Below are 243,793 nucleotides of genomic sequence, written 5' to 3'. Positions count from 1 at the left end.
TTAAGTTCAACACAATCCTGGTACCTGATCGTGGTATTGTACAACAAAGGAATTCCTTCCAACCGCACAATGTGGCAAACCTAGCTTCAACATCCATGCCCCCGCCATCACCAACACTTACAAACCAGCACGGTGAAGTATGGTCAAATAAACAACCCACTACCCGCATGGTATTGGGCGAGACACTCATCCACATTGTCGCTTGATAAGAAATTGCTGTAAGTGTACGTCTGCAATGATGACACTTCAGTACAATTGGTTTAGTGGGTGCTGATGACGGAGTGACGCGGACAGGACGGCTGGAGCTCGCCTTGGTGGGATTGAACGGTGGCGAGGTCACACGAACCGTGGACACAATTGCATCGCGCTCACGCCTCTGCTTGTGCGTTGTCGGCACCAGGGCGTGCGTCATGGCGCAGGTGCTGGAGCCAGCGGCTCAGTCGTCGCAAGGGGGCCCGCTCCCCCGCGAGAGCGGAGGACTCCACGAAGAGTCGCCCAACATGCTGGTCTACAGGAAGGTGAGCCCTGCGTATCCCTTGCCAATCTACACACCTTGACGCCAGCGGTGGGGTAACCCCTTTCCTTACTGACGGCCGAAAAGCACGAACAAATGGCTTTGGTGGGCCACACACTATACGCGTTAACACGTATCTCATTTGGGATTACACAGGGCAACCATCGCCCCCTACTGGCATACTAATGCCCACCTACAGGCTGGTGCTCAGTCATTTTGTGCCGCACAGGGATAGCTGCCACGGGGGGGGGGTGCCCTTGAAATTATTAGAAATAAAATGTGGCGTACGGCGCTTTGAGATGCTGAGGCATTCAAGCACGTTCCATGTACTGTAAACGAAATGACTGTTTGTTATGTTGTCCAATGACGCAATCACTGCGAAAAAAAAGTTTGCCAGTATACAGAGGGCATCACAGTGACAGAGTTGGCTACGCTAAAATACTAAAACACGGTATTTCCAGGTCGAAAATAAATCCTAGCATCCAATCAGTGCGGCTAACACGCCTGCAGTGACAGATGAAGATTGTTTGCTGGCCGTTTCTCTCGAGCGTATGGCAAGTCTGTGCAAATCACACGTCCCAGTTTAAGTCTGCGAGCCGTGCGATAGCTTCGCGAGTTAGCGCGACTAATCCTGCACAGTCCGCCAGAGAGCGGGCGTAGGATGCGGGTTCCTTTGTCTGGTTCGGGTGGCCGCAGTCACACTGTGGGTTGTCTTTAGGTCTCCACTTGTGCAGGACGAGGTGTGTGGTTTTAGCAGCGACCAGTTGCTGTTCTGGTTGCACCAGATTCAAGAGCCGAATGGCTCACAGGGCTATACCAAATAAATGGAACTGAAAATAAAACTGAAGCGGCTGATGGAGCACCGTTAGTTTGGCAGATCAAAGCCGCGCGGAGCAATGGTGGGGTCGTCGACAAGGATTTTATTTGGAATCTCCGCAGAACTCGATAGTGTTCGCGAGCGGTCTTCCGTTGACCCCGCGTCATCCAAAATAGTTTCGAAATAGCGGGGCCTCACGTGAGCACGAAACGCAGATTCCCCAGACTCGGTTTTCTGCGGTGCTCTGTACCAACAGCCACTCTCTCGCTCGCTTAAAAAGACCCCGTGGCCGGCTTCACAAGGACCGGTGCCTGTGATTACACACGTGGGTTCCCTGTCGGCAATCACATTGCTGATTGTACAATTAGGGCCTCTTTGGCATGCTCGCTGCGTACAGCGGAAAGGTGTGTGTGTGTGTGTGGCTGGTGGCATTCAGTGAGCCAGCGCTGTTAAGTATGTCGTCCGTCCTTTACAGGTGAAAGGTATTTACACCATTGGAACCTCATTTGCCAGTAAAAAATATGATCATTGTTTTTTTACCCTTCTATCTGGCAACAAAACTGACACCTTTTGGCGTCATCTGGTCCAACCCATGTGAGACTCGGCTCTAAGGAAAGCTGTCTCGGGTGTGGACCAATCAACTTCAAGGACAGTGCATACAGAGTTATGTTTTTTGTTTGCATTATGACTACAGGTATTGTGGTCTATGCAAACATGACTCCTTGTAAAAAAGGTGTCAGTTTTGTTGCCAGATAGAAGGGTAAAAAAACAATTATCAGGTGAAAGATAGTTGCTTGCTCACGCCAAAGGGCCTCTGCTAGAGGAAGCTTCAGATATCCCTTCTCGAGATGGTATTTTGCCTTCGTTTACATGCTGGCAATTCGTCTTGGATGAGGTGGCAACACCCACACTTGACCCCACCACACACGGCCTACTAGCTGCGGTGTAAGCGAGTCTCTTAAAGCCCGGCGATGTTGTTTCAATTGCCGCGCCAAGAGAGTGAATCTAGTGGGTGACCTCTTGGTGGCAAGCGCCCAGTGTGCTGATTATCGCACCGCGAAAACGTTCCTATCCGTTTGTGTCATCGGAATCCGTCAGCGTGTCCCTGACTTGAATCGGGCTGTGCTTTACCTCTGCCGGTGTCCCAGCAAACAAGACATGGGCCAACAAGTTTCCTGCCTTCGCTGCTGGCGTAGATCTTGTTTTGCAAGTGTTGCAGCAGGTCTCTGGAGGCCGAAATATTTATTTCACACTGGCTTTTGAGCTTCCAAATTTGAGGTGATTTGCTGCCGTGCCTACATGACCTCGCCTGGTCCGCGGAGACGGCAATTTTTCTGACACGCGTCACGTCCGAGTAATGGCACACTGTTTTGTTTGCACCCTGGAAAATTCACGCCTTCTTTGTTCAGCTTGTGTTGGTGTGTGTGTTCACACATGGGTGCACTTGACAAGCAGGTCGACACTGGGGAGACAAAGGCAGCCGGGTGTGGTATGGGCCATCACGCCTCATGTACCGTGCCGACCTTCAACAGCACTTGCCCCAACAGTCTGGTCAAGGCTATACGGGGGATCTTTGTCTTTGTGTGCTTAACCACGTGTACAAACCACGTGTACAAATCGCGTGTGTGTGTCTGGTCTTCGAAACAAACTCGCTTTCTTGTTTTCTGTCAAACTGCACGTGCATTGATTAGTTCGTGAGGAGCGCTCCCTTGTCTTCCCATTCGGACGCATCTTGGGGTTTAAATTAATAATAGGTTTGGCCGCTCACTCTGCGCGCATGTCATTACATTGTGCAAAGGCGGTGCAGCAATCAACATTTTTAACCTGGCCGTATTTCTCAATGCACGCTCGTTCTCTGTGGGCTTTGCCCCGTGGCCACGTGTGCACTTGTACGAGCCAGTGCATTCATATTAATATCATATATGAGCAACCAAACATGCACTAATTGGAGGCACCTGGGAGTTTCAGTAATTGCGGTGGGACCGACATAGCACTGAGCCCCTTGAAGTACGCTTTAAAAGCAGGGATGGATTTTAGTGACACGTGAAATGGATTCCAATCGGATGCGCTCTGTATCAGTGGTTTTGACCTCCGTTCCATGCGAACCACCCAGCAATCCAGATTTTCATAGAGCAACGCTACGAGAGCAGCATTAATAGTGTGTCGTGACTCTTAATCGGTATGTAATATACAACTTGTGTCTGCGAAATAATTCACACTTTTGATTCATATATGGTGCGTGTAATCGGATTATATGACCCATTCGGCCACTAGAGGCCACTATAACGCTTTATGTTATTGTTAACTACGTTATTTTCAAGGCCCTTTGTCAATCCACTGCTGGATGAAGGGCCTCTCACACCTTGCCAGATATGAGGCCTGTTTGACCATACTTCACCACGCTGGTTTGAGCCGGTTATCGCCCAGGACCGGTTGAGATAGCACTCCCCACTGATGTTGGCCATGGCTGGGAAACGATCTGACGTCACGAGGTCATAGGTCAGTGTTTTGTCTACTTTTAAATGTTATTATTTTTGGGAAAAATTATAACGTGAAAATGAAAAATTGGCAATCTTCATATTATAAAAGTCAGGCGTTCTGTTTGACCGTTTGCCCATCAGCTTAAATTATGAGAGCCTTTCAGAAGGTCTGAATCAAAAAGTTATAGGAAGTGGACCCCCCCCCCCCCCCAGATATGGGGGTAGAAAGTTGATCCAACTTTCCATAACTTTTTGATTCAGGCCTTCTGAAAGGCTCGTATCATGTAGTTCACAGACAAACGGAACGCTGGGCTTTTATAAGAAAAAATACAAAATTATAATAAAAATGAATGTCCTTTATTCATGTAGCAAAGCCTCGCTGAGTTTTGAGACTTTTTTTCAGGATGATCTTGAGTTGAGATTTTTGATTATTTTCACTTATCAAGTGTTAGACTTTCATGTGGAAGGAAACCGGAGAGCCTGGAGAGAACCCATCACGTGTACTCAGGGATACAGCTCCAAGCACTGTGCAGATCGATTCAAAATCAATTTATGTATTGCCATCTCCTGCACACCTAGTCTATAACATCTCAGACACGAGATTGCCTGGGAATACAGTGTAATTCCCAGGCAATCTCGTATCAAGGTACTAATCAGGCATGATCCCTACTTAGCTTTATAGATTTGATGAGATCGGACACATTCAAGATAATTTGGTCATAGTAAAGTACTGGAATATAATTCCGGTGTTAAGGGTTTTAAGGGATGCCAGCACTAACACGTAACAATAACTACTCAATAATTACGAACTCCTTGGGTTTGATCTTCCACGGAGCTCGTTAGTCAACCCTAAATCGCATCTGCAAAAACCATGGCAGATACGGATACCTGATGCACAAATGGAAAAATAAAAAATAAAACTCTCCTGTAGCAGTGTGCGACTGGGGTCACCCAGAACAGACCGTACAACGTGTAACGACGCAATTCCCCGATCCACAAATACGACGGAGACATCACAGCGATAACACTCCACTGCTCCTGAACGTGGCTGTCTGGCCTGACCACCTGAATGTGAAATTGCAGTTGTTGCTCTGCATCGACATCGAGAGAAGATGACGGGCAATTTTATGTGGTGACAGTTGTCCAAATGAGACGAGCAGTGGAACGGTGGTTAGCGCACTGCACGTTGAATCCGCCAACCTAAGATCAATTCCCAACCACGGATGACATCAGTGCAGGGCGAAATACAAAAACCGGGTTGTGCCCCTCACCTTACCAGCCCATAACTGCTAACACAGTTTGGTGAAGTATGGTCAAACAACCCCTGCGGTCAAATGATGTGGAGAGGCCTTCATCCTGCAGTGGACTGACAAAAGTGTTGTCAATTTTTATTAATTATAAAATAGACTACCGGCGACCCTGGCTTGCGGGCAATGCTATGGAGTCTTCGCGGGATGGGCTGACGCCGTTAATTCAATGCAGTAGTAAAATATCACACCGTGCACTGTTCAATATTTCTCAGCTTTCATTTGGTCAATGGTACTTATTTTCGGGAACAAAAAACCCCAAGCCCCCCCTTTTTTTTGCTATTTAATATTTAATGGAAATGGACAAAACGCGCTTTTATTGATTGTGCCGCTCGTAAATGCCAACTGTATTGAATTCACTCGCAGTGTCGTTGTCTCAGTGGCGTTGCTGTGTGCCTCGTGTTTGACAGTCGCCCCCTCACCACACTGCCTGCTTGTCATTTCTCCCAACGTGGTCACGTGGACAACAAAAAACGATGATAAGCCACTGTATTCACTGCCCCCCCCCCCCCCTCATACGCATGCCCCCCTTATTTTGCCCAGCATCTTGAGACCCGGTTTACATTGGGATGCTCTATAAAAATCATATTGCAATTGTAACAATGCGGTATTGTTGCATCCGTCGTGTTAAACCGGCACAGCAATGTGTATCCAATATTTTTTATGACCAGATGGATGCACATTTACCGACCAGGCAGCAAATAGATTGTTGGTCGTGAGCTGTGATGAATCACTCATTATGTCCATCGCTCGATTAAATGTGTTACAAATGCAATTCAATGGCAATTTTCTTTTTTTAAATATATACCTCAGAGAAGCTGTAAAATGTACAAAAACCCAATATATTTGTCAATAGCATTGCCCTAAAGAGGAAAAGAATATATTTTGGAAAATGCCGCTTCTCCGTGAGTGGTGACGCGGCCCAGCGGTAGCGTGTTCGCCGCTTGTTCCAGAGGCCCGCGGTTCGAATCCAACGACTGCCTTGATTAATACTGCCGGTGAGGTAACCATGATAATACTACGCGTCGCCCGCTTCCCATGGGACGTTAAAGGTCTCCTGACGTCATTCGCAAGACTAGGCCATTGTGTGCCAACGTCAAGGTTAAAATTTGCCACGTTTTTAAAGTACCCACAAATGACTTGATTCAGATTACAGACACACACAGCAATCATCGCCCCCGACTGGCAGACCAATGGCCCAGGTCAATTTTGCAATGAAATTACTGTATTCTGGTAACTTGAGTTCTCACATGGTTAAAGAAAATAAACTTGAAACCTGAAACTATAGAGCAGAGAGAGGCTATGAAGAAGGGCCATTACACCAAAAGGTCACTTTTTATATATTATTTTGTCTCGTTAGGGCAGTGCTGTTGATATATGTGTGTTGAGTTTTGGTCACTTGTGTATGTATACCACTGCCAACGCAATCTCAGAAATTTATGGATTTTTTTTACAGTAATGTAAAGGAAAAGTTTCGCACTCGAACAAAAGTACAGAAGTGCACGCGTTTATTGGTAGCCCTCAGTAGTAACGGCCATTACTGTTAATAGGATGACCACCGTCATAATTACACAAAGTGGTGCTCATTGTTATGTACTGAGTGATGATAGCCTGAAGATGGCCGTGAACCATTCATCCAACTAAGTGTTAAAATTAGAGATGCAGTGTTTTTGCCACCTCGAAAACATTCCCCTCCAGTACCCGATTAGTATGGCTAAGATGCTTGCAGTGATGCATCAATGTCGTTTGGTGCCATTTGGAAGTGGTAGGCCCCACGTATGATGTCCCATCCCACAGGCCATCGGGTCCGCAACCCTGTTTTACCGTGACCCTATAGAATAAAACATGACTCAAACGAAATGACAACTTAAACATGTTGAGTACAATTGTAATTTGGCAATATTAATACGTAAGTTATGATGGGCGACTGACACGTGCCCCACACCTTCCCAGAATTTACAGCACTCGGCAGAAACATCTCCAGATAGTCAGTGTGTCGCTGTCGTTCTTGCGATAAAAAAAGCTATAATCCTATGCTACGGTGTGTGTCACGTTTTACTTGATTCTGATAATTGTAATACCCATAACACGTAAACATAACAAACACTCACACCTAAACCCAACACAAAGTCAGGAAAGCGACAATCGTGGACACTGTCACGCAGTGTAATAATAATAAATGTGTGTGTGCTATAAACGGAACTGTTTGTTTTCCTGTGTAATATCCTCACATGATGTTACACAGATTCAAATAGATTTTATTTATTTCAACAGGAAGTGCCGAATGAGCTGCTAGGCTCGATTTCACGGGCCTCCTGTGATCGCACACGTTATACAGTACAGACCTTAGTGACACAAGCGCGGTTACATAGGTCGTGATGACAAACATCAAGTAGGGATACATTTTCACAGGCCTATGGCAACCCTGTGTATGATAAATTGTCCCCAACAAACTACTGTACGCAGGTCGTTGAATGTGGTTTCTGTGCCTTAGAAATAAGATGCTGGGATGTGGAATTCAGAGGCCACCTTTGTGAGGATGCTTTTCTGACAAAGACGTTACTTATCCCCAAATACGGGTACCCGAGTGTGGGTGACATTGGCTCTGGTTGGAAGGAATGAAATACCATACTTTGAAAATCCTCAGTCCAATTTCCCTCCAACCTTGGAAGGCCGGCACCTGGTCCCCTCTGGCTCATGGGCCCAGGTGCAGTTGCACCGCCTGCACACTCGATAGTTAGGCCTCTGAGCCTAAAGGTTGGACTTTCTGCCCGCTGAAATGTGTTCAATCGTCGTGCTCAACGACAACCAAACAAAGGCAAGGATGCCCTGTATAGCCTTAATAGACTTTTTGGGCCAAGTGCTGATAAGCAAGCACCTATGAAGGCCGGCACGGTACACGAAGGGGTGGGTGGCCAGTCTCACGCCCGACCGCCTTTGCCTCCCTCAGTGGTGATGTTTACAAACCGCACCAAGTACTCACCACCACCACCAACAACAACACGCACACACCAGTAGCATGAGATAATGATCTCATTTATTATAATACATAGCAGGATGTGTGGGTCTTTTGTTTTAGGGTTATTTCTGCTTTAAAAAAAGACATTCCATATCTAATTTTCAATTATGCTCACATAACGGTGCTATCCGAGTGATATGCTTTGATAACACCTTCAGAGCCAGAGGGGTTCTTTGGTGGATATGTGTGGTTACACGTTTGTTGTGATGGGAAGGAATTTTGCAAGCCTCTGTGGGGCAGTTCTAGATTTCAAATGCTCCGATGGATTATCTCTTTCAAGTTACGGTGTTATTATTGTTTTGGAGATCAAATGCCAACGAAAGGGCTTTGCCGAGCACAATAAAATGCGTGGCATTTCAAGTTTCGGTCTTGTATAGGGTGCTGCAGATGTGTCGTCGTCATAATCAATGGATCATAACGGGACCGAAAAATTCACGTCGCAATATAAAGGGATTTTAAAATTCTTAAAGCATCCCATAAAACATACTGCAGAAATCTTCAATGTAATGTGGTGCAGTGCATATGATTAATAGTCGGTACGAGATTCTTTTGTCAGGGCAAAGGTCTAGGAAAAGGGAATGTGCCAGTAACAAGTAAGCCTGGAGCAAACATTGATAATGTATGATCATAAAACACAAGCAAAGTGCGCTGGACACAAAGTGAGCACGATGGACACATCTCTACTGCCCACAGGCGATGCCATTACAGGAGACATCCGTGAAGATTTTTTATTCCACTCGGTGCTTCATAAGAGCGTCGTTTGTGCGTGTTTAAGCGCGCGAGTCTCTTTGCATCACGTGACCTTATAGTGCACTTAGCCTGGCACAGGCGCCGTGGCGATGTCACCACCACCCAGTGGTGAATGGCGGTTGTTTTTGTCTCTTTGCGAATGTGGGAAGCAGTGACACGGTTGTTTGGTGCACTATGCTACAAACCTGGTGACCTTAATTTCATTCCCAGCCACCGCTGACATCAGTTGTGGTCCATATTTGTATGTGTGTGGGCGGGGAGCGGTGGCAAAGTGGCTACAAAACCGACCACCCGCGTTAGATTCCTCCTCACAGCCAACATCGGTGATGATTCTGCCTTAAATGGGTGCAGTGTGTAAAACATGGCCACTGTGGTGCTGGCCTCCCACCCCCTCGTGTGCCGTGCGAGCCTTCATTGGTGCCCGCTAACAGCACTTGCCCCGACAGTCTGTTATAGTGGTTACGTTATTGCCCTATGATCCTGGCGATCCAAGTTCAATTCGTGGCCACACCTGAGCACCAGCAGTGATTGCCTAACTGAACCTGGCCTGGGCTTCCACGAAGCTGAGTGATCCTAAAGCGATTTACCAAACGTGGAGTCAACACCACTGCCTGAGAGACAAAGGAATCTGGGCACGCTGTTGGCCTTACCACACCTATTGTGTGACCTGCCATGTCTCCCAATAGATGCCTACTGACCGCACTTGCTCTGACAAGATGTATGATTTAAAAGTAGGACCTTAGTAGAGCACGACGTCGCATATCCGACCGCCACACCACCCATCCTCACTCATTATATAATCGCCCACACCCTGTGGAGGATCTCTGTGTGACATTTTCTCTAAATGTTCACAAATCTGACCTTGGTCTCGCTTACATTCGTTCACTTTTAAAGCACGGCCGAGCATTGTCCCCACCTTTAGCTTGCGCTTTATGTCCACGTGACCTACATGCGCACGGTGGTGCCACATAGGAATTCCGTATGGGTGTTCATCCATTAGTCATTTTCACATATCTGCCTCTGCCCCAGTATTCCCCAGCGTGTCGAGGATACGTGATGCTGTATTGTACCCGCAACATCACATGGACAGAGACGATTGGCGACCTCCCATTAAGCCACACGGACTGCCGGGGCGAGTGCTAAGAGCCAGAAACGTATTGCTCTAACGTCAGAGCGATATACACCGAGTCGGATACCAGGCGTTGTATCCAAGCGACGTGCCCGCATTGCCTATTACATTGGCGTTCTCGTCTGGTGTTTGGCGGTGTGGGGTTGCGACGGAGCAGTAAAGGATGCTCAGCTTCCCAAAGCGTTTCTCTGCGCTTTCCAGGCTGCCGGGGTGATGAATGGCCTTTGTGATGTGAGAACGGATCGCTTGTTTGTGTGTGTTTGTGTGTTTTTTTTTAGATCGGGAAGCGGTGGTGTAGCGGTTAGTGCGCTGTGCTATGAACCCGGCGATCCGGGTTAGATTCCCGTTCACGGCCAACACCAGTGGCGATTTTTTTTAACCAGGCCTGGGCCTCCCCTAGGTCGGCTCAGCCTCAAATGAGTACCTGGTGCGGTGTATAAACACGCCACTGAGGAGACAAAGGCGGTCGGGCGTGGTTCTGGCCACCCACCCCCTCGTTTACCGTTGAGGCCTTCATAGGTGCCTGCTAACAGCACTTGCCCCTACAGTTTGTTAAGGCTATACGGGGGAGTTTTGTCTTTGTCTTGTTGTTTGTGAGAGAGAGAGAGCTACAGGGTGCTCTTTTTAACCATTCGGAGTCCCAGCAGTTGTCTTATCTTCTATAGAGGTGCTTTTGAATTTCACCTGTCCAACTGTACACACACAATACGAACAGTAACAGCCTTTTATTTTTTTCACGAAATTATTTGTGTTTGACCAGGTAAGACCCACTGAGCTATACAGCTCTTTTTTCAGAAACGACCTACTCACAAATGACAGCTCAACGAAGTAGCTTATCAAGTGGAAATATATAGCGGCCAAATACTCTAAACGCATGTTGCTAAATGTGAAAGCAAAACCGGAGGACCCGGAGGAAAAATCCACGCGGCCATGGGGAGAACACGCAATTACTAAACTGTTATTATTTCTGCTACAGTACAGGGTGCCACGGTAAAGATATGTTAACTACCTCGCTTGGTATACAAGAGGTCGTGGGTTCGATCCCGACCCTGACGTCTGCTGTATATTTGTAGTTAGCATGTTTCGATTTAAAGCTTTCGTGACTGCAGGGAAGTAATAAAATAATAAAAATAAAACATAATAAAATAATTCTCACAACGTTTCGGCCACAACACAAGCAGCTGTCCTCAGGTGAAGACCAGGTCTGTCGAGGCGACAGCGTCTAAATGAAACACCACCACGCTTGGAGCGTCTATTTAAGCTGGTTTGAGAATTATTTCATTATGTTTTATTTTTATTATTTTATTACTTCCCTTCTACGTGACTTTACCAAAAGAACCAAGAAGAAGTTAGCATGTTCTCTCTCTCTCTCTTTCCCCGTGTTCGCTTGGTATACAAGAGGTCGTGGGTTCGATCCCGACCCTGACGTCTGCTGTATATTTGGAGTTAGCATGTTCTTTCTCTCTCTTTCCCCGTGGTCGCTTGGTATACAAGAGGTTGTGGGTTCGATCCCGACCCTGACGTCTGCTGTATATTTGTAGTTAGCATGTTCTCTCTCTCTTGCCCCGTGGTCGTGTGGATTTATCTCTGAGTCCTCCGGGTTTTCCCTCCACAGAAACGCGTGTTTAGAGTTTTTGGCTGATAATCATTTTCACGCTGATAAGCCACTTCGTTGAGATATCACGTGTGACCAGGTCGCTTCTGAAAAAGTTCTATATGACGGCTCATTGGGCCTTACCTGGAAAAAAATAGTTTATAGTTTAATCGTTTTTAAAACATTCGAAAATGTCACGCTGCGCACCCTCAGGGACACGTGCAACATGAGTTGTATATACAAACCCTTTATTTCCATACATGTTACCCAAAACATGTCTTCATTTTATAAAACCGTTCTTCCTCGCTCTTTAGTTTGGTTTTATGTGAACGGGAAGGTGAGAGTAGAACATGTCTAAAATCCCCATGTGAGTGGCATGGTGAACATTTTATTGGTCACGGTTTTCTTTTTTACTTGGGTCAAAGGTTGATGATTATCAATGCCACCAGTTGCTGGATGCTTCTGGTCAGAACGAGCCCTTGCTTGACCTGTGCATGCAAGTGCTGTGATTGATTGACAGACTGACTCACAGACAAATAACTTTTACTTTATCATGTATATATGTTTGTCAATGTACACTGTATATCAAAGACAAAGTACTGTCTTTGCACACGAATTTGGCATTTCCTGCATTCATTGGCACTCATACCTATGACAAGGACATGTCACGCCATAGGAAAAACACTCTTGGCTTCTCACAAAGTGCTACTAGTTTTATTGACCATGGAAGGGTGTGATGCGCTGAGTGGACCCCCAACCTGGATTTGAATTCACAACATCGCAATTGTGAGAGGGATTGCCAATATGTGTGGGTGAAGTTTTACAACTTAAACAGACATGAGGTAGGACAATGTCATGGAAATCAAATGCTCTCTGTATGTACATGTAGATACATATTGAATTTTGTATCGTTTAAGCCACATCGTGTTGCACGTTGAGTGAAAATTACGCACTTTGACCTATTTACAAAAAATGTGGCTATTAATAAGGGGGTTATGGGAAGCATTATACTGGTAGGAACGAAGTGGACCAGACCACCAATAGATTATATCGTCCGTCCGTCCGTCCGTTCGTCCGTCCGTCCGTCCGTGTAACAACATCGATCCCTACTGCAAACACTTGGCAGGACCCTACAAAAACCTTTTGACTCAGTGGGGCTTTCCTGGCTTAACAAGTGTAATAATACATTATGCTTATATTCTTTGGATATTCGTTCCTACCAGCCCACCCCGCAGGGTCCTGTTTATAATACCACCTAGCCTTTTGCCTGTCCTAGGACGGAAGCTGTAATATTTACGAAAAATTTGAGCAGAGTATAATTGTATCTTTTATAAATTTAATGGCAGTGAATCTTTCACGAAAGTATGTCATCAAACACTTCACTGCATTTCACTGTAGCACTGTATTAATGGCAGTGAATCTGGCACAAAGCGAAGTCATAAAACACTTCACTGTAGTTCACTGTAGCACTGTATTAATGACAGTGATTATTGCACGAAACTATGTCATAAAACACCTCACTTAATGTCACTGAAGCACTGTATATAACTGACCTTCAATATGTTTAAATTCACGGCTCGGATACTTTATTCTCTTTTGCTTTCGGTCGCCGGGGTTGAAATTAATAGGAAATCCATACAATATCTGGAAAATCACCGAGAAATGTATATTTTACCATAATGTAGAAGCATAAATTAGACTTACCTTTTGTCTCAAGTGCTGAAGAAATAAATAAAGACACCAAATCTACTTTGTTGTTGGGTAGAAGTATTTATTAGATCCACTTTCAATAAAGAAACGTGAAACTTAAAGCGAATTTGTGAAGAAACAAATATTTCCACTCCACCTTCTTCTGCGTGAGTGTAAAAATCCACCCGCTTATGAATATTAATGACGTCAAGCGCGGGACACACAAACAGACATTCTTGGCTCATTATAGTAGTAATTATGGTTTTTTTTTTGTCTAATGCTCCACAGTAAAGTAATATAGTTGTCACATTTTTCAAGTACATTGTGTTGTGATGAAAGCCAACAGCAATGATGCCAACGAGTGAGAGAATAGTTATATTGAAAGAAAAAGTACTCTTCAACATGTGCAAAATGTATTAATAATTCATCATCACCATCAGCCATGATCACTTCACCGCTGCATGAATGCCTCACCAAAATGTGGCCAACTTTCGGGATCCTGAGATGGAATAATTCACACTCAGCATCTGCACACGAGCTGATTTCATCACCCCATTTCCATGGCAGGCGTCATTTCGGGTGCGTTCAAGAGCAATTTCCTGAGTTGCTTTCCCGGTTATTTCATTGGGATATCTGACCAATTATATTAATTAGTGTTTGACATTCGAAAAACATATATATTGGAGTGCCCAGAGAAAACCTGCGCATATGAGGGGATAATACTCAAAGTGCCACTCGGAAGGATTCATGAATCCAATTGTCATATCACAATGTCGCACCCAACGCATTTGGGAGTTTCACAAATCTCCGTCTGATCCACCAACCCTTGCCTCTTACAGAGCTGTGTTTTTCAGAAATGCATCGCCGCCGCAACCTGTAGAAGGTGCTGCACAAGATGGTGCTCTGCTCTCTGCTCTTGACATGTGCTCCCCGACTGTTTATTTTTTACAAGTGCACAAAATCGCAAAAAAAATACAAAATCAACGTTTTTGACATGTGCGTGATACATACAGTTTTGACCTTGAGCACGTGAATGTTCTTGTTAATGGAAAATCACGTTGGCCTCAGAAGAATTCCACATACGTCACAGGTGACGCGTCGGGATTCATGCATTATATATATAATGCATCGCTGTATTGCATTAGACAAACTGAATGTGATACTATTGTGGCAACAGTTACCGATCAGTGATACAAGTTAATTCATTTATTACTTTAACAAATTACATTTCGTTGGAATTGAGTTTAACGATGCCGGCGAATTCAATGAGAAGTCTCCGCTTTGTGTTTCGTCCGTCACACCCACAATGCAATTTTCAAGTCAGCAGTCACATGGGCAGACGTGAATCGGTGTAGACAACGTCATAGCAAAGAGTAAATAATAATGATAATACTAATTTACAGCCTCTTTGTCAATCTACCGATAGTGGATGAAGGCCATACTTCACCATGCTAGTCAGTGCGAGTTGGTGAAGGGGAGGCCCAGGACCAGTTCAGACAAGGCTGTAATTATAATATTCAAATATGCTCAAAATGTCTCCCCCAATATATTGCTATAAAATAGATTTCAGTTTATATGATTGTGGTTATACTTTATTAATTCCTAATCTCTGCCATTACATACAATGAAACAAGAAAAGGTAAAAAATTAAAAAAAAACAGAGCAATGTAATACAATACACTATTAGACATTATTGTTAAAAATAAATAAAAAGTCCATCTCATGTGTTAGTGATTTTTAAAAAAATATTTTAGGCAGGAAATTAGTTTTCAAATTTAGATTTTTTTTTTTCGGGGGGGGGGGGGGGAGAATAACGGTGCAGGTAAGATGAGTTTTGTGGACTTGTGGTTTCAGTTTCAGTTTAATTTATTAGGTACAGTATAACCCTGTGAGCCATGCGGCTCTTGACTCGGGTGCAACCGCAACAAAACAAAAACGTGAACAAGAAACATCTTAATGTGACAACACGCAACAGAAAAATCCTGGAAAAAAACAGCAAAGTCTTCCAGAAAAAACACCGCATTTCAACGCTGTGTGCAAAAATCCCAGTGGATAATATGAGTCATGAGTATTACACTTGCGGATAAGAGGAGTTATTTAATACAAAATTAAGTTGACGTCCAACTGTGAATTCAACCTCTTGCGACTGCGAGTCGAACACTCACCTAATCGCCAGTCAGGCATCGCAATAACTCTGGATTCATCAGTGGTGGGATTGATACATTCCGCAAGCTCAGTCAGGTTGTTTATAATTAGCCCAGTACTGCAACGGTGTGGCCAGAATCGGGCACACGGTAATATTGGCCAAGTCGTCAACAATTTTTAACTGATAGTATAGGTTTTTGGGTCAGATCGCGTTATTTATAAATGTGTCGTAACCCTCCACCACCCGACACGGCCAAACAGTAAAAAATGTGTCACGTTTTTCAAAGGACAAAATAATTCTCTCTTCAGCACACCGGTGGGCTAAAGAAGTGAATAATTTTGTCCTTTGAAAAACGTGACACATTTTTTACTGTTTGGCCGTGTCGGGTGGTGGAGGGTTACGACACATTTATAAATAACGCGATCCGACCCAAAAACCTATATTATGAATAATATTGCTCGCGAAAGCCTACGTGTTAAATTTTAACCGACTTATCTGTGACTAATTCGCCATCTTCTCCCGATAAAACTTTCGCCGATTTTGGCTTGCTTTGCTAACGAGCCTGCAACATCGCGGTGTGGGTTATTGAGCATTAATGCGTTGTAGTTGTTCCCGTGGAGGACAGGCACGAGGTTACTGCCCCGTGCACTGCGCATTCGATCCCAGAGAGGCTTACGTGATCCCACCGTACTAATTATTACTCAGAATTCACTGACATTTTCTCATTAAAGGAAGATGTAACCGAGACATGAGTAGCTCTCGTTTCATAGATACGTGGCCGGGATGTGTGCTCCAGCCCTGTCCCACGTGTACGATTTAAGCTTCCTCTATGCCTCAAATCAGATTAAAAAATTCATATTCCTACCCCCTACGCCCCCCCTGCCTCCTCCACGCCCCCACCCCTGGCCCCCGACCCATTCCCTCGCTCTCTTCCATTGCTACTCCACCGTTTGTTTCGCTGAGTTGCGATATCTTCTTGCAATTGGTGTTTTGTTAACGGACGAGGCAGCTCAGTGTGTATGTTGTTCAGTGTATGCCTAGTTTCATTGTTTTAGTGAACAGTGTCTTTTAAAAATTACTTTAAACTTCACCGCAGGGTAGGGTTGCACTCGAGGGGAATCACCGCAGTAGACGTTGTACTGAAAGGTACATAAATCGCACTGCTGCGACATCACCGGAGTTGTGTACCTAGTGACAGCATTGACTTGAAAGCACGGCAACTTCATTTTCTTTTTACTAGTCATCGAACAAAGACGGTCACTGCATCGCGCACTTTCAGATGCATGTAGGCGGCCATCTGGAACGCTCTTCGTTCTGTTATTAGGAAGTCACCGCAGCTTTGCACTGTTAAAACAAGATTGAAAACTCCGTTCTTTAGAACTGCTTTTTTGACTTAAAGCTTTCGTGACTGCAGGGATTCATATTCTTGGGTCTTTCGGTCAAGTCACGTAGATAGTTTTAATTTATTTTATTTTCTTTGAACCTATCTACGGGACTTTACCGAAAGACCCAAGAATATGCTTTTTTGAGTTAAGTTTGTTGCCTTTCCCCCGCACCTCAGATTCGCACGCTTGGCTACGTACGGTGTGAAAGAATGTATGTGGGGGCAGGCAAGGCTCTCGCGAACACGGTCGCTCCGATCTGTATTGTATGCGATTCGCCAACCGCCACCTCGGAGTGTCATCGGATGACCACGTGCACCACAAAACTCTTGGCAATTTCGTGCCCTTGTCAAATTCCGCCGCTCGTAATGGGGACGGCATCGCCTGCCGGGCCCGTGAATCAAGAGCGTTCGATTTCCCCCCCCCCCCCCACACATGCGATCATAATGAACGTAAGAGTTAATTGAATTGGCGACGCGGCACAGCGCTATGACGACGGCGCTTCTGCACCAGGCCCGGTCGGGCCGGGGCGCTTTATCGGTGACCTCGGCAGCCCCTTGTAGCCGTGTGGCCACCGTGCCATAACAGCACCGTGCGGCTCTGATTGAGCGTGTTGATGTCAAATGAGCCAATTAGAGGGGCATTATTGTAGTGCACCGTTAATCTGTTCTGTTACTGCGTGAGTGTAAAAAAAAAATAACAACAAGATTTGTGGAAAATAAAATTCCAACATTATTTTCATCGAGCAAAAAACCCACATTTATTTTCTGTCCGTGCCACTAGCCCTCATGCCATGCTCGAGAAACCATGCATGTTGCAGCTGGTAAATGTATATTTGATATTTATATAGTACAGGTACGTGTGTGTTTGTGTGCATGTGGCGAGTAGTGGCGCAGAGGTTAGCGCATTGTGGTACACACCCAGAAACCTCAGTCCGATTCCCGGCCTAGGTTAACATCAACCGTGAGTGATATCTGAACCAGTCCTGGGCTTCCCCTAGGTTGACTCAACCTTAAATGGCTAGCTGGTGTGCCATGAAAACATCAGCGCTAGGGAGACAAAGGTGGCCCGGTGTGGCGTTGGCTATACTCCATTCCTTTATGTGCTGTGCTGACCTTAACAAACAGCACTGTTTAAGGTACACATACGGGGACATCTTTGTCTATTGTGTGTGTGTGTCAGTTGTCATTGCGTATGCAATGGAGCAATGAAATCGAGTTACATATCTAAGGTTGATTAGACTTGCACAGGGGAGAAGCCGATCATGCCACCTTAAAGAGATCTTTACCAAGCAGTGCGCACAGAGCAGAGCGATCCGTTTGAACGTCGCAACCCCGCTGAACAGTGCCGTGGCTGCAGCCATCGCGAAGGCGCGAGTTCAAATCCCACTCAGGGGTCGAGTCAGCTCATCATTCCTCCGGGGCTGTTAAAATGAGAACACTATGTAACACGATTTTTGTTCCTGGGTAGTAAATGTTATTTTCTAATTGCTTATGGCTCTTAAAATTTTACAGAAAATGTCTATTGAATGTCAACTAACGAGCGAGTGTTTGTACATGAGGGCGGGAACCAAAGCAACCGGCGACAACCCACGCGTGCAAGAGAACGACACTCTATCTCAGACAAAGGGGATATTTGCGACACACTGCCTTCTCCTGCAAGCCAGGGCACGGCGTCTTGACGCCCATGGGAATGGAGTTTCGCAAAATTTGCGCGATCCACCAACGCTCTCCTCCACTTGCGCTGGATTAGAGGTGTGCGCCACCAAACAAACGCATGGAAATAGAATGCGTATGAAATGAGCGATTCGCACGGCGATATTTGAGCAATTGTGCGTATTGGCCAATTGCATTTTTCCTGCAGAGTCTGTAGGCTCAGTTTTTATAAAGTTGTTTTTCTTTCTCTCTCAGGTTTCAAGTAACATTGTATTTACCATGTCTCTACCGTGCACACAGTCAGCTCCTGTTTGGTTGGAAGCCCGGGGGGGGGGGGGGGGGGAGTTTGGGATCAATTTCAAGAACCTAGGGAGCTAGTACGGCTCAAATGGACAGTCAGGTAGCGGGGGGGGGGGGTCGTTCTTGCGGGTGCTGGAGAGAGATAAGGAATGCCTTGATGTCGTGTGCATGCTATGGAAATGACACGCTTAAGGAAACATACGCGGTGTAATGAGGTTAAGAAAAAAATACGATAGAAGACATCAGAAAGAACTTGAAAGATGGACTGAACAATGGTATACATAATTGAGGAAGGGAGACTACCATGTTGTGGTCGTGTCAGAAAAGGAATTCCAGCTAAAGCGGTAAAGCTAAAGCGGTAGCAGCGTTAGTCGACGGGAACGGTGGCGGAGGATGACTGAGAAAAAGACGAACTCGTAGAGTGGAGGAGGCACTAGCATGGAGAGTAATGGCAGGGAAGCATCAGCAGCAAATGGGATGTGATGATGATCGCCAACAGCAGAGGACTAGCTGGTGCTGCTGGTTGCTGCTATTGCTGGTGCTGCTGGTTTCTGGATGTTGCTGCTGCCTGCCGCTACTGCTGCTGGCTGTTGTTGCCTGCTGCTCCTGTTGCTGGTGCTGCTGCTCCTGTTGCTGGTGCTGCTGCTCCTGTTGCTGGTGCTGCTGGCTGCTGGTGCTGCTACCGTAGTTTGTGAGCCCAGCGGCCTTCGTAAAGGGGTTGAACAGGAGAGTATAATAGTGAGCATGCGGCCCTCTGACTATCCACAACACTGTAGTGTGTATGAACAGTTACACATCAGGAACTCTCTCGGGTGCATAAAATGAGTACCACCCGATGAGGCTGCAACCCACCTGGTGCATGGTGGCCATCATGTGGTGAGACTGGCACCCGTCACGGGAATGTGGAATTGCCACCGCTAAATGAGGACAACCAGTGGAGATGAGCGTCGCACGATGTCGTTTTAGCGAGGAGACACCTTGACTTTTTCATGCGAAAAAGCACATTATAAATACTTACATAAAACACTCGTACACACACGTGTGTTTTAAATACGTATACAGGTGCATAAACGCACACTTTCCCACACAAGTGCACACCGATCATACCCGTGCACTCTCGCTAACAAATTCATGCGAGCAAAAAAATGTAGCTGTCATTAGACGAGTGTAGGTATCTCAAGTCATGCATATATATGGACCCACTTTGCTTCTGCCTTCACTTTAATATAGATACACGAGGAAAGCTCACAGGCTGAACATAATTGGAGACTGTCGTCCGTACCAGGTGCCATGAAAATTACTGGTGATTCCAGCGTCTCCCATATTCACCGCTTGCCAATTACAGGGATTGTAGCTCGGCTAATGCCCAAAAATTGTTCACATTTCCGTTTGCGCTAATACAAGGACGTTGGGTGGGATTGAGGTCCTGGAGTCGGCCAATTTCGCTGTAATTGTACGCGCCAGTGCAGGCGGATGGATCGGCGTTTCGAGTTCGGTAACCTAGGCGAACGACATCGAGCTCGGCTCCGTGCCTCCGACTGACAGTCATTTACGTCCGTGCGATATTGTGCTTTATAAGTCGCACCATTATTATTGTTATTAATAAGGGTTCAGAGTTTGAGAAGCAGGACCTCGATACGTGTGAAATAGCCAATCGGATTTCATGGCCAAATCAAGAGCGCCGAAAGCAAATTTTGGCGCTCCGACAAATCGCACGTATTCTTGTTTACAAACGCACATTGTTGCGTGCTTTGAAGATTTTTGCCAGTTGGTCTGAATGGCAGTGGCCACCGTTGCCATTGGACTCTGCCACCAGTGCCGCATCACGTGCACAGATTGCATTGCGAGCTGAGAGATTAGGGCATACGGATGACGGGCTTACTTGGATTCCATTTGTTATTACACTTCCTTATCTCTCGTAGCTTTGAAGCACATCCATTTCTAGCAAAAATAAAAAAAAACATGTAATGTGGGCTATTTAAAAAAATCCTTAACGAACAAAAAGAAAACTCTTCAAAATCTGTTCAAAAATTGTGGCAAATTCCACACACAAAAATAACATAAATCACGTTACGTCCTTATAAGATGTTTGCGAAACCCCCAAAGGATTTTTTTCTTCTTCTGCCTCTCTCTACCTTCGTGCTTGCAGCCGTAGTTATTTATTTATTTACAAGGTGTTCGAGATGTAATATCGCACATCATCATTCATCATCATCGGTCTTGCGCCCGTGTACCCGTGTAGCTGTAGGCGGCTGCAAAGCACCCCCCCACTACCCCCGTACCCCCCACTAACCCCCCCCCCCCCACAACAGCCAAGTCTGCACACAGAAGCGCACCTTCCCACAGCCCTGGGGCTGCACGGTTTCGAGAGGTGATTAGGCTGATGTGCTGGAAATAGAGTGGCGCTTGAGGTTTTCTGTGTCATTGTTGTTGTGGGTGGCTGGTGGCTGGTGGCTGGTGCATTATGCGATACGTACAGTTTCTGCGGGTGGTGGTCCTGCCGTCTGGTAGCTGGCCGCTCACCACCGAACCAATTTGTGCTCCTTCAGTGGCCCACATCCTATCTCGGTGTGGTGGCGCTGCATAGCCTCGTGAGTGTGTAGCGCTTCAGTGCCGTTCACATTCGTTTACACCGCAGTCGTAGAGCACCCGACTCGCATTGTGGAATCTTGAGAGTTACAATACCCACATAGGGCATCGACTCGACACACTATCATCCCACCGGGGTCAATACAATTAGCGCCACTTTGTCAGAAGTCAACCGCCGCATCTTTTGGCTGTGAGAATTGTTTGTAAACTCATCGGTGAGCTGACAGAATAATAACTCGCGCGTTATTGCGCGCTTGTATGCGTGGCAATTTAATTTGGCCGTGTTGGGTGGTGGAGGCTCTTAACGGCACAGATGTCGTGGCATAACCCAAAAATCAATAAAGAATCAGAGTGATCAACCTGTAGGGAGACTAGTCCCAGCCAGAGTAATGGGCTCAGGACTGCCAATAAAAAAAAGTATCACGCATGTGGGGACACATATTGATGTTGTTTCATAACCATGAATGTCTGTTTTGCCCATGGAAAAGAAAAAACACCGCTCGGTGCCTCACGGCATGGATATTAAACCCATCCTGATACCTGTGAAATACCCACGGCCTCAGGAAAAGCGGTTGCCGCGGTCACTTTCACAAATTTCAGTCAATAAATCAACAAGTCCACCACTTTATTACAATTTGCTGTTTGCCGGCAGTTCAGTTCACCGATGTATCGTTTAAGTGCAATACGTGGGCAATAATCAACACCTTCACGGTCCTAATTGTGCAATTTTGGTAAAATAGCCTTGTGACAAACTGCAGCCCTTGGACGATATAACATTTGTAATACATGTCGTGCAGACAGTGATTTGGGTGGAGCGATAGTGTAGTGGTTAGCGCGCTCATGGTGAACACCAGCGACGATTATCCGAACTAGTCCTGGGCCTCCCCTAGGTCGACTGAGCCTCAAATTAGTACCTGGTGCGGTGTGTAAACATCACCACTCAGGAGACAGAGACAGTCGAGCGTGGTGTTGGCAGCCCACACACCCCATCGTGTGCCTTTAATTTGTGCTCGCTAACACCCCTTGCCCCAAAAGTCTGTTAAGGCTATACGGGGGATATATGCTTGTTTGGATGTGTATTGGGAGAATAGTGGCTTTGATCCTGGCAACCCATTTTATGACCATGATGCACATTGAGATCTCAACCTGGCTTGGCCCTCCCCGAGGTCGATTCAGCCTAAAACAAATACCTGGTGCCAGTGCCAGATTGAGCTCGTGCGGGGCCTGTAGCATGATGTTATAAAGGGGCCGTAAATAAAAAAACACGTAAATATTAAACACACAATTTTTTACTTGTATAGTAAAGTAATTGTATTTTTTCATTTGCTATACAGCCAGATAATACGATAAATCGCTAACATTAAACAATCAGTCGTTCATAAAAGTTGAAGGCAGTATTGTACTATATTAATAGAGCAAGTGCAAAATCACTGAATCGGAATTGATAGCTTGAAAGCTTTTAGCGCGAGGCCTTTGAAAGTGCGGGGCCCCTAGCATATGTAGCTACTTTTGCTTCCAGGATAGTCTGACATTGACTGGTGCAGTGCAGTCGATATCAATACAAGGGGGAACAGATATACGTGGCACGGGGGAAGATATGCTTGGCACGAGCCACACCACCTTTGATGTGGCACACCTGCCTTAATTGGCGCTCACTGACAGCACTTGCCCCAACAGCCATTAAGGATCAACATAGGATTTTTGTCTTTGTGGAGTTTGGTTAAATAACCCCCCCGATGAACTGCACTGCATGCGGAGGCCTTCATCCCTGCAATGCATTGACAAAATATCTGGACATATACACGTACACACGTATTTTTTCGCACCCTAAGTAGCCATCCGTGTTGATCGGAGGTGCGGGGAAGCACAACAAACTTAACACAAAAAAGCACTTCTTTAAGGAATTCGTTTTTTTATCGAGATTTAAAAGTGCGTAGCTCCAGTGGCAATGTATTCCTATTTCTATGGTGCGTAATGTTTCAGTGCAGCACTTAACTAAATACATTTCTTCAGCCAACCCATTCCCCCCCTCCCCCCCATCGTATGTCAATTCAAATAACCCATCTCCTTATCCTCTGCCTCTCTGCCATTGCGCTCACTTTATCTCCCATGCCGCTCCTTTCCTCTCGCTAATGCTGGGCGCCGCTTGACTTATTCTTTCAATCTCTCTCTCTTTTTCTTCCCAGCTTTATACCCCCACCACCCCCGCCGCCGCTAGCACCCCCCCCCTCCACCATCAACCCTCGTCCGTGCGTCATTTGTGTGGAGGTCGCACTGGACCCAATTTACGCCGCTCGGACGTCACGCCGACGGAGCGCGACTTAGTGTACACTCTCGGCTCAGCCGCTCCCAGACAAATACCCAGGCCTCGTCACCTCCTGTGACAGTGGGTGAGACGACCCTCCCCCGTCCCCCCCAAAAAACAAAAAAACGCAGCTTCTGTAAGATACCGATAATAGGTTTTTCCCTTTTCTGGCAATAAAACAGCTGTGTTAAGATGTTAAAACACCAAACTGAAACCTTGACAAGGAATCATGTCTGTATTAACCAACATGCAAACAAAAAAAACATGCTCTGACAGTATGTGCATTGTCTTTGAAACTGATTGGTCCACACCAGAGACAGCTTTCTTTAGAGCCTAGTCTAGTCTCAAACAGTGTAAGATACTCACGGATAAACGGCGTGTTCAAGTCGTCAGTTAATGTTGCGTCTTAAGGGCCGCGCTGTGCATGTAACGTGTAGAGAGCCCGTTTGCATGTCCTCTGATGGATGATGGCCTCCCCGTGCAGTGCAGCTCATGGGCGTTATATTTGACCATACTTCACCATGCTGGTGAATCGTAGAAAGGGCGCATTCCAGGTGGTTGGGCCTTTCACACAACATGCATAGAATCGTACGTGTGTAACGATCAACGTTTTGTTATTTATGCGAATTCTATTCCAATGAAATGCTAATGTTGAATGCAGGCTCGTGGGGGTTAACAAACCTGTACCAAAATAGATAGAAAAAAAACTGAGAAACATTGCAAAGGAGAGGGTAAAACGTTACGAATAAATAAATACATAACTGTGTTCAATCTTGACTTAAAGCTTCCGTGACTACAGGAATTCATATTCTTTGGGTCTTTCGGTAAAGTCACGTAGAACAACATTTTTGTTTTACAAATAACTACGATGTTTCGATCGCAACAGGATGACGATTGCTTGTGTTGCGATCGAAACGTCGTAGTTTTTTTGTAAAAATGTTGTGTTCTACGTGACTTTACCTAAAAACCCAAAGAATATAAATCAATGTATTCTTCGATCGAATCGCAGTCCTGAACAAGCAAAAAGTGTATCAACTCATTGGTGGGTGACTCATTATGTCGTTCGAGGCACAGACCCAGGCTGTGTTCTCCGGGCTGTTGGGCTTGAGCATGATGCTACAAGACAAAAAAAGCTTTTAAATTCACGACTTGATGTGTTCCCGTTAAGTCACAGTAGCAAGTGATGTTCTATTAAAATCCATGCCAAGTGACGGCACTTACTTGCCATTGCAGCAGAGAAAATGTAAAGGTGCAGTCCTGCAATGTCCATGCTCACGGACCTGCTGGTGGATGGAGCCTCCGCTCGAGGGGAGCTCCAGAGAACTCTGTAAGAGTGTATTTTGGCCTACTCTTCCACGCTGGCGAGACATCTTAGAAAGAGTGGAGGTTACCCACCCTTTACCCCACCGCACGTGACCCGCTGGTCGATTGACGATTGAAGCAGTAGGTTGCTGATTTATAAACTCGTTTACCTCCAACCAGTAACACTTTCTACTGCGATAATAATGGAAAATTCCAAAAAACTACGACGTTTCGATCGCAACACAAGCGGTCGTCATCAGGAAAAACGTCCAGCCTACCTCTTGTGGCTTCCTAAGGGTTGGTGAGTTGGTGCTGCAATGCCAGTGGAGTGCTCGTAAAATGTGCAATAAATGCTTTCTTTCCATACTATTCATTACAATATTCATCGATTCCAGTGCACACTCCTCAGCCTCATAGGAGGCCTAGGAATTGTTTTTTTAAATGGAAGATTATAAATAATTCGCAGTGGTGCACAAGCACAAATAACACAATTAAACACATTCGCCAATAACACTGTGGCTTAAATAGGAAACATATATAATCACTGACGTTTCAGGCAATGGCCCATCTTCATGTGCTATGATTGATGTGCTAAGAACAAGAGCCATTCACCGGAATACCACCTTTTACATATATGCTTTCCTTTTAAGGCAGTGCTATTGATTTTTTTGTTATATGTTCAGAATATAGATCTCTCTATGAGTCGATGGGTCTGTGTGGAGGTCTCTATGGGTCTCCATGTAAGTTTTTACTTCTGCGCAGCATCTTGAAATATGGTTGCATGTAGATGTATTTACATATTTTTGCTTCTTCGGTTTTCTTATCCACAATTACATCCACAATGTTTGCTCAGACGAAGAATCAATTTGGATTCCATATTCTGGAACGGCCCGGGGAGATTTGCACAGAATTGCTCCTGAAGTCATGTGATCTCTAAATCCACACGGGGGGCCGCTGCACCTTCCCACCCACCCACCCCCACTGCAAGTGAAATGTCCGTGACACGGCAGTCAAACTGATATATTAATTCTCAAATCTGAAATTATGCTACTTTAATTTAAAAGACAAATTAAATTTTATGGGGTATTTTTTGTGTGCGGTCATTTGTGCTTCGGCTGATGCCACCGTTAACTCACTCTCCAGTCGAGACGGCACTTTAATAACGGGTGGCCGAGACCTAGATTAGAGCCCAGGATCTGAGCAGTGCAACCAGGCGTTGCTTTATAAATCAATATTGTACTTTAATCATTCAAATGGAAACTCATGTTGCACAGCCCCAGTCGAGGTTTGTATCTGTGATTTTATTTTGCGAGCAGCTCGTTCCTATAAAGCTCGGGCCGGATTTGGCGCCGGCAGCGGTGAGCTTGCTGCGCTATGAACCCAGCGACCCGACTCGAGCAAGTTGCGACGTACCCTGCCATGGGCTCATATTAGTGGCAAGCGATAAGTGAACGAGTTCTGCCCACCCCCACCCCCCGCCCACTTTCAACAACCCTCACTGATCAACAAAACCACCGCAAGTGCTTTCCACCTGAGCAATCATGCAGCAGGTGCCACCCTTGAGGTGTTATTCTGTGTTCTTGGGTTTTTTCGGTAAAGTCATGTAGGTAAAACATTTTAATTAATAAAAGTAAAATAAAAAGAAAATAAAAATCACGACGTTTCGGAGGCAACACAAGCCTCCGTCTTCAGGTGGAACCGTCACAGCACGCTCGCTGTATTAAGTAGATGAGAAATTCCAAGAGATCCGACCCGTATATATACTGGTTGAGGGGGGAGGAGCCAGGGCAGGCCCCTGGATACGAGTTTTTTTTATTATTATTATGGTAAGGTTGGTGCGGCTGAAGCTACGGCTAGTCTGTGGTTACCCCGGTGCGCTGTGACCCCACTCCAAGATATCTAGGGGTTATCGTGAACAGAAGCCTGATCTTCAAGCCCCACATTAAACATATCTGCGAAAATAACTTGCTGTGAACTGTTGCCAAATCACTGATCTACTCCGTGGCCTGGTCTGGGAGCTCGTACACAAAGCTGCTAAATGCTAAATTAAATCACGCAACGCACATCACGACTGGAATACTGAAACTGTCGCAAATCCCCTGGCTCCCTGTTCTGGCGAACATTCTGCCACCAAAAACATCCGCAGAAATGCGCAAACTTCAGAGACATGCAAGCGTTTTATTGTCAACGGCAACCACCTACCTCAGCATCAACCGAGACCTCAGCAATGTACCTCGGTGCCAACTCAAGACCCCGACACCTTTTGGGATGGCGCTGTTGTCACCATCCTGGACTCTCACCCAGTTCCGGAAGAACGCTGGCAAACAGAGTGGAACAACGTGGACGCCCAGAGCAACCACTTCTCAACCAGTCTACATAACAATGGCTCAGTCCTTTGTGATGTAGACTAGCCGTAGCTTCAGCTGCACCAACCTTATCATAATAATAAAAAAACTCCTATCCAGGGGCCTACCCTGGATCCTCCTTCCTCAACCAGTAAATATACAAGGTCGGATCTCTTGGAATTTCTCATTTACTTGATACAGCAATCGTGCTGTGACGGTTCCACCTGAAGACGGAAGCTTGTGTTGCCTCTGAAACGTCGTGATTTTTATTTTATTTTTATTTTTCTTTTATTAATTTTTATTTCAATTTTAATTACCTACGTGACTTTACCGAAAAAACCTAAGAATACCTCATTCGAGACCCAAACATCGCACCTCCTGGCCTTGACATTCCTCGAAGGCACTGGTGTAACCACCATCTGCATAAGAATGTAGCAAAAGCAACAGGCCGCTGCACACATTTTCTTCATAAATTGACTCTGTAGTAAACCACTGTCGTCTGTGCTCCGTCAATGGAGGAATAGCAACATTAAACAAACTCTCCTTCTCTTGAGGCCCTCTCGTGACTGGCAAACCTCGAAATTAGCATTTAGCTCCTGAATATATTTCTGCCCTATGCAAGAATAGAATAGCACAGTCAAATATGGTCAAACAACTCCCGTGACCAACATCAGAAGGCCTTCATCCAACAGTGGATTGACGAAGGGCTGAAACAATAAAATCCTTTAAAGTGCTCCTCCGACACTAAATGTACTTTGGGTTTTAAGTTCACCTTCACATCTATATGGAAATTGTGCACTCGGCGCAGAAATGCTGAAGGGCCCTTCCTAGCGAGCAAGCCCAACACATCCCTCTTAGCGATAACCTAATGAATAAATCATCGTTGCCATCAACCACTGTCTGTTGGCAGCCGCTTTGGAGCCCTCTCACGATGGCGACATTGCCATTGGTTATAAGTCGCGGTGATCCATCTCACGAATGTGCACTTTTTTTCCTTTGGGTATTTGTCCATCCTTGGGTTGGCTGTCATGAGTGCGCTCCCTTCCCTAGCTGCCAATAAAAAAAAACCCGTTACCATCGTAGCCAATGGCATACATTGATTTACAACCGAGACACAAAAAAACACAATCTAACAGGCTGACGTTTAGGGCAATGGCCGTTCACCTCTGCTCTAAAATCAAAGTGACTTCCACGCGTCGACCTCTGTTTGACGGCCTTCGTTCAGAGGTGAAAATTTCACGTTCCAATGAAAGGGGCCAGTTTCTCTGTGTGACAGAGGTGGGGAACCTCTTTCTCAGTGACTGATGAAAAGGACCTCAGGGCCGGCCCGAGGCATAAGCGAACTAAGCGGCTGCTTGGGGCCCCCTGGCCACCAGGGGGCCCCCGAAAGGACTGATCTGGTAAGAAGAGGGCCAGTGCCAATAAGTGACACCTTTACCTTCCCCAAGAAATCAGATGGACGAAGCTTTCACTACCACTACACATACAGACAGTTAGTTAATGGGGAAAAAATCAAGCGAAGCTGGCTAATTTATTCAAAGCAAAAAGATGCGGTTTACTGCTTCTGTTGCAAATTATTCACAAGAAAGTCCACAAAACTGTCAACAGAGGGACAGCGTGATTGGGTAAATGTAGGTGCTTTGCTGAAACAGCATGAGAATAGTCAAGATCATTGCAGTAATATGGTGAAGTGGAAAGACTTTGCCCTCCGTCTTTCTAAGCAGAAGACTATTGATGCAACAGAAATGGCCCTTTTGGAGGCAGAAAGAAATCGTTGGAGAGATGTTCTCATTCGTTTGATTAGTATCATTCAGTCTTTGGCGGAGAGGAATCTTGCACTCAGGGGGTCTGTCGATACTTTGCATCAGGCCAACAATGGGAACTTCCTTAAAGAGGTGGAACTGATGGCAAAATTTGACCCGGTGTTAAAAGACCACATCAGACGAATTGATAGTGGAATGCAGCACAACACGTACCTGGGTAAGACTATCCAGAATGAGCTGATAGAGTGTGTCAGTGACAAAATAATTGAGGTAATGGTGGCAGAAATCAAGGACTGCAAATATTATTCAATTATTTTAGACTGTACACCTGATGTTAGTCACCATGAACAAATGTCTGTTGTGGTGCGCACAGTCACTCTGGGCAAAACACCAGAAATAAAAGAGCACTTTTTAGGATTTCTGATAGCTCCAGAATCCACTGGCCTGGGTTTGTCCAATCTAATCCTTAACAGGCTTGAGGAATTGAACATCCCTTTTCAGGATTGTCGGGGGCAGTCCTATGACAATGGGGCTAATATGAAGGGAAAAAACAAAGGTGTGCAGGCTAGGCTATTAGTTAAGAATCCAAGAGCTTTTTATGTGCCTTGCAGTTCTCATACACTAAATCTGACCGTTTCAGATGCGGCTAAAGCATCAACGGATGCTTCTTGTTTTTTTGGAAATGTGGAGAAGCTGTACAATTTGTTCGCTGGGTCCACTCAAAGGTGGGCCATCTTACGGAAGTTTGTTGACATCACCCTCAAGTCCTGGAGTGAGACACGCTGGGAAAGCCGGATAAAAAGTATTGAAGCTTTGCGCTACCAGTCAGAGAAGGTGAGGGAAGCCCTGCTAGAACTGAGAAGTAAAGCGACTGACCCTGTAGTGGCTGTTGAAGCCAACTCCCTTGCGGAAGAGATAGGTTCATTTAGGTTTCAGATTTGTTGTGTTGTCTGGTGTGACATTTTGTCTAAAATTAACATCACGAGCAAGCTTCTACAGTCAACCAACATGCAGCTTGATGTAGCGGTTAACCTTGTAAAAAAGAACAAAGGCGAACTTATCAGTTACCGAAAAACAGGCTTCTGTGATGCACAGACATCTGCTAAAGAAATTTGTGAGCGGATGAACACAGAAGCAGTGCTGAAAGAGAAGCGATTGCGTTCTACAAAAAGGCACTTTGCCTATGAGGCTGCAGATGAGCCGATAGTGGACGCTATGAAGAGGCTGGAAGTGTCATTTTTTAATGCTGTAGTGGACCGTAGTATTCTGTCATTGGAGGATAGATTTAAGTCTCTAAGTGAGGTTAAAGAGAACTTTGGAGTGCTGCTCAATTTTAGGGAGCTAGATCAAAAGGTCCGGAGGGAACAATGTGAGCTTCTTGGGGAAAAACTCTCTTGTGGAGAGGAGGCTGATATTGATGGTAGCGCACTGGCAGTAGAGATAGAGAGTCTTCCTGAACTTCCCCAAACTATGATGACTGCCTTTGAGCTTCTCACATACCTCTCACAAAATGAGATGTGTGAGCTTTACCCAAATCTTTGGGTAGCTCTCAGGATAGCCTGCACTCTGCCTGTGTCAGTTGCCTCAGCAGAGAGGAGCTTTTCCAAGCTCAAATTGATAAAAACATATTTGAGATCATCAATGGCCCAGGAAAGACTAAGTGGACTTGCAGTCATTAGTATTAATAACAAAGTTGGCCAAGCAATACCATACAATGATGTCATTAGTGACTTTGCCTCCAGAAAAGCTAGGAAGGAACGATTTTGAGGTCATTGTTGTACAGTTGACATTGTTGAACCCTTGCTGTTCTTATGTTTGCTTTCATTATTTAAGTATCTTTTTTTTTGTAACATTCTATTTTTGATTAGATTAATGTTTGTCTATTTTGGTTTTATTTAAAAGATTGCACATTTAATGCACATTTGCAAATAATTTATTTAATATGTTTTTTGTGACCGTTTGTATTCAGAAGTTTTAATAAAAGAGTGAAGTATTTTAAGTGTTGTTTTTATTTTTTATTAATACATAACCTCACTGTATTCGTTTATAATATTCGCTATAACATTATAGTGTGACATTTGTGTCAATAATCTTCTAGCACAGATGAGTCTGCGTGGTGGGAGGGGGGCCCCCAAATCAAATTCTGCTTAGGGCCCCCAAGAGGCTCGGGCCGGCACTGAAGGACCTTCAAGTAACTTTTGGCGGGCAAGCGCACGTTAGTCGCTTAGGACTCTCCTGGAAATGCGTTGACGGCATGTACAGGACGACTTGAAAGAGAACAGGTGACCGATCGTGCTAAAATTAGAAACAACTTGTCTCGTCCATTCGAAAATACGCCCCTTTTTTACCCAATTCGTGCCAGCCAAAGTGCTTTCAGTGATGGATACAACTGGATTTTTCACTGTTTCATAGTGGTAGACCTCAGGTGGCCATGGGCCATATGCAATGAATTTGTGGGTCTTCTCCGGCTAAGGGGCCATATATTTCCTACACCTGATGTAGAACAATAAATAAACTAAAAGTAGGCCTCTGTCAATTCCTTCGCATTGAACATGAAACATCCGTCCGTCCATCAGCATGTAAAGTCTTTTGGACCAATTTTATCCAGCAAAACTTATTCAAATAAGCAAACTCTGGACTGCTTTTGACATTCTGGGTCTCATCAGGTATGTCAGATTTATATGATACTAGCTTTACAACCCAGCTTCACCCGAGACTTGGATTCTTGTCTTGGATTAATACGCGGCCTCCGCGGAGGGTGGGGGGGGTGCGTGACGTCAGCAGGCACACTGCGTGACGCTGCCGCATGCGGGTGACATCACAGATGTGACGTCATCCGCTCACTTTCCGTGCAAAATATATCCATTATTGCGCCCCCTCCCCCCCCAAATACAAAAGTCTATTTTTATAATTTTTGCTTTGTGTACAGTCTGGAAGCTACCCACATGCCAAATTTCAAGTTTGTTGCATGTCGGGAAGTATGCTAAACATTTCGAACAGACACAAATTCACACATTTCCCTTTTATATAGATAGAAAATACTACTGGGTTGCCAGATGTTATGTACACGTGCACTCCATCGTCACTGTTACAGAATAATACAATACTGCATTGTTTATAAGCTCACCAGCAAGAAAGTCCTGGACCGGTCTTTTACCTTCGTGGTCACGCATGCTGGCTTGCTCGCGAAAATGATGATGGATAACAGTGTGCAAGGCCCATGGCGGATGGGTAAAAATATTTCATTTTTTATGCGGACAGAGAATGATGGAAGTCTGCCATTCATCCATCCATTACTTTTCATTTCCCAAATTTCTCCACAGCAGAACTGAATGGCAGTGCAATGGTTAGCAAACTCCGCTGTGAACCTGGCGACATGATTTTGATTTCTGGCCACAGCTAACATAAGTGACAAGTGATATTTCAATCAGTCCTGGGCCGCTCTCCTTCGCTAACCCGCACTGACCAGCGTGGTCCGGTCAAACAACCCTTATGACTGACACAGCATCAGGAAGCTCACATCCAGTAGTGGATTGAAAGCGTATAAAAACAATTGCATACGTAAATATGTTGATGCATTGTGAGTCTAAGTAGGACACTCATTGTCGACTTCACAACATTCATGAGATCGCTCACAAATCACAGGGAAAGTATCACCGTGCCGGGTGGTGCTCGTTTTCATTGACAGCCTGAAGCCAGGGGCTGATCTATCCTCAGAGAATTACCGCTCGTAGCTTCCCATAAAGTGGTACTCACTTTATTCATTATCATCATCACCACCACCAATTTACACGTGCTTTCTACAGCAGTGCATATCCAGAACGAAGGGGTATTTGAGATGATAACAAGAGAGTCACTCAGTAAGGAAGCGATTGCAGACCATATGCCGAATCTACTAAGAGATGATGATGATTGCTGATTCAGCGGCCCTTAACTGGGATCTGAACACGAGCCTCGCCATGTGCGCGCCGATCGCCCCGGCAAAGCGCCGGCTGGACGAACCATACCGCCCTGAGTAAACGCGGCGCGGTTCCGCCGAGATCGATGGAGCTGCTTTCAAGAAGACCGCGGGTCCCCGGCTCCCGGAGTCGCGAGCACTTAGCGCGAGCTGACGAAGCTTCCAGTAAACGGCTGCCGCATAAATAACGCGGCGCAGTCACGAAACAGAGCCGCAGCGGCGGCGGCGGCAGCAGCGGCATTAAAGAGTAATAGGGCACCATTAACGGGTGTTCAGTCCCATCTCGTCTCGTCGAATTGATAAGCTAAACTTTTTTATTTAATTTTACCAGGTGAGGCCCACTGAGCTATACAGCTATTTTTTTTTCTTTCAGACGCGACCCGGCTACAAATGATAGCTCAACAAAGTGGATCATCGTCACGTGGCAATGTACAGCAGGCAAAAAACTAAAAATCCACGTTTCTGATGGGTCCGGCCATATTAATGCTCAGCTTCTACTACTTCACGGATGCCATTGACCATCTACTGGTGGCGGTGGGGGACGGGCGGGGGGGGGGTGCTTTGGCGTGCGTTGACATTTGTGCCAGGTTAAGGAATGCAGAAATGAGGATCACCGATGCGACTGCTGGTCGCGCTGTTCGAGTCATCATCATTATCAGAATCCATGGGCAGATAGCCCCGTAGGTGTCCACTGCACCCCCCTCTCCCCCAAATATAGAAGTCAAACTCCGCCTATGGATTTACTATGTGCAGTGAAGTTCAAAGAAAAAGGCGGTTGCTTTCCGGCAGAGATTTCACTCTTGATACTGGCTTCCTGAGTTTCACTCTGTGAGTCTCAAGCAATAACACTGAACCTTATGAATCCCAAGATGCCTGAGTTTGCTCTCTGCATTGTTGTATTAATGTGTGTGTGTATTTATGGATTCGATTGCCGCTCACGGCCACCCCCAGTGACAATTATCTAAACCGATCTTGGGCCTCCCCTAGGTCGAGTCAGCCTCAAATGAGTATCTGCTGCGGTGTGTAAAAATATCGCCACTGGAGAGACAAAGGCGGCCGGGCATGGTGCTGGCCACTCACCCCCTCGTGTGCCGTGCCGGCCTTCATATGTGCTCGCTAACAGCCCTTGCCCCAACAGTCTGCTAAGGCTACACGGGGGATATTTGTCTTTGTTGTGTTTTTTTCTCGCTTACTTATTTATGTAAATGAACTAAAATAATTGTCGGATATTTGACATCGCAACGTCCTGCATGCCGCTGACAGACACAAATGATTAATATTGATAAGCGGCGAGGAGGTATTGAGGCAGAGCACGCCACTCACAATTCCAAGGGGGTTGCAATTTAAGCTCCCATTGGAGGATCCACTAAGCATGGATTCCCTTTGCCGATGTAAACAAAAATAATACCTACTCTGCGGGTAGTTAACTGTGGGTGTCCAGTGGAGAGACTGCTCCCTGCCATAGGAATTTGGAATGTCCACCACTGGCTCGGAGCCATCAGCCAAGAGAAACACCTCCCCCATTCTCGCTTGAGCATAGGGGGACACTTTGACCTTGTTTATTTTCCGACCATGCCCACATCGGGGAGAAGTGGCGGTGCTTCGCCTTCTGCGCTCGCCATCAACCCGATGCAAGTTTGCCTGCTTGAACAAATGCTGATAGATAACATTGGCCCGAATGGCCAAACACTGCCATTCATCAATTTCCTTATTAATCATATTGCCCACCATGGGTAGAGCAGTGTCACGTGCGATTTCCACATGAGACTATGAATCCAACGACCTCATTTTGATTTCTGGCCGTAGCTAACATCAGTCACGAGTGAGATATCAATCGGTCGAGGACGACCTCTCCTTTACCAACCTGCGCTGACCCATGGGGTCAAGTACCGTCAAACAACCTCTAGAACTGATGATGTGTGTGTGGGGAGGCCTTTGTACAGCAGTAGGGGAGCGGTGGTGTAGCGGTTAGTGCGCTGCGCTACAAACCTGGCGACCCGAGTTCGATTCCCGCTCACAGCCAACATCAATGACGATTATCTGAACGGGTCCTGGGCCTCCCCTAGGTCGACTCAGCCTAAAATGAGTACCTGGTGCAGTGTGTAGAAAAATATCGCCACTGGGGAAACAAAGGCGTCTGGGCGTGGTGCTGGCCACCCACCCCCTCGTGTGCCGTTCTGGCCTTCATTGGTGCTCGCTAACAGCACTTGCCCCAACAGTCTGTTTTGTACAGCAGTGGATTTCTAACCGTTGCTCCCATTTCCTCCCACATGTAAACACTCATAAATTGGCCAAGAACACCTTACTAAACTATTTATTTTACCAGGTAAGTGACCTGGCCACATACGATAGCTCAACGAAGTGGCTTATCACGTGGACATTTATTGCAGCCAAATACTCTAAACGCACGTGGATTCTAATAATCCACATGACCACGGGGAGAGAGACACCGCAAACTCCAAATATACAGGTGTCAGAGTCGGGATCGAACCCACGCCCTGTATACCTGTCGAGGTAATTAACATCTAGCCACCGTGGTGCCCTATATAGAGGACCGCAGAGCTTATCACGTGGACATTTATAGCAGCCAAATACTCTAAACGCACGTGGATTCTAAATGTGGAGGGAGAAACCAGAGGAACCCAGAGAATAATCCACATGACCACGGAGAGAGAGACACCGCAAACTCCAAATATACAGATGTCAGAGTCGGGATCGAACCCACGTCCTGTCTGCCTGGCGAGGTAGTTAACATCTAGCCACGTGGTGCCCTATATAGAGGACCGCAGAGCTTGGGAAGGGGGGGGGGGATTTGGCGCTGGCTCACACGTGGCTGCCTCTCCCGTTTCTCTGTGGTCACCCCCTCGCGCTTCTGAGGTGTCCACTGTTTTCAAGGGCGAGCGAATGCTGTGCGGCGCGTAACAAGTTGAAACTGTTATTATTTTTTGGCAAAAAACTACTGGCATTTATTATTATTATTATTTTTGCCATTAAGAAATACTTTAAAAGTTATTTTAAAAAATAGTACTTCCACAGGCAGAGAAACCCCAAGGTTGAGGCTTTTGCTGTCTGCCAGGGTGCGTGCCCGGCCTCTGTAAGCATCTGAGGACGACCGCTTGTGTTGCGATCGAAAGGTCGTGATTTATTTTAGTTTATACCCACGTGACTTTACCGAAAGAACCAAAGAGTCTGTAAGCGTTCTCTGCCTTTCAAGGCCACGAAGAGCGGTGGCATCAATCAGCCGCACATTGAAGGATCGAGGCTTGGAGGCCTCGCCGGGCCGCGGGGAAGTCCGAACTTGGCCCTGCTCGGGAGATTTAGCGACATCGTTCGGCATTATTTCTCACATGCCGTGTCGGCAACTTGTGTAATAGTTGGTGTGCAGACCAAGGGGTTGTGGGTGGTGAGGTGGGTTGGGTGGGGGGCTTATTTTATTGTTTTAATGAAAGTCTCCTAGGAAACGGAAAAGAGTGAGATGTCAACGTGTTGATCGATGGGGCCTCATTGACAAGGCAATCCCTTAGGTGTGCTGCCAATGAGGTCCGCTCCCAACAAGGGGTTGTGCCAAGTGATGTACACGGAGCTGCTGTCTGCTTGAACACATATTTGTGATGTTGCTGCGTTGGCAGTGGTGCACAAGCACAAATAACAACAACAAAAGCTCAACGCATTCGTCAACAACGTTGCTCCGAACAAGAAATAAACAAATGATAGGCAACGTTTTGGGTAAGTACCTTTCTTCAGAGCGGAGAGATCTATCCGTTCTCTATCTTTCTGCGATGAAGATGAGGCATTGCTCAAAATGTCACCTAGAATATATATGTCTCCTCTTCATGGCAGTGTTAATGTCGACTGTGTTGAGTGACTGTCCGTTTGAAGGAACTTCACGGTCACAGAGCATCCAATACGGCTTCATATAACGTTATCCAATAAAAAATTAATCCGTAAAAACAAAGTTTTTCACTTTAAATCCTTTATATGCGTGGCGGCTAGAGTCCTCTCGTCCTCTGGCTTGAGATGGCTGCCACCTATGGGTCAGATGATTGCCTGCCACCATTAAGCAATTGGTAATTAAATATAATTTTTTTTCCCTAAAAAGTGTAAAGTTATGGAAAAAAAATTTCACGAAAATAAATTGTCACGCACAACGAGTCTGTGTGCAAAATGTCAGCTCGATTGGATCACGGGAAGTGGGTTAAAAAACGACCGAAAGATTTGCACGGTCGTAAGCGCGCAAGCAAGTGAACTTAATTTAAAGGATTTAAAAAGCTGCGATCAAAGTGACTCGTTTTAATCGTTTCCAACAAAGGTTGAAAGAATGTATGGATTCGCATTGTTCGACCATCAGAATCAAAATCTTTACGTAGACTGGAGGAATCCGATGAGCTATGAAGATCACAGATGTTCAGTTAGACGTGTCAGCAAGTTACAAGAACAGACAATACGAAACAGAGCCGATTGGAGTGCAACATAGAGAAAAGGTGAGCAAGTCATGAAAAATAAACACGTACATACATAATAAGTAAATAATGCATATACATTGCATATGTACATACGACTAGGTCATAAGTAAGGCTGTCTTTGGTGTAGGCCAATCAGTTTATAAGACAATGCATCATCTATTATCACTAGCTTTACTACCCAGCTTCGCCCGGGACTTGGATTCACCACGCCCGGCCGCCTTTGTCTCCCCAGTGGCGATGTTCACACACCACACCAGTTACTCGTTTGAGGCTGAGTCGACCTAGGGGAGGCCCAAGACCGGTTAAAATAATCGTCACCGGTGGTGGCCGTGAGCGGGAATCGAACTCGGATCGCCGGGTTCGTAGCGCAGCGCGCTACCCGCTACACTACAATGCGTGACGCTTCTACATGTGCGGGTCACGTGACAGATTTGACGTCACAGCTCACTTGCCGTGCAAAAACTATATGCATTATTGAGCTCCCCCCCCAAAAAAGTGTATTTTTATAATTTTTGCATGGTGTACAGTCTGGAATGTACCCACATGGCAAATTTCAAGTGTGTTGCATGTCGGGAAGTACGCTAAACTTTTTTAACAGACACACATAATCACAACTTTGCCTTTTATATATATGGAGATAGTTTGTTTGCATGTCCACCACAAGCACGTGTGGTTAATGCAAAACTGATTCCTTGCAAAAAGTATCGATTTGGTGTTTGAACATCTTAAAACCTGTTTTACTGCCAGCAAGGATAAAACCTATTGTTATGTTTCATACTTTGATACTGGCAAACAAAAGGTCCCATGATAAGCACATCATTTACCTTCCGATTTTTCAACACCAAACGCAAGCCAGGGCGAGGCAGCAAAACAACAGCAAAAAACAGTCCCAGACCACACCAAGACAACAACACGGCACCTCAATAAAATGGCACATTAAAATTTAACTATCGATACACGGGTAAACCCATCTTTAATGGGGGGGAGGGGGGGGTAAAGGGCGCCATAGCTCTCGTACACATGCTCCAACACGCATGACACTGCAGCATAACGTTGTGTTGTCATGAGTGACGTAGCGTTTTGATAACCGGCACAAATTGATCCAAGGGGTTGCTTGAAAAAGTCGGAAGAAGAAAAAACGGACTATCTGCAAATAAGAAGAACGTATTTTTGTCCTGACAACTACCCCGCACTGCTTAATTAGATACCTCCCAAGGGAAACGCGTAATACTCCGTACGCACGCGTGGTTTTGTTTCCCCCCAATTGGTTTCAAAAGCGTCAACAGACTGCAGACAGCGCGACAATATCGTGACAGCGCATCAAGTCACGGGCAGAGGTGGTTGGCAGGGGGGGGGTCGGTGCCGAGATCATTGCATTGTTACTGAGGCTCGACTCAGTTTACCATCTCTGCACGGTTGATAAAATGAGTAACCCCCACTCCCTACCCCCCTCGTAGACAGTGTATCGACAAGTCTTTTGGAGGTGGATTGCCTTCCCTCTGCAGAACCGTCACACTTATACCACTGGATCAGGGCAGTAACCCGATTTGAACACGTGATTTCACTACGTAACACACACATATATATAAATGCCATCCAGATTCAAGCGTGAATTGAAATGCACGATCGTGGAATATTTCTGAGCTCTCTGACAACATAAATTCTGGCCTCGGATGGCGCGTCCACGTGACAACACGATTGAAAAGCCCAACTTGGGCTCCGTGATGGCGAGATGTTATCCTCCTCGCCTGGTATATAGGAGGTCGTGAGTGGGTTCGATCCCGACCCTGACGCCTGTTGTATATTGGGAGTTTGCATGTTCTCCCTGTGGTCGCGTGGAATTTTATCCGGGTCCTCTGGTTTTCCCCTCCACATCTAGAAACGTGCGTTTACATGATCTGGCTGTTATAAATGTCCACATGATAAACTACTTCGTTGAGCTATCCTTTGTGGCCAGGTCGCGTTTAATAAACAGCTCTGTGGGCCTTACCTGGTAAAATAAAATAGTTTATAGTTTATGTATGTATGCATGCATGTTGAACTTCTTTCGCAACATACAGCCAAACCGTGGTAATCTTCACACCGTCGTCACTAGTGAAGATAGTTTTTAAATAATCTCGGTTGCCCTGTCACTGAAGGGCAACCTTGCCTCGCGACGAGCCGCACATCGAGAATCGATTCGAGGCAGTTGTCGCATGGGCTGCAATTTTTTTAAGCGGGTGGCATCACCGAGGCACTTCTCATTGATGAGAAAATACGTTACAGTTCATGCAAAGAAATAAAGAATGCGTTCATAAAATATGAGGTATGATAATAATTCCACTTTTCATTAAAACGTATAATCACGATTTTTGTGCGCAATAAACGTCATTCGATGTATGCACATCTATTCTAAATATAACACGTGCGCACAGCCGCGGCTTTGATAGCTTTGAAAAGTGCACTGAGAAAAAAATATATAATCTGTAAGCATGGTACGTTCTATTCTGTGCCGCAATTTGACGGCGGTGAAGCTCAACTTAAAATAAACACAGAGGAATTAAAACATCTGCCCCAGCACTAATGTGATGAAAGGGTATTCTCTGCGATGAATTTCGGTTTCTCATAAATTGCCTATTGTGCTCATCGTATGTCAGCAGTGGGAGGGAGCGTTTTTAGCAAAATGCGTATGTTTAGTGTCTACAGAGTACACCAAAAAAAACATTCACACGTGTTCATGCTCAGACAAGCGCTGGGGCAGCTCTCATCTCTCTCGATGTCTCGTGACTCAGTGGTGGCAATTCCACATTCCTAATTCCACGGTGGGGCTAATAGGGCAACGACTTGTCTTCCTAGAGTGGTACTCACTTCATAGGTCCCCTCCTTGAACAAGGGGTTGCTCAACGATTATACAATTTTTCCATAATGGATTTCGGAGTCGATCATCGTTTCCAAAAGTCATGGAATCGATGATCGAATTCAGGTCAATATCAGTCCTGGTCGAATTGATTGGCACGCGGGAAGCATTTAAACCGCACGACGCATGCGAATGTGATTGGTCAGCGGTTGCCATAATGAGGCACCAAGGGCAAGGGCTCACTTTTCACCGCGTGGCAAAGTTCTGAAAAAGACAAATATCTTTTTAGGCAGTGGATTGATAAAGGGCTGTACATTACACAATTAACATACACGTTTCATAAATCCCCAACTCCTGTACACCCAGCAGTATAAATGGGTACACCACAGTTAGTGTGTCAGGCGGTTAAGTTGTGGGGTAAAGTGTGGGTACTACCACAGGCAACTGGCCTGTTTAAATTGTGAATTTATTTTATTTGTTCTTTATGCCTGCATCTCTGACACGTTGTGTCCCGTTGTTGGCTGTTCCTCCCGACGAATCACTTTGATGTTGTTGTTCTGATGGCAACATGGATCTCCCTTAGCAAACTAGCTGGGTAACTGGCCAAATTGGACTTTCTACGTCACAAATAAACATTGATATTGACCTCTTCTGAGACATCTGACCAGCGTGGAAGAGTAGGACCAAACAAGCCTTTAGAGGGGGTCTCTTAGAGCTCCCCCTGGCGGAGGCTCTTTGCCCCGGCAGTGGCGTAAACAATAATAATTGTCTGGTTGCACTTTGACCTTTGTCTTCTGCCTGTGAACGCCGTTGCCTTTTGCCAAAACAGGCGAGCGCAACCTGCCCCCGGATTACAACGCGGAAAAATCCAGCCGCAGGAGTCGTTGGCCTAGAGATAAAGCAACGGGCGCTGAACGTGAGCAGAAGGTGCATGAAGCGGGCCCCTGTGGGGTTCAAGCACCCAGAATTAATGCCGCACGGGGGTTGCCCTAATGCCGAGAAGCAGGTGCTGCAATCAGGCCGAGCATCAGCTTGCCCGCGACGTAAGAGTGGCCTTGGTGTGTTGTTGGGTGGAAATGTATTGCTTCACCAAGAGCGACTGTTAAGATCTTTATGGCGTCTTACTGGTGCGTGAACTTAGCCCAGTTCTTGTGCAAGTGAAAAAATAATAATGGGTTTTGTAAAAAAACATTGGTGAGTAACTTGGTTTTTGATCATTGCAAATCAATGCTGGGAATTTCAAGGCATTGTCACAATTTCATAAAAATAAATAATAAATCACAATTTTTAGTGCCACATCCAGTGACAGCATGGATACCATGAAACCATTTGAAGCCGCATAACTAAATTCAGAAGCATAAATTATTAAAAATGCAATTCCACGCACGTATCATAAGCTCAAGACGCGATATTAATCGATGAGTCCCGTACATCGTTACACCCTTGGTATCGAGAGAGAGAGAGAGGGATAGGTACGCTTGCTGTCAGGTAGCTTAGCGGTCGTACTTTATTGCCATTAAGCGAATAAGCAGAATTCTTATAGCTCATACTTTTTTAAAACTGCAGGTCATACGTATTAAAGCGTGATGTAAGGTGGATGTCCATAACATCTTGTGACGCCACAAGCGACATCGCACTTTGCCATTGCGTGCTGGTGTCATGGCATAGAATGTAAATTTCAAAAACTACGTACAGATGCATATAATAAATTATGAAAATCTTGGAGTGTATTACAACGATTGCCGAGTGTAATTTCCTCTCAAAATAATCGATTTACACCTGATTTATAAAAAGATATTCATCATCATCATAGACAGCAGCAACAACAGCAGCAGCAGCAGCAGCAGCTATGATCCATTCACTGCTGAATGAAGGCCTTCCCCAGGCCACAGAGGTCGCAACCGGGTACCCGATACCCGTACCTTACCCGATACCCGGCTACCCGTACCCGGCCGGGTACGGGTACCCGTTTGCGACCCTGGTGCGGCCGGGTACGGGTAGGCCGTGAGTCACTGGTGAGTAACCGTTTGTCACTCATTTTCCAACGTCTTGTCTCTTCTCACAATTCAAGTTCCTAGAATCAACCCACCCGTGCCTGCAACATGGCTTCATCCCAGAGGTCGCAATCAGGTACCCGATACCCGTACCCTACCCGTACCCGGCCGGGCGCGGGTAGGGTACGGGTACGGTCGGGTACGGGTACGGGTACCCGTTTGCGACCCTGGTGCGGCCGGGTACGGGTACGGGTAAGGAATCAAAACCCGTTTGCGACCTCTGCCAGGCCATCAGCATCCCTCACGGTTCTGTGATGTAACGGTTCGCCAGGCACGTGCGCGGGAGCTGAGCTAATCGTGACATCTCTGCGGCGGACTTGCTCGGGGCGTATCACCACTGCGTCATTAGTCTCACCCGCAGGGCATCGTACTCTTGTCGCGAGCGACGTGTTCTGCCCAAGCCCACTTACTTTTCTTAAGAGTCAATACGATGTCTTTGGCTTGTGTGCATTCTCTCGTCAATGTGTCCCCCTCTCTCTCTCTCTCTCAGTGTAATTCCAAGTGTGCACCTCACACATTTGCAGCTTTTGTTCCATTTGAGCTTTCGCATCGTACGTAGCCAACCGCGCTAATTAATCGGAGGTGCGGGGGAAGGACAAGAAACTAAACGGGAAAAGTAGTTCTAAAGATAATAGTAGGTTTTTACCCTTTTAACTGGTACAAAACTGTCAGTTTTGTACCAGTTAAAAGGGTAAAAACCTACTATTATATTTTGCCACTGGTAAAAGAGATCTCATAGTGTAGTTCTAAAGAAATGAGTTTGTCAATTTAGATTTAAAAGTGCAGAGCTACAGTGGCTTCCTAATATCGGAAGGAAGAGCATTCCAGACGGCCGCGAAGGGCATATGAAAGCACGCGATGGGGTGACCGTTTTTGTTCGATGGCCAAGCAACAGCCACTGTGTGGATGACCGGAGTTTGTGTGATACATTTTTGACGAGATCAGCGAGGTATTGTGGTTCATTTTGGGCAAGCTAATGAACAAGTGAATCACAATTCCAGTGACCATGTCACTGATCCATGTGTTGTGGAGTAGTTGTGACGTCATGTCACCCTGGGGGTTGTAGGGATGATTGACGTATTGTTACCCGGGGATATATAAGCCCGGACGGGTGACGTGAAGGGGGTCGTCGTAAGGGGCCGGGAACAGAGAAGGTTGAGAGTGGGACCCAGGGTAGGGGAAATAGCACGAGGCTAGGGTGGCTGCTTCACTCGGCCGGACGAGTTGGTTGACCCCCCGACCGAGTTAGTTGACCCCTCGGTTGGTACGGGGGGGAGAGCCCGAATAGCCTGGGTGGGTGCTAGGGACCTCCCAGTACCATTTCCCTGGGGAGTTATATGGTAGTTTGATAACCCTAACCCATACTTAGTTCTAGACGTAAGCCCATAATTCTAGATTTGAAGCTTTCGTGACTGCAATGATTCATATTCTTAGGTTTTTTCGGTAAAGTCACGTAGGTAAAAACATTAAAAAGTAAAATAAAAAAAAAATAAAAATAAAAATCACGACGTTTCGGAGGCAACACAAGCTTCCGTCTTCAGGTGGTACCGTCACAGCCACAACAGCTGTATCAAGTAAATGAGAGATTGCAGGAGTTACCACTGCGTTTATATAATGGTTGGAGAAGGTGGTGGGGCAAGGGCCGCATACTTATTATTAATATGGTAAGGTGAGGCTTGAGACTAAGAATAGACTGCATAACAAAGGCTGAGCCTTTGTTATGGAGAGGTGCGGTTTGTGACTCAACCTGTAACAAGAAGACCACCACTAAACATGGTAAAACAGTAATGGTTGTCTGTCAAATAAGATTGGCAAATAAGTGTAGTTATCCTGGAGTCTACAAATTGAGTTGCATTTGTGGTGATTGCTACATTGGAGAAACGAAACGTCATGTTTCTGATCGTGTCCGCGAGCACAAGTCAGATCTGAAACACGGCAGAACTGATTCTTCGGCCGTTGCCGATCATTGCTACAACTCGGTGTGCTCTCATGAAATTGTATTTTCCGAGACCAAGGTTCTCTGCAAACCTCCTGGCTACCATCAAAGGTTTGTACACGAAGCCATACAAATATACAAACAGAGACATAATTTCAACCGTGATGACGGTTACAAACTGAGTAATCATTGGAAAGATGTGATTAACCATGCAAAAAAGATTTAACTACACTTATTTGCCAATCTTATTTGACAGACAACCATTACTGTTTTACCATGTTTAGTGGTGGTCTTCTTGTTACAGGTTGAGTCACAAACCGTACCTCTCCATAACAAAGGCTCAGCTTTTGTTATGCATTCTATTCTTAGTCTCAAGCCTCACCTTACCATATTAATAATAAGTATGCGGCCCTTGCCCCACCACCTTCTCCAACCATTATATAAACGCAGTGGTAACTCCTGCAATCTCTCATTTACTTGATAAAGCTGTCGTGGCTGTGACGGTACCACCTGAAGACGGAAGCTTGTGTTGCCTCCGAAACGTCGTGATTTTTATTTTTATTTTATTTTACTTTTTAATGTTTTTACCTACGTGACTTTACCGAAAAAACCTAAGAATATGTAAGCCCATAAATTTCGATTTAAAGCTTTCGTGACTGCAGGGATTCATCTTCTTGGTTCTTTCGGTAAAGTCACGTAGAATGGAAATAATAAAATAATAAAAATAAAACATCATAAAATAATTCTCACGGCGTTTCGGCCACAACGCAAGCAGCCGTCCTCAGGTGGAGAACAGGTCTGTCGAGGAGACTCTGTCTCAGACTCTGTCTCCTCGACAGACCTGTTCTCCACCTGAGGACGGCTGCTTGCGTTGTGGCCGAAACGTCGTGAGAATTATTTTATTATGTTTTATTTTTATTATTTTATTATTTCCATTCTACGTGACTTTACCGAAAAAACCTAAGAATATGAATCCTTGCAGTCACGAAAGCTTCAAATCTAGAACCAAGAAGACGTAAGCCCATAATAAAGTTGGCGTGAGCCCTTACCCGAAGAGATGTCTCCATGTCGATTCTTCCGACTTAACACATGTGTCATAGCAGGTAATTTGCACTAATTAAAAAATTCTCCTTGAGGCGCATTGCCATGTTGCTTTTTATTTTAAAGTTCAGCTTTCCGCTAAATAAAACCAACACAGGCAATAAAACACTGATGGCACGATGTTGGCAAAACGTGAAATGAACGTTCTCTTGCTGACACATGCATTTTGTGATGTTCAAATAATTCCACGTTTCAATGGCAGGGTGTCACTGTGGATAGGACAAGCATTAATATTAGTCTTCCACAGAATTATGCTAATTTTGGGAGTCTAACGAGAAAGTGAGCACCAGCCGTGTTTACAGTTATTATTTGGGATGCCGCAATAGAATACGATACAATAAGATATTAAACGTCACAAAATGTTGTTTATCTCGATATCAGTTTATTTTAACTTCGTAAATGTAGCTAACATATTTATTTTCTTGTGGTTTTTGTGCTTTGATGTACTTCAAATATGAATACATATTGCTCAATAGTTATTCATCTGCAGTTCACTTCAACGCTAGCCTGACGTGAGTATTCTACTCACTGTGACTTTACAATCTAGAATGCTTTCAAAACGCACGTGCTGTCAGAGAAGGATGACGGAATATTATCGACCTGCTGCCAATTTACTGCAGAAAACGTTTTTACAAAAAGCAGTCATGTGATGAGAAATTGCTTCTTTCTGTTTACTTAAACTATTATTGAGACCTTTAACGATTGTTATTGTGTAACATTTTGATCAGGAAATTGCATATTTAAGATTCAAATTAAACGCGGAACAATAATCGCGACACGACGATGTTTAGCAAATGGGACCATACTCTCATCAAGAATCGTACGATGCGTATCCTAGAATCGTAGTATCCCAGCAACTCTGCTACTTACATCACGGTGTTTGGTAATAATGGGCCGAGACGTCCTGAGAATCAAAACACGGGAATATCCTGTTACTGATATAATCTCACCCTCAAAACTTCCCCAGGTGCCAGGGACGGTCTCCCTGATGCCTGCCACAGGTGACACAATTAAAGGCAGGAGCTTAATTCCATTATGGGACGTGCTCTTGCTTGGTGGTGCGTCGCCCCAGAGACGTTTACGGTTTATCTGAGCGGTCATCTGCCGCAGCTTTCAACTCGGGGGAATTAAGGACGTTGACGACTCAACAACAAGGTGGATTCAAGGGCACTCTTCTCATGAAACGACTGCAGAATCCTACAGTGAGAAATGTGGTTAGGGCGCGTGTTACGAGAGTGGGTTTGGGGCACCGGTGACACACTGAGAAATGTAAATTTTATGAGCTTTCAAAGCATAAAAAAAAAAATTTGCTTGTGATAGTTAAAACAAATTTTTTTATTACGTGTTTTTTTTTGTCTTACGCTTGGGGGATGAAATCATAAGAGCTGGGGAAACGATAAAAAAATATTTTGCGCATGTGGTTAGCTTGAAACGCGTTTGCTGCTTTGTCTTCCGATGGTACCACGTGTACATGCAAGGCGTTGTTTGAGTGGTGTGGACCATTTTTAAAACGACTGCATTATTGTAACACCGTCCATTCCAATTACTCATGGTACTAAGCACGTAAAAAATTAAAGCGCCGCACTTAACGACGCGATATTAGAATTGTAAAACTTTAAAGTTATAACTTCAATACCGAACGCTATTGACTCGTGTTTAAATTGGGAATAGGGCAGTTGCTCCCAATGGATTGGCACTTGGCTCATCTGCTGAACAATTAAAAGATTTACAAAGGTCCCCGGCAGTGTTTCATTACTCTGCTGATGCCAATGAGAATTTTCCATCGCAAAGCGGTTGGTGGGTGCCGCAGATTTCATGTCGTCGTGCTCCAATAGTGGAGCTCGTTTCATCCATCTCTCTTTTACCCACAGTCCCCGTGCTAGTAAATCGTAGTTCAATTACTATCACTGTACAGCGTGCCTGTTGCCCTTATTAATTCGGCCTTTCGCGGCCCAGGGTTATAGCGACAGACTTGGGCTAACACCGCTATCCTGAACAATCATCCCATCCGCCAATCCCACTCGCGAACCCCCCCCGGGGATGTAATCCCTGCGTCAAAAAAACAACAACGGCCATCCTACATCGACTCGACTCCGCACGTCTCACTGCAGGTCCGCCCACCACCACCACCTTTTTCACAGAAACAGCAACCTGACCACTAACCACATCGTAGTGCACCACCAGGAACGCTACGCGAATCTGTGGGTCTCTAATATGAGTCTATGAAATCTCTATGCGAGTTCATGGGTTTTGTTGCCAGACATGAGACCACATGGTGACCCTTTAATCTGGATTGAAAACTAATTTCCTAAAAACTGATTCTAGATTTGAAGCAGACGGAAGCTTGTGTTGCCTCCGAAACGTCGTGATTTTTATTTTATTTTTTATTTTACTTGTATTTTTTTTTTTACCTACGTGACTTTACCGAAAAAAACCTAAGAATATTAATTCCTTAAAACTGCTTTTTGTGTTTCGTTTGTTGTCCTTCCCCCGAACCTCCGGTTAGCGCAGTTGGCTATGTATGGTGCGAACGAATTTCAACATACATACACATAAGAGTGAACTGCTGTGAACTAAAACATTCTACGGAGAAATTGAAGGAATCCACCGTGGATCAACCAAAGCCATTTCCTGGCAAACTCATCTGGACATAGACTTATATGTTGCTGTAGCCATATTCGGCAACTAGGCTGGACTTGCAGCTCTCGTTTAATTCGGGCTTAGCCCCTTAGAGAAAAATGTGACAGATTTGGATGGACACCGATATCCCAAACAATTAGCGCCTGAGAGAGAGAGAGAGTGCGGTGTAATAACACTAACGGTGTGTCCCTGTCTGCTCTTCCACGTTGCATCATGTCGACAATGTCATATCCGACGCCGAGTGGGACCGTGGCAAGCTTTAGCTGCTGTTGTCCCCACTAATATGGGGTGCCACGGTGGCGAGATGCTAACTACCTTGCCTGGCATACAGGAGGTCGTGGTGTTCGATCCCGACCCTTGACGCCTGTTGTATATTTGAAATGTGCATGTCGCTGTCCTCGTGGTCGTGTGGATTTCTCTCCAGGTTCTCCGTTTTTTCCCCCTTCACATTTAGAATCAAAATGCGCCTAGGGGTTTTTGGCTGCGAGTTGCTAACTACCTGGCCAGATCCCTTTCAGAAAAGAGCTATAGAGCTCAGTGGGCATTACCTGGTAAAATAACAAATAGTTTAGTTTTAATAGATATACTCGGGGAAATACAATGCAAGATTCAGATTACCTCCCCCACCCCCTCTGCCTATGTCTACCCAGCAGCATAATTGGAATGTCACAGTTAAATCGACATATGACCAGCGTGGAAAAATAAGTCAAACACCCTTTACAGGAGCTCTCGAGAGCTTCCTCTAGTAGTGGAGGCTCTCCCTTCAGCAGTGGCGTGAGCGAGCGATTGCAGGGCTGCGCCTTTCCCCGAAGGCGTTGCGCCAATGTATCAGGACATGCGCATTATGGGTTTAAGGATTCATCAACTCCCCCATTCACTCTCTCTGCGATTGAATCAATTGTCCCGATTTGTGATCGCATGGTTGTGCTCTCGTGTCGTCGTGAACTTCGCGTCAATACCGATTGATCAATTGACGCATCATTACACCCCAAACACACACACAGTTTATGGGAACCACCGTAAAGCATGCTCTACATTGTATATGTGTGTGTGGATATTCATGTTAAGGCCAGTGCCCGATCTGGTTGTAATTTGGGACTCACACAATTTTTTACCGGTAAATTGATAATTTGACCAAAAAGTGGGAGACTCAAATCAGCATATAAAGGACCAATTTCCAACTACTGTATTCAAATACGTTTCGCTTTGACAGCTACAGCCCGTCAGCTTCTGCACTGCTAGTCCCATAACATAACACGTGCTGGAGCTTCCAAAGGCAAGCACATGAGTTAGAGCGCGTTACGCAATCCACGTGTGTGCATGATGTGTCTTTCTTGTGTTTTTTAGTGGAATACAGAGGCAGAGGAGAGGAGGAAGGAATTGATCTTGAACAGGGGGCTATGGCGGGAGGTATATCTTTGGGGGATACATCTCTAGACATTAATGAGTAGCAGCCGATAAGTCGCGGCCTTCCGTTGAGCACAGTTGTTTTTGCACTGATTTCTATTCGCTTCGTTTGCTGCAACCGGTTGCTTTTGCGGGAGAGACACTGCTCTCAATCTGCCAAACGATTTGTTGCGGGGACGTTCTTCCACCGCGTGACGCGGTTGGCTTGGGTCGTTACGATCGCGCACTCCCCAAACGCGCAACTGCCCGCTCGGATTGTGGACAAAGCAGTCGGTGAGCGATTTAAGCTGCGCGCTTCTGAGAGCGACGTGATAGCCCAACTGACCGCTCGGGTTGCAGAATCCGGCTTGAGAGAGCAGTGAGCGCGCCACGGTGGCTAGGAGATGTGAACTGCCTCACCTGGTATACAGGAGGTCGTGGGTTCGATCCTGACCCTGAACGATGGCTGTATATTTGAAGTTTGCGGCGTCTCTCTCGCCGTGGTCGCGTGGATTTTTCTCCAGGGTCCTTCGGTTTTCCCCTCCACATTTAAAATCCACGTTTGGAGTGTTTGGCAGCTGTAAATTTATACGCGACGATAAGCGACTTCATTGAGCTATCATTTGTGATAGCCAGATCGGTGTCTGAGAAAAAAAAGAGCTATATAGCTCGGTGGGCCTTACCTGGTAAAATATAAGTAGTTTAAATCTTGAATTATAGCTTTCGTGACTGCAGGGATTCATATTCTTGGTTCTTTCGGCAAAGTCACGTAGAAGGGAAATAATAAAATAATAGTAATATAAAACAATATATTTTTTATTATTTCCCTTCTACGTGACTTTACCGAAAGAACCAAGAATATAAATAGTTTAGTTTCAGAGTGCCTCTCGTTCGGAAATCCACGCGGCGTCTCTCCCCGAGTCACACGGGGCGATCCGTCATTTCTCGATGCTCAGCAGTGACTGGCACCTTCACTCACTCTCTCCCGACCGCCAATTTTACCTCCTAACGAAGAATGGATTTTCCCGCTCCCATTACACCTCGGCCGACGATGACTCCTGCTGTGATGAGGCTTGAGGGCGGACAGCAATTCCTCTCTGAAGACGTGTGTGTGTCTGCGCGCGCATGTTTACACGCGCGTGTGTGTGTGTGAGTGTGGGGAGCGGTAGTGTAGGGGTCAGCGCGCTGCGTTACAAACCCGGCGACCCGAGTTCGATTTACACTCACGGCCAAAACCAGTGACGATTATTTAAACCGGTCCTGGGCCACCCCTGGGTCGACTCAGCCTCAAATGAGTACCTGGTGCGATGTGTAAACATCGGCACTGGGGAGACAAACACGGCCGGGCGTGGTGTTGGCCACCCACCCCTCGTGCGCCGTGCTGGCCTTCATAAGTGCTACTCGCTAACAACACTTTCCCCAACAGTCTGTTGCAGGCTATACGGGGGATCTTTGTCTTGTGGGGGTTTGTGAATTTGGCGCGAAGTGACATAGTGGCCAGTGCCACTATACTCTGAATCTGGTGACCTGAGTCATATTCCCGGCCATGACTAACATCAGTGACAATTGGGTATGTGAACCTGTCCTGGGCTTCCTCAAGGTCAACTCAGCCTTAAATGAGTACCTGGTGCTATGTATAAACATCAGCACATGGGAGACAAAATCAGCCAGGCGTGGTGATGGCCACCACACCACCCTCAGTCCGTGGAAGTCTATACATATGGACAACGGTGGCATCGCGGTTAGCGCACTGCACCACTCGCCTAGACATATGAGTTTGATTCCCAGCTCAGACTAACATCAGTGACAAGTGACATCTGTTTTGACCCTCTTATAAATCACCCCCGCCTTAAGTGGGTACAGTACCTCGTGCAGTCTATTGATATCAACACTGGGCAGGCAAAGGTCACGTAACCCACCTGTGTATCATTCCAGCCGTAATAGGTGCTCACTAACAGCACTTGCCCTAATGGTCTATGGCTATACTGGGGATCTTCAGTCTTCGTTAATGTGTGTGTATGCACTAGTGTATCTGTCTTTGGCCAGAGCTGTCTGTGTGTGTGTGTGTACGTACCCGTGCCTGTTTCCCCATGACTCCCAATCAATGGGTAACTCGACCGCAGCCACCGTTGGGCCGCTCCCACCGGCAAGTCGATGCCCCACCTCTGGGGAGGAGCAGCAGCGGGGAGGAGAATGAATTAAGTGATCGTCGCGCAGTTGCCTGCAGGAGTTAATGTTCCACGTTCATAAGCTGACAGGCGATTTCATTTGGTTAGTAGACAACCTCGGCACAATAATTCACAATTAAATCCTCATTTCGCTGCCGAACCCCCCCCCCCACCCCCCACCACGGCTTCTCTTATGCGGTCCTGTCGTTCTTCATTCTCACCGATAGGTTTAGGGAAAATGTAATTCGTTGATGAATTATTTTGTGCTGTTGATTTTTTTTCTCTCCCGAATTTGTCAAGTCCTGTATTGGAGGAAAAACAAACGAATAGTCAAAGTGATTTCCCAATTTTAAAACAACTCAAGTGATGCCCGTTTTCTGTTCATAGCCCATAGTCATGCGGCAGGGCCGAGTGCTCCATAGGGCAGCCGCTGTTGATTTCTCACGAAATGGTGCTCATCACGTTGGCTCCAGAGGGATGATGGGCTGAGTCGACACCTCATTTGGGATTTCAACTCACACCCCTGATAATATCATCGTGAGCCACACTTGACCCAGGTTGTGAGGAACCTACAACCCACCAACGGAGATATGTTTCGCGACTTCGTTTCACACGGCCCATGGCCACGCGAGCCCTGCCACTTTGAAACGACCCACAAACAATATCGATCGCTGCATCTCAGCCACGCTAATCGGGTGCTACAGAGAAATAATTTCCACCTGCCAACAATGTGCTTCTTATTTTAGCACGTTCAGTCACCTCTGTCACTGCGAGAGCTTATGGCAGTGACAACGTGACCGGGACTGTGTTCGTGTGTGGCCCACTGCCAAAGGTCATATTCGGCCCCTCAGTAAGGAAAAGGTTGTCCGCTCCTGCTTTAATCACTCTGCCCACATGGCCATTACTAATTGCATGGGAGACTCTATACAACCCTATTCACCAATGCACCTTGCTTTATCTTTTTACCAATATGTTATTCCTGCTATCGGCATTGTGTAATGAGAAAAATCGTGTATTTCGAATGCTCACAGGGCATTGCATTGCTCTGTGTCAGGGACATCACATAACTACTTCCGATATCCCTTTAAGTGACCTCTTTCATTCACACATTTTCCCAACACGCCCTGCATAGAAAAATATTAATTGCATCACAATCGCACCGAATAATTAGTGAAAGAATGTGCAGAACCATATTTTACGCAGTGGGTTTGTTTGGTATGTGTGTGGAGCCATTGGTGACTGGGCTGAGACCATTCTCACTCATTTCTTTACGCGTACACTGGAGAAGTCGGTTCAATGACAGGCGGCGGGAACCAGGGATTTGTACCCAGGATTTCATGGGAGACAGCTCAACGTCCTGAGACCACGGCAGCATGGCCGTCTCCACACTGTGCTTTGAACGGCCTGAATTAGAGGCAGACTGTGCAGCCGTACTGTACATGTAACACGTTTCTTCTCTGAGTGCGCATCAGCGTGACGATTCTGCATCTCTTTTAAAGAGTAATTCATTATGCACTTACATAGTCCTCCATATAGCACGCAGCTTGACACAAGTTAAAATTTAAAGAGTCCCGGTGATGTAACGAGCATTTCGTGCAGTGTTCATTCCTGTTTGCAGAAGCCTACTTAAGGTGGAAATTCCACATGTCTATGGCAGGGACAACAACTGTCGATTTATTTTCTGTTAAGCGGCTGCAGTCTATATTTTGCGCAGCAGTCCTAATTTTACCAACCCCGGAGATGATGATGATGAGCTGTAGGTATGTAACAAAAAACATCAATTAATCGAGTAAGGCCAATCCTTATACTCGCGATAACATGCATCGAATCGTCGGTGTAAAATTTGATCATTTATTATTCCTATATATTGTACTGAAATCGATTAATGTGACTCTGACATCCGCCGGAGCATAGGGTGGGAAACGTTTTCTTTACTGATGGCCCAACAGGACCTGTTCAAGGGAAACACATGAACACACATTTTGCTCACCTCCGATTTGCACGGTTGGCTACGTACGGTGCGAAAGAAGTTCCACACACATACTTCTGCCGCTATAAATGGCCCTATTTTGCAGTGTTACAGGTGTGACTGAGTGCAGTGAAATTACGAATACACTTTTGTTGCCAGATTGAAAAATATCTCCCCCCCCCTGCGCACCTCTAGTACCTAATTAGTGTGGCAAAAATGCCAGCAGTGACAGAAAATTATTGTTTCAGGGTCACCTCACATGGGTCGGCTTCACCTGAACACGGGCCGTATTACGTGAAGTTGGAGACTGTGGAGTCCCCACAACTGCATTACAAGTTGCTACATTCACCACGATGCATTGTGTTTTAAATTACATATTCTTAAACCTCTCTCGCGAAATGTGACCCTGAATTGGGACAATGTTTCGACTCGCCAAGGTGGGGGCATGGGGATGAATCATTACATCCATGCTAAGTCGACCACGGCCGGGAATTGAACTCGGGGTCTCATGATTAGGACGACTCAAACAAGTAGTAGCAAGTTGTAACAAGTAGTAAGCTACATGACAGCCACGCTGATGAGAAGTGATCATCGCCTATACGGGGATGGCCATTTGCAATTCTAGGTCATTGCGATGCACGAATCACAGCAGTTAAAATTCCCGAAATGAAACAATTAATTGGTTTACTTATTTATATAAATATGGCATGGATGTAATGATATATATATAAATATATATGCATATTTATATATAGTGTTCAAACGGTGGTGCCTCGAGTTGCTGTGGGATTGACATGAATCCATTACCTAAAACATATTAAACGATCAGCTCTAAAACAATTTGACGCATGTTCCCGCGAGCTCACGTTTTAATATTAATCCGCGAACATATCGTTACACTCCTACGAACAATTGGCACGGTTGGCTTCGTACGGTGCGAAAGAGGTTCAGCACACACACACACATCGATAGCTGACCCTGTGTAGCTATGGTTACCCAGAGTTTACCTTGAAGAAGGGTTAGTGCATCCAAGTTAATTGGCTTTCCCTTGGCTACATAGAGCAGGGCTTCTCACGTCGGGGGTACGCGGGTGGCTAGTGCCCCACACGCATCGATAAGGACTCCATAAAAGACTCCAAGGGTTGTCCCAAGGCAAAGGGGCTCAATGAGCTCACCCTCACCCCAGCGGTCTTCATTGGTAATGCCCGCGGGGCAACTGGCGGCCCCTGGTGGCCTTTAGTGCGGCCCCCGACAATACACAAATAGTGAAAAACCATCCCATCATCATCATCATCGTCGTGCTGCTGTCAACCCCCCAATGGTTCCTCGCGCTGATGATGTCTTATCGGCGAAAGTGCCCCTCCCCTTCACCCTGAAAATTACTCAAAACTACTGCCTCACTCGCACCCTAACACTGTTTTATCAGTGGTCTGTTGCAACCACTGGGAATTATGAACACGCACTTTTGTTATTTTTCAGTCCTGTAGCAATCCAGTGCCTCGGTGAAGCCCCCCCCCCCGTCTCACGCTTTGTCAGTCACGTTTGACCATACTTCACCACGTTTTAGCTTGCATGCACTGACCCTAATCGGGGCAGGACGATGAAGGAGGTAGCTCAGACCAGTTCCGATATCACTCCCCACTGGTGTTCGCCGTGCCCGGGAAACAAACTAAGGTCGCCAGGTTTTTTAATCTGCGAGCCACTGAACCACCGCGCCACCCCGATACCATTCATAGCTCTTATGAACACATCCATTGTGCATTCATCTCGCGTGAAAACATCTCTTGTGAATACATTGCCCCCTCCACCTCAATCAGTGTTATAGGCATGATAATGCGTTAGTGATATCAACACATTATAATATTAATAATAATGCCCTGCATTTACCCAGAAAAGCCTCACCGAGTCTCAAGACTTTTTCAGGAGCGCCCTGCCTCGAGATGTTTGGCCGATTCCATGAATGAGCGTTTGAATGACCGGGGGTACCCGTACATCACCCACGCACAGCTTCGCACAGATAGATTCAAGAATCAGTTTCTGTGCTGCCTGCCATACCCTGGCCACCTCGCAAGGGACTACGCAACAACGTACGTTGTACTTCTGACCGTACAACTCTCTGTTGTCCTCCTCCCGCACCTCGGATTGGCGTGGTTGGCTACGTACGGTGCGAAAGAAGTTCAACGTACGTACGTACAGCCTCGGGGGTCGTGCGAGACGTTGACAGCTGTTGCTGTTGGGCCTCCACACGCGAGCCTCAGTCCAAAAAAGAGGGCAAGAGCCTCCTGAGCCAAAGGACAATGATTGGATTGATATATTCATTATTTATGCTGCTTCTCACCTCCCGTGAGTCACACAGGCTGCTCTTTGAAACGCGGCAGTGGTGGGTGGTGGTGGTGGGTGGGTGGGTGGGGGGTGGGTGGTGGTGGTGGTGGGTGGGTGATGGGTGGGTGGGGGGTGGGTGGTGGTGGTGGTGGTGGGTGGGTGGGGGGTGGGTGGTGGTGGGTGGGTGGTGGTGATGGTGGGTGTATGGGTGGTTGGTGCGGTGGTGGGTGGTTGGCGGGTGGTGGATGTGGGTGGGTTGTGGTGGTGGTGGATGGGTGGGGGGGCCGGAATGGCAACGTACGCGTGAACGACGCAAGCTCGGTCACCGACGGCGTCAAATTATTTAAAAGTGCATAGCTCCAGCCAGTGGTGTCCTCATATCGGAGGGAAGAGCGTTCCAGACGCTCTAATATCGGAGGATGCCCGTGCCTTGCCCACAGACACGGAAAGCCGGAATCGTTTTGAGGGGTGCCCCCCCCACCCCGCGCGTGACGAGGGGGCTTCAGGGGAGAGAGAGACGTGGTGAGATAAGATAAATGCAGACAAAAATGGGGATGTGGTGAGAAAAGAGATGCAGACGAGAGGTAGAGTTGAGGGAGATATTTGAGTTGGCACGTTTGTGTAAGTTAGCTTACGTTTTATTCGTTTATGAATTTGAGCTGATTATTGGATGCAACCCTCGATTTTGCCCTGAGTCCGTGGGACTCGTTTGAGTCGCTTTGGGCCCCGAGGTTTTGCTTGTGCCTAGAGCCGCCACTAGAATCGCGCGTCTGTACGTACGTATTGTTGCGCGCCAATTGAAATGTGAAATGATCACGGATCGTAATTTTTTTTTTATGGTTAGCACAAACAATTTGTGGTCGTTTTGTCATGTCGTGCGTGCGTGTGTATGTCGGTGAAAGTCTGTCACCGTTCGAATGTGAAAACGCAGCGGCACTTGTACACTTGGGTGACCCCGTGTCAGTGGTAGGAATTCCACATTCCCCTGAAGGGGAGATGCCATTTCATATTGACCACTGCAGAACTACTCAAATTGTGGAATTTATGTTATTGACTGCAGATGGTTATTCAAGGTTGAGTTGACCTTCGAGCAGGATGTTTGCGGGTGGGCGCAATGTTAACGGCATTTGCCAAAAATCCCCATTGCACGACCCCTCCTGAAACGGAGTCTTGAGACTCGGTAAGGCTTTCCTGGATAAAATGAGTGATGTTATTTTGATGGTTATGGTGTTACTGCATTCAATGACAAACTTCCCAAGCAGTAAATTGAGGGTGATTACAAAGTATAAAATCAACAACATCGCAATAGACGAGGGTTCTTGTTCATTCAAATAAAATGAAAGAATCCCAAATCAATCTGTCCTACAAACAGTTATTGAAACAAGACAAACACAAAATGGATTTTTACTGCAGCCAGGCTCATCAGCAGGGTGTGTGGCTTTTTAATCCAGCTCTATTGGGTGGCCATATGGTTTTGCATCGGAGTAAACTCAGTTGTACCCAAAACTACGTCCTGTATTATTATACCACGATGTCATAATAATATTGTAGTAACGCTTATGACTCGTTCACACCGGAGTTGGAGGCACACTTGTTTATTTAACACCACACGTTGTGACATACACACTGAGGGGGTATCGGCCCCCTCACCCGTCTATCTGAGGACACACCTCTAGGCTAACCCTAGCCTGCCTCTGAGTCCTCCTCTAATGGGCTAGGGGAGGCTATCTTGGCCCGACACTGGTCAGTCGGGCCCGGTACCCAGAGTCCAGACCAGCACTGGCTCTGGCTCTGGTACCACGCCACTGGCTCGAGCCTGCGCGGTCCTGATAAGGACGGCGTGCCAGGGGGAGACCAGGGCTCTATCTAGGACGTCTTCCGTCTTCTCTTCTTAGCTAACACAACACTCCCGAGCCCTTCGATACATTCCCCTTTTATACCCAACCCCTCCCTGAGGGGTGGGGCCCCGGGGGATCATAATGACCGAATCGACCCCCCAGGGTGTCTGGCGCGGACGTCGCAGAGGGCACCTGCTCGTGCACACATGTAGCCCCGCCTACTGTGTTTGTTTACCATAGGCTGCCATGCATAACGGGCTCTCTCTCTAACACCCCTACAATATTATGGATTATCGCGTTGTTTCTATGGAAGAGTGTTAAAAAATGTGTTGGAACTCTGGGCTTTTATTTTTAAGGCTTTTCATATGGGCGATGAGAAGTCCAATCATAGACTTACGTATCCGGTTACGTATCTTGCAAGCGTAAGTCATTGCTGTGGGGGAATAGGGTTTAAGACTGTTCTTCAGCAGATGCCTCACACACGCCACTCCTCAATATAATTATAAATAATTATAAATAAGAAATTCATAAATATACTTTTAGCCCTTTGTTAATTCACGACCGAACGAAGGCCTCCACGTGTCATGTCAGTCATGGGGGGGGGGGGGGGCTTTTAACCTCGCTTCACCGCGCGTGGGTCGACCAACGGAGGGGCCAAAAAATCGTTCAGATATTGCTTGCGACGATAATATTAGCTACAGCTTGGAATCGAACTTAGGTCGGTGGGTTCATGATGCAGTGTGCTAACCGTAGCACCAACGCTTTCCCACAACGCGGCATGTGTGGTTTCATTGCTTCAATTACAAAAAAAAGATATATTATTAGACAGACAGGTCCGATTGAGTGACTCTGTTCGTCTCCTACTTGTTGTGAACGCGCAGAGAGCAGGTGCTGGAGGCAGGCAAGCGTGCGGTTCATTGGCAACACATTTGGCCGGCGCGACATTGTAAGCACTACCCTTCACCGCGGTGATGTTCGGCGCTTGTCTGTGTAATTAAATGTGTTCGGCTTGTTCAGCCCTGAATCTCGTTGTTCCGTGCTTTAATTATGGAGGAGCTCATTTGTTTAATTACCCCTGAAATTAGCCGCATCGCCCCCGCCATGAGTATTCCGCAAAGTCCATCAGTCGGATGCGTGAAGACGGAGTAAATTGCCATGAATGCATGGGGGTGCTCGTCAGATCTCGTAAGCTAAGCAGGATTTTGAGCATGGCGAGTACTTTGTATGGACTGCATGCCTGAAGCAACCCCACAGAGTGGCCAGCGTGAAGTCCGGTCAAGAGTCACGACAAGGAACATCAATGCAGTGCAGCAAACGATTATTTATTCTACCTGTGCGGATCTTTGAGTGCTACTACCTCGTATTCATGGGTTGTCTTTCCTACCAGCCAACTCTGATTTCCTTTCACATGTCAACCGCCCGTGGATGGAATTGTAAGCTAATAAAACATCCCAGTGTGGGACTCTCTTTGAGAGAGAGAGAGAGAGCCTTGAAGACTTACTGGGCAACATTTAGGGCATTCATTGCTAACATCATTATTAAACGTGTTTACAAAAAAAATATCAAAAACAGACGCATTGCACCTAAACACAACCACACATCCATCATCATTAGTATTGAAGAGGAGACTCCGAACATCCTCTACATCATGATTAAAGTCTCGTAAATAAGCGAAGCGACGTTGTATAGTTGTATGTTTTACATTTCACCGACGCTAAGAGTAGGCGAGGCGAATTGGCCACGGTGAGGGCGCCGAGGCAAAACTGGGGGGGGGCGGGGGGGGGGCTGCTGGGTGGGAGGCGGTGGGGGCCTGGGATGGCGGGGGGGTCAGCAGTAGCGGGGGGGGGGGGTGAGATGTTTTGAGGGGGGGGGGGGGGGTACGTGCGGAGGGGTTGGTGGAACCTGCTGTGCGTTGCTTGAGTGTTGTGTTTCATGTCACGGACATGAAGGTGGTGCTGCTTGGCGTGTGTAATCATAAAGGTGTGTGTGTGTGTGCGCGCGCCTTTGTTTGTGAGCTACAATCAGTGGTTAGCTCGGCTGCACTATAATCCCCGTGACACCACTTCAATTCTTGGCCTTGCATAATATTGTTGACAAGTGGTGAAAAAAAAGCGTTTGAACCTGTCCTGCGCCCTTCCCTCTAGGTTGACCCAGCCACAAATGTGTGCCTGGGGTTCTGCCTGTGTAAATGTGAACATGAGCATAGGGATGGCGGAGGTAGCAAGGGTCAGCGTGTGTAGCATGGCTGGCATGGGCCCTGGGTGCAAGGAAAGAAATTGGACCTCCCGCCACCCTGTCCAATTTACCTCCCTATGACCTATTGACCCCCGTGCAGTTGCACCGCCTGCACACTCGTTAGCTACGCCACTGGCGAGGTGGTTGACTGCAGTGCTGGGCACATGACCCCCCCCCCATCATGCAGCGGTGTGCCAGACTTTAAAGGTGATTGCTAACAAGCCCTGCCCCACAGTCTAAAAGGACAAACCCGGGGTTCTCTGCATGTCCCTATGTGTGTTTATCTAGTGTGTTGTATGTATGCTTGACATTTGGAGTAAGCATTGTACTGACAGTATTTGTCCTCTGTACCTTATGATAAAAAAAAATTCACCTTACCTGGAAGAAGATACGTACTTAAGCAGAATTCCATGCAATGCTTCCACGTGTCAATACACATATGTTTTACTCTATCAGCCTAATGGCTTTTCCAAACCAATATTATAATTTGTTTAAGCAAGCAAACCCGGGACCAGTTTCACCTGCTGGGTCTCATCAGCCATGTCAGGCATCTGCATAGAAGATTGAGTGCTCTTGCTAATAACATCAGGTAAACCAGCAGCATTTGATTAACAAGCCCCGAGGATTAAAAGATGAAGTCAATCCAGGGCTTTCTGATTTGATCAAATGACGCATCATCATCAGCTGTGTTCAATCCACTGCTGGATGAAGGCCTCACCAAGCTACCACCATCTCTCGCTATTAAACAAATGCTGATTGATAATATTGGTCTGGAAAACCAATCGGTCGAGGGACTAAAATAAATTTTCTGTACTTTATGCTTATATATGTTTTGAGACATAACAGAGTTCTACTTATATTTGACTTTACCCATAATGCTCCTTGGCAACGCATGAGTTTGCTTTCAGGAAGAGGAATGTTGTTGTTCTTGTTGTGTTTGCCTGGCTGATATGCATTATTCCGCAATTGAGTTTAATTATATATATTTGAATGACATACTTGCTCTACCATAAATCACATCTTTCTGTACAGAGTGCTGTACAATTCCGCGCACACAACTCATTCACGGCGTGAGCCGCCTTGCTCCGTTCAACGTCTCTCGCTCTACTCCAGCACTAGCGCATCGCGACAACTTATTCAATTGCGGACCATTCTCATCCAAACGTGGCAATTGAAGGCCGGTCTGTCGGGACCAGGGATTTGTTTTGACCGCCTGCCACTCGCCCGCACGCGTTTAGGAAGAAGCGAAGATTGCTTATGGCGAAACGCTCCGGCGATGTATGAGTTGTGACGTGACGAAGTTACACAGTGTGAACTTAACCGCGCGTTTAACAGCACGGCGCACGTCGGGAAATTCTCATTTAGGCTGCGTTTGTTGAACCACGCGTGACGTTATTCTTGGGGACGTGCAATGGAGGGTAGCTATCCGAGCGTGCACGCGGTGCAATTGCATGGGGTCCAATGGGCCCCAGATTCCAGGCTACAAGGAGGGGGGCGAGGAGGGGTGGGCGGTGGGGGAATTGGAGAGGGCATCGCCACTTCAATGCTCGCACCGGGGCCCGTGCCAACCACTCCACGGCACAGAAAGCGAGGATTTATTTGTGTTCGCCGGCGTGCGTGTGTATGTGGGTGCGTTTGCGTGTTCTCGCATTATTTTTGTGAGCGGCTGTCCGCATTTGTATCGTAGCAGTCGCACTGCAGCAGGTTTGCACCCGTCCACCGTTCCCTTTGTGATGCTGGTCTCGTCAAGTAGCACGAACCATCATGCAAACTCCGGTCGTCCTCGTGGTTAACCATCGAACATAGACGGTCACTGCATCGCGCGCTTTCAGGTGCGCTTCTGTGGCCGTCTGGAACGCTCTTCGAGTATAAGGAAGTCACTGTAGATATGCACTTTTAAATCCAGATTGAAAATTAATTTCTTAAGAGCTGCTTTTTGTGTTTAGTTTGTTGTCCTTCCCCGGCACCTCCGATTAGCACGGTTAGCTACGTACGGCGCGAAAGAAACTCACCATACATACGGAACAGAGGTTAAATACGCTTACGCGACTGAGGTGAAAAAAACACAATCAATGGCTGCAGTGACATCAAAACTGCCGACGTAACAATTCTAAAGGGAAAGGACTCCAGCAGCGGTACCCTCCGGTAAGACTCCGTATGTCAAGCGTCGCTTGCCCATCACACTCCCCTCGTTTCACCTAAAAAAAGAATACTCAAGCAATCAATTCAGAAAATAAAATATTCTGCACCGCCGAATAACATTTCTGTCCTCGGTTGAAGTGGAGAAAATGGTCGAAGAGGCACATTCACGTTTGAAAGGACTTGCTCGCAATCGGGAGTTTATTATTTATTATTATTATTATCACGGGCAGAACTATGAAAGTAATTTCTACCCTTGAGAAAAATACAAATATCGATAAAACACGGCCACTTGGCACAGCGAGTGCTTCTGCGCGATATGCTTGTTTACGCGTGGTATGGAGCGGTGGCGCAACGGTTAGCACACTGCGCTTTGTATGGATGTTGAACTTTTTTACCACCGTACGAAGCCAACCGTTCTGATGGGAGGCGCGGTTACGCCAATCGGAGGTGCCGAACATAGCTACTACAGTACTATACTTTCCTTTTGATTCCCAGCCATGGCTAACATCAGTAGCGAGAGATATCTGAAATTGTTTCTGAGAATGACTGGTCCTGGGCATCCCCTAGGTCAACTCAACCTTAAATGAGGGTCTGGTTCGGTGTGTAAACACCAGCAATGGAGGGGGACCACAGCCGACCTTGCAGGACCGGTTTAGATATCACCAATCATTGACGAAAATCTAACGCAGGTTGCCATCGTGCAGCAGGCTAAACCACTATGCCACCGCTCTACCCCGCGATCGTAAACACAGCAGTCTACTTAAGGTAAAATAAAAACCCGAACACGTGCTCTATTGCAAAGAAAGGATAATTTCACAATAGTTTTTGTTGGGTTAGATCACGTACATATTTGGATATTGGTCGCAAAAGCCTACGTGTTAAACCAAAGGGATAATTTGTTTGAAAACGGTTTTAAAAATACAACAACAACGACCCCATGGTGTTAAATCAAAGGGGTTTGGCGACAGGGTTTTGATTGACTTGTCTTTCGAGTTGCCCTTCAAGCCTCTGCTGGGGTGAAAGGGGCTCTGGGTGGAACCGTAAATCTTTTTTTATACAAACAAACATCGGAAGCGTTCAAGCGTGTGCACGCTTCCTTGCGGGATTGCGTTTTGTTTGGATGCAGTTTGTTTATTAAGGGATGTGTCCGTACGTGTGTTCGTGCACCGCACTGGTGTGTGTGTATGAGTGTGTGTGTGTGTATGAGTGTGTGTGTGTGTATGAGTGTGTGTGTGGCACAGTAGTGGGGAGCGGGTTTTGTCGCGGTTAGCGCGCTGCGCTACGAACCTGGCGACCGGGTTCGATTCCCGCTCACGGCCAACACCAGTGACGATTATCTGAACCGGTCCTGGGCCTCCCCTAGGTCGACTCAGCCTCAAATGAGTATCTGATGCAGTGTAAAAACATCGCCACTGGCGAGACAAAGATGGGCGAGCGTGCTGCTGGCTACCCACCCCCACGTGTACCGTTCCGGCCTTCATAGGTGCTCGCTAACAGCACTTGCCCCTACAATCTGTCAAGGTTATATGGAGAATCTTTGTCTTTATGGGGAGCGGTAGTGTAGCGGTTAGTGCACATCGCGCCACGCACCGAGCTACCCGAGTTCGATTCCTCCTCACGGTCAAGACCAGTGACGATTATCTGAACCGGTCCTGGGCCGCCTCAGCCTCAAATGAGTACCTGGTGCGAAGTGTAAAGATTGCCACTAGGGAGACAAAGGCGGTCGGGCGTGTTGCTGGCCACCCACTCACCTCCTCGTGTTCATAGGCACTTGCTAACAGCACTTGCCCCAACAGTCTGTTGATGCTATACGGGGGATCTTTTTTATTCTTGTATGTGTAGTGTAATAGCGCCGGCTGGTGGCCAGCAGCGGCAACTGTGGTGGACAGACAGTGCACACGTGCGCGGGTGTGTCGGCAGGGCGGAGGAACTGGGGCAAGGGTCAAGGAGGGCCCCATCTGGAAGCCCCTGGAACCTGCTAGGGAGTTCGAGAAGGGAGGCGCGGCCGGGGCGGAGCCAGGCCGCGATGGTAGCGGTTCTGGGATTCGATTCTGTGAACCCAGAAACCTGAGTTGAAGTATGGCGAACGTAAACAAAAAAAAGTAATATCTAAAAACCGGGACCTGAGCACCCCCTAGGTCGAATCAGTCTTACAATGAGTACTTGGTGCAGTGTGTAAACATCAGCACTGGGAAGACAAATGCGGCCGGGCAAGGTGCTTGTCCACACTATCTCCTCATATACCATGCCGGCCTTAAATAGGTGCTCGCTAATAGCACTTGCCCAGACAGTCGCAATGGCCGTATGGAGGATAAGGTGGTGGTGTGGTGGTTTATGCACTGCAATATGATCCCAGCAACCTGAATTTTAAATCCTGTCCATGATGCACATATCAACAGTGGCAATTGGTACCTAAAGTCTGATTTTAACTTGATTCTCACTTCGTTCAATTTATCTTCGAGTGATTGTTTTTGCACGCTGTGTGAACTCTCCTGAAAATCGCCTTTTCATGATAAATGTGCGCGTTTTACATTATTGTTGCATTATTATTATTAGGCCTGGCGTTGAGCTCTTTTGTCTTGTACACTTGCGTAAATGTGTTCAGGGTGTACTTTGATGTGTGGGAGGTCACTCCTTCTCTGCTGCCCCTGTGGCCTCCTGCTGCCGTATGGAAGTAGCAACATTTGCGAGGGTAGAACGGGTGTTGACATCCAGTCACAAACATCGCGGAATGAACTTTTGTCATCTGGCTGGAAAATGAATTTCAGGGGCTGACCGTTCAATCGTCTTCGTCTTCAACTCCCACCCCGGCTATTTGTGTTGGTGACTCCTCATTCATGTCCAGACTCAAGACCTTCCTCTTATCCTCTGCCTATGTTGGACTTTATTTTATATTCGAAGAAAACTCCGAAAATGCGTGTTCTGTATTACATACATGGCTTTATTTCGGTCATTTCTGTTGAGGTCAGCTGACCAGAAAATATACGCTCGGCACACCACATCCAGTTTTACAAATATTCTACGGCTGTGGATACTCATCATGTGTCAGTAATCTGTCTACCAGCGACGTGAAATATATGAAATTGAGAAATGAAGCCCTCAGTATATGTTTGTGTCTATCTGTATTCCTTCTTGGTAGTGTAGCAGTTAGCACGCTGCGCTATGAACCTGGCGTCCCGGGTTCGATTCCCGCTCACGGCCAAAGCCAGTGACGAGTATCTGAACCGGTCCTGGGCCTCCCCAAGATCGACTCAGCCTCAAATGAGTATCTGATGCAGTGTAAAAACATCGCCACTGGCGAGACAAATGTAGGCGAACGTGGTGCTGGCTACCCACCCCCTCGTGTGCCGTGGCGGCCTTCATAGATGCTGGCTATTTACGGTTACACGGTTGTTCCAATGTTTTTCATGATTAAAGCGTTTTACTGTTATGAGACCATCCTGAGTGGACTATATTGTACAATTTACTACGGTGCTGAATAAGGAAACTACAGGACACCCATAATATGTCCCAGTTTTTGTACCTAAGAGGTGGCAATCTTTACATGCACTCGGTCCGTTCGTTTGCTCCCCACGATCACATTTTCCTTCGCCCCAAGGTCTCCGTTTTGCAAAAGAGACTCATCCCGATGGGGCTCCCCCCACACGCTCAATAGCGTAGAGCCGACACTTCATTTCACGCCGGGGTCTCTCTGGATCGGTGACCCGCAAAACTACACCGACGCCCCGCACACCACATCAAGCACACGTATTCCTCCTCCCGTTGTCGCTGTGGCCATTAGCCACGCGGCGCCGGCTCCAGGTCTCCCGCGAGCGACCCTGAAAATATTCGGTGATAAATTAAACTCCCCGCGTATATTGCTGAACCGAGAAGCGCTGCTAATGACGCATTCAGAGACGCGTGCCCACGGCAGTGGGTGGATGGGCTTTAAATTAGATTTGGCTTTGGGATTTCTTTGTATTTTAAAAATATTTCTACTTTTTTTTAACTGGTCACGGTGCTCGCGCGGGTTTACGGAGACAGATCGCAGCCGGTGGGTGACGTGGGGAGTTATAACGCGAGACAGCTGTGACCCGCATGTCCCAGGTCTGGCCGCAGTGATGGATTAAATGTGGACGAGTTAAACACGAGAGGAAGGTGGGCCGCTTGTCGAGGCCGGAGAATCTCCCTGGGATCTCTGTCCTTTCGCGCACACCCGCGATGAATGAATCTACGTGTAACGGTTGTGAGCAACGGAAATTGATTTTTTTTCTCCCTTTGTGCGTGTGTAGTGTGTTGTTGTTGTGTGCGCGTCTCTCGTGCGAGTGAATGTGTGAGTGTGTGCATGTGTGTGTGCATGAGTGTGTGCATGAGTGTGTGCATGAGTGTGTGCATGTGTGTGTGTATGTGGGGAGTGGTAGTGTAGCGGTTAGCGCGCTGCGCTACGAACCTGGCGACCCGGGTTCGATTCCCGCTCATGCCGAACACCAGTGGCGATTATCTGAACCGGTCCTGGACCTCCCCTAGGTCGACTCAGCCTCAAATTAGTACCTGGTGCGATGTGTAAACATCGCCGCTAGGTAGACAAAGGCGGCCGGGCGTGGTGTTGGCCACCCACCCCATCGTCTGCCGTGCCAGCCTTTATAGGTGCTCGCTAAAAGCACTTGCCCCTACAGTCTGTTAAGGCTATAGGGGGATCTTTGTCTTTTATGGGTGTGTTATGCATGTGTCGTGTGTGAAGTGTAAATGTATGGTGTGTTGTGAGTGCATGTATGCGTGTGTCTATGTGTGTCTGTTTGTGTGTGTGTGTCAGTGCGCATGTTTATGATTGTGCAATTTGTCTACGTGTGTGTGTGTGTGTGGGAGCGGTAGTGTAGCAGTTAGCGTGCTGCGCTACGAACCCATCAACCCAAGTTCTATTCCCGCTCACGGTCAACACAGTGGTGCAATATTTAAATGGAACCTGGGCCAGCCCTAGGTTGACTAAGCATTAAATGAGCACCTCGTCCCGTGTGTAAACATCAGCTCTGGGGAGACAAAGGCGGCTGGACGTGGTGCTGCTCATCCACCCCTCGTGTACCAATGCCGGTCTTAATAGGTGTTCGCTAACAGCACGTGCCCCAACAGTCTGTTAAAGGCTATGCACAGGCAACGATCTTCATCTTTTTTTGGGCCGGCGGCGATATATGGTAGATGTGGCAATATAAGTTGTGATGAGATGGAAATGGAAATGGATGAGAGATTTGAGAATATGGATAAAATCATTGGTGGGAGGTGAGATAGATCCAGTGGGGGGGGGGGGGAGATTTGGGGGATGGATTGAGGGAGAAAGGGAACGGGCCGAGATTTAGAGAGACGGAGGGAATCTCTGGACGCGAGCAGATAAAGGGGAGGGCAACGGATGGGTCGTTAGGAACGGGATGAGAGGCAGCGTGCTGGGAAGTTATGGATGACGGAGAGAATCGATTATAAGACGGCGGGGCTAAGAGGCATATAGAACAGGCGGAGAGAAATGGCGAGATGGATAGTAGGTGGAAAGCATGAATAATCCCTTGAGGTACAGATTTACGACACAAACACAAACATCTATCTTAAACACGCATTGTTACGCTGATAAACACGAATTATTCCAGCTGTCGCGATACAACAAGCTGGCTCTGTGCGCTCCACATAGGACAACTTTGCAATGTTATGATTTGCTCCACACATCAAAGGAAACGATTGTATATTTTAAGGAGGCAGCCGAGTCTGATGAATTACACTCGTGACAACACGGACAGTTGCGCACGAAACACAGAATTCCACGCCAATGGCTTCTATGCAGCATCCGTCATGATCCACGTCCATCATTGCATGCAGCCAGAAATCAGTGAAAGCACCACGTCTGTCGTCACCACCATCGCCATCACGTCACCGTCACTCTCCTTCTTTTCGTCATCATGATCGGCATCGTCATGATGATGATCATCGTCATCGTCGTTATCATCAGCAGCGCCATCGCATATACCACCCCCATCTCATTGCTCACACTCAGATGAGGTGTACATTGGGCCCACGTTAAGACGTTACAGCCCCATTGTCAACGTACCGCTCGCTGGGTTGAAGGTCTCGAGCCATAAACTCACCTTTGCCCGTACTTTACTTCATTGGGCTATCGAAGGGGGAGAAACTGGGGACTGTTTCAGTGACCACCCGCCAACTGATGCGAGCCATGCCCAGGATTCAAACTCGTCAGGGGCGCCACGATGTTAACTACCTCGCCAGGTATACAGGAGTTCGAGGGTTCGATCCCGACCCCCGACTCCTGTTGTATATTTGGAGTTAGCATGTCTCTCTCCCCGTGGTCGCGTGGATTTTGCTCCGGGTCCTCCGGTTTCCTCCTCCACATTTAGAAACGTCCGTTTAGAGTATTTAGCTGCTATGAATGTCCACACGATAAGCCAATTCATTGGGCTATCATTTGTGTTCGCTTCTAAAAAATAGCTTTCCAGCTCAGTGTGCCTAACCTGGTAAAATAAAAAAAACAGCGTCAGTGCGCTAACCGCTGCGCCACCACTCCACCACAGGAGACTGTCATCCCTTGAAATCGGCACAAAAGTCTTCCTTCTAGCCCTTGATACTGTTGGGGAAGGTGCAGGTCCGGGAGCACGTGTTGAGGCCGACACAGCAAACGGTGGGTTGTGGGTGGCGAGAACCATTCTCCCTTGCTGCTGTGTACACACCACACCACGCGCTCATTTAAGGCTCAGCCCACCTACGGGAGGTCCAGGACGAGTTCAAGATACACGTCACTGATGTTGGCCATGAGCGGGAATTCACCTCTGGATGGCGTGTTCTTAGCACAGCCGTTGCACGAATGCTCCACTCCCGACCCCACACAAGCACACGTAAGACACAGATCCCCCGTGTAGCCTTAACAGAGCGTAGGGGCAAGTGCTGTTAGCGAGCACCTATTAAGGCCAGCACGGCACGCGAGGGGTTGGGTGGCCAACACCACGCCCGGCCACCTTTGTCTCCCCGGCGGTGATGTTTACACACCGCGCCAGTTACTCATTTGAGGCTGAGTCGACCTAGGGGAGGCCCAGGACCGGTTCAGATAATCGTCACCGGTGTCGGCTGTGAGCAGGAATCGAACTCGAGTTGTAGCGCAGAGCACTAACAGCTCCCCTCCACAAAGACAAAGATCCTCCGTATAGCCTGAACATACTGCAGGGGCAAGTGCTATTAGCGAGCACCTACAAACCAGCACGGCGCATCAGGGCGTGTGTGGCCAGCACCACGCCCGGCCGCCTTTGTCTTCATAGTGGCGATGTTTACACACCCTCCACACGCACGCACGCGCGCACACACACACACGCGCGCTGGGCTATGCTTGCCAAGAGCCCATTTAGCATTTTGTAAACAGATGGAGAATCCAGATTAACATCCGCAGTGAAGGGCGGCGCATTCCTTTTAATGTCGTGCCGACTTCTCATCCCTGAGCGCTCTAAGCCGGAGGCGCCCCGCGAGGGACGCCTGCTCCGAGCGACCCCGTGTGCCCGACTTCCAGGAGGTCCCCCGTGCGTCCCGGGGTGGAATGGATTGCCGCTGGTGCACGCGCGGCTCAGCGCACCGCGCTCGAGAAAAAACCAAATTCCCCGTCCCTGAGTTCGATTCCCAGCCGCGACTCGCACAATGAAGTGATGGGTTTTTTTTCACCGATGCTGGGACCGCCCGCCACCCCCCCCACCCAGACCACCTTCACAAACCAGCATGGGGAAGTATACTTTTAGTTTTTTCGGTAAAGTCACGTAGGTAAAAAAATGAAATTAAAATTAATACAAATAAAATAATAAAAATCACGACGTTTCGGAGGCAACACAAGTCTCCGTCATCAGGTGGGACCGTCACAGCTAAATGTACTGTTTACTTGGTACAGCAAATCTGGCTGTGACGGTACCACCTGATGACGGAGACTTGTGTTGCCTCCGAAACGTCGTGATTTTTATTATTTTATTTTTTATTAATTTTAATTTCATTTTTTTACCTACGTGACTTTACCGAAAAAACCAAGAGTATGAATCCTTGCAGTCACGAAAGCTTCAAATCTAGAATGGGGAAGTATGGTCAAATTAATCAAGTGGCATGGGGATGGGGGGTACCTTCATGCAGCAGAGGATTGGTAAAGAGCTGTGCATGATATCCAGGTGTTGTATATCACGTGTCGCGCGTCACCTGCAGACATTGGAGGCGCTACTAATTGGCGCGATGTAAAATGCGAGAAAAAAAAAACATCCTCGGATCGCATCGTCACGCTGATTTTGCGATAAATTAATCAAAATCGCCAGCGAGGTGTATCGTTTTAACCCCTGGTGTATACTGCAAATAGATACATACGCGAATGCGTTGAGCCCCTTGCACGGACATTTAGAGAGTGGTGGCATAGTGGTTAGCGCATCCACAATGAGGACCCAGTTTCAATTCGGGGCGACGATGCAAATCGCCAATGGAAATCGCTACCTGACCCAGGCTTTCATTCACCCTCGCTGAACGCAGCCCCAGCGTCAGTAACCGTTCCAGTGTAAATCTTCACTGTCTGCACTCTATTAAAGCTTGTACCATATGTAAGGCCATACAAAGCATTAATACGCACTTGTTAACAGTAATTGCTATTAAAAAATAAATACTAAGTTCGGATATTGCTATTTATGCAGAGTGATTTTAATTGCGGGACTGATTTATAATTCAGCGACCAAATGAAAATAATTGTAATAATCTGCCAAGGGGAATTCAAATCAGGTGATAATTTGATTAGCTCGCAGGCATATATTTCACGAAATCACGCAAAGGGGTCAAGCATTACTTTCCAGTGCCGTGGACAGATTAATGGCTTTCCGTTGGGTGATTTATCGCTCTGCCCAATTAACAGGTGGACACCCCTATTTGCTGCTTTGGTCGAGTTCCAAAACGTGTTCACATTAAAACCCAACACACAAAGACAAAAGATCCCCCGTATAGCCTGAACAAACTGTTGGGGTAAGTACTGCTAGCGAGCACCTATGAAGGCCGGCACGGCTTACGAGGGGGTGGGGTGGCTAACACCACGCCCGGCCGCCTTTGTCTCCCCAGTGGTGATGTTTTAAGCAACACACCAGGTAGTTATTTGAGGCTGAGTCGACCTAGAGGAGGCTCAGGACCGATTCAGATAATCGTCACCGGTGTTGGCCGTGAGCGGGAATCGAACTCGGGTAGGTGGGTTCGTAGTGGAGCGCGCTAACTGCTACACTACCGCTCCCCAAAACACAGACGGCTCCCAAGTCCACTGATCGATAAATGTACGCAGCACAAATAGCCTAACATCACGTATCAGTCGGTGTCGACGTTTGTGTATGAATGGAGAGGATAGTCTGATGTGAAGAGGTGCCTATGCTCTCTCTGGAGGCCACAGAAACTGGGAATTTGTGGTACGTTAGTTATAATCATTGAGGAGCGGTGGTGTACTGGTTAGCGCACTGCGCCATGACCCCAGTGACCCGAGTTCGATTCCAGCTCACGACCAATAACAACTGTCGGATATTTTAACCAGTCCTGGGCCTCACCTAGGTTCATTAAGCCTTAAATGAGAACCTGACCAGGTGTGGCGCTGGCCACCCACCCCCTTGTGTGCCGTGCTGGCCTTATAGGTACTCGCTAACAGCACTTGCCCTGATAACATATTAAAGGCTATGACGGGGGGTGTTTGTGTCTGACGGATTGCTACATCGCAGGAGCATGCGGAATGGCAGCAGTTTGGGGAGGCCCTCATCCAGCAGTGGATTGACAGAGGCCTGGGTCAGACACGCTCATGTTGGCAATTGCATGGAAGCACAAATGGAAAAAAAATTCAAACAAAAATCAATGCCTACGAAAACAACATTTACGAGGCAGTGGCACGCTTCTCATTGTGGCACTTTGGCATCACTGGGATGGACGTCTGTGCTGCTGCTGCTGCCGTGCTGGTGGACAGATGGAGGACACGGTGAAGCGCATGCAGGAGGAGGACATGGGCGTGCCCGTTCGCACCGTCAAGGGCTTCATGACCAAGATTCCGAGCGTCTTTACCGGTGCGTAAGAAAAGCCAAATGTAAATACTCTCCCTACCAAACAGCCTTAACAGACTGTTGGGGCACAAGAAGAGCATGGTGTGGCCAGCCACATGCCCCGCCGCCTCTGTCCACCCAGCAGTACGATTGGATTTCACCACAGTTAGTCGATCGGTAGGTCACGTGTGGTGGGGTAAAGCGTGGGTACTCCACTTGCAACATGTCTGGTCAGCGTGGCAGAGTAGACCAAACACCCTCTAGAGCTCCCTCTAGTGGCAGCCCTTCTACCAGCAGCAGCTTAAGCAAGCAATTTCAGGGCTGCACCTGTATCTCTGATATGGGTGGAAGCTAGTCTGCAGTGAAACGCCTGATAACCCTATTCTTCAGGGCAATACAGTGCATTTACGAAGCAATGCTGCAAAGCATGTTGTTAAGCCTCGAGAAGCCAGATTGTTATATCGCAAGGCATTGAGAGATGGTGAGATGGCTTGGAGAGGCCTTCATCCAGCAGTGGAACTGATCGTGCCTTCTGATGATGACAATGATGGTCAATATTTTTCTACTCTAAGACAATGTTAACGATTAATTCGTGAATTATTTTAATACTTGATTATGAGAAAAAATTAAAAAAACCAGGATGTATGGACATTAAAGATCTTGTGGCAAAGGTAAGCTGTCATGTGCGTCAATCAAAGCAGGATTTCCCAAACGTAACAATTATCCACCGTGAAATTACAAAAAAAGCCATGTTCATTCCATATTAAGGTCCAGATCTCCCTTGTGACAGATATATTACATTTCCAACAGCTCTCACCTGGATAAACAAAGCAATTTGAATGGAAATTGAGTGATGTATGCACAAGCACTGCCTTCTGGGTACACTTTAATATCGGAGTCTAGTTTGTAATATGGAAAAGGCTAAGGTGCAGCCCCTGAAATAGGCTTCATCACACCAATGCTGAGAGAAGGGCCTCCTCTATAGGGAGCTCTATAGCACCCCCCACTCCCCTCTGGAGGATAGTTTGGCCTACTCTGCCACACTGGTCAGACGTTTTGGAAGAGGGTTACCCACACTTAACCCCAACCTGATCGACTAGCTCTTGTGAACCCCTTTAAATCGCTGGGTGGACAGAGGAGGTGGTGGAGGGGGTGGGTGGAGGGGGGTGGGTGGAGCGGGGTGGATTTAAGAAACTTGCCCCACTGTATCTACTGCCACGCCAGGGGGATTGAACTGGCGACCTCTGGATCGCACAAATCCATTGCCGCTGACCATTAACACCACGGATGCATCCTGATGTGGATATGATCGTATGAGAAACACAGTGCAGCGATCCACGCGTGGAGTTTGTACGGATTTTTTTTGTGACTGTGGCTCTTGTATGTTGAACCTTACAGGGGCAGATATCATCCAATGGCTCATGAAAAACCTCAGCATCGAAGACCAAGGTATGTCGTGCATTGAACCTCCACTCCGACCCCCCAAGCTCGTCCCCACACTCGCCTACCTCCCTCTCCCTGCCCACGTGCCTCCCCGCATGCTTTCCTCTTTCGACGAACAATATTTTTAAACAACCAAGAAAAAAAACAACAACGACATTCAAAGGGAATAAGATACGTGCTGAAAGAGGTGGGGAGGGTAGGAGCGTAGGTGGAATATTCTGCATGTGAATGTGTTTGAACGTGGGTGTTTTATGCGGAAAAGAAATACGGATTAAGAATACCGTGTCTCTAAGGTATTTGTGTGCGAGTTTGTGGGGAGCGGTGGTGCAGTTGTTTGAATCCAACGTATGTATCACGCAAACTCAGGTCATCTTCGCTGCGGCTTTTGGCTAACAATCGAACAAAGAAGGTCACTGCAGCGCGCCCTTTCAGATGCGCTTCTGCGGCCGTCTGGAACGCTCTCCTTCTGTGATTCGGAAGCCACTGGAGCTATGTACTTTTACATTTTCTCTAGAACTGCTTGTTGTTGTGTTTAGTTTGTTTTCCTTTCCCCGCCCCTCTGAATAGCACGGTTGGCTACGTACGGTGCGAAAGAAGTTCAACATGCGTACATCGCCATTTAATGAATTATGTACATGTGTGAAGAAACCCATCGACACAAATTCGATGCCTGGCACCATCAGTAACCGGTGGAATCTGAACCTGTCATGGGCTACTGGATTTGGACCATGCACCACTACAATAAGCAGCGAACTCGCTTTCGCTGGGCAATGTCACACTACCCATATGAACTAAACAATTTTTATTTTACCAGGTAAGGCCCACTGAGCTATATAGCTCTTTTTCAGAAGCGACCTGGCCACAAATGGTAGCTCAACGTAGTGGCTTATTATGTGCAAATGTATAGCAGCCAGATATTATGAACGCATGTTTCTAAATGTGGAGAAAAGAAGCAAAGGCGTCAGGCGCGTGATCGAACCGACGACCTCCTGTACACCAGGCGAGGTAGTTAACATCTCGCCACCGTGGCGCCACGTATATACATACACTCGAATGTTGGACACTTAATTTTCAACAGCTTTTGAAGACGAAAAACTGCTTCTACGTTTAATAATTGTATTGATTTCACTGCACTGTATTAAAATACCATTATGGAAGGGAGAGAAAGAGAGACTGCTCAGAATCAACATTTCTGTGTGTGCTTCACAGCCCTCCCAGCCTCACGGTCCATTACACGCGTGGACAATAACGGGTGTCGCTGTAGGTCAGAGGTTACAAAAAAATGCCGGGTCCTGATCTTTTTGTCCTCCTGTTCTGCATTGATCACAGCGGCAGCTGTGGAAAATTGTACACGAAATCGCATCGATACGGCACAAATGACATCACGGTGCATATCGTCTGGTGGGGTGGGGTGGGGGGCAGAGTCGTAACTCGGGACAAACGCCGACGTTTTAGTTCATTCCGACATGAATTGCAATTGACTTGTGCAACTCAATTTAGAGCGCCGTGACTTTAGGACGCTGCTGATGTTGTCTCAGAAGGCGGTAACACGAGATTCCGTTGAGTAAATGAAATGAAATTAACTGTTTGGGTTGCACTAAGCGCGCAGCCCTGGGAAGGAGCGAGTGGGAACTCGTGATCCCTCTGTAAGTACCAGGGGAAATGTAGTGAAAGTCTGGTGTGCACTGTTCATAACTGCAAGCCTCTCTAAAGGGGCCCTGTAATTGGTGTCTGTTTGTCGAGGCATTAGGCAGCGAGGGAGCAGATTGCGAAGAGGTTTTAACGGTCAAATCTCACAGCAAACCACGAACACTGTGCAGCGGCATTACCACTCAGTGTGCGATACGATACAATACCATTGTAAAACACAATACGGTTGCCACCTCTGGGGTACATAAATCAGGACGTAGCATGGCAAGATTAATATTTCAGAAGACCGGAAGAGGGGAGTATTACGTGCAAATTAATTGTCTCGAGTGGTGTACCGCTACTCACCCAGCCTTGTATAGTTGTATATTGGGGACATGCTGAGCATGCCTATGATGACGTTCCTCTAAATGTGCCGATCTCATCAGATCGTGGAAGCTAAAGCAGCCTGGTTAATGATTGGACGTGAGACTGCCTGGTAATCGCAGGTGTTATGAGTTTAAGCACGAGGCTGAGATGGGTGGCGAGATGGGAGATCTTCTTGGTTCTTTCGGTAAAGTCACGTAGAAGGAAAATAATAAAATAATAAAAATAAAACATAATAAAATAATTCTCACGACGTTTCGGCCACAACGCAAGCAGCCGTCTTCAGGTGGAGAACAGGTCTGTCGAGAAGGCAGAGTCTGAAATTACTTCTACGTGACTTTACCGAAAGAACCAAGAAGATGAATCCCTGCAGTCACGAAAGCTTTAAATCGAGAGATGGGAGATGTTCAGTGGCACCCTCTCGTGTGCGTGGGTTTCCTCTTTGGCGTTGTCAGCTGGGCCAGCCGAAACCCCAAGCTTTTAGGGGCTGCAACCCCAGGCCCTCTGTTTTTGAGGAACCCTGTCCCTCCAAAGATATACAGATAAATGCTGCTCAATATGGTTAAAATGCAATACTGTAGCACAATGGTACATCTCATCGGGTAATTTGGTAATCATTAAAGGCAATTTGGTCAGAGCATCACACCGTGTGTGGCGACCCAGTTTTGTGCGTCTAACATTCAATTGGGCTTGCTCGTTTTCAACATTGGTTTAGCTCCGCATTTCGCGCATCGCATTTGTATGATAGACATGAAACCATCGATACGTGTTGAACTTCTTTCGCACCGTACGTAGCCAGCCGCGCTAATCGGAGATGCGGGGTGGGGGAGGAAGCAATGTCAAGGCAAAATGTACAAAGAAGGCCCCCCCCCCACTCCACCCAAAAACTACAACAGCCCCCGGCCCCCTTCCATCTCACTTAACCGGTGGCCCTGACTGTCAGCCCCTCGATGAACGTGACGTCTGCCCCTGCCTCCTCCGTTGTCCTCTCCCCTCCCTCGTGTGTCCCGTCGCCCAGCCGAGGCCCTGCACCTGGGCTCATTGATCGCGGCGCACGGATATTTCTTTCCCATCTCCGAGCACGTCCTCACGCTCAAAGACGACGGCACCTTCTACCGATTTCAGGTCAGGAGTCGCCGCATTAATCAGTATGCTTGCTGGGACCTGACGCCTTTTCTCTCTCGTTCTCTCCGTCCCACCTCTCTCTCATTTGTATGTTCAGGCAGCGGGGTTTCTTTTACATCTCTGGAAAGAAGATGAGCAGGGAATGCTTTTCTGAGTAGCCATTTACGCCTCTTGTGATTTCCCCCCCTCCCCCAACTCGCGATTCGATGAATTTTGGGATGATGATTTAATGAAATAATATTTGTTTACGTTGTTGTAAACAGAGCACCACTGGTGGCTTGCAGAGGTCATGTGAGTGAATTATGGGAAGCAAACAAATCGTACATAATCAATTCTCGCGCGCGTGATTAATGCACGCGCTGCGAGAGTGACGATCGATTGTAATCGATGAATTGATGCTTCGTTACATGCCTGCCTTGAAAAGGCACCCTGGGCGTTTGCCCAGGGTTGCTTCAAGGGGTCCCCAGCAACGCTCACATTGAAAGTCAGTGCATTGGCACAGCAGCCTCCAAGACGCCTGCTGGGTTTGGCGGTAAACACGTCAAAGAGGTGTTTTGCTGTGGAGTGATTTGCGCATAAACAACCACGGGGAAAAAACAGGACTGCTCAGTCGGCGTTATTAAGTTCGCTTGAAGGTGAACAATATCGCTGAGACTGGCCACGCATACATCAAATGCTAGTCACCGTAATATGTATGTATATGTGACAGTATTTATGTGTAGACTCCTGCATGCTTCCACGTGCGCTTTATCCGCAATATTCTGCTTACTGTGGATGTGTGGTGGCACCAATAACGATTGCCTCTTCGCTGACCTCACGTTCATTGTTTATATCTCTAAAGCTAGGGAATAACCGTCTCGGTCGCTTCATATGAACGCGTAAACTTCTGCTTAGTCTCACTTTATAGCATTTTTCTTCCTCCAAAAACACATTTTGAAACGTGAAAATATGGTGCGAGTAATAATATAATAAGTGTCAAAAAATAAAATGTGGGTAGTTGTTGTTGTTGCATGCTGCTATGCCAGCACCTCGTGAATTATGGATCAAGGGAACATCCAATTTAAGAACTAGTTATTTTTCCAGGCATTGTACGCAAATAAATAAAAAAGCAAGGAAATAATGAAACTAATATATAATGGCACCAGTACAATCATTCCGTTTCGTCCAGGCGTATTTATTTATTATTTCTCCACAGCGGGAGAGACCGCGGATGCCTGCATTGTCAGCGTTCCTTAAGCGATTAAAGGAGCTAAAAACACACACACACACAAGGAAATTAAACGGCCGCGGGGAGATAGGAATTAAAAGCCAAAGAGGGGTTTTTTTTTTGCATCGGCATCGAACAGAAGAACATTGTCCCGCAAATACACGGCACGCGGATGTGAAACTATGATACATGAACTGCGGTTCCCTCGACTGTGTGCAGCAAAATGCCTTTTTGAGTCTCGATATTAACTTGAGTATCTTTGCTTTTTTTTTTACTTACAGAAGATCTTACTTAAGATGTTTGCCCAATTCCTTTCAGAATATATATTTATTTTTTAAACCCGCACTTTCCCCAACAGTTTGTTAAAGGCCATATGGGAGTCTGTATGTTTTTGTATTTCACGCATGTGCACCCGATGTAATGGGCATATAAATGAATAATTTGACATGAAGGCTTTCGCGACCAATATGATTCATAATCAAGGTTGTTTTTTGGGTTAGATCGCTGAAGTAGAAATGTGTTATTAACCCGCCACCACCCGACACATCCCATTGGCACAAAACCTGCAAATTAGCCAATTGGCACATCTTGTTAACACGACAAATCTTACTAATTGGCTGTGTCGGGTGGTGGTGGGTGAACAACACATTGACACGTGATCGAACCCAAAAAAAACCTTTATTATGAATAAATGAATAATCCCTGCCAGCGTAAGATTCTGGAAATCATAAACGTCCAATCCCTCGTATTTTTTTTTGTCTTGATTCATTTGTTGTGTTGCGGATAATCGGTAAACAGGTTACGTGACATGCTATGCTGACATATGCGCACTGGTGGTAAAGTTCAGCTAGACGTGTGTGTGTGTGAGTGAGCTATTATTGGGAACCAGCAGAATTTTTAAAAACACACAAGGGGCCTCTGATTTTACATTTCTCCAGATAAATCGTAAAATTTAATACGTCTGTTACCCTAAAATATAAAAAATAACACCGCTCCGCGCAATATACCCGTGCGTATCAGTCCGCAGCATGTTTATACTCGCCCATTGTGAATGAAAAAAGTAGCAAATAAAACCCTTGACAAATTGCAGCAATTGTTCATTCCAAAATAGCAACGTGTCAAGATTTTAGACGCTCGCGATTATTTTAATAATAATAGTTTGATATATATATAAAATTGGCCAGCGTAGGAACAAACCCTGCCACGTTTAGCGGATTGTAACTTAAAATACTCATTTTAACCTTTTAAAAAATCTTCTATTTATAAATCCTCGCGGTGAATAATATGATATCAGCCACTGGAAATAACGGTGCTCCTGGAAACGGCGCGATACGCCCCTGAATTTTAACGTCAGTGAATTTCACTCGAACATTATCACCGCAGGTGGCTCTTGATATGCGAGTGAAGGTGGAGGGAGGATTTTTAACCCCTTAGATTGATCTCTCTTGCCTTTGCTGCTGGCCAATTTTAAACGCGTTTGTAAAATGCTTTGAAGAATGCATGAGCGAAAGAGCATAATTATTGCATTTCGCTGCAGTTTAACGGTTACAATAAGAGTTTGCAATGTGTGTGCGTGTGTGCGTGTATGTGGGCACGACAGTGACGATTATCTGAGTCGGTCCTGGGCCTCCCCTAGGTCGATTCAGCCTCAAATGATTGCCTGGTATGGTGTGTAAACATCGCCGCTGGGGAGACAAAGGCGGCCGGGTGTGGTGTTGGCCACCCATCCCCTCGTGCGCCATGCCGGCCTTCATAGGTGCTACTCGCTAACAGCACTTTCCCTAACAGTCTGTTAAGGCTACACGGGGGATCTTTGTCTATTGTATGCGGGCTAAAACGCAGGAAGTTGGCACAGGGGGGCGCACAGGTGGTGCATCTGTCAGCCATCAGAGGCGGTCAACCCGTAACACCTGGCTCTGCCCCGTGACCTCCTGCCAACAGCGAGTCTTCCACATTTCACGTGGTACAAGCGGTGTGATAACGCCACCGCCACTTAGTGGCGAACGGCGGCCGTTGTTGTGGTCGTGTATGTGTGAGAAGCGGTGGAGCTATTATGTCGCGCACTCGGCTACATTGCAGAGCAACAACTGCAATTTCACATTCAGGTGGTCAAGCCAGACAACCGCGTCAGGAGCGGTGGAGTGTATCATCGCCGTGACGTCTCCTTCGTAATTATGGATCGGGGCATTGCGTCGTTATACGTGGCATGGTCTCTTCTCGATGGCCACATTCGCACACTACTGGAGAGTTTTTAATTTTCCATTTGTGCATCAGGTATCCGCATCTGCCATGGTTTGTGCAGTTTGGCTCATCGCTAAATGAGAACATCGGGAGTGGAGAGACATAGACGACTGAATTTGGTGTTGTCCACACAGCCCCATCAATTTGTGCTGGCCTTAACAGGTGCGCCATAACGGTCGTAGCTGCCGTGATCTATAATGCTAAAAACTCGACATTTCAGGCATTGACCTTCCTTTATAGCATCCCCAATGAAGAAGGGCTATTGCCTGAAACATCGCCTATCATAGATTTTTTTTTTCTGGCAGTGTTATTGACAAATGTGTTGAGTAACCCAAAGACCTCTGTTATGGAAACTATGTTGAGTGATTTGTTATTTGGGCGAGGTGCACTACTGCCAACGTAGCAGCATCACCAAATAATTTCGTTTACATGGTTCAATGGATCTGTGATTATTATATTATTACTAAAATAATAATATTATAAATTAACAAAACATGTTTATTATCAGTCCTTTGTTAACCCACTTCTGGAGGTAACCCTCCCTACTCCATGTTGTTCATGTGGGTTATTTGACCATACTTCACCACGCTGGTTAGCGTGGTTGGTGAAGTTGGAGTGGTAGGACACAGGCAAGGCTGGGTTCAATTCCCTAAATCGCTGTATCATTACGCATTGCTCATCGTGCAATAAAGACGTTACAAAAATGTAATTTATTTTTTTTCAATTGCAAAAAATAAAAGAAGACACGCCATCTACGAAATATAGCCGCGCTCATTTATAAACGCATCACGGTGCTAAATTTCCCCGCGGCGGATTTACGCCGACTTTAATGTGCTTAAAACTATCTCAGGTTTCCATGCGCACATGCTCTGTGTGATAATTCACGGGGCTCCTCCTGCAGCACATGAAAAGGCTATTTTGTTCAATGCGCTTTTGTCTTCGGCACTATCCTCCTCTGGTCAGCCCAACTGGATTCGTCCACGATATACCCCATTCTCAACCATAACTCATTTTCCCAAGTGACCAGTTGGTTATTGGTAACATCGATCCTATATAATGAATGCGGTTAATCAGACGGTGGCTCGAGGTTGGTGTATTAATTCCTGGAGGGCTCGGGGCTTATTGTTAAAGTGTGGTAGAAGCAAACTGTGTGCGTGTACCATTGGTACCTCATTTGCCAGTAAAAAATATGATAATTTGTTTTTTACCCTTTTATCTGGCAACAAAACTGACACCTTTTTTACGAGGAGTCATGTTTGCATAGACCACAATACCTGCAGTCATAACGCAAACAAAAAACACAACTCTGATAATGTATGCACTGTCCTTGAAGTTGATTGGTCCACACCCGAGACAGCTTCAAGGACAGTGCATACATTATCAGAGTTGTGTTTTTTGTGTGCATTACGACTGCAGGTATTGTGGTCTATGCAAAAATGACTCCTCGTAAAAAAGGTGTCAGTTTTGTGTGCGCGTACTCGCACAGTCCCCTCGTGTCAATCGCGAACGTGGACAACTCTCCCGTGCGTGTTATCAGGTTGCACCCCACGTGCTGTTTGGTGGCTTTTCATTTGCCGTCGTTTCGCTCCTCGTGCTCGGGAGCTGCCTTCAGAAACGGAACCGAATTGCGGAAAGAGGCACTTCCTCGGCGCGCTGAGCAAAACGTCGGACATCGCGCCGAACAAAACGCGGGCGCAGTCCGAAAACGCGTCGGTAGAGCGACGCAGCAGCACAACCACGATACAATATTACAATATTACACAGGGTACACAACTCCCAGGGGCTATGGGGTCCTACTCTGAGTCTGGGTCCCTGCCGGCTAGCTCCGGTCTCTCTCTCGTGTCGGATCGTGGACTCTGCCGACTCCACCGACCGGAGAGAGAAGCACCTCTACGGCTACCACCGGCTTCTCCCCAGACTCCCTACTCGATCCCTCTCTCTACCCACTGGTTCCCTCTTCACCCTTCTTACTCTACCCGTTCCCACAGTGACCCCGCTTACGTCACGGGGTATCCCTTAAGTACCCTAGGAGACGTGACGTCATCGCACTGAACGGCACACCTGACGTCACGTCCCCATTTTACTCCTCTACATTTGTAAACGTTTTACCAATTAAAAGTCATGGCACGACGCATAGAAGCACCGATTTCAAATCGATGCATATGCTCACGATATACACTTTGAATCGTGCACGCGAAAGTCAATTGTTTAACTTTGATGCAATTTGTACGCGCGTGATAATACGCAATGCCGTTACGCTCGTGCCGACGGAGCAAAACTGAATGAAGGCCTCCCCACGTCACGTCGGTCGTCGGGCTGTTTGACCATACTTCACCGCGCACGAAGAGATGTGCCATCGTGAAGGATCTTTCAGTTAGGCGAAATACTAAAACTAATTAATAAGATTTCGATTGTCGGAAAGACAGCGTCATTCAGACGCTGTCTTTCCGACACCTGAGGACGGCTGCTTGCGTTGTGGCCGAAACGTCGTGAGAATTATTTTATTATGTTTTATTATTATTTTTTTTATTTCCCTTCTACGTGACTTTACCGAAAAAACCAAGAAGATAATTAATAAGATTTAAAAAAAGATTCTGGGTAGCGCAGAATCTTGACTTAAAGCTTTCGTGACTGCAGGAATACATATTCTATGGGTCTTCCGCAAGACCCATAGAATATGGTTAGCGTAGCTTGATGAAGGGGGGGTCGGTGGGGGGACCCAGGACCAACTGAGGCATCGCTCGCCACGTGGTGTAAGTTGCAAGCGGGAATGAAACCCGGGACGGCATCTCGTACCTCCTCCTGGGTTGTTGACACGGCGCTCAACGTGACAGCGACTGACTCTGGAGTGCGCGCGGTGACTTCAATTGAAAGCGCAGGATTGGTCTTCCTGTCCGTCGTAAATTGGAGTGTGCCGCTGGTGTAAATTAGCTCCGGAACCGGAGGGATCGCATTGTTCCACCCGCTGGCATTGAGTGCACGGTTCAGTACCTGCGTTAGTCACAATGATTGCCACCCACGGAAAGGAACTGCATTCTGTTGAGACGGAACATCCTCGCACCACATTGACGCTAAGTATAACGTGTTGCCTCCCTCTCTTGTGTTTTTTTTTTTAACGACGCTGAGTCAACTCCGCGCCCCCGCTGTGTTTGGAAAAGATGTTGGTTGGGAGGCGAAGTGATTGTCGTGTGAGCGTTGTGCGGACGTCGTGCGGACGTCGTGCGAACGTCGTGCTGAGCGTCGTGCGAGCGTCGTGCGGACGTCGTTCGAACGTCGTGCAAGCGTCGTGTGGGTGTCGTGTGAGCGTCGTGTGGGTGTCGTGTTAGCGTCGTGCGGACGTCGTGCGAACGTCGTGCGGACGTCGTGCGAACGTCGTGCGGACGTCGTGCGAACGTCGTGCAAGCGTCGTGTGGGTGTCGTGTGAGCGTTGTGCAGGCGTTGTGCGAGCGTCGTGCAAGCGTCGTGTGGGTGTCGTGCGAGCGTCGTGCGTGCGTGGTTGAGTATCGTGCGGACGTCGTGCGTGGGTCATGCGGGCTTCGTGCGGGTGGCAGAGCCCTCGCGTGTATCCGTGGCAAGATTGATACAAGCGGCAGGTCCAGCACGGGCGGAGGGCTTGAGGTTTTGCCCCGAACGGTACAAGCAATACACAAAGCCGTGCAGCCACGAGCAGTAATATCAACGGAGAGTTGTTTTCTGCACTTCAGATAATCGGATTTGTAATCTGTTTTTTAAGCTCACAATATGGAGCGAGTGATGTGTCCTATTTTGCTTGCTTCTGGACGTACTGAAGTGTGTGGTGTGATTTATCCAATGACTGAAGGTAAATGCTTATCAATATGCTATAAAAAATACGACACGAATAATAGCAATGTATAGCCCCTTATCAAGCCACTGCTGGATGAACGTCTCCCAACACTGTGTCAGTGATGCGCGTTGTTTGACCATACTTCCCCATACTGGTCAGTGAGGGTTGGTTAAGGAGGTATCCAGATGGTCAGATGTTACTCGCCACTGATATCATTACTCATGTCTGGGAGTTGAACCAAGCTCACAGGGTCACTGGGTTCGTAGTGCAGTGCACAATGAGGGCCTCCCCAAATCGTCGCTCCATCTTCTGTAATACTCCACATAGTACCTTGTGCAACGCACACGACATGATTTTATCACTCCGTCTCCTCGAGGGATGAACTTTAGGATGCTCCAATCCGTCACTATTGCTGACCATGGTACATCGTAGCGACATGTCTTCAGACATCGTAGTAACATTTTACTTGGCAGGACTCGCCTTAATAATTACTAAAATAATGACCTGCCCAAGCCAAATGACTCTTCTTTTGGTAGTTTGAGTGATGTCACGAACTAATCTGCGTATGTTTTTAAATCCACGTGTTTTCTCGTTCTGTCTCTCGAGCGATACCTTCCAGTGACTTGCAAAATGAGCAGCGATCATCGCAACTTTGTTGTTAGTTTTTTTTATTGATATCACAGGCCGATCACAATCGCGCACACCATCATATTTCCATGGAACGCCATTTTTTGCCGTCACTGGTGAACGGATGCAAGTGGCAGGTGGAGCATTGGCAGTGCCTTAATTGTTTCGAGCATTTCAATCGAGTGCAGGTCATAGCAGGAATTGAACCCATGACCCTGTGCTGCGGGAGGGCAATGATTTATCCACAATAAGCCACTGAAATTGGATTCAAAGCTGAGGAATTCTGTCTCGCCGTTAGGTGTGCACTTGAAAGCGACAAAGATTTCTTACATGCCAATTAAAAAAAATCTAGTTTTTGTAGTAGCTGGTTTTTTTTTACCTAACCTACCCCTACCCCCTGTTGAAAATATCCATTAAAAAGTCTCCATCAGGAAATTTAACCCGTTGCTAAAATTAGAGCCGGGCATAAATCGTCATGAAGGTTGCACAAGTGACCTGGCTAACGTGTGTTCTGGTTTGGCAATTATCTTCATGAATTAAAATAAAACGTGCGGAACTTTTTGTATCCAACAGACGCCGTACTTTTGGCCATCGAACTGTTGGGAGCCGGAAAATATGGACTACGGTAAGTGTGGCTTGTCATTATAATATGACAGTAATAATCACGTTTGATAATAATTTTCATTATCATTATTATCGTCGTCACCGCTTGGCTCTTTTTCACTGAACCAGCATCTGAAGTTTGAGTATTATCCTCCATCTCCTATACTGTGGGTTTCACCCCTGGGTTATCCAGTTTCTTAAAGTATTAGACATCATATTAGACACACATTACAATGGGCGATCCTCCTAATTACGTATTGAGATTCAGCGAGGCTTTTCCTGGGTAAATAAAGAACACATTTTCATTAAATACTGAGCCATGGTGAGCAATATTACATATCTCTGGAGCTATTGAAGGAAGACACAAACGAACAACCCAAAGTAGCCCATTGTAAATGCGAAATGCGTTGCCTCTTTTGGAATGGCGCAAAGCTCACGAAAATGTTGTGGGCTGCCCGTGACTGTGCGGACCAGAGGTCACTTACAAGTTCAAGTTAATTCATTAGGTTTAGCCCTGTGAGCCATTCGGCTCTTGAATCGGGTGCAACCGCAACAAAAAAAAAAACATGAAAAGATCTCAGAAATAGCTCTTTCATATCTGCTTCCAATGGATTATTTGTCTTATGACGTGACAGCAATAAGCACAATAGGGATAAAATTGGCGAAAATTATTTTGAATTTTTTTTTTTAAAGTGCCACGACAAGAGGAGACCAATGTTTTTGGGAGGTATCTCCTTGAAGGCACATTGTTGTGAAACCATCTATCGCACTGCAGGTTACGTTTACTCAGCTTTATCCCGATGGGTGTTGTGATCCACCAAGTGAAGGCGGCATGTGCATCGCAATCGGCATTTTGTTTTCCCACGTGAATGAGAGCTCCGTTGGTGACTTTCAACCCTCGCGACGTTACTCTCTAATTAAAAACATAAACCACGACATGCGACTTCGTAGGATGGTATATCAACTTACACGTATTGATGAGATCATTTAATACAGATACCAATATGGGATCTTTCTTGCCAGTATCAAAATCTAACAATCGGTTTTACCCTTTCTGGTAATTCAACAGGTAGGTGTTAAGATTTTAAAACAAACAATCCTTTTTCAAGGAATCCTGTCTACATTAACCACACATACTTGTGGTGATCATGCAAAAAAAACATACTCTGATAATTATCAGATCATATGGTATATGCACTGTCTTTGAAACTGATTGGTCCACACCAGAGACAGCTTTCTTTTGAGCCTCGTCTCGAAGTGGTCATGTCGGTCTGTTTGACCAAACTCTACCACGCTGTTCAGTGCGGGTTTGGTGAAAACGGAGAGCAATGACAACAGGAGCATAGGAAGCACAGTCCAACACAATATTTTTCTTCATTGCACTCCCTACCACGCGGAGCCTCGCAGCCGCCAAGGGCAACCCAGCAATCGATTGCTGTCACCCATCTGAGAATCCTCCAGGCACGAAGTTTCTTAGCTTCACCACATCCTGAAGAAGGCCTGGCTGGCACATGTCGGGTGATTTGACAGGACGAAAAAAAATCCAATACACGTACTGTGTGCTATGATCACGAAATCACGCACCATTTGAATCTTCACTCATGACGATATACCGTGCCGTAGATCCGTTTTTGTTTTAAAGTCTCCTGCGCTGGTCCCTGCAATGCCGCGGCGTAACTTACAATAACGTCGGGATTTCCCGTACGAGTCAACTCCATATTTGGGTCTCCGTTGTCACGGATATTGCCTTTTTCGTGTCGAGCCTTTAATTATCTGCGCTGTGTGGCTGTGCATGCTGCCTGCCTTTGTGACAATGTGGCCTTTTTTCTGGAGGATGTCGAGGCGCTCAGGAAGTGCTGAATTACATTATGTTGGAAGTGCTATTATAATTGGATGCAATGCATGCGGAGTCAATTTTTCAAATCATCCCGATTTAACGAATTCAAAGGAATATCTTTCACCTCTCCCTCCCCCAAGGTGTATTGCAAACCGGGAGCAAATAATATGGTGCTGTTGTGATGCCCTTTTGTGTGCCGTCTTCCATTCTTCACGCACGGCTGTGACCTCCTTCTAGGTTGACTCGGCTTGAATTGAGTACCATTCGTGTGCCGATGATCGAGCAGCGTGCGTTTACGGGAATAATCGCGGTGGATAGAATAGAGGGTCACCGACCGCACAGCCCCTGCACACACGCGTAAAAGAAACCTGAATGCTGGAGTTTACCGCTGGTTGTTCACCGCGCGTGTAGGATTACCGCGTCGTTTTTCTTGCAGCTGCACCGCGTGGCAGCATCTTCGGGTTGTGCAGCGTGTTGTTCGGTGACATGTCCGACGTTTTGCCGCACGCGCTGGGAGCTTCTTCAGGAACTGAGTTGAGCAGCGGTTACTCACTTTTCTCTCCGGGTGCTCCGGTTTCCTTCCAGACGAATAAAAACAGCGTGGGAACCGGCCTGTCAGAGAGTTAAGACTAATAGAAGTCAACAACTGCCGACACCAACAGCAGCCGGCAACGCAAAATAATCTATTTACTATTTAAAAGTTTTTTTTTTATTTTACCAGGTAAGGCGCACTGAGCTATACAGCTCTTTTTCAGAAGCGACCTGGCCACAAATTATATCTCAACAAAGTGGCTCATCACGTGGAAATGTATAGTAGCCAAATACTCTAAACGCATGTTTTTAATTGTGGAGCGAAACATTGGAGGCCCCGGAGAAGAATCCATGCGACTAAGGGGGAGAGAGAGAGCAAGCAAACTTCAATTCATACTGGCGTGAGGCTTGGGAGAGGGAGTGAACATCCCTGGTGAGATGGGAGAGAGGGAACTGCTCAGTGCTCACTTTAGTCCCGAAACAAGCTCCCAGCACGTGCGGCCAAACGTCGGACGCCAAAAGGTGTGCGCCTTTTGGCGTCATTTGGTCCAACACCATGTGAGACTAGGCTCTAAGGAAAGCTGTCTCGGGTGTGGACCAATCAACTTCAAGGACAGCGCATACATTATCAGAGTTATGTTTTCTGTTTGCATTACGACTACAGGTATTGCGGTCTATGCAAACATGACTCCTTGTAAAAAAGGTGTCAGTTTTGTTGCCAGATAAAAGGGTAAAAAACCAATTATCATAATATATGCATTGTCTTTGAAATTGATTGGTCACACCAGAGACAGCCTTTTTTTTGCATAGTCTCAAAACGGTGTTAGACCAAAGGACGCAAAAAGGCGTACACAGCACAAAAACGAGCATTATCAGAGTAATGAGGGTTCGGGGCGAGCATCTACATCATGGGACCTCCTTTGCCAGTACCAAAATATGATAATAGGTTTTTCCCCTTTTGTCTGGCAACAAAACAAGTGTTAAGATGTTAAAACACCAAACTGAAACCTTTTACAAGTGTAACGGCGTAAGTAGCGCAGGAGACGTTTGACGGAGGCAACACGTATTTATTAACAAATGGGTACTATACAGCACGTAGCGCACCCAAACACAGGAAGGGGTAACGGCCCCTTCACCCGGTCTATCCGAGGCAGTGTCCCTCGGCTAACGTTTCCCCGTTAGCTCCTACACTCCTCTAACCCAGACCATCCTGTAGAGGCTAACTCACCTGGCCCAGCTTCGGCTCAGGTCCGACCCTCAGCCACACGAGCCTGGCCCTCACAAGGACACAGACCTCGCTGCTCTGAGGTCGCCCCTGGCTTGCCCTGCTCGGCTCTTACAAGAGCAGCGAGTCAGGGTAGTCCCAGGGCTGGCTAGCTGGTCTTCAGTCTTTACTGGCTCTTCTGCTCCAACGACTGCCTCGAGCTCTCTCGCGCACCGCCTTATATACCCAACTGCCCCCCGAGGGGCGGGGCTATATGCGGACGTTGATGTAGACACCCCACGAACGGACCGTGATGTAGACACCCCAACGTAATGGCTTGCTACACCCCGGTACGTAACACCTCTACACAAGGAATCATGTCTGCATTAACCACAATATTTGTGGTCAGAATGCAAACAAAAAACGTACTCTGATCATATATGCATTGTCTTTGAAACGGTCGTACTACAGTAGCACGACCACGGTAACCTGTGGGGGTCGCGTGTTGTGCTTGCGGATTCTTCTGTGCGGTCGCGTGTGGCGCCTGTGTGTTTTTCCGTGTCTGCTTAATTGTCAACGCATCCTCTGCCTTCCCCACAGCCGTGTATTTATGCAAGAGAACATTGCAAAACAAATCCCGCTCGGAACTGGCAGACTACGAAGCCGTGAGTTATTCTGGGTTTTTATTTATATTTGAAAATCGCTTCGGTCAAGTCAGTGACATCATCATTATAATCATTATTCCGCTTGTTTACCCAGTAAAGCTCCACCGAGCCTCATGACTCTTTCTCAAGTCTTTCTTAGAAAGGGACAATGATTGCTAACGTACGTTCCACTCGAGTAATTTATTACGAGACATGAATAGGTACTTGCACTTTAGTCCAGTTCGGTAGTGTGTACACAATTTTGAAACACAACTTCCATGCCGTTGAACAGAGTTGCGAGATGCTTTGAAGGCCCCTCTCTGCCTACACACAATCCTCATGCGTACGTTGCGTGTGCGCAATTCTTGGCTACAAATCTTGAGAGATTCCCACGCTGGATGGGTGCGTTCCTTAAATCCGCCTGCCTCTGTCCACCCAGAGGTATAAAATAGGTCACTTGTGTCGGGGTCAAGTGCGGGTACTCCCAACTCTTCTTAGACGCCGGGTCTGTTGGCCAAAATATCCTCGAGAGGGGCTCTCAAGTGGAGGGACTTCCACCAGCAGTTGCGCGCGCAAGCAATTGAAAGGGCTGTGTTTTCACCCGCGAATGTTCCGCTGCCTGTATAGGACAGCGATGGATAACCCCTCGGGATGTGTGCTGCTTGCTGTTGCAGGAGAGCCTGGTGAGGCTTCAGCAGGCGTTTGCGCGCAAGTGGGAGTTCATTGTGATGCAGTCCGAGGCGCAGGCCAAGTAAGTGCATGCTCAATTTGCATCCTGGCAGCGTTTTATTTGCAGCGCCCTCTATGCAAATCGCATGAACCAACAAACAGTTTCTTTCTCCCGTAATTGGCGTGGATAGGAGAAGGTAAATATGAACAATGAAGGAGCCATTAAACAGCGTGGTGCACGAGCTGGTGAACATTCCGGGAAAGAATCCAGGTGCAAACAAAAAAAGACTCGTATTGCAGTTCGTAAAAACACAACTATTTATACATTAAATATATTTTGCTTAAAATGTTCATTCAGTTCGTATGAAACATAAGGGGCGGTGTGGTGCTACTGCGACCCGTGTTCAATTACCGGCCATGATATCTGTAACCAATCCTGAGGCTAACCCACACTGACCAGCGTGGTGAAGTATGGTCATACAACCCCTGCCTGTGATCGACGCGGCATGGGAAGACATTCGTCCAGCAGTGGATTGACAAGGGGATTGCGATTTTAATAATATTATAATTATATGGGGCGTAAAAAACTATTCCGCCAAATTGCTTTTGAGGAACGTTTTAAACATTGTCAATTTATACATCGTGACTATTAGTACCGTATTGATTGAAACCCTTACAATTCAGTGAATTGTCATAATTTGAGTAAAAAAATCGCATTGTTTTTGTTATTGTGGTTAATGTGCCGTAGTCGTGTTTAGTGGATTCGCTGCACCTCCAATTAGCATGCATCGTCCCATTGACAAACGTCGATTCGTAAGCTCGCAGCTAATTCGTAGGGCCACGCAAGAATCAATGTTTCTCAATTCATATATGTTATACGTAATGGTGTTCATGCAGTCTTGGATTCAAGGCCTCCGGCTAAGTTAAATAAACTTCCTCGGGTGAAATCTCCCCTTAGGTCACACAAATCTACTTTGCAAGCTCCACTCACCGCTATTTTATCCACCAACCACTGCACCTCAGGGCCAGGGCCAGGAGAGAAAATGTCCTTGAGCTGGTCTGGAGGCCAAGGGGCTGGCCTCGAGAAACCCAAGCCTGGATTCACGTTGGCTCCAGCAGCCACTAGTGGCCGCTACTACATTCAACACAGTTTGAAAAAGAGTTGATTGTGGAATCGCGATGCGACCGCGACTGACAACGATTCATCAAATTTCTGGTGGAGAAGGAGTCAATTGTTGCTCTCCTGAGTTTGGACCAGTGGCCGGTTATGAACCGTGAGGACACGTGGACCATGACACGTGTACCACGACACGTGTACCACGACACGTGTACCACGACACGTGGGAAGGGTATTTGATGTGCCATTCTAATTGTGTAGAACTTTGTTCTTGGGGGAAGTTTGCATCGATCCCTTCACTCTTCAATCAGGACCAAACTCACTTATTCGTGTCGTTATATCATCCCAATGACTAGTGCCAATGTTAACCCCAAGTTTATGGCTCGGTATATCGCCACGTAGTGACTCTAACAACCTACTAGAGGAGCACGTGATTATGCCCCCCCCCCCCCCACCTTGTCATTGGCCCCTTCAATCAGCTGGTGCAAGTCGACATCTGATTTCAAAGGTCCACCCGTACAGTGTCCACCCGGCTTTAGGTGAGGTGTGAGGAACCTTTTTTATATATACCGAGGGCCAAAGTAGCACTTTCAGATATATATACTGAGGGTCAAAGTAGGACTTTCAGATACATATACTGAGAGCAAAGTAGGACTTTCAGATATACATACTGAAGGCCAAAGTAGGACTTTCAGATATATATACTGAAGGCCAAAGTAGGACTTTCAGATACCTTTGGTGGGCCACACACGAGCACTCACTTTGTTGGTCACATCTATCACTGCAAAGGGCCCCCCCCCCCCCCTGCAGGGACAGAAGTGACTGATCACGCTAAAATTAGAAACACAGTACTACCACCAGGTCAAAAAGCATTGCCCTCTTAGTACCTGATTAGTGCGGCTAAGATTACCAGGGGCTCTAGACTCCCTCCCCCACGCCTGCATTTTCGTCTTCACCTTGGCTGCTGACCTCTAGCTGCCACTTGAAAGCCTGCATCGGAAACGCGCCCTCCTCCGTCCTCCGCAACACGCGTCCCACCATTCGCCGCACGTCCTTCCCGATTGCACCTGCAACGTTTGTCTCCCCACGTTCTATTCAATTGTGATCTTCCGTTGCTTAGCCTGGCAGAGAAGTCCTGGCATCTTCCTCATGCACCCACACTGAAATGCTCGAAGCTTCCTATATAGTACGTAAACATATGAGCAATTTATCCATACCGGATTCTGATGCAGCATTTTTCTTTTGTTATATCAAACAAATTGGGTACGTCGTGTTCAGTACAGCATTTGGGTTATATTAAATGAACGTCGAATTCATTGCATGCGCTGGTAAAGTGAGTGGGGCATCATGCACGTCCGTGAATGCCCTAAAAAAACACTCCGTGCGTTGCATTTGGATCAATCGCAATTGGCGGGGGGGGGGGGGGATTGCACCATTCTTATATCTTTCCATGATAATTCAACATCAATTGCTGAAAGGATGAAAGCTTAAAAAAAAGGCCCGAGTAATATGGCATCGTCGCTGTGCCTCGTGTTTGGCCGTCACAGAAAATGATATCTTGAACTTAGACAGAATCGACACCAATCCCCTGTCCTATTTATTTTAAGCTAAAAGTAGATTCATTGAAAAAGCCATCCCATTTGACCTTGGCGGCGACGAGGGAACGGGGTGGGAGGGGAATGGTTCACGGGTTTTTGCTCCCCTCCTTAACGGGGTATTGTGGTCGTGCTCATTAGATCTGCGCTGTGTTTACAATGTACGAAGGCGGCTTTAATTGGCTCCCTTAGCGCTATCTGGCTACAAAGCGCCAGATGTATGAAGCTGCTTAAGACCCTAAACAAATTTCATCTGTGGGGCTGGGCGTGTCGTGTTGTGTGCCCGCTCGGGTCGCCGAGGCACTGCGTCACATCGTGCGAGAGACACGATAACACTGGTCAAACACTTTTTCTGGCATTCCAACGGGTTTAATGTAATTTTGGGGTGCCGATTCCAAATCTGGTATCAGTTTGTGTCTATCACATCAGGTGTTTGAGATATCAAATATTGCATTTTCAATAAAAACTGCAGAAGAAAAATATTAAATGAATGTGGATATCTACATAAAATGATACTATAAACACACTATCCTAAAAATACAGCACCATATTTTAACACTAAAGCAGTCACTGACTCGCAACAACTTGCAATCATAAGTGACAGAGTTAATTTCGGGTAAAATCAATGAAAATGGGGTATGCCGATAGCATAAAATGAGATGTGATAGAGCAAATCTGAGTTCAGATTTGGAATCAGCACCCTGAAATTAGTCTAAAACAGCTGCAAAAGTCCAGGCCAGAAAAAAATGTGTTTTTTGTTGACCAGTGCAATCATCGCATCGTCCCTTTCGCACAAAAAAATATCGTCGCATCGTGATGATCGTTTGCTAATATTTTCCATTTCCCGCACAAAACGTTAATGAAACATGGCACTGAGTCGTTACAATTGTAAATAAATACCGGTCATCGATTAAATTACCACTTACCAGTAAGGTGTTTTCGAAAGTAATTGACGGAAGGGCAATTATATGACATCATCATCATCATCTTTGGTGTTGGTCGAGTTATGTAATCGATTTTGTACATACACAGACAAGTACCCTCCATGTACATACACAGACAAGGGAAGGTAGGGGAAGACACACGCAACAGGGCCCATGCCGCCCTGGTTATTGCTGCGGGTGTAGTGACCGTAATAGTACCAAAGTGGACGTTAAAGGTTCTCCTGTGTGCCATTCTCAATAGTATGCCATTGTGTGCTGGCACGAAGGTCTAATTTCTACAAATTCGAAAAGAACCCGCAAAATTATGCCCACGTCTCTGATTAGCATGGTTGGCTATGTCCAGTGCGAAAGAAGTTCAACATACATACATACTCAAGTGGAGTAATACACAGCCATCGTTGTACCCTACCGGCAGACTAATTCCCAAAGGTCACTCTTACCTAGTTAGACAAAATAAACTCTTGCAGTGCGAACCTCAACGGTACTCACTAACAGCTCTTGTTCTTGCAGCCAAAATAGAGACTGAATATTGGAGCTGTGTCTTTCTGTGTGTGTGCCTGCATCGGTTTCTGGCAATGATTTTGTTTCTCGTTTTGATATTTCCCAGGATTGATCGTAAACGTGAAAAGGTCGAGAAGAAAATCACCGAGAGCCAAGAGAGGGCCTTCTGGGATGTTCACAGGCCAGTGGTAATATCTGTTTTTTTTTTTTACAACTGCCCTCCTCTGTCTGTGTTGTTTGAAAGCGGTGTTAACACGAAGAGTAAAGTACAAAACGATTGATTTTAGAAAGTGCATTAAGCGCATACTGCAGTCCATCTCTGGGTTAAGGCTTTGTAGTCTCCATGAGTTGACACAACGTAGCATTCCTTGGCTGGATAATTTATAAAGTAAGTACCGCTGTGTGGGAAGTCAAGGACAGTTAGAAAGACTGACCTTCACCATGTGAACGTGGAATTTCCACCACCGGCTCCAATGCTGCCAATTGAGAAGTGCTTCCCCATTTCTCATAAAATAGTTTACATCCCTTTACTCTTTTGAGAAGGGGGCAATTTATCTCGATTAGAGTGCTTGCTAAAGTAAGAGTATAATAGTTTAATTTGCAAACCTTTGTCAATAAATTGCTGGATTAAAGCCTCCCCCCACACAATGCCAGTATGGGAGTTGTTTGACCATACTTCACGGCGCTGGTCAATGTGCGATGGTCAAGGAGAGCCCGAGACCAGTTTATTAATCACTCACCCGTGACGTTAGCCGTGGCCGGGAATCGAACTCAGATGGCCAGGGTTTATAGCGCAGTGGGCTCTCCGCCATACCACTGTGCCGCTGCTTGCTTAAGTATATGGACACATCAATGACAATGAAAAAAAGTTATTTTGTTGTATTCTAGATTTGAAGCTTTCGTGACTGCAAGGATTCATACTCTTAGTTCTTTCGGTAAAGTCACGTAGGTAAAAAATGTCGTGATTTTTTTTGTTTTATTTTTATTTTGTTGTAACAAAATCTTTAACATGCTAACGAGCAATTCATACCAGGATAGTCCTTTAAAAAAATCTTCCCGTCACCGGTCCACCCAGCAGTATCGATAAGTTCACCACAGTCAGTCGGACAGCAGGCCTCATTTGGTGGGGTAAAACGTGGGCACTCCCACCGTTTTCAAGACGTCTGAGCAGCGTGGAAGAGTAGACCAAGGGGCCGTCCATATATTATGTCACGCACCTGGGGGGGGGGGGGGTCAGACATTTGTGACTATGTGTGACGGGGGGGGGGGGGGTTTGAGAAATGTGACGTCACGTCAAAATGCGCAACTTTAAATTAATATAGACAACACGTTCTACTTAATTAAATAGACGTTTTAATAAATGTGTTCTCCTACAGCATCAGAGAGCGCCACATTAAACACGCACTACAATGACAATAGTTTAAAGCGATTTGAAGCATGTTTTATTTTGGGGGGGGGGGGCAGAGCTTTGTGACGTCACATTGAGGGGGGGGTCTGACTTTTTGTGACGCCGTGTGACGAAGGGGGGGGGGGGTCAAAAATCGTCCAAAATCGCGTGACGTCATTTATGGACGGCCCCCAAATTGCCCTCCAGAGGGGCTCCCGAGTGGAGGCTCTTCCGCCAGCGGTGGCGTGAGTGAGCAATTGCAGGGTTCCGCAGACGTCAAGGATGCGCGCTGGAAATACGTGGAATGGATTTCTCCTGTCACGGGGAATGTAGTTGCTGTGCGTTTTTCAGTCTCGTGAGAGATTGGCGCCGTGGTTGTGCGATTAACTTAATAAAAAAAATCTATCGAAAAATCCTAATCATACTTGGTTCATCAATCACAGTGACTCATCCAGGCGTCCACAGCATTTAGCTCTGGCTGACGATGATCTGTATCTGGCCACGAGGTGTGGCTATCGAGTGCATGGCACGTGGTTGGAAGGTTGCGAGAGTGCAAATCCTGGTCGAGGGTCGGCTAAGGTCATCGTCCACATTCGGTTGATAAAAATAACAAGCGCTCAGCGAGGAAGTCAAATAGCTCGGCCATATAAATGTTGAATTTTCATCACTGCCTCAAGGCTCTAAACAGGCATTGATCGCTGTTAGTCGATTCAAGAATGGATTACTTTTCATCTCTTTGTTTTTACCGTCTTGTTTGTATTGTGTGTACAGTTTGATCACTTTATTAACCTACTACCACTACTGATTATTACGATATTATCAGGAAGAAAAAAAACATTCACAACAGGTATATTTTAGAACTGTGGGTCACTGTAAGTTGCCTACGTCTCACCAGACCAATGTATAAATGGCAAAAGCTCCGAAAGACAACTGAGACTACTTGTTGAAGAGCCCAAGAGTAGTGCAATTCACATCTCAAGCACCCCAGAATGGCTTCCTTGCTTCTTTAATTGATCTATGTATCCTCTATAATGCATGCATTGTGTTCAGTCTACTCAGCCAGCATTTGCTCCAGAATCCCCAGTGTTTGATTACAGTGAAGCGAGTCTCTTTTAAATTAACCGTGTTGCAAAAAAAAAATGTATTATCAGTTCCCTTCACCCACCATAATTGTGTTGTAAAATAACTGGATCACACTTCAGAGGTGGCTAAACATAGCAGAGAGGAAGCCAAGAGCAATTCAAAGTTGTGCCGAGTTAATCAATCACCGTTGAGGTTTAATGGTAGAGGAATATTTCGTAAAAACGCGACTTGCTCATGCGGTTTGTTGGCCTCTAAGTATCCCCTTATTGAGGTGGCTGGGGTGATTTAAGGCGTTGGAGCACTGGGCTGGCACCACTGACACCCTGGGCTTCAATGAGTAATGAGTTGATGGTCTCAGCCCCTGGTCGCCAAAGTACCTGCCCAAATTAAACATCGTTCCACACTTCATTTAGATGTACCATTCCAGCTCTGAGAATTCAAATATTGCTTGGGTTGTCATGCCACAAACATTACTTCCTGTATGCAGAGCGGGTGGGTGAGTGCTGCCCTCTACTGTGCGGACCAGAGATCACTGGAGGGGATTTTAAGCCGTAGCTGAGATGCCTCAAAGCACACGGTGGCACGCGGTGGCACGGTGGGGCGCGGTGGCACGCGGTGGCACGGTGCATGGTGGCACGATACGTGGTGGCACGTGGTAGCATGGTACGCGATGGCAGGCGGTGGCACGGTGCGTGGTGGCACGGTGGCACGCGGTGGCACGGTGGCACGCGGTGGCACGATGCGTGGTGGCACGGTGGCACGCGGTGGCACGGTGGCACGCGGTGGCACGGTGCGTGGTGGCACGGTGGCACGCGGTGGCACGGTGCGTGGTGGCACGGTGGCACGCGGTGGCACGGTGGCACGCGGTGGCACGGCATGCGGTGGCACGGTGGCACGCGGTGGCACGGTGCGTGGTGGCACGGTGGCACGCGGTGGCACGGTACGTGGTGGCACGGTGGCACGGTGGCACGCGGTGGCACGGTGGCACGCGGTGGCACGGTGGCACGCGGTGGCACGGTGGCACGCGGTGGCACGGTGGCACGCGGTGGCACGGTGGCACGCGGTGGTACAATACGTGGTGGCACGTGGTTGCATGGTACGCGATGGCACGCGGTGGCACGGCACGACCGGACTTGTGGGCGAGCACCTCCCAGGGAAGTGCATCTGCGTTCCGGAGCTGTGCACGCGCGCACGCGGTCAAGCTGACAGACAAATGTAGCCATTTGCACGGCCCGTTTATTACGCCATATCTCATTATTGGATCGGAGGAGACAGCAGCAGCATCATTACCTCGACTCGCTCTTCTCTGGTTACGCTGTTGTGTGTTGCATGAGTGGCCAAATTCAATTAGAGCCGGCACTGAACATACATCCACCACCGTGTTTATTCATTGCACGCAGTTTATCACTTTTTCTAAAACCAAATATTTTTGTTCTGTATTGTTCACATATGCAATAGATTTTAATAAGTGTCGTGCTTTCCCCAGCTAAATTTCTATTCCAATCGCGCTATTCTGCAGTGTCGTGTAATGAGACGAAGCAAGCGTCCACTTGGACTCCTCGTAGAATGAGTGCCCGTCCTCTTGCGTGAGAGAATGGTCCGTGGAAGGGGATGTCAGAACTACTCCTGAAGATCCTTTCAAACGACCTCGCATTTACAGCCATGGGAAGCTTCACTTTCCTGCCACACAAATCGCTGTGTTGTATTTGGAAATGCTAATCATAATTGGGTTCCTGGTGCAGTCGTCTGCGATCAGGTTGGGACCTTCAACTGACTGTACCTGAGAACCTGGTTTAACCACAGGTGGCTGAAACGCAGATTCGAGCCCAGGATCTTAGCGGCGTCGGATTAGTGCTCCGACCCATAGCATTAAGGTGGTCATGACTTCTGCATTAATTAAAATGTCTGCTTTGCTGTGCAAATGGGATTGTCGATAGGTATTTATTTTTTCTGGAAATGGTTCAGTAGTCTAACAATCAGGGCACGTACCTTTCTATTCGAGATTTGTCATTGCAATTCAACCTCGGCCCTATATTATGTAGCGGTGAAGGCAAACCCCCGTGATATGTTTGCAATTCCAGGAGGGCCCTCTGTGAGTAGTCGAACGATGATTCTTGTTCGAGTCTAGCCGAGGGTTCATTGTATAACGATGCAAAATACATTTTAATGTACCCAGCTATATTTTTAAGACATCAAGGCCATGATACAAGTTTAACGTAGCCCTACCATGTAGATAGAGCCTGTTTTGTGAATCCACTGCCGGATGAGGTCTTCCCCACGCCTTGCGGGCCACGAGGCATATTTGACCGTACTTTACCAAGCTAAATTTCGATTTAAAGCTTTCGTGACTGCAGAGATTCATCTTCTTGGTTCTTTCGGTAAAGTCACGTAGAAGGGAAATAATAAAATAATAAAAATAAAACATAATAAAATAAGACAGCGTCTCCCCGACAGACCTGGTCTTCACCTGAGGACGGCTGCTTGCGTTGTGGCCGAAACGTCGTGATAATTATTTTAATTTTTTAATTTTTTTAATTTTATTATTTCCCTTCTACGTGACTTTACCGAAAGAACCAAGAAGATTTACCAAGCTAGTCAGGGGGGATTGGAACAGGTTGGTGGAGTTCAGAAGTAAAATGGGTTTCTCTGCACTGCCCTCTACTGCCCAGAATGCCTATGGCACCTGACTTTACGCACTGCGGTCGCCCAATCAGGCACTGAGGCTCAAATCCTGTTTAACTTTCGAGATCTGACGTGATCGCCCCCATTCTTGGTAACTTGGGTCATTGACTCAATATGTCGCTAATAATCGCTGTAGTTTCATATTTTCTGGCAAACGTATTAATTCAAGTGTTTTATTTTAAGTTACGAGGGAATTCGCCGCTGGTTGGGTTTCTTTTATACATTGATATTTTACAGCGAATGTCAAACACCATTGAAAAACACAATGTAAATACTGTAAACACATTTCAGAAGAGTTTATGTGGGAAGAAATTAGATTCAAGTTGTTACAATGTTTTAAATTAGGGACGTGTGCCGGAGATATTCGATAACACACAGAATCGACTTGATAAAAAGTGCACTTTCATTGAGAGTAGCCAGATTCAGTGGATGATAAGTACAACAATAATTCTAACAACAACCTCGATAGTGCCGTCACATGGCAAGCCATCACAAGGGTCCTGAACAAACGACAAACACTTTCAGTGTTAGGCATTCGTCCGTTGCAGTGAGAATGAGATGTAATATCGCTTATGGCTCATGGCGAGATGAGGAGGTGCGAGTCTTGGAATGACGCCAGATTATTAAGGTTATTTGGCTGCTATAAAGTTTCACGTGATAAGCCACTTGGCTGAGATATCATTTGTGGCTAGGTTGCGTCTGAAAAAGAGGCCTATTGCTCTGTGGGCTTTACCTGGTAAAATAAAAAAAATTGTTTAGTTTGCTTTGTATTTTTTTGTAATTTGCTTACATTTCCTATACTTTGCACTCCTATTGTTGACCCAGTTCCCCTACTGGACATCTGTGAAAAGGAGCTTTATAGCTCATCGGATTCTTCCAGTACAAATAAATCATTCCGATTCGAATTTTGCCCCAGCGACTCGGACGTCCAGTGGCAAGGATCGTGCCAGGCGTGTGGGCCGGGACAAGCGGCTGCGCAGTTGCCGAACATCGATTTTATTTTTGGAACACGGATGACAAAGGGGATGGGGATGCAGTGGAATAAAATGTTATCAAATGTTATCACAAAGGGAATTGTTAAGTGTGCCGATGAAGCTTGCATGGGTGTATGTTGGGTATATATATGTGCAGGTTTGTACGGGACAACCCTCAAATGTGACCTCCTTTGCCAGTACCAAAATATACTAATAGTATCTGGTGTAGACCAATCAGTTTCAAAGACAATGCATAAATTATCAGAGTATTGTTTTTTGTTTGCATTTGACTGCAAGTATTGTGGTTAATGTAAGCATGATTCTTTGCAAAAGGTGTCAGTTTTGTTGCCAGAAAAAAAAGGGGAAAACCCTATTAGTAAACCCTCAAATGATATATTATTCTGGTAAGAAATTATTCTGGTGAGAATTAGTTATGCGTACTGATTGTGTAAGGTTTATGCAGAACCTAATTGATGTCTGCCATCTTTGCCGTCACTTTTGTAAATAATATGCACATGTACACGGCTGTATGCTGGTTCAATGAAATGTATTATTTAGATTTTTCTGTCTCGGAATATGATTAAATATGCTCAATGTTCTGCAACATCTTTGGCTATACATGGCAGCAAGACATTATTATCACCAAGAGCGTGCCATTGTGTATGCTCTTTGTGTGATTGTTTTTTGTGTTGCATGGAGTTTTTTCATTTCCACAAAGTTTCTTGTAGGACACTCACCCAAGTTAAACATTCAAATGCTGAGTTCAATTTCTTTCTCCGGGCTGATGTTGCTGCAAGACGTTATCACTTGGCATGGTGGCAATTTTATATAAATAAACTTACTCTATTTAAAAAGGGATGATAATATACCTTTATTACCACTGCGTTACAGCCCTTTGTCTATCATTGCAGCCGCATGAAGGCCACCCCATGTTCTATTAGTCAAGTTATTTGTTGATGTTGCATTGGCAACATCAATAATACTGTGGCCTTAAAAAATATATATATATAATTGTCGATGTGTTTGGCAACATGCTATGAGGAAGGGCCATTGCCCGAAACTTTGCCAAACATACATAGTTTATATCGATGGATATGTTGAGTTTGTTTGGTGTTTGACAAGATGCTTTTTGGCCGTAATTCGCCACGCTGGACAGTGCGGGTTGATGTAGGGCAGGGGGTGGCCAACCTGTAACAGACCAAGATGTCCCCTTGAGTTCTACATTGACAGTTTTCGGCACAGCACGGGAGACATTCATTATTAATGATCGCTTTGCTACTACTGCGATAGTGTATTCTACTTCTTGATTCTTTCGGTAAAGTCACGTAGAAGGGAAATAATAAAAATAAAACATAATAAAATAATTCTCACGACGTTTCGGCCACAACGCAAGCAGCCGTCCTCAGGTGAAGAACAGGTCTGTCGGAAAGACAGCGTCTGAATGAACACCACCAGGCTTAGCAGCGTATATTTAAGCTGGGTTGGAGGGGGAAGAGCGCCTTGACAAAATAATTTGCATATCAAGAGGAATTTAGCATATTTATGGGAAATGCAGATATGGGATTAGTCACTACTTGTGAAATGCGTAGGAGGTGGACGGGGGGTTTCAAAGTCATATTATGCCCGTGCATTATGCAGGATGCCCCCTTCGATAGAGCTGCACGTGGTGGATTTAAGAGCCACGTGCGGCTTGGGAGACGCCGGCTGGCCACTGCTGGTGTAGGGAGAGCGCGGCACCGTTTATTATATCACTTGCCACTGATGTTAGCCGTGCCTGGGAATCGTACTCAGCTAGCCGGGCTCACAGCGCAGTGCGCTAACCACTCTGCCACCGATCCACCACCGCTGCTGCATTATTCTACACGGTTCGTGTTTGCCTCCAACTGACAAATGCTAAGACGTTGTACAGGCGTGTAAGGGTCCACCGATGCATTGATTAAAGTCGATCCTTAAGCTCACGATGCACGTGTAGGATCGCCCGTGATATTTTTTTGCTAATGGTATGCAAAACGGTACGATCATGTTATACTTAACAAAGCTGTACAAATGAGAACAGGAAAAAAAGAGAGACGCAAATTAAAACCAGACTGTTAGAGAGGACACAGGGGGGAATTTATTCTCGTGTAGATCGGTGCTCGTGAATCATTGCACAAGGCATGGAATCGCTGTGGGTGGGGAGCGAATTGGAAGGTGAAACGTGACATCTAATATTTTGTCAGTGCAAAGAACCGTGAGGTATGGCTAATGGTGTTTTCCTTTATTCGATGTAATCACCGATTGCTTCACTGCATCCTGCTGACTTGACGAAACCTAATTTTCAAGTCGCATCGCTGAGAGCATCTTTTTAAACGTTCTGCTTTAGAGTCGCGACTGCTGTGCATTGCGAATCATACAGCGTCGCCATCCATTCATTTCAGCTCGTTGTTGCAACAATGAGCTGTATCTCTTTGCAGTGCGCTGGGCTGTAACACCCTTCACGTTGGCTCGAGAGAGAGAGAATTGTAGCGGGCAACGTTCCTTGCTGAATATATATTAAGCCCAGCTCATTGGGTTTCGACACTTCTACAAAGCGTAACGATGGAGTGTTAAGATGCCATTGGTTTTTTTATGCAGCCAGAGTTTTACGAGCGTTATGTCGTTGTAGATTCACCCAAGTCTCTTTAGATTTAATAACGAAAGAATGCAGTTTCGAGTAAAGCAACAGGGCAAACATCGAGTCTACAGCAAGACCAGCAAACAACTTTTCCAAACAGACAAAGAAGCCAGTGCGGTCTGAGGTCAGAGGTCATGCCCATCTCCCATGACACCTGTCAGTCACATGGCTCTGCAGCCTTCTTTGACAACCTATTGGAGACTAAAATGCACACTGCATCTTCTTGTCCACGATGTCTGGCCAGCTTGGGAGAGTCTGTCAAACGCCCTCCTCAGGAGAGAGACCCTTCTGCCAGCAACTCAGAGGCCCTTCTGCAGGCAGTGTTGAGAGCAAGCAATTGCGGGGTTGGACCTTTAACTTTTAAGTGTTGATGGGGAGCACTATGGGTAATAAGTAAACATTATTTTCTCTCTCTCTCTCCACATACAAGAAATACAATGTTTTAGCGCCAATGGTCGACTGGCCTTCTGGCCTTACGCGAGCCAGCCCTAGTGTCAGCACATCAGAGGACGCAGCGCTGTCTTCACCATACGGGACCGTGGGGATTGTTTGACCATACTTCACCACGCTGGTTGGTGCGGGTTGCTAAAGGTGGCAGTGGAGGCATGGATGTGAAAGTCTTGTATAGTTCAATGGAGTTCTGTACTGCCCTTTGCTGTACACATCCTAGCCCTACAACAGCAGCCTATAGCAACATGTTCGTGCGTGGTAGTCAACCAGGCTGGAAATCCTGCCGCGCTTGTGAAATCTAACCAGACGGGGTCCATCCCGGATGATGCCGTCACCACAGGCACATGCTCAAAACAATGTCCTCCCATGTTTATGTAAAAGCACCCAGTGAACGAGGCGGGAAACGAACTTTCGCCGTGTACTGTAACTGCAAACTTTCCGACAGGCGACTGGCAAGGTCGGTAAAGGCCAAACGCCCAATTTGCGATAATTGCTCTACCAAGGTGGGGTGGGGGGAGAGGGAAAGACACATTCAGAAAAATTGATGTGACCCATCACTCGGTCTGTCCGTGCAATCACAGGGTGAGCAGCGCTCTGCAAAGTGCTCGTGTAAAGAGCCATCGTTTTCACGACGCCTTTTCTCAAACGTTTCAAGGTGCCTCATCGACCTTGCAGAGCTTTGGAACATTTGTTGCAGGGTGAGCTTTTTCCATCGCACCTACGAAATGTGGATTGATGTCCGTAAGCGATTGCCAGCGGCCCCAGAGGTGATGATGGCTCATCGGGGGGCCCTAAACAGAAAATATTTTTGGGGTGCTCCCCTCCCTACCCCTTTCAATTTATAAACTCGTACACGTGGGTATTGTGAGGGTCTCACAGGTCTACCCTGTGCTTGCTCGTCCACCGTGAACTTGCCAGCCGATGTCATCAAGAAAGTCGACTGAACGCTCGAAAATGCCCTCCCGGTCTGAAAAGCATGGAAGCACAAACATGTCTACCAGAGGTCAGAGGTCGCAAACGGGTTTTGATTCCTTACCCGTACCCGGCCGCACCAGGGTCGCAAACGGGTACACGTACCCGTACCCTACCCGGTACGGGTACCCGATTGCGACCTCTGGGATGAAGCCATGTTGCAGACGCGGGTGGGTTGATTCTAAGAACTTGAATTGTGAGAAGAGACAAGACGTTGGGAAATGAGTTACAAACGGTGACTCACTAGTGACTCACGGCCTACTCTTTCCCGTACCCGGCCGCACCAGGGTCGCAAACGGGTACTCGTACCCGGCCGGGTTTCGGGTAGGGTACGGGTATTGGGTACCCGATTGCGACCTCTGCCAGAGGTCCTTTCCGGGGCCAACGAACTAACCATGATAGGCGAGCCCAGCATTCCGTATTTTATCACCTCAACGCCCAAGACCTATCCAGAGCGAAATGTGAAGTCTTGTCATAGGAACTTGCATAACGAGATGATGGAAGGGATGTCGTTTTAGAGATATAGATGTTCCGAGATGAGAAAAATTTCGATAAAAATTACTTGTCGAGGTGTGATAATAATGAAAGACGTTGAGACACAGACAAGGTAGAGATGAAACTGTAATTGAGGTGAGATTTCTATTAGGGTTTGAGCTGATAATTTGGATGCACCCCCATATATTGACGTAAATCAAGGGCCCTGTCCTTTTACTTGGTTTACTGATGCATATGGCCACCACCGCTGCTCGCTGCAGCCACACGCCAGCGGCTGCGAGCTGTGCAGGCGTTGCGCAATAATCAACGGAGTGGCCGATTCGAATTGATTGCAATTGGTGGAAGCGCCGTCGTTGTCTTCGTTTCTCCCTTGCCCGTGAGGACTCCCATCTCAAAGGAAACCTCGTCCATTTGCAAATGAAGAGCGCAAGGCAAATCGTCGGCAACGCTCCCCCAATCGAGTCATCATTGATTACGAGGGCAAGTGCTGTTGGTGAGCTCTTAGGAAGCGCCTTTTAAGTGACTTCTTACTAAGACGAGTATGGGGGAGGGGGGGCAGTGGGGAGTGGGAGGGCAACACCAAGTATTGTGGCTGCCTTTGTTGTCCGCAGTGCTATTATTGAATGCACTGCATCAGAAACCTGATTTAAGTCTGAGTCTACCTAGGTGAGGCTCACTCCTGGTTCATATTTCACACGAAACTGATGTTAGATGCTGGCCTGGCAGGGTAAAGCTCACACACACACCACAAACAAAAGACACAGATCCCCCATTAAGCCTTTAACATACTGTTGGCAAAAGTGATGTGTTACTGAACACCGATTAATGCCAGCATGGCACATGAAGGGGTGGGTAGCCAGCACCACCTACCCGCCTTTGTTTCCCCAGTGCTGATGTTTACAAAACAACGATGTCAATTAGTATCGAACCTTTGGGTCCAGGCCAGTCCACTAGGTCGGTTGAGCCAACAGTGAATACTTGTTACCGTGTGCGCATGTACATTATTACATCAATATTGGAGAGAAAAAGTGGTTAGGAGTATATGGTCCTCACTGGGACACTGCCTGTCTGTCATGCCGGTCTTAATAGGCTTGCATGAAAAGTGCTAATCCTGTATATTTGTGTAAACGAGGGGCGCGTTTCGGATTTCATGTTTTGGATTTGTATATGGACAAGTCCGCTTTTTTTCCAGATGATTTCATAGTAATAAACTAAACTATTAAAACAACTTTTTTTTTTGCCAAGTAAGGCCCACTGAACTATCTCGCGCTTTTTCAGAAGCGACCTGACCACAAATGATAGCCCAACGACGTGGGGGTTTTTTTCTTAAATATGCGAGGAAACCAGTGAACCCATGCAGACATAGGGGAGAGCATACCGACTCCACAAGGAAAAGGCACCCGAGTCGGGAATCAAATCCAGGGCCTTCTTGCTGTGACCTAGCAGCCGTCATCACTGTGCCTCCCTGCCGCTCATGTTTATGGGGGAGATGAATGTAAGGGAAGTGTGGTTCATTCTTTGTTTTAATTCCCTGTGGGAATGACAGCTGTATTGAGTCACCAGGCATGCAGGAGATGGTGTTCGATAGTGCGATCATGGGAGCTTTGTTCACAGAGTTTGTTCCTGTGCAGGAGGCTGGTGATGGGGCTGTCAGGTCTGGCGGAAGGAGGCGCATTCGGATCTGCTAAAAAAAATACACAAAACCTTTATCAGCTCAAGCGAAGATAGCGAGGAAAGCAAATGTGTATGTGCATTAAATACCGCGGGTGGGACCATTGACCGCCCATGGTGACGAGACGAACCGTTGTGATTCAGGCTCGTGGTTAAATGGAACACTCCAGTGAATGTTCGCACCACTCGTGACTTTAGCGGTGACACAATTACTTATTTACCCAGAAAGCCACATGCAGCCTGTGCCCATTACATACGACATTAATACCATTACAACTCATTCGTTTTTTTCTACACGCACAATTCCACGTGTGTATCGTGAGCTTCCGAATCTATATCGATGGACGGTCCAAGTGAAGGCTCAATACCTTCTTCATCTCCTCTGCTTGTCACTTGAGTGTCTCATCTCAATTGGGTTGCTCGGTCAATGGCCTGCAGGGTCAACGGCGGCGTGGCGTATTCCGCAAATATGCCCGACTGTGAGGGCGGGCACAAGCCGGCGTGAGTAAGTTAAACGTTGAGTTTCATAAGGGAACCACGGGGTGACCAGCCCCTCCTCACCCTCCCCACCCAGCCCCACCCTCCCCATCCAGCCCCTCCCCACCCAGCCCCTCCCCACCCCTCCCTCCCTACCCAGCCCCTCCCTACCCAGCCCCTCCCTCCCCACCCAGCCCCTCCCTACACGACGGACACAATAATCCCCTGTGGGCTGGTGTAACCAGGAGGTTCCTACCAGTAACAATACAAGTAGATATACCACTCATCCCTTCTCATGGTGAACATGTCCCACTGTTCTGTACGGCGTAGTTGCATTCAGATGCCAGATACATCCAGTTTCATGGTATTGTGTTGTAAATCTAAAGATTCATGAAAAAACATTCGAGTGCAACTTGTGTTTTTTTTTATGTGGTCTATATAAATAATACAGAAGGCATTTAAGTAAAGCCAGGATATTGTCAGCATTTTTCCCCCCATTTTGCCTTGAGCGACATCAACTTGCACAGTTTCCTCTCTCTCTCTCTCTGAGCCAGGCAGTGTCCCCATACAGACCATACAAAACACATAACGATGCAATGCCCGATCCACAAACACGACGGAGACATCACAGCGATACACTCCACTGCTCCTAACGCGGCTGTCTGGCTTGGCCACCTGAATGTGAAATTGCAGTTGATGCTCTGCATCTCCATCAGCCCCTGTTCGCCGTGTCGGCTGGTTTAACACAAGGCTTGTTGATTCTGTTTGGAAACTGCCTTCCTGGTTACAGATGTTTTAGCATTGCGATCGATGCCCAAATTACATCGTCCAGATATAACAGCTCCGCCTTTTGGAATTAGGTTCTCTCACTGGTAGAGAATTACCCTGTGATGGGAGTTGAGAATTAAATTGGGTTTTATTTTTCAATGGAAGACCGTAGAGAAACATAATAATACAATTGTGGTTTCAATTACAAATGCTAATAAATAACTTGTGAAAATCAGCCAACCAACCGGCTATTTAATAATTTAATAGAAAACACTTGCTGCAAGGAAAATGCATGCCGTACAGTACTCCAAAAATATCGTGCCACATACATGTGTAAGCCGAGGTTTAATTTGTGGAGTGCATTGTGCGCTGCACGAGACGTGTGTTTTTTTCGGTTGTTGTGATTAGCGCTGCGGGGAAACATCCGCAAGTATAATTTCACGTAACGTGCACGTTTGTGTGCGCGCGCGCGCACAAGCAAATGTCGCCAACATTCTCAGCGAGGAAATCAGAATTCGTGCAGACATAATTCGCACAGTCATCGCAAAGCAGTGCATGTGCCGGCTCCAATTTGTCGGCAGTCACTGCACCGCAATCATATCTCTCGTTCAGAGCGGTCAAACACGGGCCCTCTGATCTTTGCGCAAGGAGGCAACACGAATCTAACATATGAATGGCACACACAGGCCATCAGTGGGATTGATATCCACCTCAGACCTTTGTTGTCCTTTCCCGGCACTTTTGATTAGCATGGTTGCCTACGTACGAAAGAAGTTCAACATACATTGTACGATGCACCAGGAGCTGATTCTATCTCTCAATCTCCCTGGTGGATGACGTCAGCTATTATACATTCTCGCTGTAAATAACAAAAAGTGTCCTTTGCAGTGCAACATTAATGCTCTTGATTTGTTTTGGATAAATTAGGTGTCCAATTTGGAAACGGACGGGTAACTGGTTTGATCATTATAGTATCGCCAAGGTGGGAAATGACAGCGCTGAAATAAGAATTTCTTCAGTTGTATTCCTGAAGCCCAAAGTACACAATATCCAATACTGTGTTACACCTCAGCATGTACTATGTGTACCTAAATTAACCACCACGAAGTAAACATAACAAAGTAAAGATATGCGAAGAGCAAGTGAGCCATTCCGTTGATAACATACGAAAGCAACACACAAGTGCACCACCTATTCCATAAATAACTGTATAATGAATGGCCCATTGCTACAAATAGCATTGCCAAATGCACAGTATGTTAATTACATTGACTGTGCATGCCACTTTACACAAAAAAATAGCATCAGTGGACACTGAATATTGCGTATGGCAGGAGCGTTAACTATATGAACTAGGCAACCTGAGTTCGATTCCCGGCCTCGGTTAACATCAGTGGCGAGTGATATCTGAACCGGTCCTGGGTGTCCCATCTGTTACCAAGCTGCACTGACCAGCGTGGTGAAGTATAGCCAGTGTAGCATCTTAATCCAGACAAGGGGCTCTAAATATAATTCATATTTTCATGAAATATATAGCAGTTGCACACTCAGACGATATACCATTGGCATGCATTCTTTCAATTATTAAAAAATTCACGGAAATGTTTTGCTTTTATTTATGGATCCACATTGTAAAAATGCACATCGCTGAATGTGTATACGTTTAAATGCACAAGTAGACCAGGGTGGTAGGTCTAACAGCAGAAGAAAAAGAAACACTTCTTAGCACCAGCACAAAATGTACCACTCTTTTTATTTGTTCGTTTTTCCAAAGCAAGGGTTTGGGAGTCTTGTGTTAAATTAAAGGGATTTTTCAAGAGCCGGCTCAGTGGGGAGGGATATTGCTCAAGCTGTTTGCCTGAGAACTGAACCATCGACTCTGCAGTGAGCATGGATAGTGGACACACTGTATGTGTAAGTAATTGACACCTGGGCAACCCTTTTCTTCGACTTAAGGCCCTTGTTTGGCTCAAAATAGCAGTGTAAGTAGAGTAATCTCTCTTCCATGCTGTACAACTGTATTCGTTTCGTGACAAGGGCACGGGTCCGTTACTCTGTGAGCCTCGCAGAGAATTGATTCTCATATCAGCACAGCACAGAGAGGGAACTCTTACTCTTGATAGCTGTCAACCAAATAGCACGCGTGTATTTACTGTTCCGTATCGTGTAAATCCTGGAGTGGTGGCGCATTGGTCAGGGTGCTGCACTTTGACCCCGGCTATCCGAATGCGATCACTGTCTCTGACTAACATAAGTGTCAAGTTGATATCTGAATTGCTCCTGCCCCTTCAACCAACGCGCACTGACCAGCATGGTGAAGTATGGTAAAACATATGTTTACCCATGAATGATATGGCATGGGTAGGCCCTCATCCAGCAGTAGATTGAAAATGGCTGGAAATATTTTTTTTCTAATTTTGATACTGTAAATCCTATCCACGTGGCTCTGTGCTTAGAACCCTCAACCAAGCAATCAGAAGATTAGAAATTCAAATCATGGGCGATGTTCCACTAAGTCCATCATTATCATCATCCCTCCTGGGATTATATGAATACCACTTAGTGGGGCATCAACAGTGGTAGTCCTATGGACAGACTCGCCTCTGTGCAATTCACACTGGTGGCTGTGGTTTACCAATCGAGAGCGAAATGCCCTGTTGTTATATCACAGAGAATGTTACGTTGAAAATGTTTAAGGATTGCATGATACACAATTAAATAAATGTATCGTATCAGTGCATTATATTAGTATATTACATGACATTGTCCGACATTCCAATGCAGGACCCTTGAGACTCAGTGAGGCCTTGCTATGTAAGGGATATACATTTGACTATTGTCCTGTACTGTATACAACTTAATGATCCTAAGTCTAGGGGGTTCTTAACCTGGGGTGGACGCCCTTTCTGGGGGTGCAAAATTTTTTTTTTTAAAGGTAAATAATCGAACAAAAATAATTAAACACGGGCACGTAAGTACAACTACTTTGTTTCATCGAACCTATGTACGTATTAACATTTTACCTTTTTAACGATTGAGAACCAAAGGGGTGCAAGGCTGCATGCAGTGAAGGCGAAGAGCCACTGCCAGAGACGATCGCGTGCGTGTGTATAATGGAGGCTGTTTTGTTGCAGCCAGGGTGCGTGAATACCACCGAGGTGGACATGAAGAAGTCGTGTCGGATCCGGGATCCGCACAGGACACGCAAGGCAAGAGACGCTCGCAGAGACACACACACACACACGTCGACCATAATTCACAACAACAATAGCAGTCCCCGCCATTCGCCACTAAGTGGCGGTGACGTCACCAGGGCGTTTGTCCCAGGCCACGTGCACTCTGATGGCACGTGAAGTGTCGAAGACTCGCTGACAAGAGGTCACGGGACAGACTCAGCAGGTGCCATGGGTTGACTGACTGAGATGACTGGGCGATGCACCACCTGTGTCCCCCTACTGTGCCAACTTGCTGCATTTTAGCAGCCCGGCGATCCTCTCGTTGATGTGAGCGTCGCTCCTCTGCCCTCCATTGTTGTTGGAGGGCGACTGCCTTCAACTGCCCAGGAGCGTCCTCCATAGAGGCCGATCTTGGCAGCGCTGGTACCAGTCTTCGGCAAGTCCGCTCAGCTCAATAACCTCCTGTACCGCATCAGTCCATCTCTTTTCCAGCCCACGTTGTGCCCGTTTAGCTCCCTTTATCCAGCCAGACAGAAGCTGTTTAGGCATACGGTAGCAGTGCATGCGGCTACATAACCCAGGCAACGCAGCCTTGTCCGACGGAAGAGCTCACAGATGGAAATGTGTCCAGATCTTTCAAGGATGTGTGAGCTCATCACGCAATCCACCCTGGTTAAACCCAGGATGGTTAGTAGGCAGGCCAGCCTGAATGTTTCTAACCGGCGAAGATGTTCCATCAGAGTGCTCCACGCTTCACAAGCACAGAGAAGGGAGGGATGGCATGACTGTGGTCGAGAATACTCAAAGCTTCGTGTGAAGCGACAGACCAGGTAGCTTCCACATAGCGTTACACAGCCAGTGGAAAGATAAAGCCATCCGAGTGGTTCGGAGTGAGTGAGACCTCTGCTGTGAAACCGGAGCTGGCCATAAGCACACTGCCCAGATATGGAAAGCACTTCACTTTCTCCGCAACTGACCCATCATCAATGGGGAATTGAGGGGGTGGAGTGTTTGATGACACAAAATACCCAGTTTTGGTGGGGCTGATAAGGCCCCACCTCTGAGTGACATGCTCTAGGTTCAGCATCAGTGCCTCCAACTCCTGCTCTATGTAAACATTGCCCAGTGGCGATGTTAACACATCCCACCAGGTACTCATTTGAGACCGAGTCGACCTAGAGGAGGAGGCCCAGGCCCAGTTCAGATAAATATCACCGACGTTGGTCGCGCGCGTAAATCGAACTCAAGTCACTGAATTTGTAGCGCAATGCACTAAGGCAAGCAAATACGTGCAGGCACACATGCACAGACAAACACACACAAAGACACACATACATATGTAGTGTACTAATTCAGAGACACTAGTAGGAGGCGTTGTCCCTCTTGTTTATTCCGGCTCTCACAGCCATATGGGATAACTCCAAACCAGGTCAGGACAGCCAACATGCTTCCAGACCCACAGCTTGAACAGGCGAAGACCACGACGACGGCAGCACGACGAGTTCCATTCCCGATGGCAGCAGCCCCGACTGCGAGTCGGAGCTCGCCTTTTATTCTCCCCAGCGTGGCCACGCCCCCTTCTGGATCCCCCAGAAGGCTCCGGGCTTGGCCCACGGGTCCAACTGGTAGAACGCGCTGCTACCCATAATTCCATTGTCTACCAATCTCCCAGCGCCACACTCTACAGTGACTCATTCAACGTCACTGCACATACATAGGCATGAGAACGCACAGGCACTTATCCACGCATCAGAATACACACATGCACACATACACACACACAACCAATTACCAAGCCTCTAAAGCAACTGCACTCTCACCCTGCGTAACAATGGACCGGGTACAGTGTAAGATGTTGCTCTTTGGCTGTCGGGTATATAGAATATGACCTTATGCAGTGTAAATTTAATGCATTGTGTAGGCGCGCATTGATTTTCAATATCAGTCAATTCCTATCGCCCTAAACTCAAATCCAAACGTACATTCGGACGCATGCATCTACACACAAAGACAAAGATCCCCCAGCTTGCCTTAACAGACTGTTGGGGCAAGTGCTGTTAGCGAGCGTCTATGAAGGCCCTGAACGGGAATCGAACTCGGGTCGCCAGGTTCATAGCGTGGCGCGCTAACCGCGATGCCACCGCTCCCCACACACATATACACACACACCCACATTGTCGTCCGACAGTCTGTGTACGGCTTGCAGGATGAGTGTACCGGAGGAAGTCCACCCCCAACTCCACCGCCCGATGCAAAGAAGCCCACGATGGACGAGCTGCGTCGACGGGTTCGTGCCAATGTCACTCGTCCCTCCCCACGCCGCCTCTGTTCAATGCGAAGAAGATATGAGTTCAAATGCCGAACAGCACTCGGCCTATTGCTTTTCCAATTTGGTCGAAATTCAAGAGTGGTTGTCTTTTGAAGAGACTGGCCCCTGCCATCGCAATGTGTTATTTCTACCATTGGCTTGGGGCTGTCAGCGTAGTTGAGTTCCACCCATTGGTTGTTTTAGGGTGGCGATGTGTTCCAGCGGTAGCTCGTTTGCCATTTGTTGCAGCGGTTCAAGATTGAAATCTATCGGCTGCCCTGGTTAATACTGCGGGTGTATTAAACCATAAAAATACACACCGTATGCTTCACAGTAGATGTTAAAGATCCCGTGACATCAATCAAGAGTAGGCCATTGCGTGCCATGGGGGTTCATGATACAAAAATTATAAAATTACCCCACAAAATATGCTCAATTGGGATCCACAAAGCAATCATCGCCCCTATTGCGAAAGCTTGGCATGTCCCTTCTGAATTTTTTTTTATTAATTTCACACTGGCACCAAAGATCAGAGAAAATTCAGCAATTGCCATCACGTGACACGGGTCCAAACGGCGCTTGTCACTGTGGTATTAGGAGTTTAAGTTGCTATAGAGCCGCATCTGGTTTTCACGTGCCTCTCTGCCCTCTACAGGTAGAATTTCTCAACACTCAGCTGAACTGGCACTGCATGAAGACATCCAAAGTGGCTGAAAGGTAGTGGGGGTGTGACTGTGGTCTTAATTATTAGGTATGTGACAATTCTTTGTTTTTAAAATTGACTGTTTTTTTAAACAGTCTGCCTCAGCAGCAGACCGTGCTTTCCCACATTATGATGGATGCTTGCGTTGCGCCCGAAACGTCGTGATTTATTTTATGTTTCTACCTACGTGACTTTACCGAAAGAACCAAAGAGTATGGATTCCTGCAGTCACGAAAACTTCAAATAAATATTGAGTCTATACGGTTTAAATCTGGGTAAATGAGTGGGTTTATAATCAATTAAGGGCATGATAGAGTTTAGAAATAAGGGCATGGAGGTGTATACGTCAAACTAAGTGGCGAGTTAATAACGCGGAAATTGATTGGTTTCTGACCAACAAACCCAGCCGGATTATTTGTATTCATTTATGATGTTTTTGTGAGTGCTAATTCAGCTAAGGCCACGTGTACATATTACGGGAGCACGCGCTGCCTGGTGGCATCAATTACAGAGAATTACAGTGCTGTCCTGAGGGATCCGAGAGGCCTACGTCGGGGCCTACGTCGAGGCCCACGTGGGGGCCTACATAGAAGCCTACGTCGGGGCCTACGTCGAGGCCTACTTCGTGGCCTACGTCGGGGCCTACGTCGAGGCTACTTCGAGGCCTACGTCGGGGCCCACGTGGGGGCCTACGTGGGGGCCTACGTCGGGGCCTACGTCGAGGCCTACGTGGAGGCCTACATAGAGGCCTACGTCGGGGCCCACGTCGAGGCCCACGTGGGGGCCTACATAGAGGCCTACGTCGGGGCCTACGTCGAGGCCCACGTGGAGGCCTACATAGAGGCCTACGTGGAGGCCTACATAGAGGCCTACGTCGGGGCCCACGTCGAGGCCCACGTGGGGGCCTACATAGAAGCCTACGTCGGGGCCTACGTCGAGGCCTACTTCGAGGCCTACGTCGGGGCCTACGTCGAGGCCTACTTCGAGGCCTACGTCGGGGCCCACGTGGGGGCCTACGTCGAGGCCTACGTGGAGGGTGCTCGTCAATGGAAGCAGAACAATTAAGCTGATGGGCCAAACATCTCGCCTCTCCACGTCCACATCACGCAACTATTCGGCCTCGGCGCCTCCAGGCCGCACGCCCGCTGCTGCTCTGCTGTAGTACACACAGCTGCGGCTGCTTCGTGTATGACTCCTGCAACTGCAGTTGGGTCGGCTGCAGCTGCTACAGCAGCTACAACAACAACAACAGCAGCTGCAACAACAACAGCAGCTGCAACAACAACAGCTGCAACAGCAGCTGCAACAGCAGCTGCAACAGCAGCTGCAACAACAACAGCAGCTGCAACAACAACAGCAGCTGCAACAACAACAGCAGCTGCAACAACAACAGCAGCTGCAACAACAACAGCAGCTGCAACAACAACAGCAGCTGCAACAACAACAGCAGCTGCAACAACAACAGCAGCAAGATGGCGGCGGCGTGTGCGGCCGTGTGTGCGTTGTGCTGCATGGGTGTGGGCTGTGCGTGAGAGTGGGTGAGGGTGAGCTGCGTGTGAGTGAGCTGTGTGTGTGTGTTTAAATTTAGTGTTTTAAAGATGTCAATTCACCTGCTGTGTATCTTACTACTGTCCCTCCCGGCCATATCTAGTGCCACACTCAACTCTACAAACGGCTACCCGCGTTACTTCGCGTCAATACTTATTGCTAAATTTGCCACTACACCTGCTAATGAAACAACTTATAGACACTTCTACACTCCATCATTGTATCCTTTTAAACCCTATCTTTGTCCCATTACTTCACCAGCACTCCTTCCAAACTTCATTCTGCTCTTAAAAATAACACCATCTGCGAGCTGCTGCTATTCGTCCAAGGTTCGTCGCTCTTCATCCTTTCACAGAAAATACCTGTGCAAACTATTAATTCTACTTTTCTTATTTCTGGGTGGTATTGAGCTTCATCCTGGCCCAAATGTAAAGAACTCATATAATTCTGTAGATTTTTCTGGCAGAAAAGGTGTTGGTGTTCTACATGTCAACATCAGAGGGCTTTTGATTAAATTAAGTCAACTAAAACTAGAAGTAGCAAATCTTGACCCGGACATATTTTGCCTAACAGAAACATTTCTCACTCCTGCCGTCAATGACTTGCAGATTACGATTGACAACTACAACCTTTTTCGGCTTGACCGAGGATCTAAAGGAGGTGGAATTGCCATCTATGTTCGTAATACTATTGCATGTTCACCAGCTCACTCCTTGTTTAAAAAATGTTGCTTTGAAGGTCTGGCTCTCAGAATAACTCTCCCTAATAATCAACACATATTGGTAGTGTGCTGCTATAGACCGCCTAGTGGTAAGGATGTTGAAGCTGCATCTGCACTGAGAGAGCTTCTTGGGGGCCTCCCTAAAGGTGAAATAGTTTTAGTGGGTGATCTAAATTGGAATTGGCTAAACCCGCCGGCCGTGGCCACAAATTTTGCAGATGAATTTAACCTGTTTCAATTAATAAATGTCCCCACAAGACCCAACCTAAAAAATCCGGGACAGTCATCTCTACTTGACGTCCTATTGACAAATGCCCCTCACAATTTCGCACTGACTGGTGTTCTAGGTAATAACCTTAGTGATCACTCCTTCATTTTTGGGGTGAGATCATCAGCCAGACACAAAGCCCCCCCTAAATTGGTTGAGAAGCACTCCATGAGACACTTCAGCATACAGGCATTTACTAATGATGTGCTTCACTCGGATATTGACAAGGTCTGTGATATTCCAAACCTGACTACGGCTTGGGAGACCTTCAGGTACACGTTTCTACAAATTCTTAACAAACATGCTCCGTTGGTTAAATTTAAAACTAAAGGCAATCGTCCACCATGGTTTGATCCTTTGATTACAAAACTCATGAAAACTAGAGACAAGGCTTGGGCATGTGCTCAGAAAAGTAATTTGGTTAATGACTGGCTAGAATACAGGATTTTAAGGAATAGATGCGTCAAAAAAATACGGCATGCAAAAAAATGACTACTTCTCTTCTACTCTCCTTGAATCTCATGGAAATGCCAGGATTTTCTGGAAAACAATCAAATGTATCGAAAAGGCATCCAAAACAGATCATCTGCCCGTTCAGCTTAACCGAAATGGGGAATATTTTTCAGATCCCCAAAAAATAGTTGACAATTTTAACCTTCATTTTTCTGAAGCTGGTACCCTATTTGATAATCTATTGGGAGTCACCCCTGCTCATGCAAATTCCTACACCCCTATCCAAACATTAAGCGAATTTAGTTTTCAGCCAATCCACGAAAGTAATGTTCTGAAACAACTGTCCTTCCTCAAAGGGTCCTCCTCTACCGGAGCAGATAGTATTCCCGTCTTTGCTCTACTAAGTGTTGGTCACCTAATATACAAACCTATAGCCCATATTTTCAACCTGTCCATCAAAGAAGCATCAGTTCCTCTAGAATGGAAACATTCCTATGTTCGTCCACTTCACAAAGGGGGCCCTAAAGATGATCCAAATAACTACCGACCTATCTCAATTTTGTCCCCGTTGATGAAAATTTTTGAAAAATTATTGAACTACCAAATTATCAGTTTCCTGTCCGCCAACAATCTATTACATCTAAAACAATCTGGGTTCCGAAAAAAATACAGCACCACATCTGCTGCATTAGACTCTATGAATCACATTTACAGTAGCCTTGATAATAAGCAGTACTGCGCCTGTCTTTTTCTTGACTTGTCCAAAGCTTTTGATACAGTAGACCACAACATCCTGCTTAGTAAAATAAGTTGCCTCGGTTTTTCCGAAAACACAGTAAAATGGTTAAAAAATTACCTCTTTTCTCGCACCCAAACTGTATTCACAGATGGTTGGAGGTCAAACAGTGTTAAGATAACAAAAGGGGTTCCACAGGGTTCCATTCTCGGCCCCCTCTTGTTCTCTCTTTATGTAAATGACTTGGGCACTGAACTGGATTATTCCAGGGTAAATCTTTTTGCAGATGACACGGTACTAATTACTGCTGGCCGCTCTCCGGATGACGTGATTGCTAAGCTCCAGAGTGATTTCAACAAACTACAACATCAGCTAGTTGCTCTTAAACTAGTCCTAAATCCTGCCAAAACCAAGGTGCTATGCTTCTCACCAGGACTAAAGCGGGAAGTTATTTTCCCCAAATTACATTCCTTAAATAATGATCAAATAGAGCAAGTTAAGATCTATAAGTATCTTGGGATCATCCTGGATTCAAAACTGAATTTTGAAGATCACATTGATTATATTGGGAAAAAGACAAAAATTAAAATTGGTTTTCTATATCGACACAAGCACTGCTTCCCCCCTATGTTCCGTTTGGAATTGATTAAAGCTACCATACTGCCTCTACTTGATTACTGTGACATTGTTTATAAATCAGCCCCAAGTACTGTACTGAAGAAGCTTGACTCAATGTATCACTCGGCCTTAAGATTTGCATTGAACTGCCCATATAGGACTCACCACTGTGACCTCTACATTGGGTCAAACTTAACATCTCTGAATGTTCGACGGCTTGTGCACCAGATCTTATTTATTCATGATGTACTTGCAAAAGAATCTGCAGATTACCTGCTGGATCTCATCTCTGTTTCAAAGAACAAATTTGACCTAAGGTCTACACTCATTTACCAGCTTAATATTCCCTATTGCCGTACATATACTGGAGGAAGGGCCTTTGCTATTGATGCCCCCAGGGTCTGGAATGCTGTTGCCAATAAATTGAAACTTGAGTCACTACCTATGAGATCTTCACTCAAAACTGCTCTAGAGGAGTTGTACACCCCTAGCTGCCAGTGCTATTCAGTGACCTAAAATAAAATGTTTCGCTCCGGATGATCGCTACAAAGTATGACCTGTGCTTTTGATTTAGTGTGCTGATCTTAAAGGTGGAGTGACTCATGCAGCCAGCTATGGCTGCAGGGTTTTGGTAGTACATGTTGTTTATGCCATTTATTGTGAAAATTCTGTCACAGTTCCTATGATTGCTTTTTCATTGCTTTCATGGCTTTATTTTGGTGATTTCGAAAAGTGTATTGGTTTAGCCATGTTTGTTTGTTGTAGTACAGAGTTAGACTGATGGCCTTAATCTAAGCTGTCTTGTGGTTGTTGTTGTTGTTGTTTGACTTGCATCCCACTGGGATTTTTGCACACAGCGTTGGTGTACGGTGTTTTTTCTGCAATATTTTGCTGTCTTTTCTTGGATTTTCTGTTTGCACTTAGTCACATATTCACTTTAAGATGTTTTTTGTTCATGTTTTTGTTTGTTGCGGTTGCACCCGATTCAAGAGCTGAATGGCTCACAGGGCTATACCTAATAAATGAACTTGAACTTGAACTATTATTATTTACATGTTCAATAGTCGAGCTCCAAAAAAAAGTACTTCGTACACACTTTTGTGTGGGCCAAGGAAAGCTAATGTGTTAGAAATGATGAACAATTAGGATGTTTTGCTTGTAGCAAGTACATTTTTAAGCCCATGTAACATTTAGGCGAAGGAGAAACAAAATACATTTTTTACAAAACCGAAAAACTAAAAACTGGGAAACAGCACAAACGAGACCGTAAAAAAGAGAAAAAAACAATACACGTTTAGATCGACCCATTATTGTGACAATTCAGTGTTGTCTTGCATGGGGGGAGAGGCAGGAAGTGAATATCCACATACATAGCAAGTAAATGGTGGTCATTGATATTCTGCAAAATAAAGTGTTCATCCATCATCAAATAATACGTTTACATATCTTAATCCCTTACAGCTGGCTTAGGTGGAACTAAGTATAATGAAAACAAGTCTATAATATGCTCTCTTTTGGCAATTGTTGGTGACCAGGCTGACACCATCAAACCCTCGTGCTGGAGAATCTGATTTAATCAAGCGAAGTTAGCTAGCCAGGATACAAACATTGGCTCCCGTCGGTGCTTATGCATCTTTAATTATGAGCTCCCTAAGCCATCTGGCCATTTGTTGTGCCAGTAAGTTTCAACGCAGGTCTGTCTGTGTGTGTGTGTGTCTCTGTGTGTCGTTATCACTGATTTAGCCTGATTGGATACTCAGAGCAGTACATGGAATATGATGCTTTCCTGACTCCAACGGAACCTTCCAACCCCTGGCAGTCGGATGACCCCACGTTTTGGGACATGGAGGTCAGGTAATGGTCCTGTGTAATAACTTCTCTACATCAACCTCACATTCACAGCACTATTATGATTATACTTGCTTACCCTGGAAAGTTTCACTCAGTCCCGTGAATTTATTTTTCAGGAGGTTCCCGGCACATTATCGCAGTATGGCAGCAATGATTGCTATGGATATTAAAATTGAGTCACTTGCAGGACATTTTTCAGATTGTGACTATGATGCACTGGGAAGACTAAGACGGCCGTGCGTGATGCTGGTCACACCGACCTTTAGCTGTGTGTCGTGCTACCCTTCATAGGCGCTCGCTAACAGCTCTTGCGCCAACCGCCCTTGCAGGTTGTACGGGGGATCTTTGTCTTTTTACATGTGTGTGCGCGTGTGTGCGTGCGTAAGTCTAGCAAGGAGCCGAGCCAGCAGCAGGTGAGGAGGTGGGGCTTCTCCTTCGATGAAGTGCTCCATGACCCGGCAGGACAAGATCGCTTCCTCCGCTTCCTCCAGTCCGAGTTCAGCTCTGAGAATCTGGAGTGAGACGCTCTTTCAACACAGAGTGCACAGAACAGCATTCAGCCCTGTTGGCACGTTCATATAAACAATTGTTTTTATTATATATATACAGAGTGCTTTCAAAAATGTCATAACTTCTGAGAATTTGCAACAATACTGCAATAAATGTGCCTCCCGGGCTCTGGAGACCACCTGGAGATGATTCCAGGCACGCGTTGACAATGATGGCGAACAAGTGGAGACTTAGACTTTTTGAAGCTATTTACATACATTTGTTTTCATGTTACAGTGTATTATCCGTTCATTCGCCATTAAAAACGATAGTCCCATGCAAGTGTTAACATAAATTTTAAATGCCCCGTATACAACCAGAGAGCCAGATTGTCTCTACATTCATCACAGAATGTAACGTCACATGTTCCCGCCAGGCAGTGCATATATAGTCATACCTCGACCGCTTTGGAATACGTCGAATTTGGTATACCTCGTGTTTTGACGAGAAAAAAATGTCTTGGGATACGACGTCTTGCTTGGGATACGACGCGCTTGCTAGAACTTGTATGGGTCAGGATGAGTCACCGCGTACCCGCGTAGACCCCGTTCACGACTCCTCCCCTTCCTCACCACCATCCTCGTAGGCTATCAACTCCTCTCAGCAAGGTAAAGTGATGTTAAATTGTATTTTTGTTTAAATTTATTTTTATTTACGTATGCATTTTAGTAATAAGTAGCGTCTAAATTATGTTATACAACCCCATTAATGTATAATATGCCAGAAAAAATATCATTTCTTATACTCTGGAACGGATTATTTCCTTTCCCTTTATTTCTTATGGGAAACATGCGTTTGGTACACGTCATATTCGGTATAAGTCCTACCTTCTGGAGCGAATTAACGACGTATACCGAGGTACCGCTGTTCATCCAAATAGACACGACCAGATAGACCAGACGACATGGCACAGGCCTGCAGATATCCAGACATCTACCCAGCTGGGGTCGACAGACGAGTGGCGGACGGTACCGCCGCAGGTTCTGGCAGGCGGTGCAGGAGCTGAAACGACGGCCGCTGCGCGAGGTGCCCGAGCACGTGCAGCGCATCTGGGAGGAGTTCCTGGCGCCCGGCGCCCTCAACTCCATCAACCTGGACTCGCACAGCTTCGAGCGTACGGCGCAAAACATCCGCGAGCCGTGCAGATACACGTTCGAGGATGCTCAGGTGCCCGCCGCGCCGCCCGATAGAGGGCACGGTTTAATCCCGATAGGCTGGAGTAGCATCGCTGACCGTTGGCCAAGGTATACTGGATGTGGTGTGCTGGGTGCGGAAATATCTTCGAGGTTGTTGGTAGACTAGAGAGTAGAGCTGGTACAGTGAGTCCATCGAGTCAATTAGTAGATTCAGGAAAAGAATCGACTGCTTTTTTGTGGTCGATTAATTTAGCCCCTTTAAAATTGGCGGCCGCCCCTACATCCTGCGTCCCAAAGGCAGGAAACCCCTACAAGCCACGCCCAGTGTGGTGTAGCTGATGATACCGATGACACCACCAAGCCCCCACCCATCACCTCCAGTCCAGCGGCACACGTGGAAACAGAGGTTATACTGGTAGGAACGAAGTGGACCAGACCACCAATAGATTATATCGTCCGTCCGTCCGTCCGTGTATCAACATCGCCCCCTACTGCAAACACTTGGCAGGACCCTACAAAAACCTTTTGACTCAGTGGGGCTTTCCTGGCTTAACAAGTGTAATAATACATTATGTTTATATTCTTTGGTTATTCGTTCCTACCAGCCCACCCCGCAGGGTCCTGTTACTTTACTTTCTATATTACTATCGTTATCTGATTGGTCGGAGAATGGAACCGACAATTGGTAGAGCAGTCGGTAATTGCATAGCCAGCTCTGGTATTATGACTCAATAGGCTTTCCTGAATAAAGTAAATCTAGTTACTATTTATATGAATGGATAAATTGTCGGCCTCCATTGATCTGCAGGGGTAACATGGATTTGTAGTATCGCAAAATCGTGGGAAAGGCGACTGCACAGAGATGCATTTGATCAGCCCTAGATGGATAATGGCTGATGACGATCATCTTGTTGATGATGATGATTATTACAAAATAATGATCCACATTCTTGCTCTACTTGCTGTTGTTGTCTAGGAGCACATCTACAAGTTGATGAAGAGCGATAGCTATGCTCGCTTCCTTCGCTCACCCATCTACCAAGAGGTGCTGCTCACGAGGAAAAAGGTTTGTCGTCGGGCAATCATCCAATCTCTCCGATGTGCTTTCGGGTAGAGACGCGTGTTTTTTTTCTCCACACGATGTCCACTGTCCCTTAAGAACTCCAGGAGGAATTTATGTACGAATGAAACTTGCACTCGTTTACTTTCTTTGTTTTTGTTTACATTTAGTGCCTTGCTTGCCTTTCCTATACTTTGCACTCGTATCGTGTTTTCCTCTTGTTCGTTGTTGCTAAGTTTCTGACCCGCCCCCTTACTACTGAACATCTGTGCAAAAGAGCTTGGCAGCTCATCGGATTTTTCCGGTCCAAACAAATGAATCTGATTCCGAGTCTGAACCTCCCGGCACGTGGGACGGAACATCACGCCACGTTGGGGATTCAACCCGAATCCAGAGAGATGCGTAGAGACACGAACCGCAAAAAATTAACCCGTAAAAACAAAGTTTTTCACTATAAATCCTTTATATGCGTGGCATCGGTTTTATTTTATTATTCATTTCTGTTTTTCTTGAGTAAGAGTTTCATTTTTATCACATTGGTATTTTAAATTAAATATGACATTTTTTTTTTCCTAAAAAGTGGAAAATTTTGTAACAAAAATTTTCACGAAAATAAATTGTCACGCGCAACGAGTCTGTGTGCAAAATGTCAGCTCGATTGGATCACGGGAAGTGGGTTAAAAATCGACCGAAATATTTGCACGGTCGTAAGCGCGCAAGCAAGCAAGCAAGTGAACTTAATATAAAGGATTTTTAAAAAAACCCCCACGCTCGGTAACCGTTGAATCCCTTTAACTTTGGTGTCTTTCCTCTGACCACATCGGAGCCCACTAAAATCCATGAACATCCTCGGGAGACAGAGAGGTGCGTGACTGCGGTTGCAGGCGGGAAGTGTTCTCCCCTTTTTCGTCATTTTGAAATGCACAGACAGAAGAACTTTTTCGGTCACCGTTTTTGACAATGAGGTTTGGCGCATAAGTCCTCAATGGCAGAAAGTCACACGTGCTTTTTGTGTGTACCGTGCACAATACACAGGACACGTTGATAGAGTTTTAGCAGCAGCTGCTTAGTTTGTTCTTTATTTCACGTGTTTCTGGTACCCGATATAGTCCAACGTAAAATTACCCTCAGGCACCAGTCATCCGTTTGGCCTTTCAGCCATTCGCTATGATCATTACTAAAAATGACTTCGCCAAATTGGCTCTTATTCAAGTATACACATATATATATAACATTCACTCGTTATAATCACTCACCCCAAGGCATATTTGGCACAGGCATTTGAACGTTATTAATCTGCTCATATGTTTGTATTTGTGCTTGTGGTGATCTTTCCGTATGACGAAGACTAATACAATGTTTACTACTGCTCTTTTCAGTTAATTTGAAATAATGTTAAGCGTGCCACAAATTGATGGACGATGTGCTGTTTATGCAAAAAGCATTTTATTTTCGTTACCAGTCTGAATACAACCAGGACCGCCGGACCTCATTTGAGAAGTTCACCAGGAATGTGGTGAGCGCGCACACGTGCACGTACAAAGACAAAGATCTTCATATAGCCTTTAACAGACTGTTGGGGCAAGTGCCATTAACAAACACCTATTACAGCCGGCATGGCACACCAGGGGGTGGTGTGGCCATCACCATGCCCGGCCGCCTTTGGCTCCCCAAATGATGTTGTTTATTATACATTGTACCAGGTACTCAATTAAGGCTGAGTCATCTGAATGGAGGCCCAAGACCGGTTCATCTATTCGTTACCGATGTTCGCTGTAAGCGAGAATTGAACTCGTGTCGCCGGGTTTGTAGCGTGGTGCACTAACCACTGCGCCACCTCTCCCCATGCACGCATGCACGCATACGACATGTATGATAAATGCATTTGTTTCTCACAAAGCCCTTGGCGTATTATTTTATGACAACTCAGAGCAATGGCCATTATTCATATTCGAACCAAAACTTTTTTTGGATGTGCCTTTGAGAAAAATCCTTATTTAGCTGTTTTTTTAACCTCATTACATTTATAAACTTTAATAACATCTACTGTTTGATATTCCAGTGAGGAGGGCGAGTTAAACCCCAAGGGCAAAAGTTACAATAAAAACTGAAAAAATTTAAACACCTTTTAGAAAGAAAGAAAAAAATACAGTAATTCCAAATGTTATTGTGGTTATCTTCCACCCTTTGCAGAAAAGTATGAACTTATTTTGAGGACATAAAAAGACGTGGAAAAGAGGTAATGGTCGTTAGACGTTCATTGCATTCTTCTTCCACTCTGTGCCTCATCCGTGGAATCTTTGAAAGTGGCCACTCCCACCCCATGCTTGAGTCACTTGTGTGTGCTTCTAACTCTCCATCCATGACTTCACTGTTGGTGATTCATACAACTCTTCATCTGTGCCGGGCAAAAGCGAGAAGCATTAATCGTGTGTATTGTATGTGCCCTGTCATCGTGTAATTAGGTCAAACAAATAAGCCCACATTTTCCCTTAAATTAATATGAACCATTGCCATATGAGCATTTGATACAATTATGGCATTCAGAGTGTATCTTATGTACTAAGAGAACTCTCGCAAAATACTGGTAAAAGGGACAACCTTGCAACTGCTTGCTCATGCAGGCAAACTTGGCAAGACCCTCCTGGAAAAAGAGTCATGAGACTCGGTGAGGCTTTCCTTGGTAAAGCCGCATAATAATAATAATACTACTACGTTTATTGTATTAGCCATTATGCTATGGCAGCACCGCTCTCCAAAGGTTTAATACTGGGCCTTTGCTTTATGAGCAGGTGAGAAAAAGTTGGCATTCACGTGTCTCTTATGCATTAAGAGAAATCTTGTTTGCAAAGTGCAGGGTAATAAATAACATTGCTAATATTTTTTAGTGTAACTAAATGAGAGCCCATTGAGTCATTATAAACAAAGACTTGGCTGAGCGGTGTAATGTCTTGGGAGTCGTTTTAGTGATTTAAATGTGACCAGTTTTCATGCAGGAATATATTTTGTCTTTACATTTCATGGACATAACTGTTTGCGCTGTGGACACTCGTCATTTCCAAATTAAAATTGTGCATGTTTCATCAAAAGGGTCAATATCTGTATGTATGCAATATAATCTAACGATCAATAATGTAGTGTATTTGAATCTTAAAATGGAAGGAAATTAAACCCCCATTGTTTGAAAACGGTTAATATTCTTTTGAGGAGAATTATAACTGACTATATTAATCCTGAGTGCATGCTATAGATCTGCAAAAAAAACCTACCAACATTTGCTGCAGTAATTAAAACCCGCCCAGAGTTATTGCTCACTCCCGCACAGCCCACAACACCTTATGAGGCACTGCATTGTTTTAATAGTTGGCAAAACAGATGATGCTTTTATTGAAATGTATTGTTTTGGAATCTTCATGTACGGAACAATGCCACATATCCGACCTTCACAAGCTCCCATCCCCTGTGAACAATGAACCAGCTACACCCAGTGCCATAGCTTTGCCTGGTGTAACTGTAAATCTCTATCGAGGTTCACAAATCTGACATTTTCACAAATATAATAAAGGTGTTTAGGTTAGATCGCGTAAGTATAAATGCGTCGCAACCCTCCACCACCCGACACGGCCAATCAGTAAGAAATGTGTCACGTTAACAAAACGCCAATTCTAGATTTGAAGTTTTCGTGACTGCAAGGATCCATACTCTTTGGCCATCAGACGGAAGCTTGTGTTGCCTCCGAAACGTCGTGATTTAATATATGTGTTTTCTTTTTTAAACGCCAATTAGTTACGTCTTCAGCCCACCGGTGTGTTTGAAGAGTGAATTCAAATTGTATTACTGATTGACCGTGTCGGGTGGTGGAGAGTTGCGACACATTTATACTCACGCGATCTAACCCAAGAACCTTTATTATGAATAATACTGGTCGCGAAAGCCTACGTGTTAAAATTTTCACAACTAGTAATGCATTCTTAATATCGCGTGCATTCGCTTATTTCTAAAGTATTGTATGGTAAAGCGTTTTCCCATTTGATTGTTTTTGTCCATTAACCTAAAGCGTATGTGCATGATATCTTACTTTCTATCGATGTTCACATATAATAATTCGTTCATATATAGTGTCATTCATGCAAATTGCATCTTAAAACCGCTGAGAATTTTGACCAACCGTACAAACGTCTCACGGTACAAAAAACGAACATCACAGAAAAGGTTAAACAAGAAAACCCTCCACAAATAAACAAAAACAAACCGTGACCAAGAGCACGTGGGCCAAAATCAATCAACTCAAGCGCTCAAGCTCCCAACATCGTTTCACGTTTCTGTCCATTCCTCAGTCCCCAGTGAGTCGGATGTGTGACGTCGTTGTTTTGCAATTACCTCTGGGTGGTTAATTAAACGGATTCAGTAAGTATTACGTTGTTCACGGTGGTTATGCTGGCTGTGATGGCGTTATGTGTGCGTGTGTTGTGTGTGGCTGTGTTTGACGCAGAGCCGGTCTCTGAAAACTCGTCGAAGATTGCCTTCCACTTCTCGCGACCCAACAAGCTAGAGAACGAGAGAGAAAGAGAGACACACACACACACACAGATGAATAGAGAAGACCGAAACTGGAGGATTTCTCCACAATTCTGGCTGTCGCCCTGATGAGGCTGGTTGTAATTACCAGCGAAACGTCGTACTCGAATTGCAAATGATGTGGGTTTACTCTCCAACACACCGGGTGTACTGAACTAGTAACTAATTGGCATATTTTGTTTACGTGACAAACCTTACTAATTGGCTGCATCGGGTGGTGACGGGGTTAACAACACATTTACAATTACGCGATCTAACGCAAAAAACCCTCTTATGGATAATATTGGTCGTGAAAGCCTACTACGTGTTAAATAGAGAATATACCAATTAAAAACAACACCTATGGGGCAATTATGCTGGCATTAAAGGGCCACTTCTAGGGATTCTACAACCAAGTTGGGGCACAATGAGTACATATTTCACAGTCTCGCCAGAGGTAAGATCACTCCCCTGTCCTGTATTTCACAGACTTTTCCATATTGCTTGCCAATTTAAAATTCTTAATTTCCGTGTGATGATGCAGAGAAATACATAGCTTGTACTTCCTAAAGCCCGCCTCCTGTTGCCACACGGAGTCTCAATCGATCAGCCTCACCCGAATCAACTCCCGAAATTCTATAATCTGCTTTGATTTTTTCGTGACATCGGTTATCAAGATACAAGTTTACCAGTGACGTGCTAAAGTTCCAGCTCACGCAGGCAGGGGGCACTGGCGTAGCGTGGTTGTCATGAGCCCTGGGTGCAAATAATAGATTGGTACCCCCTGTCTGCCGTCATGTGCCTGGACCAGAGGTCGCAAACGGGTTTTGATTCCTTACCCGTACCCGGCCGCAACAGGGTCACAAACGGGTACCCGGGTACGGGTAGGGTACGGGTATCGGGTACCTGATTGCGACCTCTGGGATGAAGTCATGTTGCAGGCGCGGGTGGGTTGATTCTAGGAACTTGAATTGTGAAAAGAGACAAGACGTTGGGAAATGAGTGACAAACGGTGACTCACCAGTGATTCACGGTCTACCCGTACCCGGCCGCACCAGGGTCGCAAACGTACCCTACTCGATACCCGGCCGGGTACGGGTAGCCGTTTGCGACCCTGGTGCGGCCGGGTACCGGTAGGCCGTGAGTCACTGGTGAGTAACCGTTTGTCACTCATTTCGGGTAGGGTACGGGTAGGGAACGGGTACCGGGTACGGGTACCCATTTGCGACCCTGATGCGGCCGGGTACGGGTAAGGAATCAAAACCCGTTTGCGACCTCTGACTGTCGGGGGCAGCACGCCAGGGCCCACACTAAAGGCCACCAGGGGCCGTGAGTGGCCCGCGGGCCTTGCAATGAAGAACACTGAGTTAGAGAGACATATACTGAGAGCAGCGTTGGGGTAACCCACGGACTGGTTGCCACACGAGGCCAGCATTTTAGCCGCACGAATCGGGTACTAGAGGGGAAGATGTTTCAACTTGGCAAACAACGCCGTTTCTAATTTTAGCAGTCTTTTCACCTGTAAAAGTGAGCCGTAATTCTATTACTGTTATTGAATAACGCTAAGGCGTGTGTTAACGTGTGGCCCTATGCCAAAAGTTGTTTGAAAGTCATATTCGGCCCTCGGCAAGGAAAAAGTTTCTCCACCCCTGCCTGGTAGAGCTGAACACCTTTAAATAAGACGAAGGCCACGTCGCTATATGGCAATACTTAACCATACACTGTAATGGTCTCACGTCACTAGGTGTGACACTTTTAGGCTTTATATTATTCAGAAAAGTTTTTGTTAAATGTGGATATCATGTTACAGTATTTGACTTCCTGCTAAATCGCACAAAATGTATTTAATGTTAACCTTCCGGAAAATATTTCCATGAACATAAGGCATATGATATAGATGAGACTATACTGATGCTTTGCATATATTAACCAAAAAGGACTTCGAGTACATATATACAGTATGGTAATAACACGATAGATCCAATTTGCGTTTTTGCTTTCATTCGGCATTGCATTATTATGACAGATATTGCCTTGCAAAACGTTGACCGATGGAAAACACTCAAAAAATCTAAAGATAAAATTGTCTCCCTGCGGAAATGAGGTGGTCGCAATCTTTTCCCTTGGTGGTACTGAGCCATTGGCAGAAATTCCACATTCCTATGATGGGTATCAGTCGCAACTTTGGTGTACATTATTTGAATGAACTAGCTACTTTAGCTAAGAACAATCCAAGGTACCCTCTCTTTTGAAAGTGACTTTTTTAATGTGACTTCTTAATTCATTTTTATACACAGTACTGTATACAAATGTAAACTTCTATTTGTTGTTTGTTTAATTTATAATCACCTGAGGAGCCTGTTCATAACATCTGTAGCATTCACAGTTGAGTGCCTCCCTGCTTAAACTAGCATTGGGGTGGCACTCATCTCTACTGCCAGGCCCGTGTCAGCGGTGCAAATTCTACATTCCCATGGCAGAGCCAGTATATCCATAGGACAACCACTGTTTACGTCCCATGAAGTTGTACGGCATTTATTTTATCAACCCCATAAGGATGATGGGCTGAGTCAATCCCGAACGGGATTGTTCCAACCCTTCAATCGTGACATGAGAATGTCTGTCAAAGTGCCATCTGGGTACTTGTGTTTACAGTATATGACAGGCAAGCCTTGTGAGAGATTAGGAATGGGGTACAACTTCTACTGGTACTCCAAGCTCAGGGGGACCCCCAAACAAATTATAAGATTTTTATTTAATTTTTTCATAGAAAATGCTGAGGCCTCCCAGTCAACATTTTGTACCATTGCCCCAAATTTCTGTTCACGGGCCGAATGACAAGTGGTGAAAACATTTAAGAGTCATAAATGAAGAGGAGGCCAGATGGTTCAGGGGTTAGAGCTGGCTGGAATCCTGGGTTTGAATCCAGATTTTAGCCTCCACTAATTAAACTGGGTTTTAAAATATAGTGAATGTATGGTTTCAACCTGGTCAATAATGCACGAAAAAACACAAAGTGAAATTTAGCTTTTCATTAAATTTGGCGACATCCTTGAGAGTTAAGAAAGTGATATACACATCTCTATAGTGGGGCATGTATTTCAGGACCCTGAGTGCCGATAAGAGGGCACTGAAAGGGATCCCAAAAGTAGTTCTATTATATCTGCTTTTGTAGTCCTTTCTATAACCAGTGCGCTGTTCTGCGAAAGTTGTGAATGGACATTTCATCTCATGATATGATGCTGAGAGCACAATTGAAAAAAAGAAAAATGATTTATAAAACAAAAACTTCGGCTTCATTTGAAACAACCCGAACAATCATTTGTGCTAATGTTTTTGCCTTTTTTGAATATTATATATGAACTTTTAAAATATGACAATTAAATAATTGCATTCACATCATCGTATTCTGTTAATATTCAATTTATTGCTGTCAAATGCTTTGGACCACCCCGAACATTTGAACCACCCCAAACATATATGCTGTATATTATCAACATTAGTGATCATTTATCCACTAACAGATGACGGCCTCTCCTTAATGTCATTGTCCTTTATGAGGTCCTGCAATGCCACAGTCCATCAGCTGCATATGAGCTGATCTCATCGCTCCATTTCCTCGATGGGTCATCCTATCCGGCGTGCTCTCTCCTTTGGCTGATATTCCATCACCATCAATCAGACATCATCTCTTTCAGTGATGTGTCCTGGCCAAGCCTATCTGCTTTCCTTAACGCTTAAACATTGTGTTATATGAATATGAATGCTTTCAAAGCATTGTGATTCATAATTTATTAGGTGAGATTTTTTTACAGCATCCATTCAATCAGCAGTGCAAACATGCCATGCATGTGCTGTCATATGCAGCTGTGCTTTGCAGCAGAACAGTTATTATGTACTGCAGTGCTTGCCAAATTGATATCCACAAGCATCATAAACTGATAAACAACTAATGTTATCAAACGCATATTCATTTAATTATTTTCCAATGGAGCCAAATGTTGTACATTCTTTGGTATTTATTGCAGTATTTATAAGATGCATCTAAGCATATGTACGCTTAAACATAAACATGTCCTCTGTTTGCCCAAGAACGTTTCACTCAGTCTCAAGAGCCTTCTGGGATGTTTATCTAACTCGATTAATGATTAGCCTGTTGAAGCAAACTAGAGTACCTGGAGAAAACCTCATACAGAAAAGAGAGCATTACAAAGTTCAGTTAAGAGTCGAGAATCCATTGCTCTACTGCCATCTCCTGGTGACCTTATGCTTACAACACTTGGTATTATCAGGCAGTCGCCCATCCAAGTACTAAACTGACTCAACTCTGCTTGGCTTCCGAGGTCTCGTAAAATCATAGCTTGAATAAGCAACACAAGGCGTGTTTATCATACAAGCTATGTTTATATATATATATAATTAGGGAATCCTGCTTATTAGATTACAGTTGGTTTATCCATTGAGCATATAATGGAATGTCCTTGCACTGCCGTGGAAAAAGCACACCACAGGAGCATGAACCTGTGACGTTGGAAGCAAGCGTTCCTACCACTTGGCCAGTTACCCATCCCTATTATTCATCGCTGCATCCTAGCATCGTGATTGTATAATATCGCCCTTGCTAGAAAAGGTTCTGTTGTAGACAATAACTTAGCCCCTATGCAGTGGTTGGCATGGGCCCTATTGCAAGGAATGAATAAATGGGGATCCACCTGGCCATCTTCCCTCCTCTACGTAGCTCGGCGCCTGAGCCCAGCAGATGCACCGTCTGCACACTCAATTCCCACGCTACTGCTCCTATGGTAACTGACTTGCTGTCTTAATGTTTTCAGTGGCATTCACACAATACTGTATAGCTGCATGAGACTAGCACAAGCTTTGGTATCCCATCTCAATGAGCCCTTATATGTGAGGGTTTGCATATGCGTGTCACACACTGTCCTATCTAAATATTCATATATACAGCAGGGTTGTCTTTTTTTAAACTTCCATGGCACAACCTCCTATTTTCCAAGAACTGACAACCCCTGTGTAATTTGAAGTTCACAACATTTGCTGTGTATTTATATTTATTCAGTCAGACTGACTTGAGTTTTCGTTGACAAAGCACTTATTACAGGGCTGGAACCAAGCTTGAGAAACAGCTGATGAGTTGTATAAAGGAAGCACGGTTTCTAGACTTGAATATAGCCTGGGAAGAAGCCTGGGAAAGAGAAAAAAACCCAGCAAGCAGGTTATACAAGCTACGCTCATAGGACTGTGACTAGATATGACAAAAGACTGGACAATGTTTCTGATTTTCCAGCAGTTATGCTGAGGTGGAAACATGGTTGGTGGCTATAATTTGGAATGCTTTGACTGACCACTCACAACGGTGTGTTTTTGAAACGCGAACATGGTACATTGTTGGCAATTCATGGTTCATTGAATGGTGAGTTACGTTTGCAGTGTTTTTGCAATGTCATTGTTTGTGACTAAAGTCATGGTGATATCATTCAAAAAAAATACACAGATGCCTTTTGGAGGTCTTGGCCCCATGTTAACAGCAATTTACGCTTAGAGGTCTTAATAAGTGTACTGGGAGGTAGTCAGACACGGACATAATTGGGAAAGCAGCGATGTATCATTGTGCAAAACTAGATATGTGTTTGTTGCATGAATTCATATGCATTTAGTGTTGTGTGGGATATGTTCCGAAAGCATTAGTAAAACGGTTAAACAATGGGCAAAAAGTGTACGCAATACTGTATATTCGAGTGTAATAAAATGCTGGGATCACATTTAAAATTATTCACTTGGTGTTGTTTTTTTGTGCAAATCATTAATTACGCGTTCAAATGTTGTACGACGATAAATGACGATGAACCCCCATCAGAACATAAAACGGTGCAGGCCAGAAAATCACAAGTTTCAAACACACATAAACGTATACCTAAAGTGCATGTCCTCGTGCATGAAGCAAAAGCCACCAACAGTTCCTGCAGGACTGCATTGCGGCCCTCTTGTTTGAGGCCACCTTCAAATAGGAACAAATGCCACCAACTGACAGGCATCAGCGAGACAATTGTTGGCCCAGTGGCGGCTCCTGCAAAATCTCTCAGGGGGGGCAAATGTCTGGATGATTGATAAGGATAAGGTCCACCCATGCAATGGATAAATTAACAGCTTAAGCATGTAAAGGCAACTTCACTTCTTTAATATTAATGAAAAATAAAGTGACTCTTACAATACATCTTGTTTGTTTCTATACTCACTATTAAAACAAACCACTCAAGTTTCTTTTATTAAAGATTCCACTAGGTGGCGACAAATTATATTGTTGGATGAAACGTGCTTACGTATGATGACGTAAGCACGTATGATGACGTAAGCACGTTAGGGCGAGCCCTCCCGGAAGCCATAGAGAATGCATTGCAGCGCCCCCGTTCGAAAAAAAACATCTTTGAATGTAAGTCTATGGGACCACTCGGGGCGATTCTCAGCTGGAGGGAAATCGCCCAAAAAGAGGCGGTACTCCACAGAACGTAGCATGACGCTGATTGGACTATGTCCAGAGGCACAGTGACGGCTAGCGTGACTCTGTGGTTGAATGACATTGGTGGTGCGTCGCCCAATCGCCCTGTGTTGGCCAGGGGATTATTGTGTCCGTCCGTCGTGCATCCAAAGAAGGGAGGGGTGGGGCTGGGTGGAGAGAGGAGGGTGGGGTGGGGAGGGGCTGGGTGGGAGGGGTGGGGCTGGGTGGGGAGGGGCTGATCACCCCGTGGTTTAAACGTTGAGTTTTATAAGGGCGCCACGGGGTGACCAGCCCCTCCCCACCCAGCCACACCCCTCCCACCCCCACCCAGCCCCTCCCCACCCAGCCCCTCCCCACCATCCCCACCCAGCCCCTCCCCACCCTCCCCACCCAGCCCCTCCCCACCCTCCCCACCCAGCCCCTCCCCATCCTCCCCTCCCTACCCAGCCCCTCCCTCCCCACCCAGCCCCTCCCCACCCTCCCCTCTCCACCAGCCCCACCCCTCCCATTTTTGGATGCACGACGGACGGACACAATAATCCCCTGTGGGCTGGTGAACCCAGGAGGTTCCTACCAGTATAAGCTTCGCATGACCTGCCTGACGAGAGCCCTGGTCACTCACTGCTCGTCGCCTGTAGGGCATGGCGAGTCGGGAAGCTTCATAGGAGACACCGGGACAGCTTTTCTGAGATCACGGGGAATGGCACGGCCACACCAGGACGTTTGGCAGCTTATAACCATCCTCCCCATCATCCACTGCAAGCATCGCACCGTATTCACACCCGTCAACCCTTATTACAGACCAATTCAGACCTTATTGGTCACCCCGTGTCCCTTATACATCTCCCATCACAAGGGAGAAACACACACAAGTAGACAAAACACAATGTTTTTGCCCGTATTGAAACATCTGTACGCCGTCTGGACCTGAAAATTCTATTTTCCTGTACAAAAATACTGGGTAAACCGTATGGGTTGACAGCTATGAAGTTGGAAAGCTGCACTTTGCACCGTTAGACTTGATGCGAATTAAATGTTTTTAAATGCCAGCTCACGTAGAATACGTACAGTGGCCAACTTGGGCACTAACGCCGTATTATATAAGACGCTCCGCAGATTTGTGCCGTACAAATGTAGTGAGTGACAACACACACGCGCCTATCGAATTATAAGACGGAGGGGAAACGTGGGAATTGGGTACTCATAACAATTCTAGATTTGAAGCTTTCATGACTGCAAGGATTCATACTCTTAGGTTTTTCGGTAAAGTCACGTAGGTAAAAAGAATAATAATAATAATATAAATAATAGAAATAAAATAATTATAAACTAATTATTTTATAAAATAAGTATTTAATTTCTATTATTAATTATTTTATTTATATTATTTATTCTTATTATTAATTTTTTTACCTACGTGACTTTACCGAAAAACCTAAGAGTACTCATAACAACATTAACTAAAAAAAACAGCTCCATTATAGAGAATGTTTTAAACCATCGAGGCTACAGTAACTCAACCCACAGCAGTCGCGTGCGTTTATTATTAGTTTCGTTGTGCGAAGTGCACGTTTATCAGTTTGAATCTCATAATGCACATAGGTATACTCCGCTATTGGCGACAACGCTGAGCGACGCCTCGCCCACGCGAACAGCGCGGCCGCCTATGCGATCTAGCAAATCGAGCTACGGGAACTCGCGCGGTGGGGCGGTGTTCATTTTTCGCGTTTGCGTTTAGAGCGGCGGCGACGACGACGGCGGCCTTGCCACCGTACAATCGACTCGAGCGAGCGAAGCGACCGTGGCTTTTCTTTACGTAACTCCGATACATAACAATCAAGCTATACTCTACCAGACTACCGCGGCTAAACATGCGCGGTGATTAGGAGAGGCGGTGAGAGATTGAGCGAGCGCCGGTGGTGGTGGTGATGTAAGCACGTGGTGCTGGTGGTGGCTTTCGCTTGACGCCATGCCCTTGACTGGGACGCTGGGGGCGGACAGGCCTCGCTCGGCGGCGTCGTCGCTGTAACGAGTGGAGCGAATTAATCTGTAGCGTGTGACTCGTCGTTGTCGCTCGTCATGCTGTCGAGGAGCTCCAGCCTGCCTCTGGGCTCGCTGCTTGCTGGGTGTCGATGTCCAGGCTTCTGCGCGCGGCCGCTGCCGACTCCCAGGGCCTCATCGTGCAGGCGATTCGGTGAGTCAAAGTGTTTGCTCGTCGTCGGAACGTGGAATGTCTCTCGCTGGTGTTGTGATGCAGCGAGGCTGCGACAGAGGTGGTTTCTAATCAACCATGTGCCGTGTACAGTCGTGTTGTGTCAGTCGGCCGGTGAAGGGCCTCTGCGTGAGTGGTAGAGGTTATTTGACCACGCTTCTGGCTGGTCAACAACGCCTATTGTTGGTTAAATGCGGAGAGTATCGAGCAGAAACATACGGTGGAGAGAGAGATAGAGAGAGGCAAAGTTGAGTTTGCTGCCCTATTATTCCGACAGCCTAGCGGCTGGGAATACTGGATGGTTGGGGGGGTCACCCTCGCAAGTACTGTCCAGGCTCAGGTTTGACGAGATGGATCGGGCGTATTCCGAGTGACTTTGGGTCATTTAATTTTACGTGAAAAAGTCTTCGTTGAACGCCGTGCCCCCCATGTGTCCTTCGTAAATAACAAGCAGGACCCCATTTAGGGTGAAGTGTCTCTTTTTCTATCAAGAAACCACACGACGGGAAAGGGGGTACGGGTACTGCAATTCCCTAGGTCACGGGGACCGAGTTAGGGGAATAGGAGGTCATCGGAGGTAATAGCACAAAAGTTATCTATGGGAAACATAATTTAAGGCCTGCACTTAAAAGTGGAAGAGGGAGTCAGCAATACGGGCAAGGAGGAAGGTCCAGACCTTTGAAACAGCAGAGGAGAAGGGGCCGACCACGAGAGTTGTTGAAACTAAGACGAAGAAGTGCGGGGAAAGTGTTCTCAGTGTGGGCTTGTGAACAGGCCAGAGGGAGGCCTTGGGGGGAGGGGAATGCCAGACAGTAGGAGCAGCAGAGGAGAAAGAGCGACCATAGGGGGGGGTGAGTGTTATTGGAGAAGTAAGTCTGCTACAGAGGGGGAATTGGTCTTAATCTCGGACTTGAATAAGGGGGCATAGTCATCAGTGGCAGGGAGCGATGTGATCAGAATCAGAATCTTTATTTAGACTGGAGAAATCCGATGAGCTGTGGAGTTTTTTTTTCACTATTGTCCAGTTCTGCTTATGTGCAGGAGCGAAATGGATTTTTGCATCTCAGGCCGTGAGAGATAGAGACGACGAGCGAAGGCCTTCATCCAGCAGTGAATAAAGCATGTGTGATGACTGATCTTAATTTTAAAGTGTATTCGTGTAAAGCATAAACGTGGCCTGGATGCGTGCCTATTCTAAATACATATTTAAGTAACAATTTGCTGCCAACAGTTGCTGTTCGTAGTAAAATAGATCTTAAAACAGCCTGTTGGCAAATTAATGCCCTGGCAGTATGCTTTCAAAATAGGCCAACATTGCAATGCAGTATAAAATTAATACATTGCGGCCATTAGATAACCAGGCAGGCTGTCACCGTCTCTCCTGTAGATATTAATAACACAGTAACGATCGAGTACAGTCATGAAGGTGTTGCGTTTCACGTAGTTTGCAGAAGTTTCACCGTCGAGGACATTGTTCCCATGTGTAAACCAAATTTGGATGATGTTTCGAATTTGCCTAATTTTGACCATGACACAGGCACACAATGGCCTACTCATTTCGAATGACGTCGGGGAACCTCTCACGTCCACTCCGAATATTTGATTTTTATATACTGCAGTAATGACCAGGGCGGCCTATTGGATTCGAACCATGAACTTTCGCAATAAACGCAAAAAGCACTGGCTTGGTGATGTCCCCGCCCCATTCACGTTAGCATTCTTCACTTGGACATTTTATGTGCCCTGTCATAGGACTATATCATTTACACTACTGTTTAACGACTCTGTAAATTATGTAAAAATGCCAGTTGTACCGATCAACAAATTATTATTGCGTGGTTCTCAATTTTATTTGATTATCCAAAGCAAGTGGTGCAAATCCTATAATCTTATGCCAGGAACCAATTTTTGAATGATTGAATTTATATAATTACGAGTCTGAGAACTCTTTAGCCTGTATTGGAATGTTTGATCATAAGCTTGAGTGAGTATTTGGCAGGTGATAGGTTACCCTGAGAAAACCAATACGTTCAAGGGGATAACCTGCTTAAATGGTTGTAAATACATTATCTATTTCTTTATCTTGTTTGGCTTACCACAAAGTGGTTCTCATTTTTACGACTACGCTGTACACAGCTTGAGGTTTTTTTCCCAAACCTTGGCGCAATTGCAAATGTATATTTGTAAAATTCATAATGAATTGAAGTCACAATGTAATTGTAAATGTAATTTCAATTAACATTGGAATTATAATTCTCCCCATGTCTGGCTTCTTTGGGGTCATAACTCTGTCTGGGTACTCATTGTTTTTTGGCCTTATACACCACACACAGGGCTGAGTCTAAGCACTTTTGCACCTAACTAAACCCCTCTCTCGATCTCACAGGATCTGGAAAGTTAAGGCCGTTGTCGGCGGTGACAGGCTCGCTTCCCATGTGGTACGTGGAAGGTCTGCGCGGCACGTCACACTCGCGCCTCTCCTACCCGGATGGCAGCGAGCTGCAGGAGGTGGTGAACCAAGTGGGCGACCTGAATACCAGGCGCTGCTTCATCACGGAGCCGCGCGTGGCCCACTCTATCACTGAAGCCCTGCAGATCAACGAGGGTGACGAGGCCGTCGTGTTTGATTGCTCTGCAGGTCGGTTCCCCGGCAACAACAACAGCACCAGGGAAAAGGGATAAGGCTCTAGCTCATTGCTTTTGGAGAAAAGTATGTTATAGTGGTTGTCCTGTGGAGAGACCTGCCACTACCATGGAAGTGGATTTTTCACCGCTGGCCCTATTTTAAATGCTTAATGTCATTGTGGGGAGTGGTAATGCAATGGTTTGAGCACTGGAATTTGACTGTTGTGACCGAATTTTATTTCCGGCCATGGCTAACATCAGTGGTGAACGATATATAAACTGGTCGTATACGTCACTTCTCTTGCACCAACCGACACTGATCAGTGTGCAGAGGTATCGGGTGAAACAACCTCCGTGACTGACATGAAATTGGAATGTCTTTGTCCAGGAGTGGATTGACAAAAGGCCTGTAAGTTTACAATAGGAGTTTTTTGGGTTCGATCACGTAAATATAAATGCGTCGTTAAACCCGCCACCACCCGACAAAGTCAATTATTAAGGTTTGGCTGTGTCGGGTGAACGGGTTTAACGACACATTCATATTGACACGATCTAACGCAAAAAAAAACTCTTAAGGGTAATATTGGTCACGAAAGCCTGCATGTTAAACTGGCCTGTAAGTTATTGTAGAAACTGAAAGCAGTTTTAATACAACTTGAAAGTTAAACTGATTCCATTACACACATAAGTATGTATATGTGCTGTGGAATGAGTTTGTATCATAAATATTTTGGCATTTAGGCTTTCAAACAACTTTGCGCTTTTTATTCTAGCAACAGCTCTTTTTTACATTTAAAATGTTGCACGTAAATGTATTAAGTTCATGGCAATATTGGTCATACTCATCAAGTTTGCTGGTGGGCAAGTCCGAAGACGATAAATTGCTTGGGGAATGTGATTTTAAATTTTAAGCTGTCTGAAGCGTTAACTAAAAAATATCTGCTTCTATAAAAAATTTCAGGGCCTGGAATTTTAACAAGAGCACTCCTTAATTCTGGAGCCAATCGAGTGGTGGTACTGGAACGGGACAAGTTGTTTCTTCCTCCCTTGCAGGTGAGCCTTTTAACATGAGATCCACAAAGCTGTTTCCGCATTGTAGATTCAGCCTTATGTGTAATGGAATCAGATTTCTAATAAAACAAACAAATGCGGGCGAATTGCTACTTTTGTGATCTGTATTAATGGTATCTCTTGGAATTACATTGAAAGAGGAACACTTGGACAGAGAACATCCACAGGTAAATTACATCTTTGAAACTGGCAAATGGGCTTTAACAAGACACGTTACAAGGGCTGATTCACGTTCGATGATCTATTGGAAAAACACAGCAATCATCGCCCCGACAACAAACTTAGTCGGACCCTCCTAAAAGAGTCTCGAGACTCAGGTGTTCCTGGGTCAATGTTGCGTAAAATATATATTATTGCGATGCTGTATCGCCCCCTCCTGGCTACTCAATATATGTACATAGCCTGGCACAAGCGCCGCGGTGACGTCACCGGCACTTAGTGGCGAATGGCGGTTGTTGTATAATATCTGGTAACCCCAGGCAATTTGTTTTGTAAACTTGAACTATTTAAAAGCACTCAAACTAAAGCATGTGATGTTTGTGAAAACAACACGAAACATTACACGACGGTACATTTTTTATGCTTACCTGAATTATAAATGTTCCATATTACTTTAATGTTGCGGATCATATAAGCAACAAAATAAATAAGCAGACATATCTTTATAAATTTGTCCATCCACATGAAAAATAAGTGTTTTTTACACTTCCTGTCAACTACAATGCCTTTTTAGAGTTCATAATTTCAGCCGCATTGGTTCAATCTAAGCAAACTAAACCTGTTTCGACATTCAGTGTTGCATCAGCAGTGACAGGCGTTTTTTAATCAAACTACTGAAATATTTCCGTGAGATTTGGTCCATTTGAAATGGTATTTATCTCTTCCAAAGCCCCACAATATAATGCTGTGCCGTTTTTGGCATAACAAGCATTGCGGCAGCATTGTTCAGCAGTGGATGCACACAGCACCTGCTGATTTGCAGTTGGACTCGACCTGTCCAGTGGGAAAACAATCACAGCGCCTCAGGTTAAAAATAGAACTTTGTCCTGTATTTTATTGAAAGCGTGTTGCTGCTTCGTGGTGTTTTTGACAGCCGAAATATGTTTTTTTTATTCCAGGAATTGGAGGAAAGTGCGGAAGGGCGCATGAACCTCTTTCACTGCGATGTCTTCAAGCTGGACACCCATGATGGGCTGTTGCGGCCACCCTTCATGAGCTCCAAGCAGCTGCAGGTCCAGCTGGGCCTTAAAGAGTGCTCTTGGAATGATGGTAAGCCAAGTTGGTGGCGTTGCATGTGGACAGTGTATGACAGTACAGCCAGTAGGTTTGTTAACTGTATTCACAAACGTTTGAGTGTTAGCACCTGGAATTGTGTGGGTTGTCTCCGGGTGCTCCTGTTGCCTACAAGATTAAAAACACCTCTTTAAAAAGAGCTTGCCAAACATCCCAATACAGGACCCTCCCAAAAGTGTTGAAATTCATTGAGGTGGTTTTTGATAAGTTACATTATTTTTGATATAACAAATAGCACTACAACACAAACGTTTTAAAAGTGATTCCAACCTTTTCTCTCAAGTCTTCGAATATTTATATGCCACAGCTTAGGAAAAATTGTTCATGATTTCTGTATGTGCCATATCATGCTGATCACAATGCCTGCTCTCCACAGAGATTCCCATTCGTCTGGTGGGCATTCTGCCATTGAGGAACCCTCGTACCATCCTTTGGAGGCTCATCTATGCCGCCTTTCAGGGAATCTCGGTCTTTCGCTTTGGAAGAGTGGAGCTCAACTTGTTCATAAGCGAGAGAGAATTGCAGGTAGGATGCACAGCCACTGCCAGCCAACCGTATGATCTATGACTACACTCATTATACCTCCTTTGCTAGTACCAAAATATAATAATAGGGTTTTTCCCCTTTTTTCTGGCAACAAAACTGAAACCTTTTTACAAGGATTCATGTCTGCATTAACCACAATACTTGCAATCAAAATTCAAACAAAAAACACACTGATAATATATGCATTGTCCTTGAAACTGATTGGTCCACACCAGAGACAGCTTTCTTTTGAGCCTCGTCTCAATTGGTGCTCGACCAGATGACGCCAAAAGGCGTACAGCTTAAAGACAATGCACTATGAAAGTAATTAGGGCTCGGGGTAAGCATCTACATCATTAGACCTCCTTTGTAAAAAGGTTTCAGTTTTGTTGCCAGAAAAAAAAACCCTATTATTATTATGACTACACTGTAGAGTCATAACCGTGGTTGTCTTGTGGTGAGAGCCCAGTGCCTTTCATGGGAATGTGGAATTGCCTTCATGCTCGTATGAGCAGGGAGACTGACCTTTGGCTTGCACTCCTTGATAATAACAAACTTAACATATGGCAGGCATGTGTGTTGTTTGTTAGTGCCAATTTAATTGGAGTGAATTTGAGAGATATTTAAAAAATATAACTGGTGTGGTAATTACCACAGAAAAACATTGCGTGGCACAAAAAAATCCATATCGATGTTTTGCATATTTGAATACAATGCAGTTTTAAGTGACCACGTCCCAGGACAGCAAGTCCCCGCTTGACGCGGGGGTTGAGGTTTCTGTAATTTGCCGCATAAAACAAATTCGCGTTCAGCGCGAGTAATTATCCCATAAGGAATCATGGGTAAAGGCGGGGGGGTGCAGTTCCAGCCTGTAATTTTAAGATCGTTTTCATTTGACAGTACACTGTTTTACATCTTTCTTTGTAAATGTGTTGTGTTTATATAGTAGTTCTATAAAAAATGATATTTGTGACGGTCATTTATTTAAATATAAAGTATGTGTGAGAGAGATATGGCGAGTGAACAAGATGAGAGAGAGCGACAGCGATAGTTCACAATTGGTGAAATGACGCTACGCACACAAAGATGTGGAACAAAGAGTGAGGCAGAGGAAGGCGGCACATTGTGTACCACAGCGCGCATCAGTACAGTCAGTACCAGCTCCCGGCATCACCGAACAACGCTGTGAACACCCATGCCGCTCATAAAAGTAGTCCGTCACACGCTAGGATTGCATTATAGTGGGCACGGTGCACGTTAAGCGGAAAACTGTTTAAAAAAACGCACTAAAGCGAAAACGCGTGATGCAAATGCGTGTTAAACAGGGATTCACTGTACATAATGGAATACGTGCGAACATTTTTTTATGGTAAATACCTCAAATGTATTGTTGGTGTGCAGAGGTATCAAGTTAATGGTGTATTTTTTTGTACAGAAAATCAGATCGTCTCCTGGCGGCAAGAATTACAGTTCACTCAGCATATTGTGGCAGATAATGAGTGACATTACAGTGATTTACCAGGTGAGCTGTTTCTATTGTGCTTTCATATCCTTGGAACTTTAAACTTTACATCTTTTCATGCTTTAATGTTCAGTGAAGTTCATTACAAATTTTGGTGAATTGGATGCCCTGCAGGAAAGAAACAGGTTACTGTGATCATTACTAGTCAATTACTAGCATTTCAATTATTCTAAAGAATGTGTAAACACCATTCGATGACATGTCCAGCCCGTGTAGTAGTTTCAGGTGTTGCCTTTTGTATAAATCTCAATATGTGAAAACTAAATATTTACTGACTGCACCAACGTATGTACAACGTGAGTAATGCTTAACTTGCGTATGCATGTGGTTTCAAATCATGTCCGTATTGCATCAGTGATTTTTCAGCTTGTTTATTTTTTTTACATGCTAAATATTAACTTTATTTACATGTCAACCGAAAAGTTGTGGAATAATGCACAATAAACCGTATGTCGTGGAAAGTTATTTTATGAGCCTATGTTCGATTTCAGGAGTCTTTGACTTCAGTGGTGACATGTTCAAATAAAGCCCTGAAAACGGACTTTTTTTCAAATCATGTAAGTGAAAGATACATGTGCTTCATGTTGTGCCACCTATTACAATTACACACTGTGTTTTAGTTGTAAGCGAGGGTACGGCATTGAAAGTTAATCTTCCAGTTTGCATTAAAATTTTGAGCATTTATTAATATTGCAACACATGCGTATTTCTATAACTCAATTGCCAATTTAGCTCTCTGATGTGGTTTTGGGGTTGATGTTTGAAATCTTACTCTACATGCTGTGTGCTTCAGGAACTGAGTTTAGTCTTTCATTTACAAAGCTCCCAGCATGTAGAGAGAAATGTCAGACATCGTGCCGAGCAACATGTTATACAACCCGAAAGCACATCGGGACTATACAGAACAACCGCAAAAAAACTTGTGTAGTCGTATGCTAAAACATGCAACTCTTCATCTGACTTAGCAGGTCCAGGCTGGAGAAAAGCTATGCCTCATGCAGCTGAACCCAAGGCGTGAAATCACCAGTGTCCTTAACTACCACAGCATGGACCGGTTCATGGCCATGATAAATCACTGCCTCTCTCGGCGCAGGAAAAAACTCGAGGATATACTCAAGTGAGAGGCACCTTTGAGATATTTGCAGATGTCGGAGGAGACCTATATTGTCAATTTAATTCATGTTTTCCAACTCGGGTTGAAAATGTTAATGCATAAATCTGTCCATCTGTCTGTAATGGGGGGTGAGGGCATGATAACGGATATTTAAAAATAATCCAATATAAAACACTTGTGTTGCTATTAGGGACTTGCTCTCTTGAACAAGAGCCATATTGATCAAATGGTTTCCATGCCTTTCCTGGCAGAACTACAATACGAGCCCTATTAACTCATTGCAGCCTATGTGGACATACTGCTTCATGTATGCCTGTATATGTAATGCAAACAACTATTGGTAATCTCTTTTGATGGTTACATTGCTTGTAACTTTAATTATTGTCATATCTGTTGTATTTGAAGCCTTTAATATAGGTTTTTGGAAAAATTAATCATTCTGTATCATAATAAAGGTTTCATTACAAGCTTTAAAAAGTGTATAGTTTACGGTGTCATGAACATTTCTAACTTGCACGTGTGGATGGATGCGTGTGCTTCTCTCCAGCCTCTGGAATCCCGGGAGTGGTGCACTTGTCATGGCACAACTTGGGCTGTCACCAGAAGCGACCTCGGGCGCAGTGTCGCCCAGAGACTATCTGCGACTTTTTGAAATTATTGAGCTATCGGAGGGCTTCCGCTCCAGCTGGCTTTACACGGAAAGCATGGACAAAGTGATCTATTAATGGCTGTGTGCTGAAACCACCGACGTCTCCGCAATGTCATTGGAAATTCGGAGAATCCCAGTCAGATGGAAGAGAACGTCTAAAATGACGTTTGCAGGAACTTTCCCAAGTGATTAAGATGGAACACTTGGTATCCCTACAAGTGTGGATTTTTTTCCGGAGTATTGTGCGAAGCTCCTTTTGATAGAGCAGTGTGCTCGCAAAAGGATCTACATTGTAAAAAGGAACTCGTCCGCAGGAAATGGACAGTGAAAATGTAGCAGTTAAAAACCAATGAATACAGGGTTTTCTCTGCCATGTCGACAAATCAACTTCAAGAATGCTTCGATAAATTACTAGAAATAGAATAAATTGCACATGCTGAACTGTACCACTGATGTTATGAATGGGAACTTGAAAAGATGGTCATCTTCATACCTTTGCCAGGTCCTCAGTGCTGCACAAAACGGTGGGCGATTATATTTTGCTGGACAAATAAGGCATACTATGTTCATGGTTCACAACTCATTATTATGGGTTGTATTGTGTCATGTTAAACATGTATCTGTTTACCAGATGTTAGATACCATTATTCAGTCTAGGTTTGTGAATGTTATATTAAAGTTGTGGCTGTAAAATAGTGTATTTTAAAATTTGCTGAGGCTTTATTGTCTTTTTTTCAACATTTACAAACCATGACTCGATCGCAATGGTGTTAACCAGAAAATACCCAGTGTAAGAAATTGCTATGAATTAAACAAAGTATTGTAATCGTCAATGTGGCTGTACTATTGCAGGGTGTAGTGCATGCTCAAAAATAAAACTGCTTTCATAGGATTGAATCCCACAGATGTGCAGTAAATTTGTGCAGCATTGAAAGTGTATGCTACCTGCTGTTACGTGGCCAATAAAAGGAGTATGGAATTTGTAAATGTATGCTTTTTTGCCATTGTCATGTGACAAATGCAACTAAAATATTATATCAGTGGGATAATCATCCAGGTCTTGATAACAGAGAATATATTGTATTCCAGCAGGTACTTAGCTGGTTCTAAATAAATAAATGACGGTTGTGTTAAGTTTGAATCGCTGGCAATTTTTGGGTGGATAATGACACGTCTGTTAAACAGATTTTCATCCTTAATCAACTATGTACTGCAATGCTATTATTTAGATCGTTGAATACTGAGCTATGCTATAATAGCTAATTTTTACAATATTCATCATAAACTTTGCCACTGGTTGAAAGGTTGTGACCTGCAATTGTGATGAAGGATTGCTGCACGGTTGCTTAATGCCTTTGTAATGTCGAGCAAGCGTTTGCTTTTTGCAAGAAACAGCATTTTTGTGATTGTTTTACCATGTGTGGGAATAAAGCATAATCTCGTGCTTTTTTATATGGTGCATAAACATGTGATGGTGATTTGTGTGGCTTCGTGAGCTTTCAGATTAAGTTCAGTATGTTGAGTGTTTTTGCGGTTATACACGGCATTACATGTACAGCTCTTTGTCACTCCACTGCTACGTAAAGGCCACCTTACACCATATGGATGTTTTAACAATACAAGTTTAATTGGGTGCGTGTTTGTGACCGTGAGAAGCATAATAGACCTGGAGGCATTGAAGTACAAAAATTGCATATGTTTGTTGAATTTATTTCGCACTGTACGTAGGCATCCGTGCTAATCTGAAGTGCACATGATTACAGTGGCCTTTGCAATGTCCTCTGCTGCCCATGATGTAGGAATGCATTCTGCTAACATGTTTTGCATGGTGGTTTTCCATTGCAGCCGTGAGATTGCGTGCAAGGCCCAGGTGATTTTGTCATACCCTTAAGGAAGACAACTTACGTTTATAGATTGTTTTCAAAATAATCAGTCTCTTTATCCATCTCTCCGCATTGCAAAGGTCTTACAGCTCCGTAGCATTAACTCAAGACACGCAAACTGCATTGGTTTTGACACTGTCTCAGTAAAATTTGTGCTGGTGAATTGCCAGTATTGCTGTAAGGGAACCCCTTTGCGATGTGGGTCGTAGTACCATGTGAATAATTAACTCTCCGTTCAATTGGCATTGCAATGTTTTAAACAAAATTGTGTTTTTGAAGATGCTATTTTTGTAGCTATGTGACACTACATATTAACTGAACTTGGAAAATCTACTTTTGGAAATCTGAAATCCACTTTGTGTCAACATTTAGGGTATACATAGTTTCACAGCTGATGAATAAACATCTCAAACAAAACTGGGTAAATTTTGGCATATTTAATAACACCATAATATTTTCATTACTAGTCTTGCATCAGCGTGTCAATATTAATTGGTTGTTTGGCCTCGGTTGTGGGAATATATATCATGGCCCAAATATCCGAATATTAACCACAGAAATGCGTATTGCTGTACGGTATTTGTATTTTGAGTACATTTTCAGCAGTCTGACAATCCGTTACTGAATGAGTATTCTCTACACCAGGTGGTTCGTGAGGATTATTTGGTCATACTTCATACAGAGTCAGTCTCCAATACTTCAGTCTGAGTCAGTCTGAAGTATTGGAGGCACAGCAGACGTTACGATGTTGTACCATACAACAATACGTCATATAACAGTCATTTTCATCGTTGTATAGAACATAAGTAACAATGGTAAGCAATTTATCAAAAATATATATAGACTTGGCTGCTACGTCGTCATGTTGTCGTTTTTAGGATTGAATCTTCTCTAATGACCGTGTTTCTAAAATATGTCATCGGTAGTATGCACTTATTGAACAATTTCTTTAGGATCGTTGAAAAGTGCTCAAATACGCGATGTATAGGTGCATGTTTTGAATTGCTTTTTGGGAAAGCAAGAGGAACACGTAAATTAGAGGAGAGGACATAAGACGGTTAAAGGTGTTGTTATGTTAAGTCTCAATTTGAGCATGACATGTCGGATGGTGGCCGGTCAAGAAAAGTAACTCATCCTAGAGGACATCCACGAGATTGAGTGAAGAAATCGGCACATGTGCAGGTGGAAGCAATGTGAATTTTTCATCGCAGAATCCTCGTGGGAGATATTGCATGGGTGAGATGTTAACTATCTCGCCTTGTAGACAGGAGGTCGTGGGTTCGATCCCGACCCTGGCGTCGATATATTTGGAATTCGCATGGATTTTTATCTGGATCTTCCGGTTTTCCCCTCCACATTTTAGCAACATGCGTTTAAATTATAATCTGTAAATAATTATTTACATTATTTGGCTGCTATAAATTTCCACGTGAAAAGCCACTTCGTTGCGTTATCGTTTGTGGCCAGGTCGCCTCTGAAAAATATCTACACAGCCTTAGCTGGTCAAATAAAAAATAATAGTCGTGCAAAGCCTTCGTCCGGGAATGCATATTTCAAACGCTTTGCTAAGACCAAGCGGCCGCATGCGAATAACAGTACTTGTAAAACAACGAGATATATTTGACTTGGTTAATAACAGCTGCATCTGCTAACCCTTGCCAGCCACGGTAGTTTATGCAATGAATGATTAATGAACGGAATGGTGCGGGGGTGAGTGGGGCAGGAGACACTCGCTGGAAACAAAAACAAGACACCACCACCACCGCCACGTGGCGTCTGCGTTGGGCAACCAACGTGGGACCCCCCGTGGTGCCAAAGTAGAGAGATAGAGAGAAACATCTACCATCACCGGGCGTGGTGCTGGCCACCCACCCCCTCGTGTGCCGTGCCGGCCTTCATAGGTGCTCGCTAACAGCACTTGCCCCCTACAGTCTCACAGGCTACACGGGGGATCTTTGTCTTTATCCTGTGTGGTGGTAGGGGGGGCGGGGCAGCGATTGCGTAATCGAACCCGGCGTCCCGAGTTCGATTCCCGCTCACGGCCGGTGACGATTATTTGAACCGGTCCTGGGCCCTCCCCTAGGTCGACTCAGCCTCAAACGAGTAACTGGTGTGGCGTGTGAACATCGCCACAGGGGAGACAAAGGCGGCCGTGCGTGGTGAATCCAAGTCCTGGGCGAAGCCGGGTAGTAAGTCTAGTTAAAAATAAAACCAGGCAGGACAATTGTATGTTGGTTCAAGATCATTGATTAGGTATAGCCCTGTGAGCCATTCGGCTCTTGAATCGGGTGCAACCGCAACAAACAAAAACCAAAAACATGAACAAGAAAACATCTTAAAGTCAATGTGACCAAGTGCAAACAGAAAATCCAAAAAAAGACAGCAAAATATTGCAGAAAACCCACCGTACACCAACGCTGTGTGCACAAATCCCAGTGGGATGCAAGTCAAACAACAACTAATTCTAGATTTGAAGCTTACCTACGTGACTTTACCGAAAAAACCTAAGAGTAATAACAACCACAAGACAATTTAGATTAAGGCCATCAGACTAACTCTGTACTACAACAAACATGGTCAAACCAATAAACTTTTCGAAATCACCAAAATAAAGCCATGAAAGCAAATGTAACAGTGATCATAGGAACTGTGACGGAATGTTCACAATAAACGACATAAACAACATGTACCACCAAAAAACCCTGCAGCCATAGCTGGCTGTAATATGTGCTAAGATGAATATAATGCCGCAGTGTGATTGTAGATTTAAAACGTTTGTGCCTTTTAAACCAGGTGAGGGCATCATTCCTTAGCCGGTCAACGTGTCCTGTGATGTAATATTACGCTGATGCAGCTCTTAAACCCGAGGACTGCGTTCAAATCCATCTCGAGTCGCTCTCAGCTTGGGTATGTAAAGACGAGTAGTTGCAGTGACTTGTCTTTGAGAGAACTTCACGCGTTTATTTGATTTGATTTTAAACAAAACACGATTTTATTTGGGAGTGCTTTGCTGTGTCGTGCTGTGCATCAAGGGGGGGGTGGGGCGAGGCACAAATAATCAAACCTTGTAAGTTTAATGCCGTGTCGGACGTGTAAATAAACATTCGATAATTGATGTTTTGTTTAACAATAAAACAGCAATTTGAAGGTATTAAAAAGGCCGCGTGTGGGTGAAGGGAAACGCAAATTAATACGTTGACGACCCACGACTTGAGTTTGTCGGGAGCCTTCGATTTTCCTAGGAGACCGAACCGGCGAAACGCCACCGGTTTCGGTAGCGGAACTAGGCGAGGGGGGGTCAAGTCCCGACGTTGTGTTGTAGGCCCTTGCAGTTGAAGGCCCCCAGTAAAGTGTTATTATTGCGTGATAAAAAATGTTTAAGGTTAATCTCATGCTTTGCCGTGTTTAAAAAAAAATATATCTCCACGATGACTTACGCGTCATTCACATACCTATCGATCCATACGGTTTACCACGTATTCTTGTACAGATAAATTTAGTTAGCTCCATACGGCGTTCAGACGTTTCAATACGGGCAACATTTTTTTATTGTCTATTTGTGGTTCTCCATTGTCATGGGGCTTTGTAGGATAAACGTTGCGATTTATAAGGGCACGGGGTGACCAGTAAGGTCTGAATGGATCTGTAATAAGGTAGGGCACTGGTAAGGTTCGCATTTAACCATCATGTTTAATACTCCTGCATTGGATATATGTTTAACTTCGTTCGCACCGTACGTAGCGAACCGTACTACGATTGTTGGGTATTTCATTACTTACACGATGCATTTGCAATGCTGTCTGGTAATTGATGTGCTTTGAACAAGGGCTATTGCCTGAAACGTCGCCGATTATACGTCCCCTTTGAAGGCGGTGTTATTGATGAACGTTGGAGTTTTTGGTATTTGTGAAAATTGGTTCTTTAAACAATATTGTTTTCAAAATACGGCGTGTACATAAATGCAGTCGGCATAAGGTATGATTAACAAAACATTCGGAAAAATAATCCCTTAAAACTGTAAACCAAATGCCCATTGATCGAGTCAAAGACACGATGTCCTCTATGGAAAGGGTATTTTGCATAAACAGAGTATAGCAAGAGTATTGTTTTATATTTATATTATTTTATTATTTCCCTTCTACGTGACTTTACCGAAAGAACCAAGAATAAGAGTATATCACGTTATGTATTAGCTTAAAACTGCACCTACAAGCGTCAATCATTACCCAAGGCCGACACAATTTGGAGATGCCTTCATCCAGCAGTCGATTTAGAAAGGGCTGTAATTCATCATTGTTATTCCTAAATATTTGTTTACAGTGTTACCATGACCATCAAACCTCCAGAGATAATTTTGTGTTTTCTTGCTATGCACTGCAAAATATTAATCTTGTACCGCTTCGCTGCACGAATTAAGTGCTGTTGTGGTTATCTGCAGTGTGTCATTGTAATGATCCTGATTTGTGTTTAGTATTGCATTCTATTATTTATTGTCTTTGTTTTTACGTCCTGATAAGTGTTTTCTTGGTCCCATGCATTAAGGTGAGGGACCGGATGCCTTTTAAACGCATTTTTTTCACCAATAATAAATATACAAACCAAGTGGAATTCCACGTAAGGTGTTTAATGCAACCAGCCTCAATTGCATATTACAGAAGGCTGATATAGGGGGGGGAAATCACTGTGTTGTTTAAAAAACATCATATGACAATTTGTTTTTCGTTTTTCCTTTCATGTTGCAGGCGGTTTCATCATAAATTCCAGTGCTGAGATCGTCACAAAATTTCTTTGAAATGACCATTCAAAGAACCTTCATCAAATGGAGTCAGCCTTTTTATTTCAACCTCCTTGGACACTATGCCGAATGGTCAGAATTCTGCTGTATTTAACAGAACTTTCAAAATGAAATTTTGCCACAGTGTACTGGAGGTGTGAGTTACACTCAATACCTTCCTGAAATTTATTTTCTGCATTAAAAATGCAAATGATTTTATTTTTCAACTCATTAATTTGAACATAGTACAGGCAATTGCAAAGCCAAATAAAAGTTTTGTAAATCTAAAATATGCTATATATTTTTTTGTTGAAATATTTCGCAGATTGTATTATCCCATAATTGAATTGAGGGAAAAATAATAAAAATATTATATAACTCTGACTTTGTAAGCTATTATTGAGCAAGCTACTTTACTAAAATAGCTAGAAAATAAAGTTTGAAATGGAAGCCCAAGACAAGAAAAATGTGGAATCCAAAATTAAGTCATCAAAGGGCAAAGAAGGACGTTTAGAACAAATCAAGGCTATCCAACCTGCTGACGACATTAATCAGAATGATGTTCAGAAAAGCGTCCTGTCTGTGGAAGCACCTGTTGGTACGGAGGGCTCCGGCATGGCTTTAGAGGCCTCCCAGTATCAGGTCGATGTAAAAAGAGGACCTGACGACCTCCTTAACAACAACAGTAGCAGCACCATGAGCTTTCCAATCGACAGTGTGGTGCTTGGGTTTGATGCCGTAGAAGATGATGGCAGTGATAGCATGAAGATGGAGGATGAGGAGGAAGAGTCTGGGTTGGCCAGCATTAGTGCCAGCAGCCACAGCCTGGCAAGCATTTGTAGCAGCGCAGACGTGGAGGCCCTGCTTGCGGAGGCAGCCAGCGAGTGCTCGCCTGAAACTCCTGCAAGCGACGCCACGTCTCGTGCGAACTGTGGCACTGTCGCTGGAGACGATGGTGCTACTACCTCCATTGGGCCAGTGGCTGCAAGCGCTGATCTCTCAGGTTAGATCACATAAACATGTAATTGATGGAAGTGAATTGTGATTATTACATGAAATGAATGTGTATTGTATGTATGCGTAATCACTGCATTGGCTAGGTCAGGGGTCGGCAACCAAAATAACAAGAAGAGCCATTTCTTTCCAATTCGGTACAAAATTCAGTATTTCAAGAGCCGCAATGCATCTATGTACACGTACATATCGTCAAGAAGCAGCCCGTAAAGAGCCGCATGCGGCTCCGGAGCCGTAGGTTGCCGACCCCTGGGCTAGGTGGTGCTTTAGTTTAAGTGCTCCAATTAATTTAGAAATGCGTGTTTCAACTTGATTGGGGGTTCACTTAGTCCACAATTGCTCGGTGGTCAATAAATTGAACACCACGTTATACAATAATTGTGTTGTGGATGGAATGTAAGCTTACGTGGAATGTGTAGTTGTGCTTTTATATGATCTATATTGCAGATTTATATTTGTAATGAAACCTCTGTGCTGTGGTTTCAATATTGGCTCTTTGCTGTTTTCATTATACCTTCTATCACTTGCCAAAATTATGTCCAGTTTTAATTTTGTCCACAAATTTTTGTAGACCACACTTAACTGTATATTGCTATAGACTCCTATGAACACAACCGCACTGTCCACTGCTCTTCTTTCTTGCCACGATCTCATCTGCATTAGTTTTACCGTTATCAAGGTAAATGTTGACAAATCCGAGATATTCCTTACTGGAAAAACGGTCATAATTGTCAAAAAATCCAGTTTCAGCGTGTACCTACCAAATTCCTAAACTCTAACCTGCAAAGAGTGTGCAGAAACTTAAAGTTGTCATTGATCCTGAGCTCCTGATTTCTTCCCACATATCTCAAATCTGGAGGATCTCATATCTCCATCTGAACAACATGTCCTGCATTCACCATTTCCTTATTCCAGCTACATCTGAGACTCTGAATCAGTTACTCTAACTTCACCCTCCCCAAGTCCTCATTTTTAAATTCCCAATTATTCAAAATGCTGCAGCCATGCTCCGGTTCCAAATCCAAACTGGCTCCAAATCCAAATCCAAAAATGCATACATTTCAAAATCACACTTCCCCATCGTAAAAAGGTTCCATGGACTTGTCCCTGCTCACCTCTTCTATTTGACCTTCGTCGTATCCTCCACCTACTCTCTGCTCCAGCAAGCAAGACCTGTCAAAGCCTCCCCGGTCATACTTTTTTCAATGGGACGTTGATCTTCTCTGCTGCCCCCATAGTTTGGAACTTAATTTCCTTCAGCCATCTGTGTTCTTCATTCCTTGCCCTTATTTTCCTCGTTCTTAAAAAAAATATCTCTGAAATAAATAAAAGTTCCTCCTCTTGTATCTCCTTAACTCCGATTTGGAATTGATCTCCACAGTATCTTGAGATATGGTTATATTTTGATTATATTAAGCTAAATTTTATTGTAATGCATACTCACGTGTACTGTTTGTATTGACACATAAGGGATGGATATTCCATTGCGGCGCTTTAGAGACCAGAAGCTAAAAGAGTTACCATAGATAAATCATCTGTTTCCAATTTAAAAATGAAAAGCACAGCTGAGTTAAGAAGACCTTGGTTTTTATGAATATGTACTCTAACCCTATATAATATCGGTTAATAAAGGAAATCATTATCAGTACTTAAAGTACTTATGAGTGTTTATGGGTGTGGGTTAGGAGTGTTAAGGTGTTGGTTTTTTAAGGTACAGTCAAGATTGTTGACTAGCCAGTTTTTATAACTCAGTGTTCATCCTTTGTGTATATCTTTTATTCAACATAAGTTAGTTGCTGTCACGAACTCGTTTTGACCACTTTAGATGAGTGAAGCGTATACGTTATTTATGAATCACGCTTTCCGCATGTTCTGCATACATTATGTAAATATTAAATAGCATAGCGTGCGAGCCTCACTTTGTTCGGGTTATTCTCTTCACCTATGAAACCTTTTGTCTCTCTTGTTATCAGGCGCAGCAGTAGCTGGTGGACAACCAAGGCTCGACAACAAAGACTTAAGTTCCAGTGGAAAGGCCCAGCGTGATGATAAAGTAGACGGCAATGTGGAGGCGGCCACGCATCGAGGAAGTGAGATGGAGGGTGGGGTGTCGGCACAGGAGGACAAAGGCGGCGCCCTGCAGTGTTTGCTCACTGGACTGAGAGGGGTGACGCAGTCTACTGCCGACAAGTTTGCTCTTCCACAACACGTCCACCAGGTAAACCAAGTGTGAAGAAAAACCTTCACATTTGACCCTTGAACTCGTTTTGGCAGAGCAGACAGATCGCTTGGCAAGCAGGCTGCCCATTTGAGCACTGTTGTTTGTTCCACATATAAATCAATAATAGATTTCTTTCTGTAAATTTAAAATGGTTCACAAGATGCATTATTAGTTGAGGCTTTTATTAGCAATGCGTAAATAATTGCTTTATGCGGTTTGGTTAACTGTTCTACTCAATGTATTTTTGTATCCAATGAAGAGCGCTATTTTGTGCTGTTTTTAAGTTACAATTTTAAAACTTTGCACTCACATGATGGTGTATTGATTGTTGTGTTCAGTGTATGGAACATGGTTCAGTTCAGATTAGTATCAAAGCTCTTGAGTCACACTTTATGGATTCTGTCCTAAGTTCAGCAGAGGCAAGCTTCTCAACTGTGATTATGTTAGTCTAAACAAGTTGTTGACCAGGTGCCACTAACTTTTTCTTGCAGATCGCTGAAGTTTATGCCCAGAAGCAAGAGTGTATCCTTTATTCACCATCCTCACTACGAAACATTTCCATTCAAGCCATTGTTTGCTTGCCACACTTTGCAGCACATTGAACTCCGTCATCACGTTGACACTCTCCTGCATTTCGATTTAAAGCTTTCGTGACTGCAGGGATTCATCTTCTCCTGAGGACGGCTGCTTGCGTTGTGGCCGAAACGTCGTGAGAATTATTTTATTATGTTTTATTTTTATTATTTTATTACTTCCCTTCTACGTGACTTTACCGAAAGAACCAAGAAGATGACTCTCCTGCATGTTATGCGGCTAACTGTAGAAGGGCATGACTCTAATAACGGCAAGCCTGTGCAAGCACACAGGCTAAGCATAAAGAAAAGAAGCCTCAGGTCAAATGTGCTTATCTCTTGATATGAACATTATAAAATGAAAATCATATTCAGTGTGCAAAATGCCGGTCTTGTGCCTTATTTATTTTCATTTGCTAAGCGTTAATGCAGCTAGCGGTAATCTTGCGTATGTTGCAAAGAATTACAAATTAATCCTACTAGAGTAGGAAAATGGACAGAAATGTGAAAACTGTCATGTTTACAGCACATACGCCAAGACATTAACCATGTATACCTCGGGATGAGTGTGGTTTGATAAAGGTTAGGGTAGTAATTTATTAGTTCTAGTTGAACTTGTATTTATCTTTTACTCTAATTTTATCCAAATTGCATGTCATGAGAAAGCTAATTCATTTGGAGCTCCCAGAGCAGTGCATAGCCCCATGGTAGAGAACGATCCACGGAATGTGATATTACAGAACTACTTCTGAAGTCTCGGTGACCTTTTGTCCATACCAGGGGTCAGCACTTTCCCACCCGCCATGCTATCGTAGAGTATTCTTTTCCGCATGGCACTCAAACTGTTAAAAACCAAATGTTATGTGTTTTTTGTGTATGTGTGTGTGTGTGTGCAATCGTTGGTTACTAAATTCAGAACATCAACTTCATATGAGAACCCAGTTTAATTACAGGCAACTGTCTAGATTAAAACCCAGGATCTTATCAGTGCTAGCTCTGCATTCTGACTATTGAACCACCCGGCAACGTTTTACATGCAGCCACCGTCTCTCCTAAATATCAACTCCGAACACAATTTACAGAAGTACAGCATTTCATATCCTGCAAACGTATCACTTCATTATTTTAATTGACCACTTTTTTTTGGCATTTTCAATTGCACGCTTACCTCCAGATGACTCGCTCCCCTTGAGATTCGATAGAATTTCACGATTTTATGAAAACATTTTTTTTGTCATAGTCATACATTATAATGGTTTACACCATTGGAACCTCATTTGCCAGTAACAACATATGATAATTGTTTTTTTACTGTCAGTTTTGTTGCCAGATAAAAGGGTAAAAAACCAATTATCATAATGGTTCTGGAGGCTGCAGGGGTCATGAGTCTTAATTACAACCAAGTAGAAAATAATATATTCTCATGTGATGGGATATTTTTTTCATTAGAATAAGAATCGATTTTAATCACTGAATCTGTGCGTCGTTACACCCCGTTACTATGTCCATAGTCGGTATTTTTCACCGGTGTTTGAAAATTCTACTTTCTTGAGTCGTCGGTTGACGGCTAATTACAGTAGCGACAACATTAACATGAAGAAGCTCCAAAAATGGTCCAGTGCCGCTCCCTGTATAAAAAGTATGAGGTCAAAATGTGTGTTTTGGCAGGACTAAGCATGACCGTTTGGCTGACTCGGCACACTGTAGTCATCCAAGCTCACGATATCCTTTCCTCTCCGCTTGTGCCAGATTGAGAGCAGCGTGGGCTTGGTTCACAAAATGAAAAGTCGGGCAGAGGGACATTAAGCACTACAGGAGAACACATTCTAATTCATTTTTCTTGGTATTTTGGTCTTTGAGTGCCTTACAACTTTTGTTTTAATTGTTCGTAAAATGCTAGACAGTTTTTGAGATTTAAAGCTTCTGTGAATACATTTTATTTTGGGACATTTTGCAGATTGTAAGTAGGCGAAGGTAGGAAGGTCATAAAAATATGGGGGGATGGTGATGGTGGAGAGTTTACATGGGGGAAGGAAAAACAAAATGTAATGCATAAATAATTATTCACTTTCGTGATGGAGAGTAATAAGTTTTGTTTACATGAACAGTTGGAATTGGGCTGGCCCAGTTCACTCATTGGGAGAGTAAACTTAGCTCGGATTCCCATGGCAGTCTGCCTGTCAAATGTAGCCCGCATTATTTGAGCGGATCAGCTCATTTTGCGAAGGGAGTTGTCCGCTTTCAACTTGGCCGCTCTTGGAAAATACTTGTGACTTAATGAGGTCAGCGCAGAAGAGGTGCACGCCGATATAATGGCATCTCTTGCAGAGGTCTACTCTGGCACTTGTATTTAGTTTTTAAAATCAAGGCAGAAAATTACAACAAAAATATATATTACGTAAAATAAACATGGCGGGGTGGTGTTCAAAATGTACAACAACTTAGAATTGCTTCCCTCTGACCGCAGAGGGAAGGGAGGGGGAAATAGTGGGAGTGGACAGAGTGGACAGCCTGAACCTACAGAGCAACACGTTGCAACATGACCAGAGTTGTGTCGAGTTATTCCAGGATCAGCAATGCATGGGTTGGGTCAGCTATTGAATGGTGCGGAGGAAAGACGGCATCAGCCTCAATTTCAACAAGGGGAGGGATTCAGCGATGAGAATGGCGAGGGGAGGATGTTGTAAACAGTGGCAGCATGGCAGGAAGGAGAAGAGCAACCTCAAGTGACAGTTCAAGTTGGGGGTATAAAGACAATTATATGAATGATTTAACAGAGGGCGTGGAGAGGAGGTGTGGTATGAGATGAGGTTGGAGACTGAGGCAGGGGTAAGAGAATGCAAATTCTATAAAACTAAGGGAATTTTGTAATTGACCTCTGATTGGATTAAAATTCCAGTGGAGGAATCTTTCCAGTTTATGCATTGTGTAACGTAGGTAACACTGCTCACCTGCCACGCTCATTAAATAAAAAAAATTCATGTTAGGGCATGTGGGAAAGTGCAGTGCCCCTAGTGTGGGTAAAATATCACTGTTAGGGATCTCAGAAGTAGTTATGTGATATCACCTTCCATGGGTTGTTCTCTAACAAAAGGTCAAAATCTTTATTTATCCAGCTATGAAGCTATATATTTCACAGATGTCCATCAATGAATGTACTGTTCTGTGAGTTCTGAACAAATATTTTCATGACATGGAATCAATCACACAATTAAATTATACTTGGAGAAAAAAAGACAAAAAAAATGTATATGTTTGCTTTGCTGCCATCACGTATTTTATTTGGTTTGTCTTTTAAAAGAAAAGTAGTCAACAACTTGACCATTGATATTTCTGGGTGCTCGTTTGCATATTTGTAAAGTTAAGCAGATATGCAGTGATTCACCAAATCCACGATTCTACGAACTGTCTTGAAATTGGGATAAGATCTTACTCTAGATTTGATTATTTAAGTTTCATTTTCTGTTTCATTTATATTCCCTGTCTTGTATGTTGTATTTTACTCTTTCATTTTGCTATCCTAAACAGTAACATTTGCAAACAATATTTAACGTGTACTTTTAAGCACATGATTATATGCATGTATCACACATGTAAGAAATTAAGTTTTATCTCTTAAACAATCGTTACATTCCACTTAAGCCAGGACATATCTGACACCTAATTTATTGAACGGTTATGCTAAAATGTGAGGTCACATGACAGATGGTACATTCTCAATAATCAGGAGATAAATTATAAAAATAGCATTGCATATTCTCAAATGCATTATTACTCATGCTCGGAAATTCCAGGCCATTAAGTCAGTTTTTAAATGCCTAAAATTAACAGAATCAACTCTGCATTGATTATAAAAGCAATTCGAAAATAACACTTACTACCCGGGAACAAAAAATATTTACAAAAATTGTTACAGTGTTATCACTGCATATGCAGTGGATTCAACATAGAATTAAATCACTGGCAAGATATGTTATGGACAAGCGAGTAAAGCAAACATTTTTGTAATTAATAGATAATAGTTCAAATAAAGCAATTCTCAAATGGGATGTATTTTATTTATCCGTTATTGGTGAATTACTCAAGGCATTATCAACAGAACCATTAACAAGTCTTAGTACCGCCGAGTAATTATGTAGCATGATGTTGGTTTTGTGTGCGCAAGTTTTTGGGTTGACCTGCTGATCTCTGAACACACGGTCACACGAGCCCACATTGTTCTGCAACAGGGTCCCCACCCTCACCCCGCCCCCACTACAAGCTGTGTCCTTGACCGTTGCTGCGATCAGACGACGAGGCCATTCGATTCATTGAGGCGGAACGGCTGTGGCTGCAGCGTGCGCTGCAAGGGCTGACCACCACGCTCCAATGCTGGGGTAACGAGCGCATCCGACCACCCGCCCTCCCTCGCAAACAATATTGAAACCGTGCCAGTAGCCCACTCTGTAACCCCGATCGTTTGAAATTGCCAATGACTATAAAAATAGCGGTACTCCTGTTGTTATTGCTACTACTACTTCTACGGATACCTTTAAAACCTCTATCGCAACTGCAGTATTGTACTACAATACCCGCTTTTGAAAACATTCCTACTGCAAATCCCACTTATGCGATCACCACTACTATTACCACCAAATACTGCCATGGTTTAACGGTTCGCATACCGTGCGATTGAGTAGAGTGTGAGTACTCCCAACAATTCCAAAGTATCTTGCTAGCATGGAAGAGTAGGCCAAATAATCTTTTGTACAGCTTCCTCTCATGGAGCCCCTTCCACTTGCAGTGGTGTGAGCAAGCAGTTGCAGGGCTGTACCTTTACCGTCTACTCGTAACATCCACTTATAACGCTCGTGTCACTTTTACAGTTACCTCTTTCATCAATTATGCCAGTACTACCACTGTGATACTTCCTGGTATTGCTGCTGATAAAACTTCTACCGATACAAGTAATATAGTCCACCCCTGCCTTGTTTTCCTGTCACATCTATTATCCACTGCCATAATCAATATTTTAAAAATAAATGTGTCCGCAGATGTATTCTTCATATTGTCCGCATCTTTTTATGGATAAACAAGTAAACCCGTAAAAACAAAGTTTTTCACTATAAATCCTTTATATGCGTGGCGGCTAGAGTCTTCTCGTCCTCTGGCTTGAGATGGCTGCCACCTATGGGTCAGATGATTGTCTGCCAGTATTAAGCAATTGGTAATTAAATATTTAATTTGTTTTCCCTAAACAGTGTAAAATTTTGGGAATTTTTTTTCACGAACATTAATTGTCTCGCACAACGAGTCTGTGTGGAAAATGTCAGCTCGATTGGATTACGGGAAGTGGGTTAAAAAACGACTGAAAGATTTGCACGGTCGTAAGCAAGCAAGCACGCAAGCACGCAAGCAAGCAAGCGAACTTAATATAAAGGATTTAAAAATATATTCGCCTGTGGAGGACGCGGGGATCGATCCCGCGACCTTTGGCATGGGAAGCGAGGGCGCTACCAACTGCGCTACTCCGCCACGGCCTGTGGAGGGGTTACGCTCTGGGCTCTTACACTCTGACGTTCAGCCAAAGCCATGAATGCGTTCTATTTGAATATATGTAAAATAAAAATTTTTTGCCTAAAAAGTGTAAAATTTTGGGAATTTTTTTTCACGAACAATAATTGTCTGGCACAACGAGTCTGTGTGGAAAATGTCAGCTCGATTGGATCACGGGAAGTGGGTTAAAAAAACGACCGAAAGATTTGCACGGTCCTAAGCAAGCAAGCAAGCACGCAAGCAAGCAAGCAAGCACGCGAACTTAATATAAAGGATTTAAAAAGGGTCAATCCGAGGTGGCGGGAACTTCATCCTATCATTGCTGTTGCCTCGCACATAAGTCACACAGGAGTGTCTACAGGAAGCACTAACTGCATTCTGCTATCCACTTTATTTGTGGACAAGAATCCCCCGAAAATGGTGACGGATTCATCCAGTTGTCTGCATTTATTTTACTGGATAGCAATCAATCCGAAGTAGTCTCCTGGCAGTACTGCATGTATCCGATTTTCCATGTCTTTTAACAAATAAGAGGAAGAATTATCTGAAAGGCACATCAAATTCAACTGTGTTTTATATATGAATAATATTCGCTCAAACGTGCTCTTCCAGAAACACAAAATGTATCGTGTTTGCATTTTTGCATGAATAGGGGTAGATAATAGTATCTGATAATTGTGCCTCCCATGTTTACACGGAAAAGAGAAGTTTCACTGGTGTAATATTACATGTTGGCTATAAATAATCACTTATAATTTATCTACCATATATCACTGCAATAAAATTCTTACAAAACATTTCAACGATGCTGCTACTTGGGACTTTCGAATAATTCAAATTACCATTATAGTATACAACTGTTGATTGCCGATGCTGCTTTGTTAAGTTTACGATACGCTTTTTAAACATGTTATAACGAGTACAGTGGCTGTTCGCAAAACATTTTTGTTGGTTTGCCATTTAATATAGAGGATGCAAGGAAGGAGCTGGGAGAGGCAGCTCAGAGAAGTGGTGTGGGTGGAGCACCTGGCAGCTCTCTCCCGACTCTGCCGGAGTACGAATTTGAGGGACTTCTTGCTGCGTGTCGATCTCATCGCCGGTAATTCCATCGTTATTTTTCAGAGTTGTATTTCTAAACAGCCCCTTCACGCAGCATTCACAGGGTTGTTGTAAATTTCGATGTAAAGCTTTCATGACTGCAGGGATTCATCTTCTTGGTTCTTTCGGTAAAGTCACGTAGAAGGGAAATAATAAAATAATGAAACTAAAACATAATAAAATACAATTCTCACGACTTTTCGGCCACAACGCATTGAGACGCTGTCTTTCCGACATACCTGTTTTTCACCTAAGGACGGCTGCTTGCGTTGTGGCCGAAACGTCATGAGAATTGTATTTTATTATGTTTTAGTTTCATTATTTTATTATTTCCCTTCTACGTGACTTTACCGAAAGAACCAAGAAGAGGGTTGCTGTATGTGTGTCTTTTTGTATGCATAGTGGGGAGCGGTAGTGTCGCGGTTAGCGCGCTTCGCTCCAAACCCGGCGACCCGAGTACGATCCCCGCTCACGGCCAACATTAGTGACGAATTATCTGAACTGTGCCTTGGCCTCCCTTAGATCGACTCAGCCTCAAATGAGTACCTGGTGTGTTGTGTAAACATCGCCTGGGAAGACAAAGGCGATCGGGCGTGGTCCTGTCCACCCACCCTCTAATGTGCCGTGCCAGCCTTCATAGGTGTTCGTTAACAGCACTTGCCCCAACAGTCTGTTAAAGCTATAGGGGGGTCTTTGTTTTATTGTACGCATCAGATAAAAACACAAGTTAGGATTCCCGGCCACGGATAATATTCGTGGTGGGTTTCATATCTGAATTGGTTGTGGCCCCCTCCCACTTCAATCTACAATAATTAGTGCTGGTGAAGTATGGTCAAACAACCGTCACTGACGATACGACATGGGGAGGCCTTCAGCCAGCAGTGGATTGATAAAGGGCTAGTAATTATAAATATTTAAACCAACTAGGCAGCAAAAGATACCGTTTTTGCAAGGGGGACCTAAATAAAATGTAAGATAGTTTTACGAAAAGTGAATCATTTCAATAGCGGTTTTAGAACTTGGCAACAGAGATGCTTACTTGGTCATTTTACTTCAAAAAATATACCCTGTTCATAAATATTACATTTAAGCTGTGAATGGACTAGAAATATGGTATTTTAAAGATGGGGACTGAATCCATGCTAAAACAAGTTTTTCCATCAAGATTCAATATTTTATCTGAGTTGTTTAACGTCTAGATTTGAAGCTTTCGTGACTGCAAGGATTCATATTCTTAGGTTTTTTCGGTAAAGTCACGTAGGTAAAAAAAAACTTTACCGAAAAAACCAAAGAATATGAATTTGTTTAACGTCATTTGCATAACTTGGAAATCTTTAACACGGCATGTTGAAAGTACAGTACAATGCCTTTTTTAAAGTTGATTTTCCAGGCATGGGATTTTTGACGATGTGCTTAAGTGCAATTATTTTTATGAATTGTCATATTGCACTCGAGAGCTTCACCTCTCCGATTAGAAAAATCCCGCACACCACCTATTTCTTTTTTTATGTCACGCGCATTGAGTTAATTACCTTTTTACCACATCGCATTCAGATTTGTTTACTTTGAGGCCAGTTTTTTTCTCTCAACTTTTTTGACGTTACCATTTTCCACCCAAGCAAGGTGGTGGGGGGCGGGGGGCCCTCTACCAGGTTTAGTCAGCCTGAAATAATTATCCCTTTGCTTTGGAGTCCAAAAAGGCAACCGTGCGTGGTGCCGGTTCGCCAAGAAACAAGTGTTCACTCGCAGCACTCCGCAAGCACTACCGAATCTTCTTTCCAGTTCTAATGCGCAACAGCTGCTCTAGGTAAAGACTAACAGATCGGGCACTTTTTGGCTACATTGGGAAAACTCGTTGCAGCTGCTGCTGCGTTGTGACAACATCCATTGCTATGGTGGGGGAGGCTGATTGGAGCACCATATATGTACAGGTTTTCCAAATAACCTAAACAGTACTCGTCGCTTAGCCCGAATTACACTGATTAAGCATGATGTGGGTATTCTGAAAAACCCGGATTGGCATAATTGGTTAATAGCCAAGAAATCCAGCTTCGTCCCGGATTGTGGAATGTATAACTGTATTGATTCTTCGCATGTACAGATTAACAATACTGTACTTTTTGGGCTTCCACTATATTTGAGACCATATCACGAAAGCATGAATTAAATGGCTTACTTTAACATGCTGACCCAACTTAAACAGCACTAATGCATTGTCCAACAGCTGCTGGAGTGTATGTCTTGTAATTGGGGTATATTTCTAAACATCGCCACATGCAAGATTGATCTTTATCTTGATGTCCACGTGACCTGTTGGCAGAGGTGGGACAAAGTCATTGTTATGCAAGTCACAAGTAAGTCTCAAGTCTTTGCTCTCGAGTCCCGAGTCAAGTCGAGTCAAAGATGAGGCAAGTCCAAGTCGAGTCTGAAGTCATCAAAATCATGACTCGAGTCTGACTCGAGTCCAAGTCGCATGACTCGAGTCCACACCTCTGCCTGTTGGCCACCCAGTGCTTCCTGTGACTTGCGTGCACAAGGATTGCTCGTTGCCAGTCGTGTTGCTGACTAAATGATGCTTGGGCTTTCGGTGCCATGGAACAAGTGCCGGCTTATAAGCCCTGTCTTTATATCGATTGATGACCGTAACGTTAATACATTTCAATGCAATTGAGATTTATACGACGCATTAACGCAACCACATCACGAGGCACTGTACTCCAGAAAGAGCGGGTATGTTAATCCTTTCATTATTTATGGCCTTATCTTTCATCAAACATTAATTATTTTTACATATTACAGCAGCCCATGGGCACAGGCTTTTGCTGTGCTGCTGCCACCTATTGCTCATACAAAGTGCACAGTCCTGGTGACAGGACCAACTGGCCATAATCCCACTTTAATCCGACTTTAAAACCCCGCTGCCAAAGGCAAAATGGTAAATCTGCGATTTTAATGTTGTTTGCGAGTCCCTACGTGCACAATGTTTTTACTTGTTACAAGCAGCAACATAGTTAATTATGGCCTCGAGGATGTGGTAGGTTGACGAGGGTTGGAGTTGGGGGGGGGGGGGTGCTTGTGGATGGACAGGGGGTGGGTGCTGATGATGATGGTAGTGGGTTGGCTAGGGTTGCGGGGGGCGGTGTAAGGCCAGCAAACGGTTGACGAGGGTTGGAGTTGTGGGGGGCAGGGGTGGTGGTGCTTGTGGATGGACAGGGGGTGGGTGCTGATGATGATGGTAGTGGGTTGGCTTGGGTTGCGGGGGGGGGTGTAAGGCCAGCGAGCGGTATAAACAAAACTGAACGATTTTCCATTCGAAGGCTCGACCGCAGTCCGAGCTGCTGCCCAAACGCACGCACGGGCGCAGGGCGGGCGGATTTATTATCGGGCGAACATCTCCGGGGCCTTTCCTGCGCATTCAACCGCTACCTCCTCGCCTTCCACCACCACCAGCATCTCCCCCCCCCCCCACCCTGGAAACATCGCTTTCTGTTTTGGCCGTGGCAAGTTGACTTTGGAACCATTCTCTTCTCCACAGCCCTCGGTGTTTGCGCGTTGGGAGAATTCTGCGTTTCGTCTTTTCATTTGTAACGTGTGTTGCTTTTTGACTGTTGACACTTCACATTGTCGGTCTGCTTTTGGATAGTTGTGTTTCTTTTTTTAACATTGTGTTTATGGTCAGTTTGGATATTTGCTGTTGTTGTTGTTGTGGCTTTATGTATGTATGTATGTTTTCCTGCATGTTGATCTTTCTTGATCTTTGTTCAACGCTCTAGGTTGTAGCTGAATGTCTCACCTTCAGATGCCTGTTCCTCTTGTAGTATAAATATACAACCATGTATAAAGTTTGTTTTCATCTGCTTGTTTACGCTTATATGTGTTCATTGTGTGTGTGCTGTACATATATGATAACCTGAGTGTAATATAGCATATGACTATGTACATACACATCAGGTTTTGTGTTTCCGTGCATTTAATTAAAATAGAATATACATTTTTTCAGGAATATGTAAACTATAAAGCATGCGTGTATAACAGTGTTATGATATTATTAAATGTTTATGTAATAATATTACTCATGCAAGTACTTTTATATGTATTATCCATTGCCCCGGCGGCATTAGTTGATGGTAATCTGCACATTACCATTGCTTAAGAGTATGATAGGAACAATACTTGTTAACAAGTGGAGTTTAAAAATTGTGTCAAATTGCATGCAATATTGTGCTTAAAAAGTGTAGAGGTAAATATTGAAGGCTTAAGGCGTGTATATTTATTTTCTAAATGTTATCCGCAACAACGTTCACATTTAATGCGATGTCTACGTGTTCTTGCATCGTTCGTGTTAAGCACGAGTTAAAGATATGCGTGTGGCGGTGTTTGACATACAGGGGTTTATCATTACACGAAGGTGAGGTTGACAGCTTGACAGCTTTTACGGCAGTCATGTAGACAACTTGTGGAGGGAAGCTGGTTGAACATTAAACGAAGACTGGCGCTTCTCACATTTGTTTTTCAGAATTCACAATGCTGCAGATACAAAGGTAAGAATGGATTTTCGTTTTGTCCTTCCTGTGTTGAATACGACCTGTTGGTATACAAATCTAATGTATGATGATACCATTTCATTTTAACAAGGTAAACACGTGTGTATGGTCAGAGTGAATAATGACATACCCACATCTTGGGTTTATGCACCAGTTCAAAGGTTTGGGTCTGTTAATTTGTTTCAACTCTTTCACCATCTGCCAGTGTTTTTCATTGTCACATGTCCGCACTATTTGACAGATATTCTATGTTTATTTTAATTTAAAGTTGGTCACATTTTAGCTCCGGGCTAGTCGGTGATAACTACAGCTCCATTTCGTTTAACGGCACAAGTTTATGTTGTTTGATTTGTCCCTTGGGAATACATTTCGGAGGTAGCATTTATTTCTCACAGACCTGAAAAAAAAACACTACGAAAGACGATGCAATTGAGAGTTGATTCTCAAAATATACAAATTAAACTACTGTATATTCAAGTGAACAAAGTAAATTGAACCTCATGCTCAATCATTGGGTGCTCTCCATTGATGGGCTTGATCCAGTGGTAGACATGTCCCTGTTCCTTTGCTCGGGACCAGTCTTTCCAGAGACAACCTTTTGTTTCCTTACCACAAAATTACGCTTATCGGTAGTACTACCCACCGACCCGGGATAAATTATTGTGATAAGTCAATCTTGTCTGGATTTTCTACTCGCGTTGCCACTGCTGGAACCTTGCCCTACCAACTAAACCTATTGTGTTTTTTGAGGCCTAATTTACTTTCCGAACTCTATTATACGATGAATTGAAGATATATGGATTGAGTAAGCAAGAGGTCAGTAGTGTGGATGTTGGAGTATAGCACAGTGGCTATAGGGAGACGACTACCAGCGTTCTACTAACTACAATCTATTTACGTCATTGTGGTCAGGGCAGTGTGTCATTGTGAGAGTGGGAGCATGGTGCACTTGTTTCTTGAAAAAGTACGTGCAGAAATATTACTCTGTTTTTGGACTGATTGCTCTGTCCACTTGCACGCATGCATGTTGAACACCTGTACGCAGACGTAGAAACCTCAATTTTCACTTGCAAAAGTGTGCGTGTGACAGCGTTGACAAGACTCCGGCACATTCCTGTTTATGGATGTTTAGAATGTGGATACCTAGGACAGGTATTGCGGGTGGACCGAGATCAAAATTATGAACTTGAGAGGGGGATGAAAGCAGTTTGGATTGCTTTTGAAAATCCCAACTTGGTCATGAAAATGAAAATAGCAATGTAACTAAAGAACATTTCTTTAATCGGTGTATTTTACCTCCGGTGGTATATGGATCAGAAACATGGACATTGGCAAAAAATGTGTGCAAATAAGTGTGTAGAAATACATGATGGGAATTACATTGAGAGACAGAAATAGTAACATGGATTAGAGAACATATGCATCATTTAAACTGTCAAGAAGAATTAGTGGGCTTGGGAAGGATACGACGCTTGAAGTGATGATGGCCAGTGGTCGAGACTGACGACAGAGTGGCAGCCAAGGGATGGAATGTAATGGAAAGAACGTCCACTGTGGAGATGGAGTGGTGGAATTAGCACGTGCGCAGGTGCTGGGTGTGGAGTGTTTTATTGCAGGACTGCATGTTGGCAGCTTGGCCTTTATCCAGCAGTGGATTGATCATGGTTGATGGAAATGTTGATGACTAAAAATGTAAAACTACAATATAGGCCTCACAAAGTATTTCTACACGCGTTCCACTCGCGTCATATCCCCGCCAACATTCTATACACACCTCGGACAATGACAGAATTCCAATAAAGTAAAGTTTACACGTGTACTGTCATAGATTTAGTACCTTGGAAAAGCACTTCCAACTTTCAGACGAGTTCAGACGACGAGATGGCTAAAGAAAACCATGCAGAGTTCGTACTCTTGACCCAAAAGTTTCTGCTGTGTATTAATAACGTCAATGGCAGTGTTGTTGACCAGCCTTTCCACTAGTTACGTAGTCCGAAAGAATTGGGTTTTTTTTGTCTTGTCCTTGCCATGTTATCAACTGCTAGCAATTCCTAAAATGGTGTTTTGGACAAAGTATGTATATTTTAGAGAGTTGAAAAAAAAATCTTTCCAGAAGACCACGTGCAACAGCTGTAAATTGTATTCTTTTTTTGTTGGATGAGGGGTTGGGTGGAATGGTGAGATGTGAGCATGGATCGGGCAAAGCTAAAACATTTTTTATAGGTTGGTATTCGTAATTTGTTGTAATTTGTTGAGCTGAAACAAATTGGCAGTACCCATTACAATTGTCTTAAAAAATAACACAAACCTGAAATGGAAGTCGTTTTTGATTGCTTACTCAGGTATTTATACACAGTACTGTACCAGGTTACTGATAATCCCCCCAGTCCAAGGATAACCGAAAATCAATAAATGGTCATAACATATATCATAAACACGGAACCTTTTTTTTCCTCACGTAACTGCGATACCAGGACAAAAGATGCTCGTTCTGCAGTGCTTTATTCTGCTTTGCTATCGCCATGACAAACGGTTCAAAAGCCCAGGGTGTGTAATGAGGTGCAGTTCTTAAAATATCTCGCTCGCCTGACAATTAGCAAATTGCCACATGTATGTACAGTACTTAACCTGTGGAAAGGTTCACTTGAACCTCACTGGGTTTTATTACAGGTCTCTGGTCATGCACATTTACACGAGGAATGCGTAATTAGGAAGAAGTTGTGCATGTGACCACACTACCTTCACACGTTACGTGAGCGATGTTGTGTTCAATTCTGATGTAGAATGTTTACATGCTGGCTTTGCCTATTGTATCACCGATGTTGCTATTCAGAGGTATACGGCACACCTCATGGCAAGGTTCCACTATCATATAAAATGTTTTCAACAGACGGGACATCGTTTACCTAAATGATAGGAACGGGTTGATTCGATGGATACATTTCTTTGCACACTGGGATGGATGAACGGGAGACAATTAGCTTTCGGAGCCGTGCTGACGCTACCGCCGCCGCAGAGACCATTTAATATTAATCAGGCATAAAGCTTTCGTGACTGCAGGAATTCATACTATTTGGGTCTTTCGGTAAAGTCACGTAGATATTTTTTTTTATATCTACGTGACTTTACTGAAAGACCCAAAGAGTATCAATGAGGCAGTTTAACTGTCGTAAGTTTTGCAGCTTTTAAATTGTCCCCAGGCCAGTTGCCGGCCATTTTTTTCAGCCAATTTTAGTACATGCATGTGCTTAATGTCACCCTTTCTCAATTTGTTTCTTTTTCGAATTCGACTTGTAAGTTTGAAATTCGCTGTGCTTCCATTAATAGGAATGAATACCGCAGCAATTACCGCCTTCCACATTTCCAACCCAAACATTCAAATGTGCAAATATTGACAAATTCATGGGCGGTAGGGGTGGGTTAAATGCACAGGAGATGCCTGGCTGGGTGGCTATAGTCGGTGGTGACCATGTGACTATGTTTGAGCTTGTAACGTGGGAGGTCACGAATTTGGGCCACACGTTGGACAAACCAAAAAGAGCTTTGCCTACCTTGAAAAGAGTTTGTGTGATCTGCCGTTTTGCTGGAGTCAGCTCAGTAGCTGAGTGATCGAAATTAAATGTGTGTATGTGTGTGCGTATGTATTTCTGATGTATAAAACACCACGTGAAAATCGGTACAAATTGGTCCTATTGAGCTTTCAGAGTTCATTAGCACTGCTGATGCAGAACAAGGAAGGTTGTTAAGTAATAAACATTGGCTTTTTGACAAGTCTCGTCATAAAAGTTATACTCTTTGGATCTTTCGGTAAAGTCACGTAGATAGAAAAATACTTTAAAGATCACGACGTTTCGATCAGGTGAAAAGATACAGCAGGCGGACTGCTGCCTCAGCTGCCTCAGCAGTCCACCTGCTGTATTTTTTCACCTGAAGACGATTGCTTGTGTTGCGATGGAAACGTCGTGATTTTATTCTTTTTCTATCTACGTGACTTTACCGACAGACCCAAAGAGTATGAATTCCAGCAGTCACGAAAGCTTTAAGTCAAGATATAAACGTTATAGTCGATACGACAGGCAATTGGCACACTGGTTAGAACAGTTTTATCGCATTTTAAAGGTTTCCAGTGCAAATCATGGTTGGGACAAACTCAGCCGAGCATCTCTCCGGGGTCAATAAAATTAATTCCAATGCGTGAGAATTCATACGTGGCCTACATATGGACAGACTGGGCCTCAATGGGAATGTAGAATTTTCACAACTGACTCAGGGGCCACCAATAGAACTGACTTTGATTAATTATACGACAACAATAATTGACATTGGTGCACAAATGACAAAAACTTTCATCAATAAATCTGCCCTAAAAGGAAAACAAAAATGGGGTTTTGGCCAATTACCCTTCGTCATAGCAGAGCGAGCATGAATGAGGACCTTTGCCCAAAACGTGACCTGTTTTTTTTATATATTGTTTTCCTTTTAGAGTTGTTAACGATGAATTGTGTTTGAGAAGGTTAAGAATCTTCAATGAATAAACAATTTCTAGATTGCGGTGTACTTAAGCCATGCGTATTATACATTCAATCTCCGTATACCTTTGGAATCGTTTGTTATAACAAACCGTTGGTTATACCCTTGGAGCCATTCACAAAACAAATGTTTGGATAATCAATCGACAAGATTTCTAAAATTATGTAACTAATCCAGCACCTATTTTAAGTCGGCATATTTGTCGTGAAATCATCCAATGTTTACACGCAAATATATTTTTTTATGTGCCATCAGTACTAACATTAACAAGTTGGCCCGAACGTGAATACTTTTAAACGCTGTTGGGCAAATGATGTCACGCTGCCCATAAAAAAAAAATCTTCTGTATTTGGACATTGATGTAAATACTGTTTTAACCAGGGTGGTCCTACGTAGTTATGCAGCCTTTATTTAAACCAGGTGAGAGTCAAGTGAGACAAATTGTTCAATTTGCGAGAACTGGGGAGTAGGTCACTTCTGTAAATTAACAACAAACGTGGAGAATGTGTCCTGTATGTTGAACTTATTCTGCACCGTACGTAGCAACCGTGCTAATAGGAGCTCAGGTTTGACCTTTCAACACCCAAATCGGTGGCAATTAGGGTTCTCGTCAATCTACTCTGCACAAAATAAGTATGTACAGGGATGTAATTTTTTGCTTACAGCTGGGTTTAGTGCTGACCCCACCACCCACCCATGTGGCTCCTTGACTGAAATGTGTGTTGCAAAATGGCACTCAACCCAACATTTTTAATTGTGTTGTAAATTAGACTTTTGTCTTTACGTGTACTTGTATTTAAATGAAATTGAGCACCCATGTGTTGTGATTTTGGAGTAAATGTTTAATGTATGTATGTATGTTGAACTTCTTTCACGCAAACGTAGCCAACCGTGCTAATCGGAGGTGACCTGGGTTAAATATCTTCTAATTTTGACCATTTAATTTGACGTCTAGCAAACCCTCTTAAATCAGATTTTATGTATATACCTCCTATAATCACTCAGGAATGTCCATCCTTAATGCTCATGACGTCACTCCACGGCGACCAGCCCCCCTCATTAATAATCATGAGCAGGTGATATCACTTTACATGAAGCACCCTCCCCCTTATTAATAATCATGAGCAGGTGATGTCACTCTACATCGTACAGCCCCCCTCAATAATCATAAGGTGACGTCCTCCAAATGGACACCCCCCCCCCCCATTCATAACAATTAGCGGGTGACGTCACTCCACAAGGGGGCCGAGGCGCCTCCTCCCCCTCCTCGGCGTCAACTTACAACCCTCACTACAAAGGCAGAACCCTGACGTCATCACGCGATCTCCCTAACGCTGTTGAGACATAAAAGTAAAAAGGACGTCATGATGAACAAGGGATTATAACCTTAAAATGAAATAGGTCTGTGTCACCACGCCCTTACAAACTGCACACGCGTTAATACAATGAATATCACGTCGCGGTCTGCTTTTCGCTTGCAAGTTTGATTTACTGCAATACACACGTCCTTGGACGGGCAAAAGGCCGTCTAATACTGAACTGGTATTTTGCATTTGACCAAGACTTTCAACTTTGTTTTTTTTTATGTTCACAACTATTCGGGTTATTTGAATAAACAAAGCTAATTTTTGAATTTCTCAATCTACTCAACTTTTCTTGACCGACTCTTGGGCTTCAACATCTCAGATATATAGAAAATGCAATTAACATCATAGATTGGTGCATTTACTGAAGCAGTTCTCAAAAGGGTGAACTGACCAAACATCCTCTGCAGGACCCATCTGAAAAAAAGTTTTGACTGTTGATGTCTTGCAAAAATAAGGACTTTATCAAATTAATGAAATATCCACTTAAATTAAATCTACATACTATTGTCAATGAAATACACGTGTATAAAAATATAGTATATGTTTTAGTTTTCGGAAGCATTACAGATACATTGTCACGCACATTTCACCAAACTTGTGATATTTGGTGTACCAATATCCGAATGTATAGGCATAATATTTTAAGACAACCCATACATATTGTAATGTTAAACCTCCTCACTGATTTGACAATGGGACTTGATGTCCTGGACCTTGAAATGCAATTCATTGAAGAAGAAAAAACAAGTACTCTTAATGTTTTGGAGATTGTTAAATTACTGACGGGAATTAATGCACGTCATTCGGTCCAATGTGCAACACCTACACAACGCCCCATCGCATCCTGTGGTGCTGCGATCGCATCCTGAGCTGATTGTGAGCCTGGAGAAGAGTGTTCGTGTGTTTGTGTGCGCACAGTTTTGCCGTTCAGTGTGTCGGCGTGTGGGTTGTTAATTTTGTTAGCACATTTTGCGCACTTATGTTCTAATTATGTGTGTATGTTGAATTTATTTTGCGCACCCTATGTAGCCAACCGTGCTAATCGAAGGTGCGGGGGAAGGACAAGAAACTAAACACAAAAAGCAGTTCTAAAGAAATATGTGTTCAATCTAGATTTAAAAGTGCATAGCTCCAGTGGCTTCCTAATATCGGAAGGAAGATCATTCCAAACGACGGCAGAAGTGCATCTTGTCACAAGTGTGTTTTTCTAGCTGCGATTCCGTGATTGCACCCTTGTGTTTGTGTGTTGTAAGTTACTTTCTGTTTATGTATTTGAGTATGTTAGCACACTAGGAAGCAATAATTCCACATCATCAGTAAGTAATAGGCGTCTGAACCTGGCATGGGCCATCGGGCCAACTCGGACCAAAATCAGTATTAGTAGTGGGTACAAGAGCATCAACTCACGGGAAAACACAATTGGTCTTGCCGACCTTAATAGACGTTTATTTACAGTACTTGCCTTGACAGTTTTCTCTATGGCTACATTGAGGGGTGGGGGGGCGATCTTTGCAAGCACAAAGGAGAGTGTGTGTATCTGTACTTAGTATGCCAATATTTGTACGCGTATTTGAACAAGTGTACCGTATTTGCGTTTGTCAGCAGGAAGAGACATCTGGAGAAACGTTGGAGGGAGTCGTGAGTTTGGAAACTGCCACCCAGTCCACTGCCACGCAGTCCGCTGCCACCATGGCCACCCAAGTGAGCGGTGGGTACCACACCTCTGCCGAGAATCTTGAGTAATCCATAATAAAGTTTTTTTTTTGGGTTAGATCGTGTAAATATGAATGTGTTGTTAAACCCGCCACCACCCGACACAGCCAATTAGTAAGGTGTGTCACGTATACAAAACGTGGCGGTGTGTTCGAGAGTAAAGCCAAATTCCACCTATTGACAGTGAACCCAAGAGGTTGCATAAACTGTCTCTGCAATTTCATATTTTATTCAAATAGGGCTGTTTAGTCAACAAAAGTTAGTTGGAAAATCGAGTGGGTGCATTAACATTTAATATTTTTCTTCCAAAAACGTATCTTACTCACAAATCGGAAAAAAACGTTTATGCTATTTGGATTTTGGAATACATATATATCCATATGGGACTTAAATAAGCCATATATGATGATTCTACCCAGTTATAGACACTGCATAAATTACAGAAAAGTAGTGACCGTTTAAGGATACATTCTTTAGTAAAATGGAAAATTACTCAACCTTTTCATGAAAACATGGCAGTTTTGATTTCATTGAGTGGAGTTATTTCTCTTGCTTCTTTGCGAAGGTCCAGTAACAGATGATTGACATTCATCCCCTCACCTGTTTGTCCCTGCTCACAGAAACCTAGTATTAATTTACGAAAACTCTTGGTCATTATTTTGCGTTATTGTATGTGAACCTCACAGGGTGGTGTTGCGATTGAACTGCCCGTTGTGAGTTCCAATCCTGGTTAGTTATCTGTTCAGCAGATCATCTCTCTCTAGCGTTGAGTAAAGAAGTGCCACTTTTTGAGACTTCAGCAGTTGTTTTCAACTCTTGGTCATTATTTTGCGTTATTGTACGTGAACCTCACAGGGTGGTGTTGTGATTGGACTGCCCATTGTGAGTTCAAATCCTGCTTAGTTATCTGTGCAGCAGATCATCTCTCTCGCTTTGAGTAAAGAAGTGCCACTTTTTGAGACTTCAGCAATTGTTATCATGCGAGAAATATGCTCCTGCCATCAGAATGTGGAACTTTCACTCCTGGCGCAGGCTGTCCATGGAGATGAGTATTGCCCTGCGCTTGCTTGAAAAACGTTACTACCAGGTTATAAGACAGTGTTCCCCTCCGTTGTAAAGCAAAAGTTTGGGGGTACGTCAAATTATCCAGTAGATGTGTGCCTGTATAACCTGATCGACACTCCGCTCAAGTTTAGGTGTTGGCTTACTTTGAGTAACATCTTATAATCCTGACAATTTGGTATATCATAAAATATATCATGAAATATTACAACAATTGCGGTGAACAAAGATGGTAGTATGTTTTAATTGCATGAAAAAGCATGAACACGTGTCCTTTTCTTGGGATAATGCTGAATTGTGAACTATTAATGGTTCAACTGTAGTGTCGGTTATCGTATTGCCATAGACAAATAATGAATGAAGTGCTTTAACAATTGTTTTAATCCCTATTACTGCCATATCAGCATGTGGCTACTCCCTTGTGTTGGTTTAGGAACGGCATTAGCTGATATTTGTTCAATATCATTGTTTGCTTGCCTTTTCCTCCACGTACTATTTGTCTACTTTCCTGTTTTAATACACAGCAGTCTGGCAAATAAGTAAGCCAAGCCACCATTCGGCGAGGCGTGCATAATGCATTCTAGATTTGAAGCTTTCGTGACTGCAAGGATTCATACTCTTAGGTTTTTTCGGTAAAGTCACGTAGGTAAAACTAAATAAATAATAATTATTATAAATAATAATAGAAATAAAATAATGACATCCTTCACAGATGGCATCTCTTGAGGAAGGCCAGCGTCTCGAGAAGCTGTGACTTCTTGTCTCATTGTCTGTTAAAAACTCGAACAGATAGGTGGAATTCCTCCCCGTAGAGGGCATTAATTCTAGATTTGAAGCTTTCGTGACTGCAAGGAATCATATTCTTAGGTTTTTTCGGTAAAGTCACGTAGGTAAAACATCAAAATTAATGAAAATAAAATAAAATAAAAACAAAAATCACGACGTTTCGGAGGCAACACAAGTCTCCGTCATCAGGTGGGACCGTCACAGCCGAATTAGCTGCATCAAGTGAGGCAATGATTCAAGAAGTAATCCCTTATTGAAAGCGATGGGTATTACCTTGTTATCTCGGCATCTCTTGAGGAAGGCCAGCGTCTCGAGAAGCTGTGACTTCTTGTCTCGTTGTCTGTTAAAAACTCGAACAGATAGGTGGAATTCCTCCCCGTAGAGGGCATTAATTCTAGATTTGAAGCTTTCGTGACTGCAAGGATTCATACTCTTAGGTTCTCGAGACGCTGGCCTTCCTCAAGAGATGCCATCTGTGAAGGTGTCATTATTTTATTTCTATTAGAATTTGTATTATTTTAAGAAAAAAACATTATTTATTTATTTATACCTACGTACCTTTACCGAAACAAAAACTTAAGAGTATGCATAATGCATTTTGGCGATTTTAAAGCACAATTATAGAACACAAGTTAAATAACTTTAGGTGTTAATTTGCACAACGTTTGTTGGGCTCATCGTACCTTCCTATAATTTTCAATTGGCACACAGCAACTTAACTATGGTGGGTTGTCTTTTTTTTTAAACAGTTGCTGTTAAACATTGGAAGTGCTTACATACTGTCTAATATAGCCATGTAATGAGGCGTTCATTCATTGATGGCCATTGATTCTTCATCTCACAAATCCTGCATCGAAGCGTTGTGCATTGGAATCTCAGGTGCAAGTGACCCCCTCCAGCCACTAGAGGCTGCTGCATTCACCACTAATGAGGAAAAAAATGCTATACAGTAAAACCTTGGATTGCGAGCATAATTCGTTCCGGAAACGTGTTTGTAATCTAAAGCACTCGTATGTCAAAGCACTCGTATATCAGTTGTGATTACGTGACGCTCGGCAGACAAAGCGTATACACGTACTACTCGTATTGCAAGACCTCGCTCGTTTAGCAAATGAATATTTATTTAAACATTTTGCTCGTCTTGCAAAACACTCGCAGACCAAGTTACTCGCAATCCAAGGTTTTACTGTATATATTTTTAATCGAATCGTAACCCTAAATGACGACAATCAATTTACGTGCTGTGCAAAAGAAGTTCAACATACATTAATTGTGTCACCCAGTTATGAAGGACGTTGCATTTGATATCTATTCAAATCAGTGTCCAATATTCTGTTGTTCTTGCTTATAAAACCACATCTGTTTACGCATAGCTGTATGTGACAAGTGTCTGTTGTGTTAGCTTTACCTAAAGTAAAACCGTTTCAGAAAAACTACGCAACAAAGGAATGTTACCATGTAACAAAGGAATGTCTGAAGGAAATATTGAATCCTGACCAAGTGAACACATGTCCCTCTTAACAGCAGACGCAACAAAATCAATATCTTCGCCGTCTTCACCACCGCAGCTGCTGGACGACAGCCCTCCTGGGTCTCTCCAGGATGCAATGGAGAGACCGGCTGTAACGGAGCCCATTAACGGAGCTTGCAAATCGCTGGACACCGAGAGAATTTCGACGACCACTGAAGAGCAGAGGGTAGCGGTGGCGCAAGCGGCCGAGGGGTCCACCAGCGGCGCACACGTGAATCACGGGGCAGCGTGGGACACGGAGCTTTTGGACGCACAAACATCACCAAAGGTTCAAGGTCCTGCCGAGGACCAGAGGCCCTTGGAGTCGACGGTGAAATCCACGGACCTCGGGAGCGCTCTTCATGCACCCGGGGAAGTGACTGTGTCGAGGAGTGTGGCGGCCGGGGCAGGAGCCGCCTCACAAAAACCGCTCCGCGACGGAAGTCCGCCCGCGTGTTTGGACGTGCGGTGCGGGGAATTCGGCCACGTGATGAGGATCCCACCACCCGCGTACGCGCTGCAACCGGAAGAGGCCGACGAGGCTGGTGAAGGGCCACCGGAAGCACTGGCCACCGAGCCCAGTTTCCCATCCTCGGCGGCATCTGGAGATGGAATGGTAGAGACGGCTTGCGGTCGCAGTGAGAGTAGAGGCAGCCGAGTAGCTGGGGCCAGCATCGACAGCCTCACCGGGCCAATGACAGGTGAAGAGGAGGACCCAGAGCGAGCGGAGGAGACGAAGGAGGAGCAGGAGGAGGATGAAGAGGAGGTGGAGGAGGAGAGCATGGAGGCCGAGGCGACGGCTATGTGCACATTGGCCACGAATGGGATGCGCTTGCAGGAGGGAGATGAAATGGCGGAACTGGACGAAGAAGCCAAGAGGATCAAGATCGAGCAGGTAAGGAGTTTTGTTAGGGTTAATGTTAAATAAAACATGCTAAAAGAATGTAGTGTTTAGGTTTAGCGTTAAGCGGGTTGACTGTAGTGTTGTCCTTACCAAGGGGTTTTGCACGAGCATGAATGTGTCGCATGATCGTGACCTTGGCAGCCACAGTCCGGCAGAGATTTGTTTTTTGTGGTAGCATTCCAGTTAAAATTGTGGCGCGAGAAGAAAAAATACCTCCTTTTAAGGCAGCATGGTGATTTCACACTGGCAGAACCACTGGGCTGCTATGAACACACCAGACAAATAGGATTGTGTCTTGTGTTGTGTTTTTATGTCACGTTAATATCTTTCTCCAACAACTCTCCCGATATCTTGTGAACATATTAATTAAAGGGATACCATGTCTCATTTCCAAGTGTAAAATACCACACGTCTGCTGTATGTTATGCGGTTGTTTTAAATTACTCTTCATGTTCTGTCATATTTGTTTTATTAGCAAGCACACATTGTGTCTGCTCTAATCATGTCGGGGAGGTTTTAAAAAACAAAACATCAATGAGGTATTGATGAACTCTTAACCTTGGGACATTAAGCACGCATTGATTTTTCCCTAATGCTGTTGAAAAGCGGATACAGTGGGCTGTTTATTACATGCGATAGATGCACATAAAAACAAGTGCGTTGCTATGTGGGAGATGCGTAAAAAGCAGATATTGATTTGATAAAATTGTGCACGTGACATCCCCATGGGATTATGATCAATTAGCAGCTTGAAATGTGCTGTTAGGTAGACAATTCATGCCCATATGATATAGTTTACAGGTAGAAATATATTTTTACGGTGGTGATAGCCCAACTTAAAAGAAATAAAATAAAAATGACCCACAATTCGATTCGAACACAGAGTAAAACAAAATGTCATGGTGTCTTACAGCTCATATAGCCAGTTGAGCGACAATGACCAACAGTTCACCACCGTCAAGGGAAAATATCCAGGCAGGATGGCAAAAAATAGAGAGAGGTTTAAGAAATTTTACGAGCTACACAGATGCCGTTAAAACTAAAAAGGGGAGATAAATACAACAGTGCTGTTATATTGTGAAGCTGAAGGCCGGCGAGACTTGGATAGCATGGGCATGCGTTGAAAAGAGATGAAGAGGATTCAGTTATAAGAGCTACAGAGATTGTTGTTACAGAGCAGGAGGAGTAGAAGGAGACCTGAGGGTGAGGTGAAACGAACGAGATAGGAGAGTGGATGTGATTAAAGAAGAGCCACAGAATAGAAGTGCGTGGAGGAAGAAATCCAAGCAGCAGACCCCACGCAAAAATGGCACTTTTGACTTCGTTTCAGTTTCATGTATTTGGTATAGCCCTGGGAGCCATTCGGTTCTTGAATCGGGTGCAACCGCAACCAACAAAAACATGACCAAGAAAACATCTTAAAGTGACTATGCGCAAACAGAAAAATCCAGGAAAAAACAGCAAAAAATCTTCCAGAAAAATACACGAAAGTTGTGTGCAAAAATCCCAGTGGGATGCAAGTCAAACAACAAACAACCACAAGACAACTTAGATTAAATCCATAATTCTAACTCCGTACTACAACAAACAAACATGGCCAAACCAAAAAACTTTTCGAAATCACCAAAATAAAGGCATAAAAGCAATGTAACAGTGATCATAGGAACTGTGACCGAAATTTCACAATAAACGACATAAACAACATGTACCACCAAAACCCTGTAGCCATAGCTGGCTGCATGAGTCACTCCACAACAGTAGGAGCATCAGTTGGAGTATCAAAAAATGTCAATGCACCTTTAAAGATTAGCACACTAAATCTAAACACAAGATCATACTTTGCAGCAGTCATCCGGAGCGAAACATTTTGTTTTAGGCCACTGAATAGCAGTGGCAGCTAGGGGTGTACAACTCCTCTAGAGCGAGACTCGGGATTATACGAACCACTGTTGACGGATGACAAAGTGGTCCTCGGATTATAGAGGGATGACGCTTGTCCTATAACTCTGTCAACTGAGTTTTCTATTGTGTGAGAGGCAATCTCAGCTGGCTCTCGCCTGAAAGAAATACGGGTCATTTAATGTGTTGCTTGTCAGCAAATGCGATCCAAAGTGTGTGTTTCGTTGTGTGTCGGCGCCGTCTTGGTTGACATCTTGCCGCTCGCTCCTTTGCTCGCCGTGTGGCTGGTGCTGTGTGTCACGTGGTGGCGGTCAGTGGGCACGTCCGCAGAACCTCACCTCCATTCTGAAGAAGCGTGGGAGCGAAGGCTCTGTGAAGGATGGGGCGGACCGCGGCCGCACGAGGAGGCGCGTGCGGTTCTCCTACCCGGACAACTCCGCAATCGAACCAGGTGCGTGTTCTCTCAAACTATTTTTTTTAAAAATTTTATTTTTCCCACATCTTTGCTATTTCTCAGATGCGACCTGGCCGCAAAAGAGAGCTCAACGAAGTGGCTTATGTGGAAATTTAAAGCAGCCAAATACTCTAACGCGTGCTGCTAAATGTGGAGGGAAAAACTGGAGGACCGAGAAAAAAATTCACGTGACTACAGGGAGAGGATACAAACTCCAAATATACAGCAGCAGCAGCAGGCGTCAGGGTCGGAATCGAACCCACGACCTCCTGCATACCAGGCGAGGGAGTTAACATCTCACCACCACCAATAAGTGGCAGATTTGTGCCAGAAAGGCGCCGCCACGTATGTAAACATAAATAAAATTTACTTGACCATAATCCACTTCTTTATTCAACCACCTCGCTCACTCACCTAACTCGTTCGCATAACTTTCTCACCTAACGCTTCCACCTCTAACTCGCTCCCCTAACTCGCCCGCCTAACTCTCTCACGTAACTCGCATTCTAACTCTCTCACCTAGCTTGCATTTAAATTCACTCATGGATGTTACGTGTGTTCTGGTTCTTTATCTTTCAGTTTTCTCAAGGCGAGAACTGTCTTTGGAATGAAATACTGTGCACATTGGCACTGACTCGTATCGAACTGACCGTATAAATAGTATGATTTAACAATAACATGGCATTGTTATTGTGCCCACTTACATGTTGAATGTTCTCTTGATCACCGTTAGTGATTTGTCCTCCCCCAGCTCCGATTAGTCCCCTCCCCGCACCTCTGATTAGCACAGTTGGCTGCGTACAGTGCGAAAAAGTTAAACATGTTCAGGAAATTTCTGAAACTAGTCATCTCCAGTCAAAATGGATGTCAAAGGTACTGTGAATGCATTCTAAGACTAGATCATGATGTGCCAGCTTTGAAGACAAAATCTGAAGTTTTTATTTTACCTGCATCTTAATTGAAATAAAATGTAGATATTTTTTTTTGGGAAGTACTTGAGCTGACAAGATGAAGAGTTACATTTTTGTTTTTTAGTTGCCAACTTGGCTCATCAACTCTCCAGAGTTAATAAAATCAATACAACTTTGTTGAATATTAAGTTCTTGTTCTGTGCAGTGACTAGTCGTAGCAATGTAGAATTTCCAGCACTACCTCAGAGCCACCAACCAACAACATGGATACCGCCCCACGCTCATTTGAGGAGGCAGAAACTTTTCATTCCATTTTGCCTTACATTTCATGCATCCCCTTGCCCGGACTATATCCTTCCCAGACACAGAGGAAGGTGGCGCCAGCTGCCTGCTACTGCTGCTGCTCATGCTGGGTACTGTGCTGGTGAGCGTCCTGGGCACGGCCTTCTACTGCCACCTGTTCGCCGACAGCGACGTGGAGCGGACGTTGGGAGATTCGGACGCGGCGGCAACGGCCCAGGCGTGCGCCGACTTCCGCGCGCAGACCAAGGCCTACTACGGCCGCGCGACTCGCTGCCTCTCAGCCACGGCCGAAGCTCTGCAGCATTGCCTCTCGGCTGCGTCAGGGTGGCTCTCATCGCACCTCAACGCGACGTCGGTTTGACAAAAACAACCAAACCCTTCCCACCCCCTCACCTAAACAACTTCGCGACGAAACCCACTGTTGGTCCCGTATGGCTGCCACCATGGCGACTGATTCCTGCGCGAATAGCTCGCGTGAAGAGCTCACGCACACGCCGCCTCTGTTTTGCAGCCTCTTGGTGAGATTTACAGCAAGCGGGGAGCACCAGCGTCACGGAGGGATGTCAATGTGAACATGTTTAAAGCGCCTCGTGTGGGAGTGGATGTCGACATCAAACAGAGTGCTTTGTTGGTGTGCTCCAGAAGCACTTGTAGCAAGCGTGGACATAAATGGAGTTTTGGACGCAAAGTGGGAGGGAGGGGTGGATGTAGTGAACCAGCAGATGGGGAAGAAAGATGGTAAATACACATGGAACTGTTATGTTTTTCAGCCGTTCAACCACAACAACAACAAGAAACAAACATTCTGATTACATTTTTATACACGTGTAATTGATGTGTTTTGGATATGTTTTATTTTTTGTTTATTTAATGATGGTGTGACTGTGCATCGTGGTTTAGTAGGAACTGTCCTGTTCTATATCAGCGGTGGGGGGGGGGGAAGAGCTATGCGTGTGCTATATTCTTGCAGAGACCCTCCTGGGAGCTGGAGAAACGCTTTACGGGAGCGATGTTGGAACACGAGTTAAATCGTCACGAGTTCCGCATTCTAGATGGGGCACCTTGGGAGTTGCCCCTGTGACTCAATTTTTATATTTAATAGTTTTGTGAACCTTAAATTTGCACGGTGCTGTCTTGGTTCCAGAATAATTCTGTAGAGAAGCCACGTGCAGGCCGTGATAGTAATTGCAATCATAGATGGATAATACTACATGTATTAAATATGATCATTTTATTAAGTAATTTATGAAAGTACTATATTAGAATGTGTAGTATTTTATTTCTAATCGTATGGATCACGAGATAAATATAATTAATGAATATTATTGTTATCATCAGAGAAATACCGCTAACAATAAGACATTGTTGATTGGAATCCAGTATGTAAACATGACATTTTAATATACAAACAGAATAATCAATAACTTTCCAATTATAGCATTCTTGATTTGAACATTCACATCAACCTTATGGAATGCAGTCAGGGTGGGTGGGATGAGAGAAACATCCACCAAAATTGACATAGCCAACGAAAGTGCAAGAGTGAGACATTTTGTACATCCAATTCCATGGGCCAAAGTGGGGCTGTGTACAGGAAGGTGCGTAGTAGTGTTAGCGTCTTGTGAGGGCCCACCTTGAAGTCAGCGAGGATCGCAAAACTTGCGTTCCCACAAACCCGGGGGGGAGGGGGCGGAGGTGGGGGGGGGGGGCGACCATTGCAACCGCTGGAATAGGTTTCACTGCAGCGTGGGGCTCCCTAGCTGAGCAAGCCATCCTGCAGAGTCCCAGACGCTAAACATTCTCACAAAACTGCACGTTGGTAAATAATATTAAATAATATTAATTAATATTATCCAACCACTCCTGGATGAAGACCTCCCTGTGCCGCGCATGTCGTGGGGCGCTGTTAATATCACAAATTGGGTTGGTGAAGACGGCGAGTAATAGACGTAGCATTATGGTACAGTACAATGGGTTTTCCTGCACTGCTCTCTGCTGACACCTTAGCCGCGTAGCAACCTACAACGCCTGTATTTATGCATGGTGGTGGTCACCCGTGGGGGGTTGTTTGGCCATACTTCACCATGCTGGTCCGTGTGGGTTGACGAAGGGGGCGACGCCCTGGGCTGGTTCATAAATCACGTGCCCCCTGATCTTTGCCGTGGGCCGGGAATCCCTCCTTGGGCTGCCAGCTTCGTAGCGCGGTGCTTGAACCACCGCACCAACCAAAACATGCACCGGTATCGGACTTTTCATTGATTTAAAATAACAACCCTTAAAGCAAGCTTGGTCAACTATAAGTGTGACCTTAGGAATTATTGTGTGATAAAATGAATGCAATTTTGAGAGATTTTGATCGCAGTCCGTTTCAAAATGTGATCGATATATCTTGTATACACACACATACACACAATGTGTATACATTTCTACACATCTGTGTATACAGAACATAATAGCTGTAAATGAAATGTGTGTGTATATGTATATCGTATGTAGTAATACATTTAAAACCGATTAAATTGGAATATAATCTTGAGCTGCAACAAAGGAGTGCCCCATTTCCTTGAGCATTCAGATATTTTTGGTTTTCTGAGCCCTCTGCATAGTTGCAGAAATTTAAAAACTAAAATGAATCATATTGCACACAGTTGTGGTAATGTCCAAAACAAATATGTTCATGACACATTGACCCATTTAGCTGCTGGGACATTGTTCACGTTTTTAAGGATAACTTAATAAGAAATGTATATTACAAAAAGGACAAGCTTACACAATCTCTTCCCGAAAAACATTTGTTTTCTCCTTCCATGTCAAGAACACGTTGAGGTGTCTCTGGCAGTGCTGTACTAATCAGTCGAGTTGTAACAATTTTGAACCGTTTCACAACCCCTGAAATGAATTGGATGAATTGTTACGATACGGAGTCACGATGCGATTCGATTTTTTTCAACACGGCCGGTGAATGTAGCTGCCACTAGTTGTAACAATGGCTCCGTTAAGTACAAAAAGTTTCCAAATATAAATTGTTACGGGCGTGAATCGATATTAACGGTTGCATCCGGTGCATTGTCTCAACCCCGGTTGAGTCACTTCTTGCCAAGTTTCATCAGGATGGGTCCCATTTAATGATGGATTTGGTACCAATCACGTGGCGGATCTGAATATCAATCCCGTTCTCTGCAAGTACACTTGAAAAACACTTCCCTACCGTGTTCAATAAAGCTCCATTATATTAATAATAATACATGTTGATTGCTCGCGAGCGTCTCCAGCAATGATGCTTTTGCATTGAAGTTAATTTGAGATAATTAAAGCAAATTTTAGAGTATTGTATCTTTACATTTTAGATAATGGTCCTTTGTGAAAACCATTGACCTGAAGAATTTATTTTCTGCGCAAGGCATTGTGAGTGAAAATGTCAGGTGTTTTAGGTCTGCTTCTCCACTGCCAGTAGATCATTAAGAAAATGCAAACTGCTGTATCCATCAACCAGCTCCTACACGAGATCGTCAGTTTCTGTTAACGAGCAGAGCCTTTTCTTCGAACCCCCTTGATTATCCCAGGTTGTTAAACATGAAAGCACGAACAGTCCTCGGTTTACGTACTCTGTTCTGCAGCTGCCTCTCAGCTACAGCCGAATTAAGATACCAATTAAGGCCACCTGAACTAGGGACAGTTTATCTGTCGCTGATTTTCACTTGATGGTGGTGGTGGGGGGGAAGCGGAGCTATTTTTTTTTTTTGAAAATGTGGCTTTTACTCGGCTCACTTTGTGGTGTACAGTCAATCTTTTATTTTTAAAAATGACCTGTAGGGTCGTTGAAGAGATTATAAAATCACGTGCAACTATTAATCGTGAACAATGGAGATGTTTGATCGCGTACAACCAGAGCCAACTTGAGTCTCGTGTGGGACACTGAACATCAATCTAAAACGTAAACCCCCCTCAACCGGTACCGTAACACCTAAATCCAGCAAATGTGGTAAGATGCCTAAAAATACACAATTGTAAAATAGCGTGGAGTGCGATGTGGGGAGAAGTGTACAGTGTAAGTGTTCAGGGATTAATTTCTCTCCACGGTCACGGTGCTACTGGCGGATATTAAAAAAATCCCCTTCGAAATTTATGTTGTGCCCCAAAGGGAGGATCGGGTCCCAGGCCATGTTTAGGCAAGACTCTTTGATAAGCATGTTTGTGGATTTGTCATTTATGGCTTGGTGATGCACTTCGCGTCCTTGTGCAGGTTTTTATTTATTTATTTGTGTGTACCGCTTGGATGGATGTTTGCTAACGCTGGCCCGGTTAGAATGTGGGCAGCTCCAGTCCAGATACTTAATCGTGCTACTAGACGTTGGCGACACCTTGTGGGATGAATCAGTGCTGCGTCCACCGCACTCTGTACTGTGGCCGTTTCACTGGAGGGTTTTGTGAACATGTGGGTGGCATTGTTTGTATGGCATTAAGCGCACAATTAGAAGGCTGAGAGTTAAAAATCCTCGTCAGATGGTTGATAAATTGATAACCACTTTGTGGAAAGTCAATTACAGTAAAAAATGTTTTACTAAACGTAAGCAGTGTAGATGAATGCCACCCAGTTGAGTACGGGACACTTTAACTGCTTGTCAGTAAATACATCACATAGCATGTCTTATTTTACTTTTTAGAATTAGTCACTTTTTAGATCACATGTGGAAAATGTAAAAAAACTCGACACGAATAAATTCCTACATTCTAAAATCATATAATGCATGTCATTAGTGAATGAATTGAGGTGCCACTCCCCTCCGTGCTTGCTAAACACAGCGCACAAATATTATAGCAAGAAAACGGATCGTGGTCGCGCACGTGCAACTGCTCATGGTTGCACCGAGGCATTTGCCCAGATGAACTTTGGGGGTTGTGTGTTCTTGTGATCAGCCGTGTCGCTAGTCTCTACACTGCAACTTAAACTTAACAGGGAGCTAAGTTGCCGCACTTTGTGAGTCGTAACGTTTCCAGATAACGCGAGTGTATGTGGTGTGTTCACATTGTATTTATTATAAATATGAGCGAACGTCTTTAAAACACACGCACTCTTATTGTACATTACTTGCTGGATCTTACTGCCGAATGCATATTGTAGTTATTAAAATAAAAGGACTACCCACCATATAGTGCATTAGCTGATATATATATATGTTTCAGGCAATTTGTAATATCCGCTTAATTTAATATATATTTCTCAATATAACACTCCCTGGTGTATATAAATGTATAAATAGGGAGTTTTGCGTGTTGCAATGAGCATATATTTAGGTAGAAATAATTAATGTAATGTACAGAGCCAATCTAGATGACACAACATCAAATGCATAGGCATACATTGTAGTGTAACAAAATGTAATTTTGCATAGTTCCACTTGCAATGTTGTTGCCACCTACAAAGGCGAAATGAAAACGATGTTTGTTTGATTTACTCATGGCAGTTTTAAACGATCGCGTGGGAATGCCACCACTGGCTTGGAGCCACCAATAGAGATGACGGATGCCCTCTTGCCCACTTGAGTCGTAGACATTTTGACTTTACGGGTTATATAATAGAAATTGACTTAAAGCAGTGTCCTGGTAAAATGACTTACGTGCAAGTAGACGGTATGTTTGTGTAATGGTAAATAAACCTGAACACGTGATGTATTTGAGTGAGCTTTTCACTTCACTCCCGAATTGTCTCGTGTGAGATTTTATTGTGCTTCACGTGTTATGTGTATGTGCTTTATGTTGCGTGTAAAGAAGCAAATGTCTACGTTTCTGAACTTTCCATATGGGTTACTCACTTGCAAGCTTTTAAATCTTAATATTTCCCAATTGGTGACTTTTTTTACATCTGTAACTCATATAGGAGACTAATATTAATGCTGTTTTGAACTCGATTCCCATGATGATGTGTTTTTGTAATTTTGTGTTAAAAGATTTTTCGTAAATAAAAGACCCTCCACCTGCAATATCTGTATAAATATAAAGCACACCACTGGGCTTGTCTGCATATACACATGTAATGTTTTTGACTTTGCCATTAAGTGACAAGGAAAATATTTGTACCATTTCTTCACAGCGTACAAAATGTAGATTATCCTTTTAGTTTCCTCCCACTGAGTATAGGAGCAGCCAGCTGAACCCTGTGGAGGGGAGGTGGGTGGCACGACCCGACTTAAATTAAAAAGTCAGCCTCTTTCCCCTGACATGGTGGTGGTGAATATTCAGGGATGCGTCAGGAGTACAGAACCGTACGTCTACAGAGTAAAATATAACATTGCTTGAACTTCCCCATGTGCTTGGACAAACGTCTCACTTTGTTTTTACATAAAATTATTGAGCGCTCCTTAACATGTCCCCCCGGGGTGTCACTCAGACGTTAAGTTTGTTATTTTCAAGGTCGCATGCCTTCTGGTTGCATTCATTTGCCTGTTGAACTGAAGCCACTGCGAGTTGATGGACAATCCCTCAATATCCACTGGTGCTCACCAAAGTCGAGCAATGCATTCTAGTGAACTAGCTTTACTGCCCGGGACTTGGATCCACCACGCGCGGCTACCTTTGCCTCCCCACAGCAGTTACTCGTTTGAGGCTGAGTCGACCTAGGGGAGGCCCAGGAGCGGTTAAAATAATCGTCACCGGTGGTGGCCGTGGGCGGGAATCAAACTCGGGTCGCCGGGTTCGTAGCGCGGGGCGCTAACCACTACACTAAAATGCGCTACGCTTCCCCATGCGCGGGTCACACAACAGATTTAACGTCACCGCTCACTTGCCGTGCAAAAAATAAATGCATTATTGAGCTCCCCTCCCCCCCTCCCAAAAAAGTGTATTGTAATAATTTTTGCATAGTGTACAGTCTGGTAAGTACCCACATGGCAAATTTCCAGTTTGTTGCATGTCGGGAAGTAGGCTAAACATTTTAAACAGACACATTCACAACTTTGCCTTTTATATATATGGAGATACACACGGTCATAGTGGAGGCATCGCCACATAGAAGATGAGGGGGTCCTGAGCTAGCTGTACATATGAACAGACTAACAGTGACGTTCTCAGCGTTTGGCTTCTATTCCAACAGAAATGCGGCAAGAGGGTGTGATCCCACAATTCCTAACCCCTCACTTCTCCGCACACATTTAGTGGCATCCGAACAAATATACAACAGGTGCCAGGGTCGGATTCGAACCCCCGAACCTCCTGCATACCTGGCACGGGAGATAAGGGGCCGTCCATAAATGACGTCACGCGATTTTGGACGATTTTTGACCCCCCTCGTCACACAGCGTCACAAAATGTCAGATCCCCCCCCCTCAAATATGACGTCACAAAGCTCTGCCCCCCCCCCCCCCATTTTTTTAACATGCTTCAAATCGCTTTAAACTATTGTCATTGTAGTGCATATTTATTGTGGCGCTGCACTCTGATGTTGTAGGAGAAAACATTTATTTAAAAGTCTATTTAATTAAGTAGAACGTGTTGTCTATATTTATTAAAAGTTGCGCATTTTTACGTGACGTCACATTTCTCAACCCGCGCCCCCTCGTCACACATCGTCACAAATGTCTGAACCCCCCCCCCCCTCCTAGGTGCGTGACGTCATTTATGGACGGTCCCTAACGTCTCACCACCGAGTTGCCAAAGTTTCAAAGGTTCTCGAATTTCCGCTCCCTGCTGCACATTGCCAGCGATCGAGTAATTTGCCGATGTAGAGGATACACTTCGTCTCAGCAGTTCGAGTCGACGCCTTCATTTATACGGCCCGTCAAAGAGGTCGTCAACCGAGGAGATGGAGTGATGAAATCAATTCGCGTGCAGGTGTTGGGCGGATTGTTACTTCGTTGCGTCGTGAGTTGGAGGGGGGGGTCCTTAATCCAGCAGTGGATTGGGCGTAGCTGATGATGACCGAGTTGAATCCTATTCAGAAATACAATGCGTCGTTCAAATGAGCAATGCTGTAGTTTATCTTCTTAAGAGAAAGGTTGCAATAACACTTCGATGGGCTTACTTGGCGTCATGTAAGTTGATGGCACAGGCAATGATAATTGCCTGTGGTACCAGCTGGAAATGTTCAGGTTTATCACGTGTTGTGTATCGAGTACCGTTTATTCCTGTTAAAGATGTTTCTGTCTTGCACAAATAAATGTAAGCCTCATTGTTAAATCGGACATGTCAATCGTGTTTAAGAAAGTTATGTGCGTGGTCACATTGCTGTTTGTGCAAACAATTTAATGACCTAAAGCTTTCGTGACAGCAGGGAGTCATATTCTTGGTTCTTTCGGTAATGTCGCGTAGAAGGGAAATAATAAAATAATAAAAATATAAACTGATAAAACAAATATTTTATCAAAATAAACATATTTTATAAAAATATATGTTATTGTTTTATATTTGTATTATTTTATTATTGATATTTTTTTATTTTCCTTCTACGTGACTTTACCGAAAGAACCAAAAATATTTTTTCATGACCCTTCTGTCAATTCCATCATGTATGAATAGATGCACTCCTGTGCTCTGTATATGTACAATAAATGCGCAACTTTAAATAATTATAGACAACACGTTCTACTTAATTAAATAGACGTTTTGATAAATGCTTCTCCTACAACATCAGAGTGCAGCGCCACATTAAATACACACTACAATGACAATAGTTTAAAGCGATTTGAAGCATGTTTTATTTTGGGGGGGGGGGGGCAGAGCTTGGTGACGTCATATTTGGGGGGGGGGGTCTGACTTTTTGTGACGCCGTGTGACAAAGGGGGGGTCAAAAATCGTCCAAAATCGCGTGACGACATTTATGGACGGCCCCCAGGTGCCCGATTCTGCAATCGAACCCAGGAATGTGTCTTCCTGTGAGACAGACGTGCTAGCACTGAGCCTTGTCTTGCCATCATCATCGGGTTTATGTGACCATACTTCACATTATACCGGTTTGCTGAAGGCACGGCAGGTGTGGGAGATGGAGGTACCAGGACTGACCCATATGTTGACTCGCCACTGATGTTAGTCGTTGCAATGTTTATGTCAACGACTACGCCGCCGCTCCACCACAGATTTCAGTGTGTAAGGAAGGCATCTCCAATTCTGTAATGGCAGTCAATGGACAAAACGGTTCGATATTCGGAGTTTCGCTTGACAGACAACTTTTCAGGAACGTTATCTGTTCCGTATTTCGAGGAGTGCCCTGTGTATGTAACTGCCCAACGCTGTGATTTTGTGACTCGCGCCGGCTGTGACTTGGGACAATGGGGGGACGTGAAGCCATGCAGACAGGTCCGACATGTGCAGTATACGTGGTACTGTATTATTTTGAAATAAAGACTGTGTTTGTTAAAACTGGAACAACAACACGTGTTGTTGTTCCAGTTTTAATAAACACATTCCTGCGGACGGAGCTGGTAGGAACTTTGGGTTGCTCGGTCAATGGCCAGGGTCAACGGCGGCGTGGTGTATTCCGCAAATATGCCCGACTGTGAGGGCGGGCACAAGCCGGCGTGAGTAGGTTAAACATTGAGTTTTATAAGGGCACCACGGGGTGACCAGCCCCTCCCACCCAGCCCCGCCCCTCCCACCCCCCACCCAGCCCCACCCTCCCCATCCAGCCCCTCGCCACCCTCCCCACCCAGCCCCTCCCCACCCTCCCCACCCAGCCCCTCCCTACCCTCCCCTCCCCACCCAGCCCCACCCTCCCAACCCTCCCCTCCCCACCCAGCCCCTCCCTCCCCATCCAGCCCCTCCCTGCACGACGGACGGACGGACACAATAATCCCCTGTGGGCGAGTGTAACCAGGAGGTTCCTACCAGTAATAGGTGCTCACTAACACACATGTTGTTCGTGTCTGTAATACAGGAGGTGCTAATGGTGCCATGGGCCCTCCCGTATTCTGAAATTGAAATGCGTCTAAACCACTGTAACGGTATAGCTAGCTGTTGGTCAATATATCGTCCACGTCAATACACATATTGTGTGTTTGTGTGCGTTCTGACACAAAAGTAGAAGGTTGTCAGTTCAAATCCTGCTGGTTGGGAGGTTGGCTCATCATCATCATCCCTCCCTCCGGAGTCGATACAATGAGTAACACTTTGTCGGGAAGTCAGCAGTGATTATCTTATGGAGAGACTCCCCCCCCACCCGGCCATAGGAATGTGGAATTCCCGCTCGCCACTTTCTCTTGGCTGTTGATAGGAGATGAGTACCAATGCCTCGATACACAATTTAGCAGAACTACTCTCTGGCACATGTGCGTGTGTTTGTACCAATGGAAAAAATACAACACAATGACTGCTGTGTGATGGGGCTGGGGGAGTCAGTTTTTTGATGTGGGCAATCATCCGAGTTGCGTCTCTTTCCGCTGTAAATGCATTTCTCATCCGAGTCCGTCCCGTGACAAGGATACCACGGGTGGGGTGCAGGGTGTGGGGGTGTGGGGCCCCAAACTCCAGTAGCCTCCATCCATCTCCTTCATCCACTCCCCCTATCACTCTCCTCCCCACCACCACCATCAACAGCAGCCAGGCAAACAGCACCCCGCTAACTTGCATCCTCTCGCTCTCCAATTCTTCCTCCTCCCAACATTTATCCCTCCCAGTTTCCTCCTCCTATCCACACTTTCGCCATCTCTCCATCAAACATCACCGGCGGCCAGACGAACCGCGCCCATACATTTCCACCCTCTCTCCCTACTACCCACTCTCCCCCCTATTGTCTCTCTCCCATTCTCCACCACCACCTCCTCCTCTCACGCTCCATCATCGTCAGCGTCAGAAGCAGCGGCCAGAAGAGGCAATCCCCGCTAACTTTGCCCTCCACGCCATCGGCCGCTTGTGGTGGACAACATCACGGGCGGCCCAGCAGCGAACATTCACGACAATCACCGCTGCGTCAATAGTTGCAGAGAGCCCGGTGGTTTTTTTGTGGGGCTATTATCATCACCAGTGGATTTTTGTTGTTTGTTACCAAGCTCGTTGTTTTTTTTATTGTCGAGCGTGCATTTACGCAATTTAGAAATATATACACGTGCTGTGGTATGTTTGCTGAACTTCTTTCGCGCCGTACGTAGCAAATCGAGCTAATCGGAGGTGCGTATAAAACATCTTACACGCGCCCGTTGTGTATTCGCGTTGGCAAACTCAAGAGAGACACAGACCGTGGGCATGGCCAACTCCCTGCTCTTCGGCCAGTGCTCTGCCTACGTACTGGCAATGTTCTTCGCCTTCTTCGTGCTCGTCCCACTGGCACAGAACGGCAACGACTTCAAGGGCCGATGTCTCCTCTACACGCAGGGCGCCTGGCAGCGTCCCAACCACACGCAGCTTGCAGGGCACCGGCTACCACCGCCTCCAACGGCTTCTCTCATCATGCGGAAGAAATCTGAAGACACCGAACCAACGGAGCAGCCGGAGCAAAACCAGCAGGATCGTGATGACTACGACGTGGATTACTTTATCGATGGAGTGGCTGAGACTAAGGGAGGAGGAGGAGTGAGACCCTTCGCTCGTGCACTCCCGCCCCTGACCTCCCTGGCCGAGTGGGTCACCGGTGATGCGAGTTTCGTGGTGGCCGTGTGGGGAGCCCCTTCTGCCTGTCAGTTCGCGACGTTCACCGGCATCGTGTCGCTCCTGCTCGCCGCCGTGCAGGCGTGGAGGACCATCTTCTACCAATGCAAGGGCCACGACGAGTGAGTAAAGGGAGGTGACTGCTGCTGATGATGATGCCTCGTCACATTGTGCGCGGGTTGTTCCAACAATTTGCGCTCTCGTGCCACCGTGCGCCTCCCGTGTTTCTGTTGACCGCCCCTGATTGAGCGCAGCGGCGGAAATTCCACGTTACGGTGTTTGTTGTTGTTGTTGTCACAGTGTTATAATGGCAGAGCCCAGTTATAAACTGCATAGGACAACTACTTTTAGATGGTATATGTTTTTCCTTATTGTATAAAATGTGTATTGTTAACGTTGTAAGAGTGGTATTAATGTGACGGCGCTTTTTAGTTGGCAGATTTGTGCCAGTATTAGGCATGCCACGTGTTCTTTTCAGCATTAATAAAATAAAATGACTCGTGACTTCCTAGAAAAACGTGGAACGTGGTACCTATCTATAGACTTTGTTGTGTAGTAATTTTTTATTACTTTAGTATAAATACATGCTAATTTTGATTCATATGTTGGTTTTTTCTGACTTTATGTGAACGAAAAGACACAAATTAGCCCATTTTCTCATTTAAAATAGGTAAATTTCTAAATATGACTCTCCTGGTCACAAAAGCAAAGTTTGTGGGGAATAAGTCATTTTCTATACTTTTTAGGCATAAGCAATTACGAAATAACACTTATTACCCAGGAACCAAAATTGTGTTACATAGTGTAATCGAAAGGTGTGTTTGTGAAACCACATCAAACTCCTATTAAAATTAATCTATGCCTCGAGTTTCCTGGCTGGCTGCTTGCTGGGCTCCTGTCCACCCCAACAATAACTGTTGTTAGTGGCTGCCACCGAAACTAACTGGGTAACTGGCTACGTGGGCAGGTATGGCAGCCCATCAAACGACTACGGTATTAATAATATATCATGATGATCTACACCTCGAGTTTCCTGGCTGTCTGCTGGCTGGGCTCCTGTCCACCCCAACAATGACTCTGTTAGTGACTGCTGCGAGCCATTGCCACCGAAACTATCTGGGTAACTGGCTTCACGGGATTTTCTGTGGAACAAATAAACATTGCATTGCATTGAAACGGCGGAAGGAGACGTTCAGAAGACGTAACAATCATAGCAATAATAATAATAATAGCCACACCGAAAAACTGGGAGTAACGAAGACAAAAGACTAACCACGGTTCATTTTGAATCGCTCAAACTTTTACATTTGTCCTATTATTATTATTATTTTACCAGAATTTTTTTTTAAGTGTAGAGAATATAAAACAAAAATAACCTCACGATAAATATTATCTTGGAATTTCAGTTCGTAAAAATGTTTGATTACTTTTAGTGCTGCGGGTACAGGAGGATTGCGAGAAGAGTTAAAATCGTTGTTTTCTATTATTGTCCATTGCAGAGCAACGGGTTCTCGACAAATCTTGACTTAAAGCTTTCGTGACTGCAGGAATTCATATTCTTTGGGTCTTTCGGTAAAGTCACGTAGATAGGTTGAAAGAAAATAGCAAAAAACGACGACGTTTCGATTACGACACAATGACGATCGCTTGTGTTGTGATCGAAACGTCGCAGTTTTTTTGTTAGTTTCTTTCCACCTATCCACGTGATCTTTGGGTCGTTCGGTAAAGCCAGGTAGATAGAAAAAAAACAATATCACGACGTTTCGATCGCAACACAAGCAATCGTCATCTTTTTTTTTTACCTGATGACGATTACTTGTGTTGCGATCGAAACGTCGTGATATTGTTATTATTTTTATTATTTGTTCTATCTACGTGACTTTACCGAAAGACCCAAAGAACAGGGTTCTCTACAGTTCGTATAACTTGATTGACTCTGGCCACAAGCTATCCTGGGCGTCCCATTATCTGGAAAATGTGGCACAAATTGAAATTTGGCTGCAATTTTAAAGCACAACCACATGATGCCAATATTTTCCAAGTCACTGCACATGAGAAAAACAAAGACTGGCACACAGATGCATATTAATAGTAGCGGAGATAACATCTATGACTTCATGCGATATCAATCATGGCAAATATAATTCTCATGTGACTAGCCTGGAGCTGATTAGACACAACATTGTGATTTTTTTTTACCAGGACCTCTAAAACATACATTGTGTGCGCTTCAAGGCACTTAAAGTTGCAGAATATAAAAATTCAGAACCTCTGAAACTTTCATTGAATGTTTTTCTACCATGTTCAATAACGGAAGGATGTATGCTTAATTGCTATACCACAGTAGCTATTCCAAATTAACCATTCAAAGAGTCCCAGATGTCATGTGCCACGTGGGATCAAAACACGAATGTGTTGACATTTGGCAGTAATGGGGTTGTAATGCACTCTGCTGGCTGCTGTGTGGTTTTTTTTTATGTCAGTCTGTAGTGTTGGACAGCTGCGTCTGTGTCTTGTATGTACATGTGTTTAGATCACTTAGATTATTTTTCCTGCTATAAATTTCCACGTGAAAGGCCACTTCGTTGAGCTATCATTTGTGGATGGGTTGCTTCTGAAAAAGAAGCTAATAGTTCAGTGGGCTTTACATGGTAAGATTAAAAAAATTGTAGTTGTATTTGTATACTTTTAATTAAGTGATTTGTTTACCTTTCCTATACTTTGCACTCCTATCATGTTTTGTATCGTTTGATGTTGTAACGTTCTTATCTGTCCCTACTGGACATCTGTGAAATAGAGCTTTATAGCTCATCGGATTCTTCCAGTTTAAATACATGTTTAGATTTTGTTTGTGTGTACTGTACACAAAATGCAGTTGACAACAATGGCATTTCATTGCTGGGGTTTGAAACGAGGTGTACCCAGAGAAAAACCTGAATACATGGGGATAGTAGTCAGAGGGGCTCACAAACCAAGTTTCTGACCAGCCTCGTCCACCAACCCTTGCCTGCCACATTGCTGCATTGTGAGCATGTGCCACCCAGTGCCGGATTAAGCTAGTGCGGGGTCTGTAGCATATGTTATAAAGGGGCCATACAAATTTTAAAACTCAAAATTTAAACTTCCATAGTAAGTCATAAAAAAAAATTGCTATACAGCCAGATAATACGACAAATCGCTAACCTTAAACACCTAGTCGTTCATAAAAGTTGAAAGCGGTATAGTACTATAGTAATAGAGCGAGTGCATAATCACTGAACCGGAATTGATAGCTTGAAAGCATTTAGCCCTTGAAAGTGCGAGACCCGTAGCACGTGTAGCTACTTTTGCTACTGGGATAATCCGACACTGGTGCCACCTCAACTGGCTTGAGCATGTGTGCACTTAGTGCACCTAGCCTGGCCACAACAGCTGTGGTGACGTCACCACCGCCACTTTAGTAGCAAATCTGCGGCTGTTGTTGTAGTTGCATGCATATGTGTGTCTGTGTGTGTGTGTGTTTGCAGCACCCTCTTTGCAGCGTTTCTCAACCTGGTGGGCAGCGGCCTGGTGGCGATGATGACCTTCGTGGCAAGCACGGTGGTGAGCGTGGGTTTCAACGTCTGGTGCAACAGCATCGCCATTCCGGGCGGCAAGCCTGACAGGTGTGAGGCCACACGAGGAAAAACAATATCGACGAAAACAAAAAAAAAAGACCTACCAGGGTACATCGTGTGCCAGCACAGCGCAGTTTAGAAAAAAAATACTCAATTGTTGTACCGTACGCCTATGCTTCCACGTCTTTGCTCCCCGTCTTCACCAAACCACACTAACCAGTGTGGTGAAGTGTTGTGAAACAACCTCTATGACCCGTACGGTGTAAGTAGGCCCTCATTCGGCAGTGGATTGGCCAAAGGGCAACAAAATACGGCAGAAATCCAAAAATTTGTACTCTAATAATCCACAAATCTTTGTATTTCACGGAAGTGAACAATGAATAAACCCCATAATTCTTACCTGCTAATTTTCTATTTAAAGCTTTCATGACTGCAGGGATTCATCTTCTTGGTTCTTTCGGTAAAGTCACGTAGAAGGGAAATAATAAATAATAAAAATAAAACATTGTAGTTTATTATGTTTTATTTTTATTATTTTATTATTTCCCTTCTACGTGACTTTACCGAAAGAACCAATAAGATACCTGCTAATTATAAAAGATTATGAACTGCCTGCATCTCTGGCTCCAGTGTGCTCACCATTATACTACACACTGCAGGCCCCTATAATTCCTTCCCAAACCCTAGTGTGAGACACGGCATATCCGTTCACGATATTTCCAGGACACGTCGTTTATCCATGTAAATTGCTTTTGATGAGCTTGGACCACAATGTCCAGGACTCATGTTGATGGGAATACCCGTGTTTTCACCCAACGTCATGTAACGTGCATTGAATTTTTGTTTGTCTACAGCTGTGAGGAGGCTCAGGAAATGAACCTCAATATGGATGTCATTACAACTTCCTTCTACACGCACTTCGGGGTAATCCAGGTACAGGATTTTCTAAGACAAAGTAATTGATTTTCGGGATTGATTACACGTAACAATGCTTTCAGCAGATGCAAGAAGCTGCCACGTGCGGAGATGAAATGGAAGTGCCAATACCTGTCCTCATACTGGTTTAGAACCGTGGCTGTTGAGCTGGCATAAAAAAATCAATATTACAGGTCTATTGTCTTTTATATTGTAAACTGGTCTACTTCATTCTCATATCACAACGAAGACAATTGTTTCATCTGTTTGCAATTTGAAACGTAGCAAAGCCTACACTTATTGCACCAAAAGTGAGACTGCACCATCGTATATGTTATTCATCACCGAGATTCGCAATAAATTGTTGTTGGGTTAGGCCACCTACCCGTCTGGCCAAACGTACACCGAGGAAAGCCCTCCTCCACTCGACATGCATCCTAACAGCTCAAAATGTCACGCGGCGTTACAAATAACGTATGTTTGTTGAACTTCTTTCACACCGTACGTAGCCAACCGTGCTAATCGGAGGTAAAAGCATTTATAAGCATTTATAAGGCGCCAATCATAGTTGTTTCGGCTGCCTCACAGAAAAAATGCAAAGTTGGGTTTTAAGAGTCGCAGAACAATTCCCACAACCATTAGAAATTAATTAAAATATAATTATTTTTATTAACTAATCTTAAAAGTATAGATAACAAAGGGAATTGTTAGGATGCGAATGGATTTATGAGGAACAATAACAATAAATTGCCCTTTGTTTCTGCGTACAAAATGGCAACCGAGACAAAATGGTGACCACGCTGTAGCAGCACTGCACGTTTATCACACCGTCCGTTTACTCGTAGCTTTTAGAAACGCACGTCGGCTGACATCAGCAGGACCAAGTCTCCAGTTCCGCTCTCATTCATGTCAGCTGCACACACTTACCGTGTGAGTTATGGGAAAAGACACTTCCGATACGATAATGTGTTTGTACCCAGTGAGTTCGTTACCGTGTGTTTTAAAAGGAGGGTAACAATCGACGCAAAATTTTTCTTAGGAGTCGCACATCTGTCCTCGTGTGTGCCTAGAAAGCACTGAGAGTGGCCGCATAGTGATGCATTAGAGATGGCCCATAACACCATCGAAAACAGTTGAGTGATTTTAAATATTCATGGATTCACAGAAGGGGTCCAGTGCCACAGCTGAAAGCTTTTAAGTTACTATCTAACAAAGGATGTTATGTCTACGTAAAAAAATATATGAATGTCACGTAAAAAGATGTGCTAACCTTCATCTTGACTTTTCAAAAGCTTATACTCTTGGTTCTTTCGGTAAAGTCACATAGGTAGAGACTTTACCGAAAGAACCAATAGTATGGATCCTTGCAGTCACGAAAACTTCAAGTCTAGAATTTTCAAAAGCGATTATAATCGCAGTATTAACGTGGTGTTTACATTCAGACTCCCCACAGTGACGATGTGCATGCAATAATTACAGCTAATTTCAACATTGAATTGCTTGGAATAATCAATTCAGCCAATTTATGACCAGAGAGGTAATTTGAAAGAAACCCTGGCGCCTGTCATGGGAATGTCGAATTTCTACCACTCTCTCAGGGATGACAATGAAGATGACCATCACACCTTTGCTTTTTTTTTGAACAGAGAGACTGGACGGGACTTGACCTCTACTCCCTCAATCCCTCCTGGATGTTTAACCTGCGATGGTCAAGCAGTTTGTGGGTGCAGTCCAGCAGCCAACTACATTATATCTCCACCCTCTATGTATTTTGAACTTCCTTCACACCGTTGTAGCCAACTCCTCTAATCGGAGGTTCCGGTGAAGGACAACAGACAAAACACAAAAAGCAGTTCTAAAAAAATTAGTTTTCAATCCCGATGATTTAAAAGTGCGTAGCTCCAGTGGCTTTCGAATATTGGACGGAAGAGCGTTCCAGACGGCCGCAGAAGCACATCTGAATGCGCGCGATGCAATGACCGGCTTTGTTCGATGGTTAGCCAAATGCTGCTACCGGGGATGACCAAAGTTCGCGTGATGGTTTTTTCACCTTGACGAGATCCACAATGCATTGTGGTTCAAGCAAGGTATTGTGGTTCACCGTTAACCCTAACCAACTAACCAACTAGCCACGAGCACTACTCCTCACACTGCCCTGAACCCCACCCTTAACCCCGCATTCAGTACCTCTCAGGGCAACTGCTCGTTATTTGTTCACCTCTCCACTGTTGGTGTTTGCAGCGCCCATCCCTCTGTCAGTCCCCATGAGAGCGTGGGCACGTCAATCGACTACTTTTGTTTTATTTTACCGGGTAAAGCCCGCTGAGCCACACCGCTCTCTTTCAGAAGCGACCTGGCCACAAGCGACAGCTCAACGAAAGTGGCTCATTCGTCACATGGACATTCTATAGGCAAAATAATACAAATAAAACGTAATAAAATAATTCTCAAGACGTTTCGGCCACAACGCAAGCAGCCGTCCTCAGGTGTAGAACAGGTCTGTCGAGAAGACAGAGTCTGAATGAACAGGTCTGTCGAGAAGACAGAGTCATTCAGACTCTGGCTTCTCGACAGACCTGCTCTACACCTGAGGATGGCTGCTTGCGTTGTGGCCGAAACGTCGTGAGAATTATTTTATGATGTTTTATTTTTATTATTTTATTATTTCCATTCTACGTGACTTTACCGAAAGAACCAAGAAGATGAATCCCTGCATTCACGAAAGCTTAAAATCGAAATTCTACAGGCAGGCAAATACTCTCAACTAACAGCCCTTCTGCTCCACAGTTCGGGCTGTGGTGCGCGTGGCTCACGTGGGTGGCCCTGGCTGGTCTCGCCTTCGCCAAGGTCTACCGCAGCCACCGGCAGAGCGACCTCCTGCACAGCCTGGCGCGCGAGAAGGAGCTTCTGATGAGCCGAGCGGTGACGAGAGGCGGCAGTGCAGGGCTCACCTCGCCCGAGCGACGCCCGGCGGCTCAGGCGGGTGACAAGCAACCCAGCGGGTTCATCTGAGGAGCGCCGCCGTGGGGTGGAAACACGCGCGGCTCGCTTGCGCTTTGCTGCCCGCTAACGTTCCTAAAACGTGCGTGTCTGTGTGGAATGATGACGATCATGATGATGATGATGGTCACTTAATTCATTCGATATATTCTAGTCATTATAAAGCAAGGCTATCATGAGGGCAGCATGTTTCATGGATGGATGTATTGTAGTCTGCCAGTGAGGGGGGCAAGGGGGCAATGTTGATAGTTTTACAAAATTAGGCGATTTGGTCATTTTTAAATGTGAACTACGTGCATCGATTCATTGATTAAATTAAATTATTGCGCTCGTGATGCAGGCATCGAATTGTGCGTTCAAGAGTCGATTATTGATCATTAATTGATGTTTGATGAAAATCGATCATTGTTCAATTCGGCTACCATGTGGTGGGTTCACGTGATCCCTGCTATGACGAGAGGCCTCTACAATCACCACAACCGAAATAAAAAAAATATGAATTGGCTGTGTCAAGTGGGGGAGGGTTTTACGACACATTTTACTTACGTGATGCGACCAAAAATACTATGAATCATCATATTGTGCCTATTCTCTCGGGAGCACAATAATATAAGGCTTTGAAATAAGTCGATTTGTTTGGTTAAGTGTGATTTTTATTTTTTGCATCTTATTTTTAAAACATTTTTACCGCTGCTTGCATATGTGAGCACAGCACAGTGCCGAAGGATAGTAGCTCAAAGCAGGCACCTACTATCTGCTGTGATATGTAGTTTAGAAACGTGTTCGGTAACAACAAAAACGTGGAACAGGAAGTAAAAAGCGTGTCTACCGTGGAGAAATTCATGCCTGTAATTACATTTAGAGAGACGGATGAACACGTGGATTCGTGAACATACACAGGCTATATTGACATGCATTCAAACTGTCAAGGAAAGTGAGTGGGTTTTGGGCAGGATGTGTTTTTAAGAGAGATGATGGCTGATGATCAAGAATATTCACAGAGTGGCATACAAGGAATGGAAAATATCTGGGAGGAAGGACATATGCCAAGGTGGTTCGTTCGTTTGTTCATTTCTCAATCCGCTTATCCTGGTGAGGGTCGCGGTGGCTGCGTGTTGAGTAGTGGCGGTCCAGACCTCCCTTGCCCTGGCGCTCTTCCTGGGGAATTCCCAGGCGTTCCCAGGCCAGCCGAGTGACATAGTCCCACCAGAGTATCCTGGACTGGCCCCGGGGTCTTTGCCCAGTGGAACATGCCCGGTAGAGTTCCAGGGGGAGTCTACCGGTGGGCGTCATTACCAAGTGCCCGAAGCCGTTTTTATTCATTAAAAAAACATTGTGAGGACAGGAATTACACCTGGGTCACACGGATGCTTCATTGCGAGCACTCACCACATTAAGAAACATGTCTTTAGAGTACAGTATTTGGCTGACATCAATTTCCACGTGATAAGCCACCTTGTTGAGCTATCATTTGTAGCTAGTTCGCTTCTGCAAAGAGCTATAAAGTTCAGTGGGCTTTACCTGGTAAACTATAATAATAGTTGCGTTTAAATAGTTTCGTTTAAATTTCGATTTAAAGCTTTCGTGACTGCAGGGATTCATCTTCTTGGTTCTTTCGGTAAAGTCACGTAGAAGGGAAGTAATAAAATAATAAAAATAAAACATAATAAATTATTACTTCCCTTCTACGTGACTTTACCGAAAGAACCAAGAAGATGAATCCCTGCAGTCACGAAAGCTTTAAATCGAAATTGTAATACTGTCAAACTATTAAGTGTCGTGCTAAATCACGACAAGTACATTAGCCACGTAGGTACATAGCACAACGTAATTATGTCATAAGCACAATACAATACAATGAGCATTAAGTTTGCCTTCTAGTAGCCATCGTTCTTGACTCCGTGTTCGTTTGGAATGCAATGAGGGTCACTGTCAAGCCGATTAAAACAATAACAAAACTGCACAAATTATGACTTTGTGTTTGATGTGTGTTAAAATGTTATGGAACTGGGAAATTCAATGGAGGTTAAACAGCAATAACCGCCCTCCCTCGCGATGTTAACTCCCTCGCCTAGTATGCAAGAGGGTCGTGGGTTCGATCTCGATCCTGACGGCTTTATATTTGGAGATTGCATCTCTCTCTCGCTCGCTCCGTGGTCGCGTGGATTTTTCACCGGGTTCTCCCGGTTGTTTCCCTCCACATTTCGAAACGTGCGGTTAAAGAGTATTTGGCTGCGATACATTTACACGTGAAAAGCCAACTTCGTTGAGCTATCATTTGTGGCCAGGTCGCTTATGACAAAAAGAGCTGTACAGCTCAGTGGGCCTTACCTGGTCAAATAAAAGGATGTGTTTTAGTTTTAGTGTAGATTAATGACCCAGGTCACACTCTTGCAAATGAGACTCATCCTGGTCTCTTGAGGTCTTACCTTCGTAATAAGCAAAATACGCTTCAAACTGAGAGTGGGTGGGGGGGGGGGTTACTCGTGAGTAATGTCATGGACAGAGCTGCATGGAAAGCCATTCTCGCTGACTTATTTGAGAAAGGACATGGCAGATAGAGACGACTCGTGAATTACAGTGCCGATTTAGGCCCATAATAGTGCTTTAACACATTTTATAATTAGCCCTGATTCGAATCAAACTTAATTGCCTTTGTTCTGATTGACTTAGCAATAAAGGCTGAACAAATGTAACCACCATGGGCATTAACACTATTAAGCCGACCAACGTTGTCAGGCCTTTTACCTCTTGGCTGGCATCACTACCCCGGACATCAATATCGCCAGACCACGTTCCCAAGGTATTCATTCTACCGGCATATACCTGCTGCCCGTATGCTTGAATCATTTACCTTATGCCGGTAGAGTATCGGAGTCTCAAATATACCTGAGAGCACGTGGCTCCAACTGGGGAACGCACGGCCGCGGGCAACATCAGCTGCTAAGGTGATGCTAAGATGATGATGATGTTGACGATGATGATACTGCGAGAAGCCGGGACTCTTGCATCAGGGGTCGGAAGAACCACGGGCAAAGCCTCAGCGAGTGGGGGGGGGGGGTCATCTCTACACCAGGTCCCAGAACACTCATTACACTCATCACGCATAAATTGCGTGCCACAAATGAACCACAATAACTTGCTGAACTCGTAAAAGAGCATAAACCATCACGCGAACTCCGCTCATCTTCGCAGAGGCTTTTGGCTCAGCCATCGAAAAAAGGCGGCGGTCACCGCATCGCGCGCTTTCAGATGCGCTTCTGCGGCCGTCTGGTACGCTCTTCCTGCCGATATTAGGAAGCCACTGGAGCTATGCGCGTTTAAATCTAGATTGACGAACTCATTTCTTTAGAACTGCTTTGTGTGTTTAGTTTGTTGTCCTTCCCCCCGCACCTCCGATTAGCGCGGTTACGCTACGTACGGTGTCAAAGAAGTCCAACACGTCTCAATTGAGGCGTCTTTGACTTCAACATTGCAGATAGTTTCCACAGAGAGCCAAATTTCCCTTTTTTTCTTCATTAATATCGTGTTAATAATAGAATTATAAGACAGTCATTGTCCTTTGCAAACAACTGCTGAGTGAAGACGTCTCCCCACGTCGTGTCAATTATGTGGGGTTGTTCGACAATACTTCACCACGCAGGTCAGTGTGGCCAGGAATGAAACAAGATGAATTCGGTATACAACAACTGCACCCATAATGAGCGTATCGGGAACAAAACCAACTGCACAGCACTGATGATGGTGCCATTCAAAATGTTTCGTTTCTTATGAACATGGGGGAAACTGCGCTACTAAATCTCACCAATAGGTGGGAGTACAGGGCAAAACAAGATCAATTATCTTTCGAATTTCTCAACAACCCATTTCCTCTCCCAACAATTGTCCAGCCTCCGACTCCAACATCTCTCCCACCCGCACGATCTCCCCCCCCCCCCCCCTTATTGCCCACCCTATTATTTTCTGACTTGTCCTAGGGATAAACACGGATAAGTTCGCTCCTCCGGCTGGCAAAGGTGTGTTGGATCATGTAGCCCAACATGTCCAGCCACCCGCATGGGGCCCTGATGAGAATTACATTTGAGTTCCCCGTGTGTTTATCACGCTCTGCCTTAACTCAGCATTTCCGCTGTTCCTCGTGTACCGTGGAGCGTTGCCCACGGTTCTACGCCTTCGAATGTTGAAGCGCCTACCTCGTGATGATTTTAAAAAAAAATCTTGTTGTTCTGTATTTATATTAACTAGCTAACGATGTGACATCTATCCTACGGTACCCCGCGGGTCTCTCTTATAAAGCAGCCTATGGGCTGAACGTTACCCACCCGCGTCACGAAGTAAAACTGACGTGAACTGAGGTTTTTGTTTTTACCTGTGGGAAGAAACCAGAGAACACAGAAGTCCCCGTGCAGAACAGAGGAAGAACACACAAACTCCACGAGTAAAGACGCCCGAGGCAGGGATCGAACCCAGGTGTCTTGCTGTGAGCCACAGGTGTTACCACCTCGCCACCCTGCCACTCACTTAACGCTTCCTATTTGCGTTTGTTTCTTAATCCACGTGTCTGTCGGTCTACTTACACAACCGTGCTAATTTTCACACGGGATTTTTCTTAGTCTGGCTGTTACGATACATCTATCAAAATAGATTACAAAGCATTCATTACATCGCACTGAAAAGATTCGTACATGCCGTATGGACTGTAGTGCGTTTAAGTTTCCCTCTGTCACGTCTCATGATGATAGCGTAGCAATGCCGTGCACCCTGAGAAAACACCACTCGCGCTCTGAAATTCCACTCTTGTCATTTTTTTGAAGCCACGTAATTTGCTGCGGTTATGATCGCCATCCCACGCGCGAGTGGGAATCTTGAGAGAGTCGAGCGGCAAGCTGTCGTGTTCTCTCCGTTCCATCCATTCTCCACATTCAGTCTCCCACATTCATTCTCCCACATTCATCCACTCGCATTCCCCTCTATTCGTAGGACCGGGAACCCACCGGGATTGGCCGGTTTACTCAACGACTAATCCTCATTCTAGATGTAAAGCTTTCGTGACTGCAAGGATTCATACTCTTAGTTCTTTCGGTAAAGTCACGTAGGTAAAAAATGAAATCAAAATTAATAAAAATAAAAAACAAAAACAATAAAATCACCCCAGCCAGCAACTGGGGTGAGGGTCAGGATTTTCTCATTGCCACTGCACGTGGAGATGATTCGTAGCCTCTCAGGCCTCCGAGTTGGCATTCAGCCACTGAACTTATCGCTGCCATGCGCGAGGATATTACACTGGTCAACAACAACAAAACAATTCTGGCCTGGACTTTTGCAGCTGTTCTAGACTAATTTCAGGGTGCTGATTCCAAATCTGATCTCAGATTTGCTCTATCACATCTCATTTTTATGCTATCGGCATACCCCATTTTCATTGATTTTATCCGAAATTAACTCTGTCACTTATGATTGCAAGTTGTTGCGAGTCAGTGACTGCTTTAGTGTTAAAATATGGTGCTGTATTTTTAGGATAGTGTGTTTATAATATCATTTTATGTAGATATCCACATTTATTTAATATTTTTCTTCTGCAGTTTTTATTGAAAATACAATATTTGATATCTCAAAAACCTGATGTGATAGACAAAAACTGATGCCAGATTTGGAATCAGCACCCCAAAATTACCTTAAAACCGTTGGAATACCTTATGCCAGAAAAATTGTGTTGACCAGTGTAATCGTTCCGTGAACCAAACACCTTGATAACCCCACCGATGTCAAGGACTGCTTCTAACCAGATTGACTCCTTCCTCTTAACCTGTTCTGCGTTCGACTGTCCTGTTTCAGGCAGTGTCTAATTTAAGTTCGAAACGGTTCTGTAATTTTTTTAAACGAAACTTTTATTTTATTTTACCAGGTAATGCCCACTGGTCAGAAGCGAACTGGCCACAAATTATCGCTCAAAAGAAGTGGCTTCTCGTGTGGAAATGTATAGCAGCCAAATATTCTAAACTCACGTTGATTCTAAATGTGCAGGGAAAAACCGGAGGACCCGGAGAAAAATCCACGCAACCTGAAAACTCTAAATCTACAACAGGCGTCAGGGTCGGGATCGATTCCCACGACCTCCTGTATACCAACCGAGGAGGTTAGCGTCTCGCCATCGTGGCGTAATTGTTTTGGTCTCACCGCCACATCGATCTCGCCCTACTATGTTGTCCACCGTGATGCTTCGGCGGTGTCTGTAGCGGTGAGCAAAAACGTGGATTACCAGAAGTCATATTATATAACCATAGCAGGCAATATCAGAGGATTCTTACGGATATAAAAAAAATCACAACAACAAGACGTGTTACGAGATCGAGTAAATAATTTGGTGATGCCGCTCTGTTGGCAGTGGTACCCAAGCACAAATAACAAACAATTAACAAACAGAAGATGCAACACGTTCATCAATCATACTGTGGCCTTATAAACGACATATATGATACTGGTAGGAACCACCTGGTTACACAAGCCCACAGGGGATTATTGTGTCCGTCCGTCCGTCGTGCAGGGAGGGGCTGGGTGGGGAGGGAGGGGCTGGGTGGGGAGGAGAGGGTGGAGAGGGGCTGGGTGGGGAGGGTGGGGCTGGGTGGGGAGGAGAGGGTGGAGAGGGGCTGGGTGGGGAGGGTGGGGCTGGGTCGGGAGGGGGAGGGTGGGGAGGGGCTGGGTGTGGGGGGTGGGGAGGGGCTGGGTGAGGAGGGGCTGGGTGGGGAGGGTGGGGCTGGGTGGGGGGTGGGCGGGATGGGGCTGGGTGGAGAGGGGCTGGTCACCTCGTGGTGCCCTTATAAAACTCAACGTTTAATCTACTCACGCTGGCTTGTGCCCGCCCTCACAGTCGGGCATTTTTGCGGAATACACCACGCCGCCGTTGACCCTGGCCATTGACCGAGCAACCCAACGTTCCTACCAGCTCCCTCCGCAGGAATGTGTTGGGCGACGCGTTCGACAATGGCCCTTCTTCACGGCACACAGAGAGGCCAGAGAGAACGAATCGTTCATCTAGAAATGGTTCTTGGGTGGTAACCCACATTATAAATATATCGAGTCACTCTCTCACTGTCGCTCCCTTGGTCGCTCTTTCATCGCTACTACCACGTCCACAGTTCTAATGAACTTTACGTGCCGATGCCAGCATCAAGGGCTCGTTCTACCAGATTATTCATCCGGACTGTGTTCAACCACCACAGGGCAAGGCTCAACATCTCCCTCCTCATTCTTTCCCCGCACTGTTTTGACTTTGGATCTCTCTCTCTCCTCTCATCGGTCTATTTCGATCGTTCCTCTCATCTCCTCATAAACTCACTCAAATAAAGAACCGAGTTAGTGCTTGCATCAAAATGTCAATTATTTTCATGCGCACTATTTGATGCTTAATAATTGATCTAAATTGTATTGATATTTAAATTAATTGTGGGGGGGGGGGGTGGAGCGGTGGAGCAGCGGTTAGCGCCCCGCTCTAAGAATCCAGCGATCCTTGATCTTAAATCCTGGCCACGCCAAACATCAATGCCAAGTGATATCTGAACCGGTCACGTGTCTCCTACCTTCACCAAACCGCACTGACCAGCTTTGGCGAAGCAACGCTGCTACCAATACCAGAATCAGAATCTTTATTTAGACCGGAGGAATCCGATGAGCATGGGGAGGCATTCATCCAGCAGTGGATTAACAATGGGTTTAAATGTACTTCATTATTATTACAGTATTATTATTCTTAGCTTCGGCCTTGGTGGCATCTTTATTTTGATTATCGTTAAACTTTTTACAACTGTATATTTGGAGTTTGCATGTCTTTCCCGTGGTCGCGTGGATTTTTCTACGGGTCCTGCGATTTTTTTCCTCCATATTTAGAAACACGCTTTTAGAGTATTTGGCTGCTATAAATTCCCACGTGATAAACCACTTGGTTGAGCTATCATTTGTGGCCAGGTCGCTTCTGAAAAAGAGCTATATAGCTCAGTGGGCTTTAACTGGTAAACTAAAAAAAATGTTAATTTTTTAGTCAACTACAAAAATAGTACAAACATTTGTTTCAATATCTGGGCCCTCAGTTGGATAAACTTTTGGACACGGACCGTGTTAAATGGTCAACGTGCATTGAGAAGAGAAGCGACCGGGAGTGCTGGAATTGCCTGGTCCCTGGAGCGGGGTGGGGTGGGGGGAAGGATGGGATGGAGCAGCTGCTGGAGTTCCTCTGCTGGAACAAGAGGAGTCTTTGTTGGATCTTGCCCCAGGGAGGAGCGCCTGTGGTCAGGACCCCGAGTCGCACCTGCCACGGAGTCGTAACGCCGCAGCCTGCGTGTCAGCCACATCACTGCCACACCATGCCAAACATAATTATACCATCGCTGCAACATCGCGTGAACCATCACTAACATCGCGCGAATCGCCACACAGCCACTTGCTGCGTCGTTTGTAACATCAAATGAACCGGCGTCTCTTTCCCCGAGCTCCTACATCGATAACCGGCGTTAAATCTTATCTATCACAACTCTGACGGTGTTGTTTGTTGCTGGCCGCTTGGCGTTTTGAGCCTTTGGGCAACTGTGCTCAGCAACTGCGTTTAACAATACGGCACTGCAGCATCATACAGCCATCACATTGGCACGTAATTTTTTGTATAAATGTTTAATGTCACGCTTGATTTGAGGCTTTCGTGACTGCAGGAATCCATACTCTTTGGTTCTTTCGGTAAAGTCACGTAGGTAGAAAATAAAATAAATTTAAATAAAACAAATCACGACGTTTCGATCGCAACACAATCGGTCGTCATCAGGGTGGATTTAATTTTATTTGTAACTACGTGACCTTACCGAAAGATCCAAAGAGTATGAATGTCACGCTTGTTTAACCAGGAGAGCCTCACTGAGTCTCCGTATTGTTTTCAGAAGGATTCCTGCGAACATTTCACGGAAAGTCGCGATAGTGCTGCTCCTTGCTATCCCAATGTTTTAATTTGCAGATGACTTTTGTTGTTGTTGTTGATATTGATATGGGAGTAAACTGGAGAACTCGAAAACCCCCCATGTAAGAACAAGGGGAGAACATGCGAACTCCACACACAGACGTACCCGTGTCGGGAATCGATCCGAGAGAGCTTTTTGCCCCCTCTGGCACGAGTGTAACGACTTTGCCACCCTGAGCAGCAGCATCGCATCATGCTACACCACACACTCACATTAACCTCACACCGCCGCATCACGTTAACATCGCGCTCAAAAGTGCGCGAGATAAGCCAAACGCTCATGAATGCATTTGGCCAAGCATCTCAATCCACATGAGCCTCTTGTTAAGGATCCTTGAGGAGCATCGATCATTATTCGTATAAACCACTGGCATTTTCATCACTACACCAACACGCCTATCAACGACGACATCATCATCATCATCCCATCATTAGAGTCGCATCGCATCGCCATTTCACCATCACACGAAGACACCTCCGGTGGTTTTACTCGTGTGAAATGCGTTGTGGTGGAGAGAGGGAAGCTATTTTTAAGTCTAGAATCATCACAATTTTCACTCTTCTCCCCCCCCCCCATTCTTCCCTCCTCCCCCACTCACCCACCTCTGCCCCCTCCCTCCCTCCTCCACGGTGGCAGCTGCCACCTGTGTGATGGCACGAAGAGAGCGAGAGAGAGAGAAGGGCCATATTGGGCACAAGAGCTGCATCGGAGTGCAAGGAATAATAATAATGAATTAAAGAATTGTGTTTACACTGCAAAAAGCCCTCTGCGCTGAAATCTCGGACCTCGTTTTTCACGAGGCTCCTGCCGCGTTCGTGTGACACCGGACAAACTCACCACTGCTCATGCTCAAATGTGCACTGAGAGCAGTGGTGGTGGTGTTTGTTGGTGGCTTATGGACTTCAGCAATGAGGTTTGATTGCAAAGGAAGGACGGGGGCATTTGTGGTCCTGGCTGCATCACCAGCGGCAGCCAAGTGACGTCAACACAACGCTTGTGCCAGGCTCGGTGCACTTTGAGGCCACGTGAAGTGTGTCCGGTTCAACACTGCCGCTACCAAAGATAAAGGCCTCCCCCACCCCCTTATCGCATTTAATAGACTGTTGGGGCAAGTGCCGTCAGCGAGCACCTATGATTCGCACGGTTGCCTACGTAAGGTGCGAAAGAAGTTCAACATACACACAAGGCCCACACGACACACGAGAGGGTGGGTGTTCATCACCACGCCCGGCCGCCGTTATCCCTCCAATGCTGATGTTTATACATCGCACTCGGTACTCATTTAAGGCTGAGCCGACCAAGGGGAGTCGACCAGGACCTGTTTAGATATTAGTCACCGAAGTTGGCTGTGGGTGCGAATCGAACTGGGGCCGGATGTGTTCGTAGCGCAGTGCGCTAGCCCATGAGTTCTTATTCCCGCTCACCGACCAATAACAGTTGCGAATATTTGAACCGGTCCTAAGCCTCCCCTAGGTCAACTCAACCTTAAGCGACTACCTGCTGCGGAATGTAAACATCAGGACTGGGGAGACAAAGGCGGTCGCGCGTGGTGATGGCCACCGACCCCCTTCGCGTGGTGTACCGACCTTCCATAGATGCTCACTCACAGCACTTTCCCCAACACTCTGTTAAGGCTACACGGAGTGGGGGGAGGATCTTTGTCTTTGCGGTGTAGGATGGCTGTTGATGTTTTGGGGATTGGGGGGGGGGTGGTGGGGGTTCGGGAGATGGGAAAGAGGCGGAGGGAGTGTGCTCCGGGTGGTGTGGGGTTTAAACTTTCACCACTTTCATTTAAATAACACGCGCACGCGCCCGGTCTGGTCAGTGCGCGCTGCGTGATGTTCACCGCTGTTGCTACTACTGCTGTTGCTGCTACTGCTGTTGCTGCTCCTGCTGTTGCTGCTGCTGCTGTTGCCGCTGCTGCTGCTGCTACTGCTGCTACTGCTGTTGCTGTTGCTGCTGCTGCTGTTGCTGCTGCTGCTGTTGCTGCTGCTGCTGTTGCTGCTGCTGCTACTGCTGTTGCTGTTGCTGCTGCTGCTGTTGCTGCTCCTGCTGTTGCTGTTGCTGCTGCTGCTGTTGCTGCTGCTGCTACTGCTGTTGCTGCTACCGCTGTTGCTGCTACTGCTGTTGCTGCTCCTGCTGTTGCTGCTACTGCTGTTGCTGCTGCTGCTGTTGCCGCTGCTGCTGCTGCTACTGCTGTTGCTGCTACTGCTGCTGCTACTGCTGCTGCTACTGCTGTTGCTGCTCCTGCTGTTGCTGCTACTGCTGTTGCTGCTGCTGCTGTTGCCGCTGCTGCTGCTGCTACTGCTGTTGCTGCTCCTGCTGTTGCTGCTACTGCTGTTGCTGCTGCTGCTGTTGCCGCTGCTGCTGCTGCTACTGCTGTTGCTGCTACTGCTGTTGCTGCTACCGCTGTTGCTGCTACTGCTGTTGCTGGTAATTCGTGTTGCTAGCTGCTCTGTGGTGTGATGGGTCAGTGTGCGCGCGCACGTAGGTGTTCGTGAGTGTGTGGCGTGTCCGTGTATGTGTTCCTCAATATGCGCGTTTCAGTGTGTGTCCTCCACCATCAGCACCACCACTAAAATATCTCCAATACCAGCAACACCACCAACTGCACCACCAACCACCTGCTGTACCACCACTCAATACCACCATCATCAGCGACACCACATTCTCCATCACTATTAGCTACACCACTTGTTTGGCTCACTCCCAACACCACCAACAAAACCTCTCACCACGACCACCACCTCCAAATCACCATCACCGCTCATCAACACTTCCTGTACCATCACCATTTTCCGCAACTACCTCCAGACCATCAACACACTCACCACCAACACTACCACTCAACGGCACCTCTCACAACCACCTCTACTTCTAGACCACCACTAAACACCACTCATCACCACCACCACCACCTTCTCCATTACTCAACACCACCCGTACCTCCACCACCAACATCACCACCTACTCCATAACCAGCGACACCACCAGACCACCACAACCACCACCTCAAATCCACCACCACCACCCCCCCCCCAGCACTCCATCCCCCCACCCGGGCCGCGCCATGCCCGTGCTGCTGCTGGTGCGTGCGCTGGCGCTGGGGTTGGTGTCGCGCGCGGCGGGCGCGGCGCGCGCGCTCTGCGGCAGCGGGGGGGCCGCGCGCTCCGCGCTCCTCTCCTGCGTGCTGTGCCTCGTGGACACCAAGCACCGAGGAGGCGGCGACGACGACGGCGGCGATGATGATGATGATGATGACCGCCACGGTGTCGATGGCGATGACAAGAACGCGAGGAGGAGGAGCAACAGGAAGGACGGCGATCTCGGGAAGAGCCAAGGCGACGATCGACGGGAGTCGCGATCCGCCACGGCCCGTCGAGCGGTGCGCACGCGCCGATTTCACGATGATGATGGTGATGGTGCTGATGATGATGATGAAGATGCTGAGTGGAGTGGAGATGAGACACCGCCGAGAACACTCTCCCGCACGCGTGCGCGAAGAGCTGGGACTTCCGAACGACTGAGAAGATCGCGTCGCAATGATGAAGATGATGATGATGATGACGATGACTACGATGGTGGTGGCCGTGGCGACGAGGGTGACTGTGAGAAGAAAAACTCGTCGCGAGCCGGTCTGGCCCGAGACGCCCTCGCACTGGCCCTGGCTTTCGCCGTGGAGAGCAAAATTCGTGCCAAGGCGACTCGCAAGGACGAGAGGAGACGACGAGAAGAAGAGGGGGAAGAAAGAGGGGGAGAAATGGAAGGAAGAGGAGGCAGAGAAGGGGTCCAAATGAGACACAAGAGGGAGACTCAAATCCCACGAGGACATCGCCCTCCTCGCAAGCTCTCCTATGATGACGACGACGACAATGAAGACATCGTTGATAGTGACGGAGGAGGAGGTGGTGGTGGTAGAGAGGAAGAGGTGACCCCCTCGAGCAAGAACCGAGTCAATTCGTCTTCATCTCGGAGTGGCTTCGCGCGAGACGCGCTCTCGCTCGCTCTCAGCTACGCGCTCACCTCCACAGACCTTGGTTCGAGCCCGGGTAAGGCGAGAAACTCGGCCACTGCGAGGGGAGACCGGAATAGCGGGGGCAGGGCCTTCACCCCGGAGAAGGGGACACCGCTGCTCGTGCCTCCTCGCGGAGTCGCGACCGTGAAGAGGAGACTGTTCCAGGACGACGCTGATGGTGATGGCGACGATGGCCGTGATGGTGTCCGTGTTGCTGCTGGTGGTTGTGGTGATGTTGTCGATTGTGGTAGAGGTGGCGATGGTGGCATTCGAGGTGGGGGTGGTGGTCGGGAATTTGGAAGAGGCAGTGGCGATGCTGGTGTGATTAGAGGTGGTCGTGATGGTGCAGGTGGAAGAGGTAGTGGCGTAATTCGAGGTTGTATAATTGGAGGCACAGATGGTGTTGGTGCATCTGGTAATGGTGGTGGGACTAGATGTGGCTCCAATGATCGAGGTGTCTCGTCATCATCATCACGTCTCCAGCCACCACCTCCGCCTTCACCACCACCACCTCCACCACCACCTTGCCAACCACCACCACCACCACACCCTCGACCACCGGTCCTCGCCCGCGCAGGCCCACGTCCTGGACGCAACGGGTCTCGCTCCCTTCAGTTTGACACCATCACGACGACCAGAGGTGGCGGCTCCTCTGGGAGGAACGAGAGGCCCCGCTCGGCCGGGTGTCCACCAGTCCGGGGTCCCGTCTCCTCGTTTCAGACCAGGACCCTCCCTGTTGGGCTTCTGCTGGAGACAAAGAGAGGGCGCAAAGACCTGGCACGGATCGGGACTGCGGTGCAGGCCTCGTCTCGACTCCGTGGCCGCTGTAAATAACACAAAACACGTGAATTCCTGTTCTGGGTGTTGCTGGTCGTGAAACCCCAGTCGCATCAGTGAATCAGTCGACATCACCGGTATTTAAAACCAGGTGAGAGCGGCATGTGGTCGGGAGGCTAGAGACACAAAGGGGGTCGTGCATGGGCAGAGTTTGCGGGGGGGCCGTGCCAACCAAACGCTACACCGCCGATGAATGGGGTGGTACTCGGAGATGGGAAGAGATGCCCCGCTGACTGCTCGGACGTTGCTCAGCGTCCCCGTGCCAGCGAATGTTTGAGGGTTTTTTAAAGGCGGCACCGAAGGAGGAAGAACTAAAGAATTGGTGTTTTGTCATCGTCTGCCCTCGTCATCTTCCAAATTCACGACCACCTGCTCATCGTCACACGTGCATCAGCTCCAGCGGCCGGTTGCATAAACAACTTAAGTGGATATTCTTGGTTCTTTCGGTAAAGTCACGTAGATAGAAAATAAATAAATAAAAATGTTTACAAATAAAAGCAAAAAAACCACGACGTTTCGATCGCAACACAAGCGGTCTTGTTATTTTCTATTTACGTGACTTTACCGAAAGAACCAAGACTATTAATTCCTGCAGTCAAAATTTTACTTTACGTGGGTTTTTTTTAAAGCTTTCTTGACTGCAAGGATCAATACTCTTTGTTTTTTTCGGTAAAGTCACGTAGGTTAAAAATATTTAATTTATTTGTTTTCTTTTTAACCTACGTGACTTTTTCGAAAAAAAACAAAGAGTAGGGTTTTTTTTTAGTTTGGCATTCATAGCAGTAGATGTTCGGGGGGGACACTTAACAAAGGTGTTTTGTAGTAACTACCCACAGGTGCTTTAAGGTCCGCTGCTTTCACGCGACTCCAAACGCGAAACGTGTGCAGGTCCTTACACTACCACTAACTCCAGTCGAATTATTTAAGTCTGCCTATAAATACAGCAGATTTGGACATTTGTACGTGACACATTTATTCGCCGGTAACGATTCAAGTCTCACGTTGAGAAAAAAAAACACGGTTAAACGTCGTTTCTCAGTGACAGCTCCTGCCGGCTGCAACGCTACACATTTTGCAGCAATACTCTTGCACGGACCTTCAAGAGACACTTAAAGGGCCCGCCATCATCTCTTTCGCCTGGCTTTTTGAGCGTCGCCAAACTAGGTTCTGCGCCTCACAGAGTCGCGGTCATTTATTTATGTCCGTGAAATATTGTGCGTGTTGTGAAGTCGATGTTGAAACGGTGTATATCGTGTTAAAAGATGATGGATCGAATACTATGTCCATGCTCATAAAAAAAAACTTATACCGGGGTTTTAAACGTAAGGCAGATGCAATATTGTGGCATGTGGGAGAAGCTCAATTTTAGAACACTGTCTAAATGTAGAATTTTACTTGACTAACAGCTCGGACACGTGTACACGTATTTTTTTTGTGTACATGTGTACACGTGAAGCGGTGTTTGAAACTCATGGTTTTCCGGCCTGCGCAATGTTTCTGTTCTTGTTACGGTGAGCTTTTCTCACCTTTTACACATTTGATTATTGTTCGTATGAGTCCAGCTAGTGGACTCCATAATATGGAATTTTGGGGGGCTCCGCTACAGTTTCCAGAAGCAGACCGCAGCAAGTAGCAAGAACACCACAGTGCAGTTCTTCAGGAACTGTTTTTGGTTTCAGCATAATGCACAACGGCTTAGTAGTAACTGTTGTACACGTTTCTGTGTGTTGTTTAAAAATATTGAAAATTGGTTGACTTAGCCCATTAGCTTTTGTTCCAGGGTCGATAAAATAATCCACCACGCTTTTATCTGGAGATCAGCAGTGGGTTTCTTCTGGTCTATGGAGACAATGCATGGGCTTTTCTTCAAAGCAGGAGAGGCTGCAGACAGGAGATTAGCACCACTGCATGCTTGAGTGTGGAAACAGGATTAACTTTACATGTAATAATAGACCCATATTTACCCAGGCGTGATGAAGCATGGTCATAGAGCCCCCACGACCCGTAAGGCGAAGGGAGTCCTTCCTCTTGCATTGGATTGACAGCTGTAGGTGTTGGCGCGAGAAAGGCAGTAACATCCATATTTGGCACAAGAGCTTCGATAGTAGAGTGATGATGATTATTATTTAAAAACAAACCGCTCTGTTTTAGACTGGAAAACCTCACCGAGGCCCAAGCCTGTTTTTCAGGTGAGTGCTGCTGCTGCTGCTACATTGGGTTGTTTGGCCATGAATTCCACAAATGGGAGTTTTGGCTTCGTGTGGGAGGAAAATCCATCCAGAGCGAGCAGGAACAACGTTAAAACAAACCGCGCAAAACAAGGTTAGCGAGCCACTTGATGTACCGCCATCTGTTTGGTATATCGCAGCCGTGCAGGCGTAGTAATTTCTGCGTGGCCCACCATCCCCACCTACTGGACTTTAAACTACATTTATTTTTGAATTCAGTCTGAACCCAAAACATAACAGTCGTTTCTTGCCAATCTATTGCTGGATGAGGCCGCCCCCCCCCCACGCCTGTGTGGGTCGTGGGGGTTATTTGACCATAATTCACCACGCTGGTCAATGCGGGTCGGTGGAGGCGGAGAGCATAGACACGTGGAAGCATAGAAGTTCCGTACAACAATGCATGCAGTACTGTCCACTGCTGCTGCCCGCACACAACGCAGCCCGCAATTAATCCCGATGACACCCTGTTTGTAATTCACCTTTATTGTATTCCGAACGCAATTTACAGGGTGGTCCAGATGTCTTGCGACCACGAATTAATTGACCCCGAACATGTTTTCCTTTGCATGTCAAATTTCTGTTTTAAATAAACTTTACTTGAAAATATAACTTTTTTTTTAAATAGAATAAAAATGGGGATCACAAGACATCTGGACCTACCCTGAACAATCAATACATTCTCATGCAATAGACAATGTGTTTAGCTGGTATTGTTATCGTGTTAGTACTGTTCTTGTCATACGATTGCTATAGCCCATTAAACAGTGACATGTCACGCAACCATTGCCTTGCATTCATTTCATTTCAATATTAACTGTTAAAACGACGGCATCAGCTGCATCTCGGTGCTGTCAATAAAGTTCATTGTGAACACGCGAGAGAGAGAGAGAGAGGTCAGAGGTCGCGCCTAACGCGGAAGTGCCGTCCACGTGCACCGGCTCATCCACGTGCAGCGGCTCGTCCACGTGGCGTTGGGGGTCAGTGGGTCACTTGAACTCACCCAACAGGGGGTGGGGGGTGAGGGTAAGGGGTGGGGGTAGGTGACTCGAGGCCTCTAAATGCGCGTTCGCCTCGCGTCTTTAGCCACCGCGTGGAGCCGCAGCGAATGCTGGGCTCGGCGGGGCTGCGATCCGCGTGTCCGCGCCCCTATGCCGCGGAATGTCCTTCAAGGGGGTGCGGCTCGGGGCGCCGCGGACGACGCAGTCTTCAGGGTATCGCCGGCGTCCACCAACGGCCTGGCGACCCCCGCGTCGTCCTTTGTAGCGTCCACCCCAATGGCCTGCGCGGCCGTTTCAAAGTCCACCATTTCGGACGTCGCAGTCGGCGCGTTGGCCGTGTCGCCCGCTGTGTGTCCTGTGGATGACGGTGCATCGACCGATGCCTCGTTGGATATTCTCAGCCCTCCCTGTGCAACGTTGCCAGCAGACGCCGTTGTCACCAGCAGTGCCCCGTTGTCCATCGCCTGCGCACCGGCATCCACCGCCTGTAACGTGACTGCATCCTGCCACAGCAGTAGCACCATCGCCAGCTCCGCACCGTCCACCACCTCTTCCATTAGCAGAACATCCGTCCCGCAGTTAACCTCCAACAGCAGCTTCATTGCCTCCGCAACAATAACCACCACCATCCCAATGTCCACCACAACTACCACCGTGACCTCCACCCCAGTGTCCATCCCGCTGTCCACCACCACCCCAATGTCCACCACCATCTCAATGTCCACCACTACCACCGTGACCTCCACCCCAGTGTCCATCCCGCTGTCCACCACCCCAATGCCCACCACCACCCCAATGTCCACCACCACCATCGCAACATTCACCCCACCGTCTACGACCACCACAACCACCGCCCCCTCGTCCACCCGCAGCCTACCCGCCCCATCTCCTCGCTCCTTCACGGCGACGCATTTCTCCGAGACGGAATTGGTGCTCCAGGGCTCCCTGCGCAAGGTGCGCCCCTACTACGCGGACGCGGTGGCGCACTGCAAGGCGCGCTGGCTCGGCCTCTCCCTGCGCCAAATCTACGAGCGCGAGTTCCACTCGGAGACCGTGGCCTCGTACGAGGCCGCGTGCGCCGTGGGCCGCCTCACCCTCAACGGCCTCCGAACCCACCTGGACGCCGTGCTGCGTGATGGCGACACGATCCGCCTGCGGGCCCACAGGCACGAGCCGCCCGTGAGCTCACGGCCCGTGGTGGTGGTGGCCGAGGAGCACGATTTGGTGGCGGTGGACAAGCCCGCGTCGCTGCCCGTCCACCCGTGCGGTCGCTATCGCCACGGCTCGCTGCTGTTCGTGCTGGGCAAGGAGCACGGCGTGTCTGGGCTGCACACGCTGCATCGCCTCGACCGCCTCGCGTCGGGCCTCGTGGTGTTCGCCAAGAGCAGAGAGGCATCCAGGAGGGTGGATGAGCAGATCAGGCAGAGGCTGGTGCGCTCCCCGTTGCGCGTCGCTCATCGCTCGTCCTCATGAAGATGATTGATGAGGTTCCAATGGTGTAAATGCTTACCCCGAGCTCTCATACTGTGATGGTGCATTGTCTTTGAGTTGTGCGCCTTTTGGCGTCATCTGGTCCAACACCATGTGAGACTAGGCTCTAAGGTGTGGACCAATCAACTTCAAGGACAGTGCATACATGATCAGAGTTATGTTTTTTGTTTGCATTATGACTGCAGGTATTGTGGTCTATACAAACATGACTCCTTGTAAAAAAGGTGTCAGTTTTGTTCCCAGATAAAAGGGTAAAAAAACAATTATCATGATTGATGATGGCTTAATTTATCACCAAGTTTTTTCCGGGTCACTGATAGACTTAAGACTGCAGCCGGTATGGCACGCAACTACAAGTAGCAGTAGCGAGGGGGGTATACTGGGTGTGGTGTGCCGGGGTGAGAATATATATTTTTTGTGTGGCCGATTCAGACCCGGCTTAAAGTGAAAAATCCTCTGGATGACACGATATGGCTGTGCGAGTCGGTGTCAGGCTTTCTCCAAACTCTCGTTCATCCATCGGGACCCACGAACACCGTGCATCGTACGGCACCACACTTTCCGAAGATGAATTAGAAATTGAGTCTTTTCACGCTTGCACCAGCCTGCTGATTGCTAAACACGTCCCACTTAAATACGGTCTTGACATTTTAATCGGCGTTAAATACGTCACATGGGACACCCAAAGTAGACGCAGATCCAAGATATTTGTTGCAAGTTGAAGTCGGTGCTTTAGATCGTGTTTAGAAATCATCAAGTAGGTGCAGCCTATATATATACTTTTTGTACATGAAAAATAGGTAAATTCTAAAATACTCGTCTCGGTTGATATCAATGCTGTGTCTCATCTGTCGAAGTGGCCGAGTGGTTAAGGCGATGGACTGCTAATCCATTGTGCTCTGCACGCGTGGCGGAAGTTTGAGAAAACGTGGTAGAGATTGGTGATGGAGTTTGGGAAACCCTGGTAGAGATTAGAGTTTGGGAAACCCGACAGCGAGATATGATGCCAGCTTTAGGAGGCCATCCAATAGTGGATTTGCTCATGGCTGAGGATGATGATGATGTGAGAGTGCCTGATTGGCAATTGGCAGGCAGGTCGTGAGTTCAAATTCAGGCCAGTGGTCAACACAGTGAATTATCCCACCAGGGTCACAATCTCTACCACTGTGAGAAGTCCATAATGGTTGTCATGTAGAGAGATGTGCACGTGTCATCGGCATGTTGACTTTCTACCATTGGCTCAGAACCAACAGAGATAAGCAGTCCCCCATGCTCAATTGGATTAGGGAGACATTCGCATTTTTAATTGGCTTACAAATATATGCCTGTGCCTCTGAGCAACCAGCAGGGAATGCTGCCGTCCTTGTAAGATCAAGGAAGCTAAGCTAAATTGAACTAGGATTGCGCATAGATGGGGGACCACCATGCATGGTTATAAGGCTGCAGTGCTATGCTATGGTTAGCAGAGGGCAGTGCAGCAAATCCACTGCACTTGTACGCTTTTGTGTCTATGCTTTCCATGCTTTCCACTTCCACCAACCCCCTCATGATCCACACGACGTGGTGAAGCCCTCATCCACCAGTGGAGTGACAAAAGGGCTGTGTGGGTGTACGCTATAGCAGCAGTGATCATTGCCTTAACTGAACCCCGACTGATACTGCACGCCCGTCTTTTGTGACCTAACTCTGACACACCCACACAGTTGACACAATTCACAATCTCCGTCATCCTCTATTTAACCCCGAGGCTGTTGCTACAGCAGTGTGCAGCCTCTTTTGAAGGTGGATTTCTCACCCCCGCACACCCACCAGCTCTGTCATTGCACAATTCGCGTTGCCTTGTACAGTATCACTTAACCTTAGCACAGGTGAGTAATGATTCCACTGCAGTCGTGATAACCGCTGCTGTGCTACGTTTTATGATGCAGTATTCACTCGGGGCACAGCACTATAACATGCATTTAATGTATGGTAATGCATCCTGTTTATTGAAAAGAAATCACACACTACACCAACTTACGTTTGTAATGCACCCCTAACCTAACAAGCAGAAACAGAGGAAGCATGGGATGAAACAGGAGGAAGAGATAAAGGAAGCGATTAAGGGAGTCCTAAAGCACAGTTGCAGATTAAAGTTGCGGTGGCGCACAAAATACTTGCCACTAATGGTACCTTGCTGATCTCCCCAAGGAGCATAAACCATCATGCAAACTCCGGTTATCCTCGCAGCGGCTTTTGGTGAACCATCGAATAAAGACAGTCACTGCATTGTGCGCTTTCAGATGCACTTCTACGTCCATCTGAAACGCTCTTCCAATGTTAGACCACTGGAGCTCTGCACGTTCAAATCTAGTTCAACGTACATAAAACATTTAAATCCGAAATGCCTTCAACCTGTAAAATCCTCCCGGTGGGGGCCATTCACTGACGTGCTGACGCGTTGACCCTGCCGCCACGATGCCGCCCGCAGGTGCACAAGGAGTACTTGTGCCGCGTGGTGGGCGAGTTCCCGGCGGGAGAGGTGGTGTGCGAGGAGCCACTGTCCGTGGTGGAGGGCCGGCTGGGCGTGAGCCGCGTGGACCGCCTCGCCGGCAAGCCCAGCCGCTCGCTGTTCCGCCGCCTGCGTTACGACGCTGACGCTTGCGCAGGCGGCTCGAGCTTGCTGAGCTGCGTGCCCGTGACGGGACGGTCCCACCAGCTGCGCGTCCACCTGCAGAGCCTGGGCTTTCCCATCCTGCTCGACCCCTTGTACGGGTCGCCGGCATGGGCCAGCGGAGCGCCACTCGTCGACGTCCTCCGGCGCATCGCCGACGAGACGTGCGAGCCGTCTGCGCGCTCGCTGGTGGAGCGGCTGGGCGCCGCCAATGATTGGGCGTGGGGGCGAATCCCACCGGGCGCTGGTGGTGTTCGTGGTGGTGGTGGTGGTGACGTCGCGAGTGAGGCTGTGATGGCGGAGGTTGTGTGGCCGGAGAGAGACCCCATCTGCAGCGAGTGCCGGCTGCAGCGGCCAGACCCAAGGCCGCGAGACCTGGGCATGTGCCTGCACGCCCTGCGCTACAGCGGGCCTGGTTGGGGCTTCGAGGTGCCCATGCCGGATTGGGCCGCACCTGATTGGACTGAAGACCTCGCGGCATTTTAAAGTTTGACAGCCGAGAACTGAGAAAATCTCTCATCTGGTTATGAGGGCATTTGTTTGATACAATAGCCATTCAAGTTTCCCATGTATGATCTCAATTTGGAAATGATTTTGGTGACAAGGTCAGACATACAATAAAACACGTGCACTGTAATGTGTTATACGTTAATGGCTGAAAATATTAAAGAACCTGGTGACTCATCTCCTTTAGAATTGGCTGGCTAGTGTAGTGACCTATCATCTGCTGTCCCCTCTATGATGCGACTCGCACTGGTTTTGCATGTTGACGCTTAATAAATTTAAATTTTAACTTTGCCTCTTTGTTTTCCATCAATGATAACACAGGTCAACACACTTTTTATGGCATAAGGTATTCTAACGGTTTTAATGTAATTTTGGGGTGCTGATTCCAAATCTGGCATCAGTTTTTGTCTATCACATCTGGTTTTTGAGATATCAAATATTGCATTTTCAATAAAAACTGCAGAAGAAAAATATTAAATAAATGTGGATATCTACATAAAATGATATTATAAACACACTATCCTAAAAATACAGCACCATATTTTAACACTAAAGCAGTCACTGACTCGCAACAACTTGCAATCATAAGTGACAGAGTTAATTTCGGGTAAAATCAATGAAAATGAGGTATGCCGATAGCATAAAAATGAGATGTGATAGAGCAAATCTGAGATCAGATTTGGAATCAGCACCCTGAAATTAGTCTAGAACAGCTGCAAAAGTCCAGGCCAGAAAATAATGTTTTTTTTTTGTTGACCAGTGTAATCTTACATCTGTATTCCAGGATATTTTCGCAGATCTGTTTTATGCGGTGCTTGAAGATCAGGCGTCTATCCATGATAATCCACCAGATATCTTGGAGAGGGGTCACAGTGCACTGCGCTACCACAGAAGGATACATCAAGGGTGGCATCTGCTACATGATTGTCCATGTGGAAAGAGCTTATGATGCTTTTGGAGGGATTTGGTCGGAGTCTCCAGCGGTGGAAGTATTCGGTAACAAATAGACCCCCTCAATATTTCAACAGCCGCAACGCGTGTGAATACGAGCCGATGTTGAACGAATAATGTCACGAAGCAGTCCTTAAAGAGCCGCAGATTTCCTACCCCTGGCCGCGAGACCACGGTCGATGATGAGATTGATTCTAGATTTGAAGTTTTCGTGACAAGGGATTCATTTTCGGTAAAGTCACGTAGGTAAAATAATAATAATGAATGAAAATAAATAAATTAAATCACGACGTTTCGGAAGCAACACAAGCCTCCGTCATCAGGTGTAACTGCTCCAGTAAAATCACTGTAGCGTGTGAAGAGGCACAAGCTACAGTAATTTTACTGGAGCAGTTACACCTGATGACGGAGGCTTGTGTTGCTTCCGAAACGTCGTGATATAATTAATTTATTTTCATTTATTATTATTTAATTATTATTTTTCCTACGTGACTACCGAAAAAACCGAAGAGGATGAGATTGATATTGAAACGCGTGCAATTACAATTCTTGCACGCTTGGTGGCAGCAGATAGCATTGCTCCATTGTTGCAGCGTTGGGAATGGTGGTAGGCTAATGAGAGCGACGGGAATGTTCATACTTTTTTATGAAATGGAATTTGCTGTCCATTGGGGAAGGAATATGATAAAAAAGTAAAAGTAATTTGGCTTACGACCAGTGGGAAAACGGAGGTGGGGGGGGGAGTATGGGTATGTTTAAACCCAAAAAAATTGTCGACGAAGGTGGGATTCGAACCCACGCGTGCAGAGCACAATGGATTAGCAGTCCATCGCCTTAACCACTCGGCCACCTCGTCAGATGAGACACAGCATTGTTATCAACCTATACGAATGTCACCAGGATGAGGATTTTTTTCCTCCATTGGATGCATGACATTTTTAATGATCTTGATTTAAAGCTTTCGTGACTGCAGGAATTCATTATTTTTCTATCTACGTGACTTTAACGAAAGACCCAAAGAGTATTTTGAATGATGTAGACAATTATTTACTGGGGCAATTTAAATACTGTACCGTACTTTACGATGTGCTACTGGTCGCTTATATTAGATTTACGTCGATTGCTTATTTTATCGATGCAAGTGCTGTGCAGTTTGACTGGGAAGCCACACAGAGGAAATTGGTCATTGAAACTAGCAGGTCCATTTCGGCTAATTTAATGCAATAAAGTCGTAGCTATTAGTCAAATAAACTCATTTATAAGTAGACTAAGACTCAGTTGGCAATGGTGCACAAATAACAAAAACTCATCACATTTGTCAAAAATACTACAGTACAAGGAACAATGTAGAATTGGTGATGTATCGGGCAATGTTCCCTCTTGATTGAACAAAGACACAGGGCAGAGCGATACAATGAATACTAGTTGGAAAATGTATTCTACACCATGGGGCACTGATAAATATACAACTTAAAAAATATTTCCTGATGCGTGGTTTTCAAATTGTCATATGAGTGAGTACCTATTAGATAATTAACATTAACAGACAAACCGTTCAAAAAATAAAAACAAAATTCACGCACGAACTCATATTTGTATCATTCCTCGTGGCCCACGTGCGCTTTGCTATTTGCAATTTTGTATTTGCGTGCTATTTCAGAACAGCCATTGCCCGAAACGTCGGCTTTTTGTTGTTTATTTTAATTGCCACGTGGTGCGTCGAGTGTTATGACGTACATCGCCGCTCTATTGTTGCGTGTAGCTTGATCACGGCCACGTGATCACGCTTCAGTCGGTGCAGAGGAATGTTGATGATTATTATTTTGCTGCTATACATTTCCGCGTGATAAGCCACATTTGTGGTGGCCAGGCCGCTTCTTAAAAAAAAACAAGTTAATAGCTCAGTGAGTTTTACCTGGTAAGATAAAAAAAAATGTATATAGTTTCGTTTTATTGGTATGTTTTTTGAAAACGTGATTTGTTTACCTTACCTATACGTTTGAACTCCTGCCGTGTCTTGGTATCGTTTGTTGTTGCAACGTTCTGCACATTCCTTGGGAAAGGGCTTTATAGCTCATCGGATTGCTCCGGCATAAATAAATATGATTCTGGTGACAATATGGGACCTTTCTTGCCAGTATCAAAATATAACAACAGGTTTTTCCCTATTATATATAACGAAAGCTGTCTCTGGTGTGGACCAATCAGTTGCAAAGTATCAGAGCACTTTTGATTGCATGTCCACCACAAACACTCGTGTTTAATGCGGACAGGATTCCTTGAAAAAGGATTACGTTTGGATGTTTTAACATCTTAACGCAACTGTTTTATTGCCAAGAAAGGGTAAAACCCTATTGTTATACTTTGTTATATGATTCTGGTGAAGTGGGGTCACGCCTGGGCTCGCCCCTCAGAGGAATCCCCTCCCGTCTGAACGGGTGGCGCTCCCACCCCCATCCACCCCCCAGCGCTCGCTCCCCATTGGTCAATTTGAATTGTAGGGGACCTGCTCCATTAATGTCTGTGCTATATTTTAGATTTCTCGTTGAGAGACGGTTGCCTTTTCTCTAATTTCTCTTTGCTTCGTTGATTGTAGTGTATTGTTTTAACTCGTTCTGTTTTGCCTCTGTCGTTTTGGTGACCCTCCCCCTAGGCCACTTTTGCAAATGAGACTTATTTTGGTTTTTATATTCTTGGTTCTTTCGGTAAAGTCACGGAGATAGAAAATAAAAATAAAATAAATAAATTTTTCATACAGTCCCGAAAGTTCAAATTTATACTGGTCTCTTTGAGTTCTCACCGGGTCAAACGTACATTTGATTTGACAGCCGGTAATAAAAAAATATATAACTCGTTCGCATGAGCGAGTTGGATAGTGGCATCTCATTTCCATGAGGGGTGGTGAGGGATTGACGATGTCTTCATCCAGCAGTGGGTAGATCATGGCTGGTGATGACGAGGTGTGGTGTTTCCAACGTTGTGATTTGGTTTCTGGATTGAGCAACTCTTTGGGCTTCGCTCGCAACAAAATTAAGTTCAAAGCGACTCGAGAAAATCTGGCAACTTTATTAGGCCAATATATTATACAATTTTTATTAGCGATTCCAGCTACGTATTTAGGAGCCTGTATAAATTCAGCACGTCTAATACTTGGTCAATTGTCTAGTGACATTATTTTATCAGTTCACGATGCTTAATGCAGTACCAGTACTTGGTAACTTAGCAAGTTGTTGTTGCTAGACTTTCAATGTCAATCTAAGAGACATTGTTGCTTATCAGTTGATGTATGTCAATTGTTGCATGTCATTTGTTGCATTAAAGTTGATGCATGGTAGTTGATGCATGTCAGTTGATGCGTGTCAGTTGATGCATGTTAGTTGTTGCATGTCATTTGTTGCATGTCAGTTGATGCATGTTAGTTGTTGCATGTCATTTGTTGCATGTCAGTTGTTGCATGTCATTTGTTGCATGTCAGATGATACATGTCAGTTGAAGCATGTCAGTTTATGCATGTCAGTTGAAGCATGTCAGTTGATGCATGTCAGTTGTTGCATGGTAGTTGGTGAATATCAATTGATGCATGTCAATTGATGCATGTCAGTTGATGCATGTCTGTTTATGCATGTCAATTGATGCATTTAAACTGTTGCCCGTGACAAGGTGGCCGAGTGGTTAAGGCGATGGACTGCTAATCCATTGTGCTCTGCACGCGTGGGTTCGAATCCCACCTTTGTCGAACGCGAGACCCTTTTTTTACACTCTTCTTGCCAGCTCTTTTGTAATCCTCCTTCTCTTCACAAAACTGGCTTTGTTTAGCATTGGTTACGTAAGGTGTTATACAATACGGGAACTGTTTGTATCAGCGGCCGCTTATCAAAATGCTGTACAGACACACTTGTGCATGTTTATAGACGGAGAGATAAAACCAGGAAATTCTTAAGCCTGGAGTTGAACAGGGCTCGGGATGTCTCGCATGTACGGTTTGGGAATGGGGTTCCACACTCCAGGGACGAAGTTTGAAAATAAACAACGTGAGAAACATGTATTGTATACAATGACATTCATTATTTTTCCATTGTTCTTTGGAATGTTGTGTACTGCACTTAGAGCCGTCTCAATCCACTGCTGGATGAAATCCCTTGCCTCCCTCCCACCCCACAACATTCGGATCCTGGGGTTTATTTGACCATACCTTGTACAACGCGGATCCATTCATGTTGGTGATAGCGGGCCAGCATAGACTTTGGATCAAACTACAGCGCAACAATCGTGTTTTTTTTTTCCTGCACCCTCCTCTGTCAGTGTGGGTAGGTGGAGATGGGAATCCAAGACCGATTCTGATATCACTCGCCACTGATGTTAGCCATGGCCGGGAATCAAACTCAGGTCTCTCCGGGTTTATGGGGCATCTGCTCCACATCAACTTGAGTGTAAAATGTCCATACAGTACATGTATATATACCAGAGGTGTGGACTCGAGTCATGTGACTTGGACTCGAGTCAGACTCGAGTCATGAATTTGATGACTTGCGACTCGACTTGGACTTGCATAACAATGACTTTGTCCCACCTATGAGATGTGGACTCGAGTCATGTGACTTGGACTCGAGTCAGACTCGAGTCATGAATTTGATGACTTGCGACTCGACTTGGACTTGCATAACAATGACTTTGTCCCACCTCTGATATATACACACACACGCACAGGATGCATTACCGTACCTAAAATTTACTTTTATAGTGCAGTGCGCAAACACGGCACCATTAGAGCATCGTAATGGTTGCATTACTCACCTGTGCTACGGTTAAGTGACATAAGGCAATATGAATTGTGCAATGGCAGTGCTTGGTGGGTGTGCAGGGGTTAAAAATCCACCTTCAAGAGAGGTTGCACACCGCTGTAGCAACGAGGTTCGGGGGGTGGGTGGGTGAGAGATTGTGAATGGTGCGCAATGTGTGGGGTGTGTCAGAGTTGATGTGAGGGACACACTTTCACAAAAGGCACGTCACCGATCACTGCCACTATTGTGTCCACCCACACAGCACTTTTGTTACTCGACTGCTGGACGGGGGCGAGGGGAGAAGGGGCCTCACCGTGACATGCTGGGGTTGTTTGTCCATACATCACCACGTTGGTCATTATGGGTGGGTGAAGGCGGGGAGCACAAACGTGGGAGTACGGTAACACGACTGTATTTATATGCTTAGTTCTTTCGGTAAAGTCACGTAGAAGGGAAATAATAAAATAATAAAAATCAAACATAATAAAATAAAATTCTCACGACGTTTCGGCCACAACGCAAACAGCCGTCCTCAGGTGAAGAAACAGAGCTGTCGGAAAGACAGCGTCCTAATGAACACTGCCAAGCTTAGCATTACTCACCTATGAATCCCTGCAGTCACGAAAGCTTTAAATTAAAATGTACGACTGTATTTGTTATCCACGACAGTCTATAACAGCCTGCTGTGTACGGTGGTCGCCCATCCAAAAAATATCCAGGGTCAACTCAGCTTAGCATTCCAGAACTTTCGAGATCGGGCGCTTTTCGGGTGACTTTGTCATCGACTGCAATGTGAAGGAATGTGTATAGAGTATTGTATTTGTGTTTGTGTTGGGGTTAATACTTCATTTTACAAATACGCACAACAACTGTAGTTTCTTGTAGCGAATAAATGATGTAGGATTTTGAACGGTACTGAAAACATGACGGGTTGGGTCTATTGGGGCCAAGACCGCATTTAATTCAAGAGGGATGAGACTGTTTTGCCAGTGATGTCAAGGATGTGACTAATAGACTTTAAAAGGCCATCAGAGAAAAAGGGCTGGGTGTGGCAATGGTAACGTTAAGGATGACAGTCTTTGAGTTATCCCCCACACACCACGGTAGCAATACGGTACAATGTTTCAATAAGGTGGCTCGATCGTGAGACCACTAAATGTGGCACGGTTAAAGAAAGGATGGCAACCCTGTGAAGTTAGTTATCCCAAATACCAACTAAAAACGTGGCCCTATGCAGTGACACACACAAAGCTCAACCACAATATCAGGAATGTTTGGTAGAATAAAACGATTCCCGGGCGTGGCACGGTCAAGGCCGCCTTGTCAAGAAGAAGAACAACAACAAAAACACAGGGAAGACACTCGACCGCGAACAATAGCTTGAGGGTTAAATAAAGGACGTGGTTGGGGTAGTGTGTAGGGGGGGTGAGAGAAAGACTCCCTTGTGGATTGTGGCAACAGAGTAATTAATTGAAGGGGATGTGTGTGGGTGAGTTGGTTGGCGGAGAGAAGAGAGAGTGGTTGGGGGTGGTGGTGGTAGGGGGTGGTGGTGGTAGGAGGGGTGGTGGTGGTAGGAGGGGGTGGTGGTGGTAGGAGGGGGTGGTGGTAGGAGGGGGTGGTGGTGGTGGTAGGAGGGGGTGGGGGTGGTGGTGGTAGGAGGGGGTGGTGGTGGTAGGAGGGGGTGGTGGTGGTGGTGGTGGTAGGAGGGGGTGGTGGTGGTAGGAGGGGGTGGTGGTGGTGGTAGGAGGGGGTGGGGGTGGTGGTGGTAGGAGGGGGTGGTGGTGGTAGGAGGGGGTGTTGGTGGTGGTAGGAGAGGGTGGGGGTGGTGGTAGGAGGCGGTGGGGGTGGTGGTAGGAGGGGGGGGTGGTAGGAGGGGGTGGTGGTGGTAGGAGGGGGTGGTGGTAGGAGGGTGGGGGGGGCGGGGTCCCGCGTGGTGTCTCGCTGCTGAACTCTTTATCCGGTCACTCCACCGCCCACCGCCGCCTTGTGCCTCGGCCGCTCGTCTCGCGGCTCGTTTCCCGTGCGGATTAAAGCAAAACGACTCGACGACGGCAGAGCGATTTGGCGGGCAGGGACGGGTCGATTCGACCGATTTGTTTGCGCGATTTAAGCGGAAAATACCGCGAGGCGGGCGGGCGGGCAGGAGACGTCGGTCGGATACGGCGCGCCGAGCCCGGTTAGGAGGCGACGAGACTCGCGAGGTTTCTAGGAAAGACCGTAGGCTTCGAGGCCTTTAGCCGGCAAAAAAAATTACGGTGTTTAATTTTGCCGATTTATTTTAGTTTTTTATTTAAATAGCTTAGCTTTATTTCGCCCCTTTTTAAACGACATATCGTTTGTTTTGTGATAGAACGGTGTAAAATGTTTCGGTCGTATGCCGGTTAAAATAACTACAGTACACAGGGAGTGCTTATTACTGTGTATGGCATAGACAGGTAAGAGGCAGGAGAAGACCGCTAACTTTCCATCGTGTCGTTCTCAGTTTAGTTTAAAGAGTTTTGGGTTAATAGTACCGCTGTTTGATTAAAAGTGCGGTAATGTGTAAATGTTTTATTTAGGTCACGTGCGTGGTCACAACTGCAGTACCGCATCTCACGACGACGATTGTCGATTCATTCGGGGCGACGCGAGTTTTTAGGTCGCACGACTGTTTCGACATTCTTCTCTTACTATTTTAACGTAAGTCATTTTAATTACAACACCGTTAGACATCTATTTGCATACAAACGTCTCGATTTCGCCCGCTTTGCGGTTCATTATCCGGCAGGAGTGTGCGATACGAAAGGGCGGATAGTTGAGTACTGTACACGTGCGGACCAGCAGTTTCCTCCTTTGTAAAAACATTTTTTTAATATTATAAACAATTTACATTTTCACAGTGCCGCTGTTTTGAAAGGTAGAACATTAATAGGCGCGCGGCCCTTTGATTTCAACCTGCTGCGAGTAGGCAGCGCGTTGGTCAGCTCCCTTGCGGCAGTTTCACATCGGCTACCACCCCCGGGGGGGTGGAAATCGACCAACAATGGGGAAATTCCTCTCCAAGATGTTCGGCAACAAGGAGATGCGTATCCTCATGCTGGGCCTGGACGCTGCCGGCAAGACCACGATCCTGTACAAGCTCAAGCTGGGCCAGCCCGTCACCACCATCCCCACGGTGGGCTTCAACGTGGAGACGGTCACCTACAAGAACGTGCGCTTCAACGTGTGGGACGTGGGTGGCCAGGACAAGATCCGGCCCCTCTGGCGGCACTACTACACGGGCACGCAGGGCCTCATCTTCGTGGTGGACTGCGCCGACCGAGACCGCGTGGACGAGGCTCGGCAAGAGCTGCATCGCATCATCAACGACCGCGAGATGCGCGATGCCATCATCCTGGTGTTCGCCAACAAGCAGGATCTGACCGACGCCATGAGGCCCCACGAGGTGCAGGAGAAGCTCGGACTGACCAGGGTTCGTGACCGCAACTGGTACGTGCAGCCGGCGTGCGCCTCCACGGGCGATGGTCTCTACGAGGGCCTCACGTGGCTCACGTCCAACTACAAGTCGTAGCGTGGATGGCGTGCGTGGCTGCTCAAAAGGACTCCATCGTCGTCGTCATATCGTCATCATGATCGGCGGCAACAGATCACTGCACCAGATGCCACTTACCACTATTCAAGGCAACCGGCCATCGTCAGCCCGATAGGTGAGGAACGCACCTTGGACTGCTTGGGCCACTGGCTGACATGTCAATGTGTTGTGCAGTGTGGGATTTGGTGGACACAACCACTACCGTTCAGCAACATTGCCGCCCGCTCACGTGGTGAGGAGATGGAGACATTTGGGCCACCGTGGAGCCGACATTGGTTTGTCCCCTGTGAACTGGAGATTTGGTGGCTAAAACCGATCGCCAGCATTTTTCACCTGCTCACCGGGTGAGACAGAAACACCATCTGCCTGAGCTCAAGTTGCCATCAACTGAAGCAGCAGTGTGATGAATAAAAAATATAAAATCATTACTTGCCACCAACGCCTGCTTGTGCAGAGAGCTAACACTGAGACACCTGAATCTGCATTGTTGGTTGCCAACATTTACACACCGTCATTCGAGAGGAAACCTGACTGCCGGGCCTCCCTCATGTGAAGTTGATTGGTCAGGTGTTCGCTTTGTGTGTTCAGTGGAGGTGTGGTCGTCTATCACGTTGCTGCTCACCAACGGAATTGAAAATATTAAGATTGATTTAGCCCTAATTTGGGCTGAAGTTTGTTTTTAGTGTATGGTGGCTAAACCCATCACCAACATCGCCGTGACCCACGAAGCCGCAATGGGGTCAATGACAAGAAACTTGATCCACCTTTGTTTCGAAAGAATGAAGTTGATGTCTCATTTACCCCAGGTTTTTGTACGAGTGGATGGTGGCCCAATTGTCATATTTATCAACCAAGCTTGGGTTTCTGACAAGAGTATTTGCCAAGGCATCTGGTTCTGCCTGGTGTTGGAGTAAGAAGGCAGGTTAGCCTTGTCTATGACCGAGAAGCTGCGTCACCTCACATTTCTTCCTGGTGTTTCTGAGACAACGGTGAACCCAGCTCAGCCTTGGGACGTGAACATTTCCACCGGGCAGACTGCTCTGCTCTCCCGTCGTCGACAACTGAGAACTCTGCTGTCTTTGCTGACCCCTTTGTTGCTCTCTTGAACTCTTGAGGTGAAACAATCTCTTTCAGGAACAAGGTGGATCAGTGGAGTGGCACCGGTCTTAGAGGCCAGAGGGACCAGGCTTGTCTCCTGCCACTCGTTGGACCTCTTTGACTGTACGCTGCTGTCTCTACACCTGGAGTACTTATACCACATATTTCGAATTATGTACGATGTGTTTGACGATGAAAATAATGGTATGACAAGCACATGCGTCTATTTTTATATACGTGTAAAGTTGTACTTTTGAGTGCGCTTCTCAAACAGTACCTGGGTTCTAAATGTGGTTCAGGTCTTTGGCTCTCGTGGTGGGTTTTATGGCCACGCTCGATTGTTATTGTATTCTCTTAAAACGAGGACACACGTGCACACAATCATCACTGAGCGAGATATCTAGTGCAGTATTTGCAGTATTTTCTGACTTCAAGATTTGGGTTTTCATTATGTTGTGTAATTATTAGGACTTACGAGAGCTGCAGTTTAGGGCCATAACGTTTGCTCAGCAGTTACACGATTGCATATTCATTGGTAACCAACAACAAAAAATCCATGTGTTGAGACTGGCACTTAATGACCACAATTGTGTGTGTGTGTGGCTGTGTATGCTCGTGTAGATGTTTTGCGTACATTTGCGTGGGTTGTGTGTATGTATATGCTTGACATTGCTTGAGGTATTGAAATTGCTATCTAAGCCCAGGAATGGTTCTGTCTTAGGTCCACGAAGCTGAAAGCGAGTTCCTGGTGGTGTTGGGTGGTCAGTGTCAGCATAGGGGAGACGAGGGGTTTTCGAGCCATACGTGGTTCTGGCCATGCCCCAACACCTTGTGCTGTGCCGGTCTGCTGAAGACGTGCTCATGAACCAGCACTTGTCCCAGCAGTCATCAATGATGGATCTTTTGTGTTCATAAGTTCGTGCGTGCGTGCTGGTGTGGCTGTGTGGGTGTGTGTATGCCTGTTATGTTGGCAGTTGGCTGACTGCGCAACTGTCGGGGTTGAACTCGTAATAGCTCGAAGCACACGGCGACGCAGCGCTGCTGTTGAAACTCTGCCGCTCGCCGATGTTTCCACGAGTTTAAAATCGTTTTAATCGCAGATCGTACAAAAAAAAACAGAGATCGTAAAGTAATAACACAGTACTTAACTTGTGTCCGCACGAGATGGGTCTAAAACCAGCGGGTTCTAATAGACGCTGCGTAAATAAGATATAGATTTTATTATTAAATGTTATTATTTTAAAGAAATAACTTGTACAAATGGAATTTGAATGTCAAGGCGGCGGTTTAAGGCGTGGGCGTTTTCGATTTGAATGCGGCTTTCTCTCGTTCCCAGCGATACTAGTCAGGAGTGTGGTTTACAGTGATCATTTGGCCCAGCTGGAAACCACATTGAAAATACTTGATCACCTTCGTCGTTTAAGTAACACTGCCTTATGATGCACTGAAAGATACATGGCAAGCTACTATCCCAGTCGGTGGTCTCTTCTTGCTTTGTCATAGTACGGAGCAGACAAGTGCCATCGGCCAAAATGTTAGCTTGCTCCTGTTAGCTTTGTTTTGGTTTATAAGGCTGTGTTTGTCCATAATGACAGTGGCACTTTCAGTCGGTGATTATGCTCTGTTGCCTAGGCAGTCCCTGAAATGTTATTTGCGATGGCATGGTTGCGCATTTACATTTGGCATTTTACTTTTTCTAATAAGTGACGCCACACGAGCTGAAAAGGAACACCTTTCTGGGTCGATTTTAATGGTTCGTTTAATTTAAATCTGGTATCATTTGTGGTGATGCAAATCATGGATGAACCGACCCCACTAAAATTGATCCAATTGGTCACATTGGAGAATTAAGCCAATTGCTATACAAAATAGATTTTGGGAAAATAAATGATGTGCTTGAACTTGTTTGAGCGAATTGAAACTGGAAACCCATGATCCTGTATCACAACTTGGAGCGATACAAAACATGTAGTAGACCTATCTGACTTTTAATAAAAAAAACTGAAATTAGTTTTCACATTCAAAACTTCATTCGGAATGTTAAATTGGATTCGCCATTCACTTGTTCACCTGCGGTACAGGTATATGGTTCCCAAAACACTGACGCTTTTGTTGTTCCTTATATACCAATGTACATTGATGCTATTAACGTGTCACAGTCACCTCTTAAGTAAATTGGTTGTGTGTGGGGTGATGCTTACACTCGACTGACCTCAAATGCATGGTGTGTAAGGTCATACTTGTTTTTTAAAGGTCTTCTAACTGGCCAAAAAAAATGTATGTTGAACTTGGGGGATCATACAACATTACACCATTTTCACATCATGCATGGGGTATTATACACTGTTGCCTATCCTCACACCCCTCGAATTTTCACCAAATTTATTTTGAAAAAAATACATTCGCATGTCTCCCCTCTCCCATCCCATGGTTGTGATTTGTTTACGTGTGATAAATGGTGATGTTGAATGATCCCTAAATGCGCTGAATTTGTGATCGCGAGAAGGCTGCTTCTGCTGATAACTGGCAGCAAAACCAACAGGTTGCTGCTATTTTCCGTGAAGCAGTGTTTCTGTCTTCATGCAGTGATTTTTTTTTTTTACAAAGCGACGGCCGACCGTTTGCTGCCCTGTCGCCTTGCTGTCGCACGGTGCAGTGCTGTGCTCTACAATTTCCAGCCAAAGCTGCGCGCGACAAAGGCGTGACATTGTCGATGGGCGAATCGACAATGAGTATGTTGTCATATCCTGCTTTGGCCATGTAGGGGAGTGCCATTAGCAAGCGAAATAAAAAGTTATGTCATTATTACTGGCCTGTGCTTTTATAGATTCAATTTGAGGCCATGGTAAACGGGGGAAATTGTCGCAGACTTTGGTTACCGGCAACACGTTTAGTTAAGTTTGTTCGGTTGATTATTGTTTAACCAGCTGAGAACATGAGAGACCAAAATATTCTTATTTGCAAGAGTGATTTGGGGCATTAATCTGCGATGATTGCTGCTATATATAATCTCGATTTGAGTAATTTTACAAGTAACTTAGAATTCGACAAATTTCAATCCTATTGCGAATGACGACAGAGGATCTTTACCGTCCACTGTTGAGCAGATGGTGCGTATTGTCGTGGTTGTTACACCCACGGTAATGACCAGGGTGGCCGCTGAATTCGACCCGTGAACTTTTGCAACAAGTGGCGAATGCGCCACCGCCAAGGCCATTCTACTATTATGATGAGCAACTGTGGCAACCTGGTACACGGCAGTGGCACAGAGTGATGATGGAGTTCTGTTCAGGCATTGGAAAAATGGTTGTTTGAAGACGTGATGAACATTCAAACGTCATGTGTTCGTTTTTAATCTGATTGTAAGTGTTCATCCGAGTTGCCCATGAGGGGAGCCAGCAATCAGATTTTTTCCATATTTTTGACAATGCTTTTTACAATGGAACTATTACTGGTGAAATTGTCAGACACTCAAATATTGCTTTCAAATGTTCCCACTGTTATGACCTTTGGATGCTTCGGGTGACAGTCGAAGTGAATTGCTGGTTCAAAAAGGTGACTAGAGGCTTACCTGTGGGAAATTTAAATGGATGTGCTTTTATTGTGGCTCTGGTTTTCAATCAACTCCATGTAAACACTCGTTGTATTGGCCTTTCAAAACCACCTTGAGATTGTGTTTTCATACATTGCTTGCGTGAACATCAATCGTTTGGAAGTTCCACCATGAGAAAACGCTTATTTGATTTGGTGTCCGCTTTCTGTTGCTCTGGGCTGCTCTGTAAAAACCGTAACGTGTGAGCCAATACGCGTTCCACAACTAGACAAAAGGCCCGATTTGTAAGGCTTTAGTGATGGGGCATTTTAGTGCCATAATGGGCACGAAGGTCATATATCGGGACTGGTTTTTAATCTGCATCTCGGATTTAATCGCTTAATTGTATTGTTTTAATTTCCTCACTTTTATTTTTTATAATCTCATCACCATTACTGCCTTTTAATGTATGGATCTTTAAAAAAAACTTTCGTTGCAAAGTGAATTGAGGCTTGTTATTCTGTATCAATAAGTTTATGATAATATAAAATAAAATGCAACAACCCTGTTTCGACTTAACCTGACAGGTCATGCCTATCTTTCACCATGGTGTAAAATGTGCCTCGCAGTTATGCGAGCAGAACGTTGGCCTCCACGTGGTGACCTGCACACCGTTGACCCTGTCACGTTGGGGTGTATCGGTGCTCGAATGTTCTGTGTAACTCCAGGCCCTGGGACCCACCAACCAAACCAATCTTTCCAATCAGACCGGTAGAGAGAGTGTGTGTGTGTATGTATATATTGTGAACTTCACATATCGGCCAATGCCCTGCATTTCAAAGAGTAACATTGGTAGACTTGGAAAGTTGGAGCTTGGTGGTTCACCAAGCCTGACTTAAAACTGCTGCTGGCTGAGAGTGGTGGTGGTGGCGGCAGCATTACCCACCTTTTGTTAATCCAGCGACTCGGAGATGGGATTGGTAGATCGTATAGGAGTTCTGAATTTCTGCTTCTATAGCAAGAGATGTGGTGATGTGCGTAATGTGCCCATTTGCTGGGCTATAGGATGGGACTGTAGGGGTGTATACAGAAAGTAGGTTTGTCCTGTTTTAAGCAGAGGCTTAGGGCCAGATTCACATCTTGACGAATCGTTCAAAATGCGTGACCTTGGTGGTTGTCTCCAGAGTTATTAATGGAGACCTGGCCACAATTATGTACAAATAAAATCGGTTGAAACAAACATTTTCCAACATGTGAACTGAGTCCGTAGTATTTTCCTATGTGTGGGTTTTCTCCAGGTGTTTGTTTCCTTCCATAAAAAACGCCATGAAACAGGAATTCCTTAAACGTGTTAAGAGTCTTAAAAACTGGAGCTTTCCATGTGAAGAAATATAAGCCATAAAATCTGATCTTTCGCACCAATTTGGTCGCAAAGCATTGTTCATCGGGTCAGTGTTTTTTTCCATCTTATTTGAAGACTAAAAAAAAAAATTCCGACACCTCAACTTTGTACCGCAACTTTGGATGTTAAATAATATTGTAACGCGATGTTTACATGCAGATGCTTGCGTTCATTTTCCGAAGGGTTGAGAAGAGTTGCTTTTAAGAAAGTAATACATGGTTTTATGAGTAACGATTTTGAGTGTGAGTTGAGTTTGTGCCCTGTGCTTTACCAGTGAATCCTAATTCTTCAAAATACATGCTTGGGTTTGGTATATTAGTCCTAACACTTTTACTGAATATTAAGAATCCTATTCGTCAGTGGCTGAAAGCCTTGCTTGGTATTAAAATTATCACCGAACCTGAGCCCAGTATGTATGTTGAACTTATTTTGCACCGTACGCAGCCAACCGTGCTAATCTGTGATGGTGGATACCTGCGATCTGGGAAGGGGTTGTGGATCACGTGGATTTGTGTAACTCCCAAACCTGCTGGGTGGCCACGAGATAGCAGTACAGCAAATAGGTTCATGAACAGAGCTGTGCGGAGCTTTGAGTGTCTTCTTACAGGTGTGGGGGAGCAGTGGCTATGGCGAGTAAGTGGCGAGTGATATCAGAATTGGTCCCGAGCCTCCCCTTTATCAACCTTCACCGACTAGCATAGTGAAGTATGGTGAATCAACCCTCCCATAGCCAATGTGGTGTGAGGTCTTCATCTAGCAGTGGATTGATGAACAGCTGTATATTCCGTATTATTTCTTGTGTGGATGTGCAGGTTTCCTCCCACATGCAAAACAATGGAATTTGCTGAAAATCTCAATGCAGGATTTTCCTAAAAATGTATATTGAGACTAAGTGAGGCTGTCTTAAAAAAAAAAAAGACTTTTAACATCCTCACTATGATTGATATTGATTCTTAATGTTGGGATATTTTAATTCCTTACAGTAATCACAAATATTTCTCTAATTTTACTTTTCAGTCTCAGGCACCATTGAATTAAGTTTTTCTTTTTTTAAACCCATGCCAACCAAAACACCTGTCATGAATGCATTTCTTACTCTGAAAACTGCAATTGTACGCCAATCTTTTTACAATATGACAGCGCAGTATGGTGTCTGGTAGGGACCCGAGGGATAATTGATGGCATTTGTCAGCTTCTGGCTGCCGATTTTAGCAGCAAACAATTAAAGCCGTCACTGCAAAATCGTTGTAACGAGTGGATGCGAATAGCCCTGCTGTTAGTGTCGTCACAGCGCAACCACTAACTGCTGGTGAGATTTACTAAATTGACGCAAAACTAAATTTTTCCGTTTGTACATCTGCCAATTATATTCCAACTATGGTATCGGCGTTACGTCACAAGACGAGGGCATTTTCATTCAACACCCACGCAGCTGGCAGTACTCCACCCTACGTCAAAGAACGGGCCGAGATCCGTGGTCTTCATTGCGGCCCCTGACGAGCGGGCCCCGACAATACACAACACGTGAGAACATCACCCCATCATGGCAGTCAAACCCAATGGTTTAAAATGTGGTGGCCCTCACACATTGATGTCTTATTGGCGAAAGTGGCCCCCCATTGAACATGTGTGGAGAACACTGCCCCAGATGATGGCATCACAAACGAGTGAAGTGACTTCAGGAGGTCCTCTATCCACGTGAAGGGCACACCGTGTAAGGGCAGTGTGCTGCTAGTTGCAGACAACTACTCACGACGTGAGTCCACGTACCTCTTGGCACACTGCAGTGGCGTTACGAGTGCCATAGTAGTGCACTCAAGTCGTTAGATTTTTGGTTTGGTCTTTTCCACAAATTGTATAAACGTCATGCAGAGCTGTGCACCACCCCGTGTCAGAGAATGGCCTGCAGAAGAAATATGTCCGAATTAGTTTGAGAAATGTCTTTCGGTGACCTCTTATCTACAATAGGGGGCAGCGTTTTCGCACCCGTCCTGTTCCGGAGTTAAATGTTCCTTGCATGACAGTTAACCAGAGGTCGCAACCGGGTACCCGATACCCGTACCCTACCCGATACCCGGCTACCCGTACCCGGCCGGGTACGGGTACCTGTTTGCGACCCTGGTGCGGCCGGGTACGGGTACGGGTAGACCGTGAGTCACTGGTGAGTAACCGTTTGTCACTCATTTCCCAACGTCTTGTCTCTTCTCACAATTCAAGTTCCTAGAATCAACCCACTCGCGCCTGCAACATGGCTTCATCCCAGAGGTCGCAATCAGGTACCCGATACCCCTTACCCGTTTGCGACCCTGGTGCGGCCTGGTACGGGTATGGGTAAGGAATCAAAACCCGTTTGCGACCTCCGCAGTTAACCCGATTGGTGGCCGGGCCCGAGACCAGCGATTCGCTCCACTTGACAATCCATGTGAATCGCATCCGGCGGCCCATATTTAAACCCAGAATATCAGCAGTGGCAATTTAGCGCTCTGATCACTAAGCCACCTTGGCCACCTCCCTTGCAAAAAAATCAAAGTAATTTTAACGTCAAACTGAACATTTGATTCCAAAGAGACCATTCAGTTACAGCCGGCTGAAAGCCAGGATCAAGCCCCAGGATCTCTGCGATGCCAGCTCTTTGCTGGCCGTTGAGAGTGCTGGCCAGGTCAAGTGTAGGCAGAATTTCTGGCAAAATTTGAGTGCTTGCCTGCATGCATGTGCTCGGATTTAACTTTTTATGCGGTCACTATCGGTGACCGCATAGAATTCGTAAATATATCGGGTTTTTATTTTCATTTATGCCACTCAAAAGGGCAAATTCATGGAAAATGTGCACCTATAGGTAGACTAAATGGGGAAAAACGTCACGGTCGTGACTATATGCACGTTTTCTACCTGGGCTGTCCCATCACAAGTTTGCATTTATTTACGTACAACTTCTTTCCCACCATACGTAGCAAACCGCGCTAATCGGCGGCGTAGGAAAGTTTGAAGTTGTGATAATTATAAGAAGACCAAAACGACTTTAAATAGAGGCGCAGGAGGGCATTCTACCGACGTCAGTACAAGGGTCACTGAGATGTACCGCAGTCTCGCTGCCTGCGACGTCACTGATGATAACACTCCAGACAGTCACTTTAGAGTGTTTTTTCTTTGTCATCATTAACGCGCCTTCAACAATGCACAGTGCACGTGTATTGCTAGGAAGGAAAGAATGTAGTTTTTTTCGGTTCTGTCTTCCTTCAAGTTGGTTATGTGCGGATGGTCACTGGATTTCACCACTTAAATCCAGTTCTTTTGGTTCGGCAAGGCCATGAAGCAACATTTTTTGCGTGTATTTATATCTTGATAACTGCTTACTAATTCCAAGTCTCACACGTGTAAACGCCACACACACACACAACACATGCTCATGACATCACTGCTTGTACAGGACTTTTTTGTCAACCCACTGTTGGACGCAATGGCCTCTCCATGCCACGTAGTACAGGATATCTGTAAAAAATAAGCTTGGTAGCTCATCGGATTCCTCCAGTAGAATTAAATATTCTGATTCTGAGATCGTGAGGTGGGGGGGAAGGGGATATAATTACCAAACTTCACCATGCTGGATATCAATGCGCACTTAGCCAAACAAAATCATATCTCTAGCACTGATCAGTAAATATATATACGAACAAAAAATTGAACCTTTGTTGTGAACAAAAAAAAGCCGTAAGCAAGGTGGCAAACTAAGATCAGGTGCAAAACGCCGATAGTGGAGCGGTCAACTTTGCAGCAACACACACTCCCGAGGTCTGCGCCTCCAAACTCCGCTCGTCACCTCCAGAGTGTGCTGCTTATTTATAGCGCCCTCTCAGAGAGAGGCACGCTAGGACATGGCAATTAGCATAAAGCAATTAGGAAGAGGCATGACATTGAGAAGCTGATGAGTTGGGGAAATTCTTTTTAATGAATGCAAGCTCTTGCATGTTATAGCACACTGCGTTGGAAATACAGCTGACAGGGCTGTGGTCAAATCGGTGCCAATAAAGCTGCAGTGTTTTATTATATTCTCTACGTGTAAGACAAAAACCATAACCGACATCTCACACCGTCCAACAACACACACTAAGAATTGTTTTTGTTAGATTGCGTAAATATAAATGCGTCGTTAAACCCGCCACCACCCGACACAGCTAATTAGTAAGGTTTGTCACGTAAACAGAACGTGCCAATTCGTTTCTCGTACAGTAAACCGGTGTGTGGGAGAGTAAACCCACAACATTGTCAATTCGAGTACTACAACACACTGTGGCACGGACCAAAACCGCACGACACAGCCCTAACAAACACCGAACACACAGATATAAACTCCACACGCCAAATACGTTTAACACACACTACACACCTCACTCGCACAAGACAATACATACACACACACAGCACACACACTCAACACTCCAAACACCTTGCACGCACACACAATACACACTACACACCTCACTCGCACAACACAATACATACACACACACAGCACACACACTCAACACTCCAAACACCTTGCACGCACACACAATACACACTACACACCTCACTCGCACAACACAATATATACACACATTCTAGATTTGAAGCTTTCGTGACTGCAATGATTCATACGCTTTGTTTTTTTCCGGTAAAGTCACGTAGGTAAAAAATCAAACACACACTTAAGCGGTTGTGCTTTCGCTACGTTGTCACCACCTGAAGAAGGACGCTTGTGTTGCGCCCGAAACGTCGTGATTTAATTTAGTTGTTTTCATTTATTTGATTTTTTACCTACGTGACTTTACCGAAAAAACCCAGAGAGTATATATACACACACACACAGCACACACACTGAACACTCCAAACACCTAGCACATGCACACCTAACACACAGTACACAAACCCTAATCCGTGCAGGAAAATGCAAGCACAGCTGAACTGCCCCGATAACAGCAAGGCCGTTCCAGAAACCCGCGGCAGCACCTGAGCCAAGGAGAGCCCCTTGTGAGAAAGAAATCCGCGGCAGCACCTGCCACCTGAGCCAATAATATCCCCTTGTAAGAAATAAATCCGCGGCAGCGCCTGCCACCTGAGCCAAGGGGAGCCCCTTGTAAGAAAGAAATCCGCGGCAGCTCCTGCCACCTGAGTCAAGGAGAGCCCCTTGTGAGAAAGAAATCCGCGGCAGCACCTGCCACCTGAGCCAAGGAGAGCCCCTTGTGAGAAAGAAATCCGCGGCAGCGCCTGCCACCTGAGCCAAGGAGAGCCCCTTGTGAGAAAGAAATCCGCGGCAGCGCCTGCCACCTGAGCCAAGGAGAGCCCCTTGTAAGAAAGAAATCCGCGGCAGCGCCTGCCACCTGAGCCAAGGGGAGCCCCTTGTAAGAAAGAAATCCGCGGCAGCACCTACCACCTGAGCCAAGGAGAGCCCCTTGTAAGAAAAAAATCCGCGACGCGCGATAACTTCCGCATG

General features: G+C 45.5%; 6 protein-coding genes and 2 non-coding genes across 10 annotated transcripts; 7 read left to right on the top strand and 1 right to left on the bottom strand.

Annotated features, from left to right (window-relative positions):
* Nucleotides 1–406: 406 nt before the first annotated feature.
* On the top strand, nt 407–128,570 carry LOC144729706 (regulator of G-protein signaling 7-like). The gene is made up of 17 exons (XM_078610144.1): nt 407–518; nt 72,099–72,195; nt 73,570–73,620; nt 76,646–76,752; nt 85,206–85,257; nt 89,408–89,472; nt 90,126–90,202; nt 94,384–94,465; nt 111,024–111,098; nt 113,254–113,352; nt 114,029–114,090; nt 120,164–120,274; nt 120,663–120,788; nt 121,801–121,987; nt 122,933–123,022; nt 124,479–124,532; nt 127,509–128,570. Exons 1-17 carry the CDS (start codon nt 411–413, stop codon nt 127,566–127,568), a joined length of 1,503 nt encoding a protein of 500 aa, XP_078466270.1. The 5' UTR covers nt 407–410; the 3' UTR covers nt 127,569–128,570.
* Nucleotides 128,571–135,797: 7,227 nt separating this feature from the next.
* Nucleotides 135,798–146,550, top strand: LOC144729705 (dimethyladenosine transferase 2, mitochondrial-like). 2 transcript variants are annotated; one of them, XM_078610143.1, is made up of 9 exons: nt 135,798–136,281; nt 138,686–138,937; nt 139,886–139,977; nt 141,114–141,264; nt 141,665–141,813; nt 143,249–143,335; nt 143,827–143,892; nt 144,304–144,452; nt 144,997–146,550. In XM_078610143.1, the coding sequence occupies exons 1-9, from the start codon at nt 136,167–136,169 to the stop codon at nt 145,172–145,174; spliced, it is 1,239 nt and encodes a 412-aa protein (XP_078466269.1). In that variant the 5' UTR covers nt 135,798–136,166; the 3' UTR covers nt 145,175–146,550. The 2 variants fall into 2 exon arrangements, with proteins under 2 accessions (XP_078466269.1, XP_078466268.1); XM_078610142.1 differs by having other exon boundaries at nt 135,816–136,281; nt 144,301–144,452.
* Nucleotides 146,551–149,737: 3,187 nt separating this feature from the next.
* On the top strand, nt 149,738–188,159 carry CNST (consortin, connexin sorting protein). 2 transcript variants are annotated; one of them, XM_078610141.1, is made up of 11 exons: nt 149,738–149,888; nt 151,724–152,758; nt 154,743–154,987; nt 155,482–155,512; nt 159,852–159,938; nt 162,067–162,196; nt 166,712–166,736; nt 174,239–174,344; nt 177,725–178,602; nt 180,826–180,961; nt 182,238–188,159. In XM_078610141.1, the coding sequence occupies exons 2-11, from the start codon at nt 152,200–152,202 to the stop codon at nt 182,537–182,539; spliced, it is 2,499 nt and encodes an 832-aa protein (XP_078466267.1). In that variant the 5' UTR covers nt 149,738–149,888; nt 151,724–152,199; the 3' UTR covers nt 182,540–188,159. The 2 variants fall into 2 exon arrangements, with proteins under 2 accessions (XP_078466267.1, XP_078466266.1); XM_078610140.1 differs by having other exon boundaries at nt 149,757–149,888; nt 177,722–178,602.
* Nucleotides 188,160–192,702: 4,543 nt separating this feature from the next.
* On the top strand, nt 192,703–202,889 carry TMEM179 (transmembrane protein 179). The gene is made up of 4 exons (XM_078610139.1): nt 192,703–193,871; nt 197,256–197,393; nt 198,200–198,278; nt 201,048–202,889. The coding sequence occupies exons 1-4, from the start codon at nt 193,348–193,350 to the stop codon at nt 201,270–201,272; spliced, it is 966 nt and encodes a 321-aa protein (XP_078466265.1). The 5' UTR covers nt 192,703–193,347; the 3' UTR covers nt 201,273–202,889.
* Nucleotides 202,890–218,355: 15,466 nt separating this feature from the next.
* LOC144729702 (pseudouridylate synthase RPUSD2-like) lies at nt 218,356–223,274 on the top strand. The gene is made up of 3 exons (XM_078610138.1): nt 218,356–219,050; nt 219,147–219,768; nt 222,299–223,274. The coding sequence occupies exons 1-3, from the start codon at nt 218,398–218,400 to the stop codon at nt 222,965–222,967; spliced, it is 1,944 nt and encodes a 647-aa protein (XP_078466264.1). The 5' UTR covers nt 218,356–218,397; the 3' UTR covers nt 222,968–223,274.
* A 1,439-nt stretch (nt 223,275–224,713) lies between these two features.
* Nucleotides 224,714–224,795, bottom strand: TRNAS-GCU (transfer RNA serine (anticodon GCU)). The gene has a single exon. It is a non-coding gene; the product is annotated as a tRNA-Ser (tRNA).
* A 2,798-nt stretch (nt 224,796–227,593) lies between these two features.
* TRNAS-GCU (transfer RNA serine (anticodon GCU)) lies at nt 227,594–227,675 on the top strand. The gene has a single exon. It is a non-coding gene; the product is annotated as a tRNA-Ser (tRNA).
* Nucleotides 227,676–230,664: 2,989 nt separating this feature from the next.
* Nucleotides 230,665–238,554, top strand: LOC144729701 (ADP-ribosylation factor 6-like). Its single transcript, XM_078610136.1, has one exon. It carries the CDS (start codon nt 231,743–231,745, stop codon nt 232,268–232,270), a length of 528 nt encoding a protein of 175 aa, XP_078466262.1. The 5' UTR covers nt 230,665–231,742; the 3' UTR covers nt 232,271–238,554.
* The last annotated feature ends 5,239 nt before the right edge of the window (nt 238,555–243,793 follow it).

The sequence above is a fragment of the Lampetra planeri genome, chromosome 33, assembly GCF_965212315.1.
Source record: "Lampetra planeri chromosome 33, kcLamPlan1.2.h2, whole genome shotgun sequence".
Classification (NCBI taxonomy): Eukaryota; Metazoa; Chordata; class Hyperoartia; order Petromyzontiformes; family Petromyzontidae; genus Lampetra; species Lampetra planeri.
The sequence above is the reverse complement of the archived record's forward strand: the minus strand, read 5'-3'. Positions and strand labels throughout refer to the sequence as shown.

Coding starts and splice junctions, on each gene's coding strand:
- CNST (XM_078610140.1), top strand. CDS start 152,200: ATGGAAGCCCAAGACAAGAAAAATGTGGAATCCAAAATTAAGTCATCA. Junction 152,759..154,742: donor TGCAAGCGCTGATCTCTCAG/GTTAGATCACAT, acceptor TCTTGTTATCAG/GCGCAGCAGTAGCTGGTGGA. Junction 178,603..180,825: donor AGAGGATCAAGATCGAGCAG/GTAAGGAGTTTT, acceptor GGTGGCGGTCAG/TGGGCACGTCCGCAGAACCT.
- TMEM179 (XM_078610139.1), top strand. CDS start 193,348: ATGGCCAACTCCCTGCTCTTCGGCCAGTGCTCTGCCTACGTACTGGCA. Junction 197,394..198,199: donor CCGGGCGGCAAGCCTGACAG/GTGTGAGGCCAC, acceptor GTTTGTCTACAG/CTGTGAGGAGGCTCAGGAAA. Junction 198,279..201,047: donor CGCACTTCGGGGTAATCCAG/GTACAGGATTTT, acceptor TCTGCTCCACAG/TTCGGGCTGTGGTGCGCGTG.
- LOC144729705 (XM_078610142.1), top strand. CDS start 136,167: ATGCTGTCGAGGAGCTCCAGCCTGCCTCTGGGCTCGCTGCTTGCTGGG. Junction 139,978..141,113: donor TGTTTCTTCCTCCCTTGCAG/GTGAGCCTTTTA, acceptor TTTTTATTCCAG/GAATTGGAGGAAAGTGCGGA. Junction 143,893..144,300: donor CGGACTTTTTTTCAAATCAT/GTAAGTGAAAGA, acceptor CATCTGACTTAG/CAGGTCCAGGCTGGAGAAAA.
- LOC144729701 (XM_078610136.1), top strand. CDS start 231,743: ATGGGGAAATTCCTCTCCAAGATGTTCGGCAACAAGGAGATGCGTATC.
- LOC144729702 (XM_078610138.1), top strand. CDS start 218,398: ATGCGCGTTCGCCTCGCGTCTTTAGCCACCGCGTGGAGCCGCAGCGAA. Junction 219,051..219,146: donor ACCCCAATGTCCACCACCAT/CTCAATGTCCAC, acceptor GTCCACCACCAC/CATCGCAACATTCACCCCAC. Junction 219,769..222,298: donor AGCAGATCAGGCAGAGGCTG/GTGCGCTCCCCG, acceptor TGCCGCCCGCAG/GTGCACAAGGAGTACTTGTG.
- LOC144729706 (XM_078610144.1), top strand. CDS start 411: ATGGCGCAGGTGCTGGAGCCAGCGGCTCAGTCGTCGCAAGGGGGCCCG. Junction 111,099..113,253: donor ATCCGCACAGGACACGCAAG/GCAAGAGACGCT, acceptor GTCGTCCGACAG/TCTGTGTACGGCTTGCAGGA. Junction 123,023..124,478: donor TGCTGCTCACGAGGAAAAAG/GTTTGTCGTCGG, acceptor TTTCGTTACCAG/TCTGAATACAACCAGGACCG.